Consider the following 272683-nt stretch of genomic DNA (forward strand, 5'->3'; position numbering starts at 1 on the left):
TAAAAAAAGGAAAACACAAAAAAAATTCCCAACAAAAAGGAACACCTAAACAATAAGGGAGGGAAGGGAGGGTGGCTGCCGTCACCGACGGCACTGTGCTACACCCTCCCTCCCCAACCCACCTATCCTGGAGGTGGCTCAGGTGCAGGACGTGGACCTCGCTCCACCTTCGTCGTCGCCCACTCTGTTGGCGCCGATCGCTGCGCCGGGCAGACGGGCCACTCGGGCTGACCCTGGCAGACGGACCACTCTGGCTGGGTCGGAAGACATGCGGGCCACTCGGGCTGGGTCGGAAGACATGCGGGCCACTCGGGCTGGGCCGGAGGACATGCGGGCCACTCGGGCTGGGCCGGAGGGCAGGAGGACCACTCGGGCTGGGCCGGAGGGCAGGAGGACCACTCTGGCAGATCCTGACAGGCCGGGCACCCTGGCAGATCAGGGCAGGCGGGCACCTCTGGCAGAACAGGGCAGTCCGGCCACTCTGGCAGAACAGGGCAGTCCGGCCACTCTGGCAGAACAGGGCAGTCCGGCCACTCTGGCAGAACAGGGCAGTCCGGCCACTCTGGCAGAACAGGGCAGTCCGGCCACTCTGGCAGAACAGGGCAGTCCGGCCACTCTGGCAGTTCAGGGCAGTCCGGCCACTCTGGCAGTTCAGGGCAGTCCGGCCACTCTGGCAGTTCAGGGCAGTCCGGCCACTCTGGCAGTTCAGGGCAGTCCGGCCACTCTGGCAGTTCAGGGCAGTCCGGCCACTCTGGCAGTTCAGGGCAGTCCGGCCACTGTTGACTGGCGGGCAGCTCCGACCACTGTTGACTGGCGGGCAGCTCCGACGACTGTTGACTGGCGGGCAGCTCCGACGACTGTTGACTGGCGGGCAGCTCCGACGACTGTTGACTGGCGGGCAGCTCCGACGACTGTTGACTGGCGGGCAGCTCCGACGACTGTTGACTGGCGGGCAGCTCCGACGACTGTTGACTGGCGGGCAGCTCCGACGACTGTTGACTGGCGGGCAGCTCCGACGACTGTTGACTGGCGGGCAGCTCCGACGACTGTTGACTGGCGGGCAGCTCCGACGACTGTTGACTGGCGGGCAGCTCCGACGACTGTTGACTGGCGGGCAGCTCCGACTCAGGATTCACCAGGCTGGGGAGACATAACGGAGGCCTGGCTCTGGGCGCAGGCCCTGGACTCACCAGTCTGGGAAGGCCCGCTGGAGGCCTGGTTTGAGGAGGTGGCACAGGAGAGACCAGGGTGGAGAGACCCAATGGAGGACCGGTCCGTGGAGGAGACACGGGCTTGACCAGGATAGGGAGATCCACTGGAGGACTGGTCCGTGGAGGAGACACGGGCTTGACCAGGATAAGGAGACCCACTGGAGGACTGGTCTGTGGAGGAGACACAGGTTTGACCAGGATAGGGAGACCCACTGGAGGACTGGTCCCTGGAGGAGACACGGGCTTGACCAGGATAGGGAGACCCACTGGAGGACTGGTCCGTGGAGGAGGCACGGGCTTGACCAGGATGGGAAGACATGCAGGAGGCTTGGTTCTGGGCGTAGGTACAGGATGTGCAGGGCTGGGAAGACATGCAGGAGGCCTGTTTCTGGGCGCAGGCACAGTCTTTACCAGACAACCAGCACGCACCTCAGGACGAGTATGGAGAGCTGCCTCAGGTGACATCATACCCACGACACGCTCATTAGGGCGAATGCCGTACTTTATGCACCACACTAGCAGCTCTCTCATCTCTCTCTCTCCTAATTTTCCCATTAACCCCGTCACAGTCTCTGTCTCATATCCCTCGCTCACCTCCAATGTCATCCCGACTGGCTCTGGTTCCGACCTCAGCTCCACCGACTGTCCCGTGTGCCCCCCCAATTTTTTTTTATTGGGGCTGCCTCTCGCGCTCGTTGCGCTCTCTCTCCTCGTAGTATCGCCTCTCCGCTCTCGCCGCTTCAATCTCCCACTGCGGGAGGCGATAATCCCCAGCCTGAGTCCATGGTCCCTCTCCGTCCAGGATCTGTTCCCACGTCCATTTGTCCATAACGCAGTAGTCCTGCTGCTCCTTCCTCTTCCGCCGCTTGGTCCTGGTTTGGTGGGTAATTCTGTAACGGCTGTCTACGGAAGAAGTGGACCAAAATGCGGCGGAGTTAGGGTTCGTCATTTTTAATGTCACGAACACTATGCAATTCACAAAACAACAAAACTGACAGCCAACACAGTCCTGTCAGGTGCAACAACAGTGACAAGAACAATTACCCACACCACACAACGGAAACGTAGGCAACTTATGTGTGACTCCCAATCAACCACAACCCTCTACAGCTGTGCTTGATTGGAAGTCACACGGCCAAAATTAAATGAAACAATAAAACACTCACTCCCTTCTGCCACGTCCTGACCCAACTACACCCTCTACTGGTCAGGACGTGACACTCAGTCAATCCAAAATGTTATTGAACCTCAAACCTGAATGTTTAACAAAGGAAAAGTGAGTTTTGCCTTTCTCATGGAAATATATAAGTGTGCACAATTATTAGTTAACTATTAGTGTGCAGAATTATTAGGCAACTAAATTACAAAAATAATTTCTCTCAACTCACTTGTTGATTCTCAATTTTTAGAGTAAGTGTAACAGATAAGTAACACAAAATGACAATTATATAACATTCTTGGCCTTTCAAAAATATTCAGTGACCAATATAGCCACCCTTATTTTCAAGAACTGCCATGAGCCTTCCATCCATGGAGTCTGTCAGTTTCTTGATCTGTTCACAATCAATTTTCGCTGAAGCAGCAACCACAGCCTCCCAAATGCTGTTCAAAGAGGTGTATTGTCTTCCCTCACTGTAAATCTCACGATTGAGAAGGGCCCACAAGTTCTCAATAGGATTTAAGTCAGGTGAGGAAGGGGTCCAGGTCGTTATTCAGGCATCTTTGAGGCCCTTGCTAGCTAGCTAAGCAGTGGAGTACTTGGATGCATGTGATGGAGCATTGTCCTGCATAAAGGTCATGGCCTTCTAGAATGCTGAGGACTTCTTCCTGTACCACTGTTTGACGAAAGAATCTTCCAGAAACTGGCAGTAGGTTTGGGAGTTGAGTTTCAGTCCATCTTCAACCCGAAAAGGTCCAACTACCTCATCCTCAATGATAGCAGCCCATACCAGTACCCCTCCTTCACCTTGCTGGCACCTGACTCAAAGTGGTGCCCTGTGTCCATTACTGATCCAGCCACGGGCCCATCCATTTGGTCCATCAAGAGTCATTTTCATTTAATCTGTCCATAGAACCTTTGGGAAAAGAAATACCTGAAGACAGATTTTTCAATCTTGACGCTTCAGCTTGTGAATCTTATTCAGTGGTGGTCTTGTTTCAGTCTTCTTGACCTTGGCCATGTCCCTGAGCACTTGACACCTTGAACTTTTGAACACTCCAGGTAGGTTGCAGTTCTGGAATACGGTGGCACTGGAGGATAATGGCTTCCTGGTAGTTTGACGTTTAATTCTTCTCAAGTCTTTTGCAGTTAATTTGCGCCTTTTCTTCCCCATGCGTTTTTTGCGCCCCAGTTGACTATTCGCAACAAAACGTTTGATTGTCCGGTGGTCACGCCTCAATAGTTTAGCTATTTAAAGAGTGTCGCATCCGTCTGAAAGGCATTTTACATTTTTGGCTTTTCAGTGTCAGTTAAATCCCTTTTTTGGCCCATTTTACCTGAGGTAATGAGGCTGCCTAATAATTATGCACACCTTGATATAAGGTGTTATTCACTTTCGCCACACCCTCCCTCATTACACAAATACATATCACCTGAAAATGATTAAATCCCATAAGCATTCAAGTTTATATGGTTTGGAGTTCGTCAATGTGAATAGAAATAATGATAAGATCAGAATACTCACTTGCCTAATAATTGTGCACGCAGTGTAGACAGGTGTGTGACTTTCCAAATCATGTCCAATCAATTGAATTTACCACAGGTGGACTCCAATCAAGTTGATGATCAATGGAAACAGGATGCACCTGAGCTCAATGTCAAGTCTCATAGCAAAGGGTCTGAATATTTACACTACCGTTCGAAAGTTTGGGGTGACTTAGAAATGTCGTTGTTTTAGAAAGAAAAGCACATTTTTTGTCCATTAAAATAACATCAAATTAATCAGAAATACAGTGTAGATGCTGTTAATGTTGTCAATGACTATTGTAGCTGGAAACTGCAGATTTGTTATGGAATATCTACATAGGCGTACAGAGGCCCATTATAAGCAACCATCACTCCTGTGTTCCAATGGCACGTTGTGTTAGCTAATCCAAGGTTATCATTTTAAAAGGCTAATTGATCATTAGAAAACCCTTTTGCAATTATGTTAACACAGCTGAAAACTGTTGTTCTGATTAAAGAAGCAATAAATCTGGCCTTCTTTACACTAGTTGAGTATCTGGAGCATCAGCATTTGTGGGTTCGATTACAGGCTCAAAATGGCCAGAAACAAAGAACTTTCTTATGAAACTCATCAGTCTATTCTTGTTCTGAGAAATGAAGGCTATTTCATGTGAGAAATTGCCAAGAAACTGAAGATAACGTACAACGCTGTGTACTACTCCCTTCACAGAACAGCGCAAACTGGATCTAACCAGAATAGAAAGTGGAGTGGGAGGCCCCGGTGCACAACTGAGCAAGAGGACAAGTACATTAGAGTGTCTATTTTGAGAAACAGACACCCCACAAGTCCTCAACTGGCAGCTTCATTAAATAGTATATGCAAAACACCAGTATCAACATCAATAGTGAACAGGCGACAGATGCTGGCCTTCTAGCTACTTTATTGAGGAAAAATGTACTTACTATGACTGTGAAATGTGCTTGTCCCACTTAGCTATCTTTAGATGAATGCACTAACTGTAAGTCACTCTGAATAAGAGCCTCTGCTAAATGACTAAAATGTTCAATGCACATGCCCTGTGTTACTTTGTTCCCCAGTCTCCCCTACATGCTAAACATTTCACTCACTTTCTTGTAACCTACTGTATGGAAACTCAAATAATGAAATCATGAATTAATTCAACCTACTGAATGCATGCATGACTGTAAGTCGCTTTGGATAAAATCATCTGCTCAATGGCATATATTATTATATTATTCTTACAAAGTTCAACTTCTCTCTTTTTTACAGTATCGTATTTAAATACAGTTATATTGACAACTGCAATGCAATATTTTCTGTATTACATGGTTAACTTTCAAGGGGGAAATGATCTTATTTCTGAACCTGCTGTATGTGAAATTAAAATAATATTTAAAAAATTTATTAGTAAATATAATTTTATACTAGAATGAAAACTTTGAATTGGGATTATCTCACTGTATTTAGTATATTTTTCGACCAGATACTATAACACTGCAGCCATATTGAAATGGCAGCTTGTTCATACAATTACAATCTTGGAGAACACATTTATGAATTTCATGGTCAAGCCAAATATAAGTTCCACAGAATGGAAAGAGACACGTGCTCACTCCCCCTGTCGGAGAAACTAGAGGGACATCAGGTTATTCAATTAAAGTTTTCAGCAAAATTATAAAACTATAGAATATTCAGACACTCCAATTGACAGACCACGTGTTCAGAAAGTGTCGAAAATTAAAGATGGCTAGCATGATACAGATACAATGTTGTAATGTCAGTTTCCCTGCACCCCCAGTGGGCTAGTAGTTACAATGTTGCACTGCCGAATGTAACAACTATCACGTGTTTAACTTTGCTCTTCAAAATTTCCCACACCATACGGTGAATTTATCATGTACAATACGAGTCACGATTACTTAAAACTATCACCAAGTATTTGTCTCCACGCATGCTCCGTGGTTATAGCCTACCAAAGTATCAGCTCAACAATTTTGATATTACAATGTAACTAAACTTAATTGAAGGACATTTTTAAACTCGAACAACAATGATTTCAGGATGATAAAAATGTCCTTACATGAAAAATATCCACTTTCATATGAACAATATGTTATAGCCTACTCTCGCAAACAGCTTTGGCCACACCTAGATCCTGTCCTATTTTCACAAAAAAAGAGAAACCTTTTCTTCTTGAGCATTTGTTTGTGTGCCGGTGAGTTCCCGGCTGTGTAACTTGATAGGGGGCTCTGAGAGGGAATAAGGGAATGTGTTACTGCAATGGAGCAGAATGCAATACAGGTAAAGCCGACACTCACTTTATATTATTTTGAAATAAATCGTGATTTTCCTATGCGCACGCATGCCACTTTTACCTGTTGATATCGAAAATAAACCGACTGTGTGTCGGTCTCATTTTGATATCAGTTTGCCCGTTTTCAAATCTGTAATTTTGTTTAGAATGTCGAATTGATTGTTATCCTATCAAGCTAAAAAGACTTTCGCAATTACAACTTTGCTGGATGAGTCACAACTTTCCAAGGGAGAAAATAGCTCGCTATGATATTTTGAAAGCCCCAAATTCCGCTGACATGATTATAGGATTTTATTGGTCAGGGTTTTCAATTTAATTCAACTTCAATATGTCTATATTTTCTTCTTGTTAATGATTGATTTCTTTGTGTGTCGTGTCGACTACTTACGTTCTCCCTCTCCCCCCACCCCCACATTTCCACATTAAAGACAATTTTATCTGGCGATTCCGCAATATTAAGAAACTTTTATGCTTGTTTTTCAACCAAATCGATGGTATTGTAACTTAAAATCAAGTTTGGAGTAAGTCGAAAATTAATATTTTACATTTGCAGTGACGTGATATTAAAGATAAAAATTTAATCTAAGGAACAAGGTGGAGCAGTTTATTTATCGAACAAATGGCCAACATATGGGTATGAAAAATCCCTGACATTATGTATCGTGTTTATTTGGTATAGCTCAAAATGGAATGTTAATATTGTGAGGAAATCGCTGTACTTTGTACTTGAAATTGCGAGGATTATCTTGATTGTATAATACTAGGCCCACCAAAAACTTCTGTCGAATTGTAGGACTTCAGTAACAGTAGGCCTATATTGGTTTTAAAATTAATATCAGAAATGTTGAACATGTATAGGCTATACTGCATTCATAATGATATTTAAGTTGTAGCGTATACAGTAATCATAGGTTTGTCAAAGTTATGGTGGATATTATGTTCCTCCTGTTCCAATTATCTAATGTCTAAGGATATAGGCCTACTTTTCCACTTCGTATAATGTTGTAATATTGTGTAGACAATGTTTTGTATAATACGAGATCCAAGGTCACACTGTTATTTTGCAGAAAGAACACATTTTCTATTCGTTTCTCAATTTCTGGAACAGCAGTGCAGGCTATATCAAATTCCAACATGAGCATTAACGTAGCCTTTATGTAGGTTCGTTTTTTTCCCCTTAAATCCTTCTCAAAATTGAAAATCCAGTTTTATGTGGTTTAAGGATTTACTGTAAAATCAGCCTTGCCTCGTTTTCACCACTAGTTGGCTAAGTGATCAACGTGTGCACGCACAGCTCTGTTCCTGCTGCATTGGAAGGGGGGTAGCGGACGGGTTTGCCGACAATGGGCGGGTACGAGGGGTGCGAATTTTCCGCATTTAGGCAGCTAGGATATACCCTATAATAGACCTACAGGGGTGTTAATTGATTTATTATATATTTTTAGATTAGGCCCTCAGAGTTTGTAAAGGTCTATATGAATGAAAATAGCCTATTACAACACATTTCTTCATAGTTTTGATTCATGACAAAACAAGTGTTTTATGTTGGATATCCAATTGTATCCTTTTATTTTTATAACCCTTTCACGGCTTTGAAAATATGTATACAGTCACATCATACTGTCTGTGAATAAGGATTGCCTACAAAATTGATTCATATTTTGGAATGGTTATTGGTGCATGGTGACGCTAGAGTAGAAAGCAGAGCGGTATCTCTGTATTTGGCCTAATTCAGATGATTGAAAGCCATTGTAATTTAGTGAAAATGGCCACTAGCAGCGAGGTTGCTCTCATATAGAGAGCCATAGATTGAGCAGAACAACATATGCATGAACTAATGTTGATAAATGGGGAGGAATGCAGGCCTTTGTCAGGAACATTTTGTGGAATCTGAAAGTTTATGTTTATGGCCCAAATGGATAATTGGTATCATGTGAAGGAGTGTTTCTGTGTGCGAGTTGTTTAACATTGAAATTATTCACATGGAAGGGATGACATCTGTATTTGTTTGAGTTTTGCAATTTAAATTAAACTTCCCGTGTCTAGATTACGGAAATTTGTGATGGGCTCAATACTTAGTTGTACTATTAGCTTTTTAAAATGTATTATTTTTAAAATGTATTTAACTAGGCACGTCAGTTAAGAACAAATTGTTATTTACAATGATGGCCTAGTTGTACTGGGTGATAACTCACGAAACTAGAACAAAAGAAGACCATGATTTCTGGGATATTTCACGAAATGTAATCCATACAAGGGTCCTTTGGATGAAGGATTATTGACATATATTTGACATTTGTATCTTCAAGCAAAATTGAAAAATTATTAATTGAAGTTGGAATATTTGTGACATTTTGGCCTTACCAAGGCTTCTAAGAGCGTATTAAACATAATACACACTACGGGCATTACAAAGTTCCAGAGTGAGATTTCAGATACTTTTAGAGTTAGGATCCAATTTGTAAGCATTACCAACCGACTGAATGTGAAACTATATACAAAATTGTCGCCCTCTGCTGGTGATTTGCAGGATGTACAATGATCCAAGTATGATGGCTGTGATTGGTTTACATTGCCTGTTCGACAATATAATCTTATCTTTTCATAAAAAAATAGCCAAATCATACTTTTTATTGTCTCAGTGTTCATGTTTATATTCCTGAATTAATGTAAGAAAATAGTTTTTTAAATCAAAATACTACTCATATTACTGAGCAAGCGGTAAAGCTACAGAGGAAACAGAGGCTTAAAGGCAAAATGTCCCAAATGTTTAAACTTCAATTAATTATTCCTCAATTATGCATTAAAATTCAAATGTCAACAACCCTTCTTCCAAAGGACCCTTCTATTGATTACATTTTGTGAAAATACTAAAAATCATGGTCTTGTTTTGAGGAATCACCCTATTATTCAAGTGGTATATTTTTTTATGTTTTAAGGAAGTTGATTTATATAGCAGTTGTCAGGAGCTTAGTATTTCAAATATTCTGAACTAAATTCTTAACAATTTGAGTAAGATATGTGGAGCTTTTCAAGTCCTAGTCACATGATTATTGTTCCCAGTATAATTGTGGAATACATTACAAGTACACATGGTTTTGTTGTTTGTTAAACTAATCTTTAACAGAGTTGTATTCATACCATATTACAATTTAGCTTAAATGGACTTCATGAAAATCAAATGGGGGAACAAGGCTCCATTTACATTATGGATCAAGGTTGATTCAGATCACATGCCCTGTCATTGAACAGACGGGAATGGTTGAATTACTCTGACCCCTCTCTCTCGCTCACACAGTGGTTAGGTGCTCCCTCCTGCCTGCGTGGCTCATTTGCCTTCTATAAGTCAGTGAGCTGTGGGGCCGGGTCCGCTGCTCAGGTCTGGAAACTGGGGGAGTTCTACTATGTCCGCTGTGGACCTGAGGAACCTGTGGGCATTGCTGAGGTATGAATTCTAAAACTCTGTTAGTCTGCACATGATACTTGCCATACCAGGGGTGTATTCAGGGTGGTGACTGTGTAGAACGTTGCAGATGGAACCTCAATACCTGTTCTTCCCTAAGGATTTCTACCTGATTTTGAACGTTCTGTAACATTGCACCCTCATGAACAGGCCCCAGAGTTTTGGGATTAATTCCTCCTTGTGCCACTGTACTGATTACGTATTTATTGTAAGTCGCTCTGGATAAAAGCATCTTCTATGTATTTCTTATTTCAGGTGATGTTACTGTGGGAGGACCAGGCCCAGTGCCATCTGCTGGCCAGCTCCAGACTGTACTTCCTCCCTGAGGATACTCCCAAAGGCAGAACCAGAGAGCATGGAGAGGTGGGTGGGGGCAGGGCACCACCAAGCTTGATCGTTTTTCATAATGTAGAAGTGTTCTAAACTATAAAAATGTTAAAACCATGTACATTTTAAAGTCTACATTACTGTAAACACGGAGTGTGGTTGTCATACTCTGTTTCACCAAGAATCGCACAAAATTACCGGCCATATGTCATTGCTAGACTAGTATTTCATATATAGCGGAACTCATGAAAGGACATACAGTTCTGTGCATTTCTTCGATAGTCAAATTTTGTCTTGGGTTGATGCAATAATGGATTGAGTGTGCCTGGCTTTTAGCCTACTTGTTTAACCACAAGTATTTCACAATCTCAATTTACAAATGGTTGCCCAATAACTAACTATTAACAAGAATCATTAGATTGATGTCACTTTTCCCTTCTTATTTGTGAAATGTTTTCAATCAACTTGCACAATTCATGTATAATAAATGCATTCTTACTAAAGTCTGTTCTTCATACCAAAAGTTTTAAAAGTGCATAGGTATGGCAAAGAGTAGTTCTATGAGATGTTATACTTGTATTTTTTTATTGATTCCATTCCATTTTTTTTGTTGTTGCTGGGATCATGAATCCCAGGTTTTCCAAAGTCTCCTATTTCACTATAGTGTTAATCATAGTGAAAAATAACATCTTTAGAGGGGAGTCATGGTAAAAAATACCTGTTCCAGTTTGTTGTTCATGTAGTCACCTATAGTTGGAGGTGGAATGTGAAAAATGTGTGAGATAGAAGCCAGCTTGCTTCTATCAGTGGTGTAGGGTTGTCAGTGCCTGAGGCAGAAGTGCTGTGGATCATTGTCACTAGTGTCAAACGGGTCTGGGAGGCGTAGGAGAGCTCTGATGTCTCCTCATGTGCCACAGGCCATTGGTACTCTGACTGGGGGGAACTTAATCTGGTCCTATGTGGTGAAGAACTGTAAACCAACCACATTCTCTGTGTCCCCTAAAGAAATGGTTTAGGGTTAGTAGGGTTACTAATTTAGTAAAGCTCAAGGGAATTTCTTCACAGCAATGTGTTTTTGCATGGGATGTATTTCCTTGATTCTTAAAAAAAAAAAAATATTGGTGGCTCTTTCTTTGAGGAGGGTATGCACAAATAAAGTAGTATGGCTTTAATGAGGATCTAAGTGCGTGTGTGTGTGTCCCTCAGGATGAGGTGTTGGCTGTCTCTAAGAAGATAGTGGTGCGGGTGGAGGATCTGGTGAGGTGGACCTGTCCGGAACCTCAAGGGTGGAAAGGAGGCAGCCAGAAGTCCAGCAGGAACAACGGTCATCACAAACCCACCCCTATCATTACCAACGGAGCCCCAACGCCACTCAAAGAGAAGGCTGAGAGTGAGCGTCTAGGGGTCAAGGTGCTCAGCTACCCCCAGTACTGCCGCTTCCGCTCCCTGCAGAGGCGCATCCAGGACGAGGTAGGGTTGGGGCTCCAGAACCCCCATTTGCTGGCCCTGGGAGGGATCAAGGTGGCCCAACACAACACACAGGTCCTCTACTGCCGGGATACCTTCAACCACCCCACCCTGGACAGCAACACCAGTGTCTGGACACAACTGGGTGAGCGGCAGGCTGGGGGAACTTGATCTCTCCATTCATGTAAATGTGGCCATTGGCTGAAGTGCTTATATTTTTTAACCCTAATTAGGCAATGGAATCTAAAATGTGTGGACAATAAATTGAAATGAATTAATGCAACCTTAAACTATTATATTAACTCATTTACTGTATGTTGTGGTCATCTTGTAGGGAACACAGCATGTGCTGAAATTATGGGATCCTAAAACAATGTTATTTTGTACTTAGTTCAATGTTTTTTGAAAGGCAAATGATGATCTTATTTTGAATTAGGATTAAATGTATATCTCTCATTCCAAGGATGCACCTCTCTTAGCTTGAAGGGGCGACCCCGCAAGAGGAGAGGCAGGCCAGAAGGCCAGAAAGCTGTGGAGCCACCAGCCCTCAACCAATCAGAGTCCTGGATAGAGAGAATGAAGGTACACTTTGTTTTGTTCTAGAAACTGTTGATATGGCTACTTAACTTTATAACTTACTTTCGGATGTCTTATTATTCACCTCATATTTACTTAGAAATTACTTAATATCATAGTAATTACCTTTAGGTTTCTTTGTTATGAAATGCATCACAATACACTATTTATGCCAAGTAGTTACTATTCTTAGACGTGAAAATTCCACATTTCCTAATAGACACAAACTGTAATGGGGCTGTACAGCATTACTAGATGTAGAATTGTTATAACATTATGTATCCTGTAGGAGAATGTGATGGGCAGTGTGGAGATGCACTGTGAGGAGGCCTGTCTCCCCCACTCTGATGAGCAGCTGTTCCTGGATCAACTCTACTGCTACATGGAGAGCTGCGGCTCACCCATCAGCAAGGTGCCCAACCTCGGCTTCAAGAAGAGTGAGTTGCTCACTGATGACTTTATCAACCAACATTAATACTCCTACCAAAGGTTTTGAATACAAAGGGTCCTTTGCTGTACTTTCAGTTTGATTTGATGAGTTTTCCCTACGGAATGAAATAAAATGTTCCCACCATGCAGTTCTGTTTTTGAACAAGCTGTATATCTGTCAGCGTTGTAAACCAGACCATCAAGGCCACAGCTCCTAGGACCTATGGTATGCTTAAACACTCTTATCTGTCTCCGTGTCTACAGTTGACCTGTTTGTCATGTACTCTGTAGTCAAACGGCTGGGCGGCCATGAGAGGGTGAGTAGTGAAGGCCATCGTTCTGTATCATCCACATATCTTGTACAGTAGTGGTACGATTGCAAAATCTAAGCAAATTAGTTAGAAATGTTTATGGAAATAATTAACGGTCTAAAAACGACTTAAACCATTTACAATCTCTCTCCTGTAGGTGACGTCCCAGCGTCTGTGGAAGAAAGTGTATAATGAACTAGGAGGAAGCCCGGGCAGCACCAGCGCTGCCACCTGCACCCGGAGGCACTATGAGAGGTGAGGCAGGAACACTGCTGGTGCCCAGACCAGTTTACATTGTGCCCCACCTAAAGCATGCCTATTCTTCTTGTGACAAAAGGAAACCATGTTTATAACTACAGTGCACAATATAACCCAGGCTTCAGCTGTGAGAAATGCTGATTCAGGGTTCTGATACGATTTAATAAACAAATTCAATATATACTATTTCTCTAGAATGATAGGCTAATGCAGGGGTCTCCAACCTTTTCTAGCATGAGAGCTACTTTTAAAAAATTAAACGTTGCGAGCTATTCTTTTTTTTTTTCTAGCTATCAAATGGGCACATTCTTCTCTTCTCCCCTGCAACTCTTCCCCGGGTCCTTAGTGTACAAGAGGAAGTAGTGCACTGTTTCCTGTCAATATACCTGGTAAAATAATGGTTAATAAACAACTCTATAAAAGCTGTAATTTCTTTCCGAAGTTCTGTTTTATGTTTTCCCAAATCATGTTTTCTGTTGTATTTTTCCTGGTTTAGATTTGTTTGTCAAAATTACAATTGTTCATAGAGAAACAACAAAATTGGATGGCAATGCTTAAATCACATCAGAAGACAATTTTTTATTTTTTTATTTTTTATTTTTTAGGTCTGGAAGGAAACAAACACATTGAGTTTTGAGTGTAATTCCCCTTTAATTACTGATCTGGCCCTTTAATTGCACATCTAGTGAATGAAGAATGTGGCGTCTAATCTGCCTGTCTAGTGATGGTTCTGTACTGCTGCTGATGATTTCATGGCAAAGTTTGCAAATAAGACACAAATGATATACTTACTCATAATATACAGAGCATTCGGATATTAATCAGACCCCTTGACTTTTTCCCACATTTTGTTGTTACAGCCTTATTCTAAAATGCATAATAATAAAAAAAAAGATTTTTATAAAATATCACATTTACGTAAGTGTTCAGACCCTTTACTCAGTACTTTGTTGAAGCACCTTTGGCAGCAATTACAGCCTCAACTTCTTGGGTATGATGCTACAAGCTTGGCACACCTGTATTTGGGGAGTTTCTCCCGTTCTTCCCTGCAGATCCTCTCAAGTTCAGTCAGGTTGGATGGGGAGCATTGCTGCACAGCTATGTTCAGGGCTCTCCAGAGATGTTCGATCGGGTTCAAGTCCGGGCTCTGGCTGGGCCAGTCAAGGACATTCAGAGACTTGTCCCGGAGCCACTCCTGCATTGTCTTGGCTTTGTGCTTAGGGTTGTTGTCCTGTTGGGAGGTGAACCTTCGCCCCAGTCTGAGGTCCTGAGCGCTCGAGCAGGTTTTCATCAAGGATTTCTCTGTACTTTGCTCCGTTCATCTTTCCCTCTGCCCTGTCCCCAGTCCCTGCCGCTAAAAAACATCCCCACAGCTTGATGCTGCCACCACCATGCTTCACCGTAGGGATGGTGCCAGGTTTCCTCCAGACGTGACGCTTGGCTTTCAGGCCAGAGAGTTCAATCTTGGTTTCATCAGACCAGAGAATCTTGGTATGTCCTTTAGGTGCCTTTAGGCAAACTCCAAGCGGGCTGTCATGTGCCTTTTACTGAGGAGTGGCTTCCGTCTGGCCACTCTACCATAAATGCCTGATTGGTGGAGTGTTGCAGAGATGGTTGTCCTTCTGGAAGGTTCTCCCATCTCCCCAGAGGAACTCTAGAGCTCTGTCAGCGTGACCGTTGGGTCCTTGGTCACCTCCCTGACCAAGGCCCTTCTCCCCTGATTGCTCAGTTTGTCCGGGCGGCCAGCTCTAGGAAGAGTCTTGGTGATTCCAAACTTCTTCCATTTAAGAATGATGGAGGCCACTGTGTTCTTGGGGGCATTAAATGCTGCAGAAATATTTTGCTACCCTTCCCCAGATCTGTGCCTGGACACAATCCTGTCTCGGAGCTCTACGGACAATTGCTTTGACCTCATGGCTTGGTTTTTACTTTACATGCGCTGTCATCTGGGGGACCTTATATAGACAGGTGTGTGGCCATGATTTGGAAAGGCAATCAATATAATCATCTCAATGATGATCAATGGCAACAGGATGTGCCTGAGCTCAATTTCGAGTCTCATAGCGAAGGGTGTGAATACTTATGTAAATAAGGTATTTAAGTTGTATTTTTTTAAATACATTTGCTAAGATTTCTACAAACCTGTTTTTGCTTTGTCATTATGTGGTATTGTGTGTAGATTGAGGGGGGGGGAAATGTATTCATTCAATTTTAGAATAAGGCTGTAATGTAACAAAATGTGGAAAAAGTCAAGGGGTCTGAATACTTTCCGAAGGCACTGTACGTCTGCCAGGTAAGCCTATTTTGCAGTTAACATTTAATTTGAAGGTTTTGGGGAAAATATTTCTGTCAACCCACAAGATGGTTATCACATCAACTGGCTACACACGGAGTGATAGACAAACGCGCTCACTACACAGACAGGGGCAATATTGTTGGAAATGAATTAGCAGATATTGTGTTTAGGTTTGGCTTTTTAAGACAATAGTGGCTAACCAGGGGTGGGATAATGTAAATGTTGCGTTGATAGCAGCTGAGAGCTTGCAGGGGGGTGTCACCAGTCCCAGACTTGCGAGATTTGTTTATGACCGCTTGTGGTGGAACACGTGAAAATTGCTTTTACTTTCAGAATTGTTTGGCTAGTTACTCATTGGTGGGCTGACCTATTAGAGATTCCTAGGCTAATGGGATGTACAGTACCTGGTTGAAATCCACTGCATTTTAGGCTTTTCGGCATTGATGTTTCCTTACAAAACGTGTTTTTCATTTTGGAACTTTTGGTTTTGTGTTTGCCTCAGGCTGATGCTTCCCTATGAGGAACACATAAATGGAAGAGGAGCAGAACTCAAACTCCCAGCATCCACTGGGCCTATCCGGGGCAGGGGGAGGAGACCGCTGGTGAAGAGGACTGCAACCCCCACCCCTCTTCCAGTAAGTGTCAGCTCATCTCTCATACCACATACAGTTCATTGTTGACTTGCTCAGTTCATGTCAGTCATCTGATATTTAATATGCTGTCATCGCTAGTTGTCTTGGCTTGACCTGAATCTGATGTAAATTAATGTATTCTATTACATTATAGAGACTAACATGAGAATCATTCAGAACGTGTAACTGAATCCATCCTCATGTATGGCATCTCTCTCTCACTAGACTATTTCTCCAGACGGTGTGGTGGTAGTGAAGAGGGGCAGGGGCAGACCTCCAGGCAAAAAGAACCAAGCCAAACTTCTAGCTTCCAAGGCCAGTCCAGTGGTCCTATCTCCCCCAGCCAAACCCAGCCTGGACCTGGGGTCCCAACCCCTGCAGGACCCCTCTCTCCAGTCCCTGTCTGTGTTCCAGGGGCTAAACCTGGCCAACATGCCACTAACCCCAGACCTGTCCCCAATGTCTGCCCCCTTCCTCCCCCTCCTGCCCAAAATGGAGAGGGAGGTAAAGGTGGCGAATGGGGATACTCTAGCACCATCACCCACTCTGTCTCCTGCAAATCTCCTGTCTGATCTCCCCAGGCTCCACGCAGGGGGCTCCCTAGGAGGGTTCAGGCCCTCTAAAGGCCTCTGTCCCCTGGATCTCTTTAGGAGCCGACTGGGCCTCAATAGCTTGGACAGCCCTAGTCTAAACACCCAGGACCCTGCCTCCCACCAGCCCTCTAGCTTCCACCTCCAGGCCAAGGCAGGGAGCTCAGACACCCCCCTTCCCAATGGGGACCAGCCCCATCCGCAGTCTCACCACCAGCCCCACCACCAGTGCTTGGGGTGTGGGCTTGATGAAGCAACCCAGGGGGGGGGCAGCAGCAGTACCAGCACCAGGGAGGGCCGTAGCAGCCGGCCTCCCCTGCCCCCTCTCCGGGTCCTACCCCTGGATCTGGACTGCAGCCTGCAGGTGCGCCAGCTGATGCATACACGGCTGGGCTTGGCCCAGCTTCACTCCTTCACCAAGCGGCTGTCGGAGGTCTTAGCCCAGGACCTGAATGGCAAGCCCTGTCTACCCATCACCCCTCCCCCAGAGCAGGCCCTACCGCTCAACCTCAGCAAGCGCTCCACCACCAGAAGATCTGCCTCTGATACTGGCTCCAGGATGGCTGCAGGGGATCAGGAAAACGGTGACACCACACTCCCCTTAGCTAAAAGGCATAGAATGGAGTCGTGCGAGGAGGCTGAGGACCTGAGCTCACCCAGCAGGGCCAGGGCTTTCCTCCTGGAGCTGCCTTGTCACACCACCAGCCCAGACATCAATTCTCCACCTCCACCTCCCCCGCTCTGCCTCACCGAGTCTGGGGAGGGTTCTGGAGACACCCCTCTGGGAGAACCAGGGCAGGACGTCTGACTCTGAGCCAGTAATCCAGGTGAAGGTGGAAAAGGACTGGAGGGAGAGCAGCTTTGTGGCGGTGGAGCCTGTGGAAGACTGCTCTGTAAGAACAGAACAGGAGAGGGTGGAGAAAGGGGGAGAAAATATAAAAATGTGGGAGAATGGGAAAGAAGAGAAGATGGAGGTTGAAACTGTTCAAATGGAGGATGGTATACAACAGCAATCGGAGGATGGAGAAAAGGCAGTAGTGGAGGAGAGTAAACTGGAGAGGGTAGAAGAAGAGTGTAAAACCATAAATATGGAGGATGCTGTATCAGAGAGGGGACTGAGGACTCTTTAGCCCACTCTACAAGTGGCTCTGGGGGCCAACAGGTGGATGAGGAGATGTAATGTTGAGGCTTCTGTTAAAGGGCTGCCCAGTTCTGTCCTGCCTCCAACCCAGGCCCAGCCAAGGTGCCTGAACACCTGCACACAACCCCAACAGCCTCATGACTAACACCGACAATCACTCCTCCACTCTACCTTATGTGGGAGAACTCTCAAACATACAAAGACTAATCCTGTGAACTCGGTAATGACACACACACACCTTTGAAAACACTGCCATTTGCCTTGATGACACTATTCAATTATCTAATTCTGTACATTGTATGATACTATGCATAATACAACTTTCGGGCTTCATCTAACTTGAATTATGTAGCTATATTAAAGCTTAACTTGTATTCTACGTTCGTAGAAAATACTATATATTTTTTTGTTCTTCTTACTGTTAAATTAAGTATATTACAAAACAATCAGTAGGTCAGATTTTTTTTATAACAATCCACTCCCATTCCTGGGCCCAGTTTTCCAAAAGCATCTTAAGGATAAGTTAATTGTTAGAACCATAGGATCAAGGATACAAAAATATGTGCCTTAAATCTCTTGTGCTCTGATTTGTAGTCATTCAGAGTCACACACATAGCAACAACCAGGAAAACATCTGTTTGTTTTCCAGTAGTGCCCTTCAGTCTTGCATTTACTTCCTGTTTGTTTCCAACAGCAGCATGATTTGCACTCCTACTGTACTGGTTCCCTTTCCTTCCTTTAATGCGGAAGTCACTTACAATATTTATTCATTTTCCTCTCTGATGCCAATTTTAATGTATTTTAATGTCTGTCTAGTTTCAAAAAAAATATTCTGACACCACTGGCCTGGTTAATGTTAGATTTAGTCGTTGTTGCCTTATTCCGAGTCAATTGACACCAGTAATTCTGTCAGACAGATATCTGAAATGCCATATTTTGTTTACGGTAAACTGGGGTGTGCCCAGACCAGATGTACAGTAGCAGGTGGATTTTATTGACTATCAGCACCAAAGGTGTTACTGTTTGATTACCATAAAGAGAGTCAAGGTTCTCTTGGCTGTTGAATTTTACAAAAAATATAATTTTTCTAAAACCTACAAGTTTTCCTGTTGATATCCTTATTAAATATTTGGTTAAACGATTACATCTGGTTTCGGCGCAACCTGTTTTTATATTGAGCGTTTATCCTCATTGCAGCCTAGTCTATTTCTTTGTTTAAAAATGTCAGCATACCATTGAGGTGAACGGTCCACATGCCGGCCATTGGGTGAGATGGCAAAATGTTCTAGTTTATTGTGTAGCTCACACATAATTTTGGTGTGACAAGTTCTTCATTGAGTTGAATAGGTATTTAATGCTTTTACTTAAATAGTTTGTGTAGCTTTTGATATTATTTGAATTCTATAGAGTTTAAGATCAAATGTTTACATTCAATTATGCATGTAGAACAAAATCAACTTTAATATAATTTTTGTTGCATCTTAAGTACTTTTGAATACTGTCTGACTGGTACTTTATTAGTTGGTTCACAGTAAACCAACTTCTGGAATGGTTAAAATGGGAAAAAGTGTATCTTCATTCAACTTTAAAATATGGATGATTGCAGCATATGGAATTGATTTGCAGTTGACTCCGATCAACTGGCTTTTCTTTTCCCCCTTGTTTTATTTCTTGAACACCTGCTACAGAGTTAATGTCATGTAGTTATGTCTTTATTTAAATCTGTGTATCAGTTGAGCTCATCTTGTTCATGGAAGAAATCTGTCTCAAGTATTCATTTCTCTGTGTATTAGAGTACGGCCAGTGCCGTGCCACATCTTGACTCCTGTACTCGATGACAATTTGATTTATATGGTTGTTTCAACCATTTGTTTTAACACTGTATATTAAAGATGTTTTGTAGATTTTTGTAGGACTTTATAGACTGAGTATACAAAATATTAAGAACATCTCTTTCCATGACAGACTGACCACTGAGTCCAGGTGACAGCTATGATCCGTTATTGTTAAATCCACTTCAATCAGTGTAGATGAAGGGGAGGAGACAGATTAAAGAAGGATTTTTTTTATTATTATTATTATTTATTTTTTTAAGCCTTGAGACATGGATTGTGTATATGTGGCATTCAGAGGGTGAATGGGCAAGACAAAAGATTTAAGTGCCTTTGAATGGGGTATGGTAGTAGGTGCCAGGCACACCGGTTTGTGTCGAACTGCAATGCTGCTGGGTTTTTCACACTCAACAGTTTTCCGTGTGTATCAAGAATGGTTCACCACTCAACGGACATCTAGCCTGGATGTGGGAAGCATTGGCGTCAACATGGGCCAGCATCCCTGTGGAACGCTTTCGACACCTTGTAGAGTCCATTCCCCGATGAATTGAGGATGTTCGGAGAGCAAAATGCCAACTCAATATTAGGGAAGGTGTTCCTAGTGTTTGGTATACTCAGTGTAAATCTTCAAGGAGCTGTTTTGCCAGACACAGTGACTAATCCTGGACTTAAGCTATTTCAATGGAGAGTCTCCATTGAGCTTGGTTTTTAGTCCAGGAATAGGGTTAATCTGTGTCTGGGAAATCACCCCTTTATTGTAGGAAAAGGTATCTTCCTGCGTCTCTTTCTGTAATGCAAGAAGTATAGAGACCCACAGTTTCCTAAATTGACCACTAGATGGAGACCACAGGCCAGCACTGTCCTATGCGAGGCCTGACTGTTCTACAGTCCTGGAGGGACTGTAGAAGGATATTCTACACTACAGAAGTAACTGCTGAGTTTGCTACAATGCAAAAAAATATCAGTGCCGATATATTAAATAATTGAACAGCCCAGAGATCTGGATTCACAAAGAATAGATCGGAATTTCAGTAGGCCTTGCACTTGGGTATGTGTCAATTGAGAAAGTGTTTTGGTAACCTCAAGGCATAGTGGTCTGGGGGTATCGCAAATAATTTCTTGAGACATTCCAGAGAAATGGATGACGTGTGTGTGTGGGGGGGCAAGCAATTATTTTAAAAAATATACAATTTACTTTCAGTAGCCCTAGTATTGCTTTAGTGCAGGGCTGGGCAAATCCAGTCCTCAAGGGCCTGATTGGTGTCACATTTTCTCTCCATCCCTAGCAAACACAGCTGATTAATCAAATTGCATTCTAAATGAAGATCATGATTAGGTGACTATTGGAGTCAGGTGTGTTAACTCGGGCTGGGGCAAAACTGTGACACCAATCAGGGCCTCGAGGACTAGAATTGCCTACCCCTGCTTTAGTGTATTCTTTATTCTTCATGCCTTATGAATTAATTGAATGTCCCACAAGCACACAAATACTTGCATGCTTTTCCACATCAGATACACCCTGCATTCCTGTTGATGGAAGCGGCTCCTGTATTCAATGCCACAGCCAGGCTGGACACTTTGTGTAAACAGTCACAGCAAAAAGGAAATGAACACATTCCAGAAGCCACCAGATCATTGCTTTGTTGTTCTTGGCACCACACAGTAGAGAGTTAACTGGGGTTCAGGTATGGGCAGAGATGTGTTATTGTCCGTTTAGCCATGTCATGGACAAGGGTCACTTTTTGTATTTCTTTCTATAACAGGGATTGCTGGGCTGCATTTTTGGAGCCGGTTTTGTCGAATACGAAATTCCTGTCATTCAGCTACTATCTGTGGTCCGATTTTGTTTTCCAACTTAGAACGCTCTCTATGAGTCCAGGCTTCACTGGTCTGGTATGTGGATTGTATTTTTCCTGCACAGCAAGAAGTTAACCCTTTGGGAGTTATAAATGTTAGTTCTGTAACGCTGGCCTCCTTGTCTCAGACAGACTCTCAGACAGCACATATTTTCTCCACACATGACTAAGGTTGTGTTGACTAAAGTAACACTAAACGCTTCTTTAAGTGCACAAAGCGGTAGTGTGAGATTTACATCTTGTTAACTCTTACACATTGAACAAGATTACGATCCTTGCCTCTAAAAATAGTAATTCAAATAAATAAACTTACAACTGAACTTATATTTTTCCCTATCTTGGGTCACTACTTTGATGTTAGTTTTTGTTCGTTATAGGATAGGATGTCCACAAGGGAAAATTGTCTTAGACACACATTATGTGGAAAATAAAGCACAGAAGAAGGAATGTCTGACCAAATGAAGTGTCTTGTTTTTTCTCCTGGTGGTTATTTTGTGTGTTTTTCTTCGGCACATCAACCATCTGTCTGTTCTCCATGGCGGCAGAGTGAGAGAGAGGGAGAGCGTTCAGGGGGGCCTGTGTCTGAGCAAGACTTATAAGGACACCCCGCGATTGTTTTCCTCTTGGACGTGAGGGTGAGTCAGGGATAGAAAATTGTTGTTTGTGCCTGACTGCCTACAGTATGTGTCAGTTGTGGCAGACTGTTCCAAGGATATGGTCCTCATCCCTTTATAGTCGGAGGACTTGGCTAAAGCCCAAAGTTCTGGGACCAGGGTAATCGGAGTGTGTAGAGTGGAGATGTGAGTTGAAACTAAAGCCTTTTGTCTTTGTCCACCTGCCGTCTCTCCCCTTCACCCTCCAAACTTCCTCAAATAGAACCAGATCAATAAATCAATACCACTCTGTTATAAAGTCAGAACAAGCTGCTTATTGTCCTCAATCTAACTCTGTTTCTCCAGCCCAGTTGGAAAGTACTCTGAATGAATATGAAATCATGTTACTTTGATCAAATACGAGAAATGAATTCTAATGCTGTGGTATTTATTTCGGACAGATTAAATGAACTAGTTTGTGATGTGTAATCCAGTTTGAGGTTGATGCAAAAGCTGCTGTTTTCTCCTCCCTTCAGCCCTGACAGAGTCATTTGGCCATTCAAAGACTCCATTAGAAATGAGAGCTTGGTGTCAGAGTCCTGTATGGAGCTGCTGGCTCAATCCCCTGCTGCTCCATTTAAGACAGGGTGTGAGCTTTGGGCACTGAGGCCAACGCACACACACACCACGATCCCACCCAAACACACACCCCATGTATGCATATTGCTGCTGGAGAATCCTGGACGTTGGATCCCAGCCCAGTCTCTGCCGGACAGATGTCTTCCCTAAGGACAATCACCAGTGAAAATAATTGGTACCATAGCCGTCTGCAGGAGACACTGAGGACCAAATGGATGAGAATTAATTAATGTTAACCCACTTAACAGGCAGGGGAGGGTGGCCGCTCGGGGCCAAACACAGATCCTCATATGATGAAACAGCAAGGAAAGAGGGGTGTGAGCATGTGTCGTATGAGGGTCATTGATGTGGAGATGGGGCTATCGTTGGATAAAGAGGATAAGAGAATATAAACTCAACAAAAAAAGAAACGTCCTCTCACTGTCAACAGCGTTTATTTTCAGCAAACTTAACATGTGTAAATATTTGTATCAACATTAGATTCAACAACTGAGACATAACCTGAACAAGTTCCACAGACATGTGACTAACAGAAATTGAATATGTGTCCCTGAATAAAGGGGGGGGGTCAAAATCCAAAGTAACAGTCAGTATCTGGTGTGTCCACCAGCTGCATTAAGTACTGCAGTGCATCTCCTCATGGACATGCTTCAGATTTGCCAGTTCTTGCTGTGAGATGTCACCCCACTCTTCCACCAAGGCCCCTACAAGTTTCCGGACATTTCTGGTGGGAATGGCCCTAGCCCTCACCCCTCCAATTCAACAGGTCCCAGACATGCTCAATGGGATTGAGATCCGGGCTCATCGCTGGCTATGGCAGAAAACTGACATTCCTGTCTTGCAGGAAATCACGCACAGAACGAGCAGTATGGCTGGTGGCATTGTCATGATGGAGGGGGGTGTTACGCAGAACGGAACAGGTGAACCCAAGAGCAGACTCAGACGAGGAGACTGGGATGCGGTAACCAAGGTATTTATTGAAACACAGGGGGAAGATGGAGTGCAGGCCAGGGGAAGCTCGGGCGGGTTGCAGGAAACCAGGTGCGGAGGCTGAAGCTGGAGCGAGAGGTGTTGGGACAGGGTAAGCAGGTCCGGAGGGGAATCCAAGGGAGCAGTAGAGTGGGGGATCCAGGACAGAGTAACAGGACTGACAAGACGTGGGACTGGAGACAGAGACCAGAGTCAGAGCGGGCAGAACTGTAGCGGAGAGGAAAACAGTGTCAGGCAAGGAAAAACAGGATCTAAATAGGAACAAATGGCTAGAAACGTAGACTGACTGAGCAGAGATTATGATCTGGCAGCGTGGAAGTGGCAGGGCTGAGTATTGTAGAGGTCTTGATTATGGAACAGGTTGCAGCAGGTGGGAATCCGCCCACACAATCACACACACAGAGAGCGAGAGAGAGGTGGCGGCAGGTCAAGGAGACACAGGATGAGCAATATAGGGCGTGGCAGGTGCAGATGCAACGGGGCGGGGGTAAATGATTGACAGTCATCATCTCTATTTCTGAGTGGCATGCTGTGATGTGTGTCAGGCTGATGAAGGATTATTGCTCATCCCCCGCTCCTGAAAATAATATGAAACCTTGAACGTATGAATACAAGAGACATACTATTACCATATTATTAACAGTTTATTCCGTACTGTGATGTAAAGTGCTACCGCTATGTCCATTGACAATACCTGTTCGTTCCTCTCATGGATGCTAGACACGTCCTGTCCCGTGTTGTGTTCTGAGTGACAGTTCCCTGGCCCTGTGGTGGTTAGGCTGGCAGGAGTATGTGGACGTTGAGCCAATGAGGCCTGGGAGCCAGATTCATTTCTAGCTTTTTGGGGGCCCTAAGCCCCCCTATGGCAAAACATTGTTGTAGCCTCCCTCTTAGCAGCGGAGAGAAAAATGTGCTGCAATTCTACATATTTTGCCATAGGGCGTAGAGAAAATGTTGCCGATTAAAAGCAATTTTTTTTTGCAATTCTACTCATTTTTCCAACGGACAGAGAGAACAATTTGCTGTTTAAAAACAAATTTAATGTGATTCTACTCATTTTGCCAAGGGGCGGAGAGAAAATGTTGCATTTTTAAAGCTAATTTCCTACAATTCAACAAAATATATGGGCCCAGCTAGCACATTTGGTTCCTTGGAAGTTGTGGGAACGTATGTTTTTGGTTTCACATTGGTTGTATGAATAAAGTATCTGAATGTTTTTTAAATGTTCTCAGAACAGAAATGAAACATTTTCCTGGAAAGTTTTATTAACACTGAGAACAGAAATTATAGGTTATTTGGAGGTTTTTTAATAACTTCCTTAAAACATTCACCAAATGTTTCAATAAGACTTTTAATAACACTGCTATCTTATTGTGGGTTAACGTTTTTGAACTCCAAACACAGAAATGACACATGGAAATTCATTTCCTTAGGCAGTAATTATGCAAACACATGTATTTTTATTGTGACACAGCATCAGTGAGATGCAAAACTACAATCTTCTGTTCTCTCTCTTTGGAATTAGTCCACTGTGCCATCAGGATGGAGCTAGCATGCCATGTTTTTTATGCATACACAGCTGTTCATTTTAGTCTATTCAAACAGACCCCATTTAAAATTAAAACCTCTACAGGATCGGTGGGTCTCCCGCGGGACAGTTGAGCTAAAGTAGGCTAATGCGATTAGCATGAGGTTGTAAGTAACAAGAAAATTTCCCAGGACATAGACATATCTGATATTGTCAGAAAGCTTAAATTCTGCACTGTCCAATTTACATTAGCTATTACAGTGAAAGAATACCATGATATTGTTTGAGGAGAGTGCACAGTTATGAACTTAAATGTATTAATAAACCAATTAGGCACATTTGGGCAGTCTTGATACAACATTTTGAACAGTAATGCAATGGTTCATTGGATCAGTCTAAAACTTTTCACATACACTGCTGCCATCTAGTGGCCAAAATCTAAATTCCGGCTGGGCTGGAATAATACATTATGGCTTTTCTCTTGCATTTCAAAGATGATGGTACAAAAAATTACAAAAAAAACACAGTTTTTTCTCTGTATTATCTTTTACCAGATCTAATGTGTTATATTCTCCTACATTCATTTCACATTTCCACAAACTTCAAAGTGTTTCCTTTCAAATTGTATCAAGAATATGCATATCCTTTCTTCATGTCCTGAGCTACAGGCAGTTAGATTTGGGTATGTCATTTTAGGCGAAAATTTAAAAAAGGGGCTAATCCTTAAAAGCACTCATTAAGATCAGGTGTAGTCAATTAGCGTGCGCGGCCAACACACCTGAACACACTTAACAAGATAGATCATTTTTAATTAAAGTTTTGTTTCTGCTGAGTGCTGAGCGATTCGTGCTTTCTGAGGTCGGTTCGGTTTTGGTTCGATTAACAAAAAAAATTAGCACGGTTTTCGATTTGTATTATTTTTTTAAACATTAAATGGATTCTGAAATAGTTACATTAAATTGATTTTAGAGCTTTTTTAATGGAAATTCCAAAGCCAAAAATAGTGAATATTGAATTGCCAAAACATTGAAAATATTCTCTCATCTCTGTCAGTTCCAAATTGGGTAGACATCAATAGAAAAATACTTACTTTTTATTTGAGAACTTTATTATTTTTCATTCCTTAAATTCATCATCTCTTCTCTGCTCAGGCAGTAGCAGTCAGCCAGCCAGACCATCTAACATGAGCTATATCTGCTCCCCATACTGTACTGTCTTTAGTCTTCCTAAGTATGCTGCAGAGCTGTCTGACTCAATCATTTTACATGTTCTTCAAAGTAGATAAGGTATACTTTCATGAACTAGCTCTATCCCCCTGCTCTCCTCATTGTGTTTTGATGTTCCTCTCTCATGCAGTCTCTGTGTATCTAACCTAAAATAGCAGGTGTAAATGGCAGTCGGCTGCAATGTCAAACAAGCCCATGGACACACTTTGGCTGCGTTTACTCAGGCAGCCCAATTCTGATATTTTTTTTAATGAATTGGTCTTTTGACCAATCAGATCAGCTCTGAACAATATCTGATGTGAAAAGATCTGATTTGATTGGTCAAAAGACCAATTGGTGGAAGAAAGATCAGAATGCAGAGTGCAGGCGACTGCCAACTGACTGATCTACAAATCACCTTCCATCATAAATAACTACTCATTATTATTTGTAGATCAGTCAGTCAGTAACAATTTACCCATGATATGCAATATTACGGTTTTGATCCTCTTGGACACGGCCCATCTCTGTCTGAGCTGGAGAGAACAGATGCAATGGATTATGGTCATTGTAGTTAATTACCAGTTTTTCTGCTCTGAACTAGGATGAATATTTGCTTAATGAAAACTACAACTCCCTTCATCCCAGTGTCCACATAGTTCTTGACTTGATTTCTCTCATTAATGATTTGATTTCTCTCTAGAGAAACTGCTGTTGGGCTCACACAAAAAAAAAACGAACTGAATGGAATTCAAGTAATTGAATCTGTACCGGTACCCCCTGTATATAGCCTTGTTATTGTTATGTACATGTCTTGTGTTACTTTTTGATTTATGAGATTTTTTTTAAACTTCAGTTTATTTAGTAAACATTTTATTAACTCTATTTCTTGAACTACATTGTTGGTTAAGGGCTTGTAAGTAAGAATTTCACAGTAAGGTCTACACTTGTTGTATTCGGCGCATGTGACAAATACATTTTGATTTGATTTGAACCGACGTTGGTCAATTAGTTGTTCAATAACCGGAAAAACTACATTACGGAGAATCGCTCAGCACTACTTAATGATCTTGGAACAATTTGAGAATGTGTTTGGACCCCAGGAAGAGTAGCTGCTGCCCCCCACGCCAGATAGCATATAAACAAATTATAAGCCATGGCAAACAAAAAATGAATTACCAGATATTCTAGCTGTAAAACTGCAACATTTTCCCTCAGCCTCATGGCAAAATGTGTAGGAAATAAGCTTTCAAAATTCAAAATTCTTTCAGCCTTATTGCAAAATCTGTAGAACAGCATGAGATTAGCTATAAAACTGCTGGAAGCAAAGCACTGAGACTGCCCCTGAGGGTCCGTCCAACACTGACTGGGTAGGAGTTGCCCGTAGGCACAGATCTAGGATCAGCTTACCCTCCCCAAACTGTAACCTTAACCATTAGGAGCAAAAACACAAATGATCAGTGTCTAAGAGTGACACCATCCTACTCAATCTGACACACTGGCCTGCTTTGGACTGCACTCAATAATACACTGTAGATTCAGACTGTGCTCTAGGGTCCATATCCCAATTACCAGCAGACAAAACTGTTCTCTCTCTTCCAAATCTGCATACAGTACAGTACAGACTCCTCAGGGTTTGGGTTGCTCACTCAGAGAGCTCCAGGGGCACGATGACGCAATAACACACTGACACATTTCTCATCCCAGACACACACTCCAGACTGGGTCCGATGGAGTACTATCAGTGCATGATTGCGCTGGTTATTTGCAAGTAAAACGTTCCCACTCAGAGGAAAGTTTCAGCTAGCTACAGCCTGGAGGCTTGGGGGGCTTTAGGGTGAGTCTCTTTTCCACAGTTAAGCCCAGACAGCAAACCCATCTCTGGGGAACCAGCCAGTACCAGACAAAGCATAAAACAAGAACAGTGATTAAATATTGGGCTGTTTTTATCAGAGAGCAAGTTATGAAGAGGAGTAATGAGAATGTAGTTTGTCAAAGTGTAAAAAAATATGACTTTGGTCAAGCATTATGTTCCAACCCCAGATTATTTTGTGTCTAATAATCGAAGCCCCGTCTCTACTGTTAGTTAGAACCCCATTCCTATAGGCTATATTGTTCAGAAATAAATGATTTGACTTGTCATTTCCCTGGTCTTTGTCAGGTCAGGCCAGGTCAGATCACGGTATAGTGCTGACTTCTGACGGTGTAGGCCAGTGAGCACTCTGAGGCGCTAGGACCCCTCTGAGGCGCTAGGACCCCGCTGAGGCGCTAGGACCCCTCTGAGGCACTAGGACCCAGCAGTGTTTTTTAGAGACCGGTGAAAAATTCGCACTAGGACCACGCAGCTGGCGAGGCAATAGCGCTGCATTGTCTTTGTTCCTCCACTCAGAATCTCTCCCCGTCTCTCTACTGCGTAGTGTCTCTCTCTATCCTTTCCTCTACTTCCATTACAGTATTACACCGGTCTGGATGATTGCAGAGACAGCAACATGGCTGTGAATCTCAGCAAGAACAGACTGGCCCTTCTAACAGCCTACCAGGATGTTATCAACGAGACCTCGTCCACCGACTGGTAAGTCAGTTGAACATCCCTTCTCTATCACGGCTCATTGGCTTTAAGTGTTTTTATTGCGGGGTTTAATAGTTGAGCGGCGGGGTAAAGGTTACTAAGTAAGGATTCATGGTGCATGCTGATACATTTTCAAGTGGATAGGTTGCAATATAACGGGTCCATTCCAAAGTTGTCAGATTAATCGGTTCAGGCCACTGTTCAGAGCATACCAATTGACAGCGGTCCCTGCTCCTAGTTCAGAAAATCAGCAGGCAATGTGCTCAATTATCAAATATTGAGCAAGAAAGAAAGAAAGAAAGAAAGGGGGGGGCTTCATTGTTTGTTATGGACTAGTTTTTACTTTGGACCACTGTCTTTTTGACTGTCCCAGCCACTTTGCGTTGTGGGGAGCCCCTGACAAGGTTACATGTTCCTCGCAATTTGTACATCTCAATTTGCACATGGCATATGTAGCGTTCTTGCATCCCAACGAGCGAGTGTAGAGACGAGAGGAGCAAGGCGATAAGTGTCAATCTATCAACGCTCAATGTGACCGGCCCTGCTTCCTCTCATTATACGCGATGTAACTGCTCGTTTGTCCCTGTTAGGAGGGAAATGTTTGTAAATGGGATGGAGTATGAACTCAGTCTACTGAGTGAGCGAAGGTCCCGTGTGTTTTATCCACACATTCCATCCGGCCTTGTGTCAATGCGGAGGCGTTTGTCTTCCCTTTGTGTGGAAATGGATACACAGTGGTAAGTGGAATATCTTTTCACCTACAAAACCAGCTGGACTTACTTGGCTATGGCAGCAAGAGTGAGACATTCTGAAAGGCTGCACCCATTGAAGTCCATTGATGATTATATCATCTCTCTCTTTTGAAGAGGGTAGTCTATAATATGAGTAGGCATTGGGCTCAACTCTAAGCTAAACTGCTTACGTTATCATCTTTTCCAACTAGAAAGATAACGGATATCTTTCAAGGAAAGACATACAGAAACAATTTTCAGAGCATGTGTCTTTTCTCTATAGACTTATACAGAGTGATCTGATTGAATCATCGACAACATATCTGCTTTGTATCTCTTCATGTATAAAAGATGCCCGACCTAATGTGTATCTGGTTGAAAGAAACAAATCAATACTTAATCAGTCTGTAGCCAGTGGCGTAGCCCAGTCTTCACGCAAGCCCCCCACCCCTTTTTTTTGCCATGGGGCAGAGAATTGTTTTTGAGTTTTTAGTGCTCAGGGATTGTTAAAAGAAGGGACTATCTCAAATATTTGTCTTAATATTAAAAACATTTGAAATATACTGGATATTTTGATAGATGATGCTTTGGTCCATCACACCATGTAAAGGAACATCCTAATTTGTAGTTATTTTTCATAAAATGCACATGACTGGATTTATGTGAACTCTGAGACACCATAAGAGGTATTCTATTTTTACAATTATTGTCCAACAAGTGTTTAATTAAAGGTCTTGATTGTTTAATTCTAACATTAGATTATTTCAAATATGTAATACAAATCTCCATTTATTTTTGTTTTGTAGCACTATATAATGCTCCAGGGCTAATTTCGTTAGCATTTTGGCATGTTTTTCTAGATTTAGAACCGAAAACATTTAACTCAAACATTATCCCTTCAATTGTTTAAGCATATATTGCAGAGCAGTGATGACACTATTTTTTTTCTGATCTTAAGGTGGGCTACCATTAGTGACTGAGTTGACAAGCCACTCACTGACTTGACAATTAAGATATTCAAAACAGACAAAAATAAAAGTTTAATACAAACATTTGTAAAATAAGGAAAATTATTATTTTGGAAATCCTCAATAAAAACAACCATTCTATCAGATCTTTCAGCACTCTGACGGAGTTTGTTTTTTCCCGAAGTTGGCAAAATTACATTTTTTTTCATTCAAGTGGTATACACACTAGCCATTTTAGTTTTTCTTCTGTGGCTTTATGACACATTTAATTAGGTTATAGTAACACATTTTAACCAAAATTCGTATCGTGCAAATGGAGTTGACACTTTATGATTGTGACCATGGTGACTCCAATATTGTTTAAATCTATCAAAAGTATCAAACTTTACAGACCATGAGTGCTCTTGTTGCACTACATGTAATGAGAACATGAATAAGGGGTCCTTATGGGATAGCTGGCTCTGCTCATTCCTGATTCATTTAGGATTTTTGACATCTGATAAGAGTAAACCAAAATAAATGGAAAACATTTTTCAGTTAAAGCTCCAATATGTCACTTTTTGGGCGACCTGACCAAATTCACATAAAAATGTGAGTTATAGATCTGTCATTTTTTATTGAAGGCAAGTCTCTAAGAAGCTGTAGATATGTTCTACTTCTTTGCTTCCCATTCTTAAGTTTTGTTTTTACATCTTTTACTTTTGGTTTTGTACACAATACAATTATTAGGGTTAAGGAAAATATATTTACATTTGAGTCATTTTAGCAGACTCTCTTATCCAGAGCGACTTACAGTAGTGAGTGGATACATTTTTGTACTTTTCCCGTACTGGTCCCCGTGGGAATCGAACCCACAACGCTGCCGTTGCAAGTGCCATGCTCTACCAACTGAGCCACAACGATTTAGATGGTACAATGATTCTCTACACTATACTTGCTTGTTTTGTCACAAACAAAAATGAGCAATTTCTGCATAGTGCAATTTTCTTATATACATACACACACAAGGTGGAAATGTCAGTTGTGTGAAATAATCTCCCAGTGTCTGGTGGAAAGTAGACTGAACCAGGTTTGCCTATAGGATTTTGCCTGTGCTTAGCTCCATTCCATACATTTTTTTTTTATCCTGAAAAGTACTCATAAAATGATGCATCCACCACTATGCTTGAAAATATGGAGAGTGGTACTCAGTAATGTGTTTATTGGATTTGCCCCAAACATAACACTTTGTATTCAGGAAAAATAAAGTAAATTTCTTTGCCACATTTTTGCAGTTTTACTTTAGTGCCTTATCGCAAACAGGATGCATGTTTTGGAATATTTTTATTTTGTACAGGCTTCCTCCTTTTCACTTTGTCATTTACACTGTGGGAAAAAAGTATTTGATCCCCTGCTGATTTTGTACGTTTGCCCACTTACAAAGAAATGATCAGTCTATAATTTTAATAGTAGGTTTATTTGAACAGTGAGAGACAGAATAACAAAACAATCCAGAAAAACGCATGTCAAAAATGTTATAAAATTATTTGCATTTTAATGAGGGAAATAAGTATTTGACCCCTCTGCAAAACATGACTTAGTACTTGGTGCCAACAAGGGTTTTGCCAATCAGAGGTCAGACGTTTCTTGTAGTTGGCCACCAGGTTTGCACACATCTCAGGAGGGATTTTGTTCCACTCCTCTTCGCAGATCTTCTCCAAGTCATTAAGGTTTCGAGGCTGACGTTTGGCAACTCGATCCTTCAGCTCCCTCCACAGATTTTTCTATGGGATTAAGGTCTGGAAACTGGCTAGGCCACTCCAGGACCTTAATGTGCTTCTTCTTGAGCCATTCCTTTGTTGCCTTGGCCGTGTGTTTTGGGTCATTGTCATGCTGGAATACCCATCCACGACCCATTTTCAATGCCCTGGCTGAGGGAAGGAGGTTCTCACCCAAGATTTGACGGTACATGGCCCCATCCATCGTCCCTTTGATGCGGAGAAGTTGTCCTGTCCCCTTAGCAGAAAAACACCCCCAAAGCATAATGTTTCCACCTCCATGTTTGACGGTGGAGATGGTGTTCTTGGGGTCATAGGCAGCATTCTTCCTCCTCCAAACACGGCGAGTTGAGTAGATGCCGAAAAGCTCAATTTTGGTCTCACCTGACCACAACACTTTCACCAGTTGTCCTCTGAGTCATTCAGATGTTCATTGGCAAACTTCAGACGGGCATGTATATGTATTCTTGAGCAGGGGGACCTTGCGGGCGCTGCAGGATTTCAGTCCTTCACGGCGTAGTGCGTTACCAATTGTTTTCTTGGTGACTATGGTCCCAGCTGCCTTGAGATCATTGACAAGATCCTCCCGTGTAGTTCTGGGCTGATTCCTCACCGTTCTCATGATCATTGCAACTCCACGAGGTGAGATCTTGCATGGAGCCCCAGGCCGAGGGATATTGACAGTTCTTGTGTTTCTTCCATTTGCAAATAATCACACCAAATGTTGTCACCTTCTCACCAAGCTGCTTGGCAATGGTCTTGTAGCCCATTCCAGCCTTGTGTAGGTCTACAATCTTGTCCCTGACATCCTTGGAGAGCTCTTTGGTCTTGGCAATGGTGGAGAGTTTGGAATCTGATTGATTGATTGCTTCTGTGGACAGGTGTCTTTTTTTACAGGTAACAAGCTGCGGTTAGGAGCACTCCCTTTAAGAGTGTGCTCCTAATCTCAGCTCGTTACCTGTATAAAAGACACCTGGGAGCCAGAAATCTTTCTGATTGAGAGGGGGTCAAATACTTATTTCCCTCATTAAAATGCAAATCATTTTATAAAATTTTTGACATGCGTTTTTCTGGATATTTTTTTGTTATTATTCTGTCTCTTACTGTTCAAATAAACCTACCATTAAAATTATAGACTGATCCTTTCTTTGTCAGTGGGCAAATGTACAAAATCAGCAGGGGATCAAATACTTTTTTCCCCCACTGTAGATTAGTATTGTGGAGTAACTACAATGTTGTTGATCCATCTTCAGTTTTCTGCTGTCACAGCCATTAAACTCTAACATGGAACCCAAACCGGCTGCGTGCATGCGCCATCGTGCATACATTTATTTTGTCCCCCACACCAAACGTGATCACGACACACAGGTTAAAATATCAAAACAAACTCTGAACCAATTGTATTATTTTGGGGACAAGTCGAAAAGCATTAAATATTTATGGCAATTTAGCTAGTTAGCTTGCACTTGCTAGCTAATTTGTCCTATTTAGCTAGCTTGCTGTTGCTAGCTAATTTGTCCTTGGATATAAACATTGAGTTGTTGTTTTACCTGAAATGCACAAGGTCCTCTACTCCGCCAATTAATCCACACACAAAATGGTCAACCAAATTGTTTGTAGTCATCTCTCTTCCTTCCGGGCTTTTTCTTCTCTTGACTTTATATTGCGATTGGCAACTTTCATAAATTAGGTGCATTACCGCGACTGACCTCGTTCGTCTTTCAGTCACCTACGTGGGTATAACCAATGAGGAGATGGCACGTGGGTACCTGCTTCTATAAACCAATGAGATGGGAGAGGTAGGACTTGCAGCGCGATCTGTGTCAGAAATAGAACTGATTTCTGATTTAGCCCTTGGCAACGCAGACGCTCGTTGGCGCGTGTGAGCAGTGTGGGTGCAATAATTGAATAACATAGATTTCTAAATTTATTTTGCAACATTCGCGCACGCGACGCGAGCTGTGTAGTCAGCCTGTAGCTGTTTTAAAGTCACCATTGTCCTCATGATGAAATCCCTGAGCGGTTTCCTTCCTCTCTGGCAACTGAGTTAGGAAGGACACCTGTGTCTTTGTAGTGACTGGGTGCATTGATACACCATCCAAAGTGTCATTTTAATAACTTCCCCCTGCTCAAAGGGATATTCAATGTCTGTTTTTACCAATAGGCATTGGAAAACCTCCCTTGTCTTTGTGGTGAATTCTGTGTTTGAAATTCACTGTTTGACTGAGGGACAGATAATTGTACATGTGGGGTACAGACATGCAGAAGTGATGAAAAAAATCACTTATTATGTGACTTGTTAAGCACATTTTTATTCCTGGACCTATTTAGGCTTGCCATAAAAGGGGTTGAAAACTTATTGACTCGAGACATTTCAGCTTTGAATTTTGTATTAATGTATTAATAAATCTAAATGTAATCCATTTTAAATTCAGGCTGTAACACAACAAAATGTGGGAAAAGTCAAGGGTGTGAATACTTTCTGAAGGCACTGTATACAGCTTGTATGTGTGATGAAGACCTATTGAGGGGAGGCATCCCCCTCAATCGGTCTGTGTTATAGCCAGCCCATTAGCCACACTGCCAGAGAAATGCACACCTATAGTTGAATATTACCCGTGCTTTTTGTTCAAGTGGGTTTCGCCAACATTATTGCCAAAGGTTAATATTTCCTTTGGCTGTGTTTTAAATGTCGCCAGGACTCATTTTATTTGCTTAATTATCAGATGGCAAAAAATTGCCTGATAATGCAAAGGGCCTCAGACTTGACCCCATTACTCGCATTTGAACTGAGCAAAACAAAGACAAGGCTTTCAACCATCTCTGACCCTAAACAACCTCAATCCTTTCCCCTCTCTCCCTGTTCATATCGTACCCCATCATCATCTATAACATGGCTGCCAGGGCCTCCTGGCACACAAGTATTTTTATTCACACAATCTCAAACACATGCACACACACACACACTTACATGCACACACTGTAAATACCAGTCAATTTATCATACCCAATATCCTATGCCCTCAGCAATATGAGCCCTCTTCATGGGCTCTCAACACCTTAGAGACACCTGGGTGTCTTTCACATAATAGCAGTAAGTGGTGGATTCACTGTGGGCTTTCTGTTCATATAATTGACCTTCCTGAGGTCCCTCTTTTCTCCAGTTGGGAAGAGAGTGGAGAAATTCTGCCCTACATGCACACACACACACACTCCTCCCATCATGCCTTTAATCATTCTAACCAGTTCCCTGAAACCTGAATACAAAGATAGTTGTGTGGGAGGTACAACAATCAAACACTGGTGGTAACTACCTAATACAGGGTCAGAAGTCGCTATTTGTCTGATTGTGGCATGACAAGACATTTTTCAAAGCATTTCAAAGAAGGCAGACAAAGCCAAAGTGATATCAAGTAGAAGGAACCCAGACGGGTGATGGATGATATTGTCTTTGGGTTCAATGAGGGCCAGCCATAGCCTCAGTGACAGTAATGGCTAGAGCCTAGAGGACATTTGACAGGCTCTCCTTCAGAGTGCCCGCAAGAGAAAATGCTGTATTTTTGAACTCCACCACAAAGAGGTGAAGCACAGCCGGCTAGAATATCACAAGGCTTATCCAATATCAAACACACACAGACATCTGGAATGTTCCATAAAGAGTGCTGGCTGTTGCTGATTCGCTGGGCTCTATTGGTTTGACCCTTAGCCCTCTCAGAAAGCCATTACCTGACATGTTTCCTATTGGGTCATTCCATGTAATTTCAGCAAGCCATGACACCCACAATCTCAGATTGTTCTGAAATTGTTTCTGTAGTTAGAAACGGATAAGATAAGCATTCTGGAAACATTATTTTGTCTGAAATTAACCTAATTGATTGCACCCAACCAAACTGACCATTTTTAAATGATAGAATTCATATAATATTAAATAATTATAGGATTTAACATCCAATTTTGCACCAAACTTTCTTTCTAACAATGAGTAAGACATGAGGAATCCAAAGAAGTGGTCAAATGCCACCCACAGACCCCTCACACCCCACCACAATCCCACACCAACAAAGAGTATATAGTATCAGACCCCCGTTTGGAGAAATGTGTCATTTGAAGTTGAGTTTACAGTATGTCCCACCCTACATCCTGATATTACCAGGGTATGCCCACTAGATGGTGCTGTTCCTGCTATTAGGGGATTATTTGTTAAAGGGATGGTTCACCCAAATTACACAATTATATATTGGTTGTCTTACCCTGTAAATAGTCTATTGACCACGTATTAAAGGAACCCATGCTTTGGTTTTGTTTACCTGGACACATTCAAATGCTAACTTTTTAGCATTTGTGGCACAAATCCAATGCAAGTCATTAACATTTCCACTCTTCATATCCAAATCATCATTGAGTTACACAATCAATTCTTAATTCCCTTGGAGTTTGGGGGAAAAAGGCCTATCAAAACCATGAGAAACAAGATTCTCTGGTCTGATGAAACCAAGATTGAACTCTTTGGCCTGAATGCCAAGCGTCAGGTCTGGAGGAAACCTGGCACCATCCCTACGGTGAAGCACGGTGGTGGCAGCATCATGCTGTGGGGATGTTTTTCAGCGGCAGGGACTGGGAGACTAGTCAGGACCAAGGGAAAGCTGACCGAAGCAAAGTACAGAGAGATCCTTGATGAAAACCTGCTCCAGAGCGCTCAGGACCTCAGACTGGGGCGAAGGTTCACCTTCCAACATCACAACGACCCTAAGCACACAGCCAAGACAACGCAGGAGTGACTTTGGGACAAGTCTCTGAATGTCCTTGACTAGCCCAGCCAGAGCTTGGACTTGTAGGATGGGACATCAACTTGAAGAAACAATCCTCTGAGCCGCAGCTCCATTCTACTTGTCAGACACAGAGAACTGATACTATATACTCGTTGTTGGGGTGGGATTGATGTGGGGGTCCATGGCTGGCTTTTGACAATTTCCTTGGATTCCTCATGTTTAACTCATTGTTAGAAAAAGTTTAGTCCAAGTCATATTTTGGGTACTATATTTATTGAATATTATATTAATCCTATACATTTAAAACTTGACAATTTGGGTGAAATCAATTACCTTAATTTCTCAGATCAAATTATATTTTAACTGACATTTTTTGCTGTAATCCTAATCTTATCTGAAATGATTTTAGAACGATCTGAGATGGTGAGTGTCAATCCTTTTTCTTGTGCTTTTTGAGGTGGAACGACCCTATAGCAGCACCCACCTGTAGCACACGCTCCAGCAGGTATATCTCTCTGGTCACCCCCAAAGCCAATTCCTCCTTCGGCCGCCTCTCCTTCCAGTTCTTTGCTGCCAATGACTGGAACGAACTACAAAAATCTCTGAAACTGGAAACACTTATCTCCCTCACTAGCTTTAAGCACCAGCTGTCAGAGCAGCTCACAGATTACTACACCTGTACATAGCCCATCTATAATTTAGCCCAAACAACTACCTCTTCCCCTACTGTATTTATTTATTTTGCTCCTTTGCACCCCATTATTTCTATTTCTACTTTGCACTTTCTTCCACTGCAAATCTACTATTCCAGTGTTTTACTTGCTATATTGTTTTTACTCTGCCACATGGCCTTTTTTGCCTTTACCTCCCTTATCTCACCTCATTTGCTCACTTTGTATATAGACTTATTTTTCTACTATATTACTGTATGTTTGTTTTACTCCATGTGTAACACTGTTGTTGTATGTGTCAAACTGCTTTGCTTTATCTTGGCCAGGTCGCAATTGTAAATGAGAACTTGTTCTCAACTTGCCTACCTGGTTAAATAAAGGTGAAAATAAAAAATAAATAGATCCTGATGTGTTCCTGTAGCTATTGGGCTGCATTGATTAGGTTATCAACTACAGACAGACAGTTTGTCAAAGGTAACCTTAACATAGCAGGCGTAAAATAAGCTCCTGAAACTAGATCCCCTACTGTTCTTGACAAGGGAAACAAAATGTTGGGAGGTTCTCTTCTGCACTTCAACCAATCCAGTAAATGTGGAGGAGGAGTTAAGATGGTGTCACCTTGTTAACGTCCAAATGCAGAAGTCGTGTCACAACTTTATTTTCATGTAGATAAACTTCACTTAATAGCGGGAGTCTTTACTAATGATTATAAGCAATTACTTTTCTAAGTTAGTCTGTCTATTAAACCTTCTACATCTCTTTCCAAGTTTCCTTTGATGCTCGAGCAGCTAATGCTAGATGCGTAGAGCGCTACAGGCTATGGCACTTCAATATACAAATAGTTTGTGTGGACTTTCTTTTATACAATGCATGTTTTTATTGCTTGCTCTTAAAGAAATAAATTGGTATTTAAAAAAAGGTTGAATGTATCGGACTTCATTAGTTATTGAACAGCAGTCGACAAGATTGTTCTGGCTCTGAGTCCTATAATGAGCTAATGTTTTGTCAAACGAACAATGCGCCAATCCTCTCCAACCTGGCATGGTATAATTTGATACAGAATTGTTTTTCTTAATAGATGGACTAATCAATACTAATCAGTCCCGCTTCTGGCCGATATGCTGCCCTATGCGTGTAACGTAAAATGTGCCGCCCTCCTATCGTGGCAAAGTAGAATAGTAGCCTAGGCTATACATTATCGGCCCGCATTGCAGTTTCATGAATACCGATGTGGTAACCTACCGTTTGTAAAACAGGCAATTTACTGTTAATCTCTGTCATTTGGTTACATCGATTTCTGTTAATGCATGTATTAATTTACCTTTCTCATTCTCGGAATGGAAACATTGCAGAGTTCAAAACACGCTACACTTGTGAGAAACAGTTGGGGTTTATTTCATACCATCATTTACGCGCTCCATGTGAACAATGAGCATGTCTGGTTTCTCTGTCCTGTTACTGTTGACAGAGTGCGCGCGCCCGCCTGAGCACGCATAGAAAGCAGTACCTGCCCTGCTTCTCGCAAACGCCAATAAAAAGATAAGATTAAGATGGGCAAAAGAACAGTCACTGGACAGAGATATGGCTTTTTCTTTGCATCTCTGCCGAGAAGGCCAGCATCCCGGAGTCGCCTCTTCACTGTTGACGTTGAGACTGGTGTTTTGCGGATACTATTTAATGAATCTGCAGTGTTAACATAATTGCAAAAGGGTTTTCTAATGATCAATTAGCCTTTTAAAATGATAAACTTGGATTAACTAACACAACGTGCCATTGGAACACAGGAGTGATGGTTGCTGATAATGGGCCTCTAGATATTCCATAAAAAATCTGCAGTTTCTAGCTACAATAGTCAATAACAATGTCTACACTGTATTTCTGATCAGTTTGGAGTTATTTTAATGGACAAAACATTTGCTTTAATCTAAGTGACCCCAAACTGTCATGTCACTGCCATCGAATGACTGCAGCAGCAGGGTTTGTGATGTAATGCGAATATTTCAGTAAAAGTGTGAGAACCCATTGGACTAAGTTTGAATGGTTTTGTGCGTTGAAATAGGATCTGTGTTAAACATTTGTATATGCAGAAAAGCAAACAGACAAGGTAGGCAAATATCTTTATCTTGACTAAAATGCGACAGATCCTCACCAACCTGACATTTGTTGATTTAATGTTTAAAGTAATAACCTGAATAATACAAGCTAAATGCCATGATGATAATAACAAAGTGTAATGGCTTGTTTCAAGTAGCTTTTTATTAAAAAGCATATCCATGTAGACAAGTGTACAAAATAATTGAGTGCTTATGTAGCTTGACCTCTTCTTTCCTTTCCCTGCCTCCCAGCCCTTCCTCCTCAACCTCTTGCCTCCTCCCATTCCCCCCTCCTCCAATTCCTACCCACTCCTCTTCCTCCTCCTCCTCCTCCGTGGGTCACTGGACCTCATTCATATAATTAGCAAGAAAAATCCCCAAAATGCTAATTTGAAATTCAATGTTATTTTGCAAGAATTCTGTTCCGGTCCAAGTGTTTTGGGGTTTCGAGTTCACTATGAAAGCACTACTACAATAAATACTATATAACCCTCCAGTTAAGGGACATTGGCATTTAAAATGTCTACATTTGCTTTGGGAAAGCATTTGCACTCCACTTGCACTTTTCACACCAAGGGGTTGGAGATTCATTTGGGTAGAAAAGAGAAGCTATGTAGTCAAGCCGCAGAAGAGCTGTCTTCCACTAACACGCACAATTCAAACCCAAGGCTGTCTACTTTTACATTTTCCATGCTCGATTACTTCTTTCAAGGTCACCGACAGGAATAATACGATGTTTTGGACCCTTTCACTGACTCTTTCATGGTCTAGGGCTTTGACTGCTCCAAGATCTCAAAGACAAACTGTAGAAATGTCCAGCTATCATCCTCTGCAAATGGAGGACAGAGAGAGAAGGTTGCATTGGCTCTTGGAAGAGCTGAACCTCTCTCTGAAAAAGAAATGATCCTTTCTTCAGGGGAGCCCAAAGCTAGAAAGAAGACATGAACAGACTCTTTTGGTTTGCTCAGCTCCTTCTTCAGTCAGCCAGTCACTCACTCGGCTCATCAAAGAAGGTAGAGAAACATCAGACATAGCATTGAAACCCCCTGACACTGGAAACTCAACTGTTTGCTCTCTGCTGCCAAGAAACGGCCTGGAAACCAGCGAGGGCAGTGGGAATCTGTAAAATCGTGACCGATGGGCAGGTCACTTGTAAAATTACCCTGTTTTGAAGCCAATTAAACTCACTGAATTACTAGTCTTATTCATTCATTCAGACCTTCTTCACTCATCTCTTGATCGCTCCAAACGGACTGTGACATGAATTTCGCCAACCCCTTTTCCCCCCTTCTATCACAGCTTTACTGTAGTACAACTGGTGAGACCATGGTTGTAAATGTCACATCTCTTGGCCTTTGAATATTTGCTCATAAACCCAGAGGCATGACATTACTTTAGACAAACAGCTGGAGCGGAATGAAGAAGATATCTGCCGTGCTATCACAGGGTACAGTGCAGTATAGCGACAGTGATGTATTCTGGGGAAAAATGTAATTATATGAAGTGTTTTCAGCGTGGTTGTTGCTGACAGTGTGTCTGTCACCCTGTGTGTGGGGAGAAAGAGCCATATTGTGAGGGACATGGTCACATTTTCAGGGTCCTAAGGTTGCTGGTTGAATAGAGGTCTGAGTATGAGACTTGGAAGTCTGGGCCTCGTGTGTGTGACCTCCCCGAACTGAGTTCTGATTCCGTAATGCCGCTTTGAATGATGTGCTGTTGGGGTAGGCCATGTGTGGTAGAGGTAGTGCCTTCCAAATCAAAGTGCTGACCTGATTCCAATTTGGAATTCAATACACATTTCCTGCTACTATTTCCCCCCCTTTCCATTCTGACCTTGAGTCTAATTTACTGACTAGTCTTTTACAGACGGTGGGCATTAAGTGTGTCTGTACATACAAAACAAACACGTCCAGATTGTATGCTGTTTTTATGACTTCTACAGCTCAGTATGTTTGCTGAAACCTGATCATATACAGCGAGGAGACAAATGCATCATTGAAACGTATCATCTTCAGGGAGTCTCTTGTGAAGAGATTCATAGCCATAGCAAATCTTTTGCTCCTCCACACCACAAGCCCCCGCAACCCTGGACCCTACAGGGAAAGAAATCCTCACTGTGGAAATGGATGCCTGTATATATAATAAATCCTAGAATTCCTTCCCTTTCAGAACAATACCGTGGTGAAAATGCAGATTATTTGGCACTTGGGTATACTGTCAGTTGGACTCAGCAGATTAGCGTCAGCCAACGACCAGAGCATGTGAGACAGTAACAATAATCCTGTCGTTGTAGTGTGTGGGTGTTTTGGCACAGCCTCAGTCGTTGAAACTGGACTGTTATTCTGCTGCTTATTGTGATTATGAACATGCCACCGTCCAATGATAGAGAAAGCAGAAACTAAAGCCATAATAACACTGAATAGTGTTTTATGTTGTGAAGGAACAGGGCTTGAGAATCCTTCACAATGGGTTGATTAGTGAACTATGAATATCTAGCAGGTTTCTTAGTAAATCATTTATCTGATGAATGCACTTTTGTCCCAAAGGAAAGTATGTAAAGGATTCTGGTCCCCTCTAAAGTGTTCAAATAAACACTTCCCTTTCAGCATCATCAGGATCTTTCATCTTGGTGAGAGGAATGTTTTGCTAACCGTCTGCACCAGCTAGCATTACTCGTCCCAAATGGAATTCCTCCTCTCAGGCGTCTTGTGTGCAGAACACAGCAGCAGTCAGCTCAACTGCAGCATCGTCATCCCATCAGAGCACATCTGGCAGTGCCCTCTCTCTCGCTTCAGCAACCATGGCTATTTCTGATGCTAACAGGCTTTAGCGTAAATAACGAAGTGACTTGCTAGCATATCTATCCATCACCAGCCCAGCATGCTAGCACGCTCGCTGACATCTTCCCTCATGACCCTCCACCCACTCCACTTCAACTTCAACCAGCTTTAGTTCCTACCCCCCACGCCTAGCCCTCAGACTGGACTTCAGTTGGGCTTGATGATCAGCTGTGTTGAAGTAATCAGCCCGCTAATCCGCCAACAGTAAACAGCATATCTCCAACTTTAAACATCTCACCCCTAGATAAGCCTAGCTGTGCGAGTAGTTTTGGCATAACAAAAACACACGGCAGTGTGGTCTTATCAGAGAGCTGCTTCCCCCTGCCTGCCAAAGTACAGCACGCTTCGCTCCAGGCCTCTGCAGTGGTCCTGCTGAGTTGCGCTTATGAAAACTAGAACCTGATGAAATATCAACAAAAAGGCTTTCTTCAGGCCTTCGACAAACTACTACAAGGTGGTGAAATCAAAGCAGAAGACTGTGGCCTTTGTGTGCTTTGGTTGGCGGCAGTTTAAAGTGTGTCTCCTTTCTCACACTGTTTCAGGTGAATCCCAGCACACTCTGTCCCAATGGGACTTCATGTCAGGAAACACTCCTTCTAAAATAGGCCCAGTAGCTAGAAGCTTCCCCCAGGTGGTGGCTGTGGCATCTTCTGTGTTACTATGCTCTTTGTCTCGTTCCTCCTGGCACTACCTCCTTCCTTCCTGCATATCTTTCCTTCTGAACGGAAGACACTGTTTAGCAGGGATATGGAGGCTATCCCCAGTCAAGGCTATTCATTGACTTTGCAATTTCCACTTTTTACTGTAATTACTATTTCCTGTATTCAGTTTAGTTCCAGAGACTTTTTCTGTGCTCTCTTTTCTACAATGGTATAGTCACAGAATACCGATGGGGCACTCTTTCACCTCTTCCTCCATATGCATGGAATTGATTAGGCCGTTATAAAACAATTCCCAAATTGTTGAACTGTAGAAATAGGAGGCAAAGCTTGTTTCCAAGGCACATCCTGTGGTTGTGTGTGCTGAAGCTGGTTTCTAAGACGACACCTCTTTAAGCCTCTGACAGGGAGGCTGGAAATTGTGCAGTCAGAACCGACAGCTTCCATTTACATGATCATATAATGTAAGACTTCACCCAGGGGTATGTGTTATCATGGTTAATGTAGGAGGACATCTTATGCTCTCTGGTCAGATAGTGTTTAGTCAGGTGATGACTGGTCAGTAGCATAGGTCAATGGTCATCTTTCAATTATGTTTCGATTGCTATGTCACTGTAATGAGTGATTATAACAAGATTATCAAATATGTTCTTTATATACTGTGGGTCAAATCATTGACACCCTTGACAAAGATGAGCAAGAATGACTATCAAATAATTCAAATACTGAGCTATATTGTATGCTAAAAGAAATGAGGAAATTATATTTTATACTAATGCAATTGTTCAAAGAAAGATTTAGTTCTAGTATATTTTCTCTCAAAAGTAGCGGTCAAAATGATTGACTCCCCTAAAGATTCTTATAAATAAAGTAGTCCCATATTCTTAGAATGCAATGACTACATCAAGCTTGTTGGATGCATTTGCAGTTTGTTTTGGTTGTGTTTCAGACTGTTTTGTGCACATAAAAAAATGAATGGGAAATGTGGAATCACCTTTATTGTAAATAGGAATATAATATGATTCTAATCACTTCTATATTAATGTGGATGCTACGATGATTACGGATAATCCTGAATGAATCGTGAATAATGATGAGTGAGAAAGTTAGAGGGTCAAAGACCAAACCCCCAAGACAACTGGCTACTAGAACTAAACCGCTAGACATGGGGCAATGTAATTTGGTATGTAAACCTTGTGTATATGTCCTTTAACCTCTTTAAGATGTGTGAATATAAAGTCACTGCAGCCTTAGATGTCTGGTTCAAGACCAATTGCTGGCACTATAGATGTGGTTGGCACCAGTGGCACTATAGGATACTAGAGCAATGACTATTGATCAAGTGGGCATTGTCTCATGCAAATTAATGTTAGATTTAAATTATGCAGACAAACAATGTGAAATATTGTGATAGTGCCTGCTTTGTTATCCAACTGATCTTGTGTCCTTTCTGTCATCCTGTGAACCCCGTTCATTGCTGCTCGCAGCTATATTATTATTTAGCGATTTAAGGTAAAGCGTTTGAATGAAAAATAGGCCTACTTCTATATTCTTGTATTTTTACATTCATCAGCCTTATGCTTTCCGATGCTCCTGCTAGGTCGATATTTCATTGTCTGGTATCATAATTACTTGACACTATAACAGCAGTTTATTATTGTGGGTTTTTGGTTGCAAGCAAGTTTGCTTTAAAGTTAACACTCCGGTGTTTCCAGATTTCTATGAAATATGACCTATAATTACTTACAATATGAATTAAATAGTTTTCCTTTCAAAAATGTTTAAGTATGTTTAAAAAGCAGGTTTTCTGTGTTGGAATGGTGGGGGCATACCCTAACAGAATGGTGTGGGTGTATACTGGTCATAAAAAATATTAATGCGAGTGGTCAGCTGATTGGCCAGCTCATCCTCCTCAGGAGTGTAACATCATACTCTGAGGAAATAGCAAGCATTTTTTTTTTTAATCCAGCGGTAATGCAGGGCTACTTTCTGCCTGTTGGTTGCAATGCACACAGTGTGTTTTTAAAGAGGCCTGTGCTAAAACAATGAGTGTCTGTTCAGGTGACCTCCCAGGGGCCTCATTTATTAAAGGTGTGTGCGTACAAAATAACTCTAAACCTTGCATCTATTGATAAACAAAATATTGAACATCAATTCATATTTTCCACAGATGTGTGCTGTTGCATTTACTGAAATTGTTTGAATAGACAAACGAACTTGCAGAATGCTTTGTCAGTGTTTGGCAATCGCTGTAGACGAGATGTTTAAAATTATAAAAATAAAAACATTTACTGAAAGATTCTAACATTCTGCCCACGTCTCTACTTAAATGTGATCAAATTATTATTACAGTGTTTTGAAACTCTCATGGACCAGTTACATCTCCAAATGAGTTGGACATTTTTTTCTATTAAAGGTAAATGGAGGACATCTTCATAGCGGTGTTGTAATGCTCGTTCACAAGCATCCAAATATAGTATGGCTCTGATTTTATCAATGATAACACGAGCAGATGGCACACACTCAGACTGCCTTGGTTGGAGCTGCACCAGAAAAAGCCAACGCAATGCCACGCAACTTAAGAAACAATCAAAGCTGAATTATTCATTTAAAGCGCAACGGTTCTGCTTGCTAGCCTGAAGTCAATTATTTATTCCACGTTTATGGTTTGCCATAAATGATGAAACATAGTCATGGCATGTTAATGGTGATGTCAAGCAGAGAGAACAGTGGTCCAAGATACAATGAAGAAGTATTCTTTAGTCGAAGACGTTGGGGGGTGCTGAGCTGACATGGAATTGTTTTAAGATGGTCATACTATGGATCATTTAGCTATTTGATGAGGCAAAAAAGGACAAAAAACGGTGTATTTTGTACCAGTCAAAAGTTTGGACACCTACTCATTGCAGGGTTTTTCTTTATTTTTACTATGTTCTACATTGTAGAATAATAGTGAAGACATCAACACTATGAAATAACACAAATGGAATCATGTAGTAACCAAAAAAGTGTTAAACAAATCAAAATATATTTGAGATTCTTCAAAGTAGCCACCCTTTGCCTTGATGACATTATTTGATAGTTTTAGCCCAAATGGTTCGGACGCTACCAAACAAAGTTGGCACTTTGACGGTACCGATTTCAGACGAGTCTCCTGACATTTTTGGGGGGTGTAGAGCAAAACAAAGAACACCGTCGTGTTTGTGAGAATCCCCCCTTTCCATAGAGTGGTCATAATAGTTTGTAGGTCAAATCGGATGCTACAGATGTTTTCGTGAGGAGACCGATTTTTCAGGTTGCCTCATAGCTCTGCCACCTTTCACCACAGATGTGGAAGTGCAACACTGGTGGTGCGATGGATTGAGACACATCCAATGCAAACAAACTGAGATCTCTAGCTTAAACTCAGACTCACACTCACAGATTTTTTTAAATGTGACTTCTAATGACACACGGGTAAGACAATCAAATCTAGGCGGTTAAAATACAGTTGTTACATGCAGTATTTATGCAACACACTATCATAGATGATCCTGAAATGGACACAAATTACTTATTTGAAATTCGTGATAGAAAAAGTGCCTAACGCTATTTAGCAATTGCGCTAATGCTAGTGAGCAACTTCCTTCAAACTGCACACATAGACATAAAAATGGCCACATTATCTGTGTTTGAAATGCACTGTAAATTGTGTGGTTTGCACAAAGTAAGTTATTTGTGATAGTGGGTTGATTTATTAGCATGGAATTACTATAGTCATCCATATCTGCAGTTTGTCAGTTAGTTTTACATTTTGAGTTTATGGTACTGTACATTGTGAGTAGTAGTAACATTCTTTTCGCCCTTCCAGTAGTACCCACATGCATCCGTTTATATTTATATATATCTATATCTATCTCACACACACACACACACACAGTTGAAGTCGGAAGTTTACATACACCTTAGCCAAATACATTTAAACTCCGTTTTTCACAATTCCTGACATTTAATCCTAGTAAAAATACCCTGTCTTGGTTCAGTTAGGATCACCACTTTTATTTTAAGAATGTGAAATGTCAGAATAATAGTAGAGAGAATGATTTATTTCAGCTTTTATTTCTTTCATCACATTCCCAGTGGGTCAGAAGTTTACATACACTCAATTAGTATTTGGTAGCATTGCCTTTAAATTGTTTAACTTGGGTCAAACGTTTCGGGTAGCCTTCCACAAGCTTCCCGCAACAAGTTGGGTGAATTTTGGCCCATTCCTCCTGACAGAGCTGGTGTAACTGAGTCATGTTTGTAGGCCTCCTTGCTCGCACACACTTTTTCACTTCTGCCCACAAATGTTCTATGGGATTGAGGTCAGGGCTTTGTGATGGCCACTCCAATACCTTGACTTTGTTGTCCTTAAGCCATTTTGCCAAACTTTGGAAGAATGCTTGGGGTCATTGTCCATTTTGAAGACCCATTTGCGACCAAGCTTTAACTTTCTGACTGATGTCTTGATGTTGCTTCAATATATCCACATAACCTTCCTCCCTCATGATGCCATCCATTTTGTGAAGTGCACCAGTCCCTCCTGCAGCAAAGCACCCCCACAACGGGATGGTGTTCTTCGGCTTGCAAGCATCCCCCTTTTTCCTCCAAACATAACAATGGTCATTATGGCCAAACGGTTCTATTTTTGTTTCATCAGACCAGAGGACATTTCTACAAAAAGTATGATCTTTGTCCCCATGTGCAGTTGCAAACTGTAGTCTCGCTTTTTTATTGCGGTTTTAGAGCAGTGGCTTCTTCCTTGCTGAGCGGCCTTTCATGTTATGTCAATATAGGACTCGTTTTACTGTGGATATAGAAACTTTTGTCCTTTGCTGTTGTTCTGGGATTGATTTGCACTTTTCGCACCAAACTACGTTCATCTCTAGGAGACAGAATGCGTCTCCTTCCTGAGCGGTATGACAGCTGCGTGGTCCCATGGTGTTTATACTTGCATACTATTGTTTGTACAGATGAACGTGGTACCTTCAGGCATTTCGAAATTGCTCCCAAGGATGAACCAGACTTGTGGAGGTCTACAATTTTCTTTCTGAGGTCTAGGCTGATTTTCCCATGATGTCAAGCAAAGAGGCACTGAGTTTGAAGGTAGACCTTGAAGTGCATCCACAGGTACACCTCCAATTGACTCAATAGATGTCAATTAGCCTATCAGAAGCTTCTAAAGCCATGACATAATTTTCTGGAATCTTCCAAGCTGTTTAAAGGCACAGTCAACTTAGTGTATGTAAACTTCTGACCCACTGGAATTATAAGTGAAACAATCTGTCTGTTAACAACAGTTGGAAAATGTACCTGTGTCATGCACGAAGTAGATGTCCTAACCGACTTGCCAAAACTATAGTTTGTTAACAAGAAATTTGTGGAGTGGTTGAAAAATGTGTTTAATGACTCCAACCTAAGTGTATGTAAACCTCCGACTTCAACTGTATATTATTATCCTTTGGTTAAATTATAGGTGGACCTTTAATGTTTGCAGGGTTTGTTTGTCAAATAGATAGACATTCCATTCCTCTGTCCATCAGACATGATGAAAGCACTGAGCGGCAGGAAAGCACAGGGAGATAACAGAAGTACACTTGTATGATAACACAGAGGGACTTCACAGATATCTCCTTCCATTGACTCACTGACTGGCATTATTTGTCGCCCTCGAACCTTTCTTGTTCTCATGCCTTTTACACAAATTGATCTTGCATGTGAAATCACGGCAGAGGAAAAATGGCCTTACATGGGCGCAATTTACCAGCTCTTAACCACCTCAGTCCTGGAACGATGTTATGTAGATTGGAATCCCCCCCCCCCCCACCACACACGCTATTGGCCCCCCTTGCAGTCCTCATCTCTAACAAGGGATCATTAAATCAACCAATGGGACCGCAAGGGGAGTTCTTGTCACCGAGGGAATTTCTCTAAATCATATTCAGGTTGTATATGTATGTAAATGCTCCGTCTGACCCAATGAGGTTGAAATGCCCCTAGTGTTGTTTTTCCCCACACAGTCCTATCCATCATATGCTGTAGTGACTGGGGTGTTGAGATCTGCTCTCTACTCTCTTCCCTGCCTGTGCGTGCTGCATGTGCAACTCTCCTGCTCCCAGCACTTTGGGCCCTCTGCCCAGACTCTGGGGGAGAGCGAGAGAGAGAAATTACAATGGGGCTGTTTATTTACCGGAAAAGTCTCTCCATCTGAATCTGCTTTCTGTTGTTGTGATTGTGACAGTTAGTTGAGGTGGTCCGGGATGTTATCACTCTTTGAAAGCTGCCTTTTCAAACAAGAACTGTCAGATTTTTATGTTTCTTTGAGTTAGCTCAAACTGTTTATCCCTCCATTTCTCTCTTTTGTGGTCTCTTATTTGCTCTTCTCTTTCTTTTCCGTCTCTTGCTCTCTTCATTTGTTATTTTCTTTCTCTTTTTTTCTCACTACTTATTTTTTCCTGTCTGTCAGATTCAAATATGTTTCCATTGGTTTACGAGAGAGCTGCAGACAGTATGATGCTTGAGCACATTGAATGGTTTCACTCAGCTTTCATTTTAATGTGAAAAGGTCTGTACATTCATAAGCTGCCTCACTCATATTTTCACTAGAAATATAATGTTTTAGGTGAAGGCTCCACTTGGCGTGTCACAAAATGAAAATCTTGTGCAAAAACGTGTTCTAATTCCTTAAATAAAATAGTATTTATATAGAACCAATAGCAGTGCTGCCGAGACCTTTCATATGCTGCATGGAGGATAAAGCTTAGGGATTTGTGGAAAATCTGAAATGATTTGCAGAATAGTGTCGGAGAGGGAGAGCTTAGGCCTGGCTGAGACGAGATGGGGGGGGGGGTCAGTGTACTGTAGGCTTCCTCCATCCTCAAGGATGTTTGTCTGTACAGCCCAGTAGGTGTCTGCAGTTCAGTCAGTTACCACAGCAATAACATTGGCTATGTTCTGGTTAAACTCAAACTGTCTTATTAGCCAGTGGATTAAACTAAATGTAAACATGGGGTTATAAGTGTACTTTCAGTACCAGCTTCTCTTTTATTTTTTTATTTTCTCAACTAACCAGCAACTCATACCTTTTTAATTTTATCTCTGTTTTTAAGTAGAATTAGTAGAAATCAGGCTCCCTTTGGCTGTTTTTATGTTCTACTTTGGGATTGTAGTTTCCAATGCTTCGAGGGCCATCATTTGGTATCTGCAAAGCCCCCACACTCCTCTCCATCTGGTTTCCTGCTCCGTCCGCCTCCCTCTTTCCCCTCTACCTCCCTTGCTACATTATCATCCCTCTTTTCTCCTTTCCCTCCCCCTTTCTCCCCTCGTCCCTTTCTCTCGCTGTCTCTCTTTCTCTCTCTATCTCTACCTCTCCCACTCCCTCGCTTGCATCCGGAATAACACCATTCACTCTGATTAATTCCCAATCCCACAGAGGACAGAGGAGAAAGGAAAGGAGTCTGCTCTGCTGTCAGCTGATGTAGGGGATTAAGGATGAGATCATAGGCCTTCTCTCATCTTCCCCACCAAACCCAAAACACACACACACAATACTGTGTCTGGAGAGAGAGAGAAGCCCCTTGAATTGAATTGAATTGAATTGAATTGAATTGAGAGACAGGCTTTTAGTGTCTTTTCAGAAAGAAACAAAAATATTTGTGGCAGAGCGACAAGATGTGGATGTTTTATGTATTAATGTAATGTGCTTTGTCTTCGTATAAAGCATATTTTACGACAAAAGGACCATAGCTTTCAGAAGAAATATACCAGACACATACATAGACAGGATTGTTCTCTCTCGTGGTGTCTAGGTTCTGTCTGCATGATTTAGCTTTGGATGTCACTTGAAGAGGAAACATGACCTGAATGTGTGTTACCGTGCCGATTTTCCATCACTGCATCCACACCGTGTATTTTTCAAAGATGGCTCTGCTTCTGTCATTACTATAGAAACAGGATGTTCATATAGTAATGATGTTTGTTTGGAGCTTAGAGATTTGTATTGGTGTGACTTGTGATCGGTGAGCAGGTGCACGGTGCCCCTGGTCACTGTAAAGAGCGTTTGATGCCTGGGGCTGAACTCCTCCCATCTAGTCCTGCTTTCATATCTCTGTCTGTCAGTCTAACATGGTGCCAGGTGCACAAAATGGAAGGCTTGAAGGGCTTCTCAGTCATAGCAGCCCTTAACCACATATCTAGGGTCAGATTGCCAAAGCCACAATCCTAAATGTAATCATTAGGGGATTGAGAACATATCTGGCCCCGTATCAGTGGTTAGAGGCAACTTACCTACTGTCACAGCTGCACTCTGATTTAAACAATAGTCTCCTATGGAATACACATGGTGACACCATTTAATATGCACATCATTACCACAGTTCCTCTTTCCCTGACTCGCCTCTCTAGTTTTAGAATAGATACGTTTAAACTCAGGTGAACATTTTACTGAAATGACTTGCCTAAGCGTGTGTTATTAATGTAACCATGCTGTCATGTCACTTGACAACAATGGGACCCTAACCCTCACACAACCATCTCATGCTAAGCCGATTTGCCCAGCTCCTTAGCCGAGCTCCTTAGCCCAGCTCAAAAGCACAGACATCTTCTGAGGAGAGGGAATCTCTGTCTTCACTGCTTTGTCATGGTCCCAATAGAGAAGGATTTTGGATGGCTTCTCCCTGTGTCTGTGGGGGGCAGGCTTCGGTAGCACAGGTACACATACACTGGGGACTTTGGGAAGGCAGACTTTCCTGAAGGAAGAGATGGTGAGGGCATTGGAGAGATGGAGAGAGAGAATAATAAATAAAGAAGTTGTCATGACTGTCCGTGACGGTGCCTTCTTCATATACCACTAAACAGACATTGTTGGCATAGTGCCCTCACTCCTTATCCTTCCATTTGAGGGGCAGCCCAAATCCCTTCCCAATCGCTATGATGATAACGATAGCTTCTCTCTCCCAGACCCTCTCAAATGTTTTTTGTGGACTTTGGATGAAAAAATTAAATAAATCCTCTGTGAGACCACCCGCCTATGTGGCTGGTAAGAATAGACATTCTACCAACCAATGCCAAATTCTATGACCATTTGGCTGGTGTTAATTTCCCACCCCATCTGTCACGTGCAAGTAAATCTACGATTTGAATTGGCTGATACACATTTTGTGCCAGAGAAACTGTTTGCATTTTAAAAGGTTGCTTATGTTCGCAAGTATGGACCAAGTGTTTCCCATTTCCTTCATGCTTTCATTCACCACTCATTCACTATTACATTATTCCAGAAGCACCCCTATCTGTAATCCTCATTTGGTTTTACCGGATTAATGCAAATACCCCTAACACAGTATCCTCAGGTGGGCCAGTTATCTCAAAGCCAGGCCAGGGGTGTGTGGGAGGAGGAACATATAGCAGTACACTCAACAGGTGGGTTATGACACTGTAATGGACATAGTGGATTTAGATGTGTTGGTGGGGCATAATGCGTGCATCACCAAAGTTCTGGATTTGATTCCTGTTTGATACAGTACTGAATATTTGTGTGTTGACTGTAAGTAGCTTTCAAGGGTCAGTATTTGGATAAAAGCTTCTGCTAAATGACAATGCTCCTGTTGGTGCTAATGTACATGGTGTTACTCTTAACCCTGTGTACATTTACACAGGTCATATTTCAGTGTTAAGGGATGTGTGGTTTAGCTTCTGATTTAACAGATGTTAATGGAAGTGACTTGTCATTCACACGATGACTCAGCAGCCTTGTGCAGGACAGGGAGGTAAAGCAGTGTGTGTGCCTGTGTTTTCCAGTTGGATGGAGCTCAATATCCATTGTTAAACGCACAGTCGGGTAAGTGCGGTGGATTAGTGATGTTGTTTTTTGCAGAAAGAGGATTTTTCCAAGGCCTACAGCTGCAGTAGTAGATCAATATAGATGATTCTGGTTAGGCTCTGTGTACGTACTTTTTAGTTTATAGACAGCCAGTGTTAGTACGTGTGTAACATAACAACGTAGCAGGCGTAAAAAAATGCCTGAAACTAGATCCCCCACATTCTGGTCTTGGTGAGAATTTAAAAAAACAGTCCAGAGGTTTTCTGCACTGTTCAACCAATCCAGGAAATGTGGAGGAGTTGTTAAGATGGCATCGGCCTTGTGGATGTCCAAAATTGAAGTCGCTTCATAGGCTCTCTTCCATTTCCCCTGAAAAACAGAACATCCGGTTGTTTATGACTCCGCAAAGGCGCGCGCGTGTGCACGCTTTGGAAAGAGAGCTTGAGGGAGGGAGGTGAAGAAACTAAGAAACTGTGAGTAAAGAGCAAATGAGGGAAAGAGATGCTAGCTGTGACTGAGGGCAGCCAGTCTGCAGTTTGCTGAGGTAAGCACACTGCATCAGTAAATGAAGGGGTTGGGCTGGGAGGAGAGAGCTTTTGCCAGCTCACAGGGAGAGGCATTCTGGGTAGTTGTCTCACAGATCAGCTATCTCCTTCTCTCCCTCTCTCCCTCTCTCGTCTGTCTCTGTCGGCATACAGTGCCTTGCAACAATATTCAGACCCCTTGGATTTCCTCATTTTATTTTCTTACACAGTGGGATTAAAATTGATTTGTCTTTTTTTGTTAGCAATCTACACAAAATACTCTGTCAAAGTGGAATAAAAAAGTTCTAACCAAAATAGTCATTGCATAACCATTCAGCCCCATTGTTTAGGCAAGCCTAAATTAGTTAATGAGTAAAAATGTGGCTTAACAAATCACATCAATGATATGTAAATAATAGGGGTTGACTTTGACTGACCCTTCCTCTGTCCCCCATACATACATCTAAGGTCCCTCAGTCAAGTATTTATTTTCTCGCACAGATTCAACTAGAGACACCAGGGAGCTTTTCGAAAGCCTCATAAAGAAGGGCAGTGATTTGGTAGATGGGTAACAATAACAAATCAGACATTGAATATCGCATTAAGCATGGTCAAGTAAATAATTATTCTGTGGACTAAGCTGCAGGACAGGAAGGAAACTACTCAGGGATGTTATATATGCTGTGTGTGTATGTGTGTATATATATATATATTAAATGTCAGGAATTGTGAAAAACTGAGTTTAAATGTATTTGGCTAAGGTGTAATATTTTTTTGAGCTGTGTGTGTGTGTGTGTGTGTGTGTGTGTGTGTGTGTGTGTATACTGCTCAAAAATATAAAGGGAACACTTAAACAACACATCCTAGATCTGAATGAAATAAATAATCTTATTAAATACTTTTTTCTTTACATAGTTGAATGTGCTGACAACAAAATCACACAAAAATAATCAATGGAAATCCAATTTATCAACCCATGGAGTTCTGGATTTGGAGTCACACTCAAAATTAAAGTGGAAAACCACACTACAGGCTGATCCAACTTTGATGTAATGTCATTAAAACAAGTCAAAATGAGGCTCAGTAGTGTGTGTGGCCTCCACGTGCCTGTATGACCTCCCTACAACGCCTGGGCATGCTCCTGATGAGTTGGCGGATGGTCTCCTGAGGGATCTCCTCCCAGACCTGGACTAAAGCATCCGCCAACTCCTGGACAGTCTGTGGTGCAACGTGGCGTTGGTGGATGGAGCGAGACATGATGTCCCAGATATGCTCAATTGGATTCAGGTCTGGGGAACAGGCGGGCCAGTCCATAGCATCAATGCCTTCCTCTTGCAGGAACTGCTGACACACTCCAGCCACATGAGGTCCAGCATTGTCTTGCATTAGGAGGAACCCAGGGCCAACCGCACCAACATATGGTCTCACAAGGGGTCTGAGGATCTCATCTCGGTACCTAATGGCAGTCAGGCTACCTCTGGCGAGCACATGGAGGGCTGTGCGGCCCCCCAAAGAAATGCCACCCCACACCATGACTGACCCACCGCCAAACCGGTCTCCAGACTCTGTCACGTCTGTCACGTGCTCAGTGTGAACCTGCTTTCATCTGTGAAGAGCACAGGGCGCCAGTGGCGAATTTGCCAATCTTGGTGTTCTCTGGCAAATGCCAAACGTCCTGCACGGTGTTGGGCTGTAAGCACAACCCCCACCTGTGGACGTCGGGCCCTCATACCACCCTCATGGAGTCTGTTTCTGACCGTTTGAGCAGACACATGCACATTTGTGGCCTGCTGGAGGTCATTTTGCAGGGCTCTGGCAGTGCTTCTCCCGCTCCTCCTTGCACAAAGGCGGAGGTAGCGGTCCTGCTGCTGGGTTGTTGCCCTCCTACGGCCTCCTCCACATCTCCTGATGTACTGGCCTGTCTCCTGGTAGCGCCTCCATGCTCTGGACACTACGCTGACAGACACAGCAAACCTTCTTGCCACAGCTCGCATTGATGTGCCATCCTGGATGAGCTGCTCTACCTGAGCAACTTCTGTGGGTTGTAGACTCCGTCTCATGCTACCACTAGAGTGAAAGCACCGGCAGCATTCAAAAGTGACCAAAACATCAGCCAGGAAGCATAGGAACTGAGAAGTGGTCTGTGGTCCCCACCTGCAGAACCACTCCTTTATTGGGGGTGTCTTGCTAATTGCCTATAATTTCCAGCTGTTGTCTATTCCATTTGCACAACAGCATGTGAAATTTATTGTCAATAAGTGTTGCTTCCTAAGTGGACAGTTTGATTTCACAGAAGTGTGATTGACTTGGCGTTACATTGTGTTGTTTAAGTGTTCCCTTTATTTTTTGGAGCAGTATATATACACACACACATATATATATTCCAAAACATGCATCTTGTATGCAACAAGTTTTTACACTGTTGCTACTCTCTGTTTATTATCTATGCATAGCACTTTAGCCTTACCTACGTGTACAAATTACCTTGACTAACCTGTACCTCCACACATTGACTCTGTACCGGTACCCCCTGTATATAGCCGTGTTATTTTGTTACTTTTTATAATTTTGTTACATTTGTTTTTTGAAATATTTTCTTAACTCTTCTTGAACTGCACTGTTGGTTAAGGGCTTGTAATTAAGCATTTGACGGTAAGGTCTATACTTCTTATATTCGGAGCATGTGACAAATGCGTAGCCTTATGCTTGGTGTAAATTCAACACAACACATCACTAGGGAGTTTTTCAGAATAAAAATAAATTTGAACGAGCTAAGCACAGAAAAAATCCTGGAGGAAAACCTGCTTCCCCCTGCTTTACACCAGAGTCTGGGAAAGAAATTCACGCTGTCTGTAGCCGATGTAAGACCTTTAAACAGGTCAACATTCACAAGGCCACGGGGCCAGACTGATTACCAGGACGCTTACTTGGAGCATGCGCTGACCAGCTGGCAAGTGTCTTCACTGATGTTTTCAGCCTCTCCCTGATCCAGTCTGTAATACCTACATGTTTCAAGCAGACCACCATAGTGCCTGTGCACAAGAACGCAAAGGTCACCCGTAGCACTCACATCTGTAGTGATGAAATCGTAAGCATAATCCCAGACACCCTGGACCCACTCCAATTTGAATACTGTCCCAACAGATCCACAGATGACGTAATCGCGGTTGCACTCCCCACTGCCCTTTGCCACCTGGACAAGAGGTACACCTAGAGCCCTGTACGGGCATGAATTTTAAGCCCTACCCATCCCCTTGTAGGGCACTAAGGTTTTCAGGCCCTACCCTACACAGGTTCGATTGCGTCTGCCAAATTGAAGGCCCTGCATGAAATCAGAAAGAACTTCCTCTGTTAGTAAATCCTTTAGCTGCTCCGCTCCGTCACTCGCTCCCTGCGCTCTGCATGCGCTCTGCTTATGGCCACTCTAAATCTGAGTATCCATAGCAATTGCTCCGCTTTGGCTGATCTGCTCAATGAAGAGACAGAATAGAGCAGTTAGCTATATTTTGTCACTCTAAAAACTTTGACAAAACATTCATATTCTGTGAAATTATCTCTTGTCTTATATGTGACGAGGTTGAAGCCTTGCTGACACCACGACATGACCTGAGTCAGCGCAGAGCATGTGCAAATGGCTCGGCTTCAAAATGTGAGTGATCAATTTAGTGATGCCCTGCCCGTACCCTAGTTATTGATGAAAAACAGGCCCTATCCAGCTCTAACCCGATGTATAATGTCAGGGCCCATTGGGCTCTGGTCAGGTAGCAAGTTTATCTAGAGCTCTATGTGAGAACGCTGTTCAGTGACTACAGCTCAGCGTTCAACACCATAGTGCCCTTCAAGCTCATCTCTAAGCTAAGGACCCTGGGACTGATCACCTCCCTCTGCAACTGGATTCTGGACTTCCTGACGGGCTTCCCCCAGGTGGTGAGGGTAGGCAACAACACATCGCCATGCTGACCCTCAACATGGGGGCCCCTCGGGTGCGTGCTTCGTTCCCTCCTGTACTCCCTTTTCACCCACGACTGCGTGGCCGCGTACAACTCCAACATCGTTATTAAGTTTGCTGACGACACGATGGTGGTAGGCCTGAACACCGACAAAGATGAGACAGCCTATAACGAGGTCAGAGACATGGCAGTGTTGTGGAAGGACAACCTCTCCTTCAACGTCAGCAAGGCAAAGGAGTTTATTGTGGACTACAGGAAATGGAGGGCCGAGCACACCCTCATTCACATCGACGGGGCTGTAGTGCAGAGGGTCGAGAGTTTCAAGTTCCTCGGTGTCCACATCAAGAAAGATCTATCATGGTCCAAACACACCAACACAGTCAGGAAGATGGCACGACTACACCTCTTCCACCTCAGGATGCTAAAAAGATTTTGGCATGGGGCCTCCGATCCTCAAAAAGTTCTACAGCTGCATCATTGAGAGCATCTTTTCTGGCTGAATGACAGGTTGGTATGACAACTGCTTTGCATCCGACCGCAAGGCGCTACAGAGGGTAGTGCGTACACCCCAGTACATCACTGGGGCTGAGCTCTCTGCCATACAAGACCTCTATACCAGGTGTCAGAGGAAGGCCCCAAAAATGGTCAGACTCCAGCCACCCAAGTCATAGACTGTTCTCTCTGCTACCGCACGGCAAGCGGTACCGATGCACCAAGCCTGGAACCAACAGGACCCTGAGCAGCTTATACCACCAAGCCATAAATAATACAATTCGAAGAAATCCAAAGGGTCTGAATACTTTTTTTTTTTTTGCAAGGCACACGACACTAACCTGGGCTGTATCAGAGAGGATGCCCGTCTCTTCTAGGCTATTACAGTGGATTGATGCTAGTATTCTCTCTCTCTGCAGCATTAGATTGGATGCTGGTTCTATTCCGTCTGTGTTTAATACCAAACAAATCCTGCTGCCTCCGACAAAACAAGTCCCTGCCTTCCTACCAGTCTGTTTGGACATGATTGTGCCCAATGTCCATTATACACAGTGTCATCCATTCTACCCCCACATATCAGAAGAAGTCATATCAAATGGTGGTTAGACTGACATTGCCCACGTTTTAGTATGACGTAACCCACGATAGTGATGCAGATTGTGGTTTGACTTCCCTGTTGCTGTTGCTATGGGAGATCTCTATCTGCAGCTAGAGGTCGGGTCTTCTTCACATCACACTTGGCAAGGTTCCTGGTAGCGTTGTGTTCTGGGAGGCCAGGCCGACTGCAGCACAGCCCTGGAATTTTAATACCCTGCAGACATCAATCAGTCTGAATGGGTTCGGCTTGATTCCCCCTGCGGCCTTTCATCTGTGTGTTCTCGCTCTTTCTCTCTTGCTCTTTCACTCCTCTGTTTTGCGCTCTTTACTTCTCTCTCGTTCTCACTCATTCTCCTGCTTTTACCCCTTTGCTCTCCTCCACTCTTTTCCTTTTTCTCTTTCTCTGTACACCACTGGCTGTTTTTGGTTTCCCCTCTGTCTTTCTCTCATATCTCCATTCTCTCCCCCTCTCTCCTTCTTGCCTTATCTGGCAAGGGAATGCAAGTCAATTTGATGGATCTGATCCAGACAAATAGTAATAATTACATACACTACCATTCAAAAGTTTGGGGTCACTTAGAAATTCTTGTTATTGAAAGAAAAGCAAAAAATGTTTCGTCCATTAATAACTTCAAATTGATCAGAAACACAGTGTACACGTTGTAAATGACCATTGTAGCTGGAAATGGAAGATTTGTAATGTCTACATAGGCATACAGAGGCCCATTATCAGCAACCATCACTCCTGTGTTCCAATGGCACGTTGTGTTAGCTAAGCCAAGTTTATATTTTTAAAAGGCTAATTGATCATTAGAAAACCCTTTTGCAATTATGTTAGCAGAGCTAAAAAATGGTGTGCTGATTTGAAAGAAGGAATAAAACTGGCCATCTTTAGACTAGTTGAGTATCTGAAGCATCAGCATCTGTGGGTGCGATTACAGGCTCTGTCCAGTGTCTGGGCAAAAGAACACAGACACTGGACAGAGGAACTCCGCCTAGAAGGCCAGCATCCCAGAGTCGCCTCTTCACTGTTTACGTTGAGACTGGTGTTTTGCGGGTACTATTTAATGAAGCTGCCAGTTAAGGACTTGTGAGGCATCTGTTTCTCAAACTAGACACTAATGTACTTGTCCTCTTGCTCAGTTGTGCACTGGGGCCTCCTACTCTTTCTATTCTGGTTAGAGCCAGCTTGCACTGTTCTGTGAAGGGAGTGGTACACAGCGTTGTACGAGATCTTCAGTTTCTTTGCAATTTCTCGCATGGAATAGTCTTCATTTCTCAGAACAAGAACAATGCTCCAGATACTCAACTACTCTAAAGAAGGCCAGATTTATTGCTTCTTTAATCAGAACAGTTTTCAGCTGTGCTAACATAATTGCAAAAGGGTTTTCTAATGATCAATTAGCCTTATAAAATGATAAACTTGGATTAGCTAACACAACGTGCCACTGGAACACAGGAGTGATGGTTGCTGATAAAGGGCCTCTGTACGCGTATTTAGATACTCCATAAAAAATCTGCCGTTTCCAGCTACAATAGTCATTGACAACATTGTTAATGTCTACACTGTATTTCTGATCAATTTGATGTTATTTTACTGGGCAAAAAAAGTATTTTCTTTCAAAACAAGGACATTTCTAAGTGACCCCAAACTTTTGAACGGTAGTGATTGTAAAACTAAGATAATAGGCTAAACAGGAATAATCTTCAGCATTCCTTCATCTGCCTTTTAGACAATACCAGGTTAAAGACATCTCGATGTCTGATTTTGAGCTGACCTGGACAGGGCTTTGGTTGCTGACTGAGACCAGTGAGTTGAGCATCAGTGATGGATGCTCCAGAAAGGCTATAGATATCTACCCATGATATATTTAACCACAGAGGATGGGATACTGTAATTGAAATCGGAAGTGTTAGATAACTGAAGAGCTTTTCTTTCTCCCCTTCTCTGGTCCTTCCCCCTCTGCCTGTTTCCTTATTCAGTCGTTTCTGATCTGATGCCCCTGTTCTATCGTTTCTATGGGTGAGTGTAGACTTGGAGACAGATGGCTCTCACAAGTAAACAGTGGAACATGTCCAGCCTCTCATGGTCTGTCCCCTGCTGGGTTGGAGTGGTGCTGAGCCAGGTAAGGTTGTCCTGTCAGGGAGGGGGAAGGTGACGACATGTAACCTGGTTACTATTCTGAGTCAGGGCACTTCTGACTCCCCAAAATGTTTTGCAACCAAAAACTAAAATATTTTTAATTGGACAAGTTGAGGTATTACATTTCTCCCTTCCTTATAACACCCAGCTCTCCCTATGTGGCTTTGTAATGTTCGGAGCATTCTAAGATGTCTGCTCATCCAATTGGTTTCACTGAACGTGTCTTCTTTCCTTCCATCAGGAATTACACAGAACCATTACACCATTACATTTGTATTGGCAGAAACGTTATGCTAGCTATGGCTGCATGCTACACCTATGGATATATACTTAGGTCTTGGTTAGGCCTAGAATTCCCAAATGGTAGTGAAATTCTGCAACACATCTATTGTGTTTAGTTGTGAAGTGACTTGGCCAGCCTTCAATACCCCGTTCCAAGACCTCTCTGCAGCTTAGAAACCGCAGAGGCTACGGCTTTAGGCCATTTAATCTCATTATCAAATGAAAATCTCAGAGTTTTAGGATTAGCGCTCAATAGCCGTTAGCGGATGCTAACAGTGGATGTTAGCAGGGCTTGGCATGGTTGTGTCTCTGTGAACCGCCGTAGGGGATTATTATGGGATGGAGAGGGCGGGAAGGAAGGAGGGAGAGAGGAGGGTGAATCCCATTAGTGAGAGGAGAGGGGGTGATTTTGTTGAGAAGGAGAGAGAGAAACACACACACACTCTCTTCCCCTGTGAGTTGTGTTCACGGCATGTTTGTGAGAGCACACTCTGTTCCTGAATTCATTACATCCTATAGAAGGAATGGAGTGGGGGAAGAGAGATTGAGTACGAGCAAATGGGGAAATCGAGACAAAAACACTGAAATTGGAGAAGGAGTGTGTTTTTTCCCGAGTGGTAACCAGATTGTGAGAAGGCCTCCTATCACTCCAGTCACTCACTCACTCACTCAGCACGTCTGTCTGTCTGTCTGTCTGTCTGTCTGTCTGTCTGTCTGTCTGTCTGTCTGTCTGTCTGTCTGTCTGTCTGTCTGTCTGTCTGTCTGTCTGTCTGTCTGTCTGTCTGTCTGTCTGTCTGTCTGTCTGTCTGTCTGTCTGTCTGTCTGTCTGTCTGTCTGTCTGTCTGTCTGTCTCGTCTGTCTGTCTGTCTGTCTCGTCTGTCTGTCTGTCTGTCTGTTGTCTGTCTGTCTGTCTGTCTGTCTGTCTGTCTGTCTGTCTGTCTGTCTGTCTCGTCTGTCTGTCTGTCTCGTCTGTCTGTCTGTCTGTCTGTCTGTCTGTCTGTCTGTCTGTCTGTCTGTCTGTCTGTCTGTCTGTCTGTCTGTCTGTCTGTCTGTCTGTCTGTCTGTCTGTCTGTCTGTCTGTCTGTCTGTCTGTCTGTCTGTCTGTCTGTCTGTCTGTCTGTGTGGTACCTCGCTCTACACCAGGCCTCATTCACCATATGCTGACCGCTCTGAACCTGTCACTGCTGCTTGTATCAGAGTGAATGGTTAATGAACACTGGTAGGGAGATGCTGTATATTACACTGCTACTCCTCCCCCCTCATCTCGTGCTGCTTCGGTTCTTTCTCTCTGGCCTTTGTGGAGGCTGCTGTAGTGGTTGTTTGATATGGTTAGATACTACGGTATCATATTGCCATCAGGAGCCAGTCTGTTCTGTTCTCTCAGTCTGCTGGGCTGATGTCTGTTATTGCTCACTGCTCAGAATGGTGAACACATGTTGGAGTTGAGTCACTGAGCGTGAAGTCGTTAGGTATACTAGCTAGCAGGCATGGGGGCAGATAATCTTATCTTCTCTGTCCACGTTTTCTTCCCCCTGTTCTCCTCCTTCAAATCAAATGTTTTTTGTCACATGAGTCGACTACTACAAGTATAGACATTACCATGAAATGCTGATTTAAAAGCCCTTAACCAACAAAGCAGATTTTTTCTTTAAGTATGAATATATTTGCTAAACATAAATAAAACGTTAAAAAATCGCTGTACATTTTTGCGGGTATTTTCTCTTTCTCTCCTCTCCAGCATTTGCAGAAAAACCAACATTCAGCATTTTCTGCAAACCCCAACACTCTTGCATTGCATGCTCAGGATGCAGAGCTATGTACAGCACTGTACACCTTAGTACCTTCACAGCATATAAAACAGAGATCAACTAGATTCAGCCACGGCCCAATTTATTTATTTTCTTGAGTGGATTGGTCGGGGGGCCGGAACATAATTACATCACAGTGCACCCATCCGATCACTTCCTTGAATTTTGCAATTGTCAAAAAAATATTTAAATGAGAGGTGTAGGCCTGAGCAGAAATAACGGAGTGGCATATCCATAGGTTACAATGTAAAGATGTGATCTGACAATGGGCATGCTTCACTCACACCATATATGGACATTGCTAAGTGGACTGAGCTAAGGTCCAGGCTAAATTATGGTGCATTTTACAGATGCTTTTCAAAACAAGCTTGCAAAATGAGACTCAAATTAGCATAAGCAGTTTATATGCCGCTAATCGCCAAAGTAAATATTTGGCTTCAGAGAATCCAATTTGAGCCGTTTTGATTTAAACTGCTCCATGCCTGCCATTCCCCTTCCTCGCCCATCTCTGTCATGAGCAGTGTTTTGGCTCTTAAATGAGCTGGAGGTCCAGAGACCTAAATCCTGCTATTCCCATAGCCGTGCTGCAGGAAAATCGGTGACATGAAAGAGAATCTGTGTCGAGACGTTTTTGGAGCAGGAGGATGCTGACTCAGCTACTACTCAGCCTCTTAACTGTCCCCCGTGGACTGTTATGGAACAATGGAACGAGAGAGACTCCATTTACCTCTGGAAGTGGAGAGATATGTGTCCTACAGCCTCTTTGGATGGCCTGTACTCAGTGGTGTAGTGGAGGGTACACGCCGAATACCCACTTTCATTCAGTGGGCTAATATGACTATGATAATGCCTTTAGCTGCTAAACAATGAAAGAAAGTTGATTTGAAAATCAATAGAACTGGAGAGCGCAATATATTTCGCTCAACATTTCTCTGGTCGGATTTTGCCTTAGCTGCTTTGAAGCAAGGTAAGACATGTCTCATCATATGAAGTAAAACGTCCAGGTTTCAAACAATTAAGGCCGAACTTCTGGTAGATGGAAAGACTTACCCAAAACCCTTCTCAATTAAATGTTAACTAGCTACAAAGTTGACTATGCATATCTGGTAGAATATCATGATTGTTTGCATCAATCCAGTGGCCATTTTATTTTGCAAACTCCATCTTGTGCGCTACAGAAACACTGCTAACCAAACGACAGTGCTAGGTGCCTGCACACATGAATAAAGGGTTACTACACACTTTGCCATTTTTAAACATAGCTTGGCCCTTTCCATTGTGTGCTAGTTTGTCCTTGATATTAGCGGTTAGCGTTCTAATGCACATAGTATAGGGCAGCCTTCCCTTAGCGCCAAGCCGAATGCGGTCTCAACATGTTGTTTTTCCCTACAACAGATGGTCTCTCTCTCTCACTCTCACTCTCACTCTCACACTCACACTCACACTCACACTCACATGAAGGGGTGGTACAAAATATGCTTGTTTGTTTCGTGCCATTACACTACTTCCCTATTGGTATAGGTCAGATGGTAAGACATTTTATAAGATACACATGTTCAGCTCTCGTTTTTTTTTTTCAACCTTTTTTATTTACTGTAATCTTTAATGATTGCCTAAAGTTGTTTGAAGAATGCAGATAGCCTATGGATATTAATAAAATAAGATCCATAGCGCAACTATTTTTTTGAGTTGGGTTTTTATAAAATCAATATGAAACCTTGACATTTCTGATTAGAACGAAATATTGTTTTAATGGAAGTTCCACACTGGATTTGCTTTGCAGGCAGCTTCAGTACTGTCTTCTTAATCACTTTGAAGGACTCAGTTAACGGGTTTCAGTAACACTCTTGTTCTCACACAGATCTTCACTGCCAAGGGCTGGTCTTTAGCCTACTTCCGAAGGCAGACAGTATAGTAGTGGTCTATTTAACAGACCAATGTTAAGAGAAGATAATTTCATACATGAGACCCTGTAACAAACGTCCTCTGTAGCCCTCCAGACATTACCAGTCACTTGGCATGCACTAATTGGTCTCCTTCACTGTGCTATTTATACATTTGAACATTTTGGTATTTCAGGTCAAGAAATAATAGAGGGATTTCTTTTTTTTAAATTAAGAGGAAAAAAGAAACGTCATATTTCCACCACCCTATCTGAGAGCCTAAAACGGTATGTGAGTGTACTGTGCCAGAGCAGCGTTGACGGGAGTAGGCCTACTGCGCTGTTCAGATGAGGGTGCTTATTGTTAGGCACTTCATCAAAGAGCCTGTTGGAATTGTTGCAGTATTGTTGTTTTGCTGCTCTGAGAGGCTGTAAACCGTTAACACAGACAGATGTGATGTGCCCGGCGCTGGAGATTGATGGAGGCCAGTTAGGACCTGGCTGAATCCATAAAGTGTGTGTGCGAGATGGTACATCTGCCATCTCTACCTCATTTTTCATCACTCTGCCCAGTTTTGTTTTTAGGGCCTCATTGATGCGTTGGGAGTGACCGCCTCCTGACCTATCCACTTAAACTGGACATCTGGACTGGCCACCACCCCCTACCACTGACCGCTGCCCTGTCAGGCCACCACAGATGGCCTTTACATAGCAGGAAACCAGTGAGAGACATCAGATGCGTGGAAACTGTTTAAATGGTAGTTAGTAATACAGCAATGAGACAATGGCTGTGTTACATGGTTAATAAGGTTACACATAATTCCTGTACAGTTGTGGGAGAAGTGGCGATGCTGTTTCCGTCTCCACTGTCCCTGCGTATAGTCACTAAAGGATTGCATGCTGTATCAACCAATTAGACCTCAATTATCATCCTACCTAGTTCCTTTGCTATTGTAGGTGTGAACTTTCTCATGCCGTGTTGCTTTTTTCTGTAGGTGACACATAGTATATGTCAGTGGGTAGCTGTCACAAACAGCTGTGGATTGGTTGTCATGTGAGGAGGGAGATGGACAGAGGAAGAGTATATTTGACAGAGTTGGGTTGGATACGGAATGATGTCAGTGCCTGGCCAGACATTACACCCGATGATAGCATTTTCCCACCTTGTTCAGCATGTGTTGAAGGTGTTTGAGCATTTCTCCTCAGCATTGATACTAAATGTAAGCTTTGAATTTGATGTGGTGGTAAAGCTGGAGGAACAGCTTGGAAGCAGAAAACTGAGCTTTGTTTAATGTCTGCCTTTCATCATTTCATGTTCTTAATGCCAAAGATAGTACAGCTGATAACACATTTACACACACCCAGTAAAATGTATTGTAGGCAGTTTCTGTTGCAGGAATGTTGTGCTTATCACTTCTGGGAACCGAGAACTACGTATTTAGAACCTTTTTGAAGGAGAACATTTTCTGGGTGTGATTATTTTCGTAGCATGGTTAACGACATATGAGGTTCTATGGCTTACTGTAATGGTCTATGATGGTTGACCTTTTTCCGGACCAGGATCTAATAGTGTTCAAAATAGGGTTATTAAGAGTGTGAATAGAAAACACTAACCAATCAAGGTGTCATTTTTATTAGCCATACTGTGTGTTATAAACACAGAAAACGTATTTACCGCACAGTTATTAGGCTATCTCTTGTTTAACCTGTAAACCCGTTGCTGTCTGTGTTCCGCTGCAGTTTCAATCTTCCCTGCAACAATTTTATTCCCCTATACCTTGAGCTACAGTATTTTTACCGGCCTGGCCCTCCTATGGCTTCCATATCGAATCCCTCAGCGCATGTGGCCATTCAACAGTATTGACTGGAGCTCAGACTCAGGTCTGATGGCAGCAGCAGTGACCTATTATCTCTGTAAGCAGCAGAACCAACCAGACCAGACCACCATTTTTTCTTTCTTTGCCAGACTAAGCCTCTCTGCAGGATATCACATGCTGTGTGTCTCTGGTTGCTGCACGGATACACTATGCCGCCATGCCAAATGAGAGTTAGAATAGCTGTAGCCTGGAGCGTCTATGACTGTTACTGAATAACCTGGATGGCTTGATGGTTTATGAAAGGTGCAGAATCGACCACCCCCAACCGTGTGCCCTTTTCACAGGGGTCAAGTTATTACCACACACACACCTCTGCATGAACATATGCACGCACGCACACATTCACACACACATGACACACAGCATGCATGCACAGACACACACATGCATAAAGCAACCAAAGTATTTAACCCTTCAACTAATATGAGATGACAAATTCATGAATGAATGTTCTACCGTACGTTGTTTGGTTTGCAGACAGAGTTTTGGAGGGATGGTGCTGGCAGACATCGAAGTCATTTGGGTGAATCATTATTATTATTCTGCCTGGTTGTCTTTTCAAACAGTACTGTCTGCTGACTGGGCACAGCGATAAACCCACCACTGCACCGCAGGTCCCCGGGGAGCCTGCTGTTTGGGGACATTCACAGACGGAAATCGAGCAGACATGGAGCGATCGCAGCATGATTGCATTTGTCAAAGCCGCCCTCCGCAGCTGCACTGCAAATTTGGCAACCGGGTTGGAAAATGTTCCCCTTGTTGCGAGAGATGAAGTGATTGCTGTGAAATTGAGGATGGCGTTTAAACTGCGACATGACGTGGAGGAGGGATATTGTGGCAGAACCACTGAGAGGGAAGAGTCATGGAACTGGATTGAGACTGACAAATCAACAGCAACGGTAGAGAGAAAGACCTGGCTGTTATCAACAGTATCAAACATATATACAGTATATAGGCCTGGCATTTACAATTCCTGCCCAGATTTATGCTAACTACAGACATAATGTTGAGGCATAATTTGTATTACTAAGTGCTTGTTTCCAACAGGAAGTTGCTATGGAAAATATGATAATTTTATCAAAATAAGGAAATTTTCTGCCAATAAATCCAAATGATGATAGAAGAAAAATATATTTTGGCCTTTTTGGGCCTTTTAAACAGTTACATCTTTGGGCCTTTTAAACAGTTACATCTTTGGGCCTTTTTAAACAGTTACATCTTTGGGCCTTCAACAATATTATTGCTTTTAGTTGGCTGACTATTGCATAAGCTGTTGGCAGACTGTCACTGATCTAGTCCATGGACCTGAACCCTGTGTATTTCTTTCTCTTTCCCAGGCTCCTTACTAAATAACAGCTCCCCATTCTAAAAAGACGTTTCTCCTTTTGCTGTCATTTCAAGTGCTCACAATAACAGGTTGCTTAAGTTGTGCCTTAAATAAAGCTAATTCAAATCAAGTCAATGTTTATTTGTCATGTGCGCTGAATACAACAGGTGTATACCTTACAGTGAAATGCTAACCAATAGTGCAAAAAAGGTATTAGCTTAACAATAGGTAAGTAAAGAAATAAAAACAACAGTAAAAAGACAGTGGAAAAACAGTAGCGAGGCTATAAAAGTAGCGAGGCTACATACAGACACCGGTGAGTCAGGCTGATTGAGGTAGTATGTACATGTAGATATGGTTAAAGTGACTGCATATATGATGAACAGAGAGTAGAAGTAGCGTAAAAGATGGGTTGGTGGGTGGCGGGACACAATGCAGATAGTCCAGTTAGCCAATGTGTGGGAGCACTGGTTGTTTGGGCCAATTGAGGTAGTATGTACATGAATGTATAGTTAAAGTGACTATGCATATATGATAAACAGAGTAGCAGCTGCATAAAAGAGGGGTTGGGGGGGCACACAATGCAAATCGTCCGGGTAGCCATTTGATTACCTGTTCAGGAGTCTTATGGCTTGGGGGTAAAAACTGTTGAAGCCTTTTTGTCTTAGACTTGGCACTCCGGTACCGCTTGCCATGCGGTAGTAGAGAGGACAGTCCATGACTGGGGTGGCTGGGGTCTTTGACAATTTTTGGGGCCTTTTCTCTGACACCGCCTGGTGTAGGGGTCCTGGATGGCAGGCAGCTTAGCCCCAGTGATGCACTGGGCCGTACGCACTACCCCCTGTAGTGCCTTGCGGTCAGAGGCCGAGCAATTGCCATACCAGGCAGTGATGCAACCAGTCAGGATGCTCTCGATGTTGCAGCTGTAGAACCTTTTGAGGATTTCAGGACCCATGCCATCTTTTTAGTTTCCTGAGGGGGAATAGGCTTTGTCGTTCTCTTCACGACTGTCTTGGTGTGTTTGGACCATTCTAGTTTGTTGGTGATGTGGACACCAAGGAACTTGAAGCTCTCAACCTGCTCCACTACAGCCCCGTCGATGAGAATGGGGTGCGTGCTCGGTCCTCCTTTTCCTGTAGTCCACAATCATCTCCTTATCTTGGTTACGTTGAGGGATAGGTTATTATTCTGGCACCACCCGGCCACGTCTCTGACCTCCTCCCTATAGGCTGTCTTGTTGTTGTGTCGTCTGCAAACTTAATGATGGTGTTGGAGTCGTGCCTGGCCATGCAGTCGTGGGTGAACAGGGCGTACAGGAGGGGACTGAGCACACACCCCTGGGGGGGGCTCCAGTGTTGATGATCAGCGTGGCAGATGTGTTGCTACCTACCCTCACCACCTGGGGGTGGCCCGTCAGGAAGTCCAGGATCCAGTTGCAGAGGGAGGTGTTTAGTCCCAGGATCCTTAGCGTAGTGATGAGCTTTGAGGGTACTATGGTGTTGAACGCTGAGCTGTAGTTAATAAATAGCATTCTCACATAAGTGTTCCTTTTGTCCAGGTGGGAAAGGGCAGTGTGGAGTGCAATAGAGATTGCATCATCTGTGGATCTGTTTGGGCGGTATGCAAATTCGATTGGGTCTAGGGTTTCTGGGATAATGGTGTTGATGTGAGCCATTACTAGCTTTTCAAAGCACTTCATGGCTACGGACGTGAGTGCTAGGGGTCTGTAGTCATTTAGGCAGGTTGCCTTAGTGTTTTTGGGCACAGGGACTATGGTGGTCTGCTTGAAACATGTTGGTATTACAGACTCAATCAGGGACATGTTGAAAATGTAAGTGAAGACACCTGCCAGTTGGTTAGCACATGCCCGGAGCACACGTCCTGGTAATCCGTCTGGTCCCGCAGCCTTGTGTATGTTGACCTGTTTAAAGGTCTTACCCACGTCGGCTACGGAGAGCATGATCACACAGTCGTCCGGAACAGCTGGTACTCTCTTGCATGCCTCAGTGTTGCTTGCCTCGAAGCGAGCATAGAAGTGATTTAGCTCGTCTGGTAGGCTCGTGTCATTGGGCAGCTCGCGGCTGTGCTTCCCTTTGTAGTCTAACAGTTTGCAAGCCCTGCCACATAAGACGAGTGTCGGAGCAGTATGATTCAATCTTAGTCCTGTATTGACTCTTTGCCTGTTTGATTGTTCGTCACAGGGCATAGCAGGATTTCTTGTTAGCTTCCGGGTTAGTCCCGCACCTTGAAAGCAGCAGCTCTACCCTTTAGCTCAGTGCGAATGTTGCCTGTAATCCATGGCTTCTGGTTGGGGTATGTACGTACTGTCACTGTGGGGATGACGTCCTCGATGCACTTATTGATAAAGCCAGTGACTGATGTGGTGTACTCCTCAATGCCATCGGAAGAATCCTGGAACACGTTCCAGTCTGTGATCGCAAAACAGTCCTGTAGTTTTAGCATCTGCTTCATGATTGAGTTTAAAGGCTGCCCATATTGACGGGCTCATCCATAGTGTGCACTCTTAGGGAGTGAGGGGACTGGGGCCAGAGCCTCGGGGCTATCAGTAGGGGAGGAGACCATGGACCGACAAAGGGGCATCAGCTGGAGACACTAATCCATAGTAGTCAATGACATGATGGCGGGGGAAAGAGACTATGTCCGACATTAGAGATTGGCCTCTTGTGCAGGAAGTAGTCAGTTATGACTTTTACTCTTTATTAGTTATTTGGCGTAGTAGTGGGTGGCGGCTAGTTATACCATTCAATTAAAAGGCTTAAACTCCAACTGTATCAGCCATGGCACCACATCCACTGACTATATTAGTTCCTGGTCTTGGTAGCAGCTAACAAATGCTTGAATGAATACACCACAGAGGTCTAGTAACATTTTTCATCCAGAATGTAGATCATACTCTCCTAGCTCAGTTGGTTGCTGTGCCTGCTCTGCCCTGGCAGGTCTTCTGGGCTGAACATCCCCCAGCAGTCACATTGAGGCTCAGAGCCCTGTCCTCTCTGTTCTTGGAGATTCTCTGTGGCCATGTGGAGCAAAGTTCAGCCGAAAAGCTTCAACACCTCCATTCCGTCCTGGGGCTTTCCGTCGCCTCTGCTCTGTGTGTGTGTTCCACACAGAGGAACATAGAGTCTCTGAGTCGCCACCTCCAATAAAAGCCCTCAAGTCCCAGACTCCCCGCGCTACACGAGGGGAAGAGTCTAGCACAATGGCTCCACTTCTTGAGGGTGAAATAACAAGGAGAAAGCCAAGCAGAAGTCCTATTGGGCTCCCTTTCCTCTCTCGTGGCTGTTTCCTAGCGTAGTGTAGTTGTAATTTGGGTTGGGAACCTGGGATCTGATATGGGCCCTTGTAATATAGTCGTTAGTGCCTTTTGATAAATTATTCCTGTGATAATGTACTGTCAAAACGTCAGCTCTCCATTTATTTTCTATTTCTAGCTCTTAAGATGCCCTCCCCTTTTGTTGTAGTCGCAGAAAGCACATCCACCCACCTCTTCTTCAGATGTCAAGATGATGACACCAAGCACAGATAGTCATTTACAATTCATATGAAAACAGGCTCCTCCTCCTCCTCCTTCAGTGGGGCTGTAGCATAGAAGGAAGGAACACTAAGTCACCTGCTACCTCTCTGATTTGCATATCTGTATGTATCAGTGCCATAGAACAACTCCACACATTGAGAGACAGACAGGCTATGATTAGATCCAGACAGACCTGGCTGCCCCTTTATGATCCAGACAGACCTGGCTGCCCCTTATGGCCCTCAGAAGGTACAGACATGGCTGCTAACCTACCGGAGGAACTGACTGTGCGCACGCACACACACACACACACACACACACACCAGACCCCTACTGTAGGCTCTAATTGAAGGTGGAGGAAGCAGGTGGCAGAACTTGGCTCTCGAGTCGAGAGATTGTCAGTCACCACAATTCACCTGCTAATTATACCACGTCACTGAAAGGAGAGGCGAAGCCAGCCCCATGATGACACGCTACAGCAGCCTGGGAGAGGGTGTGTGGGTGTCCGTGTGACTGGGTGCATGTTGCTGGGTGACGTTCAGTACGTTTTTACGTTCTGGAATGTTCAAATGAATGGTAATGGTGCTGTACTGATCGACCACTTGAAAAACGGAGCGGGTTGGGTTGTGGGTTGGGGAACTGAGTCAGCATGGCCACTGCCCTTTTAAATACGTCACTTATTGCTTCAAGCCACACCCACCAAACGGGAGCAAATGTACCTCGGTTTGTTCAAGAACGTACAAGACCGTTTTGGAGGAAACATGTTCAGTACAAACCGTTTCGCAATGCAGCAAACGTTCAAGCGAACTGAACGCACCCCAGTTGTGAATGAGAGAGAGGGGTTGGGGGTGGTCGATTCTTCTTCCTCCTTCACAAATTCCCCCCTCCCCCTTCACATACTATATCACACCATCCCTCTCCTCACCGGCCACCCACTCACCCCTAGAAGCTGTGATATGCTGCAGACATATGTTGAGCTTTATTACAGAGAACACATGCATTACTTTAATCCAAGCCAGTTTCATTGGAAATCTTGCTGGTGTTCTTTACTCAGACGTGTGTGTGTGTGCTCGTGTGTGTGTGTGTGTGTGTGTGCTCGTGTGTGTGTGTGTATGGCTTCTTGAGGGGTGATATCAGCACAATGGTTCATAGTGATGCAGTTGGATTGAGGGAAGGAGAAAGGGGGAGGACAGCGAGAAGAGATGGATGGTTTGTAACTAATGCCACACTGCTACAGAGCAGGCATGCTGTTGGCACAAAGGGCCTTCAGTCTCTGGGTTGTTGATGTACAGTACTATCTCTAGTTGATTCCACACTGCTCCATTACTTGTTGTTCAAATTGTAGTACAGTGTGATGTCTGATATAGCCTGGTGGGTGTGGTAGTAGCCTGGTGGGTGTGGTAGTAGCCTGGTGGGTGTGGTAGTAGCCTGGTGGGTGTGGTGGTGGTGGGTGTGGTAGTAGCCTGGAGGGTGGTGGGTGTGGTGGTGGTGGGTGTGGTAGTAGCCTGGTGGGTGTGGTAGTAGCCTGGTGGGTGTGGTGGTAGCCTGGTGGGTGTGGTGGTGGTGGTGGTAGTAGCCTGGTGGGTGTGGTGGTAGTAGCCTGGTGGGTGTGGTGGTGGTGGGTGTGGTAGTAGCCTGGTGGGTGTGGTAGTACCCTGGAGGGTGGTGGGTGTGGGGTGGTGGTGGGTGTGGTAGTAGCCTGGTGGGTGGTGGTGGTGGGTGTGGTAGTAGCCTGGTGGGTGGTGGTGGTGGGTGTGGTAGTAGCCTGGTGGGTGGTGGTGGTGGGTGTGGTGGTAGCCTGGAGGGTGGTAGCCTGGAGGGTGGTAGCCTGGAGGGTGGTAGCCTGGAGGGTGGTGGCGGTAGCGGTAGCCTGGGCTAATGTGTGATGTAGCCTGGGATAATGTGTGATGTAGCATGGGCTAATGTGCAGTGTGATGTAGCCTGGAGCGTGGTAGTAGCCTTTGCTATAGTGCAGTGTGATGTAGCCTGGATGATAGTAGTAGCCTTTGCTATAGTGCAGTGTGAAGTAGCCTGGATGATAGTAGTAGCCTTTGCTATAGTGCAGTGTGATGTAGCCTGGATGATAGTAGTAGCCTTTGCTATAGTGCAGTGTGATGTGTGGATTGTAATGTGGGATGTGGTCTGGTTTGTAGTGATGTGTGGTTAGTTTTAGCACATTGTACAACTCTCCTGCATTATCACAAGGAACTGGGTGAAGGGGGACAGGAGCCATGTCTCAGGGCTCACTGGCACACCGCCCACTTTGACCAACCGACCTCCAGCGCTTGCCGCTCGGCTTACACGGGGCCAGTGTGTGTGAGGAGGCTCCGCTTTGATCCACATCCATTTTGTTTGCACGCCAGCCCAGCCTCCAATATATGCTGCAGAAACTACAGAAACTGTGCGTGCGTGTGTGCGTGCGGCGGGCCAGCAGACGGGACTGGCTCCTGCCAAGGTGAAGGGAAGGGCTCAGATTAGCTCTGTGACAGTCTCTTGGCAGGCCTGCGATCATGGGGACAGGCCTGTCCACTCTGGGCCTCTGTCCCCCCCCCGCCCACTTTTGTTTACAGTTGACCATCTGCTATTGGCATGGTAACAGCATATTGTGTGTGTTCCGGCGGTCAGCCTCAAGATCTGATTAGAGCAGGAGGAGGAAGAGAATGGCATTTGCTCCGGAGCCATGGGAAGTCTATTATATACGTCTTGGGCACAATGGAGTATTGTGGTTGGCCAGACCACCATGGAGATTGGACTGCGTCTTGGTGCATTGTGTTGAAAAACATGTCTTTAATGTTTCCAGTGTTATTGTACTGGTTAATACTGTTTTTCAGATTACTTTAGTGCATATACTCATTTGTTAGTGCAGATCATCACCAGGGCCAGTATCCACAAAGCATCTCAGAGTAGGTGCTGATCTATCATCAGTTTTGACTTACGGATCATGATGAAAAAGATTGTATGGACAGATCCAAGATCAGCACTCCTCTGAGATGCTTTGTGGATTTGGACCCAGATGACCACAACTGCCTCTGTTTTAGGCCATCATCCTCATTTTACATGACGTAGGGATGTTCCATTGGTTCAATAATACTGAATTCAGAAACGGATTTTTCTGTCTTGCAGTTAATGAGTTCTTGTCATTCTTATAACATGTTCTGACTGAGGCAGATCCACAAATATCCCGGAGATCCTATAAATACAGACAGGGCAGCCTGATGATGCCTCTTTTGTCCTCTCTGCAGCCAGGAGCAGGTTATAAAACACGTAGTCAAGTACCTTATATAACTGCAGATTACGCATGGAGAGTGGATGTGTCACCTGAATACCTGAAGACCATGGAATTGATAATACAAAGTGGCAGCGGGCTATTACTGTCGAACCTGCCGAACACATGGCTTTCTGAGCTGTAGGTTGTGAATGAAAACTAGTGTTAACTGAAAATAGACCTGAATTCCATTCAATCCAGCAGTTGGTTGTACACTATTTAACCCAGTCTGTCTGTGTCCGTCCGTCCGAGGGCGAGGTGAGACTGAAACTTGGCAGTCTCGGTGTCTGTGCTGATTGTGTCCTTTGAGACGGAATGTCTGGATTAGAGAGGGCGACACTGCCCCCTCTGTGCTGATTGGGGAGTTTTGGACGGTAGCCTCGAGGTGATGGTGACGACGTGCTCTGGGTAGCTGCCTAACTGCTGTTGACAAAGTGGCTCTGACAGTCTGGCACACGGAGGTCATTCAGAGTCTACAGAGATGCGAGAGCCCACTGGGTGCTAGTCTGAGCTCAGCTTCTTATAGTGCAAACCATTTCTCAGGTTATTTGTCACATGCTTCATAAACAACAGGTGTATGTAGACTAACAGTGAAATGCTTAATTACAGTCCCTTCCTAACAATGCAGAAAAATATGAGGAATAAATGCACAATGAGTAATGATAACTTGGCTATATACACAGGGTACCTGTACTGCGTCCATGTGCCGGCGTTCGAGGTAATTGAGGGAGATGTGTGCATGTAGGTAGGGACAAATTGATTAGATGATTTATATAATCTCTGTATTGCACGAGTGATGCCTGTACCTACAGTAGCATAATTGATGTACCTCGCATCCATACCTAGCGTCGATGCATGTACCTAGCATCAATGCCTGCTACCTAGCATCCTTTCTGTACCTAGCATCCTTTCTGTACCTAGCATCCTTTCTGTACCTAGCATCCTTTCTGTACCTAGCATCGTTTCTGTACCTAGCATCCTTTCTGTACCTAGCATCCTTTCTGTACATAGCGTCGTTTCTGTACCTAGCGTCGTTTCTGTACCTAGCGTCGTTTCTGTACCTAGCGTCGTTTCTGTACCTAGCGTCGTTTCTGTACCTAGCGTCGTTTCTGTACCTAGCGTCCTTTCTGTACCTTGCGTCCTTTCTGTACCTAGCGTCCTTTCTGTACCTAGCGTCCTTTCTGTACATAGCGTCGTTTCTGTACCTAGCATCGGTGCCTGTACCTAGCAGTTTCTACATACACACGGACAACACTTAAAGATACACTAATTGATGCTCTAGTTGCTCTGTTCTTCTCACTTGCAAACCACAGTTCGCCTAATTTCAGTTTGACAAAACAAGTATAGTGTAGAGAATAACTGTACTATATATTGTCCATAACCAAAAATATTGTATTTTCAACTGTTTGAAGCTGATGTTGTCACAGGCCGGCTCATAGCCTGTGGCAAAAATGAGATGACATCAACAACTGGTATAGGCCAATTCAAAAAGTTATTTATTATAAAACAAAACTATTAATTCTAAACAAAGAAAAAGGAATGAGGTGTGGAAATGTCATAATGTAGGGTGTATGTAGGGTGCATGGATGTGTGAATATGTGTGTGTAAACATGACTGAGTGGAAACTAAATAAACCAACAAAGGAACAAACAAAACAGGATCATACCTGGAGGAGCAGGGAGAGAGAGAACAAGCGAAGCGAGAGAGAGGTTAGTGGAGCAGTTTGTTAAATACCCTGAGCCCAGGTGGCTCCAATCACTAACGACCCTCCTCTGTTTGCAGGAGGAACCGCCCCTGCACTGCAGAGGATGAGCCGTGACAATGTACAAAACCGAAAGTAAAAGATGCAAAAAACGGAACTTAAGAACTGGAAGCATAAAAATAGCACACAGAGAAAACAGATCTACTGTTTCTTAGACTTGCTTTCAATGATTAGGATAGATCTATGACACACATTTCTACGTGAACTTTGTCGGGTCGCCCAAAAAATTACATATTGCAGCTTTAATATTCACAATTAAAGAAACCCAATGGAAAAGGAAGAAGTTTGCTGCATGCTTTACTGACCAAATTCCCCCGTCATTATCTGTGGAAATTTTCATCCAGCAATTTCCCTGCCTCATCAACCGCTGGTTTGGCAGGTAGCAATTTTTCCTTCTGCTGTAGTGATTAGCATGTTAGCGATGTGGAGCGTGGGACAGCTGGAATTGTGGCTCAGAATGGGTCAGCACTGAGTTTGACCCAACCTGGCGATGGACAGGTTGGTTTAGTACAATAGGGAGTTTTCTATGACGAACCGAAGACATACAAGTACTTTGACAGAAATTAAATGGTCCAAAAAAGGGCTGAAGCATGTTGACAATTCCAGAACTGCAGCCTTCCGTCTGAATAGAACACTTGATGTGCATTTTGATCCATGACATGGAATAAACTCTGGGGGGGGAAAAAGGTTTAGGTTTTCTATGGAAATAGGCTATCCAAGAGTGTTTCCTAGTTTCAGTAGTAGTTGTTTCGCAAAGATAAAATAAAATGGCCAGTGGCCCTCCAAAACCACTAGAAGAGTTATATCTGTTGAGCTGTGGCCTTGAGTGTGAATTGAAAGGTTAGACATGCCTCATGAGATGTTAGACAGAAATGTCAGAGACGAACATGGGGATTTCAGTAATCTCAGTGTCACATTCTTACAGAGCGGGTTCAGCAACTCTCAGAAATAAAGAGCATGATTCACAAGAATTGTGTTCTTCTCACTTGCAAACCACAAAGCCTCAGAAGATTGGAATCTCAGAAATGGTCCTCCCACTCCCTCCTCTCCCTCCTGTCCCGCCATCTCTAGCAGTGTTAAGAGGAGACTCCTTAAAAGAGAAAATTGATTTGCACAAGTCATCCTCTCACCTGCAGACTACAGTAGGTAGTCTAAACCAGGGGGGATACCTGATAACTGGCCAATATCTGCCTTGGAGGTGTACATGATACCGGTATTAGGTTGTGGTAGGCTAAACTCCCTTATAAGGAGTTTAGCCTATCTATTCTTATGATTTTCACTGATGCATTAGAGATTGGATCATTTCTAGCGAGGTATCATGTCAGATCAGTGAATTCCTTAAACAAGGAAGTATCTAACTAAGGAAGGCAGGCAGTTAGGAAGGATGCATTTATCATTTTCTTTGGGCCAGGCCCTTAGTTTGGCTAGGGTTAGGGTTCGTGGCTACTGAGTTAGGAGCTGTACAGTAGTGATGCTCTACCTTTGAATAAACATCTCTGTACTCTGGAGTTATTTTCCGTCTTGGTACAACTTTCTTACTGTGACTGGCTTAATGAAATGGATGTAACTTTATATTTAGACCAATACAAATGGGGACGTAATATGAAAGACCTGCAGTCAGAGCAAAGAGAGGCTGTGTGTTTTACTGTGTGTGTGTGCTAATGTTTTAGTCTACTGTGTGTATTTTGGATCTGTCTTTGTGTGTGTGTGTGTGTGTGTGTGTGTGTGTGTGTGTGTGTGTGTGTGGTGACCCCCTTCCTCAGAGCCACAGATGTCTCGGCCCTGGCTGCCCTGAGCCACTACACTTCCTAGGTGTGTCACACGTCCAGCTTCAGCTGTGCTCCTTGCTGTTGTAGAAAATCACACGCATACCCAAACCCTTCCCCCGCCCTTTCGCTTGTCCTATCCCCATCTGTGCCTGCCCGTCTCCCACCCTGTCACTCCCTCCATCCCTTCTTCCTCCTCAACCTCTCAATCATCACACCCTTTCTTCCTCATTGGTTCACACCCTGATTTGATATCTTAACCCCTCCTTCCCTCCACCTCTTTATACCTCTTCCTCACACATTTGTCTTTCTCTTTCACTGCCCCATTCTCCACCTCTCACCCATCTCTCCCTGTCTCCCTCACACCTTTTCTACATCACTCCTTCCCACCTTTTCTTCCTTCTCTCCCTCCCTCCACCCACAGTGTCAGTGTGTGACTGTGTATGTCAGTAAAAAGTAATTATACATGATTAAGTTTCTGACTGATCAGTTATCATTGCTGATTATTGTTGATGGTCTCTGAGAGGTTAATTGTAGAGCTACTGCATCCCTCACAGGTGACACATGCGCACACACACACACACACACACACACACACACACACACACACACACACACACACACACACACACACACACACTCACTCCTCATTGACATGTCACTTAATTTGTGATTTTGAGACCTTGGGACTTTAAGGTTCTATCTGACATTTTTGTCAAAAGTAAGTTATTCACATATAATGTCTGAAGTTAGATTTGAAAAAAAATGTCAATTTTAATTGAAAAACATTTAAAGCTAGAAAGTTCTATCGGCATAAAATAGGGTTTTCCCTGAAAAATAAAACAAATCTTAGTCGACCAAAAGCCGTCTGTTCTTTCGACCAATAGGCAACATTTTCAAACATGTATTTTTCCATATACAAACACACCCTATGTGTTTTAATGAACTCAACTATATGCTTTGATCTTGTCTGATGCTTTAAGTTCACTGTTTGATTAAATAAGACACAAATGACTAGAGGGAGCCAGAGATCTAGATTACCAGAAGAAAAACCTTAACCTGTCCCGGACATCCTCCTCGCTTTCGCAGATTCTGACGTTACTCTCCTGAAGTTGCCAGTAATGGGCTACAGGAGGAGTGGAGTGCCAATTTATCTTACCATTTCTACCGATCTCCGTGCCAGTTGTGCACATTTCTGTGGACCAGTTTAATTTCATTTATAATAACGTCTTCGTATCTCAAAATAATTGTCATGTGGTTAATCAAAATTCTATCCAAATCAAAATGATAGAAACCTAAAAACTAACATCCATGGCCAACTATGTAAATAGCCTATAAAGCCAACAAATAAAAACATTGCAGCCTGCAGGTAGAAAATATACTCATAAAAATAAATATCCTATAAATCACATTGGCTACGCATGGCCTGTCTGTAACAAACTTGAAACATTGTATCAACTATTAACTTGGGTCAGCCTGAAGCTCCTTGCAACATTGTATAAAATATTCTGGGCCCTCAGTTTCCCAGCCAGTGAGCTCGAGACCGACACAGATGTAGGCTATTTGCGCAAGGGATAAGAAGTAATCAGGTAGGCCTATTTTATGAGGTTTCCACTGGATCAGAGCATGACATTTCTTCCCTTTTACGCTGAGTAGTTATCTAAAGAGGGAGCAGGAAAGATTTTTGAAATACATTTGAGGAATTGTCATTCTCAATGGATGTAAAAACAGACTTAGTTTTCTTGCTGTTTTGAGGTGAAGAAAGCGTTACTTTGAGAAGCTCCACAGCTCGTTACTCGTGGTGCGTTAAGCCAATCAGAAATACTATCAGATCCCCTAATGAGAACGTGTATACGGCTACATTTGAGCGCAGGCCAGGTAGCCTATAGGCCTACTTCTATGCGTAATCAGCTGCGTGTCCTTACTCAACATTGACAGGAGCGAGCGCTCCAAACAAAAGACAATAACTAAATTGACAGCTCGTAAATGGAATGAAATTAACTAAAACGTGTTTCTCACAAGTGTAGCATAGGTCGTGCGCTCTGCAAACAGTGACCACGCCGACAATGAGAACAGTGAATGATGGTAATATATTAAATATATTAACAGAAATTACCGTAACCAAACAAACATTGTAGATTAGAAATGATAGGAATTAACAGCAAATGTACTACTGGTGATATATGTAATAGGGAATTGATAGACACTAACAATCAAACGAAAACAATTCACACAGTGAAGTTATGACACAATGAATGTGCACAAATTGGCGGGAGAGAGTGCATTCTGGAGAGACTTGCAGCCACACTCCCCTTCTTGGGCTGGTGCCATCCTCGCGGCTTCCACATTGGATTAGTTCACTGAGATGGGCCTCCGCAATGGATTAGTTCACTGAGATGGCCCTCTGCAATGAATTAGTTCACTGAGATGGGCCTCTGCAATGAATTAGTTTACTGAGATGGGCCTCCGCAATGGATTAGTTCACTGAGATGGGCCTCCGCAATGGATTAGTTCACTGAGATGGGCAAGAACAGCTCAAATAAGCAAAGGGATACGACAGTCCATCATTACTTTAAGATATGAAGGTCAGTTAATCTGGAAAATTTTTAAAGTTTCTTCAAGTTCATTCGCAAAAACCATCAAGCGCTATGATGAATCTGGCTCTCATGAGGAGCGCCACAGGAAAGGAAGACCCAGAGTGACCTCTGCTGCAGGGGATAAATGAATTCGTTACCAGCCTCAGAAATTGCAGCCCAAATAAATGCTTCACAGAGTTCAAGTAACAAACACATCTCAACATCAACTGTTCAGAGGAGACTGCGTGAATCAGGCCTTCATGGTCGAATTGCTGCAAAGAAACCACTACTAAGGACACCAATAATAAGAAGAGACTTGTTGGTTGAGAGAATGCCAAGAGTGTGCAAAGCTGTTATCAAGGCAAAGGGTGGCTATTTCACTTTTAACACATGTTTTTGGTTACTACATGATTCCATATGTGTTATTTCATAGTTTTGATGTCTTCACTATTATTCTGCAATGTAGGAAACAGTAAACATAAAGAAAAACCCTGGAATGAGTAGGCGTATATACAGTACCAGTCAAAAGTTGGGACATGCCTACTCATGCCAGGGTTTTTCTTTATTTTGACTATTTTCTACATTGTAGAATAATAGTGAAGACATCAAAACTATGAAATAACACATGGAATCTTTAGCTATTAACGTAAATGTCACATCGTTGTTCAGTGACATCAGTAATTCATCTGATCTTAATGTATTTGATTTGTTCTGACTATCTTGGTCAAATCGTGTAATTCTGTGTTCAGATAGCTACAGTTTTCTTAACTGAACTGTCTAATTCAGCAGTGTCAGATAAAATCTTATGGCTGAACCCAGATTGACATTTCAGAGCATAAGGTTGCGACTGCACCACCCTAAAACTGTTTTACAAATGTCTCCAGATTTTTTTTTTTTTACAGATGTCTCCAACCCTTTTTTTTAAGGTGAGGACCTTTTAATGGGTTATGAAAAAATAATTCGCTACAAAACAGTTCTGAAATCTGGGATGTTAAAACTTGCTCAGTATCTCAAAACGATGCTTTTTGCAGATAGAAATTATAGTCCCAAGGTCACGATTTGTGCACAGTTTAGCCCAGCCACTCTCCCCAACGCACCTCTCAGTACCCATGACTATATAAGGCCATTTTCCCAGCTTTTTTTCTCAGCACACTTACTCCGCTCAATCCTTTGCGCACACTGCATTCCCAAACCAGATAAATAGTTTTGGCTACTCCCTACCCTGTCGTCATCCCTCTGTTCCCTCTCTCTCCATCTCAACCCCTCCTCTCCCCCAAATCTGGTAACAGATGCTGGTTAACCAAAGAGCAGGAAGTGACCTCATTGTGGCTTCATTTGAGGGGCCAGAGGGTGATATAACTCAAGTGCCCCCTGCCCTCCCTATTGAATGGGCTGCTGACAAAGGCATTGTTCTGAAGACTCCCGGCCCAGGCCTTTTCACACACACACACACACTCTCTCTCTCTCTCTCTCTCTCTCTCTCTCTCTCTCTCTCGCTCTCTCTCTCTCGCTCTCTCTCTATCTTATTTCTACCAACACAGATGCTCTAAAATGAAGTCAATCTTGTCCAGTACGTGAGACTGCATGTTATTTACTGACCAACTGTACTCTCGCATGACAACAGTCACTCTTACTGTCCACACACACACAACCAGGGATGGATGATGTGGTGTTATGCAAAGAAAATTACCTCTGTGTTTATCTGCCTTGGGGATAATCCAGCATATTAAACTATGGGATTAAAGCCTCTACACACACCCATCCTGTTCTATTTCTGGGGAAATAAAGACACATCTTATGCTGCACAGTGCGCTGGGGGGAAAATTCAGTTAGGGAAAGGCCTGTGAAGATGCCATTTTGGGAGTGACAACCTCCACATCACTGGATGTGTAGGATTGACATGGAGAAGAAAGGGGCGAATCAGGGTGATAGAGGGAGTGTTACAGTAGGGAGTGAGACAGAGGACACAGATGGTTCAGTCATAATGACTCCTCTGTGACCTTTATTTGCACCACCCCCCATATGACATCACTTCACAGCACATCTCATCTGACACTCAATAAACATGTCCTCTCATCTCTATGGTATTACACTGGAGGATTTACGACTACCATTTATGCTAACTTCATGCACACATGTAGGCAGGAATGTATACACACGCATGTATGCATGCACTCAAAGATGACCAAGACTTGGAAATGTATTTGTCATCCTTGACAGCAGCCCACGGTGTGGCCATGTGTCCGGCCACTGCTCCCAAGCCCTGGGTGCAGAGAACAGCCAGAGGCTGCTTATTTCAATACAATTGAGATTTATTACACACACACACACACACACACACACACACACACACACACACCACACATACAGAAGATGTGGAGCTCAGCAACTGGGAGGCAGATGAGATGGATACTGTACATCCCTTAAAGCTACTGTACTGTACACTTATAGTTCCCCCACACGTTTTAATAATGTTCAGTCTCTGGCCCTCTATCAGTGCTGAGTAGAGAGGCTGTGTTGAAGTAAGGCTGGAGAGTTGGAGAGAGATGGGATTTGGGGGTGGTAAAGGGTGTTTTGAGACCTAGTTTTTGTTGAGTCATGTATTTTTAAGGACCCGTCCCCGTCTCTTTCTGCCAGACTCTTCCAAGTCAGGGTGAAGTGGGTCGTCTGACTTTTGTACGGGGTGGGTCTTTGCATTTGGGTGTTCCTTGGTGTCCTTACAGGTCTAGTTCTTGTCTTTGTCTCAATGTGGACCTGCTCAAGCATAGCGATAGCGTGGCAGACTGGGCATCGTCGTGGCAACAGAACATTGAGACAATAACAATGTGGGGCCTTCCAGTGAGCGTGCCCAGAACCCTCCCTGCTACACGACACACGAGTGCACACACTCCACATCTGGCAGTGAGCTGGACAGTAATATGCACACACACACACACACACACACACACACACACACACACACACACACAGAGGACACTAGTCCACCGGATCAGTCTGTAATTGGGCCAAATTACCCAGGACGAGGCTGAGAGTCAGAGACCATATTTAGGACTACTGCACTCAGTGCTCTACAACAGCAGGGCAGCTTTTAACACATGAACTATAGCCAGTGGTTATCCTTCTTAGTGAGGTCCTTCCAGAGGAGTCGATGACTGATTTCATTAGGTGATTAAGAAGAGCTGTATCAGTGATATTCTGTTTATTATGGATTTATCTGTATTGACCAAGGCCCAGTTTCCCTATAGCAATGGAACTTAGGCTTAGGAGTGCTTTAACGAAGCATCTTTCCTACGACGGCCGACGATGTAACATACGTTTTCCAAAATGCCACGCAGAGAGAATGTTCGCTAAGTGCGTCTTTTGAGGCATGTCGATACTGATAGGATCGAAAAGAACCACTGCTCTCGGATCAGTGTTTTCCGTTTCCAATCTTAACTTAACATTACAATTATTCCACAAAACTGACGACGGATCAGCTCCTAGAGAGATATTATCACCAATGGCTACAAAAATTGAGCCGGCTTATTGTAACGCTTACCCTAGAATAATGCACGAAATCAAGATTTGGCACATCATTGCGCAAATGTTACACAGGAAATATATTGAGGCAAAAATGGCAAATTACAGACCATAGCATACAAACAGCTAAATAAACCTCAATTGAATTAACAGGAAATTGATTTCCATATTATTCAAATATATAGGTCTATGCAGCCTATACTGTATTTATCTTTTGATACAGGTATCTCGGTTTTAATTTGAAGCATCTTTATATCCGTCGCTTTTAATGCAACGAAATGGGTAGCTTTGTATTTGTAGTCACTGTCACAATTCATCTGAAGCTGTGACAGAAAGAGAGAGAAACGTCTTGATTTTGTGTTGAGTGGCGATCTCCTGTGGATAAAGGGACGAGGAATGACAAAGCCTCTGATGATGTACTTAGCTGTTCTACGATTGATCTAAGGTAGCCGTTAAATAACAAGAGTTTTCAAGAGCAACTTGAGTAACTTTGGTTTTGGGTAACAGCTTGGCGATTTAACAATGCTCCTACAGAGATTCTAATGATAAACATGGCCTTAAGATGCTTTTGGGAAACAGGGCCCTGATCAGAAGGTGGATTTATTTTCGAGCATGTTTTTAGTAAACCTGAGAGAGGCTAAGGCAGCTGGGTCTTTTGAAGTGGTGTGTCCATCCGTTCCACAGCCTCTTGTCTCCCAGCGCACACACACACACACACCCCGAAACACACCCCAACCACCAACATCCTACCTCCGGGTGGGGAAGTGCTGTTGCCAAGGCAACGGCAGGGATGCCGTTGGTTGTCATGGTGATGCACCATGGGGAGTAGACGGCAAGGTTTTTCCTGCCCTACAAGAAAATAATTTTGGTAGAAGGGGAGAGAGAAAAAGAACCCAATATACTTGAGTACTGTCTGTCTGAGTTTTATTTGTGTACTCGTGCATGTTCTGTGTAAGTATGTTTTGGAAGTGGTTGTGCTTGTGTGTGTCAATATTATAACAGTATGTGAAGTATACTGTTAATTTTTGTGTGAACAGAGCCCTTAGATAGTATGCCACTATTGTCCAGTTCAGACTCACATAGCATATTTGCATTAGTGTGTGTGTGTGATTGATTTCCGTTTTGGCCTTTGCTGTATAGAATAGAGAGAGGGGCTTTTCCGTTAGGGATCCTGGGCTCTACCTCTCTCTCCTTCGCTTACTCCTTTCTCTTTCTTTGTCTCCTCTCTTTCTCTCTCGCTCCTTTTTCTCCTATCTCCTTCTTCCTCTCCTCCCTGTCTGTAGGATCAGCAGTAAGTGGATGTTTGAATCATTCATGTAGTAATTTGATGGCTTGGGGCCATGACAGGGGAAAACTGGGTTTGTTTTCAACTCCTACATCACCAAAGGGTTTGGCTTTGGAATGGGACGTTATGTGTTGTAGAGTAGGTCATCATGACATGGATGAATGACTGGAAGCGTCATGGAGTACAGATAAAGAAGAAAGACTGGTTTCGTTGCTTTATAGTGAAAAGATTGTAGAATAACACTAGCATATAGTCCCTGACTGGCACTTTGGGAAAGGTCTTTGTCATCCTGGCAAGCAGCCCATGTGTGAGGCCACTGCTCACACACCCTGGGGGCAGAAAACCTCCAGATGCTACTCATTTCAATGCCATTTAGATGTATCACATACACACACATACAGTTGAAGTCGGAAGTTTACATACACTTAGGTTGGAGTCATTAAAACTCGTTTTTCAACCACTCCACAAATTTCTTGTTGACAAACTATAGTTTTGGCAAGTTGGTTAGGACATCTACTTTGTGCATGACACAAGTAATTGTTCCAACAATTGTTTACAGACAGATTATTTCACTTATAACTCATTGTATTACAATTCCAGTGGGTCAGAAGTTTACATACACTAAGTTGACTGTGCCTTTAAACAGCTTGGAAGATTCCAGAAAATTATGTCATGGCTTTAGAAGCTTCTGATAGGCCAATTGACATCATTTGAGTCAATTGGAGGTGTACCTTTGGATGTATTTCAAGGCCTACCTTCAAACTCAGTGCCTCTTTACTTGACATCATGGGAAAATCAAAAGAAATCAGCCAAGACCTCAGGAAAAAAATGTGTAGACCTCCACAAGTCTGTTCATCCTTGGGAGCAATTTCCAAATGCCTGAAGGTACCACGTTTATCTGTACAAACAATAGTACGCAAGTATAAACACCATGGGACCACGCAGCCATCATACCGCTCAGGAAGGAGACGCGTTCTGTCTCCTAGAGATGAACATAGTTTGGTGCGAAAAGTCCAGATCAATCTCAGAACAACAGCAAAGGACCTTGTGAAGATGCTGGAGGAAACGGGTACAAAAGTATCTATATCCACAGTAAAACGAGTCCTATATCGACATAACCTGAAAGGCCGCTCAGCAAGGAAGAAGCCACTGCTCTAAAACCGCCATTAAAAAAAGCCAGACTACGGTTTGCAACTGCACATGGGGACAAAGATCGTACTTTTTGGAGAAATGTCCTCTGATCTGATGAAACAAAAATATAACTGTTTGGCCATAATGACCATTGTTATGTTTGGAGGAAAAAGGGGGATGCTTGCAAGCCGAAGAACACCATTCAAACCGTGAAGCACGGGTGTGGCAGCATCATGTTGTGGGGATGCTTTTCTGCAGGAGGGACTGGTGCACTTCACAAAATGGATGGCATCATGAAAAAGGAAAATGATGTGGATATATTGAAGCAAAATCTCAAGACATCAGTCAGGAAGTTAAAGCTTGGTCGCAAATGGGTCTTCTAAATGGACAATGACCCCAAGCATTCTTCCAAAGTTGTGGCAAAATGGCTTAAGGACATCAAAGTCAAGGTATTGGAGTGGCCATCACAACGCCCTGACCTCAATCATATAGAACATTTTTGGGCAGAAGTGAAAAAATTTGTGCGAGCAAGGAGGCCTACAAAACTGACTCAATTACACCAGCTCTGTCAGGAGGAATGGGCCAAAATTCACCCAACTTATTGTGGGAAGCTTGTGGAAGGCTACCCGAAACATTTTACCCAAGTTAAACAATTTAAAGGCAATGCTACCAAATACTAATTGAGTACACACACACACACACACACACACACACACACACACACACACACACACACACACACACACACCAGCTCTGCAGGGTGCAGGAGATAGTCAGGAGCGCTGCAGGGGAGAGGTGATTTGGATGAAGATAACGAGAGGCATAACTGAGAGAAATGGATTAGTATAAAAAGGAGGAGTACACAGGCTGAGAATAGAATACAGCCTGAGGTCTCAGTAGTACTGGGTTGGTTTTACCTGACTTCACTACTGGTTCTATCTGTCTGTACTCCACACTATGGAGCCTTAACAGAGCAATCTGTTCCATGAGACACAGAGAGAGGGATGACATCACCAGGTTTCTCAGCTCAATTTCCTCATCAGGATACGCACAATCTCGCTCTAGGTCGCTCGCGCTCGCACCCTTCTCTCGGTAGCTCGCACCCTTCTCTCGGTAGCTCGCACCCTTCTCTCGGTAGCTCGCACCCTTCTCTCGGTAGCTCGCACCCTTCTCTCGGTAGCTCGCACCCTTCTCTCGGTAGCTCGCACCCTTCTCTCGGTAGCTCGCACCCTTCTCTCGATAGCTCGCACCCTTCTCTCGGTAGCTCGCACCCTTCTCTCGGTAGCTCGCACCCTTCTCTCGGTAGCTCGCACCCTTCTCTCGGTAGCTCGCACCCTTCTCTCGGTAGCTCGCACCCTTTTCTCGGTAGCTCGCACCCTTCTCTCGGTAGCTCGCACCCTTCTCTCGGTAGCTCGCACCCTTCTCTCGGTAGCTCGCGCTCTCTTTGCTCAGGCCAAAGGGCACTGGTCAGGTTTTCACTGTTAGCTTAATTAGCTACACATGCATGCATGTACCTGCCAAAATAATGGAAACACTTGAGTAAATGAGGGGTACAAAGTATATTGAAAGCAGGTGCTTCCACACAGGTGTGGTTCCTGAGTTAATTAAGCAATTAACATTCCATCATGCTTAGGGTCATGTATAAAAATGCTGGGCAGGCTATTATTCTGACTACCATGGCTATGAGCCCATAGGATGACAATGCCTCCATCCACAGGACACGTGATCACTGAATGACCTGATTAGCATGAAAATCACCAGATGTCAACCCAATTGAACATTTATGGGAGATTCTGGAGCGGCGCCTGGGACAGCGTTTTCCATCACCATCAACAAAACACCAAATGATATAATTTCTCGTGGAAGAATGGTGTTTGTGTGTATGGGTGGGTGTGTGTCCTCTAACACCCCCTTGGGGACACCAGGAAGCTCTCCTCCCTAATAACACTAACACTTGCCCTAATGCCACCGCAATACCTCAGGAAAATGAAATATACATTTAATGCCCCCCCCCCTCCCCCCCGCCAATAGAGACCCACTCACTTTGATTGACAGCAGAGGTGCCCCTGGTTATTACTTTTGCGTGCGTGTCCGCCCGTGTGTATACAGACATTAGAGCAGCTCTCAACATATGAAACCTTTTATTAAAGCAAGATGTGGCATCTGCATTGGGTTCGTTTAGGAAATGTTGGATTGCCGGCACTGCTTCCTGGAAGGGTAGAGCTTTGTCACGGAAAACCGCCCTGATTGGACACGGTGACCCTCCGAGAGCCAATCGGATTAGTTGTTTGTGCTGGAGCGTGCGGCGGCATGATCATCGATGACATGGTTCTGGAATGAGTTCCAGGGGGTTCTAATGAAACCTATTGGACTGCTGACAGCCTAGTTGGTCTGTCTTCCTCGTCTCCACTGATATTCTTCACTCACTCACTCATCTCTCTCTCTCCCTCCATCTACAGCACTATAAACAGAGACAGGAGACAGTGTTGAGGTCTAATTGGGCAGTAGTGAGGGACCCCCCCGGAGACAGTATAGGAGGCCTCTAGCATCTTTTCCCTCACCCCCTTTCCCCTTCTTCCCCTGCATTCTCTTACTCCCTCACTCCATCTCCCATGCATCCACTCATATACTAACGCTCCGAACACACCGACAGCGTCGTTGTGCAAAATAGTACGCAGCATCATCTGGATACGTACCCAACAAAAGTTGAACGTTCACCTTCTGCTACCATTTCTGTCGAGCCGTCTATACATACAGTTTGATGTATACGTTCAATAAATCCAACGTATGCACCACACCGAACGCACTGCAACTGCCTCTGCAACGCAATGCTGCAAGGCAAACGCAGCGTTTTCATTGGAAATGAATGTAAATCTAGTGTACCAAAATGCAATGACGCTGTCCGGGTGTTCGAAGCGTTACACCCTCTCACCCTCCCCCCCCTCTCCCCTTTCTTCTACATCTCCTTTCCCCCATCCCCCCCTCCCTCCTCTGTACCCCTCCCCCACCTCTCTCTCTGCTCCTGAGTGGTAGCCACATGCCTACTGTTTGCTATGCAGCCTCTCTCTCTCTCCAGGCCCAGTGAAGGCTCCGCAGAGCAGAGCTGTTTCTAGGTCACGCCAGTCTTTTATGGATAATAAAAAGGAGCCTGCTTTAAAGGGAATTATTTATAGTGCTACAAGCGAACCGCTCTAGCTCACACATTCTCTCTCTCTCAACCTTGCATTATCTACCTCAATTTCTTTCTTTCATTCTCTCTCTCCTTCTCTCTCATACCCTATCTTTCTCACTCATTCTCTCTGTCTCTTCCTCCCTCTCTCCCCCCTTTCTCAAATTGTCTCGCTCTCTCCATTGTCCCCCCCCCTCTCGGTCTCCTCTCCCCTCATTGGGCTGGGTGGCTCTCACAGACTGGAGATGAGCTAATGGTGGAGCTTGTGTGGTCTGGGCAGTACTGGTGAGCAGTAGGCTGGGGTGAGGAGAAGATGGGGAGGGCTAGATTAGCCAGAGAGAGGCCTGTTCAGGGATAGCTGCTCTGCTATAGCTGCCTTCTGTGGATGGAAATGGATAGAAAGTCTGTTAGGGAATCTAAAGCAGTGTTCACATTGGCAGTTTGAGGTGACTCAAATCCAATTCCTTTGCGTATCTGAATCGAATCTGTTCTTTTTCCTGCAGCCTGAACAGCCAAAAAGAACATGGAAACAGATATTTCAAGCCACAGTCAGATACAAATCTGATTCCTGGCCATGCCGACTTGTCTGAACGGTCAAATCTGATTCCTGGCCATGCCGACTTGTCTGAACGGTCAAATCTGATTCCTGGCCATGCCGACTTGTCTGAACGGTCAAATCTGATTCCTGGCCATGCCGACTTGTCTGAACGGTCAAATCTGATTCCTGGCCATGCCGACTTGTCTGAACGGTCAAATCTGATTTATTTGTTCAAGTGGTTTTTAGACTGTAATTTGGCGTATCTTGTTGCTTGCTAACTACTCTGACAGTTTGACAAGAACATGTGGTAGGTAGCTAACTAGCTTGTTAATTGTTTACAAACAAATTAGTGAATTTGCTAGAAAGCTAAACAGCTACCTAGCTAGGTAGGTGACTGCTGTGGTTAACCAAAAATGTCTAGTTTTGGAACATCTTTTAGGCTTTAAAAGTTGTCTCAGGGATTTGAACCAGCGACCTTTCGGTTACTGGCCCAACCTTAGCTTGCTACATAACTTCTGAGTGATAGAAAGCACGAGCACCACCACCAATCAGCTTACACCACTGCACGCACACCCATCATTTCTATGACAACTAGCAAATGACTGCTGTCTCATCACACACATCCGATTAGGTCACTTGTAGCTCGATGTTTGGGCAGTCAGTAGTCCAAAATGGATTTGAAAAAACCCCAAACTGATTTGAGCATTAAGGCCTGCATTGTGAACAAGGCTTAGTAAAGGCTGGCTTGGAGGGATGGGGATGAGGTTGTTTGGGATTTCAACTCATTGACATGCATGGATGAAGGTGTCACCATGAATAGACCCAGTAGCGCGAGAGACACCAGAGACTTCGACATCTTAAGCACATACCTCAGGAATCCAGCATGTTATAAGTGATCCTAAAACAGGCTTCAATAATGTAAGGGAAAAGTGCAGGGGGAGGAGATTTAAATGGGTTTTTTAATCATGATTCAGCAGGAAAAAAACAAAGGGAAAGGGGAGTTCAGCGTTCAGTCAAATGTAACACCAGGCTGACTGCTTAACACTATAAACCTTAATATTTGGAACGCGTTCTTAATGTTTTGTGCACTCAGTGTATGTTGGAAGATGTATGTGACTGTGCAGTTTATAGTAAACAAATGCATCTTCTTGAGACTATATTTACAAGGATTTACCACACTGTTCATGGCAAGTCATCATCTCCAATGCAGGTCATTCTAGTCTTGATCTCGAACCATGAACGGGAATCTACAAGGTATACTGGCCCAAGTCCTTACATGGCCATGGCTGACACTGGAATATGATTATTATAATCAAGAATGTGACTTCAATATCCCTCCTTGCATCGTTACTGTAATGGCTTTCAGGAGATACAGATTCCATCTCATTTACTTAATGCCTTATTAAGAATGATCTGATTTATGGCATTGAAGTGATTCTAATGATTACTATTGTACAGTAATATTAAGGAGTGCTTTATCAGGATCAATAGTATGTGTGTATAATTTCCATAATGGATCATTTTTGGGTGTGTGTGTGTGTGTGTGTGACAGTAAGAAGATTATAAACAAGTTTAATTAATGACTGGGAATACTGTCTCTCTTCTGTCTGCATAATAGTCGGACCATTTCATACCATTATTTTAGTAATGACACACACACTTAGCAAGGGGTAAATGAAGGTGAGTGGGATGACTGTATGCCAGCAAGGCAGCGACAGACAGACTTCCTACATTTCCAGATTAATCTGGTCGACCGTACTGTCCTGAACGGTATGTTCAGCCAGCCATGAGGCTCTAGCAGAAGGACTTGCTCCATCCCTCTGTCTCTACCTCCATCACCCTCTGTGTCTATGATCTTCATCCCTCTCTCCCTCCCTCTGTCTCCAACCATTTAGGTCTGGTAGCCCTCAGTGGTCCTGTCTCTGACTCTGGCTGTCCTCTCTCTCCTTGTCTCTGCAGGGTTCTCTCCCGTTCTCTGCTCTTCGCTCTTCTCTTGTTCCCTTTCTCTTCCTTCGCTCCTCTTTAATCTCTCTCTCTCGCTTGTTCACTCTCTTGCTCCCTCTCTATTTCTCTACATCTCGAGGTTCTCTCTTGGCATGTGTTAGCGAGCTCCACACAGCCTTTCTCTGTGACAGCCATCCTCTCTCTTGGGTGATGGAGTGTGGTGGCTGCCAGCCACACTTAGTAAATCAAATCTCATTTTATTGGTCACATGCGCTGAATAGAGGTAGACTTTACCATGAAATGCTTACTTACGAGCCCATTCCCAACAATGCAGATTTAAAAAGTAAGCAAAAGATTTGCAAAAAGGGTAGTAAATAGTAACGCAATAACAATGCGGCAATATACTTTTGTATATATAATGTATGTGGACACCCCTTCAAATGAATGGATTCGGCTATTTCTGCCACACCCGTTGCTGACAGATGTATATAATCGAGCACACAGTCATGCAATCTTCATAGACAAACATTGGCGGTAGAATGGCCCGTACTGACAAGCTCATTGACATTCAATGTGTCACTGTCATAGGATGCCACCTCTCCAACGTGTCAGTTCGTCAACTGTAAGTGCTGTTATTGGGAAGTGGAAACGTCTAGGAGCAACAACGGCTCAGCCTCGTAGTGGTAGGCCACACAAGCTCACAGAACGGGACCGCAGAGTGCTGTAGCTCGTAAAAATTGTCTGTCCTCGGTTGCAACACTCACTACTGAGTTCCACATTTCCTCTGGAGGCACAAAAACTGTTCGTTGGGAGCTTCATGAAAAGAGTTTTGATGGCCGAGCAGCCACACACAAGCCTAAGATCACCATGCGCAATGCCAAGAGTCTGCTGGAGTGGTGTAAAGCTCTCTGCCATTGGACTCTGGAGCAGCGGAAACTCGTTCTCTGGAATGATGAATCATGCTTCACCATCTGGCCGAATCTGGGGTTGGCCAGATGCCAGGAGAACACTACCTGCCCGAATGCAAAGTGCCAACTTTAAAGTTTGGTGGAGGAGGAATAATGGTCTGGGGCTGTTTTTCATGGTTTGGGCTAGGCCCCTTAGTTCCAGTGAAGGGAAATCTTAATGCTACAGCATACAATTACATTCTGTGCTTCCCACTTTGTGGCAACAGTTTGGGGAAGGCCCTTTCCTGTTTCAGCATGACAATGCCCCCATGCACAAAGCAAGGTCCATACAGAAATGGTTTGTTGAGATCGGTGTGGATGAACTTGACTGGCCTGTACAGAGCCCTGAACTCAACCCCATCTAACACCTTAGGAATGAATTAGAACACTAACAGCGAGCCAGGCCTAATCGCACAACATCAGTACCCAACCTCACTAATGCTCTTGTGGCTGAATGGAAGCAAGTCTCTGCAGCAATGTTCCAACATCTATTGGAAAACCTTCCCAGAAGAGTGGAGGCTGTTATAGCTGCCAATGGGGACCAACTCTATTTTAATGCCCATGATTTTGGAATGAGATGTTCAATGAGCTGGTGTCCACATACTTTTTGTCATGTAGTGTACAAGGAGTACCGGTACCTTGTCAGTGCATGGGTACAGGTTAGTCGAGGTAATTGACGTAATATGTAAACTCAGCAAAAGAAGTACGTCCCTTTTTCAGGACCCTGTCTTTCAAAAATAATTTGTGAAAATCCAAATAACTTCACAGATCTTCATTGTAAAGGGTTTAAACACTGTTTCCCATGCTTGTTCAATGAACCATAAACAATTAATGAACATGCATCTGTGGAACGGTCAATAAGACACTAACCGCTTACAGGCGGTTGGCAATTAAGGTCACAGTTATGAAAACTTAGGACACTAAAGAGGCCTTTCTACAGACTCCGAAAAACACCAAAAGTAAGATGCCCAGGGTCCCTGCTAATCTGCATGAACGTGCCTTAGGCATGCTGCAAGGAGGCATGAGGACTGCAGATGTGGCCAGGGCAATAAATTGCAACGTCCGTACTGTGAGACGCCTAAGACAGTGCTACAGGGAGATGGGACGGACAGCTGATCGTCCTCGCAGTGGCAGACCACGTGTAACAACACCTGCACAGGATCGGTACATCCGAACATCACACCTGCGGGACAGGTACAGGATGGCAACAACAACTGCCCGAGATACACCAGGAACGCACAATCCCTCCATCAGTGCTCAGACTGTCCACAATAGGCTGAGAGAGGCTGGACTGAGGGCTTGTAGGCCTGTTGTAAGGCAGTTCCTTACCAGACATCACCGGCAAAAACGTTGCCTATGGGCACAAACCCACCGTCGCTGGAGAGCCCGGATCTCAATCCCATTGAGCACATCTGGGACCTGTTGGATCGAAGGGTGAGGGCTAGGACCATTCCCCCAGAAATGTCCGGGAACTTGCAGATGCCTTGGTGGAAGAGTGGGTTAACATCTCACAGCAAGAACTGGCAAATCTGGTGCAGTCCATGAGGAGGAGATGCATTGCAGTACTTAACCTCTATGGGCTAGGTGGGACGCAAGCGTCCCACCTACTCAACAGCCAGTGTAATCCCGTGGCGCGATATTCAAATACCTAAAAAATGCAAAAACTAAATTTTTGAAACATATGACTATTTTACACCATTTTAAAGACAAGACTCTCGTTAATCTAACCACACTGTCCGATTTCAAAAAGGCTTTACAACGAAAGCAAAACATTAGATTATGTCAGCAGAGTACCCAGCCAGAAATAATCAGACACCCATTTTTCAAGCTAGCATATAATGTCACATAAACCCAAACCACAGCTAAATGCAGCACTAACCTTTGATCTTCATCAGATGACAACCCTAGGACATTATGTTATACAATACATGCATGTTTTGTTTTAGCAAGTTCATATTTATATCAAAAACCAGCTTTTTACATTAGCATGTGACTAGCATGTGACTAGCATTCCCACCGAACACTGCCGGTGAATTTACTAAATTACTCACGATAAACGTTCACAAAAAGCATAACAATTATTTTAAGAATTATAGATACAGAACTCCTCTATGCACTCAATATGTCCGATTTTAAAATAGCTTTTCGGTGAAAGCACATTTTGCAATATTCTCAGTAGATAGCCCGGCATCACAGGGCTAGCTATTTAGACACCCAGCAAGTTTAGCATTCACCAAAGTCAGATTTACTATAAGAAAAATGTTATTACCTTTGCTGTTCTTCATCAGAATGCACTCCCAGGACTTCTACTTCAATAACAAATGTTGGTTTGGTCCCAAATAATCCATTGTTATATCCAAATAGCGGCGTTTTGTTCGTGCGTTCAAGACGCTATCCGAAAGGCTAAATAAGGGTGACGAGCATGGCGCATTTCGTGACACAAAATTTGTAAATATTCCATTACCGTACTTCGAAGCATGTCAACCGCTGTTTAAAATCAATTTTTATGCCATTTTTCTTGTAAAAAAGCGATAATATTCCGACCGGGAAATCGGTTTTTATTACAAAGAGAGTGAAAGTAAAAGCATGCTATCCCCTCATGCACGAGCCTCAGTCTAATGGCCCTCTGATAGAGCACTTGCCAAACGCGCTAATGTGTTTCAGCCTGGGGATGGAATTACATCGTTCAGCTTTTTCCCGCCTTCTGAGAGCCCATGGGAGCCGTAGGATGTGTCACGTCATGCCAGAGATCCCCTGTATTTGTTAGAGATGATCAAGGAGGGCAAGAAATTGTCAGACAGGCCACTTCCTGTAAGGAATCTTCTCAGGTTTTGGCCTGCCAAATGAGTTCTGTTATGCTCACAGACACCATTCAAACAGTTTTAGAAACTTTAGGGTGTGTTCTATCCAAAGCCAATAATTATATGCATATTGTAGTTACTGGGCAGGAGTAATAACCAGATTAAATCGGGTACGTTTTTTATCCGGCCGTGCAAATACTGCCCCCTAGCCCCAACAGGTTAATGCAGCTGGTGGCCACACCAGATACTGACTGTTACTTTGGATTTTGTTCCCCCCATTGTTCAGGGACACATTATTCAATTTCTGTTACTCACATGTCTGTGGGACTTGTTCAGTTTGTCTGTTGTTTTATCTTGTTATGTTCATACAAATATTTACACATGTTAAGTTTGCTGAAAATAAGCGCAGTTGACAGTGAGAGGACCTTTTTTTGTTGTTGCTGAGTTTACATGTAGGTAGAGTTAAAAGGGACTAGGCAATCAGGACGTGTATATAATAAACAGTAGCAGCAGCGTGTGAAAGTGTCTGTGTGGCATTAATTTCCATGTGTATGTGTTGTGGGCGTGTGTGGGTGGAGTCCAGTGAGTGTGCATAGAGTCAGTGCAAAAAACATCAACACTAATAATAATAATAAAGGGGGTCAATGTAAATAGTTTGGTTAGCCATTTTGATTAACAGTTCAGCGTTCTCATGGCTTGGGGGTAGAAGCTGTTCAGGAGCCTTTTGGTCTCAGTCTTGGTACTGCTTGCTGTGCGGTAGCAGAGAGAACAGTCTATGACTTGGGTGGCTGGAGTTTTGACAATTTTTAGGGCCTTCCTCTAATACCGCCTGGTATAGAGGTCCTGGATGGCAGGGAGTTCGGCCCCAGTAATGTACTGGGCCATATGCACTACCCTCTGTAGCGCCTTGCGGTCAGATGCCAAGCAGTTACCATACCAAGCGGTGATGCAGCCGATCAAGACGGTGCAGCTGTAGAACTTTTTGATGATCTGGGGACCCATGCCAAATCTTTTCAGCCTCTTGAGGGGGAAGAAGCGTTGTCGTGCCGTCTTCACGATTGTTTTGGTGTGTTTGGACCATGATAGGTCCTTAGTGATGTGGACGGTGAGGAACTTGAAGCTCTCGACCCGCTCCACTACAGCCAAGTCGATGTGAATGGCGGTGTGTTCGGACCCTCCGTTTCCTGTAGTCCACAATAACCTCCATTGTCTTGCCCACGTTGAGGGAGAATTTGTTGTTTCCCTCAACGTTCCTGCAGTAGAGATTACCCACAAATCAAAGTATTAGACAGTGAAGACACAGTCAGTATCTGAGGAGTCTGTACAGAATTTGGGGTATTAGTCTCACCTCGTGGCTCTATTCAGAGAATGAATTCTATGGCTCTATCTCCTCTCAGGGAATGGGAACAATAATCCCGGCAGTTTAGCTGGAGTGTATGTCTATCTACTGCCGTAAAAGCAGCAGTGTGAGTTGACATGGGATTCTCTTTCTAAATCTAGTTAATCACTCCAGGCTTTAACATCCTACTTAACATAGTAAAACGGTGATGCCGTTCTCTCTCTTCTCCTCTCCACTTCTCGGCGCTAACAGCACCTGTGACCAGGTGTGAAGAGTTCCACCTCGTGCCCTAGCCCTGTTCTTCCCTTGGCTCATGTAGTTACAGATTACGATTCAGTAAACTTTAATGTCCTCAGAGGCAATATATATATTTTTTATAATAATAATAAAATATATATATAATAAATCACAACAAATGGCAAAGGATGTTTACAAGCAAGTAGGTTGGGTAAGTGCAATTTCATAATAAAAATGTCAAAACAGGCTGCATTGCACATTCTAAAGTGCAATTTGTCCAACATTTTGTTAAGTTGTAGAATTGCATTTGGAATAAATGAGTACTTGGCCCTATTTCTTTTTTCTCTAGGTAGTCTGTACCTGTGGCCAGAGGGAAGGAGCTGAAAGTAGTGGGTAGGAAGAGTCAATCGGTATTTTATTCGCCTTCTGGAGGGCTCTGCCCTGGTAGAGAGATGACCGTTCTTGTTGCTGCCCATGAATTTTCCTGACTACGTCCTGACTATCTTGCCCAACCTATTTTTCTGTGCGACCTTGATAACCAGTAGGTCAAGCGGTAGGACAAAATGCTCTCAATGAATGATTTCTAAAAGAGAACCATGATGGTTAGGTCAACATTAAAAAAAAGTGCAGTAGGAAATAGTCACTGTTGGCCTTTCATAAAATTAGCATCAGTACACTGATCCCAGGACAGCTTGTTGTGAATGACTAGCCTAAGGTATTTGTACTTCTCCACTATTTCAATGGGCTCACCTTTTATCAGTGATGGTGTGTGCATGGTAGAGTTCCTTCGAAAGTCAATCACCATGTCCTTTGTTTTTTGTTATTTTCAGAGTTTTAGATTTAGTCATAATTTAGAGGCGGTCCGTGCTCGGTCTCATCCCCTTCGAGGAGCAGTGTCGTCAGTATATTTGATCAGGTGGCACCCTGGGAACCGACACCAGGACACAACCACTTGTGTTATCAGACCCCAAGCTCTTTCATGCTCCAGTGCTTTTGAACACTCAATGTACGACTTCCTCATTGATGACAAGTGCACTCTTGGTTGCCATGACGTCCTCCTCCAGACAGGCTGGGGGAGCGGGGCCGCCCCTTGTTTCAAAGCGGGTGAAGAACTAGGTTAGTTCATTGGCTGTAGAGAGCAGCACCCTCTCGTCCGGGCAGGGTTCGAGATGTTGCCTTCCTTTAAAGGTGGCGTTTGCCATATTCTTAATGCCCAGCCAGGCAGACAAAGAGTCTCCCTGTGATGGTGTCTGTTGCAACTTGTCCTTGTACTGGCATTTCTCCTTTTTTATCTCTTTGTTCATCTCTCTGTACCTCCTTTCTTTCAAGTTATGACAGTATGAATGTGAAACAAACATACTGGAGCAAGCGCTGGTCAAAAAGAGTATATGGCTGGGATGTTTTGGTGCTGTATTGTTCTGGTTTCTATGTCTGACGGTCTTTCTCTCTGTTTCCCTCCTGCAGGGCCCTGTACGCATATGAGGACAACAGCAATGATTTGACACTGGCATCATCAGGAGGTAAGCAAAATCTACCATATATTCGACCATCCATCCATCTACACTCTTAAATGTGGGGCCGGGGTGATACTAGTAACGCGATACTCGTTAGTATCGTGGAAAGGAAACAAAACATGACGCAAATTTAAGTTATTTAGGAAAACAGCCCTAATGTTTGAAACATCATTATGTTGTCATCCAGTCACATTTATTTATTTTCCAAGCTATAGCACACAATATTTTACATACAGCAGGTTTTTAAAGGGATACTTCGGGATTTTGTCAATTATCTACTTTCCCAGAGTCAGATGAACTCGTGGATACCATTTTTATGTCTGTGTCCAGTATGAAGGAAGTTAGAGGTGGTTTCGTGAGTAAATACTAACTAGCGTTAGTGCAATTACTGAAAGCAGATAGCCAGAGGAGCGCATATTAATCCTGTTGTAGATTCATTGCGGTCAAAGGAACGACTAAAATGAATGAGTCACAGCAGGTCAAATGAACAACAGAAATGAACGAGTCACTCAGAAAAATGATGACACTTGAAAAAAAAGTTCAAAAATAACATTGTTTGCGAACTGCACATCACTACCAGCAGCTTGTTCTCTTGCCAAAATGACTAGCTAAGTTATAAAATACAATCTTAGTGTTAGGCTTTCACAAGGCAGTTCAGAGAAACAGATCGTAATTTTGGTGCTCATAGAAAGGACTCATGAGTGCATTTGGGTACTTGTTCTGTGGAAAATCTTCACAATAGACAAACGGGCTCATTCTGTTCAAAACAACCCAGGGTATGATGCCATGTCATCTTGTAACTGTACATCAAACATAGTGATCATAAACATTGATACTGTATATGATAGGAGTTTTATGACATCAAAATGTGAAGTGCACATTTGGACTCACGGGTGTTTGGCTTGCTTGTATGACATTAAAGTGGGATTTATTATAATCCTCAACGTCTCATCTTTCAAAATACATCGAGTCCCCTTAATTTACAGCATTAACCTCAGTCAGACAACAACAAATACGCAAAGTTGCCCAATTAGGGGGAGGGATGGGGCAACTTCTTGTCGTGTGCGGTGCTCAAGTTCAGAACATCTGTGAGTCAAAACCCATACGGTGCTGTGAAGCACACAGCCTGAGCTCTGACATCATGGGGCGGCAGTTAGCCTAGTGGTTAGAGCGTTGGACTAGTAACCGTAAGGTTGCAAGATCGGATCCCCGAGCTGACGAGGTAAAAAATCTGTCGTTCTGCCCCTGAACAAGGCAGTTAACCCACTGTTCCTAGGCCAGTCATTGAAAATAAGAATTCGTTTTTAACTGACTTGATTCTAAATTAAAAGAAAATGTATTGCATATACAGCCACTGCGATCCAATTTAGGCCCTTATCAGTACCAAAATCTGCCATTATCAACCCGTGTACGGGTGTAAAGGGCTTGGGGAAAGAGCCTGCAATTGACTAATAGTGACCCTTTGTCTGGAGGAGAAATGTGGCAGTAGAGGGCATGCTTATTAGCTTTGAGGCCTCCATTGAAAGTGACAGCCAGCCATTGTTTTTGGTGTTAAGATGATAACTATTCCATTAGGAATGCCATAATCATTTATTTCATTAGTTAGTTATTATGCCTGTTAATGAAAGTGTTCCATATCTCAGATACACAGAACAGTACCTGGTGCTTTCCTCTCACTGCTCTGTTAATTATGTCTGGGAGAGATGCTAGGTTGGCCTTGTCTTCTGAGATCTACTGTTATCCCTGGCGGAGGCTTCTAAACGCGTGCACACACACACACACACACACACACACACACACACACACACACACACAGACAGACAGAGTATGATTTATTGCCATGTTTGAGGAGAGGCAGACCATCAGTCATCCTATTGGTGTACAGTAGGTGGAGTGGGCGGGCTGGACCAGTGAGGCCTCACACTGATTCGACAGATAGGCTTTGGGGTATGTTTGAGAGTGTGTGATGCTGTTGGTGGCAGCTCTGTTTACTTGCGTAAGAGTAGTCAGGTGTGAGTGTGGCGTCGCATCATGACCCTGTGAAAGACGCAGGTGTGTGTCTGCACTCCACACCCCCACCCCACTTCACACAGTCAGCTGCCTCGCCATCTCAATACCTTTACCATAGATGAGATTTTAATATTTCAACAGTGCATTGCTACAGTTGACTGGAGGTTGCCTTTTCTCAGTGGACTTAAGCCTGCCATACTTCCAGACTGCAGCTCTCCTCAGTGTAAGTCATGGAGGACATGCATCTGCCCACCAATCAGCCAGAACTATCGCTATTAAATGATTCCATTGGATGGTAACAGTGAGGATCATATAGGGCAGAGAGCTGCCTCTGCCTGGAGCAGTATAGCACTGAAGTGTGAGTCACTGGGGAACATAATGTGGAGGGCAGGGACTGGGTTAGAGGGTAACAGGTCAGCCTGGATAGTGGTATTGGTGTGATTTTTGTGGAAATCCTGCACCTCTCCATCTATTTTTTGTTCTCCTATTCCTCCCTTCCTACTATTCCTCCCTCTACCTCCTCTTCCACCTCCTCCCCTAGCTGGAGGTCTACCGGAGATCACAGTAACCTTCGACAATGGCAGGGTCATGTACGGCTTCTGCAGCCTGAAGGAGCCCACGGCCTCACTGCCGCGCTACGTCCTCATCAACTGGGTGAGTCGTGTGTTTATGTGTTTCACAATAAATCAAAATAAGAAAAAAGAACACGAAAAAGTAAGCATATGGCGTCATTCAGTTCCAGTACCATGTTTACAATGTGCAGGGATACTGGAGTGATGGAGGTAGATATGTATACAGGTAAGGTGACTAGGCATCAGGATATATGATAAACAGAGTAGCATTATATTTTTGGTCAGTATATGTCTATAAATGTGTACAGTATACAGTACCAGTCAAAAGTTTGGACACCTACACATTTTTCTTTATTTTTACTGTTTTCGACATTGTAGAGTAGTAGTGAAGACATCAAAACTATGAAATAACACATATGGAATCATGTAGTGACCAAAAAAGTGTGAAACAAATCCAAATATAATTTATATTTGAGATTTTTCAAACTAGCCACCCTTTTCCTTGATGACAGCTTTGCACACTCTTGGAATTATCTCAACCAGCTTCATGAGGTAGTCACCTGGAATGCATTTCAATTAACAGGTTTGCCTTGTTAAGAGTTCATTTGTGGAATTTCTTTCCTTAATGCGTTTGAGCCAATCAGTTGTGTTGTGACAAGGTAGGGGTGGTTTACAGAAGATAACCCTATTTGGTAAAAGACCAAGTCCATATTATGGCAAGAACAGCTCAAATAAGCAAAGAGAAACGACAGTCCATTACTTTAAGACATGAAGGTCAGTCAATACGGAAAATGTCAAGAACTTCGAAAATCTATTCAAGTGCAGTTGCAAAACCCATCAAGCGCCATGATGAAACTGGCTCTCATGAGGACCGCCACAGGAAAGGAAGACCCAGAGTTACCTTTGCTGCAGAGGATGAATTCATTAGAATTACCAGCCTCAGAAATTGCAGCCTCACAGAGTTCAAGTAGCAGACACTTCTCAACATCAACTGTTCAGAGGAGACTGCGTGAATCAGGCCTTTGCTGCAAAGAAACCACTACTAAAGGACACCAATAATAAGACTTGCTTGGGCCAAGAAACACGTCAAATGAGTCAAAGTTAGACATTTTTGGTTCCAACCTCTGTGTCTTTGTGAACCAACCTCCAGCCTCTTTTTTTTTTTTTTTTTTTTTTTTTTTTAATTCAAGACCTACTTAACCAGCTTGGCATCCCATCTGGTTTGAATTTAGTGGGATTATCATTTGTTTTTCAACAGGACAATGACCCAACACACCTTCAGGCTGTGTAAGGGCTATTTGACCAAGAAGGAGAGTGATGGAGTGCTTCATCAGATGATCTGGCCTCCACTATCACCCGACCTCAACCCAATTGAGATGGTTTGGGATGAGTTGGACTGCAGAGTGAAGGAAAAACAGCCAATAAGTGCTCAGCATATATCGGGAACTCCTTTAAGACTGTTAGAAAAGCATTCCAGGTGAAGCTGGTTGAGAGAATGCCAAGTGTGCAAAGCTGTCATCAAGGCAAAGGGTGGCTACTTTGAAGAATCTCAAATATAAAATATACTTTGATTTGTGTAACACTTTTTTGTTTACTACATGATTCCATATGTGTTATTTCATTTTTTGATGTCTTCACTATTATTCTACAATGTAGAAAATAGTAAAAATAAAGAAACTCTTGAATGAGTAGGTGTGTCCAAACTTTTGACTGATACTGTATGTGCATCTCTGTTTATGGGTATACACTGTATGTGTTGTGTTACACATGCTTTCTCTCTGATGGCCCAAGCCCTCCCTCCTACCAGAGTGAAGCTTAGAGGAATAGGAGCTCAGGCAGTCTGAGACAGCCTAATGGGCTATCTGTCCATATCCTTGTGGCAGGCCCAGACATCCCCTCTGGCTACTGGTCTCTATCACAGCACCTCTCACCACTCTGCTCTGCACTGACCCATATACTGTAGCACACAGCAGAATGACAATCAGGATTTAAATTTGCAGTAGCTAGTGCTTTCCTCAAATCAAAACCCTTTACATTGTGACATTGTAGCTAACTCATACCAAATACAGTATGAAGCACTCATGCATGAAGATTGGACTAAACTGCATGGGATAAGTATACAGCAAATGTTATAATGTATTTGTCACAATAGAAAATTGGGATGAAGGGAGGGAGAAAGCAGGAGAGAAGTTCGAATGGCCCTACAGTGAGGGTATCTTGTTCATTATTTCAACCCTTCATTTGGGTTCCTTGTAGTTCTCAGGCACTGCAGTCGCCCATCAACTCCCCTCAAACAGGAAACTGAAAATGTGTTGTTTCTTGTTGTCCTTATACGTTCTGACATGTGATTTAATAGTGAAGTATTTAGAGCAGTTCTCCAGAGATGTTTGATTAACTAGGTGAATAGCCCTGAAATTGGTGTTATTTGACCAATTATTGTATTTGATAATTCTGTAGCAGCAGTACCAAATCAGTAGCCATGTGTTTTTATGGATGATTGCTGTTCCACTATTCGTTTTATGTAATCAGTGGCCATTGTGTATATTTACCGTTGTTTTCAAAAGGCCATGATAATGTCATCCTACCAGGAATTTTCCTTTTGAGGAACAACGCTTCATACATTTACTACTGGAAAACTGAAACATAAAGACACCAATTTAAAGTTGAATACAATTGTCTCTTGAGTCCTTAAACACACAAGACGTTATACACTTGATCGAGACCATCAAATCCTTTCAATGTGGTTACTTTGATTGATTTATTGATGATGAAGATTGTATCCTTGAAATGGGTAACACAGAAGCTAACCTGCCTTTCCTGTCTTCCCCCATTTCCCTCTCTGTCCTCTCCCTCTCCCTCTCCCTCTCCTCTCCCCTCTCTGTCCTCTCCCTCTCCCCTCTCTGTCCTCTCCTCTCCCCTCTCTGTCCTCTCCCTCTCTGTCCTCTCCTCTCCCTCTCTGTCCTCTCCTTTTCTCCTCTCCTCTCCTCTCCCTCTCTGTCCTCTCCTCTTCTCCTCTCCTTTTCTCCTCTCCCTCTCTGTCCTCTCCTTTTCTCCTCTCCCTCTCTGTCCTCTTCTCCTCTCCTGTCCTCTCCTTTTCTCCTCTCCCAGGTTGGTGAGGATGTGCCTGATGCAAGGAAGTGTCAGTGTGCCAGCCATGTGGCTAACATTGCAGAGTTTTTCCAGGTCAGTCTCACTGAGGTAAACCCAACTGCTACTCTAAGACTCTCTAAGACACATTGTTGAAACTGTTTATTAAAACTTCCCTGGATTACTAAATTAAAATATATTTGATGTCTGATGAATGCCATCTGCTTCTCTGCACCCGTTTTGTTTAAAGTGTCTCAGAGTAGGAGTGCTGATCTTGGATCAGGTCCCCCTGTCCATAATCTTATGAATTATAATGTAAAAAAGCTAACCGATTTCCTCGTCATTATGAATATGGGCCTAGATTCTCCTCCAGGGTCCTTCAGTGATGCTCTTTTAATGACTTGGATCTAAAATATGGAGAGAAAGACTCTACTGGCATCTACCAGCCCAGCCAGAGCAGAGGCCTAGGGCCATTTTAGCTTCCTGTTGAGATTCAGCTCAGTCATTCTGGGTATTGGAGCGATTCCACTGGTCCGCCCACAGGATCAGTAGAGGTTATGTGTGTGTATATGTATGGATGACTAACACAGCACTCTCTAATGTTATTGTGAACAAGGTGCTCGGCGGTAGGAGACAGATAAATGACAATTCTTTCTGCCTTTTTATCCGCGGTGTCTCCTGAATAATTGGGGCGGCAGGTAGCCTAGTGGTTCGAGCGTTGGGCCAGTAACCGAAAGGTTGCTGGATCGAATCCCGTGCTGACAAGGTAAAAACCTGTCATTCTGCCCCTGAACAAGGCAGTTGACCCACTGTTCCCCGGCAGGCCATCATTGTAAATAAGAATTTGTTCTTAACTGACTTGCCTAGTTAAATAATGATTTTAAAATATATATATATATATAGATCTCTCTTTTGAAAGAGATCTCTAATATGAATCCTGGCTAGCCAGGATTCCTCCAGCTCCATGGCCTTCACAGTCAGGAGAAAGACTCTGCTCTTTATCTCCATCTCTCTTTTTTATATATATATATATATGAAAGAGAGATGGAGATAAAGAGCAGAGTCTTTCTCCTGACTGTGAAGGCCATGGAGCTGGAGGAATCCTGGCTAGCCAGCCTCAGTCAATTGATGTGAAGTGTCTGTCACCTTCACCTTAACGTGGCCATCTGCTTGCTCACACTGACGGCCCTGGCCTTCGATTTAATGTGGGATTAGTTGGTTGAAAAGGCTTCAGTTAGCTGGGAGACACAAACACAGGCAGGCAGGACACACATGGAGACAGGCTCGCACATACACACATTTACACACACACAGGCAGACGTGTGTATGGTTTATCCTGTCTCAGATATCATCCTTATGCACACACAACAGGATCCCCACAGCATCATTCTCACTCCCACACACAACAGCCATTTTGATCTGTGTGTCTTCTATATTACTCCGGTTTCTGGGAACACGACTGAGCGTACAAAACATTAGGAACACCTGCTCTTTCCATGACAGAGACTGACCAGGTGAAAGCAATGATCCCTTATTGATGTCACCTGTTAAATCCACTTCAATCAGTGTAGATGAAGGGGTGTAGACAATTGAGACATTGTGTATGTGTGCCATTCAGAGGGTGAATGGGCAAGCGAAATATTGAAGTGCCTTTGAACGGGGTATGGTAGTAGGTGCCAGGCGCACTGGTTTGAGTTGGTGAAGAACTTTAACGCTGCTGGGTTTTTCACACTCAACAGTTTCCTGTGTGTGTCAAGAATGGTCCAACACCCAAAGGACATCCAGCCAACTTGACACAACGGCGGGAAGCATTGGAGTCAACATGGGCCAGCATCCTTGTGGAACACTTTCGACACCTTGTACTCCATGCCCTGACAAGTTGAGGCTGTTCTGAGGGCAAAAGGGGGTGCAACTCAATGTTAGGAAGGTGTTCCTAATCTTTTGTACACTCAGTGTATATGTGCATGATATTAAACACTGTTGGATGTTTGATGTCTTTTAGCTTCGATCAACAGTCTGGCATGGGGCACATATGCATTTCTCCCTCACCCCTCTTGACCTCTCTTGACCTCTCTTTCTCTTGATCTCTCTTTCCCTCTCTCTCTCTTGACCTCTCTTTCCCTCTCTCTCTCTTGACCTCTCTTCCCTCTCTCTGTTGACCTCTTTCCCTCTCTGTTGACCTCTCTTTCCCTCTCTCTTGCATCCCATGCTCTATTTCTCCCTTTTCTCTCCATGACATAACCAATTTTATCCTTCCAGCCATGTGTTCTGTGGCTCTAAAGCTGGCGTGTGTGTGTTTCCCCAATCAAAGGTTGCAGAGGAGGCCTGTGCCCTGTAGTCTGACACTAATAGAACCCCTGGGATCTTGCTCCTGTTACCGTGGGATACCATCTCACACAATCAATTTAAAGGGGAAGAGGCCATTGAAGAGGCGTTTTTTGCTTTTCTGCCCGCAGGGAGTCAACATCATCATCAATGCCAGCACCATGGATGACATCGAACCATCCGCCATTGGACAGAGACTGACCAATGGGACGGCTTCGGTGGCCAGCCCCGTCCTCAGCCGTCTGAGAACCAGAGAGGAGGAGAACGGAGAGCTTGGAGTGGTACAAGAGAGGGGGAGGGATGGGGGGGTGGATAGGAGGTGGGGTGATGGTGGAGAGATGGAGGATAAGATGGAGAGCTATAAGGAGAGAGGTGGATTAGAAGGATGGAGAGAGAGTTGGTGGAGGGATAGATGGAGAGGGAGAGCGTTATTGAAGGAGTAGATATGGGTTTAAGGGAAAGCGTGACAGTCTGGCAGGAGAGGGGAGCAGGTGTTACGACAGAGGTTAAAATAAATTCCCTTTTTCTACCCAATTTCGTGGTATCCAATTGGTAGTTAGTCTTGTCCCATCGCTGCAACTCCCATACGGACTCGGGAGAGGCGACGGTCGAGAGCCATGCGTCCTCCTAAACACGATCCTGCCAAGCCGCACTGCTTCTTGGCACACTGCTCACTTAACCCGGAAGCCATTCGCACCAATGTGTTGGAGGAAACACTGTCCAACTGGTGACCGGGTCAGCGTGCATGTGCCCAGGAGTTGCTAGAGCGTGATAGGACAAGGACATCTCGGCCAGCCAAACCCTCCCCTAACCCCGACGAGGCTGGGCCAATTGTGCGCCACCTCATGGGTCTCCCAGTCGGGGCCGGCTGCAACACAGCCCGGGATCGAACCCGGATCTGTAGTAACACCGATGCATTGCCTTTAGACCGCAGTCCCACTCGGGAGGCCCTCGAGCTCTCTATTAGTGTGATGTGTGTCACAAGGCTACAGCCATGTTACTATTTTAGAGGAGAGAGTGGGGGAGAGGGAGGGAGAGACTCAGAGGGAGACGACGGAGGGAGAGATTCAGAGAGGGAGACGACGGAGGGAGAGATTCAGAGAGGGAGACGACGGAGGGAGAGACTCAGAGAGGGAGAGAAAAGCAGGAGGGAGAGAAAGCGTTGGAACGGACCTCTGAGAGCCAGGCATTGTTAATGTTTAGGAACTGAGACAATAGGCCTTACTGTGTGTCAGAGGGTTAATAAGGAATGAGTCACTCAGCTGGACAGCTAGCAGGCTCCTTCCTCATTCTCTCTCTGTTTATCTGGGCACAACTGAAGTAGTACGTTAGGCTAGCCGCTACACTAAAGATGCATTACATTCTGATAATGTTGGCAAAACATGACCACATGTTGAAGCAAATAACTAGAGCTTGAAGGTTGAGATGACACTAACAAAATGCACTAGATCATTTGTTTTTTACAATGGGAAAGGCGGTTCTAGTATTCAACATGCTTAAAGTGTCACACTGGGGACTTTTGAACAGGCTACCTTGTGGATCCACAGTACCTTCAGGAAGTATTCACTTTTTCCACATTTTACAGCCTGAATTTAAAATTGATAACATCTATATTTTGTCACTGGCCTACACACACAGTACCCCATAATGTAAAAGTGTAATTGTTATGTTTTCAGACATTTTTACAAATTTAATAAAAAATAAAAAGCTGAAAAAAAAGCAGGAGTAAAAATGTGCTTAAAAAGTCACATAATGAGTTGCATGGACTCACTCTGTGTGCAATAATAGTGTTTAACATGATTTTTTTATGACTACCTCATCTCTGTATCCCACACATACAATTATCTGTAAGGTCCATCAGTCAAACAGTGAATTTCAAACACAGATTCAACCACAAAGTCCAGGGAGGTTTTCCAATGCTTCACAAAGAAGGGTACCTATTGGTAGATGGGTACAAAAAAAAGCTGACATTGAATATCCCTTTGAGCATGGTGAAGTTATTAATTACACTTTGAATGGTGTATCTATACATCCAGTCACTACAAATATACAGGCGTCTTTCCTAACTCAGTTGCCAGAGAGGAAGGAAACCACTCGGATTTCACCATGAGGCCAATGGGGACTTTAAAACAGTTGCAGACTTTAATGGATGTGATGGGAGAAAATGGAGGATGGATCAAAAACATTGTAGTTACTCCACAATACTAACCTAAATGACAGAGTGAAAAGAATGAAGTCTGTACAGAATAAAAAATATTCCAAAACATGCATCCTGTTTGCTATAAGGCACAAAAGTATAACTGCAAAAAATGTGGCAAAGAAATGAACTTTATGTCCTGAATACGAAGTGTTATGTTTGGGGCAAATCCAATAAACACATTGCTGAGTACCACTCTTCATATTTTTATGCCTGATGGTGGCTGCATCATGTTATGGGTATGCTTGTCATCGGCAAAGACTAGGGAGTTTTTTTGAATAAAAAGTAAGTGAATAGAGGTAAGCACAGGCAAAACCTAAACCTGGTTCAGTCTGATTTCCAACAAGCACTGGGAGATAAATTCACCTTTCAGCAGGACAATAACCTAAAAGACGAGACCAAATATCCACTGGAGTTGCTTACAAGATGACATTGAATGTTCCTGAGTGGCCTAGTTAAAGTTTTGACTTAAATCGTCTTGAAAATCTATGGGAAGACTTGAAAATGGCTCTCTAGCGATGATCAACAACCAACTTGACAGAGCTTGAGGAATTTAAAAAAGAATGTGCAAATGTTGTACAATCCTGGTGTACAAAGCTCTTAGAGACCCAGAAAGGCTCTTCTACACTTCTCCAAAGTATTGACTCGTGGTTGAATACGTATGGAAATGAGATATAAACTGAGCAAAAAAAGAAACGTCCTCTCACTGTCAACTGTGTTTATTTTCATGAAACTTAACGTGTAAATATTTGTATCAACATAAGATTCAACAACTGAGACATAAACTGAACAAGTTCCACAGACATGTGACTTACAGAAATGGAATAATGTGTCTCTGAACAAAGGGGCGGTCAAAATCCAAAGTAACAGTCAGTATCTAGTGTGGCCACCAGCTGCATTAAGTACTGCAGTGCATCTATCTCCTCCTCATGGACTGCACCAGATTTGCCAGTTCTTGCTGTGAGATGTTACCCCACTCTTCCACCAAGACATTTCTGGGGGGAATTGCCCTAGCCCTCACCCTCCGATCCAACAGGTCCTAGACGTGCTCAATGGGATTGAGATCCGGGCTCTTCGCTGGCCATGGCAGAACACTGACATTCCTGTCTTGCAGGAAATCACGCACAGAACATGCTGGAGGGTGATGTCAGGATGAGCCTGCAGGAAGGGTACCACATGAGGGAGGAGGATGTCTTCCCTGTAATGCACAGCGTTGAGATTGCCTGCAATGACAACAAGCTCAGTCCGATGAGGCTGTGACACACCGCCCCAGACCATGACGGACCTTCCACCTTCAAATCGATCCCGCTCCAGAGTACAGGCCTCGGTGTAACGCTCATTCCTTCGACGATAAACGAGAATCCGACCATCACCCCAGGTGTGACAAAACCGCGACTCATCAGTGAAGAGCACTTTTTGCCAGTTCTGTCTGGTCCAGCGACGGTGGGTTTGTGCCCATAGGTGACGACGTTGCCGGTGATATCTGGTGAGGACCTGCTTTACAACAGGCGTACAACCCCTCAGTCCAGCCTCTCTCGGCCTATTGCGGACAGTCTAACCACTTATGGAGGGATTGTGCGTTCCTGGTGTGTGTTCCTGGTGTATCTCGGGCAGTTGTTGTTGCCATCCTGTACCTGTCCCGCAGGTGTGATGTTCGGTTGTACCGATCCTGTGCAGGTGTTGTTACACGTGGTCTGTCACTGCGAGGACGATCAGCTGTCCGTCCTGTCTCCCTGTAGCGCTGTCTTAGGCGTCTCACAGTATGGACATTGCAATGTATTGCCCTGGCCACATCTACAGTCCTCATGCCTCCTTGCAGCATGCCTAAGGCACGTTCACGTAGATGAGCAGGGACCCTGGGCATCTTTATTTTCGTGTTTTTCAGAGTCTGTAGAAAGGCCTCTTTAGTATCCTAAGTTTTCATAACTGACCTAAATTGCCTACTGTCTGTAAGCTGTTAGTGTCTTAACGATCGTTCCACAGGTGCATGTTCATTAATTGTTTATGGTTCATTGAACAAGCATGGGAAACAGTGTTTAAACCCTTTACAATGAATATCTGTGAAGTTATTTGGATTTTTATGAATTATCTTTGAAAGACAGGGTCCTGAAAAAGGGACGTTTCTTTTTTTCTGAATGTATCTGTATTTCATGTTCAATAAATTTGCAAACATTTCTAAACATGTTTTCACTGTCATTATGGGGTATTGTGTGTCAATTTAATCAATGTTGAATTCAGGCTGTAACAGAACAAAGTGTGAAAAATGTCAGAGGGTACAAATACTTTCTGAAGGCACTGTACCTTTTAAGGCCCTCACCTTAGAGAGAATAGTACAGCCTGTACTTGAACCCCTATCTGAATCATAAATCACTTAGTGCTTTCTTTGCTCTTAATGTAAACGGTCTGATACTCCCCCCGTTATACGTGATATAGATTGAAGTTGTATAACTAATATAATTCATATCCAGGTAGTGGCGTACAATAAGTGATATGGTGTGTGTGGAACAGAAATATGACACTATGTCTAGTCTGACCCTGTTGGTTACAGGGTGGTGGGGTGGAATAGGATTTGGAGGGCACAGAACTGTGCCATGGATCTTTGACGAATGGGTGTAACCGACCACTTCCTGTTTCCCTCTGCTCTTTCTCTATTGGACGAATGTTCAGGGCACCGTGTACACCAAGACCAACGCAGAGATCGAGATGAAGAAGATCAATAGAGAGGAATTCTGGGAGCAAGCCAAGGTATGAAAGAACATGATTCCAACTGTCAGGAGGATGGAAAAGCGGGATGGAAGAGGGAGGGGGGTTTGACTGGAACAAGGACTCTGGAGACAAGAGCAGCAGCAGTGTTATTCGTTTGTCTTTTTTCCCTCTACCTTTTCCTCAGACTAGTAGTGATGGCATGAATAGCGGTTTCAATTTGAGTGTGTGTAGGAGTAGGATCAAAACAAAGTCAAACCATGTCCCCCTTCCTGAAGCATTGCCACTGGCCACATCAACTGCTGTCTGTCCTTTAGGTTATTTGAATTTGAATAATTGTGAGGGGGTGGCTTTGCCCTCTGCAAGTTAGACTCAACTCTGAAATGCAACTTTATCTGAGTAGATTTCCATTTATAAATTGCCTGTTGATTTAGCTTCCTCTCAATAGAAGGACCAAAGCCAAATGTTCTGTTTTGCATTTCAGTCTTTGATGTTTTATGATGTAGTTACTAATTCAAAGGGATTATTGAAGTATTTAGATAATTTTTTTATTAAATATTTGATTGTTTGACAGGACAGATGTCAGTACAGATAGGGAGACCGATGTGGAGAGGGTACAGAGGGGCTCAAACCCCAGTCGCCGAGGAGGCATATGTGGTCCGGAAGTCGGAAGCTTAGACCGCTACACCAGACTCCAGCACAGTTATTGAATTATTAAACAAATAATACAATATATTTATTGGTTCTTTGTGTGTACCAGCGTGAAGAAGAGTTGAGAAAGGAGGAGGAGAGGAAGAAGGTTGCGGAGGAGAGGCAACGCTTTGAGGAGGAGAGAATGGAGCTGGAAAGGAAGGAGCAAGAGGATAGAGAGAAGAGGTACCGCGAAAGGGAGAGGCAAATTGAGGAACACAGGTGGGCCGCCGTGTCTTATGGGTAATGTGAAGTATCACTGTAAACTCTTGTGATTGGTCCATGTGGTAACTTTGTGTGTGTGTGGAGCAGAAAGAAGATGCAAGAGGAAGAGGAGGCCAAAGAGAGGACACGGAACCAGCCCCTCATAGTAAGTGTGTTTCAGGGCTGGGGTCAATTTGAATTGAAGGCTGTCAATTCAGGAAGTAATAAAAAAAATATATATATATATATATTTTCTTAAACTTTTGACATCTTTTAATCCACAGTTTATTGAGAGGTCATTGAAAATATATGTATTTACGTTTACTTCCTGAATTCATACTGTAGTAAGAGCCATGGCCAGTATTTGTACTCTTTAAGAAAGTGTGTGTGTGTGTGTGTATAGTAACAGACTACTGTATGCATATTCTTTGTTCTGTGCCAAAGAGGGTCTTGCCTTAGTTACTCCACATCACTGAAAGAGGCAGTCTGCTTTTAGAGTTAATTTCTGATCTAATTTTGAGACAAGTCATGAATCCTTGATATTGTCTGGGGAGAAAAATTAAGAAGAATCAAGAATTACATTTCCTATTTTTTTTAAAATCCAGCTTTAATTCAATTGTAGCATCAACATGAATATTTTAACACTGACACAACATGAAACAAGATTTATTCTCCAAATATTGGGTCCCACAATGTTTTCACTTATCTCCTTCCTCTTACCATTCCGCTATAGCCACTGTTATTTTAAGAATCACTTCCTGCAAAAACAATACTTCTGTTTTCAGAACCCTGAGAATGCCTGCTTATGTCTGTGTTTCTGTGATGGCTGCCATGCAGTGAGAACGTAATTATGTACTAATGTGGTTGTATGAAATGGTAGACATCTTTTATGCTTCTGTATTGTTGTTTCCAGACAATCATACTGCAATCCTGCTAGTGGTGGATGACATCGCTGTGATTTAAACATGTAGGCTCTGCTGCCCCCTGCTGGATAGATGTAGAAGATAGAAACTTTATACTGTTTCTCCTTGTATCTCTGTCTTTCCTGTGCTCTCTCGCTCTCTGCAGACAGCAGAACCTAGCTATGAGGATCTGGAGAAAGAGAAGAAGGAGACTGAAGTGGAGGTGGGTTGAAAAAACATAGCATACAAACACTGCTACTACAAAACACACTGTCACTGAAATGACTGATTGTGTTGTAATATAGCCTGCTTTACTTTGCCATGATATAAGATTGTGTGTCCCACTTCTCTCCAGTGTTGGTAAGATGAGACCGAGAGTAAAGCACATTATATCTTAGACTCATGGCCTGTATATGTGTCATTGTGACAGTAGTACTCCTGGGTTTTGGATCTGTGTTAGTGGGACAACAGGCTACACTAGGATATGTGTCTCTGACTCTGTGTAAGAGAAATGCTGTGTGAGGTGTGTGTGCCCTTGTGATGTGAGTGTATCACAGGGGTGTGTGTGTTCTAGTTGTCTAATGTTGTACTGTATGTCTGTTTGTTGACAGGAGGCGAAAGCCCTGATTGCCCAGCGGGCGGACAATCCCAGGGAGTTCTTTAAGCAGAAAGAGAAGGCTGTGACCACTGGTGTGGACTTCTCTCCTGTCTCTATCCACAGGGCCGGTAAGACCAGAGGAGAGGGAGGGAGGGAGGGTGGGTGGATGTCTTTGGGTCACCAAAACCACCATTCGTCTTGTCATTCACCTCGTCACCTGCCAAGTGCCTGTACTGTACTGTGTGCCCCCAGTGTGTCTGTTATCACTGGTAGTGGACAGAGCCCTTTAGACCCAGACACCTGGATATCCCACAGAGATCTGGAAGCCAGGAGAACAGTTGGAGTAGAATTCAGATGAAGATGAGGAGTAATCCAGTTGAAGACAGATGAAGATGGAAGAAGAGAGACAGATTCTCTAGTGGTGTTCCCTTGCAGACTACATAGAAACGGATAACAAGTGGCTCAAAGGAGCCAGGTGGAGCTAAATGGAAACAGGAAGAAGTGCCTGACTCAGTGAGGGTCTCCATACTGAAGAAGACTCCTGTCCACCTGCAAACCCAAGCAACCAAAGAATCTCCCTGAAACAATCTGTTTTTGTCTACAAGCAACAGCATATTTTCATAATGGACCATAGCCGCTGTGTGCATTCCAAGTCCATCTGAAGATACTGAACAGAATCCATGTTCAGTTCCTTTCTCCATCATTAATGAGCTTGGTGCAGAAGAACAGGGAGACAAAGATAACAACTTCAAAAAAACAGTGCTTCTCATTTCTACTACATCACTACTTTGTCCACAGTGTGTCATTATCACACTAACCACTCTCTCTTCCTTTCTCTCTTTGACCTCACTTCTTTGGTTTGATTCATGGTTGTGCGTCTATTTGTCTTGTCGTCTGTCTCTCCATTCATCCATCCGTACGTTTTATTCCTCTGGTGTCTCCCTCTGTTCTTCCTCCGGAACCTCTCTTGGGTGTCTCCTCTTCTCTCCTCACTAATGGGTTTATATGGGACCATGCCCATTCCCCCACAATCCTTCACTTCTCACGGGGATCCTCTTGGGCCTTATCTCGTTTTATCATGACTTTCTCCTTCCTGTCTTCCTCCTACTCTGCCCTGTCTCTCGCTCTCTCTCTCTCTCTCCTCTGTCTCTCTCACTCTCTCCCTGTCTTTTCTTGTCCTCCCTGCGTCTGTATGTGTGTCGCTCCGTGTGTGTGTGTGTGTGTGTGTGTGTGTGTGTGTCGCCCTGGGCCCTGTCTTTTGTCAGGCCGTTTGGACAGCCCGTTACCAGGCCGTTTGGACAGCCCGTTCTTGAAGCAGCAGCACAGTCCCAGTGAGCCCAGTCCGCCCCCCCTCTGCACCCCACCTCATGCGAGGCTGCAGCCCGCTGCACCCGGTAGGTACTGGACAGGAGGAGGAGCAGGGAGGACATGGAGACCCCCCCACCCACCCTCACAGGACCACAGTAGAGGACACTCACCCCCAATCCTTCACCACGAACCCCACCCTAAAGCTGCTGTTGCAAACACGGCCTCTCTCCTACCCCATCCTTTCTCACCCCCGCTAGCTCAGCACTACTGTTAGCTAACCTGGGCCTGACATGCTCTATTCTATTTTGAGTCCTTGGTGAGCATGTGATATAGATACCCATGGTAAAGTGAACCATGTTGTGACTGTCTGTAGGAGATGGGTGGCTGTGCAGTGTGCTAAAACCCACGGTGCCCTGTGCTAAAAGTCGTCCCAGTGTGATGACAGATCCCATTACAGGCTGTCTCAGTCAGTCAGCACGCTCCTGGTTTGGCCTCTTTCTCTGCACTCCCACTCTGATGCAGTGTGCTTTTAGTTGTCTTGCTGATTTTTTTTTTTTTTATGTATTTTTAATTGTATTTATTTATTTAACCTTTATTTAACCGGTTAGGCTAGTTGAGAACAAGTTCTCATTTACAACTGCGGCCTGGCCAAGATAAAGCAAAGCAGTTCGACACATACAACAACACTGAAAATCAGTGCCTTAGACCGCTGCTCCACTCGGGAGCCCCCTTGATGAAGAGCTGTGTTGATCATGGCCCTTAGATCTGCCTACTATTGCATCTTCTATATCCAATCACAAATGAATCTTAGTACTAACACACTATCTTGTCAACGGCTTCAAGTCTTCCATCCCCTTCATGCCAATGATGTTTACTCCATTATTCCTCCTGGTCGCAATGTTTATATGTTGTCCGCTGAGGTCTGATCTTTTATCCAGGGGTTGTGGGGATGGTAGTATGGTTAGGGGACTAGTCATAGTAAACCCTATCGGGCAGGCTTTCACCTGGAGGAGAGGAGGAGAATTATCCAAACCTGCAAACAGTAGGTTCCATGCTTCATTACTTGTTTTGGTGATCTCACTTCGTGTCCACCTTTACCCCCTTCTCCCTACCCTGTTTCTGCTCTCATGCTACTCTTGGACTGTGATGCTCCGCCCGTACACACATACCTCGCGTACCTCCTGAACTATGACCTGTGACTGTGTGTGTGTGTGTATGTCGTCGTCGAGCTGCTCGTCTCATTTGTGTTGCCTGTGGTCTCTGGGCTTGTGTTGTGGGCCCTGTGTGACCGTTATGGATGTTACCTCTGACCTATGTGGAGTATTGTACTGGAACTGTACTGTGTCATTCTTAATGTTGTGTGGTCTGTCTGTGAAGGCAGCTCTGGTGAGGGTGGCCAACCAGTTCCAACTAGTTCTTACTAGACCCAACACCCTAGATATGTCATAAAAGTTTTCCTGCAAATGGATTCCTATACCACCATGAAATTCAGCCTGTACTTTTCACCTCTGCATGCAAAATATTGCCCCCCTTAAATTGAAACTGTGTTTATAAATGGTTCAGCTTTGATGAGGACGGGACAATATCCTATCCTCTTCTCTTAGTATTTAAAGACCCCTAGATTAGTGGTGAAGTGGGAACCCCACCCAAGCAAGATGCTGTAGTCACTGTATATCATCACCAGTCATGTACAGTCAGTCATCTTTATGTCCTGTTGCTCCCAGTCACAGCGATGTTGGTCATTATCAATGGTTTGTTGGTGCTTTGTCTCTTAGTAATCACGAGCACGTTCTGTTACTGTGTCCGCAGTTCCTGGTCTGAATTGAAGGGAATTGTGTTTGGTGTATCAGCCTGTATAATGACCTGTTTTATTCGTTGAATAGATATTAATTATTTGTCATCGAGATTCGCCCTCCTCAGGTCAAATCTCCCAGGTCATTCTTTGCAATGTGCATTACAGAGAATCACTAGCTGACTCAAAAACAGATTTATCCACAAATCACTTCGTGTCATTTTGATGGACAAGACACACATCCACAATGTATACCGGGGCATGGCTATATCAGTCACGACAAAAAACAAAGGTAATCCTCCACAGTACTGCTGCTCTCAGGTGAATTCATTGTTTAGATCAAGACAACATCACCATGAAGATCTGACGGTCTTTTTGCTCGAGGTGTTGAAGGACGCCCCTAAGCACAGATCTAGGATCAGCTCTGTGCTAATCATAATCATCGGATGTCTGACCTGTCTCAGTGGTTAGGGGCAACTTCTACCTACAGTACTGATGGAAGGCCGTGTATTGTAGAGGAGAGAAGATATAGCCCTTATGGAGTAACTGTTGCTGCAGCTCATGCATGCATGGGAATATCACTGTTGCTGCTGCTTACTTACAGCTATATGCACAAATGCCTGCTGGGAAGGACCCTCGCTTCACCGCCGCCAGTGATGTCACCCATGCGTCACATGATCTCATCCCCAGCTGCATTTGTGCTTTAGCAGATATACAGCTGCTGTTGCACCGTTCTATTGACATGAATAACTACACCGTCGCTATTGAAATGAATAACTACACCGTCGCTATTGAAATGAATAACTACACCGTTGTCATCTCCAGTGTGAAATTGAATTCAATGTTCAGGCTAGCCTGATTGTGCTTATTGTGTTCATTATGTGATTTTGTGGTGGCATTTTGACTGTGTTTAGTATTTGGTTGTTTGGTAACATTTTTGAATGTGCTTTTGACTGTGGGGTAGTGCTGTATTTTTATTGTGTTGGTGATTTGAATGTTAGGTGTCATTTTGATTGTGAGTGAAGGTATTGCACAATGGTGATGTTGGGAAGTTGTGGAGGTCTTCCCTCTCAATGTGTGTTGTCTGACCTTCCTCCAGATGGTGATGATGAAGGGAGCTCAGACCACAGCATGGGGACGTCCCCAACGCCTATCCCTAAAATAGTCACCACACCCATCCAGGAGGCAGAGGACGACAGCCGGAACGAGTGGGGTAAGACTGGACAGAGTTGTTATACTGGGGCCTGAGGGCCTAACAAGGACATAAATAGTTGATTTCTGTTTGATTATGTTGCTACAGGCTACTTTGTACATGGTTAATGTTAGCATTTAAAACTATTGAGAGCCCTGGCGGCATTTTTTTTTTTACCATTATTTAACTAGACAAGTCAGTTAAGAACAAATTCTTATTTACAATGACGGCCTACCCCACCCAAACCCTAATCCGGACAACGCTGGGCCAATTGTGCTCCGCCCTATGGGACTCCCAATCACAGCTGGTTGTGATACAGCCTGACTATCATTTATCCCATACAAAAACACACACACCCACACACACACTGGGACTGTGTGTTTGCCCAGGCCTCATTTGCCTTCACAGATGGCTGGGCTTCCCCTGCTCATGTCTAGGCCCCAGTGGCACTCTGATACATATACTGTAGACTATGGGTATTGTGTGTAGATTGATGAAAAAAAAGAATGATGTAATCCATTTTAAAATAAGGCTTTCTGAATGAATGCGCTGTACATTTTACGGACCCAGTATATTTTACAATGGTTATCTTTTGTTTGTTTTTAGTCCCATCCTTCAGCTCCACTCAACCCCTCCCATCTGTCTCTGAACCCCTCCCATCTGTCTCTGAACCCCTCCCATCTATCTCTGACCATTATCCACTTTTGATTTCTATTTGCCATATATATTTCAACCGTGCTGTGATGTTTCACAAAAGTTCTGAACCTTTCTATTCTCATAGTTTCTACAGATTGTAAATGAAAGCAATTTATTTTGCTAAGAGTATTATTATATTATCGATCGATTGAGTGTGACTTTTCAAATCCCCCAGCAGTGCTATTTGCAGTTAGCTCCAGGTAAATGTTTAAATTCTTCAGCCATTCCTGGACCTGTGACCAAAAACAAGCTACATATGGACAGTACTAAAACAAATTATCTAATGATTCTGTCTCTTCACAGCAAAATCTGCAGAGCTGGGGTGGCGGTATCCCCCCTCTCCAGTGCCTTCGGGAAAGTATTCAGACCCCTTGACTTTTTCCACATTTAGTTAAGTTACAGCCTTATTCTAAAATTGATTTAAAAAAAATAAACAATTCTCAGCAATCTACACACAATACCCCATATTGACAAAGCGAAAACAGGTTTTTAGAAATGTTTGCAAATCTATTAAAACTAAAAAAAGAGAGACCTTATTTACATAAGTATTCAGCCCCTTTGCTATGAGAGTAGAAATTGATCTCCGGTGCATCCTGTTTCCACTGATCATCCTTGAGATGTGTCTGCAACTTGATTGGAGTCCACCTATGGTAAATTCAATTTATTGGACATGATTTGGAAAGGCACACACCTGTCTATATAAAGTCCCACAGTAGACAGTGCATGTCAGAGCAAAAACCAAGCAATGAGGTCGAAGGAATTGTCCGTAGAGCTCCGAGACATGATTGTGTCGAGGCACAGATCTGGGGGAAGGGTACCAAAACAGCATTGAATGTCCCCAAGAACACAGTGGCCTCCATAATTCTTAAAAGGAAGAAGTTTGGAACCACCAAGACTCTTCCTAGAGCTGGCCGCCCGGTCAAACTGAGCAATCCGGAGACAATGGCCTTGGTCAGGGAGGTGACCAAGAACCCGATGGTCACTCTGACAGAGCTCCAGAGTTCCTCTGTGGAGATGGGAGAACCTTCCAGAAGGACAAATATCTCTGCAGCACTCCCCCAATCAGGCCTTTACGGTAGAGTGGCCAGACAGAAGCCACGTCTCAGTATAAGGCACATGACAGCCCACTTGGAGTTTGCCAAAAGGTAACTTAACTCTCAGACCATGTGACACAAGATTCTCTGGTCTGATGAAACCAAGATTGAACACTTTGGCCTGAATGCCAAGCGTCACCTCTGGAGGAAACCTGACACCATTCCTACGGTGAAGCATGGTGGTGGCAGCATCATGTTGTGTGGATGTTGCTCAGCAGCAGGTACTAGGAGACTAATCAGGATCAAGGCAAAGATGAACAGAGCAAAGTAGAGAGAGATCCTTGATTGAAACCTGCTCCAGAGCGCTCAGGACCTTAGACTGGGGCAAAGGTTCACCTTCCAACAGGACAATGACTCTAAGCACACAGCCAAGACAACGCAGGAGAGGCTTCAGGACAAGTCTCAATGTCCTTGAGTGGCCCAGCCAGAGCCCAGACTAGAACCCGATCGAACATCTCTGGAGATACCTGAAAATATCTGTGCAGCAATGCTCCCCATCCGACCTGACAGACCTTGAGAGGATCTGCAGAGAAGAATGGGTGAAACTCCCCAAATACAGGTGTATCAAGCTTGTAGTGTCATACCCAAGTCGACTCGATGCTGTAATTAATCGCTGCCGAAGGTGCTTCAACAAAGTACTGATTTAAAGGGTCTGAATACTTGTAACGTGTGTGTATATATTTAATTTTTTATTTTTATACATTTGTAAAAAAAAAACTATTTTAATCAAATCAAATCAAATTTATTTTTATATAGCCCTTCGTACATCAGCTGATATTCTCAAAGTGCTGTACAGAAACCCAGCCTAAAACCCCAAACAGCAAGCAAAGCATGTGAAAGAAGCACGGTGGCTAGGAAAAACTCCCTAGGAAAAACTCCCTAGAAAGGTAAAAAAATTAGGAAGAAACCGAGAGAGGAACCAGGCTATGAGGGGTGGCCAGTCCTCTTCTGGCTGTGCAGGGTGGATATTATAACAGAACATGGTCAAAATGTTAAAATGTTAAAATGTTCATAAATGACCAGCATGGTCAAATAATAATAATCATAGTAGTTGTCGAGGGTGCAACAAGCACGTCCGGTGAACAGGTCAGGGTTCCATAGCCGCAGGCAGAACAGTTGAAACTGGAGCAGCAGCACGGCCAGGTGGACTGGGGACAGCAAGGAGTCATCATACCAGGTAGTCCTGAGGCATGGTCCTAGGGCTCAGGTCCTCCGAGAGAAAGACAGAAAGACAGAAAGAGCGAATTAGAGAGAGCATATTTAAATACACACAGGACACCGGTTAAGACAAGAGAAATACTCCAGATGTAACAGACTGACCCTAGCCCCCCGACACATAAACTACTGCAGCATAAATACTGGAGGCTGAGACAGGAGGGATCAGAAGACACTGTGGCCCCATCCGATGATACCCCCGGACAGGGCCAAACAGGCAGGATATAACCCCACCCACTTTGCCAAAGCACAGCCCCCACACCACTAGAGGGATGTCTCCAACCACCAACTTACCGTCCTAAGACAAGGCCGAGTATAGCCCACAACGATCTCCGCCATGGCACAACCCAAGGGGGGGCGCCAACCCAGACAGGAAGACCACGTCAGTGACTCAACCCACTCAAGTGACGCACCCCTCCCATGGACGGCATGGAAGAACACCAGTAGGCCAGTGACTCAGCCCCTGTAAAAGGGTTAGAGGCAGAGAATCCCAGTGGAAAGAGGGGAACCGGCAAGGCAGAGACAGCAAGGGCGGTTCGTTGCTCCAGCCTTTCCGTTCACCTTCACACTCCTGGGCCAGACTATACTTAATCATAGGACCTACTGAAGAGATAAGTCTTCAGTAAAGACTTAAAGGTTGAGACTGAGTCTGCGTCTCTCACATTGGTAGGCAGACCATTCCATAAAAATGGAGCTCTATAGGAGAAAGCCCTACCTCCAGCCGTTTGCTTAGAAATTCTAGGGACAATTAGGAGGCCTGCGTCTTGTGACCGTAGCGTACGTGTAGGTATGTACGGCAGGACCAAATCGGAAAGATGGGTAGGAGCAAGCCCATGTAATGCTTTGTAGGTTAGCAGTAAAACCTTGAAATCAGCCCTTGCCTTAACAGGAAGCCAGTGTAGGGAGGCTAGCACTGGAGTAATATGATCAAATTTTTTGGTTCTAGTCAGGATTCTAGCATCCGTATTTAGCAGTAACTGAAGTTTATTTAGTGCTTTATCCGGGTAGCCGGAAAGTAGAGCATTGCAGTAGTCCAGCCTAGAAGTAACAAAAGCATGGATTAATTTTTCTGCGTCATTTTTGGACAGAAAATTTCTGATTTTTGCAATGTTACGTAGATGGAAAAAAGCTGTCCTTGAAACAGTCTTGATATGTTCTTCAAAAGAGAGATCAGGGTCTAGAGTAACGCCGAGGTCCTTCACAGTTTTATTTGAGACGACTGTACAACCATCCAGATTAATTGTCAGATTCAACAGAAGATCTCTTTGTTTCTTGGGACCTAGAACCAGCATCTCTGTTTTGTCCGAGTTTAAAAGTAGAAAGTTTGCAGCCATCCACTTCTTTATGTCTGAATCACAGGCTTCTAGCGAGGGCAATTTTGGGGCTTCACCATGTTTCATTGAAATGTACAGCTGTGTGTCGTCCGCATAGCAGTGAAATTTAACATCATGTTTTCGAATGACATCCCCAAGAGGTAAAATATATAGTGAAAACAATAGTGGTCCTAAAACGGAACCTTGAGGAACACCGAAATTTACAATTGATTTGTCAGAGGACAAACCATTCACAGAGACAAACTGATATCTTTCCGACAGATAAGATCTAAACCAGGCCAGAACTTGTCCATGTAGACCAATTTGGGTTTCCAATCTCTCCAAAAGAATGTGGTGATCGATGGTATCAAAAGCGGCACTAAGATCTAGGAGCACGAGGACAGATGCAGAGCCTCGGTCTGACGTCATTAAAAGGTCATTTACCACCTTCACAAGTGCAGTCTCAGTGCTATGATGGGGTCTAAAACCAGACTGAAGCTTTCGTATACATTGTTTGTCTTCAGGAAGGCAGTGAGTTGCTGTGCAACAGCTTTTTCAAAAATGTTTGAGAGGAATGGAAGATTCGATATAGGCCGATAGTTTTTTATAATTTCTGGATCAAGATTCGGCTTTTTCAAGAGAGGCTTTATTACTGCCACTTTTAGTGAGCTTGGTACACATCCGGTGGATAGAGAGCCGTTTATTATGTTCAACATAGGAGGGCCAAGCACAGGAAGCAGCTCTTTCAGTAGTTTAGTTGGAATAGGGTCCAGTATGCAGCTTGAGGGTTTGGAGGCCATGATTATTTTCATCATTGCGTCAAGAGATATAGTACTAAAACACTTTAGTATCTCCCTTGATCCTAGGTCCTGGCAGAGTTGTGCAGACTCAGGACAATGGAGCTTTGGAGGAATACCCAGATTTAAAGAGGAGTCTGTAATTTGCTTTCTAATGATCATGATCTTTTCCTCAAAGAAGTTCATAAATGTATTACTGCTGAAGTGAAAGCCATCCTCCATTTGCGAAGGCTGCTTTTTAGTTAGCTTTGCGACAGTATCAAAAAGAAATTTCGGATTGTTCTTATTTTCCTCAATTAAGTTGGAAAAATAGGATGATCGAGCAGCAGTAAGGGCTCTTCGATACTGCACGGTACTGTCTTTCCAAGCTAGTCGGAAGACTCCCAGTTTGGTGTGGCGCCATTTCCGTTCCAATTTTCTGGAAGCTTGCTTCAGAGCTTGTGTATTTTCTGTATACCAGGGAGCTAGTTTCTTATGACAGATGTTTTTAGGGGTGCAACTGCATCTAGGGTATTGCGCAAGGTTAAATTGAGTTCCTCGGTTAGGTGGTTAACTGATTTTTGTCCTCTGACGTCCTTGGGTAGGCAGAGGCAGTCTGGAAGGGCATCAAGGAATCTTTGGGTTGTCTGAGAATTTATAGCACGACTTTTAATGCTCCTTGGTTGGGGTCTGAGCAGATTATTTGTTGCAATTGCAAACGTAATAAAATGGTGGTCCGATAGTCCAGGATTATGAGGAAAAACATTTAGATCCACAACATTTATTCCATGGGACAAAACTAGGTCCAGAGTATGACTGTGGCAGTGAGTAGGTCCAGAGACATGTTGGACAAAACCCACTGAGTCGATGATGGCTCCGAAAGCCTTTTGGAGTGGGTCTGTGGACTTTTCCATGTGAATGTTAAAGTCACCAAAAATTAGAATATTATCTGCTATGACTACAAGATCCGATAGGAATTCAGGGAACTCAGTGAGGAACACTGCATATGGCCCAGGAGGCCTATAAACAGTAGCTATAAAAAGTGAGTGAGTAGGCTGCATAGATTTCATGACTAGAAGCTCAAAAGACGAAAACGTCATTGTTGTTTTTTTGGGGAGAATCGGTAAAGTTTCTGTCGGCTGAATAAGCGACACCGGTTGAGCATTCCTACAGCGTTTCCCTCCAGAAGCCGTGAGAAAGATGTCCGGCTGCGGGGACCGTGCGAGGGGGTTTATACTAACGTTACTATCTGTACTTACTGGTGGCACAGACGTTGTTTCATCCTTTCCTACACTGAAATTACCCTTGCCTAACGATCGCGTCTGAAGCTGGGCTTGCAGCACAGCTATCCTTGCCGTAAGGCGATCGTTCTCCTGTATATTATAAGTACAACGACTGCAATTAGAAGGCATCATGTTAATGTTACTTAGCTTCGGCTGTTTGAAGTCCTGACGAACCATGTCCAGATAAAACCTCCGGGGTGAAAAAGTTGAATGAAAAAAGTTGAGTGAGGGGAAAAAGTATACGGTAATGAAAAAGTAAAAAACCGTCAGGTATCAAAGTAAGATCGGCAACAAAAACGCACAGCAGCGTAAACAAGTCTGCAAGTTGTGACCAATCAATTTTAGAATAAGGCTGTAACGTAACAAAATATGGGAAAAGTCAAGGGGTCTGAGTACTCTCCGAAGGCACTGTATATAACGTTCTATTGGTTGCATGAATGTTGTATTATAATTTAAATGAAAAAATTCGTAGTTTTGACTCAATCTCTTCCTAACTATTTTGCAATCTGTTTGGCACAGCTGTAAATTTTTTGGTCCTTAAAATAAACTGGTATACTTTTTTATTTATCACAATTTTATTTAAGCAATTTTGGTCTTTAATGCAGGGCCGACAGACAAGTTCCTTTCTTTCTCCCCCTTCCACTTGCCTCTTCCATTTTTGCGGTAATGCTTTAATAAGTTGGTTGTAATTTTGGGTAGAGCAGACGTTTCCATATATTTTTGTCAGCTGCATGTGACAGCTCCACCAGTCCTCTTGTATGATATAATTTACAAATATTGTACTGTTTTAAAAAAAAGTTTTTATCAATTAGTATATTTGAGTTTAACCATAATATTTGTTGTTTAATTTGTTCTGTCTTTTCTGGTGGATTAAACTGAAATTGCAACCAACTTTCTATAGTTTGTTTTAAAAATGTATGATCGTTGGACTGTTTCGCTTTGTCTCCTATCAGGGCTTATTGATAACAACTTTTGATAACATTCCCTATCTCCCTCCCATCCAGGTGAGCCGAAGCAGCAGCCAGGCCCAGTCGAGGAGTCCACCCCCACCAAGCCCGTTCAGAGCGTGGCCCCCCAGACCCGCCCAGACTCCCAAGCCCCGTCCTCAACCTCGGACGACTACGACCCCTTCTCAGGTTTCAGGCCCCTTCCCGCACCCACCGCCGCAGACCCCCTGGTGGACCTATGGGACAGCAGTCCTGCCACAGGCTCCGCCCCCTCTCAGCCCCTGCCTCCTGGAGGGCGAGTCCAGCCCCTGCTGAGCTTCGACGAGATGGGGGACGTACCATTCTACCCAGGGGGCCCCGGGGGTGCTGAGGACGAGCCCTCCAGTCTGGTGGACGTGGCTGGGACCCACGATATGACCCTGAGCTACCAGCATGCACTGCAGCATGCTTCAGATGACACTCAGCTGATGACCAATGGGGAGACGCTGCTCAAAGAAGGGACTCAGGTCATTATGACATATTACATGACTTGGCAGAACTTTACGTTATGTTAGCCTTATGCCATGTAGTTACTTTGAAACTACTTTGATAACCAGGATGTAATTAACACTGAACACATTTTCCTGTATTTCAGCTTGAATTACAAATCATGTGGGGTTTATGACTTTGTTTACTTTGTATGCCTGTATTGTTCTCTCCTTTTTCTAAAGTCATAATATTATTGGCCACAAGATGGCAGTAAATGCATTCTACATCAGCAGTAGTGAGTGCTACTGGTTACCTAGGAGAGAGGATGGAAGTCTGTTCTGTGTTCCTGCTATGGAACAAAGATTGATACACTAACACACAGTACAGCACTGGATTATACGAATTGCCCCAAGATCACCCAAACTGTACTGTACATGCAGTATTTGTTTGAACCGTGTACCCTTGTGATGGCATAGCTGGAGGAAAATGTCTATATGCTGAGACAATACTGTTATTAACTAATCTGTCTGCCTGTGCAGGCGAGCGAGGGTTACTTCAGCCAATCGCAGGAGGAGGAGGACTGCTCTGCTAAAATGACCCCAACGCCAGTGTTTTATAACAAGCCACCAGGTGAGCGAGAGAGCGTCATGTTTGGCGAAGTCAGAAACACATTATTTAAGAACTGCTGTCACACTTCTTTTTGAAGGCAGTCTGATGTATGATGGTTTTTTGTATGTGGCTGTTTCTGTCCTCTTCTTTGACATATTGTAACACACCCTTGATGAAAATACTTAAGTGTTTGTGGGTGTGCAAAGAGTGACTCAGTGGATTTGTGGATGTTTATCTATGCACTGTGTGTGTACAGAGATTGACATCACGTGCTGGGACACGGACCCTGTAATGGAGGACAGCGACTAGACGATGGCGGAGTAGTACAGTCCGGTGGAGGGAAGTAGAAACAACGCATCATCAACGACGAAACTGATTTTTTTTAAAGTAATAATAACAAGTCTTGCATAAAAAAAAAAAATCTGTATAATGTTCTAGAATAAAACAAAAATTTGTTAGCCACCGAAAAGGTTGTCGAGTTATTGTTAGAGATGCTAATTGGTTGATGAGCTCTTGTTTTTTTATTTATTTCTTAGATTTCTCCTTATTTGCAATGCAGAGTAAATAGCAGGGAGTGACAACTACTTTCTTGCGTACTTATATACACAGCTCAGTAGCTCACATCTGTGTCTTCTACAGCAGATATGACCCCTGTACCAGACAGGTAGCCTATTAAAAGGTAGTGCAAACCCTTTTGTGACCAATCACAATTATTCCTACCACAGCCCCCTCCTCTTCTCTCCCCTAACCCTGGGCCCCACCTTCCACCCTCCCTAGTGCCAAGAGTTGCCCTGCTATGGCCCTAGCTTTGGCCTGGGGGAAGGGCGAGGGGGATCAGAGAGGAAATGGTGCCAAGTGTAATCCTGAATTTTTCAATGTGTCAGTTTGGCCATGGGGCCTTACTCGTAATCCACTGTAGGCAGATAGAGGAGGAACGGGGAACCAGGCAAAGGCATGGCGGACATCATAGTACAGGCTGGGATAGCAGTACTATTGTAGTAATACCCTAAAATATATATATGTGCAAGTCACTTTGAAAAGGAATATCTATCGTAGTTTCTTATTGTTGTGATGGTTGGCATACACACATTTCCCCTAGTCTGTTTTTCTGCTGGGAAAGTATTACTGCTATCCCAGCAGAAAATCAGACTAAAGGAAAATGTGTATATTTTTTACTACCGATTTAAAAGTGTACTAGAAATTAATATTCAGGATCTTTGAATCATGGCCATCGCTGTAGTCTCGTTTTGTTACGTCTCCAGTGAAAACTAGGCAATAACTATATCGAGAGTACTCAGATGGGAACGAGGACATTTGTCACACGTTGTGGCACTATGAACGGAACAGTGTGTCTTGTACTAAGGTTGTTGGAGAGCTGCTACAGTAGTCTCTGCTTTATAACACGATACCCTTCTTTTCAGTAGACACAAATTCACTCTTTTGCATTTCATCTGTTTCCCTCGTCCTTCTTTTAAAATTATGTTTTTCACATGCACACCCCCTTGATGGCCTCAGAGGCACTATTGTAATTCTACCGTTGGGTCTACGTTGTTTTTGCACAGGTCTCATTCCCTGCTTGACTTTCACCCAGTCATCTCAGTTCTGATTTCACTCATAGTCTAAGTGAGAAACAGTACAGTAGACTAGCTTCGCCAGTAGGCCTTAGAAATTATTTTGATCATCAAGACTCATTATCCTCTTTATTAATGTTATTAATGCTCCAATGTTTAGGACAGATGATTATTGACGCGACCCCCCCCCCACATGGCTTGTAGACTGTCTTTCTCAGTCTTCCTTCATATGATCTAGAGGTTGTTTCTTATTGTTACTGTTCAAGGGTAGTTTCATTTCTGAGATTCCACACCTCTGATCTGATTCTAAATAAATCCTGTCTTTCTTATCCTTAGAGATGGAACAGTTCTATGTTGTTATATCTCTGTTCTTACCGCAGAGTTCTGAGTGGGAACCAGCAAGCAATAAGAAAGAAAAAAAACAATGTCGTTTTTTGTCCTGTAAATAGCGTTTGATATTTAGTAATATACAACTAATGATCGACTAACACTTTTTTTTGTCATTGTGGCCCTTATGATTATGACACTTTGAATTGAGGCTCGTTGTGGGATTGAGTGAGATTTTTAAATGAAGTTTCTTTGAAGAGAGATTTGAAATGTGAGTCGTGGTGGGATTCCATATCCCTCGCAGCCTTTTCTGTATATGAGAATCCCCTAATGCTTGGTAAGAGCCGACCAACCCGCATCTTTAGCAGTAACTGACACCGTTTCCACATAATTTCAATGTATACTTCTTCACTCTGATAACCTCCTGGTTAGTGATTTATTATTCTCTCCCTATTGCACTACTAGGAGACTACTACTCTACTACTACTACCCCTAATACTCGCCCCAAAGCAAGGCTTAGCTGTTCCTTGTCTTAACTAATCTCTTTTTATTTAAAAGATAGAAATAAAAAGATTCTCTTCCCTCTTTTGCTTCCGCTTCTCACACACTCTGTTTTTTAAATAAGCGCAAGATCTTTTGTGACATGCTAAGTGCTGATGTATGTTAATAAAAGACTTAAAAACCTCCAAACGATGACTTCAGAGTTTTGATTTTAACATTTTTTATTTTTGCCCCCTTCTCCCCAATCCAGTTGTACAATTGGGGCAGCAGGTTGCCTAGTGGTTAGAGCATTGGGCCAGTAACCAAAAGGTTGCTGGATCGAATCCCTGAGCTGACATGGTAAAAATCTGTCGTTCTGCACCTGAACAAGGCAGTTAACCCACTGTTCCCCGGTAGGCCATCATTGTAAATAAGAATTTGTTCTTAACTGACTTGCCTAGTTAAATAAAATAAAAAATGATTATTAAAAAAAATCCAATGCAACCTTGAGCACTGAAATATTATCATGACTTATGGAGGAAGTGCAAAGGGAAACGCTAGCATCATAGAATTAACATTAGAATGAACATTGGCATCCCTGCAACGTGACTAAAATGACATCCGTGTTGGACGTTCACTGTTTTATTTACATTTAAATTATCTAGCAATCAAATATCTCTTCAAAGCAGGTATGATCATGAACACAAAACATCCAGCAACATTGAAACACAAGTCTGTCAAAGCCACTTGTCATGTTTGTTTTTAATCTATATTTTTATTCAACTGCACTTTATTAAAGAGATGTTGGTACCATCGACTTAGCCATAGTCCAGGTATGGTTCTATGAAGACCCTTTCTCACAGGTATACATAGAACACATAGGCTGTGTCCCATATGGCACCCTATTCCCCATATAGTTCCTATGGGCCCCGGTCAAAAGTACTATATAGGTAGTAGGGGGACATTTTTGCTATGCATTCCATACAATACAGTAGTAGCAGCAGATGTAGGAGTGACTAACAGAGAACAGCTCCTGCAGTCAGATGTATACAGAACACTTTGCATGCTACATGCTGTACAGACAGTCACAGTGGAGCAGGTATGTATTTGTGAGGAGGTGTCACAGAGAGTCCATACTATGGCAGGGCCACGTCCTGCTATAAGCCATATCAATCTGTAGCCTGTCTGGACCGATATGCTTCCTTGGATGGTAAATACATGTCTGTTTTGAATTCCTCAAATGGAGGATATCCCACAGTGATGCCAACCCAATATTAGAGGAACGGTCCATTCTGTCAGGGCATTTTATTGATCTCCTCAAAATGGCTGCCACATTGCCAGCTAGACAGTTGATGTACCCGGGCACAGAGGTAGAGGACTCATCTTTGTACCGTTAAAGCGTCAGTGACATTAAAGCAATCTCCATTTTGAAGTAGTCCATATTCTTCTTCACGATTGACTGATCCCTCCTCATAACCCGGTTGGACATGACTCCAACAGGGTCACCAGGATGGACCAGCCAAGGAAGTTGGAGTCCCACCCAGTTGAATACATTAAAGTGGTGGAAGCCCTCAATGGCGCTGAAAATACTAATACCTTTTGGCCACTAGAGGCCTCTCATTCTCTATGATATGGGTCCAGTTCCAACTGTGTTGAGTGACCCCTGGGTTAGGAGATGGGAAACTGTCAGTCGTCAGACACTACTGACAGTCCCAGTCCCACACTAGTAGCTAGAAGCCATGTAACCTAGCCCAGTGGCCCATATCCATTGTGCTCTGACTATGTTCAGCACTGGCCACACAGCTGACGTTCCCATTCACTCTATGTAAACAGACTCTGAGCTAGCACTCTGGCCTGGTGGTTGCCAAGCAACACGTAGGCCAACAGAGGAAGGATGACAGTTTACACCTCTGTCTTTTCCTTCTGTGGCGGAGGAGGGGAAAGAGAAAATGAAAACCGCATAAACAAAATAACAGTTGTACAATTAAATAAGCGACTGGAATCGAGGCATGACAGCTCAGAAACAATTGTCAATCAAACAAGAAGACTGTATATGACATGTTGTGTGATTTAAACAGAAAACATTTGGCAAAATAATATTTAACATTACTTCTACATTCAAGCATGGATAGAAAGACCTCAAATTAGTGTTCATTTTAAGTTACACTTATATCATCAATCTGTACATTCAGGGGCCATGATAATCAGCTTCAATTGATTGTTCCAAAAAAGGGAAACTCCTAAGCTCTCAAAATGATTGTCTAAATGCAATTTGTATACTGTAAAAAAAAACTAAAACAGCATCTGGAATAAACTTAATGGACTGCCTCAATTTTAGGTTTTCACAAGATAACCACAACTACCTTAATATATAAATAAGTGCTCTTTGACATTTCCCCTATTGCCCCTCGCTTCAAACTGCAATACTTTTCTTTACCTCTCAGTAATAACATCTCTATTTACAGGAATGGCCTCAAGTAGCTTTCTCTCATGCTCTCTTTCTCCTCTCACCCCTTTTTCTCTCTCTCTCGCCCTCCTGTCTCTCCATCTCTTTCTTTCCGTTGGGTACTGTATGTTCCCTACCTGCACATTTGTATAACCTGCTGTGCCCCAAACTGTAATGGTGGTGTTCCTTGGATTGAAGACCTCCAATCCAATTCCCTAACTCGAGCCCCCTTGAGGGCTGAACCAAGCTGACAAGCTTGCTAATTTGTCCAAGCATCTCAAGGGTACTGCCAGGTAAGCCCATCAAATAATGCATTAATTTCAGTGGTTACATAATGTGATTGAATTGGGTTACATAACAGCTAATAACAAAGAGGTGGACCTTGGTGGGTAACATGGTTCCTAATAGGCTGAGAAGGGTAGTAAAGGGGGTCCGTTTTGGATGGATTCAGAAGAGGGAAATACTTTGGCCTTGATGCAATCAACGCACTATTGTTCATATCTCACTCACGATTTTTCCCCTGCAAAAGCATCTGGGGCACGACTGCGAAATCAAAATATGAAAGTAATTTCAGATTAAGCCGACATGCAGGGTTTACCGTGAATGCAGTCTCCGCTGACGGGGAACATTGCCTTTAAATGTAATCATGCTGTAACGCTGATCATCAGCGCTACGGACTGAATTCAGCGCTTAATCACACTAGCTGTGAAAAATGTTTTGAAAACGGACAAAATATTCCCAAAATATAATTGGTTGTGAGTGACAAGGAAAAGCACTTGTTTAAAGCGTCTTTAGTACCCCCCTGTCTGAAAGTCATTCAAAACACCATTGGTGCCGAGAGAAGGGGTCAGATACTATGAGAGAGAGAGAGAAACCCATGAATAGCTAAATAATATTTGAGGGAAAAAGGAACGAAAATCCTGTGTCTGCAATTGCTGCATGGTGATGGGTTTGCTTTGCTACCATGACAGTTTCAATTTTCTGTAATGGTATCTGCTGTATGCACTGTAGCACACGCATGGCAATGTGAAGGAGTGTTTCACAGTCACATCTAGCCTGATGAGTAGCTTGAGAGGGAGAGAAGAGAGAAATGGATTTACAATCTCGATGAAACGCTTCACTGATGGACAGATAGCGACCATTAGGAAGTAATTTACAACCCAGAGAGGGAGAGAAAGGAAATCTTATGATTAGCAATATGAATTATTTATACAAAGGTTAAAATTCTTCAGATAGAGGGAACTTATTCCTGCTGGAAAAAGGCTGCTGTCTCCCTTTGTACTTGATTGGACTAATGATTTAGGAGCTAGACCACACACGCACAACCATACACTTGCTTGCACGCACACATGCACACACACACACACACACGCACACAGTCGTCCATACACCGAGGAGCAACAATCCCCAGCTGTGGTTTATTAAATTGATATTCATAGTCCACATAGTCCCAGAACATCTTGAAGATATGACAGTAATGATGAAGAGCTTTTTCAATACAAAACAATGTTTCCATTGCACATCACAATTCTCAGAGCAGGGTAATAGCTACTGAGTTCAGCAACTCTCTTGGTCCTTCACTGTTAATGTTATACAACAGGAGCAAACCAGAGCTACTAGAGGTCTTTCTACCTGGAGTCGCTAGGGGGCCAAGGCATCATAGGCAACAGACAGTTCCAGGGAGCCATGGCAACAGCAGACTCATATACTGAGAGCACAAAACATTAGGAACACCTTTCCATGACAGACTGACCAGATGAATCTAGGTGAACGCTATGATCACTTATTGATGCCACTTATTAAATCCACTTCAATCTGTGTAGATAAAGGGGAGGAGACATGTTAAAGAATGATTTTTCAGTGGTGTAAAGTACTTGTAGTACTTTCATGTATTTTTACTTAAGTCGTTTTTGGGGGTATCTGTACTTTACTATTTATATTTTTGACAACTTTTACGAAAGAAAATTATGTACTTTTTACTCCATACATTTTCCCTGACACCCAAAAGTACTCGTTACATTTTGAATGCTCAGAAGTACAGGAAAATGGTCCAATTCACACACTTATCAAGAGAACAACCCTGGTCATCCCTACTGCCTTTGATCTGGGGGACTCACTAAACACATGCTTAGTTTGTAAATGATGTCTGAGTGTTGGAGCATGCCCCTGGCTATCTGTAAATGTAAAAATGAAGAAAATTATGCCGTCTGGTTTGCTTAATATAAGACATTTGAAACTACTTATACTTTTACTTTTGATACTTAAGTATATGTTTGCAATTACATTTACTTTTGATACTCAAGTATAACATTTGGGTACTTTTTCCACCACTGGGATTTTTAAGCCTTGAGACAATTGAGACATGGATTGTGTATGTGTGCCATTCAGAGGGTGAATGGGCAAGACAAAACTTTTAAGTGCCTTTGAACGGGGTATGGTAGTACAGTAAGTACCAGGCGCATGGGTTTAAGTGTGTCAAGAACTGCAACACTGCTGGATTTTTTACGCTCAACATTTTCCCGTGTGTATCAAGAATGCTCCACCACCCAAAGGACATCCAGCCAACTTGACACAATGGTGGGAAGCATTGGAGTGAACATGGGCCAGCATCCCTTTGGAACGCTTTCTATACCTTGTAGAGTCCATGTCCTGATGAATTGAGGATGTTATGAGGGCAAAAGGGGTTGCAACTCAATATTAGGAAGATGTTCCGAATGTTTTGTACACTCGGTGTAATAGCTGCTCTGCATCAGGCTGCGATGCCATGGAGAATAGAGAGATCAACACAACCAGAGAGAGAGAGAGAGAATAGAGCGAGACATGGAGGGAGACAAAGCAAGATAAAAGGGATGATGAGAGGAAGGCAGATAGGTTGTCCTCATCTCACCGCACAGAAGAAAGCAGTTTTCCCTCCTCTACCTCCTCCATCAGTCCAACTCTACAAACCAGACGCCCCTCCTCAAACCCAACCCAACGCCTCTCCACCTCAACCCAGCGTCCTTAGCTTCAGCCTCACCCCCACCTCCAGGAGGATTATTCAGGCTTACACGGCCGTGCTGCGACCCAGTAGAGGGAAGGACGTGGGCAGGCCGCAGCTCTGCTCTAGCCGCCTGAGCCCCTGGATACTTCTGAGCCCCAGCTCTGGCTGGGTGTGAGTCCGGCCCTCGCGGGGAATGGTAGTGGTGGCCTGGGCCTGCAGGGAGAGGGGCTCCGTGGGGAGGGTGTTGTGGTTGAGGTCCATGGTAGACAGCAGGTGCCCCAGGGAGTCCCAGCGTCGGGCAGTGGGCAGGCGGATCAGGGAGGAGTAGCCCCGCTCTGAGAACACTGTGACCGGAGGAGTCTTGGAGGTCTCAGTCTCCTGCTGCTCCAGCCTGGAGGTCCGGGAGGAGGGCTTGGTGTTGGTGCCCCCCCGGCTGTCAGCCAGCACCTCACAGTAGGGAGGAGGGGGGTCCTCCATCAGAACAGCCTCCTCATAGCAGGGGGGCTTTCCAAACATGTCCGTCTCTGGGGAGGAAACAGACAAACGTACATTATGTTAGTTTCCCTTTAACAATGTAAAGTGCGTTAGCATTGGAAAAGCTTACTATAAACCAAATCCATCATTATTATCAAATGCTACTTTACCATGGACACAGTCATATTAGGCCATGGTATTGTCAGTGTTTAGGTCTAAAGGTAGACCTTAGGCATCCTGTGGAAAGGGTTGTGTGGGTGATTATCATTGCTAAGCTGACTCCTGCTGGCTATTACATAATGTTAATGTAGCAGTACAATTCTGCTTTTACAAACTGTTATGCTGTTTTCAAATGAAACACAATACCTTGCTCTTGTTAAAGCTTTTAGAATGTATTAGTTTGGAAAGCCCCCCCTGCACTGATGCCTCAGTCATCTCAGATGGCTGACTATACATCTAAAGTTACTGATACCACTGCCAAGTCCAACTCCTACACTGACAGCTCTGCCTTTAAACTGTGAATCATGTGGAACACAGGTTGAGCGGTGAGCAGTCCATTGATGAGTACAGTAGCCTACAATAAAGGCTTCTTTGATGACTCAATTCGGACTCTGTGCATTTTGAAGTACTGAATGGCTTCACACACGTGCACACATTCACACACACAGTGTAAAGAGAGCTTAGTTCTGACAGAAACATTCAAGCCACAAGTCGGAGGTTAAATCTACTGATGTATTCAGCACAATCATCTGGATTCACTCCCTTCAAAGCTCACAAAGAGAGAACCCACAGGAACAGAACAGGTGTGACACAAAGAGAGGGACCTGTAAAAGATGGAATGAGAGTAGAGGCGAGCGGGTAGATAGACTTGTGTCTGATTCCCACTGTAGGGCCGACCCGAGCCAAGCCTGTACTAGTGTTAACTGTGAATTAGACAATTAATTTATTTTCAGGGGAAACAAATCATTGAGAGCTTGGGACTATAAGGTTCTATCTGCATTTTTTGTCCAAATGGAGTTATTGTTCTGTTCAATGTTCTCTACCCATATAGTTTTCTAAATACCCCAATTCATGTTTTTAATTAAGTTCAAAAGAATACAAGATAAAAATTGCTGACACCATTAAAACCGATAAGGGTTCAGAACTTTCTTTTTATAGATAGAGCCTTGTGTTCGTCATGTTGATTGTAATGAAAGTATCATCAATATATTATTGTTTTGGGCTTTTGATCATCCCAGAATGTAGAACATTTATTTTAACTCTGTTTTTTCTGTCTTTGAAAACAGGTATCACTGCAATTGATACATAAAACATTGTAAGCATGCTTTGATGTGACAAACAGTCAGGTAGCACGAGGCAATAACATGAAATCTGTAAAATAATTAGTGGGCGGTAAAGTACATTCAGCTGTATGAAGTGTTCACGCCCCCAGGGTTTACCATATAGGGACGACTTCCTTTTGAATTACGTCGTGTGCGGTTAGTACAGTTGAGACGTCATAGGTCATTCACGCCTGGAAACTCTAATACACTTGTGGTTTGAACAACAGAATACAAGTCAGAGATAAGGATGTGGAGCAAACGGGTGCAGTCATATCTCCTTGGACTCTGACAACTCGGTGATGAATCCAGAGGGTTGTAAATGTAGCTAGCTAAGCTAATAACAATGACACATCCTCTGACCACACCTCTGGAGTACTTTATTTGTAGTGCTTTGATAGTGCTACTTCCTCCAGTGTGGAAACCCAGGCTGATAAAGGGAGAGGTACTACTAATCATAAACTCAATTTTCCAGCCTGCATCTCTTTCAAAGACTACCCACAGCCTTTCTATACTATATAATGGGAGAACCTCAATTGCTACTCCACTCGTCCGCTCTCCTCGCCTCCTCCTCAAAACCCATTGGAGGAAGCAATGTGCTACACCCGCAATAACATCTGCTAAAAATGTGTATGTGACAAATAAAATGTGATTTGATTTGAGGAGAAGGTCAGAGAGGAGGGACCATTTGGCTTTCTCATCCAATGGGTTTTAGAGGCAAGGAGAGAAGATGCGAGGAGAATGCAGTTGAGATTCTCCCTATATATTCCAGGAAGTCATACCACTTTGCACAAAATGTTTTCCAATGGAAGAAATGTTGCTGCTCTCTAAAAACACGACAACTGATTGATGTCAAGGATATGGAATGTGTGATATGGAAATCCTCCACAGCATGTGTTGGATTCATCCAATGGCATTGAGGAATACACCACCTCAGTCATCGGCTTCATCAATAAGTGCATCGATGACGTAGTCCCCACAGTGACTGTACGTACATATCCCAACCAGAAGCCATGGATAACAGGCAACAGCCGCATCGTGCTAAGGGCTAGAGCTGCCGTTTTTAAGGAGCGGGAGACTAATCCAGACACTTATAAGAAATCCCGCTTCATGTCTTCAGACGAACCATCAAACAAGAAAAGCATCAATACAGGATTAAGATTGAATCCTACTACACCGGCTCTGAAGCTCGTCAGATGTGGCAGGGCTTGAAAACTATTACAGACTACAAAGGGAAACCCAGACGGGAGCTGCCCAGTGACGCGAGCCAATCAGACGAGATAAATGCCTTTTATGCCTGCTTCGAGGCAAGCAACACTGAAGCATGCACGAGAGCACCAGCTGTTCTGGATGACTGTGTGACAACACTCTCGGTAGCCGATGTGAACAAAACCTTTTAAACAGGTCAACATTCACAAAGCCGCTGGCCCAGACGGATTACCAGGACGTGTACTCAAAGCATGTGCGGACCAACTGTCAAGTGTCTTCACTGACATTTTCAACCTCTCCCTGACCGAGTCTGTAATACCAACATGTTTCAAGCAGACCACCAAGCGAAGGTAACCTGCCTAAATGATTACAGCCCCGTGGCACTCAAGTCGGTAGCCATGAAGTGCTTTGAAAGGCTGGTCATGGCTCACATCAACAGCATCCTCCCGGACACCCTAGACCCACTCCAATTTGCATACCGCCCCAACAGATCCACAGATGACGCAATCTCAATCGCACTCCACACTGCTCTTTCTCACCTGGACAAAAGGAACACCTATGTGAGAATGCTGTTCATTGACTACATCTCAGCGTTCAACACCATAGTGTCCACGAAGCTCATCACTAAGCTAAGGACTCTGGAACTAAACACCTCCCTCTGCAACTGGATCCTGGACTTCCTGATGGGCTGCCCCCAGGTGGTAAGAGTAGGCAACAACACGTATGCCACACTGATCCTTAACACTGGGGCCCCTCAGGGGTGTGTACTTAGTCCCCTCCTGTATTCCATGTTCACCCACGACTGGGTGGCCAAACACGACTCCAACACCATCATTAAGTTTGCTGATGACATAACAGTGGTAAGCCTGATCACCGACAACGATGAGATGGCCTATAGGGAGGAGGTCAGAGGACTGGCAGTGTGGTGCCAGGACAACAAACTCTCCCTCAATGTGAGCAAGACAAAGGAGCTGATCATGAACTACAGGAAAAGGCAGGCTGAACAGGCCCCCATTAACATCGACGGGGCTGTACTGGAGCGGGTCGAGAGTTTCAAGTTCCTTGGTGTCCACATCACCAACGAACTATCATGGTCCAAACATACCAAGACAGTCGTGAAGAGGGCATGACAAAACCTTTTCCCCCACAGGAGAGTGAAAAGATTTGACATCCTCAAAAGGTTCTACAACTGCACCATTGAGAGAACCCTGACTGGTTGCATCACCGCCTGGTATGGCAACTGCTCGGCATCTGACCGTAAGGTGCTACAGATGGTAGTGCGTACGGCCCAGTACATCACTGGAGGCAAGCTTCCTCCCAACCAGGACCTATATAATAGGCCTTGTCAGAGGAAAGCCCATACAATTATCAGAGACTCCAGTCACCCAAGTTATAGACTGTTTTCTCTGCTACCGCACGGCAAGCGGTAACGGAGCGTCAAGTCTAGGACCAAAAGGCTCCTCAACAGCTTCTAATCCCAAGCCATAAGATTGCTGAACAATTCATAAAATCGCCTATGGACTATTTCCATTGACCCACCCCCCTTGTACACTTCTGCTACTCACTGTTAGTATGTTACCTATGCATAGTCACTTCACCCCCACCTACATGTACAGATTACCTCAACTAGCCTGTACCCCCGCACACGGACTCGGTACCGGTGCCCCCTGTATATAGCCTCGTTATTGTTACGGATCCCTATGGAACTTTCATTACGCACACCTGTCCCTATTCCCACTGATTAGTATGTGTATAAGTGTGCCCTTTGGTTTCCATTGGGCTGTCCATTATTGTTACAATGTGCGTGTGAGTACCAGTGCTGTGTGTTTTGGCTTTTATGCCATTGTGGATTTCGCAGATGATTATGGGTCTCGTCCCGTGTGTTAATCATTGTGCGCGTGTGTTATTTATTTGAGGTTGTCCTCGCTCTTTTGTTTGGGTTTCAACCCTGTGTTTTTGTATAGTGTTTGTTTGGTCTTCGTCCCTGCGTGCTTTACAAGGCACGCCATAATTTGGGTACAATACAAAACCCTATTACGCATTCCTGCGCCTGTCTCCCGAATAATTTATGCCGACGTGACAGTTGTTATTCTTATTGTGTTACTTTTTATTTTAGTCTACTTGGTAAATATTTTCTTCTTCTTGACCTGCACTGTTGGTTAAGGGCTTGTAAGTAAGCATTTCAAGGTAAAGTCTAAACTTCTTGTATTCGGCACATGTGACAAATAAAGTTTGATTTGAAGTGTTGTCACGGTGGCACTGATGTACAGCTATGTACAGTTGCCTTTAAACAGCTTGGAAAATTACAGAAAATGATGTCATGGCTTTAGATGCTTCTGATAGGTTAATTGACATCATTTGAGTCAATTGGAGGTGTACCTGTGGAAGTATTTCAAGGCCTACCTTCAAACTCCGTGCCTCTTTGCTTGACATCATGGGGAAATCAAAAGAAATCAGCCAAGACCTCAGAAAAAGAATTGTGGACCTCCACAAGTCTGGTTGATCCTTGGGAGCAATTTCCAAATGCCTGAAGGTACCACCACGTTCATCTGTACAAACAACAGTACGCAAGTATAAACACCATGGGACCACACAGCCATCATACCGCTCAGGAAGGAGACGCGTTCTCTCTCCTAGAGATGAACGTACTTTGGTGCGAAAAGTGCAAATAAATCCCAGAACAACAGCAAAGGACCTTGTGAAGATGCTGGAGGAAAGAGGTACAAAAGTATCTATATCCACAGTAAAACGAGTCCTATATAGCGAAATAACCTGAAAGGCCGCTCAGCAACGAAGAAGCCACTGCTCCAAAACAGCCCTAAAAAAGCCAGACTATGGTTTGCAACTGCACATGGGGGCAAAGATTGTACTTTTTGTAGAAATGTCCTCTGGTCTGATGAAACAAAAATAGAACTGTTTGGCATAATGACCATCGTTATGTTTGGAGGAAAAAGGGGGAGGCTTGCAAGCTGAAGAACACCATCCCAACGGTGAAGCATGGGGGTGGCAGCATCATGTTGTGGGGGTGCTTTGCTGCAGAAGGGATTGGTGCACTTCACAAAATGGATGGCATCATGAGGGAGGAAGGTTATGTGGATATATTGAAGCAACATCTCAAGGCATCAGTCAGGATGTCAAAGCTTGGTCGCATATGCATCTTCAATGACCCCAAGCATACTTCCAAAGTTGTGGCAAACTGGCTTAAGGACAACAAAGTCAAGGTATTGGAGTGGCCATCACAAAGCCCTGACCTCAAGCCAATAGAAAATTTGTGGGCAGAACTGAAAAAGCGTGTGCGAGCAAGGAGGCCTACAAACCTGACTCAGTTACATCAGCTATGTCAGGAGGAATGGGCCAAAATTCACCCAACTTATTGTGGGAAGCTTTTGTAAGGCTACCTGAAACGTTTGACCCAAGATAAACAATTTAAAGGCAATGCTACCAAATACTAATTAAGTGTACATTCCTGGCCAAAAGTTTTGAGAATGACACAAATATTAATTTTCACAAAGGCTGCTGCCTCAGTTTGTATGATGACAATTTGCATATACTCCAGAATGTTATGAAGAGTGATCAGATGAATTGCAATTAATTGCAAAGTCCCACTTTGCCATGCAAATGAACTGAATCCCCAAAAAACATTTCCACTGCATTTCAGCCCTGCCACAAAAGGACCAGCTGACATCATGTCAGTGATTCTCTCGTTAACACAGGTGTGAGTGTTGACGAGGACAAGGCTGGAGATCACTCTGTCATGCTGATTGAGCTCGAATAACAGACTGGAAGCTTCAAAAGGAGGGTGGTGCTTGGAATCATTGTTCTTCCTCTGTCAACCATGGTTACCTGCAAGGAAACACGTGCCGTCATCATTGCTTTGCACAAAAAGGGCTTCACAGGCAAGGATATTGCTGCCAGCAAGATTGTATCTAAATCAACCATTTATCAGATCATCATGAACTTCGAGAGCGGTTCAATTGTTGTGAAGAAGGCTTCAGGGTGCCCAAGAAAGTCCAGCAAGCACCAGGACCGTCTCCTAATGTTGATTCAACTGCGGGATCGGGGCACCACCAGTACAGAGCGTGCTCAGTAATGGCAGCAGGCAGGTGTGAGTGCATCTGCATGCACAGCGAGGCGAAGACTTTTGTAGGATGGCCTGGTGTCAAGAAGGGCAGCAAAGAAGCCACTTCTATCCAGGAAAAACATCAGGGACAGACTGATATTCTGCAAAAGGTACAGTGATTGGACTGCTGAGGACTGGGGTAAAGTCATTCTCTCTGATGAATCCCCTTTCCGATTGTTTGGGGCATCCGGAAAAAAGCTTGTCCGGAGAAGACAAGGTGAGCGCTACCATCAGTCCTGTGACATGCCAACAGTAAAGCATCCTGAGACCATTCATGTGTGGGGTTGCTTCTCAGCCAAGGGAGTGGGCTAACTCACAATTTTGCCTAAGAACACAGCCATGAATAAAGAATGGTACCAACACATCCTTCGAGAGCAACTTCTCCCAACCATCCAGGAACAGTTTGGTGACGAACAATGCCTTTTCCAGCATGATGGAGCACCTTGCCATAAGGCAAAAGTGATAACTAAGTGGCTCGGGGAACAAAACATTGATATTTTGGGTCCATGGCCAGGAAACTCCCCAGACCTTAATCCCAGTGAGAACTTGTGGTCAATCCTCAAGAGGCGGGTGGACAAACAAAAACCCCCAAATTCTGACAAACTCCAAGCATTGATTATGCAAGAATGGGCTGCCATCAGTCAGGATGTGGCCCAGAAGTTAATTGACAGCATGCCAGGGCGGATTGCAGAGGTCTTGAAAAAGAAGGGTCAAAATATGCAAATATGCAAATATTGACTCTTTGCTTCAACTTCATGTAATTGTCAATAAAAGCCTTTGACACTTATGAAATGCTTGTAATTATACTTCAGTATTCCATAGTAACATCTGACAAAAATATCTAAAGACACTGAAGCAGCAAACTTTGGAAATTAATATTTGTGTCATTCTCAAAACTTTTGGCCACGACTGTACATGCCCTGTATGTGTCCACATATTCACAACGAATTACACTATAGTTTTTATGATCTCTTTTTCCACCACACATTGATAATGCCCTGCTCTGGTCTCTAATATTAGCCCCAGCCACTATATGTATGAATAACAATGACTTCCATACGGTAATAATGGAGGCCCAGAACACTGGGAGATGAAAGGAGTGTTTCATGTGCTGCGCCAGGCGGCTGTTTGTTTCCAGTGTCAGCAATACCTCCAAACCTAGAGAGGGCCACAGGTGCAGAGGGCTGGAAGGGCCGTGGAGGAGTATGGAGGGTGGTGGAATGGCGGGGGGGCAAGGCTCAGGGACTATCCAGAGGGGAGCCACCTTCATTGGGGACAGGATTGCTAATCTCATTTTATGTCCTGGAGCTATAATGACATTTGGGGGAGAGTATCCCCATTTTTCTACCACTCTGAGGTGCACCCCTTAACCAGCCTGTCCTTTCTACCTTGGTACTGAGTTCCTCTGTCTGGCTGTTGTGCTTGCTAGCCCTCTCTATTTCAGTGGCTGCTGCTAGCCTACCTTTCACGCCACTGACTGTCACGCCGTTAGCGCCTACTAAGTGTCGATCTGCTAGCAGTCTCTGCTGTGCTGCCAACTCTGCCACTGCTCTGCCCACACACCGCCTACGCTACAGCGCTAACTGTCACCATGTCACCCACGAAGGAACACAGCTACAGATACAACAAGAGCCTACAGCAAACCTTCATAGTCACTGCTGTCATGCCTGTAGCATGTAATGTACAGAAAACTGCAGTTCTCTCCTGGGTTATGCTCTTTGTGTGTTTATATTGCTCTCATATTGAACTGGAAAAGGAGCTGTAAAGAGGTTGCATGGTAAATATCAGAAACAAAGAGCTAAATCAAAAAAATATATATTTGTCACATGCGCCAAATACAACAGGTGTAGACCTTATAGTGAAATGCTTACTTACTTACTAACCAACAATGCAGTTTTAAGAAATAGAAGTGTTTGGTAAAAAAATATATAAGTAAAAAAACAAAAATAACAAATAGTTAGAGTTGCAGTAAAATAAGAGTAGCGAGGCTATATACACAGTGTACCGGAACAGACTCGATGTGCGGGGGCACAGGTTAGTTCGAAGTAATTGAGGTAATATGTACATGTAGGTAGAGTTAGTGACTATGCATAGATAATAACCAGAGAGTAGCAGCAGTGTAAAAGAGGGCGTGGGGGTGGGGGGGACAATGCAAATAGTCTGGGTAGCCATTTGATTAGCAGTTCAGGAGTCTTATGGCTTGGGGGTAGAAGCTGTTAAGACACTTCTTGGACCTAGACTTGGCACTCCGGTGCCGCTTGCAATGCGGTATTAGAGATAACAGTCTATGACTAGGGTGGCTGGACCATTTTTAGGGCCTTCCTCTGACACCGCCTAGTATAGAGGTCCTAGATGGCAGGAAGCTTGGCCCCAGTGATGTACTGGGCCATACGCACTACCCTCAGTATGTGCGTTGCGGTCGGAGGCCAAGCAGTTGCCATACCAGGCAGTGATGCAACCAGTCAGGATGCTCTCGATGGTGCAGCTGTAGAACCTTTTGAGGATCTGAGGACCCATGCCAAATCTTTTCAGTCTCCTGAGGGGGAATAAGCTTTATTGTGCCCTCTTCACCACTGTCTTGGTGTGTTTGGACCAGTTTGTTGGTGATGTGGACACCAAGGAACTTGAAGCTCTCAACCTGCTCTGTTACAGCCCTGTTAATGAGAATGGGGGTGTGCTCGGTCCTCCTTTTCCTGTAGTCCACAATCATCTCCTTTGTCTTGATCATGTTGAGGGAGAGGTTGTTGTCCTGGCACCACACGGCCGTGTCTTTGACCTCCTGCCTATAGGCTGTCTCATCGTTGTCGGTGATCAGGCCTACCACTGTTGCGTCGTCGGCAAACTTAATGATCCTGTTGGAGTCGTGCCTGGCCATGCAGTCATGGGTGAACAGGGAGTACAGGAGGGGACTGAGCACGCACCCATGAGGGGACTCCATGTTGAGGATCAGCGTGGCAGATGTGTTGTTACCTACCCTTACCGCCTGGGGGCGGCCCGTCAGGAAGTCCAGGATCCAGTTGCAGAGGGATGTCTTTAGTCCCAGAGTCTTTAGCTTAGTGATGAGCTTTGAGGGCACTATGGTGTTGAACACTGAGCTGTAGTCAATGAATAGCATTCTCACATAGGTGTTCTTTTTGTCCAAGTGGGAAAGGGAAGTGTGGAGTGCAATAGAGATTGCATCATCTGTGGATATGTTGGGGCGGTATGCAAATTGGAGTGGGTCTTGGGTTTCTGGGATAATGGTGTTGATGTGAGCTATGACCAGCCTTTCGAAGCACTTCATTGCTACAGGCGTGAGTGCTACGGGTCGGTAGTCATTTAGGCAAGTTACCTTACTGTTCTTGGGCACAGGGACTATGGTGGTCTGCTTGAAACATGTTGGTATTACAGACTCAGTCTGGGACAGGTTGAAAATGGCAGTGAAGACACTTGCCAGTTGGTCAGTGCATGCTCGGAGTGCACGTCCTGGCAATCCATCTGGCCCTGCGGCCTTGTGAATGCTGACCTGTTTAAAGGTCTTACTCACACCGGCTACGGAGAGTGTGATTAAACAGTCGCCTGGAACAGCTGATGCTCTCATGCATGTTTCAGTGTTGCTTGCCTCGAAGCGAGCATAGAAGTAATTTAGCTTGGTTGAAGTGTGTATGATTCAAAGTACTGCAGTCTAATCTTAGTCATAGTGCGTGCGTGCGTGCATCAGTGTGGTAGAATATTCAAAGCCGTAAAGAAAAGTACTCTGTCGGTACATTACCTTGAGGGGAGGCCCAGCTGCCCTGTGGGAGGGAGTGAAGAATGTGCAGCGGAGGGGAGAGGGTCAGCGGGGGGCAGAAATGGAGGGGCTCTCTGGTGGGGGGTTCCCTTCCCAACACCCCTGGGCCCAGGCACTCCAATGGCTCCATCTCCAAGGCCCTCAGACACTGCTCCCTCAGCGTCTCCTCCCTCCTCTTCTTCAGATGCCGCTGGATGAAGCTACAGAAGCAGCACAGCATGACGATGAGAGCCCACACCAGCCAGAACCCAGCAAAGCAGGCCAGGAAGGTGTACGTGCCCTGGGACATCACCATGGTGATGAGAAACTAGTTGACTTGGCACTACCGAGGTGCGTGAAATGAGGAGCCAACTGGACTGGAGATACGTTAAATCAAATAGCACCGACTGTCACTGAGGAGATGGGAAAACATTTAAGTTAAAGACAGGGCTCCCGTCTCCAGAGGAGTTTGGTTGAATGTGTAGTATTCTGTTTATGTAGTCATCTTATATCAGTGTGACAGCTGATGTCTCAGATCAGCCCTGATGACAGTGTACATGATCCCTGTTAAAATGACCGGCTGTCCAGTGTCTTCATACCCACACAACAACACCCACACCAACAATACTGTCTCAGAGGCGCTTCTGTAGTCCAAAGGCCAGGTGTGATCAGTTGATTTCCAGCCTGCTAGTCACTGCAGATCAGATGTCCTATGGTTCTTTATAGGTAAAACAAGGTGATCTACATTCTCACTGCAAAACTCATTGTCTAAATCCCATCCACTGTCCACGTATCCTGAAAAAACACAGCTTAATGAAAACACAAATAAACACAGAGCACTGCTCCTCCTTCCCACTGAGATTGAAGGCCTGCTCTTCTCCCCAGCAGGCAGACTGAGAGGGCCCTCTGAGGGGTGAGGTCTGGGTGGGAGTCAGGCAGAGCAGTGCCACGTGACGCCCCTGGTCCGTCCCACAGCTGCCTCCTCCAGGACACAGGGCAAGGCCCAGGGGTTCCGTACACTCTTGCGGAGTTCTGAGCGGTTCCGTGGGGTTCTACTTGGTTCCGCGTCCCCCCTCTGGCACCCTGATCCCCAGACTATGGGTTCCGATGGGTTCTGGCACCTCAGAACTCCAGAGGACTCACAACGTCACGCTGCTCAACAAAGGGAGAGAGGGAGGAGAGAGGGCAGAGGGGACAATCATTATCAATTATGAAATACGCCCCAAAAATGGGCCTGTCTGGTAAGTGATCTCAAATGTTCAAGCATCATTATGATGGTGACCTCAGGGGGTGAGTATCAGTTTCACACATCAGAGAGGAAGGAGCAGAACCCTACATGGATCTCATGGGGAAAACAGGGCCCTTTGTGTGGGCCCCAATACTGCTGACCTCAACATAGCAGGTCATTCTCTGTCCCCACATGCCACACCCACACTCAGGGTGCACTAGCTGGGACAGTACTCAATGGAATCACTGGACCTGACCAGAAATCATAGTTATAACTAGGCCATGATGTTTTTTCCCAACCAGGAAAAAAATATGGAAATACTCTGGATCTTAGTAGCTCCTAACTAGGGCCCAGAGTTCTAACTGGTCAGGTTACATGGTCAGGAAAAACTCCAGGCCCTATATACTGAATCTTATAGACTGAGTTGTTGATACCTCTAGTAAACGTTCTAGTCGTACCGCTCTCCTCACTATCACATCATCACATTAGAGCATTTGTAATCAGGCCTTGGCCTCCATAGACCCACAAATTAATAACACTAGACTCTTATTGTCATGACTTTCTTAGAGGTGGATAAATTCCTTCCTTTACAGGTCATTGGCCTTGCTCTTTTATCTTGTATATCTCTGATAATTATCATACTTTAACACCCAGAGGTGGCATAATGCATGTCATTTGAGAAATGGATGGATGACTTATAGAATGGTGGTCAGGAAGGAGAAAGAGTGATTCCCCTCATAACATCTCCAAACCTATGGAAACAATGGAAGTGTCTTTTCCCTTTCTCTGATGTTACTACCTGGCACACCTCCTGACTGTGACTCATCATGATCATGGATAGGGCTGGAGTAAGAAGCTGTGGATTGGTAAGGTTACACCACTCTACCCCAAGCTTCCTAGATTCCTCTCCTTAATCTCTCCTCTTACCTCCTTCTCCTCAGGTAGTTTATTGGAGGGTGACTGACACAAGCTGTCATCACATTTCACTTAATATACAGTATGACTAGTCCAATCTCAGCGTGCGGGCCCTGCCCCGGTGCAATCTACACAAGCGTTAATGGCTGATAGACACCTATATTACCCATTTGAGTCACGCACTGTAAAGCATTGACACCTATTCTCATGTAATAACCCAACATAGCTGTTCACTGAAACCCTTATTACGATTCTGCCATTTGTTGGTTTGACTATTCTCTGATTATTACACTGTAGTAGCCTAATACTGTTATGTCTTAATACCTATTACATCTTGATATACAGTACATGCAAATGCATTATATTCAATATCAAACATCCCACAAAAAAGGTAAATATTTAGAAGTTCATTAATTTGGAGAGGTAATAATATGCAGATGTCCATGCTTGGAGAAACCACCCTGCATGCACCTGATGCCAACATAAACAGCTTTCCTATTGACTGATACTCGCCTTGCTGGAGTATTTGTCTGTACACTGTAAAAAATTTTTTGAAATTCAGTCAAAATTACTTGTTTTATTAGCCAAGTCAACTAAAATTGCTAAATTTGTGTCACACCCTGATCTGTTTCACCTGTCCTTGTGATTGTCTCCACCCCCTCCAGGTGTTGCTTGTTTTCCCCAGTGTATTTATCCCTGTGTTTCCTGTCTCTCTGTGCCAGTTCATCTTGTATGTTCAAGTCAACCAGTGTGTTTTTCCCCGTGCTCCTGCTTTTCTATTCTCTTCTACTAGTCCTCCCGGTTTTGACCTTTGCCTGTTTTCTGGACTCCATTCCCACCTGCCTGACCACTCTGCCTGCCCTGACCTCGAGCCTGCTTGCCATTCGGTACCTATGGAACTCTGAACTGGTTTGGACCTTTTGCCTGTCCACGACCATTCTCTTGCCTACCCTTTTTGGATTGTCAATAAACATCTTGGACTCTAACCATCTACCTCCTGTGTCTGCATCTGGGTCTCGCCCCCATAATTTGTTGAGTTGACAAAAAATGTTACATTAATTTGCTTTCAACCAGTGGTAGAAAAAGTACCCAATTGTCATACTTGGGTAAAAGTATAGATACCTTAATAGAAAGTTACTCAAGTAAAAGTGAAAGTCACCTAGTAAAATACTACTTGAGTAAAAGTCTAAAAGTATTTGATTCTAAATAAACGTAAGTATCAAAAGTAAATGTAATTGCTAAAATATACTTAAGTATCAAAGTAAAAGTGTAAATAATTTCAAATAACTTATATTAAGCAAAGCAGATGCACCATTTCTTGTTTTTAAAATGTATGGACAGCCAGGGGTACACTTCAACACTAAGATGTCATTTACAAACGATGCATTTGTGTTTAGTGAGTCTGCCTGAATGCAGTTGTACAACTTCCGCATTTAACCCAACCCCTCTGAATAAGAGAGGTGCGGGGGGCTGCCTTAATCGACGTCCACATCATCGGCGCCCGGGGAGCAGTTGCAGGTTAACTGCCTTGCTCAAGGGCAGAACGGCAGATTTTCCCACCAGGGATTCGAACCAGCGACCTTTTGGTTGCTGGCCTAACGCTCTTAACAACTACGTTACCTGCAGTTGTGTTGACTAAAAATATCAAGTTAAGATAACTACAACGTGGGGCCTCCCGAGTGGTGGAGCGGTCTAAGGCACTGCATTGCAGTGCTAGCTGTGTCACTACAGATCCTGGTTCGATTCCAGGCTGTGTCGCAGCTGGCCCTTGACTGGGAGACCCATGAGGCGGCGCATGTCCGGGTTAGGGGAGGGTTTGGCACGCTGACATGGTCGCCAGGTGTATAGTGTTTCCTCCGACACATTGGTGCGACTGGCTTTCGGGTTAAGCGAGCATTGTGTCAAGAAGCAGTGCGGCTTGGCGGGGTCGTGTTTCGGAGGACACACGCCTCTCAACCTTCACTTCTCCCGAGTTCGTACGGGAGTTGCAGCGATGGGACAAGACTGTATGTAACTACCAATTGGATATCATAAAAATTGGTGAGAAAAGGGGTAAAAAAATAATACAAAAAATGTATAATAAGATGACTACAATGTATGAAATTGTCTTACGTTAACTTATGAAATCAAGTTGAATCAGCTAAGAACTATGTGCTTACTTAGAAATTCAACCAAGAAGTCAAACCAACTGAAGCTACATAACAGTAGTGTTGACTGAATTTTGTTTTGTTTAAACAGACAGCTCTGTGCATTCAAGATGTAAATACTTCTTACAAATACAAGTAGTGATGAAATCAATCTCTCCTCTACTTTGAGCCAGGATAGATTGGCATGCATATTATTCATGTTAGCTCTCCGTGAACATTTGTTGGCCAGCCATGCTGCCCTGTTATGGGGCAATTGTAATTTTCCTAAGTCCCTCTTTGTGGCTCCTGACCACACAACTGGACAGTATTTGTATTTATTAAGGATCCTCATTAGCAGCGGTCGGAGGCCGAGATGTTGCCATTCCAGGCAGTGATGGTACCAGTCAGGATGCTCTCGATGGTGCAGCTGTAGAACTTTTTGAGGATCTGAGGACCCATGCCAAATGTTTTCAGTCTCCTGAGGGGGAATAGGTTTTGAATAGGTTTTCAGTCTTTACAACTGTCTTGGTGTGCTTGGACCATGTTAGTTTGTTGGTGATGTGGACACCAAGGAACTTGACGCTCTCAACCTGCTCCACTGCAGCCCCAACGATGAGAATGGGGGTGTGCTCAGTCCTCTTTTTCCTGTAGTCCACAATCATCTCCTTTTGTCTTGATAACGTTGAGGGAGAAGTTGTTGTCCTGGCACCACACGGCCAGGTCTCTGACCTCCTCCCTATAGGCTGTCTCGTCATTGTCGGTGATCAGGCCTACCACTGTTGTGTCATCGGCAAATTTAATGATGGTGTTGGAGTCGTGCCTGGCATGCAGTCATGAGTGAACAGAGAGTACAGGAGGGGACTGAGCACGCACCCCTGAGGGGCCCCTGTGTTGAGGATCAGCGTTGTTACCTACCCTCACCACCTGGGGTGCGGCCCGTCAGGAAGTTCAGGATCCAGTTGCAGAGGGATACGATAACAACACCCACCCGTAGCACACGTTCCAGCAGGTATATCTCACTGATCATCCCCAAAGCCAACACCTCATTTGGCTGCCTTTCCTTCCAGTTCTCTGCTGCCAGTGACTGGAACGAATTGCAAAAATCGCTGAAGTTGGAGACTTTTATTTCCCTCACCAACTTTAAAATCAGCTACCTGAGCTGCTTACCGATCGCTGCAGCTGTACATAGTCCATCTGTAAATTGCCCACCCAATCTACCTACCTCATCCCCATACTGTTTTTATTTTATTTACTTTCCTGCTCTTTTGCACACCAGTATTTCTACTTGTACATCATATGCTCATTTATCACTCCAGTGTTAATCTGCTAAATTGTAATTATTCGCTCCTATGGCATATTTATTGCCTATCTCCTCATGCCTTTTGCACACACTGTATATAGACTTTCTTTTTTTTCTACTGTGTCATTGACTTGTTTATTGTGCTATTGGCTTGTTTATTGTTTACTCCATGTGTAACTCTATGTTGTTGTCTGTGTCACACTGCTTTGCTTTATCTTGGCCAGGTCGCAGTTGTAAATGAGAACTTGTTCTCAACTAGCCTACCTGGTTAAATAAAGGTGACATTTTTAAAAAATTATAAAAAAGGGAGGTGTTTAGTCCCAGGGTCCTTAGCTTAGTGATGAGCTTTGAGGGCACTATGGTGTTGAACGCTGAGCTGTAGTCAATGAACAGCATTCTCACATAGGTGTTATTTTTGTCCAGGTGGGAAAGGGCAGTGTGGAGTGCAATAGAGATTGCATCATCTGTGGATCTGTTGGGGCGGTATGCAAATTGGAGTGGATCTAGGGTTTCTGGGATAATGGTGTTGATGTGAGCTTTCAAAGCACTTCATGGCTACAGACGTGAGTGCTACAGGTCGGTAGTCATTTAGGCAAGTTACCTTAGTGTTCTTGGGCACAGGGACTATGGTGGTCTGCTTGAAACATGTTGGTATTACAGACTCAGACAGGGAGAGGTTGAAAATGTCAGTGAAGACACTTGCCAGTTGGTCAGCGCATGCTCGGAATACACGTCCTGGTAATCTGTCTGGCCCTGCTGGTTTGTGAATGTTGGCCTGTTTAAAGGTCTTACTCACATTGGCTGCGGAGAGGGTGATCACACAGTCTTCTGGAACAGCTGATGCTCTCATGCATGTTTCAGTGTTACTTGCCTCGAAGTGAGCATAGAAGTAATTTAGCTCGTCTGGTAGGGATGTCTTTAGTCCCAGAGTCTTTAGCTTAGTGATGAGCTTTGAGGGCACTATGGTGTTGAACACTGAGCTGTAGTCAATGAATAGCATTCTCACATAGGTGTTCTTTTTGTCCAAGTGGGAAAGGGAAGTGTGGAGTGCAATAGAGATTGCATCATCTGTGGATATGTTGGGGCGGTATGCAAATTGGAGTGGGTCTTGGGTTTCTGGGATAATGGTGTTGATGTGAGCTATGACCAGCCTTTCGAAGCACTTCATTGCTACAGGCGTGAGTGCTACGGGTCGGTAGTCATTTAGGCAAGTTACCTTACTGTTCTTGGGCACAGGGACTATGGTGGTCTGCTTGAAACATGTTGGTATTACAGACTCAGTCTGGGACAGGTTGAAAATGGCAGTGAAGACACTTGCCAGTTGGTCAGTGCATGCTCGGAGTGCACGTCCTGGCAATCCATCTGGCCCTGCGGCCTTGTGAATGCTGACCTGTTTAAAGGTCTTACTCACACCGGCTACGGAGAGTGTGATTAAACAGTCGCCTGGAACAGCTGATGCTCTCATGCATGTTTCAGTGTTGCTTGCCTCGAAGCGAGCATAGAAGTAATTTAGCTTGGTTGAAGTGTGTATGATTCAAAGTACTGCAGTCTAATCTTAGTCATAGTGCGTGCGTGCGTGCATCAGTGTGGTAGAATATTCAAAGCCGTAAAGAAAAGTACTCTGTCGGTACATTACCTTGAGGGGAGGCCCAGCTGCCCTGTGGGAGGGAGTGAAGAATGTGCAGCGGAGGGGAGAGGGTCAGCGGGGGGCAGAAATGGAGGGGCTCTCTGGTGGGGGGTTCCCTTCCCAACACCCCTGGGCCCAGGCACTCCAATGGCTCCATCTCCAAGGCCCTCAGACACTGCTCCCTCAGCGTCTCCTCCCTCCTCTTCTTCAGATGCCGCTGGATGAAGCTACAGAAGCAGCACAGCATGACGATGAGAGCCCACACCAGCCAGAACCCAGCAAAGCAGGCCAGGAAGGTGTACGTGCCCTGGGACATCACCATGGTGATGAGAAACTAGTTGACTTGGCACTACCGAGGTGCGTGAAATGAGGAGCCAACTGGACTGGAGATACGTTAAATCAAATAGCACCGACTGTCACTGAGGAGATGGGAAAACATTTAAGTTAAAGACAGGGCTCCCGTCTCCAGAGGAGTTTGGTTGAATGTGTAGTATTCTGTTTATGTAGTCATCTTATATCAGTGTGACAGCTGATGTCTCAGATCAGCCCTGATGACAGTGTACATGATCCCTGTTAAAATGACCGGCTGTCCAGTGTCTTCATACCCACACAACAACACCCACACCAACAATACTGTCTCAGAGGCGCTTCTGTAGTCCAAAGGCCAGGTGTGATCAGTTGATTTCCAGCCTGCTAGTCACTGCAGATCAGATGTCCTATGGTTCTTTATAGGTAAAACAAGGTGATCTACATTCTCACTGCAAAACTCATTGTCTAAATCCCATCCACTGTCCACGTATCCTGAAAAAACACAGCTTAATGAAAACACAAATAAACACAGAGCACTGCTCCTCCTTCCCACTGAGATTGAAGGCCTGCTCTTCTCCCCAGCAGGCAGACTGAGAGGGCCCTCTGAGGGGTGAGGTCTGGGTGGGAGTCAGGCAGAGCAGTGCCACGTGACGCCCCTGGTCCGTCCCACAGCTGCCTCCTCCAGGACACAGGGCAAGGCCCAGGGGTTCCGTACACTCTTGCGGAGTTCTGAGCGGTTCCGTGGGGTTCTACTTGGTTCCGCGTCCCCCCTCTGGCACCCTGATCCCCAGACTATGGGTTCCGATGGGTTCTGGCACCTCAGAACTCCAGAGGACTCACAACGTCACGCTGCTCAACAAAGGGAGAGAGGGAGGAGAGAGGGCAGAGGGGACAATCATTATCAATTATGAAATACGCCCCAAAAATGGGCCTGTCTGGTAAGTGATCTCAAATGTTCAAGCATCATTATGATGGTGACCTCAGGGGGTGAGTATCAGTTTCACACATCAGAGAGGAAGGAGCAGAACCCTACATGGATCTCATGGGGAAAACAGGGCCCTTTGTGTGGGCCCCAATACTGCTGACCTCAACATAGCAGGTCATTCTCTGTCCCCACATGCCACACCCACACTCAGGGTGCACTAGCTGGGACAGTACTCAATGGAATCACTGGACCTGACCAGAAATCATAGTTATAACTAGGCCATGATGTTTTTTCCCAACCAGGAAAAAATATGGAAATACTCTGGATCTTAGTAGCTCCTAACTAGGGCCCAGAGTTCTAACTGGTCAGGTTACATGGTCAGGAAAAACTCCAGGCCCTATATACTGAATCTTATAGACTGAGTTGTTGATACCTCTAGTAAACGTTCTAGTCGTACCGCTCTCCTCACTATCACATCATCACATTAGAGCATTTGTAATCAGGCCTTGGCCTCCATAGACCCACAAATTAATAACACTAGACTCTTATTGTCATGACTTTCTTAGAGGTGGATAAATTCCTTCCTTTACAGGTCATTGGCCTTGCTCTTTTATCTTGTATATCTCTGATAATTATCATACTTTAACACCCAGAGGTGGCATAATGCATGTCATTTGAGAAATGGATGGATGACTTATAGAATGGTGGTCAGGAAGGAGAAAGAGTGATTCCCTCATAACATCTCCAAACCTATGGAAACAATGGAAGTGTCTTTTCCCTTTCTCTGATGTTACTACCTGGCACACCTCCTGACTGTGACTCATCATGATCATGGATAGGGCTGGAGTAAGAAGCTGTGGATTGGTAAGGTTACACCACTCTACCCCAAGCTTCCTAGATTCCTCTCCTTAATCTCTCCTCTTACCTCCTTCTCCTCAGGTAGTTTATTGGAGGGTGACTGACACAAGCTGTCATCACATTTCACTTAATATACAGTATGACTAGTCCAATCTCAGCGTGCGGGCCCTGCCCCGGTGCAATCTACACAAGCGTTAATGGCTGATAGACACCTATATTACCCATTTGAGTCACGCACTGTAAAGCATTGACACCTATTCTCATGTAATAACCCAACATAGCTGTTCACTGAAACCCTTATTACGATTCTGCCATTTGTTGGTTTGACTATTCTCTGATTATTACACTGTAGTAGCCTAATACTGTTATGTCTTAATACCTATTACATCTTGATATACAGTACATGCAAATGCATTATATTCAATATCAAACATCCCACAAAAAAGGTAAATATTTAGAAGTTCATTAATTTGGAGAGGTAATAATATGCAGATGTCCATGCTTGGAGAAACCACCCTGCATGCACCTGATGCCAACATAAACAGCTTTCCTATTGACTGATACTCGCCTTGCTGGAGTATTTGTCTGTACACTGTAAAAAATTTTTTGAAATTCAGTCAAAATTACTTGTTTTATTAGCCAAGTCAACTAAAATTGCTAAATTTGTGTCACACCCTGATCTGTTTCACCTGTCCTTGTGATTGTCTCCACCCCCTCCAGGTGTTGCTTGTTTTCCCCAGTGTATTTATCCCTGTGTTTCCTGTCTCTCTGTGCCAGTTCATCTTGTATGTTCAAGTCAACCAGTGTGTTTTTCCCCGTGCTCCTGCTTTTCTATTCTCTTCTACTAGTCCTCCCGGTTTTGACCTTTGCCTGTTTTCTGGACTCCATTCCCACCTGCCTGACCACTCTGCCTGCCCTGACCTCGAGCCTGCTTGCCATTCGGTACCTATGGAACTCTGAACTGGTTTGGACCTTTTGCCTGTCCACGACCATTCTCTTGCCTACCCTTTTTGGATTGTCAATAAACATCTTGGACTCTAACCATCTACCTCCTGTGTCTGCATCTGGGTCTCGCCCCCATAATTTGTTGAGTTGACAAAAAATGTTACATTAATTTGCTTTCAACCAGTGGTAGAAAAAGTACCCAATTGTCATACTTGGGTAAAAGTATAGATACCTTAATAGAAAGTTACTCAAGTAAAAGTGAAAGTCACCTAGTAAAATACTACTTGAGTAAAAGTCTAAAAGTATTTGATTCTAAATAAACGTAAGTATCAAAAGTAAATGTAATTGCTAAAATATACTTAAGTATCAAAGTAAAAGTGTAAATAATTTCAAATAACTTATATTAAGCAAAGCAGATGCACCATTTCTTGTTTTTAAAATGTATGGACAGCCAGGGGTACACTTCAACACTAAGATGTCATTTACAAACGATGCATTTGTGTTTAGTGAGTCTGCCTGAATGCAGTTGTACAACTTCCGCATTTAACCCAACCCCTCTGAATAAGAGAGGTGCGGGGGGCTGCCTTAATCGACGTCCACATCATCGGCGCCCGGGGAGCAGTTGCAGGTTAACTGCCTTGCTCAAGGGCAGAACGGCAGATTTTCCCACCAGGGATTCGAACCAGCGACCTTTTGGTTGCTGGCCTAACGCTCTTAACAACTACGTTACCTGCAGTTGTGTTGACTAAAAATATCAAGTTAAGATAACTACAACGTGGGGCCTCCCGAGTGGTGGAGCGGTCTAAGGCACTGCATTGCAGTGCTAGCTGTGTCACTACAGATCCTGGTTCGATTCCAGGCTGTGTCGCAGCTGGCCCTTGACTGGGAGACCCATGAGGCGGCGCATGTCCGGGTTAGGGGAGGGTTTGGCACGCTGACATGGTCGCCAGGTGTATAGTGTTTCCTCCGACACATTGGTGCGACTGGCTTTCGGGTTAAGCGAGCATTGTGTCAAGAAGCAGTGCGGCTTGGCGGGGTCGTGTTTCGGAGGACACACGCCTCTCAACCTTCACTTCTCCCGAGTTCGTAAGGGAGTTGCAGCGATGGGACAAGACTGTATGTAACTACCAATTGGATATCATAAAAATTGGTGAGAAAAGGGGGTAAAAAAAATAATACAAAAAAATGTATAATAAGATGACTACAATGTATGAAATTGTCTTACGTTAACTTATGAAATCAAGTTGAATCAGCTAAGAACTATGTGCTTACTTAGAAATTCAACCAAGAAGTCAAACCAACTGAAGCTACATAACAGTAGTGTTGACTGAATTTTGTTTTGTTTAAACAGACAGCTCTGTGCATTCAAGATGTAAATACTTCTTACAAATACAAGTAGTGATGAAATCAATCTCTCCTCTACTTTGAGCCAGGATAGATTGGCATGCATATTATTCATGTTAGCTCTCCGTGAACATTTGTTGGCCAGCCATGCTGCCCTGTTATGGGGCAATTGTAATTTTCCTAAGTCCCTCTTTGTGGCTCCTGACCACACAACTGGACAGTATTTGTATTTATTAAGGATCCTCATTAGCAGCGGTCGGAGGCCGAGATGTTGCCATTCCAGGCAGTGATGGTACCAGTCAGGATGCTCTCGATGGTGCAGCTGTAGAACTTTTTGAGGATCTGAGGACCCATGCCAAATGTTTTCAGTCTCCTGAGGGGGAATAGGTTTTGAATAGGTTTTCAGTCTTTACAACTGTCTTGGTGTGCTTGGACCATGTTAGTTTGTTGGTGATGTGGACACCAAGGAACTTGACGCTCTCAACCTGCTCCACTGCAGCCCCAACGATGAGAATGGGGGTGTGCTCAGTCCTCTTTTTCCTGTAGTCCACAATCATCTCCTTTTGTCTTGATAACGTTGAGGGAGAAGTTGTTGTCCTGGCACCACACGGCCAGGTCTCTGACCTCCTCCCTATAGGCTGTCTCGTCATTGTCGGTGATCAGGCCTACCACTGTTGTGTCATCGGCAAATTTAATGATGGTGTTGGAGTCGTGCCTGGCATGCAGTCATGAGTGAACAGAGAGTACAGGAGGGGACTGAGCACGCACCCCTGAGGGGCCCCTGTGTTGAGGATCAGCGTTGTTACCTACCCTCACCACCTGGGGTGCGGCCCGTCAGGAAGTTCAGGATCCAGTTGCAGAGGGATACGATAACAACACCCACCCGTAGCACACGTTCCAGCAGGTATATCTCACTGATCATCCCCAAAGCCAACACCTCATTTGGCTGCCTTTCCTTCCAGTTCTCTGCTGCCAGTGACTGGAACGAATTGCAAAAATCGCTGAAGTTGGAGACTTTTATTTCCCTCACCAACTTTAAAATCAGCTACCTGAGCTGCTTACCGATCGCTGCAGCTGTACATAGTCCATCTGTAAATTGCCCACCCAATCTACCTACCTCATCCCCATACTGTTTTTATTTTATTTACTTTCCTGCTCTTTTGCACACCAGTATTTCTACTTGTACATCATATGCTCATTTATCACTCCAGTGTTAATCTGCTAAATTGTAATTATTCGCTCCTATGGCATATTTATTGCCTATCTCCTCATGCCTTTTGCACACACTGTATATAGACTTTCTTTTTTTTCTACTGTGTCATTGACTTGTTTATTGTGCTATTGGCTTGTTTATTGTTTACTCCATGTGTAACTCTATGTTGTTGTCTGTGTCACACTGCTTTGCTTTATCTTGGCCAGGTCGCAGTTGTAAATGAGAACTTGTTCTCAACTAGCCTACCTGGTTAAATAAAGGTGACATTTTTAAAAAATTATAAAAAAGGGAGGTGTTTAGTCCCAGGGTCCTTAGCTTAGTGATGAGCTTTGAGGGCACTATGGTGTTGAACGCTGAGCTGTAGTCAATGAACAGCATTCTCACATAGGTGTTATTTTTGTCCAGGTGGGAAAGGGCAGTGTGGAGTGCAATAGAGATTGCATCATCTGTGGATCTGTTGGGGCGGTATGCAAATTGGAGTGGATCTAGGGTTTCTGGGATAATGGTGTTGATGTGAGCTTTCAAAGCACTTCATGGCTACAGACGTGAGTGCTACAGGTCGGTAGTCATTTAGGCAAGTTACCTTAGTGTTCTTGGGCACAGGGACTATGGTGGTCTGCTTGAAACATGTTGGTATTACAGACTCAGACAGGGAGAGGTTGAAAATGTCAGTGAAGACACTTGCCAGTTGGTCAGCGCATGCTCGGAATACACGTCCTGGTAATCTGTCTGGCCCTGCTGGTTTGTGAATGTTGGCCTGTTTAAAGGTCTTACTCACATTGGCTGCGGAGAGGGTGATCACACAGTCTTCTGGAACAGCTGATGCTCTCATGCATGTTTCAGTGTTACTTGCCTCGAAGTGAGCATAGAAGTAATTTAGCTCGTCTGGTAGGCTCGTGTCACTGGGCATCTCTCGGCTGTGCTTCCCTTTGTAGTCTGTAGTAGTTTGCAAGCCCTGCCACATCCGATGAGCATCGGAGCCAGTGTAGTATGATTCGATCTTAGTCTTGTATTGACGCTTTGCATCTAGTCAAACATCTAATCAAATGGCTACCCAGACTATTTGCATTGCACCGTCCCCCCCCCTTTACATTGCTGCTACTCTCTGTTATTATCTATGCATAGTCACTTTAATAACTCTACCTACATGTACATATTACCTCAATTACCTCGACTAACCGGTGCCCCTGCACATTGACTCTGTAACGGTACCCAATGTGTATAGCCTCACTATTGTTATTTTACTGCTGCTCTTTGTTTATTTGTTACTTTTATTTCTTATTCATATTTTTTTTTCTTAAACTACATTGTTGGTTAGGGCTTGTAAGTAAGCATTTCACTGTAAGGTCTACACCTGTTGTATTCGGCGCATGTGACAAATATAATTTGATTTGAGTCATCCGTATACATAGACACACTGGCTTTACTCAAGGCCAGTGGCATGTCATTAGTAAAAATGTAAAAAAGTAAGGGGCCTAGACAGCTGCCCTGGGGAATTCCTGATTCTACCGGGATTATGCTGGAGAGGCTTCCATTAAAAAACACCTCTGTTGTGTTAGACAGATAACTCTTTATCCACAATATAGCAGGGGGTGTAAAGCCATACCACATACATTTTTCCATCAACAGACTATGATTGACAATATCAAAAGCCGCACTGAAGTCTAACAAAACATCTCCCACAATCTTTTTATAATCAATTTCTCAGCCAATCATCAGTTATTTGTGTAAGTGCCATGCTTGTTGAATGTCCATCCCTATAAGCGTTAGCGTATAGCATTGTATCTGGTGAAACACAGAACTGAACATTACTGAGTGAACTGCCAGTTTAGAAACTGTCAAAAAAAAGCTCACATGAGTAAGATACAGATTGAAGCATCATGTTCCCTACTGAAATCTATATTATATCATTTCAAAGACTTAGTCATTTCTGAAATGTGTAATTTTCAAAGCAGTTGCTTCTACTGTATAGGAAGTTGACACAATTTAAAATTAAGGCAGCCTGGTAACAAACTTTGGTAACTTGAAAAAACGAACAGTTTTGTTTTTCTGACTAGAAAATATTTGTCCTCTCTTAGGAATTTGTCAAAACCACGTGTGTAGCTTTATTAGCACAACTAATACAAATATCAGTTGAAGCACATTGTTGTTCACTCAACAAGTTATTCAATCCAAATGTGTCGATTCCATTTGATTAAATTAACTCCACAAGTAATCCGGATTGGATTTGACATTAAATGTTAGAGCAGCCAGGTAACAAACTTTGGTAAACTGAATCAACAAATAACATGTACACTCACACTTTAAATGTTTTGTATAATCTATCTTGGAATGATAATGCCAGTGCCAAGCTTCACCAAAACGCATACGAGATGGACAATTAAAATGATGCAACACTTGTGACATAAAAACCTAATTGTCTTCTTTCTTTCGCATGTGCACCTGATGAATGTCAGGTAGGGAGACAGCGCGCCATTTCCATAAAATCTGACCATAAAAATGTAAATACAATTCGTTGTTTACCTTTGTTGCCAGGACGTGTCCTAGCTTCCTGATGGATCAGAAACACGACTCGCTCCGTTCCATTGAAATGTCAGCTGAGCGCACAGTTTATGACAGCAAGGAAATAGGTAAACCAAGGTGTTTCGGGTGTATTTATCAATAAAGTAAATACAGATTTCATAAAGTATTTTATGTTCCCTTGACCGCAATTTGAGTGATGCTACGCCTCCTTTCCACGCTAATTTCCTCTGGTTTCTAAGTATCGCCTTTAATGAACGATGTGCGGCAATCATGAGCGCGGTGTCGTGTTTAGTAATGAGGTCTGAATTATACCGTAGACTAGACCGTAGAGTAGACTGTAGTCTACATTCACCTTGGCAACCTGGCTCCTCCCTTCCTATCTATTTGTCGTATAGTCAGTCAATCTCTTCTCATTTCTCTCCATCGTAATCATCGTGACCCACACAATCAATGCGGATAGGGGTTTTCCAAGGACGCAGGACACAAGTGCGTAATTGTTGTTGCATTGTGGCTGAGGGGAAAGCGCACAAGTAGGCTACATTGAAAAGGTTAGAGTTTCATCTTTGATATAGCAGGGTATGATTATCTAACTTTTTTTGCTTTCTCACATTTTCTTGAATAATATTTGGCGTGTTATTGTATAAATATGCTAACCCATTGTCCAGACCTGCAAATGGCCCATTTTGTATCCATATTTCACATAACATGAGTCAACCCACTGGGCAAAAACTGGTTGAATAACCTTCCTGTGCGTTTGGCCATGTGCTTTGTCCAGTGACTGTGTGGCTTTGTTTTAGGATTGCATACTTTAGGGAGTTTAAATACAAAGTTGTGAGCCCAATTATAAAACTTGATTCTGCTCATCTGCAATACATTGCATTGCTAACCTATGTAACACGCCATTGGAGAATCCCACTGTTCTTCAATGACTGAGAGAGCCAGCCCATTACATTACTCACCATATCCACTCTAACAATACAGCCATTGTGTGTTCATTGATCATTGTTTAACACTTGGTGTCTTTTGGGACATGTGCCGATTTAAATTGAGAGGTACGCCACACAATACAGCCTCAATACCCCCAGAACAATGCAAAGAATTATCATTCAATCATAATTCTTTGTCAATAGCAGTTTGACATTTTTCTGTAGATGGCTCTCTTTCAGAGAGCAGTCTTTTCCTGTGGTCCTGTCAGAAACCAACCTCTGTGGCCTCCTTTCTTTAGCCGACTCCACTCTTGGCACTGCAACATTTGATCTCCTAATAGTCTCCAGCCATTCTACAGTTCATAACAATACTATACACTAGAACTCTTGTCTTCATCCAGCTTCCCTATCATAAAAGATGCATTTGTTTCCCAAAAAGTGATTTCAATTGGACTCTTGGCCTAGCTCAATCAAAAGTTATTTCCTCTGGCTATTTTCCTTTGCGCAAACCTCACCCATATTTGAATACGCCGTTTAAAGCTGTCTCTGAAACCTCCATGGCCGTGTCAGAAGTCTCCACGACTGTGTCACAGGGTAATGAATTAGACAAACACTACATGAGGTTATGAGAGAGAGATTCTCCACAGCTTCCTTAAAGCGGCAATCAGCAGTTAAAACAGTAAGAAAGCATCCTCCCGCCCCTGTTTCGGTAAAAAACAGACTTTAAATTTCAATCATGCTGTAACGCTGAATTTCCGTGATATAGATTGAATAGAGCCCTTAACCATGTTTTGGAGCTATATAGTGTTTTTACATTTACTTTGTTTACAAACATTGGAGTAAAACAAGCTTATATTTTGAGTTCTGATGGGGTACGACAGTTGAACTAAGCTGATAAGTTATATTCTTCAATTATCAATGGGTACATAATCATTAATTTATACATCCAAAAATGGATTTTGAGGTTGATCAAGATTGAACATTGAATGTTCAACTTCAAATCTTCAAAACAGAGTAAATCTTGACTGAAAACTGGATATTGTCAGATGGTCTGCTGTGCAAACTCAGCTTTAGAAGCCTCTATGTACCACTCTATGATCTATCAGGTCATTGTCAGATGAGTGACTCTCCAGTGAAATTCACACCTTTTATTCATTTTGCAGATGAAGTGTCCATGTTAGGACAACCTCCGTCTCAATATGAACACCATATAGACAATCTTTAATGCAACTGAGAAAATGCTGTACCATGTACAGGGTTTATGGATTTGTTTACAGGGACGGCTAGGATCTCTCCCCTGCTTGTGTTCAGTGGCTTATGTGTCAGACTGCATCTGCCGAAGTACTTGTACGACATTTCTATAAAGATGAATTCACTTAGTGTCCTCCTTTACCACATGTACTGTTGAATGGTATGACTAAGGCCAGGATTAAATCCAATCGCGCTTTCTGAACAATGAGTCTTTTAAAGGCAATGTTCCCGCGTTCACCGAGACCGCATTCACGGTAAACGCTGCAAATTACCTTTAAATGGCACATTGTCAACAACGCACGATCAGATTGAATCCCAGCCTAAATCATTCTGGTAATAAAGAGAAGTGTGCTGTGTTGTTTGAAATGTACCTAGACCACTAGATTCCATTCCAGACCATTTTATTCCAAAGTAGGGGAATCTGGCTACTATAGCAGTTCCAAACATGGTCAAACAGTTTTCTAGCTCTAAACTAACAATCTGTGGTTGGGTGACCTATCATTCAATTTGAAATCTGTACAACATCACCATGAAACAATACAGACCTGAGTATCACATTGCTATGAAAACACTCACAGCTCAGGGATATTACAGTACTAAAGGCTGTGAATGATCTCTCTCACTTCACCTTTTTTTGTGCGATAATAGATAACAAACGTACCAGAGACCATGCAGAGCCAAGAGGAAAGGGCACCGGAGCAGTGGCATCATAAAGATGCTGTATGTTGCCTCATGGTGATTTAGCGACGTAATAGCAACAGTATAGAGCAGTAATGTAGTTCTCTGTCAAGGTTTTGGCCTGCATTCGGATTGATTCATCTCATCACTACAGGGGTAGCTAAATAAAAACCCCGGCACACTCTGCGTTACAGAGTATAACAGCGTTCGTCTGGGGGGAAACCACTGTACTTTTGTCATGTCTCACCAAGAAGTGAAGAAAGCCAAGAGAGACATCTCGTTTCTAGCAGTTTCTTCTGACAATTTGTTCAATATGCCTGAGAGCTGACTTAGTTTACCTCGGCCCCGTGCCTCGTTTGAACACACACACATGCACAGTGCACACACAGGGGCTTACGCACACACACAAATACACGCATGTACACACACCAGCTCTTACTTTAGTTCCTCTGTTGTTCACTTGTGAGGCACACTGTGCTTGGCGTACATCAGTGCCCTCTTGGTTTTTAGGACCCTGGGCGAAAAGCTCCTTGAAATAGTGTCTTTGTTCTGAGCTGAAAATATGCATTCTTCTTGTCGGCTTTGACCTTCGCTTTGCTGAGGGAAACCAGAGTTCAGAGGAGAGACTTGACACTTTTTCTAATAGAGGCCTCATTATAAGAGAATACTAACACATTATAAGCAGTTCATAGATACTTTTGACAAGGCATATAGGGGCAGATTCCGACTTAGGTCAATTACACTTTTCCTAACCACGCCTTTCCTACGCACTTCTCAGTAGTTGGCATTCAGACACCTTATGCAGGTGCGTAATGGGCTTTGCAGGCGTGGTTCCATTGAGCACGCTGAAAACATTTAATTCAACCGCTGAAAACCCTCCCACTTGCTGGCAACAGATTTTCTCATGAAGTTTTCATTCAATAGGGTTTTCAGTACATTTTTCTTAAGCCATCCCTTTAAATATGGTGTACCTTTTTAATTATAATTTTGGCAACAGGCTCACTAGAATACATCGAGAGAACAGGTTCAGAATATTGGGATCAATTAAAGAAAGCCATAAAAATACATGCATATTGGTCCCCATTTCAGCACCAACTGGTAGATTTAAAAATACTCAGTCCAGTCGTAGTGAACTGTGCGCCAGGCTCCAGGTTTAACCTGCTACGTGTGGTCTGAGTCCCATAATGATTGAAATAGGCTACATGTCCAAAATTATTCCACAACGTTAGCCTAATATGACCCACTAATGCTAGCGACCCTCAGGAAACACACGGACGTGATAGAGTAAAGAAAGGTAAACAGAATGGAATGATGCCAAATGTAAGCTACAAATTCACAGAATGTATGTGGGTATTACTGACGGTGGCTCATGATAGTGGCTAATATATAAAATGTTACAAATTGTAAAATAAAATGGAGAAAAGTCTGGGCATATAATTAAAACATTCTAAAGCGCATTCATCAACTTGGCAGGTTCAGCCCTACAGAAGCTTATTTCATCCACGCAAATTAAGAGGGAACACAATACAAATGTTGAATAACGGCACATCTATTTATAGCCTACTTCACTGTGGAAAAGGGGCCGCAATAGGTCTTGTTGATTTTTTGTTTGCCTCCATATGACAGGTTTCACATTTGTCTCCAGGGATCACAATTAAAAATTATCAACAAAAAAAATAGCTATGTGTATTTACAATCCCCTTCTCCAAATGGATTACTCATTTACCTAGCTTTTATCAATAGCTCTTATCAATTTATAAATTACAGTGCATGGAGAATGCTGTTGTTTCTGTCGAAAAAAAAGAAAGTAGATCCTTTTTCCACTTGGAAACGGTAGGTTCGGCTCAACCTTATTAATGGTTTCCTTGCGTGTAAAGGGTGTGGAATTATGAGGGAATTAAGTCAAGATCAGAATATGGCATATATGTAGACACACTTCCAACACATCTTCATTTCTTAGATCCCCACCCGAACTAATAGCGGGTGAATAGCATGCTATTCTCATGCTTAAGTTCAAGGTCAGAATACGCATTGAGAGAAAAGTGTATAAAAAGGGAATTAAGTTCCATTTACACGCACTTAACTAGGGTCTGAATCGGCCCCTTAATGCTTCATCATACCTGTACGCCTTAAGTAAAGTGTTATCCAGTATTTTGAAAACACAAACATCTAAATCGTGACATATTCAGTACAGCACATTCACGAAGAATCACGGCCATCAGCCATTGAGAGCTATAATTTGTATCTTTATTCCCATGAGTACAGTACAACCAAGGAAATAAAAAAAATCTAATTTAATCCAAAATAATAATAACTCTCTCTCAATTGAAGGGGCTTTATTGGCATGGGAAACATATGTTTACATTGCCAAAGCAAGTGAAATAGATAATAAACAAAAGTGAAATAAATAATAAAACAATTTAAAGTAAACTTTACACTCACAAATTTCCAAAAGAATAAAGACATTTCAAATGTCATATTATGTCTATATACAGTGTTGTAACGATGTGCAAATAGTTAAAGTACAAAAGGGGAAATAAGGGGTTGTATTTACATCGTGCTGGTGTGACTGCACACTGGTATTTCACCCAATTGATATGGGAGTTTTATCAAAGTTGGATTCGTTTTCAAATTCTTTGAGTCTCTCTCTCCTCCCTATGGATAGTGTTTTGACAGATTGACTTACACTGTGGGCTCAGTGGTCAGATGCAGTGTCAGGATGAGATGATGGAAACCCATTTCCTAAATATTGAAGAGTGATATTTTTATTTCACAGCAAGGGTTAACTGTTCTGGGTGTGAGATGTGACCTAATCCTGACTGGATATGTCCATTGTTGTTCTATAGGGAACAGGAGAATGCGGCTTGGTCATAATTGTGTGTGTGACTCAGGAAAATGTGACCTTGTGAGTGAGAGCATTGAAAACACCTAAACAGTAACTTTTTCCCAGTCAGAGACGTGAGCATATCATGTGCTCACTGGAGTGACATTCAAGTCACTCTGTCCATTGTGATTGGTTGTTGTGACTCAGTGTGACTGTGACACGTGGCACACGGAGGTGTAATTCAGATTGATAGCATCAGTGACACAGCAGCATCACGGAGGCCAGGCCAGGGGACAATGGAAAGCATTGTGTCGTTACTTCGGGTCCCGCTCACTCTCTCTCCTCGAGGCCTTCTTAGGTATTCTCTGGAAGTGGACTCAAGTGAGGTCCTAATTTTCCAGTAATTAGAGAATACCTCAGGGACACACGACACGCGGTGTGTGTGTGTGTGTGTGTGTGCGCGCACGTGCGTGCGCGTGATGCCTGTAGCCACTCTGGGACACATGAAGGCTGTGAGAGGAGATAAAGCTATAATTTCTCCATGGCCCTTGCTGATGAACCAGCTGAGAGTTGGCAGCATAGCGTCATCTCTGGCTAATACAAATAGACAGAGAGGAGGGAAACAGCTGTCTTTCTCACCTTGTGAACTTCCTAGTATCAAATCACATTTTATTTGTCACATGCACCAAATACAACACCCACGCACCCACAATCCCACACCCACCTTGCACTATACAGAATCACCAAGCCATTAAGAGAGAGGACTGGCTTCCGGAATGGATTCTTATTTCTTATCGTTATCAACAACAAAACATTTTGCATATAAAAAATGCTTGGAAAGATCAGAGGTTGGACCTAAGCAAGTGTTTAAATACTTCCCTACACATATAGAATATTTTTTAGACCTTACTGTGAAATGCTTACTTACAAACCTTTAACAAACAATGAAGTTCAGGAAATAGAGTTAAGAAAATATTTACTAAATAAAGTAATAAAATAAAAAAGTAACACAAAATTACATGACAATAACGAGGCTATATACAGGGTGTACCGGTACCGAGTCAGTGTGCGGGGGTACAAGTTAGAGGTAATTTGTACATGTAGGTAGGAGTGAAGTGACTATGGAGTGAAGTGACTGTTAAGGAGCCTTTTGGTCCTAGACTTGGCGCGCCGGTACAGCTTGAGGTGCGGTAGCAGAGAGAACAGTCTATGACTTGGGTGACTGGAGTCTTTGACAATTTTTTGGGCCTTCCTCTGACATCACCTAGTATATAGGTCCTGGATGGCAGGAAGCTTGGCCGCAGTAATGTACTGCATTACCCTCTGTAGCACCTTACGGTCAGATGCCGAGCAGTTGCCATGCCAGGCAATGATGCAACCGGTTAGGATGCTCTCGATGGTGCAGCTGTAGAACTTTTTGAGGATCTGGGGACCCATGCCAAATCTTTTCAGTCTCCTGAGGAGGAAAAGGTGTTGTCGTGCCCTCTTCACAACTGTCTTGGTGTGTTAGGACCATGATAGTTTGTTGGTGATGTGGACACCAAGGAACTTGAAACTCTCGACCCACTCCACTTCAGACCCATTGATGTTAATGGGGGCCCGATTGTCCCTCCTTTTCCTAAAGGCAAACGATCAGCTCCTTTGTCTCGCTCACCTTGAAGGAGAGGTTGTTGCCCAGGCACCACATTGCCTGGTCTCTGACCTCCTCCCTATAGGCTGGCTCATTGTTGTCGGTGATCAGGCCTACCACTGTTGTGTCATCAGCAAACTTAATGATGATCTTGGAGTCGTGCTTGGCCACGCAGTCGTGGGTGAACAGGGAGTACAGGAAGGGACTAAGCACGCACCCCTGAGGGGCCCCAGTGTTGAGGATCAGCATGACATATGTGTTGTGAAGACAATTGCCAGTTGGTCCGCTCATGCTTTGAGTACAGGACCTGGTAATCCATCTGGCCCTGCGACTTTGTGAATGTTGATCTGTTTAAAGGTCTTGGTCACATCTGCTGCGGAGAGCGTGATCACACAGTCATCCAGAACAGCTGGTGCTCTCATGCATGCTTCAGTGTTGCTTACCTCGAAGTGAGCATAAAAGGCATTTAGCTCGTCTGGTAAGCTCGCGTCACTGGGCAGCTCACGGCTGGGTTTCCCTTTGTAGTCCATAATATTTTTCAAGCCCTGCCACATCCAACGAGCGTCAGAGCCGGTGTAGTAGGATTCAATCTTAGTCCTGTATTGACACTTTGCCTGTTTTATGGTTTGTCTGAGGGCATAGCAGGATTTCTTATAAGCGTCTGGATTAGTGTCCCGCTTCTTGAAAGCGGCAGCTCTAGCTGTTAGCTTGGTGCGGATGTTGCCTGTAATCCATGGCTTCTGGTTGGAATATGTATGTACGGTCACTGTAGGGACGACGTCATCGATGCACTTATTGATGAAGCCGGTGACTGAGGTGGTATACTCCTCAATGCCATTGAATGAATCCTGAAACATATTCCATATTCCAGTATGTGCTATCAAAACAGTCCTGTAGCGTAGCATCCGCGTCATCTGACCACTTCTGTATTGAGCGAGTCACTGGTAATTCCTGCTTTAGTTTTGGCTTGTAAGCAGGAATCAGGAGGATATATTTATGGTCAGATTTGCCAAATGGACGGCGAGGGAAGGCTTTGTATGCATCTCTGTGTGTGGAGTAAAGGTGGTCTAGAGTTTTTTTTCCTCTGGTTGCTCATGTGACATGCTGGTAGAAATGAGGTAAAACAGATTTAAGTTTGCCTGCATTCAAGTCCCCAGCCACTAGGAGTGCCGCTTCTGGATGAGCATTTTCTTGTTTGCTTATGGCCTAATACAGCTCGTTGAGTGTGGTCTTAGTGCCAGCATCGGTTTGTGGTGGTAAATAGACATCTACTAATAATATTAATGAGAACTCTCCTGGTAGATAGTGTGGTCTACAGTTTATCATGAGGTATTCTACCTCAGGCGAGCAATACCTTGAGACTTCTTTAATATTAGACATTGCGCACCAGCAATTATTGCCAAATGGACACACACCCCCACCCCTCATCTTACCGGACGTAGCTGCTCTGTCCTGCCGATGCACCAAGGAGCCAGCCAGCTCTATATTATCAGTGTCGTCGTTCAGCCACGTCTCGGTGAAACATAAGATACCGTTTTTAATATCCCATTGGTAGGATAGTGTTAATCGTAGATCGTCCAGTTTGTTTTCCAATGATTCCAAGTTGGCCAATAATACGGAGGGTAGTGGTGGTTTACCTGCTCGTCGGCTAATTCTTACAAGGTACCCCTCCCTCCTCCCCCTTTTTCTCTGTATTTTCTACGCGCCGATGACAGGAATTTGGGCCTTGTCTTGACAAAGCAGTACATCCTTCACGTCGGACTCATTAACGAAAAAACTCTTCATCCAGTTCGAGGTGAGTAATCACTGTTCTGATGTCCAGATGCTCTTTTTGGTCATAAGAGACGGTAGCAGCAACATTATGTACAAAATGAGTTACAAACAATGCGAGAGAAAAACAATAGCACAGTTGGTTAGGAACTCGTAAAAGAGCAGCCATCCCCTCCGGCGCCATTATACTTGAAGAGACCGTTCTAAGATCCACATACTGCACTCTTCTATGATGACCAAAGGTACCTGAGAAATGAAATGAAAGGTGCTAAGCCAGACACAGATGATACAGGTGATCCAGATCTATGTGATTAAATAAATACTTTTTTGTAAAAGTTTTTGTCTTGAACCAGCATTGTTCAAATGCTGTAAAATCATTAAGTAGCAACACTCTCTATACCTGAAGGGACAGCAGCTGAGCCTAAACATGTGTTTTCTGTGCTGTACATCATTGTAGTCACCTGCTCTAATCAGTAACTGACCGCCTTCAAACATAAGCCATCAGTGGTTGAGAGGGGGATGGAAGAGGGGAGAGGGGGTCCTGGTGTTACATGCTTCAGGAGACATTTAGAGAGATTAAGAGAGGGGGAGAGAGAGGGAGGCTCTGAGAGAGAATGAAAGAGGGGTGCCAAATAGCACACTCCCAATCAGCTAATGTCCACGTAAGAACAGTACATTCAACGTCCTTGGTGATCCACGACTGGGCGAGAAAAATAGAAAAACATTGTGTTGTCAAGGCACCCTCTATCTCTCTCCCTCCCTCCTGAAGCGTGCAACACCCTGATGATACATTCATACATTCATGCCATAAAGACAGTCTGCACTGGGCACTCCGTGCCTCCTTTCAATATAAAAAAACAAGAGTCTATTTGCAGCATTATTTATTTATTTTAAATTCCTCTTAAAGAGAGTTGCCAGGCAACAGAGGGGAGGCTAGTGAGGAGTGAGAGGAAAGAGAGATGTGAGGGAGGGAGAGGCATAGATTATGGTTTGGAGAGTAGGAGAGACTGTATCAGCCCTGTATGGTGAAAATAAGTGCTGGAGACAGAGGCTCTCTGGTAGAACAGAGAGGACAGGGGATATGCAGTGCTGTGGGTGCTACACATCATGATCCTACGGGGGAAAAGTTCAAATGGATGGTGGGTACCAACATGTGAGCAGTCAGACTGTTATAATGTCAGCTGATGCATCTGCTGCACCCAAAAATGTGTCACATGCGCCGAATACAACAGCTGTAGACCTTACCGTGAAATGCCTACTTACAAGCCCTTAACTCTTTCTTAAAACGGCATTGTTGGTTAAGAAAATATTTACTAAATAAACTAAAGTAAAATAACATTAATGAGGCTATATACAAGTGGTACAGGTACCGAGTCAATGTGTGGGGGGTACAGGTTAGTCGAGGTAATTTGTACATGTAGGTAGGGGTAAAGTGACTATGCATAGATAATTAACAGTGAGTAGGAGCAGTGTAAAAACAAAGGAGGGGGGCATTTGATTAATTGTTTAGCAGTCTTATGGCTTGGGGATAAAAGCTGTTAAGGAGCCTTTGACTTAAACTTGGCACTCCGGTACCACTTGCCGTGCTGTAGCAGAGAGAACAGTTTATGACTTGGATGACTGGAGTCTGAAAAAAATGTGGGCCTTCCTCTGACACCGCCTAGTTTATAGGTCCAGTGATATACTGGGCTGTATGCACTACCCTCTGTAGCGCCTTACGGTCGGATGCTGAGCAGTTGCTGTACTAGGACATGATGCAACTGGTCGGGATGCTCTCAATGGTGCAGGTGTTGAACATTTTGAGGATCTGGGGACCCATGCCAAATCTTTTCAGTCTCCCGAGGGGGAAAAGGCATTGTCGTGCCCTCTTCATGACTTTCTTGGTGGGTTTGGACCATGATAGTTTGTTGGTGATGGAACTTAAAACTCTCGTCCCTCTCCACTACAGCACCGTCAATGTGAATCGGGGCGTGTTCGGCCCTCCTTTTCCTGTAGTCTACAATCATCTCCTTTGTCTTGCTCATGTTGAGGGATGGTGTTGGAGTTGTGCTTCGCCACACAGGCATGGGTGAACAGGGAATACAGGAGGGGACTAAGCACGCACCCTTGAGGATCAGCGTGGCAGATGTGTTATCTACTCTTACCACCTGGGGGCGGCCCAGCAGGAAGTCCAGGACCCAGTTGCAGAGGGAGTTGTTTAGTCCCTGGGTCCTTAGCTTAGTGATGAGCTTTGTGAGCACTATGGTGTTGAACGCTGAGCTGTAGTCAATGAATAGCATTCTCACATAGGTGTTCCTTTTGTCCAGGTGGGAAAGGGCAGTGTGGAACGCAATTGCGTCATCTGTGGATCTGTTGGGGTGGTATGCGAATTGGAGTGGGTCTAGGGTTTCCAGGATGATGGTGTTGTGAGCCACCCACTGAGTGCAGGCAGCTTTCCTCAATTTAATCTCTTCTGGAAAATCGAATACCTAAAGGAATGCAGGTGTAGCGGAAATAATTTAAAATCACACTGATTGCTAGCTCTGCCTGAAACGCATAAGCCAAATAGTTCCCCCTTGGACCAGGGGATTTCTCTTTAGTCTAATGGTTAAGACTTCATTTCAGTTCTCGAGCGAGAGCTACCAGGTACGAATCCCACCTGTTACACAGGCTACTGTCATCTACATTCTCCTGGCTCCTCCTATCTTCATGACATTTCAAACGGTCAAATCTCTGTTTGCAAGAATTACACAAGACAAGCCAATGCTAAACAAACTGTTTTATTGAAGTAAAATACTTATGCAAAAGAAGAATATTCCAACTCATATGTTACATGGAGGTCCAGTTTGACTGGCCATGACTAATGTAGTTTCACAGGCACCTATGGAGACAGACAGTACGAGTTGATTTCAGAGGAGAGAGAGAACCAAGAGAGCTCAAACAAACACATCACATCAGAGTGATACATAGCATGCACATGGCACATTTACATATCCTCATGATCATCACCTCCAGGACATTTATGGCACTTGGTGTCAAAGGAAGGCCAAGAAGATCATTAGGGACCTCAGCCACACGAGCCACGGTCTGTTCACTCTGCTACCATCTAGCAGACAGAGAAGGTACAGGTGCATCAGTGCCAGGACCAAGACAATGAGAAACAGCTTCTATCACAAGGCCATGAGACTGTTGAACAGCCATTACTAGCCATCTACCTGCCAGGTACTCTGCCCTGCATGGTGAGACTAATGCACCATGTAAAGAGAGACATTGAACACTGGTCAATTCATATACTGTTGTTTACTCACTATGTATATATTGTATTCTCGACATGGCTCATCCTAATATACCTAATACTGTACATACCATTTTATTTTCAAAATTATTAAAGATACACACCACGTATTCATATTTATATTCTGGATTCTGACACTTCTCACTATCTACTTTGGATTGTTAATTGGACTCATTCTGACATTTATTTTTATACTTTTTTCATTATTTGTGTATTAGTATTGTTTTCGCTAGACATTCTACTGCACTGTTGGAGTTAATAACATCAGCATTTCACTGCACCTGCTATAACATATACAAATCTCTGTACACAACCAATACGTTTTTATTTGATTATCATCATTATCGACTCCACTTTCATCAATCATCATCATCATCTCAGTAGCTTCCATTTGGCATGTTAACACAGTAGGACAACAGAGCTAATGGTCTCTAGAGACACACACAGTATGACATGGGGCCTAGCAGAGGACAGGGTGGGAAGGCAATTGAGTAACAGAGGATGGTTACATGAATGAAGTCTCCAACCTTCCAGAGCTCAGAGAGATATCACACAATATGTCACAGAACGCCAAAGCAGAGCTGCATTACAATGTAACGTTGAAACAAATGATGTGACATGGATTCAGTTACAATTAATCAGACAATGAAGACTAGTGCTTGGTTTAATATGGTATTTAAAGGATATGGACATTGGACACAATATAATTTCTGATACATTTTTTCACCTCATACACTTGTCAATTCTCTCCCCGTGAACTGTAACAAAGCGTACCTCCTAATTGTGAGGGCTTAGTGCAGTATGAACATAGTTGGCAAAATGTGAAGAGTATGGCAACATAAAAAAATGACTGAATATTTGAACTGAAACCAGTTTGGAGCTAACAGTGTAAGGTAAAAACATTGAGCACATGGTCAAAAAATAAATACTGAAATAAAATGCGGATGTATTGTACAGGTAGATAATGTAAGGAAGCACCTTAATAAGGATATGGCAATTTTGAATGCCTAGCATTAGCATAGCATTACAGTCTAGACTCACAGAAGGCTATAAAAACAAGCGTTAAGAGCGCAACATAAAATAACAAAAGCAGTGAAAATCAACAGATAAATATTAAAAGGGTAAGCAAACATCCCTGAACCCTTTAAAGTCAATGTACTGTAGCGTGTGTGACACATGAACCTGACAAGGACATGACATGATTTCCGCTTCACAGATAGAGCCTTTTCACATAGGAAACAGCTCAGTCCATGACTCAATACAAGACAAGCACTTCATTAGTTTTGACCCATTATTGTACACATACATTACATGGCCAAGAATATGTGGACACCTGCTCGTCAAACATCTCATTCCATCTCAGTCCCACTGTAGCTCAGTTGGTAGAGCATGGCGCTTGCAACGCCAGGGTTGTAGGTTCGATTCCCACGGGGGGCCAGTATGTAAAAATGACATAAAAATGTATGCACTCTACTGTAAGTCGCTCTGGATAAGAGCGTCTGCTAAATGACTTAAATGTAAATGTAAAATCATGGGAATTAATATGGAGTTGGTCCCCCCTTTGCAGCTATAACAGCCTCCACTCTTCTGGGAAGGCTTTACACTAGATGATGGAACATTGCTGAGGGGACTTGCTTCCCTTCAGCCACAAGAGCATTATTGAGGTTGGGTACTGATGTTGGGCGATTTGGCCTGGCTTGCAGTCAGCGTTCCAATTCAATCCAAAGGTGTTTGATGCGGTTGAGGTCAGGGCTCTGTGCAGGCCAGTCAAGTTCTTTCACACCAATCTTGACAAACTATTTCTGTATGGACCTCACTTTGTGCACAGGGTCCATTGTCATGCTGAAACAGGAAAGGGCACCTGTTACCACAAAGTTGGAAGCACAGAATCATGTACAATATGCTGTAGCGTTAAGATTTCCCTTCACTGGAACTAGGGGGCCTAGCCCAAACCATGAAAAACAGCCCCAGACCATTATTCCTCCTCCACCAAACTTTACAGTTGGCACTATGCATTCGGGTAGGTAGCGTTCTCCTGGCATCCGGCAAGCCCAGTTTCGTCCGTCAGACTGCCAGATGGAAACCCATTTCATGAAGCTCCCGACGAACAGTTCTTGTGCTGACGTTGCTTCCAGAGGCAGTTTGGAACTGAGTAGTGAGCGTTGCAACCGAGGACAGATGATTTTTACGCGCTATGCACTTCAGCACTCGGTGGTCCCATTCTGTGAGCTTGTGTGGCCTACCACTTCGCGGCTTTCCACAATAACAGCACTTACAGTTGACCGGGGCAGCTCTAGCAGGGCAGAAATGTTCCGAACTGACAGGAAACATCCTATGACAGTGCCACGTTGATTTCACTGAGCTCGTCAGTAGTATGGGCCATTCAAACGCCAATGTCTGTCTATGGAGATTGCATGGCGGTGTGCTCGATTTTATACACCTGTCCGCAACGTGTGTGGCTGAAATAGCCGAATCAACTAATTTGAAGGGGTGGCTACATACTTATGGCCATGTAGTGTATATTGTAGTTTGACTTATGTTGTATTCATCCCTTTCAGTGCTTTAATTGTTGGCACTCTACTGTACTAACTACGGCATTCTTTACTGAGGTAAAAAATTAAGTATGTGTTTGGCAAAATGTAACTGTTCTCATACCCACTGTCAAAACCTGTTTAGTGCTCTCCTGTTGTGCTTGGGAAACTAAAAGAGATTTAGACAACCTCCTGACATTCAGAGATCGTTCAGAGAACTCCCTTTAGTACAGTAGCATGTTCACTCATCATGAGCAGTACCTTACCCACTGGGCACAGACATCAGTTCAACATTTAGTTTTGAGTTACATTTGGTTGAGTTGTCAACTAATGTGAATTCAACACAAAATCTCACCATGTCATTGGATTTTGAATAAAAGTTGGGTGAAAAATCCAGTCAGTTTTCCACGTTAATTCAACATCACGTTGAATGTCTTTGTTTGAAATTACTTGGAAACAACATTGATTTAACCAGTTCTTGCCTATGTGGGTACCCACTTTGCACACCATGTAATCTCAACGTGGAGAATTCTAGAAATCGTCAGGGAGGTACTCAGATCCAGACTCATTGCGGAGAAAAAACTAACATTTGTGGGCATGGCGTAGCGTTTGGCTGGAGCGAAGGGTTTGGGTAGCCAGGCAAGAAAATCTCCACATCCCTTGAACATGCACACTTTCTATGATTACATAAGACATTTGTTACAGTAACCTCAATGTGGCCAGGGATGTGATACTCATTTTAAAGTTGAATAAATAGTGTTACATTAGTTGGTAAGAGCCTTAACTTTAAGCTATTTACTGTATTACAAAAGCAATATTGAATTGTGTTTGGTTGACAACGCAAACAAAAACATTTAAAGGAAATATCTGCTGCTTGTATAGTTCCATCTGAGCCACTGGCTTAATCCTATTCTCTAACTTTTATTTTCTGTTGAGATGGAGACCTGAATCCCACAATTAATTTGTTAACTGATCGACAAGTTAATAGGATATTTACTGTATTGCAAAAATATTGAATTGTGCTTGGTTGTCAACGCAACCAAATAGACATTTGAAGGAGATGAGTCCTTGGATAGTTTCGTCCGTGCCACTGTCTGGCTTTAATTCCATTTTGTCTCCAAATGTATACTTACAATTTGAATTTATAGGGCTAAATCAGATAAAACATTAAATGCACTTTAAATAGTTTGATGTCATTGTTTAATTTAGATTTTTGGTTGAGATGGAGACATGAATCCAACTTTATATTTTACTAACTTGTAGATTCCATTTGAAATCAACCAAAGCTTGAATCCCGTGTTGAATTGAAACAATAGCTGTTGATGACTTTAGAAATGCTATATAGGCCTAAATATCATCATTGATGATATATGGTCATATTTCATTTGCTCTATTAAACCTACCCTTGACTTTGATAGCAACAGTGAATCTATCAACAATCATTCTCACGATAGCACATTAGTAACATTCGGTGACATATCAAAGTTTAGCAGGGCTGGGCTTGGTAAAAAAATGTGCGTCAATCTAATTAACAAACCAAAAAATCCCAATTAAAATCCATCAGTTTCAGTTTTTTTTTGCATGGGCTGCATCTCAATCCACTGTATCCGCCTATGTCGGCCTTCCGCCACTGCAGTAGAAAATGGCAGAGCTACGGTGCTGTTTGTCAGACCAGGACACATCCCAAAAATCATTCTTCTTACAAAAACGTCTGAACGGTTTGGCCTACTAATGAATATAACCACTCTATGGTAAGATGAAACTAAAGAACACACTGGTTTTGCTCTACAATCCCCACAAGTCACGGGACCGGTCTGAATGTAACCCAGTACCAGTTTTTCAAAAATGAATGGAAGGTTGGCGGTAGTTTTGTGCCAACAATAATAGGGGTTAAAAAAACAAAAATATTTCCTGAGCTTTCTTATATCTCCTATAAATAGGACAGACACATCAAAACCTTATTCCTTATCTGTCTGTTTTCCCACGTATGAATGCGTTGCTCAATGCGCTATAGTGGTGAAGGCCAAAATCAATGGGGGGATACCTACAGGGGTCCTAAAATTCTAAATCACAGAGCTAAATGATCCATCATATGACTATCTTAAAACAATTCCATATGCTAGCTTAGTAGAACCCCCCCGCCTACAGTTGTTTTCTTATAGTGGATATTGCGTTGAAGATCTGATGTTTCAAAGATACAAATTCAACATATTTTGAAAATTGGTTATTATGATATATTCCTGTGGTTGAAATAACAACAGTTGATAACTTTTTTCAAATCCAATGTATTTTCCACGTCACAATACGTTGACAAATTACGTTGAAACAACGCTGCCTTAACCAGTTTGTGCCAAGTGGGTACAGAGTCTAGTGGTTATGGTAACATATGGACACGTGCGTACACACACACACACACACACACACACACACACACACACACACACACACACACACACACACACACACACACAAAAAAACATCAGTGCATTGCAAGAAGAAAGTGTCAGAGGTGTTCCATGGATGCAGAGACAGACAGAGAGAAGCCCTCCCTCTCACAGTGTGTAAGCCTGGCTCAGGAGCACATCGTAAAGAGAAATCATACTAATCTTACTTTCAGTCCTATTCTAGTTTCATGGTGGAACTGTTATTGTTGTAACTTTACACTGGTAAAAAAAACATTGCAAAATAAACAAAAGTAGCATAACTTTACACTGTACAGTACGGTTATAGACTGGAATGTAGGCAAGTTAATTTGAGAATCACATACAATAAAACATGATTTGATAATGAGAGACGGGGATGTTAAGAGGAGTTTGGGAGTCTCTTCCAATTTCCGTCGGAGTGCTGCGCTTTACATTGAGATGGTTTGACCTCTCGGTGACCCCTCTCTTCCCCTTTGAACCTTCTTCCTCCTCTTCCTCAGTCTGATAGTCTCGGGTAAGGAGGGTTCAGAGGGTGATACCATAGTCCCATAGTCTGTCAGGGAGCTCAGTCCCCCAGTCCTATTATAGTCCCACATTTACAAGGAGAATCCCACTGAGTTACACGATGCAGAGAAACACATCAGCATGGCAAAGGAACACATGAGGTACAGCAGAGGGAGGGAGAGAGAGACGCAGCTTGGTCTCAACCTACTTGACAGACAGCTTTGTTAGATTTTATAAAATATGGTAATTATATAGAGTACCATAAACCATCAAAGGAACCTTGAATGGGAAGGAATTAATCATAAAAAATATTTGGAGGATGAAAACAAACCGGTTTGGTCATAAGTGCATCGCTTAATTAAACTCAAGTGCTCTGTGACAAACGTGTAGCCATCTAGAGGATGTCATGGTAGAGGAAACGCAAGGCCATTCTTGGCTATCCACGTCTTATGAAAAAGGTCATTTCTTACAACTGAATTACCGTACTACAATGCAGTTTTTTTTTTTGTCAATTCACTTCTCTAGCTCCTAATATGGTTGGGAACTAACATGCTTTCTACCTAAACTCAGATTCATAGGAAGATACACTTAGGACTTTAGAGGCGAGTGTCACAAATTATACACTTGTTTGCACTTACATATGCATTGTTTAGTCATATCTATTTGGTTTATATCAAGTGTCTCTAGATTGAACCCTAGAATGTACATAATGTATCACCTCATACCAAAAGTTCACCTTAGTCTTCCATTTCCTTTAAGCCTACAGTTCACAACATTCCTAATTTGATTGCCTAGAATTACATTAAGTAAATAAAAATAAAATATAAATATAAAAATAGTTGTGGACGTACACTTTTCATTCATCCCCCATTCAGAAACACTTAGCAATCTGAGCACGGTCAACACTTTTTAAAAGAGAAAGAAAATGAGAAAGAAAAGCTGACAACACTATCAACAGATGATGGGGGGGGGGGGGGTAACCACATAGCAGTGTTAGGCTTACCTGTTGTTGCCTCCTATGATGGGTTCTGAATAATGACCACATTTAAATGACATGGACTTTATGGCTATATACTGAAAATATACATTCCAATATTTATATAGAACTATCTTAAAGATACAAATGTGCAAAATTTGTAAACAAATGTGATCCTTGGTGTAGTTGGTAGGAGGGAGCTCAGTCACAGCCTGGTGGGCTCCTCGTCACTGTCGCTGCAGTTCCCACAACAGTCCTGACAGGGGGTGATACAGAACACATTTATCAGGAGGCCCAATGAGAAGTTAATGAGGAAAACATTGGAGCATTGATAAGGAGACAGGACACCAATATGTAAGCTTCAGGAGCATGATGTACTACAGTACCCATACTGCTTGGTGTGAGATCTTACACAGAGCATGGTGGGTGATATAGTACATAACAATGCTAAAATAGGTGTATTCTGGTTTATCAAAAAATCCCAGTAGTCAATAAGAATACATACACTTACAGCCAAAAACATACAGAGACCTATCAAAAATAAGATACAATGTAGAGTCAATGACACAAATAATACTGAGGCTTTATGTTTAATAAGGTTGAGGAGCTCACCTGTCTCCCAAAGAGCCTCTGCAGCAGCCCTTGTTTAGGTGGTGGCGAGGGCTGTCCTCTCCAGTCCAGGTCCGGGGGAACTGTCCCGTCCGTGTGAAACACATTGAGCTCCTGAAAGCACTCAGACTCGATCATCTAGAAACAGAAGAAACAACATTGATCGCAACATCAAACCTAAAATCCATCGTTACACAGCTTCTTTGATAAAGGGGCATATCAGGGTAAAGGGGACTTTGAGATGCGTACCAAATGGCACCCTATTCCCTACATTGTGCCCTACTTTTGACCAGAGCCCTATGAGCCCTGGGCAGAAGTAGTGGACTACATAGGGAATATTTTGGGGCAGACACCAAGTGTTTTTTTGGCAGGCTACTGACCAGCACATTAGTATGATAAAAGTGAAGGCCATCTTGATAGGACGGGGAAGTGAAAGCATCCAAATATAGAGCTCATTTGCCCAGTGTCTTTGTCGGACATAGCTGATAGGAAAATAATTGACTGACACTCTTCATCTTCGAAATGACTAAAAGTGTTTTAAAATGGGCTGATGACAAATCAAACCACGGCAGTCATTTTTGGTACAGATTGCTTCCTTTTGGTGTGTGCGTGTGTGACCTCTGACCTCCATCTGCCAGGGGATGGACACGCTGCCTGTAGACACTTTACAGTAGAAGGAGTCATCTTTGGGCTCCAACTCCACCCCCTTGACTGTGGAGAACTGCTCGATGTCCAGCACGTCCTTACAGTAAATGGCCTGGGGCTGGGGAAGCAAACAACATTGTATGTCTACTGTATATCATGTGTTGCATGCACTGTACATTTATGTAATCATGTGCTCTGACAATGCCTTCTTAATTACTCGAGGGTATTAATAACGTCACATGGTATATACAGTGGGTATCATAAGTATGAATCTCCATTGGATTTCTTCACATTTTGTGTTAAAGGGAAATTAAATCTGATTTAACAATTTTTTTGTCAACAATCTACACAAAATACTCTGTCAAAGTGGAAGATTATTTTTTTTTTCAAGATAATTAAAAATACAACACTAATATACAAAAGTATGTGGACACCGCTTAAAATTAGCAGATTTGGCTATTTCAGCCACACCCGTTGCTGACAGATGTATAAAATCGAGCACACAGCCACGCAATCTCCATAGACGAACATTGGCAGTAGAATGGCTTTACTGAAGAGCTCAGTGACTTTCAATGTGACACCGTCACCTTTCCAACAAGTCAGTTCATCAAATTTCTGCCCTGCTAGAGCTGCTCCGGTCAACTGTAAGTGCTGTTATTGTGAAGTGGAAACGTCTAGGAGCAACAACGGCTCAGCTGCGAAGTGGTAGGCCACACAAGCTCACAGAAAGAGACCGCTGAAGTGCAGAAAAATCATCTGTCCTCGGTTGCAACACTTACTACCGAGTTCCAAACCGCCTCTGGAAGCAACTTCAGCACAATAACTGTTTGGCGGGAGATTCATAAAATGGGTTTCCATAGCCGAGCAGCTGCAGACAAGCCTAAGATCACCATGCGCAATGCCAAGTGTTGGCTGGAGTGGTGTAAAGCTCGCCGCCACTGGACTCTGGAGAAGTGGAAACGCGTTCTCCGGAGTGATGCCAGGAGAACGCTACCTGTCCAACTGTAAAGTCTGGTGGAGGAGGAATAATGGTTTGGGGCTGTTTTTCATGGTTTGGGCTAGGCCCCTTAGTTCCAGTGAAGGGAAATCTTAATGCTACAGCATACAATGACATTCTAGACGATTCTGTGCTTCCAACTTTGTGGCAACAGTTTGGGGAAGGCCCTTTCCTGTTTCAGCATGACAATGCCCCCGTGCACAAATGCAAGGTCCATACAGAAATGGTTTGTCAAGATTTGTGTGGAAGAACTTGACATCCCTAGCCGCGTCCTCAGAGCATGCGCAGACCAGCTGGCTGGTGTGTTTACGGACATATTCAATCAATCCCTATCCCAGTCTGCTGTCGCCACATGCTTCAAGATGGCCACCGTTGTTCTTGTTACCAAGAAAACAAAAAGGTAACTGAACTAAATATCACCCTGTAGCACTCACTTCCGTCATCATGAAGTGCTTTGAGAAACTAGTCAAGGATCATATCACCTCCACCCTACCTGTAACCCTAGACCCACTTCAATTTGCTTACCGACCCAATAGGTCCACAGACGATGCAATCGCCATCACACTGCCCTATCCCATCTGGAAAACAGGAATACCCTATGTAAGAATGCTGTTCATTGACTACAGCTCAGCATTCAACACCATAGTACCCTCCAAACTCATCATTAAGCTTGAGACCCTGGGTCTCGACCCTGTCCTGTGCAACTGGGTCCTGGACCCCCAGGTGGTGAAGGTAGGAAACAACATCTCCACTCCGCTGATCCTCAACACTGAGGCCCCACAAGGGTGCGTTCTCAGCCACCTCCTGTACTCCCTGTTCACCCATAACTGCGTGGCCATGCACACCTCCAACTCAATCATCAAGTTTGCAGACGACACAAGTGGTAGGCTTGATTACCAACAACGACGAGACAGCCTACAGGGAGGAGGTGAGGGCCCTCGGAGTGTGGTGTCAGGAAAATAACCTCTCACTCAATGTCAGCAAAACAAAAAAGAGATGATCGTGGACTTCAGGAAACAGCAAAGGGAGCACCCCCCTATCCACATCAACGGGACAGCAGTTGAGAAGGTGGAAAGTTAAGTTGCTCAGTGTTCATATCACAGACAAACTGAAATGGTCCACGCACACAAACAGTGTGGTGATGAAGGCGCAACAGTGCCTCTTCAACCTCAGGAGGCTGAAAAAATGTGGCTTGTCACCGAAAACCCTCACTAACTTTTACAGATGCACAATTGAGAGCATCCTGTCGGGCTGTATCACCACCTGGTACGGCAACTGCACCGCCCACAACTGCAAGGCTCTCCAGAGTGTGGTGCGGTCTGCACAACGCATCACCGGGGGCAAACTACCTGTCCTCCAGGACACCTACACCACCCGATGTCACAGGAAGGCAAAAAAGATCATCAAGGACAATGCCTGTTCAAACCGCTACCATCCAGAAGGCGAGGTCAGTACAGGTGCATCAAAGCTGGGACAGAGAGATTGAAAAACCGCTTCTATCTCAAGGCCATCAGATTGTTAAACAGACACCACTAGCACAGAGAGGCGGCTGCCTACCTACAGACTTGAAATCATTGGCCACTTTAATAAACGGAACACTAGTCACTTCAATGCCACTTTAAAAATGTTTACATATCTCGCATTACTCATCTCATATGTATATAATGTATACTGTATCCTTCACCATCTATTCTTTACTATCTATTGCATCTTAGCCGCTCTGTCACTGCTCATCCATATATTTTATACTTATATATTCTTATCCCATTCCTTTACCAGATTGTGTGTATTAGGATTTGTTGTGGAATTGTTAGATACTGCTGGACTGTCGGATCTAGAAGCATAAGCATTTCACTACACTCGCAATGACATCTGCTAAACATGTGTATTTGACCAATAAAATTTGATTTGATTTGACTAGCCTGCACAGAGCCCTGACCTCAACCCCATCGAACACCTTTGGGATGAATTGGAACGCCGGATCCGAGCCAGGCCTAATAGCCCAACATCACTAATGCTCTTGTGGCTGAATGGAAGCAAATCCCCACAGCAGTGTTCCAACATCTAGTGTAAAGCCTTCCCAGAAGAGTGGAGGATGTTATAGCAGCAAAGGGGGGACCAACTCTATATTAATGCCCAAGATTTTGGAATGAGATGTTCGATGAGCAGGTGTCCACATACTTTTAGTCATGTACAGTGATTAGATAAGTATTCACCCTCCTGAGTAACATGCTAGAAACACCTTTGGCAGTGATTACAGCTGTGAGTCTTCTAGGGTAACTATGAACTTTGCACACCTGCACTGTGCTATATATATATATATATTATTTTCAACATTCTTTTTCAAGCTCTGTCAAGGTGTTAGGGGTCATGGCTAGACAGCTATTTTCAAGTCTTGCCATAGATGCCTGTGCCATTAAACCCCTACAACTCATCCAGAACGCCGCAGCCCGTCTGGTGTTCAACCTTCCCAAGTTCTCTCACGTCACCCCCCTCCTCCGCTCTCTCCACTGGCTTCCAGTTGAAGCTCGCATCTGCTACAAGACCATGGTGCTTGCCTACGGAGCTGTGAGGGGAACGGCACCTCCGTACCTTCAGGCTCTGATCAGGCCCTACACCCAAACAAGGGCACTGCGTTCATCCACCTCTGGCCTGCTGGCCCCCCTACCTCTGCGGAAGCACAGTTCCCGCTCAGCCCAGTCAAAACTATTCGCTGCTCTGGCACCCCAATGGTGGAACAAGCTCCCTCACGACACCAGGACAGCGGAGTCAATCACCACCTTCCGTAGACACCTGAAACCCCACCTCTTTAAGGAATACCTGGGATAGGATAAAGTAATCCTTCTAACCCCCCCCCAAAAAAATATATATATAGATGTACTATTGTAAAGTGGTTGTTCCACTGGATATCATAAGGTGAATGCACCAATTTGTAAGTCTGGATAAGAGCGTCTGCTAAATGACGTAAATGTAAAATGTAAATGTAGATTTTTAAGCAGATTTAAGTCAAAACTGTAACTTAGCCACTCAGGAACATTCAGTCTTATTGGTAAATAACTTCAGTGCAGAGTTGGTCTTGTGTTGTAGGTTATTGTCCCACTAGAATGTGAATTTCTCTCCCAGTGTCTGGAGTAAAGCTGATTTTTTAAAAACCTTTATTTAACTAGGCAAGTCAGTTAAGAACAAATTCTTATTTACAATGACGGCCTACCAAAAGGCAAAAGGTCTCCTGCGGGGACAGGAGCTGGGATTAAAAATATGAAATACAAATATAGGACAAAACACACATCACGACGAGACACCACAACACTACATAAAGAGAGACCTAAGACAACAACATATCATGGCAGCAACACATGAAAACACAGCATGGTAGCAACACAACATGACAATAACATGGTAGCAACACAACATGGCAGCAGCACAACACAAAACATGGTACAAACATTATTGGGTACAGACAACAGCACAAAGGGAAAGAAGGTAGAGACAACAATACATCACGCGAAGCAGCCACAACTGTCAGTAAGAGTGTCCATGATTGAGTCTTTGAATGAAGAGATGTAGATAAAAGCGGTCCAGTTTGAGTGTTTTTTGCAGCTCGTTCCAGTCGTTAGCTGCAGCAAACTGAAAAGAGGAGTGACCCAGAGATGTGTGTGCTTTGGGGACCTTTAACAGAACATGACTTCCTGAACGGGTGTTGTATGTGGAGGATGAGGGCTGCAGTAGATATCTCAGATAGGGGGGGAGTGAAGCCTAATATGGTTTTATAAATAGGCATCAACCAGTGGGTCTTGCGACAGGTATACAGAGATGACCAGTTTACAGAGTAGTATAGGGCGCAGTGACGTGTCCTATAAGGAGTATTGGTGGCAAATCTGATGGCCGAATAGTAAAGAACATCTAGACGCTCGAGAGCACCCTTACCTGCCGATCTATAAATTACATCTCCATAATCTAGCATGGGTAGGATGGTCATCTGAATCTGGGTTAGTTTGGCAGCTGGGGTGAAAGAGGAGCGATTACGATAGAGGAAACCAAATCTAGATTTAAGCTTTGATATGTGCTGAGAGAAGGACAGTATACCGTCTAGCCATAGTCCCAAGTACTTGTATGAGGTGACTACCTCAAGCTCTAAACCCTCAGCGGCAGTAATCTCACCGGTGGGGAGAGGGGCATTCTTCTGACCAAACCACATGACCTTTGTTTTGGAGGTGTTCAGAACAAGGTTAAGGGCAGAGAAAGCTTGTTGGACACTAAGAAAGCTTTGTTTTAGAGCGTTTAACACAAAATCCGAGGAGGGGCCAGCTGAGTTTAAGACTATCATCTGCATATAAATGGATGAGAGAGCTTCCTACTGCTTGAGCTGTGTTATTAACTAATGCAGGTTTTCAACTAGGATTTTCTTTTTATCCCGAAAAATTCCCCAGTCTTTGCCGACAACAAGCATACCCATATCATGATACAGCCACCATCATGCTTGAAAATAAAGAGGCAGTTACTCTGTGATGTGTTGTGTTGGATTTGCCCCAAACATAAGGCTTTGTATTTAGGCCTTGTTTTTTTGCAGTATTACTTTAGTGCAGTGGAATTCTTTTTCAGCGGGGACCCCATTTTTCACGGCAGAATTTCTGGGGACCCCATTTTTTTCACAATCATTTCTTGCGACCCCACCACACCCCAAATCTAATGACACAACCTTAAAATCTGTACATTTTCGATTTTTATATCAACAAGCTTAAATTCTGATAATTTTGATCTTATCAAAATGAAAAGAATCCAATAAATACATTTACTCAACAAAATTGCATGTTTTAAATTAGCTTTCTCAAAAACGTTTGTATATATTCCCATACAATAATCAGTTTTCTTAATATTTTTTCGTAGTTGAATTTTGCTGACCCCAAAGCAGTTCTTCTGTCGTGAACCCCGACTTTAATACCACTGCTTTGGAGAGACTGTTGGCGCCGACGGAGATGGCAGCATTGTGACTAGCTCTTAAGAAAACAAAATACTGCAAAGTTTCCTATGTACTATTTTTTTACGTTATTAGCTCAGGAAATGTTTTGTGTCATTACATACAGCCGGGAAGAACTATTGGATATTAGAGTGGTGGTAACTCACCAGAACTACCAGCATTATGATGTGAATGATATACCGCTTTCCTGGAAACAGGCTCAGATCCCCATCATTTGCGTGAAGAGAAGGCGGAGATAAAGGGGCTGGAGGGCAGGCTGCCTTCTGAGAATTCGTAGGCGATCGAATAAACCCTCACTGCCTTCCATTCTGCTAGCAAACGTGCAATCATTGGAAAATAAAATCGATGACCTATGCGGAAAATGGGACATTAAACTGCAATATCTTATGCTTCACGGAGTCGTGGCTGAACAACAACATTGGTTATACGTTGTATCGGCAGGATAGAACAGTGGCGTCTGGTGGGGGCGGCAGACTATGTACAAGGGGCGGCAGACTATGTATTTTTGTAAATAATAGCTGGTGCACAATATCTAAGGAAGTCTCGAGGTTTTGCTTGCCTGAGGTAGAGTATCTCATGATAAGCTGTAGACCACACTATCTACCTAGAGAGTTTATCTGTATTTTTTGTAGCTGTCTACATACCACCACAGACTGATGCTGGCACTAAGTCCGCACTCAAAGAGCTGTATTCCACCATAAGTAAACAGGAAAACACTCACCCAGAGGCGGCGCTCCTAGTGGTGGGGGACTTTAATGCGGGGAAACTTAAATCAGTCTTACCAAATTTCTATCAGCATGTTAAATGTGCAACCAGAGGGAAAACAAACTCTGGACCACCTTTACTCCACACACAGTGACGCATACATTTGCAATTTGGCAAATCTGACAATAATTCTATCCTCCTGATTCCTGCTTACAAGCAAACATTAAAGCAGGAAGCGCCAGTGACTAGATCAATAAAAAATTTGCCAGATGAAGCAGATGCTAAGCTACAGGACTGTTTTGCTAGCACAGACTGGAATATGTTCCGGGATTCCTCCGATGGCATTGAGGAGTACACCACATCAGTCATTGGCTTCATCAATAAGTGCATCGATGACATCATCCCCACAGTGACTGTACGTATATACCCCGACCAGAAACCATGGATTACAGGCAACATCCGCACTGAGCTAAAGGCTAGAGCTGCCGCTTTCAAGGAGGGGGACTCTAACCTGGAACTTTATAAGAAATCCTGCTATGCCCTCTGATGAACCATCAAACAGGCAAAGCGTCAATACAGGACTAAGATTGAATCGTACTACTCTGGCTCTGACGCTCGTCGGATGTGGCAGGGCTTGCAAACCATTACAGACTACAAAGGGAAGCACAGCCGAGAGCTGCCCAGTGACACGAGCCTACCAGACGAGCTAAACTTCCTCTATGCTCGCTTCGAGGCAAATAACACTGAAACATGCATGAGAGCACCAGCTGTTCCGGGAAGTCTGTGTGATTACGCTCTCCGCAGCCGATGTGAGTAAGACCTTTAAACAGGTCAACATTCACAAGGCTGCAGGGCCAGACGGACTACCAGGACGTGTACTGCGAGCATGACCAACTGGCAAGTGTCTTCACTGACATTTTCAACCTCTCCCTGCTCGAGTCTGTAATACCAACATGTTTTAAGCAGACCACCATAGTCCCTGTGCCCAAGAACACTAAGGTAACCTGCCTAAATGACTACCGACCCGTAGCACTCACGTCTGTAGCCATGAAGAACTTTGAAAGGCTGGTCATGGCTCACATCAACACCATTATCCCAGAAACTCTAGACCCACTCCAATTTGCATACCGCACCAACAGATCCACAGATGATGCAATCTCTATTGCACTCCACACCTGGACAAAAGGAACACTACCATTCAAAAGTTTGGGGTCACTTAGAAATGTTCCTGGTTTTTAAAGAAAAGCACATTTTTTGTCCATTAAAATAACATCAAATTGATTACAAATACAGTGTAGACATTGTTAATGTTGTAAATGACTATTGTAGCTGGAAACGGCAGATTTTTTATGGAATATTTACATAGGCGTACAGAGGCCCATTATCAGCAAACATCACTCCTGTGTTCCAATGGCACGTTGTGTTAGCTAAGCCAAGTTCATCATTTTAAAAGGCTATTTGATCATTAGAAAACCCTTTTGCAATTATGTTAGCATGCTGAAAATTGTTGTTCTGATTAAAGAAGCAATAAAACTGGCCTTCTTTTGACTAGTTGAGTATCTGGAGCATCAGCATTTCTGGGATCGATTACAGGCTCAAAATGGCCAGAAACAAAGGACTTTCTTATGAAACTCGTCAGTCTATTCTTGTTCTGAGAAATGAAGGCTATTGCATGGGAGAAATTGCCAAGAAACTAAAGATCTCGTACAGCGCTGTGTACTACTCTCTTCACAGAACAGCGCAAACTGGCTCTAGCCAGAATAGAAAGAGGAGTGGGAGGCCCCGGTGCACAACTGAGCAAGAGGACAAGTACATTAGTGTCTAGTTTGAGAAACAGACGCCTCACAAGTCCTCAACTGCCAGCTTCATTAAATAGAGGCGACTCCGGGATGCTAGCCTTCTAGGCAGAGTTGCAAAGAAAAAGCCATATCTCAGACTGGCCAATGAAAAGAAAAGATTAAGATGGGCAAAATAACACAGACACGGACAGAGGAACTCTGCCTAGAAGGCCAGCATCCTGGAGTCGCCTCTTCACTGTTGACGTTGAGACTGGTGTTTTGCGGTATTATTTAATGAAGCTGTCAGTTCAGGACTTGTGAGGCGTCTGTTTCTCAAACAAGACATTATATTCTTCGCGTCAGACTCATTAAAGAACAAATCTACATCCAGGTCGAGGTGAGTAATCGCTGTTCTGATATCCAGAAGCTATGTTTGGTCATAAAAGAAGGTAGAATCAACATTATGAACAAAATAAGTTACAAACAATGCGAAAAAACACACACAATAGCACAATTGGTTTGGAGCCCGTAAAACGGCAGCCATCCCCCCTCCGGCACCATTCTTCAGGTTGACACTACAAGATCTGTACACCTGTATTTGGGGATTTTCTCCCATCCTTCTCAAGGTCTGTCAGTTTGTATTTCCCCACTAAGAGGTTATGAAATTGTGAAAATGATAATGGCCTTTAAGTGTAAGAGCAGTTTGTAAAGACCACCTGAAATTGAATCCTGTTTTGGTGGGACGGAGTTTTGGCCTGCCTGGCGACTTCACCAGGCAGTATAAATTAATAGACCAATAAAAGTTTCCAATAACAGCTTGTTTTCAGATTATATATCCCTCCCATAATCTTGACCAATTAATCCCTTCAGTCAGACCACTCGCAGCCAGGTCTGGCAAAATTCTTGCTTGAGATATTGCTCTTTGATAAGAAGCTATTTTCGTCTCTTTTTAACCATTTAAAAAAACAATGTAAGGTACTTAATTGTTACCCAGAAATTATTTGATACCGAGATAGAAACAGCTGCCTTTAAAGAGATATTCAATGACTGATTTGATCTACCAATCACTGCCCTTTGAGGCTTCCAAAAAGCTCTCTGGTCTTTGTAGTTGAGTCTGTGCTTGAAATGCATTCGGAAAGTATTCAGACCCTTTGACTTTTTCCACATTTTGTTATAGCCTTATTATACAATTGATTAAATATTTTTTTCCCCTCATCGATCTACACACAATACCCCATCATGACAAAGCAAAAACAGTTTTTTTGACATTTTTGGAAATGTATTTTAAAAATAAACTGATATTACATTTACATAAATATTCAAACCCTTTACTCAGTACTTTGTTGAAGCACCTTGGCAATGATTAGTCTCTTGTCTTCTTGGGTATGACACTACAAGCTTGGCACACATGTATTTGGGGAGTTTCTCCCATTCCTCTCTGCAGATCCAATCAAGCTCTGTCAGGTTGGATGGGAGCGTCACTGCACAGCTATTTTCAGGTCTCTCCAGAGATGTTAGATCGGGTTCAAGTCCGGGCTCTGGCTGGGCCACTCAAGGACATTCAGAGACGTGTCTCGAAGCCACTCCTGCATTGTCTTGGCTGTGTGCTTAGAGTCATTGTCCTGTTGGAAGGTGAACCTTTGCTCCAGTCTAAGGTCCTGAGTGCTCTGGAGCAGGTTTCCATCAAGGATCTCGCTCTACTTCGCTCTGTTCATCTTTGCCTCATTGCTGACTAGTCTCCCAGTCCCTGCCGCTGAAAAACATCCCCACAACATGATGCTGCCACCACGATTCACCGTAGGGATGGTGCCATGTTCCCTACAGACGTGACGCTTGGCATTCAGGCCAAATAGTTACATTTTTATTTATTTTATTCAACCTTTATTTAACTAAGCAAGTCAGTGAAGAACAAATTATTATTTACAGTGACAGCCTACAACAGCCAAACCCGGCAATCTTGGATTCATCAGACCAGAGAATCTTGTTTCTCATGGTCTGAGAGTCCTTTAGGTGCCTTTTGGCAAACTCGAATTGGGCTGTCAATGTGCCATTTACTGAGGAGCAGCTTCCATCTGGCCACTCTACTATTAAGGCCTGATTGGTGGAGTGCTGCAGAGATGGTTGTCCTATCTCCACAGAGGACATCTGGAGCTCTGTCAGAGTCACCATCGGGTTCTTGGTTACCTCCCTGACCAAGGCCCTTCTCCCCCGATAGCTCAGCTCTAGGAAGAGTCTTGGTGGTTCCAAACTTCTTCCATTTAAGAATTATGGAGGCCACTGTGTTCTTTGGGACCTTCAATGCTGCAGAATTATTTTGGTACCCTTCCCCAGATCTGTGCCTCGACACAATCCTGTCTCAGAGTGCAACAGACAATTTCTTCGACCTGTTGGGTTCTTAGAATATGAAAATATACTTATTCATGTCACTGATGTAGTGCTGAGGTTTAGAGGGTTTTTACATCAGAGTGAATGGTTATCTCTAGGAGCCAGATGGCTTTGGAATGTGCTGGGTGGATAGGAGGAAGACACAGGATTGCTATAGGGGAAATGGGTGGACATCTGTGGATTAGGCAAATGAGGGGTTGAGGTCAGGTCCCGTTAAGGGAGAAATGATGGTTTATTACCCTATTACTTCGTCTTCCTGTCTAACCATAATAGATGTAAGGACTGGAGAGAAGGAGGAGTGCCTAAATTGGAGTATATATATATACATACACTTGTGGTGGTGGAAACATGTTTTGTCTGAATGCAGCTATATTGACCCTCTGGGCAGAATAAACTTGGTTAAGCTTTCATAATGTCCGTTGAGTGTTTTACTCTTAGAATTAGAACCTAACAGACCTCATGGCTTGGTTTTTCCTCTGACATGCACTGTCAACTGTGGGACCTTATATAGACAGGTGTGTGCTAGCAAATAAGGTAGTGTCATATCCAAGAAGACTCGAGGCTGTAATCGCTGCCAATGGTGCTTCAACAAAGTATTAAGTAAAGGTTCTGAATACTTATGTAAATATCAGATTTTCTTTTATAAATGTGCACAAATTTCAAAAAAGCAGTTTTTGTCTGTAGATTGAGGCAAAATATATATATTTTATCCATTTGTAACATAACAAAATGTGAAAAAAGGGAAGGGGTCTAAATACTTTCCGAATGCATATGCCATTTAGTAACCGCCTTTATCCAAAGTGACTTGGGGTCATGCGGGACCTTAGAGATGTTGTATGTATGGCGGACAGAGTTATTTAATTTGTAAAAAATATATATATTTTCACTTTTAAGGGATACTTTGGGATTTTCTCAATGAGGCCATTATCTACTTCCCCAACTCGTGGATACAATTTATGTGTCTGTGTCCAGTATGAAGGAAGTTAAAGGTAGTTTTGCAAGCCAATGCTAACTAGCATTAGCGCAATGACTGGAAGTCTATGGGTATCGGCTAGCAGACTTAAAAATGGTATCCACAAGTTCATCTGACTCTGGGGAAGTAGATAAAGGGCCTCATTGTAAAAATCCTGAAGTTTCCCTTTGACATTATGGAGTATTTTGTATAGATCAATGACCGAATTACATCTATTTCAATCCTACTTTGTAACGCACTAAACACATCCGTGCACACACACAATCACATCAAGTGGAGGCAGCTCATTCATTCTAACATTCATTCTACCATATAAAGACAAAAAGGCTAGATGTTTCATGTCATATCATGGATATCAAAGTGAAACAGTTCTCTAAAGACACAAGAGACAATAATACAAGAAACAACACTTCTGTAGCTTGTCAACTATGTGTCTGTCTATCCCTGTTCTCTCCCCTCTGCACAGGCCATACAAACGCTTCACACCGCGTGGCCGCTGCCACTCTAACCTGGTGGTCCCAGCGCGCACGACCCACGTGGAGTTCCAGGTCTCCGGCAGCCTCTGGAACTGCCGGTCTGCAGCCAACAAGGCTGAGTTCATCTCAGCCTATGCTACCCTCCAGTCCCTAGACTTCCTGGCGCTGACGGAAACATGGATTACCACAGATAACACTGCTACTCCTACTGCTCTCTCTTCGTCTGCCCACGTGTTCTCGCATACCCCTAGAGCATCGAGCCAGCGGGGTGGTGGCACTGGAATCCTCATCTCTCCCAAGTGGACATTCTCTCTTTCTCCCCTGACCCATCTGTCTATCTCCTCATTTGAATTCCATGCTGTCACAGTTACCAGCCCTTTCAAGCTTAATATCCTTATCATTTATCGCCCTCCAGGTTCCCTTGGAGAGTTCATCAATGAGCTTGACGCCTTGATAAGTTCCTTTCCTGAGGATGGCTCACCTCTCACAGTTCTGGGTGACTTTAACCTCCCCACGTCTACCTTTGACTCATTCCTCTCTGCCTCCTTCTTTCCACTCCTCTCCTCTTTTGACCTCACCCTCTCACCTTCCCCCCCTACTCACAAGGCAGGCAATACGCTTGACCTCATCTTTACTAGATGCTGTTCTTCCACTAATCTCATTGCAACTCCCCTCCAAATCTCCGACCACTACCTTGTATCCTTTTCCCTCTTGCTCTCATCCAACACTTCTCACTCTGCCCCTACTCGGATGGTATTGCGCCGTCCCAACCTTTGCTCTCTCTCCCGCTACTCTCTCCTCTTCCATCCTATCATCTCTTCCCTCTGCTCAAACCTTCTCCAACCTATCTCCTGATTTTGCCTCCTCAACCCTCCTCTCCTCCCTTTCTTCATCCTTTGATTTTCTCTGTCCCCTATCCTCCAGGCCGGCTCGGTCCTCCCCTCCTGCTCCGTGGCTCGACGACTCACTACGAGCTCACAGAACAGGGCTCCGGGCAGCCGAGCGGAAATGGAGGAAAACTCGCCTTCCTGCGGACCTGGCATCCTTTCACTCCCTCCTCTCTACATTCTCCTCTTCTGTCTCTGCTGCTAAAGCCACTTTCTACCACTCTAAATTCCAAGCATCTGCCTCTAACCCTAGGAAGCTCTTTGCTACCTTCTCCTCCCTCCTGAATCCCCCCCCCCTCCTCCCTCTCTGCGGATGACTTCGTCAACCATTTTGAAAAGAAGGTCGACGATATCCGATCCTCGTTTGCTAAGTCAAACGACACCGCTGGTCCTGCTCACACTGCCCTACCCTGTGCTTTGACCTCTTTCTCCCCTCTCTCTCCAGATGAAATCTCGCGTCTTGTGACGGCCGGCCGCCCAACAACCTGCCCACTTGACCCTATCCCCTCCTCTCTTCTCCAGACCATTTCCTGAGACCTTCTCCCCTTCCTCACCTCGCTCATCAACTCATCCTTGACCGCTGGCTACGTCCCTTCCGTCTTCAAGAGAGCGAGAGTTGCACCCCTTCTGAAAAAACCTACACTCGATCCCTCCGATGTCAACAACTACAGACCAGTATCCCTTCTTTCTTTTCTCTTCAAAACTCTTGAACGTGCCGTCCTTGGCCAGCTCTCCTGCTATCTCTCTCAGAAAGACCTTCTTGATCCTAATCAGTCAGGTTTCAAGACTGGGCATTCAACTGAGACTGCTCTTCTCTGTGTCACGGAGGCTCTCTGCACTGCTAAAGCTAACTCTCTCTCCTCTGCTCTCATCCTTCTAGACCTATCTGCTGCCTTTGATACTGTGAACCATCAGATCCTCCTCTCCACCCTCTCCGAGTTGGGCATCTCCGGCGCGGCCCACGCTTGGATTGCGTCCTACCTGACAGGTCGCTCCTACCAGGTGGCGTGGCGAGAATCTGTCTCCGCACCATTCGCTCTCACCACTGGTGTCCCCCAGGGCTCTGTTCTAGGCCCTCTCCTATTCTCGCTATACACCAAGTCACTTGGCTCTGTCATATCCTCACATGGTCTCTCCTATCATTGCTATGCAGACGACACACAATTAATCTTCTCCTTTCCCCCTTCTGATAACCAGGCGGCGAATCGCATCTCTGCATGTCTGTCAGACATATCAGTGTGGATGACGGATCACCACCTCAAGCTGAACCTCGTCAAGACAGAGCTGCTCTTCCTCCCGGGGAAGGACTGCCCGTTCCATGATCTCGCCATCACGGTTGACAACTCCCTTGTGTCCTCCTCCCAGAGTGCTAAGAACCTTGGCGTGATCCTGGACAACACCCTGTCGTTCTCCACTAACATCAAGGCGGTGACCCGATCCTGTAGGTTCATGCTCTACAACATTCGCAGAGTACGACCCTGCCTCACACAGGAAGCGGCGCAGGTCCTAATCCAGGCACTTGTCATCTCCCGTCTGGATTACTGCAACTCGCTGTTGGCTGGGCTCCCTGCCTGTGCCATTAAACCCCTACAACTCATCCAGAACGCCGCAGCCCGTCTGGTGTTCAACCTTTCCAAGTTCTCTCACGTCACCCCGCTCCTCCGCTCTCTCCACTGGCTTCCAGTTGAAGCTCGCATCCGCTACAAGACCATGGTGATTGCCTACGGAGCCGTGAAGGGAACGGCACCTCCATACCTTCAGGCTCTGATCAGGCCCTACACCCAAACAAGGGCACTGCGTTCATCCACCTCTGGCCTGCTGGCCCCCCTACCTCTGAGGAAGCACAGTTCCCGCTCAGCCCAGTCAAAACTGTTCGCTGCTCTGGCACCCCAATGGTGGAACAAGCTCCCTCACGACGCCAGGACAGCGGAGTCAATCACCACCTTCCGGAGACACCTGAAACCCCACCTCTTTAAGGAATACCTAGGATAGGATAAAGTAATCCTTCTAACCCCCCCCTTAAAAGATTTAGATGCACTATTGTAAAGTGGCTGTTCCACTGGATATCATAAGGTGAATGCACCAATTTGTAAGTCGCTCTGGATAAGAGCGAACTGCTAAATGACTTAAATGTAAATGTAATGTCATGACAACGTCACTACATGCGTCACTCTTGGAATCTATCTAAATGATGCATTATGGCGGATGACGTCTGTACAGTGAACAGATTGGACCACAGTGTGTTTCCTTACATCAGGGGTGAAGGGGGCCTTCAGCCTGCCAGCCTTCAGCCTTTTAAAGTTGATGGATCGGAAGATGTGGTGGGCCTTCACCTCCGTAGCACCCTCCCCCTGGCAGCCCAGCCTCTCACTGGGCTCTTTGGCCAGCAGCTGGGCGGAGAGAAGAGTGAGAGATAGCAGTGTTACTAAGCAACAAAGTAAATATGTTATACTGTTAAACTGATAAATGATTAACTGTCGGTAATAGATAGACCCTGTTGCGACCCTGCCCACCTGTGGGGAAAACAACCTGTGGTTACCTAGGTTACCCCATTGGCTCACAGCAAAAAAAATTCAAACCAATTTTCTTGTCTGCTTGTTTTAGTTCATTACAAAACTACATTTAAAGAAAAGTGTGTCTAAAGATTGCTCACTAGCATTCTCCCTATTCATAAAAACGTAATATTGTACGGCTTCCCTCATGCTCCTTTTCATGACGATGCTAGCAGCAACTTAAGTGAGTGAGTGTTAGTTAGCTACCGACCAGAACATTAAGCTAGCCAAGACCAACAACACAAACAAACGGACTATACCGCTACAAGTACGGGCTGTACTTAACAAGTTAAATGTCTTACCCGTGATTAAATGTTTTCCACACACACATAGCTACGTGTAGCCTACGCATCCCCACATTTCCCACACCGAATAGTCTCAAGCCACAGGGCTCTTCTCGCAGTCTCCATTTCCCTACATGAGAGCATTGCGAACTGTGGGTTGGGATTTTTGACCTGGCTTCATGTACATTTGAACAACACAGCAGCTTCTCGGCATATTTTGTTGTTTCTGTATAACATCGACGACGAAGTTGCCTCTTACAATGGGGGTCAATAGGAAAGAATGTTGGTTTTCCCCAATTTATGGGTATGGTCGAGGATATTTCCTTATTATTATGTGGATACTGACTGGGACTATGTGTTTGGAGTTAGTTTTCAAATCATCAAAGACAACCTTCTGTGTTTATATTAGAAGTCATAAAAAACCTGAATAAAAGCGTCCTTCATGCACGTACGTCACGAATGCAAATTTTTTTTAAACATGACGCTGCCTTCACAAATAAAAGTCACTACTATAAAGATATATTTTGATATGCAAAGCAAATTCCTGTGCCAACAGACAAAGCATGATCTCATGTTGTTGATAATATGAAGAGGTACTGTAGTCTGGTACCATTTTGCAGAGGGACTTGGTGTCCTCTGAGAACTTGTCTGAGTACTCCTCCTCCACGTCTCTGACTAGCCTCTCCACGTCCTCACGTTTGATCTTCTTCTTGCGCTGCTGGAAGGGAGACTGGCCCTCGATCATCTCATACAGCAGACAGCCCAGCGCCCACCAGTCTGGGCTGAATGTGTAGCGCTCATTCTTAACCACCTCCGGAGCTGACACACACACACACACACACACACACACACAACATACATTAGGATGACAGGCACGCATACATACGTATGCGCACACAAACAGACACATGATTACAAATAATTTTAGAAGCATTTACGTAGTACTTATGACTTTATGAATGTCTTGTTCATTTATACTGAACAAAAATATAAAACTCAACAATTTCAAAGATTTTACTGAGTTACAGCTCATATAAGGAAATCAGTAAATTTAAATAAATTCATTAGGCCCTAATCTATGGATTTCACATGACTGGGCAGGGGGGCAGTCATGGGTGGGCATAAGAGGGCAAAGGCCCACCCACTTGGCATCCAGGCCCTACCACTGGCGAGCCAGGCCCAGCCAATGAGAATACGTTTTTCCCCACAAAAGGGCTTTATTACAGACAGAAATACTCCTCAGCACAACCCCAGCACCCCTCAGACGAGGTGAAGAAGCCGGATGTGGAGATCAAGGTCTAGCGTGGTTATACGTTGTCTGCGGTTGTGAGGCCGGTTGGACGTACTGCCAAATTCTCTAAAACGAGACTGGATGCAGCTTATGGTAGCAACAGCTCTGGTGGACATTCCTGCAGTCAGCATGCCAATTGCACTCTCCCTCAATTTGAGACATCTGGGGCATTGTGTTCTGTGACAAAACTGCACATTTTAGAGTGGCCTTTTATTGTCCACAGCACAAGGTGCATCTGTGTAATGATCAGGCTGTTTGATAAGCTTCTTGATATGCCACACCAGTCAGGTGGATGGATTATCTTGGCAAAGGAGAAATGCTCAATAACAGGGATGTAAAGAAATTTGCACATTTGAGAGAAATAAGCTTTTTGTGCGTATGGAACATTTTGGGGATTTTTTATTTCAGCTCATGAAACATGGGACCAACACTTTACATGTTGAGTTTATATTTTTGTTCCGTGTATATTGGTACTGTTCATTATAGAGTACAGGAACATAATCTGAAAAAAATATGTTGAATATCTTTTGTTGAATGTACTTACCCATGTACCCAACAGTGCCAACCCGACCCTTGATAGTCTCTCCCTCGGGCACGTGGACAGCCAAGCCCAGGTCTGATATCCGGATATGGCCTAAAGGAACACAACACACACTGTGTTACAGTGCCTAATGCTGGAACAGTTAACCTTATGTCATATGACATGCTATCCCCACAGACGATGCATATCAATGGAGATCCCCGGGTACGCCAATCACGACACATACTATTACATAGCATACACCCCTCAATCCGATGTCATTTGACAGGCTATCTCCAGTCTGGAGTCTGGACAAGAGACTATGTATATCAATAGAGGGCTTCCTTTGGTCAAAGCAGATCTCATGAAAGCCACGTACTGTGGAAACCTTATCTATGTTGTTTTGCTAAAGAGCACCATTCAGTGGTAGCAGGCTTCACTGACAACCTTGAGAAAGCAGGAGACCCCATCTTGAGACAAGTCTTTTCATAGACAATTTGCTCCCTCTATTGGTGAATAAGAGAATGGCAGCCTTGGTTTACACAAGAAGTAAGATCTGGCTACAGAGAGCTACAGAGTGTGTGCAGGCTTTTGTTCCAGCCCATCACTAACACACCGGATCTATTAATCATCAAGACCTTGATTAGTTGAATCAAGTGTTTTAAAGTAGTGCTCAGCTGGAACAACAAGGTATGCAGGCTATTGTCCCAGGACCATGGTTGGTCTCCAAGACCAGGGTTGGTCCATTAGAATATTTATTTACTTGTATACAAGTGGGCATTCATATTATTACTATCTCTACTCACCATGGTCGTCCAATAGTATGTTCTCAGGCTTCAGGTCCCTGGAAGAAAAGAGAAATACCAGGAGTTATGAAACTAAGAACTAACTTCCATTGCCTCCAACAGCATTGTGAGCAGCTAAGAGACAGATTTACAAAACTTTGACAAGCTCTCCATCGCTCCTTCTCTCTTTGTTTCTCTCTACATCTTGATATCTATTGTTCTCCCTCTCTCCCCTCCTTTCTTTCAATCTATGTCTTGCTAGCCATCATTCTCCCTCTCCCTCTCGAAAACATGAAGCGCTCTCTCTCTTTCTCTCCATCCACCCTTGTAAGCTGATACTTGTGTAAACACTAAATATGCTCCATAAAGTTCCTGCAGCCTTGTAAGCAGAAAGCTGAGTACCTGCTAAACCATTCCCTTAGAACAGCCTTGTGTGTGTGTGTGTGTGTGTGTGTGTGTGTGTGTGTGTGTGTGTGTGTGTGTGTGTGTGTGTGTGTGTATATATGTGCCTGTGTGTGCACGTTTGTATATATGTGCCTGTGTATGTGTGCGCATGTGTGTGTGTGTGTGAGTGAGAGAGACTATGTGTGCAGCCTCACCTGTAGACGATCCTCTCTCTGTGCAGGTCCTCCAGGCCACAGGCCAGCTCGGCAGAGTAGAACACAGCCCTCTTCTCCTCGAAGCCGGCGTCTCCCATGTGGTAGATGTGGAACTTGAGGTCTCCCCCGTTCATCAGGGTGAGCACCAGACACAGAGCATCCTTTGTCTCATAGGCGTACGCTAGACTCACCTCCATGAGAGACAGACAACACGGTCATATTCATTAGGCACCAAACAAAAAGAAAACAGACAAACAGGGAGGGACTACCTGAACTTGTCCAATAAGCGCTTGTTTTTGCTACATTCTGTTATGGTGTGCCCTAATGAATACGACCCTGGGCTTAAAGACCATTTTGAAGTTATGAGTTAAGAGAAGGAGAGGAGTGTGTGTGGGAAACAGAATGAACATCTAAGTCCACTTTTGGCCAGAACATTGGATCACCGACTGATGGATGTCCAAATAAAATAAGTCTAAAATGGGTTGTGTGGGGTCACTTGAAATGAAAACAAACCCCACTGAACCAAACCCTGATGTTATCTTTTAATTACTAGTGTTGTTTTTATTATTATTATTATTATTATTATTACGAGCTATCACACAGTCATCTCGAAGAGCCATCTAGACTCAACTGGTCAAAAGTGTTTATGTTGCGGTCAACAGAGTAAGTGGTGCAGCATAATATATGAATGTAGATCATGTACTGTATACATTAAATATATTACATATACTGTACATACAGATAGGATTTTTAGCCCAATTTTAGATTTTTTTCAAACTTATGGGCGAGTCAAGATCTATTTTGTTCAACTTTTCTTCAAATAAGCTTTGTTGGACAATTTAAGGTCAATACACTGCATTTGAAACAGTTAGGAATAACATAATGTAATCTAAATCAGGGTTTGAAAAATTATACCTAGGCTAAATATAAGCCTTCCACAAACACAAGACCTACTAATAATTACATTATTTTATCAAAATATACTGAACAAAAATATAAACGCAACATGTAAAGTGTTGGTCCCATGCTTTATGAGCTAAAATAAAAGATCCCTGACATTTTCCATCCACACAAAAAGCTTATTTCTCTCAAATTTTGTGCAAAAATGTGTTTACATCCCTGTTAGTGAGCATTTCTTTTTTGCCAGGATAATCTATCCATCTGACAGGTGTGGCATTTCAAGAAGTTGATTAAACAGCATGATCATTACACAGGTGCACCTTGTGATGGGGACAATAAAATGCCACTCTAAAATGTGCAGTTTTGTCACAGAACACAATGCCACAGATGTCTCAAGTTTTGAGAGAGCGCAATTTAAATGTTAATTTCTCTACCATAATGTCGTTTTAGAGAATTTTGCAGTATGTCACACAGGCCTCACAACCACATACCACGTTTTACCATGCCAGCCCATGATTTCCATATCCGGCTTCTTCACCTGTGGGATCGTCTGAGACCAGCCACCTGGACAACTGATGAAACTGAGGAGTATTTCTGTCTGTAATAAAGCCCTTTTGTGGGGAAAAACCAATTATGATTGGCTGAGCCTGGCTCCCCAGTGGGTATACTCTTGTTCAGTATAATTTAACATGCTTTTTTTGCAATAATCACTGATCTGGCTTTCATGTCTGTCGATGAAAATGCCTTTTTTGTTACAAATTTAACCAGAACCATGGACATCCACTAATAATGACCAACTACTTGTAGCAGGCATTATAGAAAATGAACACAGATCTCAAACAATCTCTAGTGAGTAGCCAGCTAATCTTTGTATTTCAAGTCTAGCCAACTTGGATCTATATGCTTGCTAACAAGGTAGAACAGCTAAACTATTATGAACACATGCTCCTGTCCATCTCCAACTGTTTGAACAACAGCCTGTTCACTTTGTTTAGATGTTGAAATCAAGTGGCCAACCTGGATAAGATGCTTACTTCTCAGAATGAGAACAGTTGCCAATTCCTTATATAAATGCTTATTTTTATGCTCATTGCACATTTATTAAACACAGACTAGAGAGCTAGCACATAATAGTATGTAGCTAAAAATGCTGCTTACTGTAGTGCAGAAACTGAGCATTCATTTTGCACAATCATGCTCATTGATAACTCCCGTTTTAGTAGGGTCTACTCTATTCTACATTTTGGAAGTTGAGACATAAAAAGGGTATAATTAGAAGGGCAATCGACCAAACCTCAAATGCAAATAGCGAGTTGAAACTGTTTGTTGTCAGACAGGAAGAAGTGATCTTTTATCTTTGTTGCTGTGAGTGGCAAGGGGCGGGGCTTGGTGTCTGTGTGGGAAGGTGCACAGTGCACACAGCACAGAAGGAGCGAAGGAGACGAGACCAAATAAAAACCTAGAGACTTGCGATAAAGGCATTTGGAACATTGCGCTAAAACATATATTCAAATTAATTTGATATATTGCACAACCTTACATACAGTGCATATCTTATACATACGTGACAAATGGTAGGCAGTAAGTAGGTAGCTTGAATACTTACAACAAACCTACTGTTGACTTTCTCTAGAATCTGCTTCTCGTTCAAGGCCATGGACTCTCCTTTCCTCTTCTTAATCCTCTTCTTCTCCAACTTCTTACACGCGTACATCTTTCCTGTGGCTCGCACCTGGCAAGCACACACCTGACGAGAGAAGTGGATGAGAGAGAGAAAGGGAGGGGGGGGTCAAGAGAAAAGTGATGAACACCCCATTGCAATGTCTACTCTTTAACCCAGTAATTACAATGTAATGGTGGCATGACCCATTTCACACCACAAGATGACACCAGTTAAATGGCAGTTATTTCCCAAACACACAGTTTATCATTTTATAGGCCCATCAAATTACATCCAGACTGAGATCCTTGTTGGACCTTGTTGATCATTTACAAGTTGACGAAGAGACTAACTTTATTTCTCATTATCCACTTCTAAAATCTCATTCTAAATGAAAGGATGCTTTAGTTAAAGAGAGAAACAGAGAGAGTCCTTACCTCACCAAAGCCTCCCTTTCCTAATACCCTGTACTGTCGGAATGTGTTCTTGGTGACTGGCTGCCTATGAGGACACAGAGAAGAGGGTCAATACAATAGAAAACAACAACGTTATTGTCCAACGTGGGGGAAATTTGCTCAACCTCATGGACATACACTGACTGTACAGCAGCAATGCACAGGAACATACACATCTGACTTTGTAAGTTAACGGCTTGACCATTACACTTTAACAATGTTTTTGCTTTAAAAAATACTATTCAGTCAAATGTTCTGTTTTGCCTTGTAGAGAAAGACTTGAGTTTGGCCCAGCACCAAAGACAAGATGAGACAACTTTCTTAAGGCCTTTAACAAGTGTTGGCATATTTACTGTGAGTCAAAGGATGTGTCCCAAATTGCACTCTATTCCCTACATAGTGCACTACTTTTGACCAGAACTCTATGGGCCCTGGTCAAAAGTAGTGCACTAAAGGTGCCATTTACGAAACAGCCCAAGTGATGAAAGTGTGTGGGTAAACTTAATCTATGACTATTATGGGAAGGGCATTGCACAAGCCTTGCCTCTCTGCTAGGCTGATGTGTGGAGACATATTCTGTTTGCAAATGTAAATAAATATAGAGACCATTCCATGTATGATAGGCCTGCTGGGCTAAAGGTCTTCAAATGGCCCATATAGGACCAGACGGAGAGAACGTATTACACCAGTTAAGGTCTCTGCACTGGCTGCCTGTGAGTTTTAGAATACATTTTAAGATTCTTCTATTGGTTTTTAAAATCAATCCATGATTGTGCACCCCAATACATGTCAGACATGAGTTTAAGTTATGTACCCAGTAGGTCTCTCAGGTCCTCTGGCACTGGCCTTTTAACTATCCCAAAGCCTAGGACCACGAGGCAGGGAAAGGCAGCCTTTAGTTATTATGCCCCCCGCCTCTGGAATAGCCAGAGAACCTGAGGGGGCTGAAACTGTGGACATACTTATATGAGATCTTAAAACATACCTTTTTAGCTTTGCTTTTGCTTAGGGTGCTTTTTGGTCGTTCAGTTTCTATTGTTATTCTTTTGCTTTTCATCCTCTTATGTTAATTGTGTAGTAAATATTTCAGTTTAGTTTTTTCCTGTGAAGCCCATTGTGTAGCATTCCATGTCTGAAATGTGCTGTATAAATAAAGCTTGATTTGAAGTATGAGTATGAATGTAAACAAAACCAAAAGTGTAGGTTATACAGTACATCACAATGCCACTATCCTGAACACTATCAATTGCTTCATAACTTTGTATGTGCGTTGTGTAGAGCTTTTAACAAATACTTTTGTAACAAAGCTCTTAACGGTAAACTGGCCTAAAAACCTATGAGACCAAGTTGAGGAACAGTTGATAAGAATAACTCTAGATAGGAGGAAACCTTGAGAGACGCTAATATATATATATATATATATCACATCAATAGGAGAATTAACAGCAGAGCATATCAAAAACACAGCCCCATTGAGAGTTGAGGAGTACACGTGACTAGGAGGATACTATGGAGCGGTGTGAAGTTACCGTAACATGTAATCACTCGTGCTGTGTTGAGGTGAGGTTCTCAGGCTGATAAGAGTGTGTGTGTGTGCTCATAAGTGTGGGAAGCAGCAAAAGGGTGTGTGAGTATGTCATTTTCACTTTGATTTCAAGTTCAACTAGTAGGCTACCATACCTCTCCAGCCACTTCCACTGCAGGAATCGGTTATAGTACATGCTGTCGAGGTAGTCTGCGAAGGGAGCCACACTCAGGTAGTCATGGATCAGTCTACAACAGAGGACAGAGAGACAGAACACATTCAGAACACATACAGCCCACTACATGACCTAAACAGGAAATACTCTGGTCCCTCCCTAAGGCCTTGAGTTTTTTCTGGTCAGGTCACATGGCCAAGAAAATCTCCAGGCCCTACACATGTACCATGCTGCTACGCCATGGGCCCATCTCTGTGTCTACTATTCCCCAAACATCAGTTCACATCTAAACATTAATAAACCCCAACCAGATGGAGGAATGACATAGAGTCTGTTCATGTTGTTAGAACAGTTGTGAGAATGTTCTAGAATATAAATGTTGCTGAATGGAATGGCGGGTGATTGAAGTTGCTAGGGTTGATTGATTAGAACCATTTTCATCAGCTGCCACACACACTCAATGCTGTTGACACACCCATACAACAAGTGTGAACAACTGTTCACAGGATGTTGCACAATGTAGGAGACAATTTAAAGGAAAACTCCGAAATTCTGCCTCTTGGCATATTTTATCACTGAAAATGTCCCTTTATTCTTAACTGGCTTCCTTCGTTGAATAATGGTGGTGGTGGCAGAATGGTGAACTTACTAAATGAAATGAGAGTTTGACTGTGTGATAATAGGTTGCTTCTTGTGTAAATATTTTCTGTCTGGATTTTAATGAAAAAAAAAAATCTACCTTTTCCAATCTTGAATATATCCCATATGCTAAGTAAGTATTGATGTTAGTTTATTCTCTGTGACTGGGTTTCTGTGTTAACAGACTCACTTGGTGCACTCGTTGAAGAGTTCTTTACAGGGCTCCTGCTCCTGCTCCAGTCTCTCTGTAAACTGACCCATCATTTCCTCCCCCAACTCCGGGACATGATCCTCTGACTACAGGGGGATGGAACACAATACAGCGTGAATTTCATATATATGACATCATAGGCCCAGATTAAGCCCTCTCCTGAATTAAAAAGCATGCTCGATGGAGTCTCTTAATTGAAATAGATTTTTAGACCGTGAATAGTTTTAATCTGGGTCCGGGTAACCACACGTCACCATTATTGAATATTTGACATCAAATCACTCATTGGCTGAAAATAGGGGTTATTCTACTGTACCTTTGGGTTGAAGTACTTGTCTAGGAGCTCCTGAGCACATTCCCTCCTCTTCTCATCTGGACTGACCTCATACTCTGCCTGTTGGGGGAAGAAACAGTAACTTACATCATGCAAACACTCGCACACCTGCTCTAACAGGTCAGTTCTACTATTTCCACATAACAGTAGCCTACAATCTAGTACTTTCTGTACAGCCTCTGATGGTACCACATCACGGCAACCACAGGGTCGTGTTCAGTAGGCACGCAGCCGTAGAACACTATTTGAAACGGAAGAGATACTACCTGAGTATGTTCATTAAACAAGTTTAATATGCATACTGAACACAACCCAGTCCTACTGTAAGTAGTACATCCCTTCACTAAGGCACAGTTCTACAGAACCACACGCCTGGGTCCCACTCCCAAAATCATTTTTATTTTAATATTTCTCTCTGTGTTGTTGATTCCTGAATCCTGCTAAGTACAAAAGCATCAAGCCCGTGTGTCATACCATCATCCAGCAGCATGACTTACAGTAAGCTAAGAGCCTCACTGTAAAGTGCTTCCGATGGACTCTCAGCACAACTTGTCCATAATGGTTAATGACAGTTGAGACGGTTTAAATCTCATTTGCTCCTTCTCATGTAGCCCAGGCTCTGTGCGAGGCAGGAAGGAGACAGTGCAATAAAAGGACATGATCACTACTTACGAAGTTTGAGAAGACTGCTTGATAAAAGCTGTTATGACTGTCTGCTATCTCTTAATTCACAAAGTCAGCCACCTATTCATAATTTTACTGCCATTGACTATCTTCATTATGCTACTAGCTATCATCCCATTGAGCATTTTTCTACTTGGCTTTTGCATTTGTTAAATCAACCGGAAAGGATCTAGCTACAAGGACACTTCCTCATATCAATATTAGCGTGTGTGAGTAATAATGTGTTAGAGGGAAGGAGATAAAGTGGGTGGCTCATGACTGAGTGTGTGTGTGTGTGTGCGCATTAGTTGGATCTGTCCAAAATGGATCCATGGCTTTCCCACCCAACCAGATATAAATACAAATAAAAAAAGGAAAACAGAGACCTGTTCGAATGGACCCAAGGACAATCAGACCCATTTGGAAAAGGCCTGTGGAAAAACAGACTAGTGCCGGTTCGGATTCGAGAGACCCGTTCATATCCAAGAGTAGAAAGAGAGAAAAACTCCCTGACCGGGCAGCGCCATCAGTAAACAAGCAATATTGGCCAAGTATGTGTTCTTAACTGACTATAACAAATGAAAGAAAAAACTATTCGTTGTATAGCATAATCAACATTTTGTAGCCTATTGTTTTATTGGTTTCTACTTTTCAAAAACAATATTTGTCCACTTTACGGATCAGCTGTCGGAGATGAGAGCTAAATGCATCATGTCATTCCTATAGGCCTAGACGTCCACTGTATGATTTTAATATTTTAAAAATGTATATAAAAAAGGAAGAGAAGCTTAGGCCTAGCCCTAGAGAGACCGAGAGAAAGATATGTCGGTACCATGTTCCCATTCTACATTTACATTTTAGTTCTGACACAGATATACATTTCTTTATACTTGTCAGATAGGCTACTACTACTATGCAGATATAGAGCCCCACAGTGGAGGTGTCATAATATTGAACTGAGGCTGGGAAACACACAGTATTAAATAGAGCCATGAATACATGGAACTCTCTGCCACGACAGGTAACTCAAGCTGGCAAAAAAAAAAATTTCAACTGTTTAAAAAACACCTTACTGCACAAAGGGAACTGTGAAGAGACACAGCCATTTTATATATCCTGTATTGTAATTTGCACTGTACTATGTATTAGACCTAGATATTGTGTGTATGTTCTTGAATGTAGGCTGTGTGTGGCATTTTAAATGTATGTATTTCAGTCCTTGACTAATGTATTATGTCATGTTTCATGTGGAACCACAGTAATAGTAGCTGATGCGTTTACAGCGGCTAATGTGGATCCTAATAAATACCAAAAATCCATAAAACCTAGCGGTCAAAGAGTGAAATGGTTCCAACTGTTGTTCCACCATTCATTTTTCCCATATGGAATTTTATAAAAACTTAAAATAAAGGGCTTTGTTTCGTAGGCTTACCCTGGCATGACGTTTTGATAACCATGTAAATCTCTCTTGGACAAAGTGACTTTTATCAATATATTTGGCTCTATTTACTCTGATTCGAAAATGCTAATTAGCATCAAAGTAGACATCGTGCAAGGCTATAAATCTCTGCAAGCTCCTGCACGTCATCTAGCTGACACCTTTGCTAACAGGTAATGCGTCAATTTAAAACTTGCACAAGATAATTCAAAGAATTGTCAATTTAAAGAAATATAGCCAATTTATTCATTACTATATGTAGCTAAAATTAGATAGTTAATCCTGCCTCGATTTGGCAGTCTCGTCCAGATCATCATGGCATTTGTAGTTCTTTATGATAGCCACATTAGCAGCTAATTAGCATTTCATTTTGGGGGGTAAATACGGGAGAATATATTGATAAGTCACCTTGTCCTAGTGAGATTTACACGGTTATCAAAACATCACACCACGGTAAGCCTACATGAAACACAGCCCTTATTTTAAGTGTTTATAAAATCCCCTATGGGAAAAATGTATGGTGGAAAAACGATTGGAACCATTTCCTTGTTTGACCGCTAGGTTTTATGGGTATTATGACTCATACTGTGGTACTCTATAGGTGTACAGACAGAGGCTAATTCGTTAATGTTTTATAAAGATAAGCATTATATTGTTAGATTAAAGGGGTAACTCTGTTGCCTGGCTACCCAGACTCCTTGCTCTGGCCAAACGCTGCAAATCAAATCAAATTTTATTTGCACCACTCCAATGGATGTTAGTTTCTTCTCCGCAATAAGTCTGGACCTGAGTACCTCCTCCAACATCCACCGAATGCGAACACATTCAGGGCCGTCTGATTGGTCCCGAAACCCATGGGTTGGGCCAGAGCCAGAACACAGGTGAAAGTAAAGCAGCGGTTTGAAAATGTGGCTTTGATATTCAGATTGGTTAGAGACAATCCAATCGCTGATGACTTCTTGTACAACGCCCCTCGTGCCCCTCATCATCACAAACGACTTCAAATGATGTCAGTCTCAGACTAAAGTATGTAGAGAACGACAGAGCAGCGGAAGAATTTATTCTGAGTCGACAGGCTGGTAACCCTCGTAGGCCCAAAACATACTTCCTCGCCTCAAGTTCAACTGTAGGAGTCAGTTGGAACGCTGGTACGCACTGCCTTCATAGGCCTGCATAGCTAAGCCTAATAATAGCCACACCCACCATACCTTCACAAAAGTTTGACTTTATTAGTAATATCAAAAGTAATTCAAGTCATTGTTAATAAGGAAAATACGAACATGTTATTATATTGTGGCATTAAATTAAGTTTTGCCTCTTGCCCTCTTTGGTTTTTCCTCTTCAAGGTTCGAGTGTGAGTAGCACTACAGTAGGCCTACCGGTAATTCTATTATATTGCAGCAAACACAACATTAACTTAATTTGGCCAAAGAAAATTACTCAAACAGAAAGAAATAAAAACACCTATTTCAACCTTCACAAAAGTTTTGAACAGGCTTATATTGCAGAAATTACCAACAAAAGCGAGTGCCTACCAAAGGCCCACCCAACAAATGACAGCAAGAGGCTAATCCTCTTTATTTTACTTTACAACAGGCCTACTTTTAACTTCTCTTTAACTAAATACGTAGCACAAACTTAAAAAGACAGTTCGAACTTCATTTAGCCAACAAAAATATCTCAGCAAAATGAAACAAAACACTTTTTGCCACATTTAAAAGAACTGGTTTATATTTATTAAATAGACCTCCAATAATAATAATAATAATGACATACAAAAACAAATGATAACAAATATGAAAATAAATTAATGTTAGAAAATTGCATCAAACCTGAATAGCGAGTTGCACACAGTCCATTTGACTGCGCCAACATTCTTCTCATCTTTGGTCACTAAAACTTGTCCCTGAAGACATTCCCCTTGTTGGATTCTTTAACAGAGGACAGTGTCCAATCGGGTCCAGTCAGTATACATTTTAATTGCACATACCCGAGATCCGTGGCAATTATATCAGACCCAAACCGGATCAAAGACAAAAGTCATAATTTAGGACTGCACTGGTCCCGGATCAGATCTCAGAATTTCAGGCCTGTTGGACACGTGAAGACCTCTAGCGTGCATGCATGCACGAGTGTGTGTGTGTGTGTATGTGTGTTCCATAACAATATTTTAGAAGAATGCCACACAATGCTATGGGGTCAGCCAGGGTGGAGAGAGGAAGATCAGGTTTATCATTGAGTCAACAGGTAGGGGCTCTGAACAACACACTGGTAGGCTAGCTAACCTGCTGCCCCCCCTGCACCTCCACATCACCCCCAAACACTGCCCCTTCCCTCGCGGGACCGGGTGGGTAGAACCTAAACATTCTTCCACAAGAGCGTAGTGCGGGGCGCATTCACTGAAAAAGTAGAGGAGAGGGAGGGTGGAAAATTGACACAGATTGCAACCCTTTGCTCCCAGAAGTCAAGAGATCCTGTATTTCATGAGGGAAAGGAAAGGGGGATACCTAGTCAGTTGTACAACTGAATGCCTTCAACTGAATGATTTCCCCTCTCCTCTCCTCGCCTTCCCCCTAACACATGAGAACTTGAGATACATTTGGACAAGCTCATTCAGAGTCCTTCAGAAGATGTACATCTCGAGGAAAAACAAACACAAGCGTTTTAATCCTGCCTGTCTGTCTTTCTTGCTTACCACAGTGTCCAGGAATTTGACACAGCACCTCAGCTCAGCCCGGGTTTCACAGAACTGCCGAAAGAGCATGCGTCCGATTGGCTGCCGCTCACAAAGGCTGTTGTAGTATTTCTCTGTGGAAGAACACAAGACAGGGGGGTGTCAATGAGGGCCTCTCTCGGGGTAGAATGAAAACACTCAAGCACAAAAACACATTAGAAGTAAACAAATATATACTGTACTGTGCATAACGCACATCCTCATGCCCACTCAAAGGCGTGTGCACTTAAACATCTTGTATAGACATAGGGCACATTAGCAAATGTACTGTATGAGTACTATGAGTATCAAACTATTCCCACACACCTCTGCCTAACCGCCCTTTGTAGACGGAGAAATGGTTATGAACGAGGTCTAGACGTACCCCTACACAATCTCATCTTCAACTAATTAATCAGAAACGGTCCATCGTCTCTCCACATGTGTAATTAGCTATGAAGAGGTATTCTACGTTTATGTATCCAAGTTATTAGGCCCCATTTCCTTGTCTGTCTGTGTTATGTGTGGTGAACAACAAATTGACAGAGGGAAACCGCGATTTGCATCTGTGGCTCCGGTAGATGCAAAAGAGGACCCAAAAACCAATGTGAGGATCCAGCCGAGTCTAAGGAGGACATGTGTAGGTGGCCGTTATTGAGTAAATACATTGTGAGCTGCTGCAAGCTCCTCTCTGTAACCGGAGAGCAACTTTAGACACACACAAGCGCACAAGCATGTGCACAGTGCACACACAGCTATTAGCTAGTTGTTACATTTTTCAGGAGCAGACATCATTTTGGAAGTGTTAGGCATGTGCAGTATGGTACCTTACATGCCATCTGCTAGGGCTGTTGCGGTGACCTTATTACGGCCACACCGGAATCTCATTTTATGCACTCTGGACATGATTTGGTAGTACTCAACTTTCTAACTACCATCAGGTCCTAATGGCCTGTTACTCAGAGATCTATTGTCCCTCTAACTACTCTGATATCAATGCAAATGCAATCCAAAAAAAATAAAAAAATCACATCAAACACATCAAAACAAGAAAAAATTATGATTGTGCTGTTATAGAATACATAGCCTTCTGCATTTTAAGCATGGCAGAAAAAAGTTAAAAAATTGTAAACTGATTTAAGTGGTCTTTGGTACATACAGTGCCTTGCGAAAGTATTCGGCCCCCTTGAACTTTGACCTTTTGCCACATTTCAGGCTTCAAACATAAAGATATAAAACTGTAATTTTTTTTGAAGAATCAACAACAAGTGGGACACAATCATGAAGTGGAACGAAATTTATTGGATATTTCAAACTTTTTTAACAAATAAAAAACTGAAAAATTGGGCGTGCAAAATTATTCAGCCCCCTTAAGTTAATACTTTGTAGCGCCACCTTTTGCTGCGATTACAGCTGTAAGTCGCTTGGGGTATGTCTCTATCAGTTTTGCACATCGAGAGACTGAAATTTTTGCCCATTCCTCCTTGCAAAACAGCTCGAGCTCAGTGAGGTTGGATGGAGAGCGTTTGTGAACAGCAGTTTTCAGTTCTTTCCACAGATTCTCGATTGGATTCAGGTCTGGACTTTGACTTGGCCATTCTAACACCTGGATATGTTTATTTGTGAACCATTCCATTGTAGATTTTGCTTTATGTTTTGGATCATTGTCTTGTTGGAAGACAAATCTCCGTCCCAGTCTCAGGTCTTTTGCAGACTCCATCAGGTTTTCTTCCAGAATGGTCCTGTATTTGGCTCCATCCATTTTGCCATCAATTTTAACCATCTTCCCTGCCCCTGCTGAAGAAAAGCAGGCCCAAACCATGATGCTGCCACCACCATGTTTGACAGTGGGGATGGTGTGTTCAGGGTGATGAGCTGTGTTGCTTTTACGTCAAACATAACGTTTTGCATTGTTGCCAAAAAGTTCGATTTTGGTTTCATCTGACCAGAGCACCTTCTTCCACATGTTTGGTGTGTCTCCCAGGTGGCTAGTGGCAAACTTTAAACGACACTTTTTATGGATATCTTTAAGAAATGGCTTTCTTCTTGCCACTCTTCCATAAAGGCCAGATTTGTGCAGTATACGACTGATTGTTGTCCTATGGACAGAGTCTCCCACCTCAGCTGTAGATCTCTGCAGTTCATCCAGAGTGATCATGGGCCTCTTGGCTGCATCTCTGATCAGTCTTCTCCTTGTATGAGCTGAAAGTTTAGAGGGACGGCCGGGTCTTCGTAGATTTGCAGTGGTCTGATACTCCTTCCATTTCAATATTATCGCTTGCACAGTGCTCCTTGGGATGTTTAAAGCTTGGGAAATCTTTTTGTATCCAAATCCGGCTTTAAACTTCTCCACAACAGTATCTTGGACCTGCCTGGTGTGTTCCTTGTTCTTCATGATGCTCTCTGCGCTTTAAACGGACCTCTGAGACTATCACAGAGCAGGTGCATTTATACGGAGACTTGATTACACACAGGTGGATTCTATTCATCATCATTAGTCATTTAGGTCAACATTGGATCATTCAGAGATCCTCACTGAACTTCTGGAGAGAGTTTGCTGCACTGAAAGTAAAGGGGCTGAATAATTTTGCACGGCCAATTTTTCCGTTTTTTATTTGTTAAAAAAGTTTGAAATATCCAATAAATTTCGTTCCACTTCATAATTGTGTCCCACTTGTTGTTGATTCTTCACAAAAAATTACAGTTTTATATCTTTATGTTTGAAGCCTGAAATGTGGCAAAAGATCGAAAAGTTCAAGGGGGCCGAATACTTTCGCAAGGCACTGTAATTGGTCTAGCTTTTGAGTGTGGATTGTATTATTATGGATACTGGATGGACTGGTTACCTTATGCTATGCCCCAAAATGTATATCCATGAGTCTGGTAGAGAACGTATAGCCAGCCCTAGGCGATGCTGTTGGTTCACTGATTATGCAGGGCAGGCTTACAGTTTGCCTACAATTAGTGAATTTGTATTTGATTTTGAATAGCCTAGTAATAGGGAATTTTTGTATCACCTGTCAGGCAGCGAGAACATGCTCCTCAAACAGATGTTGAAGAGTGGAGTAAAATAAGTGTTCTTAAATGTATTTCTCAGCTACTCATATTAAGCACATGCTCTGCTATATAACTGAAGTAGCCTACAAAATGGACCGGCGGGAAAGCACGCGGCCTCCATTCGCTATTCGAGGGCATACAGATTACATGTCTTTTTCCCCCTGCCCCTGTTCCTGCCCATTTGATCATTCTAATTTGGCCATTCCATTGGGCCATTCTAAATCAAAAGACAAGATTCAATTGAGATTTAGATGAAAAATATGATCACATGATGAAAGAACAGCTGTGCAGCCTGGGGCAAGGAACAGATCGCAAGCTTTTTTTGCTACTTTCTCAATTCATCAATAGCCTATAGTCGCACCATGCTGCCCATATATGTGTTGATTTCTAAGACATTCTAAGGTTTGTATCGTTCACAACTAAAGTTGCCAAATAACTCAAAATCTAGCATATAGGACGCGTTTCGAATGATCACTTTTACGCTCAACATAGCAACTTCACATGAGCACTCGGTCTGTAATGTTGTAACTGTTCGCTGCTCTGGCACCCCAATGGTGGAACAAGCTCCCTCACGACGCCAGGACAGGGGAGTCAATCACCACCTTCCGGAGACACCTGAAACCCCACCTTTTTAAGGAATACCTAGGATAGGATAAAGTAATCCTTCTAACCCCCTTAAAAGATTTAGATGCACTATTGTAAAGTGGTTGTTCCACTGGATATCATAAGGTGAATGCACCATTTTGTAAGTCGCTCTGGATAAGAGCGTCTGCTAAATGACTTAAATGTAAATGTAAATGTAATGTAATGGGAAAAATATCCTTTCCATTTTATTCAGCTAAGTTGAATTATATTCTATAAATATAATGGCATGGGACTTATAAACCGATCTTGTCATCTAAATGAACAAGCCTACAGCTTATGGTACTGATTTATTTTCCTTTTTAAATGTAATGTTCAAAAGGCACATCAACAGCTTGTATGCGTGGAGGCCTGGAGATGCTAAATGTGTTTATGTTACCGTGAGTCCGTAGGCTTTTGCATGACATTAACAGGCTGACAACATTGCAAAACAGCCACAGCCCTACTCTCTACGAAAAAAACAAAAGCTCTACTGTGCCTTAACCGGTGGCGACCCATCATTCAAAACCTGTTTTGAGCCCCACCTGTTTAGCTAAAAAAAATGTTAAAGTAAAAAAACAAGTGTTGCCTGTTTTGCATGTGGCATTAATATGTGTCACGTATCAGTTTGAAAACAATGTAAAAAATAAAATAAAAATGTAATTGAGTTAATAATGCCACATACAAACATGGTCTCTTTTTGCTCTCTTGAGTAAGGCAGCTCCAAAATGCAGGTGTTTCAGCCTAGCTCAGTGCTTTCTGTGGTGGTGGGGCAGCCAGCGTAACATACAGAGCTAGTGGTTGCACTGTGATTGGCTCAGTGTTCTGTCAGTCATGGGGACACTACTCACCACAAACTCTACAGGGAGAGCTCAAAATGTCAAGCCCCTTGGGGGCTGCCATAGATTTACATTAGAATTGCCCATCCAAAAAGGCTCAAGGCCATTGGGCACAGATAAAATGACGTCAAATCACGTTATATCTACCGTAGCTTTAATTGGACTGATAATGTCAACATCATACTTTCAAAATCTTAGATAGCAAGCTAGACAAGCAGTCATCATCATGAATGAAGTCGACAATCTATTGGCAAATCCTTGTCATATGAAAATAAATTATAGATAAAACGTATCGGTGCTGAACGAGCATAGGACAAACATTACACAACAAGTTGGATATCGCAAATTCAGCAGTGAGTGGTTAGGAAGGAATCAGTGGCTAACTGCAAGCGTTGCAAAGCAATCAGTAGCCTCCTATTCAGTGAAGAGGGTGTGTGGTCCAAGTCTGGGTTTAAGGGTCTCTTTTCCAAGCTTAAAATGATAAACATTCACATATTGTAAGAGCTTTCATTTTTTGCTTATATGCCCCCTTTATTTATCCTACTATTCTGACTTGGTGTACAGGGAGAATACTGTAAGAATGGCCCATGTTCTGAATTCAGTCGCTGTACATTTCAAAAGTGCTGAACAAATACCGCTGCTACTCTCCGTTGTTATCATCTATGCATAGTCACTTTAATAACTCTACCTACATGTACATATTACCTCAACTAACCGGTGTCCCCGCACATTGACTATGTACCCGTACCCCCCTCTATATAGTCTCACTATTGTTATTTTACTGCTGCTCTTTAACTACTTGATACTTTTATTTCTTATCCGTATTTTTTTAAACTGCATTGTTGGTTAGGGGCTCGTAAGTAAGCATTTCACTGTAAGGTCTACACCGGTTGTATTCGGCGCATGTGACTAATAAGATTTGAACAGTTATATTGACTACGTCCGTCTTAGCTCGCTCATTAATGTCTTAATCGAAATTACGGATTGCCTCTTATCTTCTTATCGTTCCCTTATGCCATAGTTTGTACATCTCAATTGTCAGTAGAAACCACATTTGTTTGTTTTTTTAGGCAGTAAATGAGCCAGAATGAACTGTTTCACTGCCAGACAAGGCTCCGCTGATAGTCAGGTGTAGCAGTGGTAAGGATTCACTCCATGGTGCTGAAAATAAATCTCTGTAGGCCCTAACAGTTTGTGGGCACCGTTTGTCACCGTTATAGCGCAATTAATGCATTGTTTAGTGTTGTGTTGTGTAGTGGCTTTGCTGGCATGCATCTAAAAAAAATTGGGGGGGGGTTGCCACACCAAGATTTACTGCTAAAATCACCACTGGCCTTAACTAAATTAAATTATGTTATGCGATAATAGTGAAGAGATTTCCAGTTACAGGTTGTAGCCCAATTTAGCAACATGCTTGTCTTATGTGTATATAATGTCTTATTTTTCTATAATAAAATTGCAGATTTGCCCTTTAATGTCACTAAAAACAGTAGTACTACCCATTTCTTTCCGATAAATCATTTTGTTTGATGCTCATGAGCTGTCAGTTGTGTATCTTTTTTATTTATTTATTTCACCTTTATTTAACCAGGTAGGCAAGTTGAGAACAAGTTCTCATTTACAACTGCGACCTGGCCAAGATAAAGCAAAGCAGTTCGACACATACAACAACACAGAGTTACACATGGAGTAAAACAAACATACAGTCAATAATACAGTAGAAAAATAAGTCTATATACAATGTGAGCAAATGAGGTGAGATAAGAGAGGTAAAGGCAAAAAAAGGCCATGGTGGTGAAGTACATACAATATATGGGTCTTCCCTATGGCTCAGTTGGTAGAGCATGGTGTTTGCAACGCCAGCATGGTGTGTGCAACGCCAGGGTTGTGGTTTCGATTCCCATGGGGGGCCAGTACAAAAAATAAAATAAAAATGCATGAAATGAAATGTATGCATTCACTACTGTAAGTCGCTCTGGATAAGAGGATCTGCTAAATGACTAAAATGTAAAATGAAAATGATAGCAAATAAAACACTGGAATGGTAGATTTGCAGTGGAAGAAAGTGCAAAGTAGAAGTAGAAATAGAAATAATGGGGTGCAAAGGAGCTAATTAAATAAATAAATAAAGTAGGGGAAGAGGTAGTTGTTTGGGCTAAATTATAGATGGGCTATGTACAGGTGTAGTAATCTGTGAGCTGCTCTGACAGCTGGTGCTTAAAGCTAGTGAGGGAGATAAGGGTTTCTAGTTTCAGAGATTTTTGTAGTTCGTTCCAGTCATTGGCAGCAGAGAACTGGAAGGAGAGGCGGCCGAAGGAGGAATTGGCTTTGGGGGTGACCAGTGAGATATACCTGCTGGAGCGCGTGCTGCTATGGTGACCAGCGAGCTGAGATAAGGGGGGACTTTACCTAGTAGGGTCTTGTAGATGACCTGGAGCCAGTGGGTTTGGTGACGAGTATGAAGCGAGGGCCAGCCAACAAGATTTGCATTGGTGGGTAGTATATGGGGCTTTGGTGACAAAACAGATGGCACTGTGATAGACTGCATCCAATTTATTGAGTAGGGTATTGGAGGCTATTCTGTAAACGACATCGCCGAAGTCGAGGATCGGTAGGATGGTCAGGTTTACGAGGGTATGTTTGGCAGCATGAGTGAAGGTTGCTTTGTTGCGAAATAGGAAGCCAATTCTAGATTTAACTTTGGATTGGAGATGTTTGATGTGAGTCTGGAAGGAGAGTTTACAGTCTAACCAGACACCTAGGTATTTGTAGTTGTCCACATATTCTATGTCAGAACCGTCCAGAGTAGTGATGCTGGACGGGTGGGCAGGTGCAGGCAGCGATCGGTTGAAGAGCATGCATTTAGTTCTACTTGTATTTAAGAGCAGTTGGAGGCCACGGAAGGAGAGTTGTATGGCATTGAAGCTCGTCTGGAGGGTTGTTATCTATAGGGCCCTATGTGCTCTGCCAGTGGCCTATGCTAGGTGGTCTCTGATTGGGTTGTACAATGAAACGATGAGGAGGACAAACAAGATTTGACCCACTAATGGCCGTTTCATAGAGATAATCGCATTAGTTACAATGCAATTTCATTTAGTCCCTGACAGAGGCTCTATCGACAGGAAGACAGTCGGAAGAGATCATGTAGCCCCCCCTTTGAGCCCTGGCCTTTTCACATCTATTGTTGCATCCAATGAATGGATTGTTTTGGCCCCGCTAGAAGAGCACCTGACTCAACCAAAATGTGAGTCAGAAGATTGAGAGGCGAATTTAAGTCAGCCAAAAAATGTATCACTGTATTTGGTGTAATTTAATACATAAACATATACACTTGATTCCATGGGCTCTTAAAAAAAAACATGTAGTGATGTTCCAATTGTGAAATTAATCCCACAAGATCACAGGCATTAAAACTAGGAAAACAGTAAGCTATTTGCATTCAGCGAATCTGTGCCATATTGCATTGATAGCCTGATACTGCAGCCTGACCTGCTCCATCTCCTCTCATCGCTGCTCTGACTGTCAATGGGGGCAATTCTCAGATAACAGTAACAAATGTATGGAGAGAGGAGTGAGGCAGCGAGCACAGGCACTGTATGTTAAACTTGAAGCCAGTGCTCATTAGCAGACACAGAGAGTGCACAAAGCTTTATTGACCACCGGACGATTGGACAGCCACTCCAGGCCGAGCATGGAGACCAGAGGGTCCCTCATTATGGCTGAAGCCTGGGAGGAGGAGGGCAGAGGAAGAGGTGCGGCCTGGGCCTTTCTAAATAACCAGGTCATTCAGGAGATGAGAAAAGTCATTCAGTTAGTGACAGTCCAGTCATTCTCTGCTCCATTGGGTGGCACAGTGGCATTAGCTCCCTGGGAGACTGGAAGGAAACTGGGGGTGTGCATAGGTTTTCTCCTGCCCCACTTTAACAGAGGGTAGCAGACAATTTCTCTGTCAGGCCTCAGCGGTAAACACGGAAGTTGAGGGTTTCCTGAACCCCACGCACTCTCCCTCTCTCTAGACTCTCTTTGCAAACTGCAAGCAGAAGAAAAGCTTTATTTGAGTTGGTGCTCAGACAACGGTCTGTTTTTATCCTGCACAATCTCAGTGGGAGGTTGTCTTTCTCTGTCGCAGTGTATCAGACAGCATCTGGTGAAGGTAACAACCAGTGAACAATAAGACATATCCAAATGTCAGCCGCTCAGGCCTGTAATGACGCCCCCTGTTGTAATGTGCCTTCTGAAAGTATTCAGACCCCTTGACTTTTTCCACATTTTGTTACGTTACAGCCTTACTCTAAAATTGATTAAATCATTTTTTCCCCTCATCAATCTAAGCACAATACTCCATAACTACAAAGCAAAAATATTTTTTTTTACATTTTTGCAAATGTATTTAAATTTACATTTACAAAAGTATTCAGACACCTTTGGCAGCAATTGCAGCATTGAGTCTTCTTGGGTATGACGCTACAAGCTTGGCACACCTGTATTTGAGGAGTTTCTCCCATTCTTCTCTGCAGAACCTCTCAAGCTCTGTCAGGTTGGATGGGGAGTATTGCTGCACAGGTAATTTCAGGTCTCTCCAGATATGTTCGATCGGGTTCAAGTCTGGGTTCAGTCTGGCCACTCAAGAACATTCAGAGACGTGTCTCGAAGCCCCTCCTGCATTGTCTTGGCTGTCTGCTTAGGGTCATTGTCCTGTTAGAAGGTGAGCCTTCACCCCAGTCTGAGGTTCTGAGCGCTCTGGAGAAGGTTTTCGTCAAGGAACTCTGTACTTTGCTCTGTTCATCTTTGCCTCGATCCTGACTAGTCTCCCAGTCCATGCAACTGAAAAACATCCCCACAGCAGGATGCTGCCACCACCATGCTTCACCGTAGGGATGGTGCTACGTTTCCTCCAGACGTGACGCTTGGCATTCAAGCCAAAGAGTTACATCTTGGTTTCATCAGACCAGAGAATTTGTGGGCTGTCATGTGCCTTTTACTAAGGAGTGGCTTCCGTCTAGCCACACTACCATCCAAGGCCTGATTGGCGGAGATGGTTTTCCTTATGGAAGGTTCTCCCATCTCCACAGAGGAATTCTAGAGCTTGGTCATTGTGACCATCGGGTTCTTGGTCACCTCCCTGAGGGAGCAAATAGCACTGGCTCCCGGGTCATCATTAGTTAATGGTTTAACTTCCGGATGTCTTTCCAACAACAGCCTCTCTGTGACAGCCTGGTCTGAGTTTGTAGCTTAAAGCATGAACATTATGGTGAGAATATGACACAAACAAGACCTCTTCGCAACACTGTCAAGCTTTGTGTTATGTCATGTCTTTTTCCTGGAGGACAAAAAGAAGATTGTGTCGCCTGTATTGACCTCCCACTACGTGGGTCGTTTTAGTTTGGGGCAACATGTATACCACAAAGCGGATCTCAGGCGGCGCTTTAGGAACCAACACTTGGAACGCTCCGAAGCCTTAGGAGTCAGCTTCAGCGTTGATGAAAAGCTAATCAAATTTATATTTGCAATTCACCAGGTCATAACACTGTGGTTATTGTTCAGAGTAATTTGACAAAATGTTCAAAACACGATGATTAAGAAGACTTTACCGAGTGTGTGTGCACACATGCACTTGTGAATGTGCACTCAATTGTGTGTGTGAGTGTATATATGTATATGTGTGTATTAGAAGGAAAATAAGGTCTAGGAATAGGCCTAGCCATTGGGGTGAATTTTAAAATAAACCAGAGGCCTTAGGGCAGTCCTGATATCTTCTAAGCTCATCTTAACAGCATATTCCTGCTCACAATGTTTACATTGTTTGGCTCTTGACAACCATTATCGTTCATTTCTTCATAAGGGAACTTTTCAAGAATTGTGAGAGTGTACTGAATGCCATTTTGACTGTCTGAGGACCCATGACTATGATCGACATTAAGTGAATGAACAAACCAACAATTCAGAACCGTTTTAGTCTGTCCTTGTTTCCCCCGCCCCTAAATGCACCACTTGCATGAAGTGCTGTTTTCACTTCCTGATTTAAGCAAGTTGAGCCTCAGCTGAAGTGGAAAGCACTGTACCCGTTAGACTCCAGTGGAGCACCAAGAGCCTAAGTGAACAATGCACCACTACAGACTCAAGACTACTTCACCCGCATGTTTCTACCACCACCATTCCCACGTTTCAGCACGGCAACACTGTCTGACAATGCTGAGATGTAGGCCAAGCAGCCCAGTCTATAGAGCTAGATGTTGTAGCTTCATACAGAAAGCACAGTAAAGAAAAAAACGGAATACATTCGTTCATAACCTCAGGGGACAATAAAACATTTGAATGATCAGGGAACAATCAATGTGTCTATTGTATGTATGGAACGCCACCATGGGAGCTGGAGTCATAACCCAGAAGGCCCTTGGCCAGATGGAGCCTCAGCCCAGTGGATGCATCTCAACCTAATCTAATGTATTATGGAGATAAATCATGACGATTAGGCAATCATATGATTCCATTTAAACAATCCCTTATTAAGGTTATTTCTTTGTCCACCACCCACTACTCCAACAACAACTGTGTGACCCTGAATCAAATCCATAAAATCGTGCTGCCCTTACAGACAAGATGGGTAAGAACTAGGAACAGGAACCACAATACAACTGTTTGCCCCTAGTTTCATGACACTTTGATGGACAGGAAGCGTAGTGAGATTTTGCAATGAGTGAATGGTGTCAACGTGGTGTTGTAACAAACTGCTCCAAACTGGGTGTAGGCCATCGACTGTACTGACACCCTTGAAAACAGCCATCTCATCCTAAAAGTTGGGCTTTGATCTTCCACTAATACACACACACACACACACACACACACACACACACACACACACACACACACACACACACACACACACCACGAAGTCGGAAGTTCACATACACTTAGGTTGGAGTCATTAAAACTCGTTTTTGAACCATTCAACAAATTTCTTGTTAAAAACTATAGTTTTGGCAAGTCGTTTAGGACATCTACTTTGTGCATGACACAAGTCATTTTTCCAACAATTGTTTACAGACAGATTATTTCACTTATAACTCATTGTATCACAATTCCAGTGGGTCAGAAGTTTACATACACTAAGTTGACTGTGCCTTTAAACAGCTTGAAACATTCCAGAAAATGATGTCATGGCTTTAGAAGCTTCTCATAGGCTAATTAACATAATCTGAGTTATGTATTTGGATGTATTTCAAGGTCTATCTTCAAACTCAGTGCCTCTTTCCTTGACATCATGGGAAAAATCAAAAGAAATCAGCCAAGACCTCAGGAAAAAAAAATGTAGACCACCACAAGTCTGGTTCATCCTTGGGAGCAATTTCCAAATGCCTGAAGGTACACGTTCATCTGTACAAACAATAGTACGCAAGTATAAACACCATGGGACCACGCAGCCATCATACTGCTCAGGAAGGAGACGCATTCTGTCTCCTAGACATGAACGTACATGGTGCGAAAAGTGCAAAATCAATCCCAGAACAGCAGCAAAAGACCTTATGAAGATGCTGGAGGAAACAGGTACAAAAGTATCTATATCCACAGTAAAACGAGTCCAACATCGACATAAGCTAAAAGGCCGCTCAGCAAGGAAGAAGCCACTGCTCCAAAACTTCCATAAAAAAGCCTGACTACAGTTTGCAACTGCACATGGGGACAAAGATCATACTTTTTGTAGAAATGTCCTCTGGTCTGATGAAACAAATAGAACAGTTTGGCCATAATGACCATCATATTTTATATTTGAGTTACTTCAAAGTAGCCACCTTTTGTCTTGATGACAGCCTTGCACACTCTTGGAATTCTCTCAACCAGCTTCATGAGGTAGTCACCTGGAATGCATTTAAATAAACAGGTGTGCCTTGTTAAAAGTTCATTTGTGGAATTTATTCCCTTAAGGCGTTTGAGACAATCAGTTGTGTTGTGACAAGGGAGCGGTGGTATACAGAAGATAGCCCTGTTTGGTAAAAGACCAAGTCCATATTATGGCAAGAACAGCTCAAACAAGCAAAGAGAAACAACAGTCCATCATTACTTTAAGACATGAAGGTCAGTCAATACGGTACATTTAAAGAACTTTGAAAGTTTATTAATGTGCAGTCGCAAAAACCATCAAGCGCTATGACGAAACTGGCTCTTATGAGGACCACCACAGGAAAGGAAGACCCAGAGTTACCTCTGCTGCAGAGGATAAGTCCATTAGAGAGTTACCAGCCTCAGAAATTGCTGCCCAAATAAAGGCTTCATAGCGCTCAAGTAACAGACACACCTGGAACATCAACTTTTCAGAGGAGACTGCATGAATCAGGCCTTCATGGTCGAATTGCTACAAAGAAACGACTACTAAAGGACACCAATAAAAAGAGACTTGCTTAGGCCAAGAAACACGAGCAATGGATATTAGACCGGTGGAAATCTGTCTTTTGGTCTGATGAGTCCAAATTTTTGGTTCCAACCGCCGTGTCTTTGTGAGATGCAGAGTAGGTGAACAGATGATCTCTGCATGTGTGGTTCCCACCGTGAAGCATGGAGGAGGTGTGATGGTGTGGGGTTGCTTTGCTGGTGACACTGTCTGTGATTTATTTAGAATTCAAGGCACACTTAACCAGCATGCCATCCCATCTGGTTTGCGCTTAGTGGGACTATCATTTGTTTTTCAACAGGACAATGACCCAACACGCCTCCAGGCTGTGTAAGTGCTATTAGACCAAGAAGGAGAGTAATGGAGTGCTGCATCAGATGACATGGCCTCCACAATCACTCAACCTCAACCCAATTGAGATGGTTTGGGATGAGTTGGACCGCAGAGTGAAGGAAAAGCAGGCAACAAGTGCTCAGCATATGTGGGAACTCCTACTGTTGGAAAAGCATTCCAGGTGAAGCTGGTTGAGAGAATGCCAAGAGTGTGCAAAGCTATCATTAAGGCAAAGGGTAGCTAATTTGAAGAATATAAAATATAAAATCTATTTTGATTTGTTTAACACTTTTTTGGTTACTACATGATTCCATGTGTTATACACACAGTGGGCTCCAAAATTACTGGCACCCCTGACTGGCAATGCACAATACAACAGTACTTAAAATATAAACAATATAATTATAGAGAAACCCAAAATAACAACATGTGAGAAATACTGTACTTTATTAATATTTCAAATGGAACTCACCAAAATAATTTATTGATTTAATTAAAAAATCAATGTCCTCCAAATCAAGGTTTCACAATTAATGGCACCCTTAAAGATTATTGTAGATAACATCTACCAAAATTAAACCAGGAATTAAATTCCCCTTATTTAAGTTTTTCATCTAAGTCTTATGGAACTATATTGAGCCATTACATCACTTCATGTTTCATAGGGTATAAACATGAGGTAACACGCATGCAATATCCCTTTGTCATCCAACACCATGAAGAAAACAAAAGAACTGGCAGTTCAAAAGAGACAGATGGTCATAGACCTTCATAAATCTGGTAATGACAACAAGAAGATCCACAAACAATTGCATATACCACTGAGCACTGTCAGGGCAATTATGAAAAAATTCTAAAGATATGGAACAGTTGAAAACCTGACGGGTAGAGGACGCAAATGCATTTTGCCCCCCAGGATAGGGAGGAGGATGGTGAGAGAAGAAGGCGCTCTGGTCAGATGAAACCAACATTTGTCAGATACAGCATCGGCATGTTTGGCGTCAAAACAGAGATGCAGACAAGGAGAGGCACCTCATACCCACTGTTAAATATGGTGGTGGGTCAGTGATGTTTTGGGGCTGTTTTAATTCCAGAGGTCCAGGGGCACTAGTAAAGATTGATGGCATAATGAATTCCACTAAGTATCAGGCAATTTTGGCTGACAATCTGGTTGCCTCTGCCAGAAGTCTGGGACTTGGCCATAGGTGGACTTTCCAACAAGACAATGACCCAAAACATACCTCAAGATCCACACAGAAATGGTTCTGTGAAAACAAAATCAATGTTCTGCCATGGCCATCTCAGTAGCCGGACCTCAATTCAATCAAAAACCTGTGGGCTGAGTTGAAGAGGGCAGTTGATAAGCGCAAACCCAAGAATGTGAAGGATCTTGAAAGGATCTGCATAGAGGAAAGGTCCAAAATCCCTCCAAATGTGTTCCTTAACCTTGTCAAACATTACAGGAAAAGCCTCCATGCTGTTATCATTACCAGAGGTGTTTGCACTAAGTACTAAATGAGGAGTGCCAATAATTATGAAACCTTGATTTTGGTGAAATGTATTTTGTATTAAATAATTGTATGATTTTGGTTGGTTCCATTGTAACATTAATAAAGTACAGTATTTCTCACGTTGGTATTTTGAGTTTCTCTCTATAATTATATTGTTTAAGTATTGTTTGTGCATTGCCAGTCAGGGGTGCCAGTAATTATGGAGCCCACTGTGTGTGTTTGTGTGTGTGTGTGCGTTTAAAATAACATCAAATTGATCAAAAATAGTGTAGACATTGTTAATGTTGTAAATGACTATTGTAGCTGGAAACGGCTGATTGTTTTAATGGAATATCTACATAGGCATACAGAGACCCATTATCAGCAACCATCACTCCTGTGGCTCAGTTGGTAGAGCATGGTGTTTGCAACGCCAGGGTTGTGGGTTCGTTTCTCACGGGGGACCAGTACGGGGAAAAAAATGTATGAAATGTATGCATTCACTACTGTAAGTCGCTCTGGATAAGAGCGTCTGCTAAATGACTAAAATGTAAATGTAAAAATGTGTTCCAATGGCACGTCGTGTTAGCTTAGCCAAGTTGATCATTTTAAAAGGCTAATTGATCATTAGAAAACCCTTTTGCAATTATGTTAGCACAGCTGAAAACAGTTGTGCTAATTAAAGAAGCAATAAAACTGGCCTTAAGACTAGTTGAGTATCTGGAGCATCGGCATTTGTGGGTTCGATTACAGGCTCAAAATGGCCAGAAACAAAGAACTTTCTTATGAAACTCGTCAGTCTATTCTTGTTCTGAGAAATGAAGGCTATTCCATCTGAGAAATTGCCAAGAAACTGAAGATCTCGGACAACGCTGTGTACTACTCCCTTCACAGAAGAGGCGACTCTGGGATGCTAGCCTTCTAGGCAGAGTTGCAAAGAAAAAGTCATATCTCAGACTGGCCAATAAAAAGAAAAGATTAAGATGGGCAAAATAACAGACACTGGACAGAGAGGAACTCTGCCTAGAAGGCCAGCATCCCAGTTGGGGAACCCTGGTGTAGGATGATTGGTCGTGGCGCTTGCTTTCTATCACTCAGAAGTTATTTAGCAAGCTAAGGTGACAACAATGCCTGCCATGGACTATTCCAAGCTGCTTTGAATGGTCAAAATCATAGGGTAAGAACACTTTTAAAAGCCTCAAAGGATAACATGATCCAACTTTCAAAGCGAGTCCTTTTTGGCTAGGCACAGCTGTCACCTACCTAGCTAGGTAGCTGTTTAGCTTTCTAACACATTCACTAATTGGTTTGTAAACAATTAACAACAAGCTAGTTTGCTACCTACCACATGTTCTTGTCAAACTGTCAACAGAGTAGCTAGCAAGCAACAAAATGATTAACAATCTAAAAACCACTTCAGGGCAAATAAATCAGATTTGACCAGTCAGGGAAGTCACATGGCCAGGAATCAGATTTTATTCTGACTTCAAAACACCTATGAAGGTGGTTTGAGATATCTGATTCCATGTGCTTTTTGGCTGTTCAGACTGCAGAAAAAAGAACAAATTCGAATCAGATATGCAGATAAATTGAATTTCAGTCACTTCAAACTGCCAATGTGAACAAGGCTTTAGTTGTTGCGGAAATTCACCCACTTTCAGAATATAAAAATATAATGTTTTCCAGTTAGGGATTTTTCTTAACGTTAAAGATCCACTATGCAGAAATCACTCCTCCATTTCCTTGTTGCTAAAATTCGACTAGTTCGCCAGTTTGTGACAAAACATGCAAGTATAGTGTAGAAAATCATTGTACCATCTAAACCGCTGTGATATATATTTTCCATAACCAAAAGTATTGTATTTTCAGCTGTTTGAAGCATATAAATAGCGCACATAGAACAGATCTACTGTTTCTTAGACTTGCTTTCAATGAGAATGACAGATCTATAACTTACATTTCTATGATCATTTGGTTGGGTCATCCAAAAAGTTCCATATTGCAGCTTTCAGGATCCCAATTTCGTTTAAACATGTAAATGTTCACACCTCTACAGGCAACCCAATTCTGATATTTTGTCTCTAATTGGTATTTTTCCAAACAGATCAGATGTTTTGCCACTAATGGGGCAAAAGATCAGAATTGGGCTGCCTGTGTAAATGCAGACCATGTGGTTTATAAAAGGGAACTTCATTGAATATAACTGGCTTTTAAAATTCAATATTGGTGCACAATTTCTAATTGAGGCACTCGTTTTAGAGGAACGACCCACCTTTGTTTCCTTAGTTTAGATTGTATTAGTTTAATACAAAACACACTCTTCAAACTGCTGCAGAACATGCACTCAAATACACAACACAAACCTATTTTGACAGTTCTAACGTCTACTTATTGTACGAAACTTCAATTATCGTGAGTGAAATCTCACAGTAAAACTGTGTGTGTGTGTGTTCTGTGCCTACTTTGTGTTCCAAACCAGTGACCTATAAACATTTGTGTCACCATTTTCTTTTTAAAACGGCAGAGTGAATTCAAGTATACATGCGAGTCAGCTTCCTCTTTCTGCCAAGGCCGCAGTTTCCTCTGTGGTACAATTGAAGCACGAATACAGTATGTCTGCCTCTGCTTCATGGCTGAAGTCAATGATAAAATGCACTCAGCATTTACAGCGTAAACAGGATTCATTTCATAAACATCCCAAATAGGGCTGGTACAGTTACCGTGTAACAGTTGGTTATGGATGAAGACGGTCATGAAAATAAAATAACTGTCACGAACAGCTGACTGAAGACAGGATGGCAGGGCATTCATGTGGTTGAGTCACATAAAATGAATAGAACGGACCTCTAACCCAGGCAATTTGACTGGTATACTCATGGGTACCGTCGCAATGGCTTACTGGTATTGTGATGCAATCATTTTCATGGTAATATAGAATGTTCATTCAAATGATTTTAAAGATGAACTATTTCCTGGTTGCTAAAATTCTAATAGTTTGCTTAATTTCAGTTTATGTGACAAAACAAGCAAGTATAGTGTAGAGATTCATTGTACCATCTAAACTGCTGTGAAATACCTTTTCCATAACCAAAAATATAGTATTTTCAGCTGTTTGAAGCTGCTGTACAAAACCGAAAGCAAAAGCTTTAAGCTTTAACTGATGTGGCTCATGCAATGGAATATATTTCTGTAATGTCAGTTGAGTTGAATCAACAAATCACAGCGCATATTGATGGGTACACTTCCTGCTTTTACTTCCTGCTTTGCTCCAATGGGTACAGTCCACCCATTATGCCCTCATTGACTTGAATGGGGACGCCCGTTCTATTCATTCTATTTCTATGGCAGCACATGAAGTCAGGAGCAGAGGAGAGGAGAAAATGTACGTCTTAAATTATGGAGATTGCGGTCATTTGGCTGGCCAATAACCATCATCCAAAATTCCATGACCATCACAGCCCTAATCCCAAACTCATCCATCTGAGAGAGTGATGGATGAGAGGGATTTATAAACCCTCTCTGTGCCGCTGTAGAGAAACAGCCGACAATGCCTCTAAATCATCGGGAAAGATTGAGAAAAACAGAAGTTACCACAGCAGCCTATCTTCATCATTCACGTGTTCCACAGGATGCAATGCAAGCCCCATGATTACAAAAGACCATGCAGTGAGCTGATCCGCATTGGTGTGACTCCATGTTCAACAACTCCTGACTACCACCAGCAGCACCAGCCACAACTGCCAAAAAACACAAAGCCAATACATGTTGCTTTGTGCACAAAATTGACAATAACTAATGTACTTCCTAAGGAAATAATGGGATGACAGAATAATGACTCCTGATTAGACAATAAGATAACTGATGCATATTATACAGACCTGCATTCCAACTGTACTAAATTATATATGCTTCTTGTCTTGAGAGGATGGGGTGGGGATTTCCTCCACCATTGAAAGCACAGTATGGTCAACTGCCATCATCATCATAACATAACACAGTCTGTCACCACCAACCCCACCTTGACTTCTGTCAGACCACACCACAGTGAACTTCACATTGAATTGCATTTTATAAAGAATCTCAGTGTCTAGTTATGGTTTTGTGTGAATTTTCACCTCTTGAGTGTGGAGTGCAGGTTCTCCCATCTTGTGTTTTTGTTCAGACTTTTACTACCATGGTACACTATACGTACAAAAGTATGTGGACACCCCTTCAAATAGTGGATTTGGCCATTTCAGCCACACCCGTTGATGACAGGTGTAAAGAAATGGAACACACAGCCATGCAATCTCCATAGTCAAACATTGGCAGTAGAATGGCCTTACTGAAGAGCTCAGTGACGTTCAACGTGGCACTGTCATAGGCTGCCACCTTTCCAACAAGTCAGTTAGTCAAATTTCTACCCTGGTCAACTGTAAGTGCTGTTATTGTGAGGTGGAAACGTCTAGGAGCAACAACAGCTCATCCGCGAAGTGGTAGGCCACACAAGCTCACAGAATGGGACTGCCGAGTACTGAAGCGCGTAGCGTGTAAAAAATTATTTGTCCTCAGTCACAACACTCACTACCAGGTTCCAAAATGCCTCTGGAAGCAATGTCAGCACAAGAACTGTTCGTCGGGAGCGTCATGAAATGGGTTTCCATGGCCGAGCAGCCGCACACAAACCTAAGATCATCATGCGCAATGCCAAGCGGCGGCTGGAGTGGTGTAAAGCTTGCCGCCATTGGACTCTGCAGCAGTGGAAATAGGTTCTCCGGAATGATGAATCACGCTTCACCGTCTGGCAGTCTGACGGACTAATGTGGGTTTGGCGGATGCCAGGAGAACGCTACCTGCCCAATGTTTAGTGCTAACTGTAAAGTTTGGTGGAGGAGAAATAATGGTCTGGGGAAGTTTTTCATGGTTCGGGCTAGGCCCTTTAGTTCTAGTGAAGGGAAATGTTAACGCTACAGCATACAATGACATTCTAGACCATTCTGTGCTTCCAACTTCGGAATGCTCTTGTGGCTGAACGGACGCAAGTCCCCGCAGCAATGTTCCAACATCTAGTGGAAAGCCTTCCCAGAAGAGTGGAGGTTGTTATAGAAGCAAAGAGGTACCAACTCCATATTAATGCCCATGATTTTGGAATGAGATGTTCGACAAGCAAGTGTCCACATACTTTTGGACATATAGTATATCTAGTCATGAGCTTGCGGTGAGCTAGCGGGCAGAGGAGAGGTAGCGTACCTGTAGTTTGCCGGAGCTCCTCACACAGGCTGATGTGGGGGAACTGAAGCATCTGTTTCCATTTCTTGCTCTTTCCTTTTCTGTTTCCACCACCTCCTGCAAAAGAACAGTGGTTGATTAATCAAATAAAGGGAACATTTAACACATGGGGAAACACTACAATAATACCTGATACATACAGTAAGTAGACTAAGACTTGAGCAACCCATAAAATACATACAGCTCTCCTAAAAACACTCAGAACAAAGCTGCTGTTGTACATTGGCCAAGATAAAGAGGAGGGTCAGGGTGATTAAAATAATAGATGTTCTGGAGTGTGTTTCAAGAAGACAGTGCTCCATTGTTGACATAGACAGTAATAAAGTAAGTATGCTTTTTCTATGAGAAAGGGTTAGTAGTACCCAACCACAATGTTAACAAATAGCCTATAGCTTTTGAATTTCTTTAAGGTCTTGACACAAACATTGACCTTGAATGGTGACTGGTGAGACCCTGACCCACGCCAAGGTCATGGGGTCTGAAAGAGCCAGGGGGACTACAGAATCCAGATGCCAATCTTCCAATACATGATAGAAAACAGTACGACATAAAAGTACAACTTTGCGCAACTCCACAAAGGTTACTGGAAAGAGAGTGAACTTTTTCTGTTTTCCTCCATTTCTGTTTTCCTCAAGGGAGACTGCCCAGCCTAAGGCTCCACTATTCCCTTCCCTCCCACCACCTTCCCTCCCACAGGCCTATGGACTGCAGGCGTCCTGGAGTGGCTTCAGGAAAAGAATCATGTCAATGCCATGAGAATGACCTGCTGGCCTGACGTCTGTGAGACCCACGTCACACGCTGCAGCATTCACACACAGCGAGCAGGCAGAATGGCTGGTCCAGGTGGGAGGCCCTGCTGCTCCCTCCTTATTAGAAAAGCTGGCTTGTCAACATGCCGTCCAGGGAAAGGTCACAGGGCTGACTGTGTGTGTGTGTAAACTGGAGCCTACAGTACACACTGAGGCAGGAGGGTTGAGGCCGTTTGTCTTTAGTGGTAGAGGAAGGCAGAGGAAGGGAATGGGGAGGGAGGGTTTAGTGTAGTGATATGTAGCCTAGCTAGCATACATGGACTCAGGGCAGCAATGAGGAACTTGTTAACGTCTGTCCCGCAGACAAAGAACATAAGGAGAGAAAATTAAGTCAGTTCCTCATCTTCGTTTCAATTAAGTGCCAGTTAAAAAGCTAGGGGTTAACTTGTTGCCCTATGGTAATGGGAGTGCACCTTCAAAAAAAATCATCAGAACCCAGATTCAAAACAAGGCTTTGCACAGCTGACCATTATCCTGCTTTAACTTTCACCAGTGCAAATAAAGGACACCAACTATCCAAACATCCTCGCCCAATCTGACATTGGTCAAGGGTAGCTACAGTATGACAACAAACTGGCATGCAGAATATGCCTGCTACCTATGATGTAAAGTTTCCCATCTTGGTTGGGTGGTGAAACCAACTCTATAAGGGGCACGAGGAGGAACTGGATGCCATGCAAAGTAACATTTGCTATTCAAATAGTAGTTGGCAGAGAACATATTGACATTATGTGTGGCTAACAATGTTTTATCACAATGGGAAGTGACAGGATGCAAATAACACGCTGAGTACATTGTTTATGCCTGGCAAATAGATGTACAAGAATGACAAATGACAGTGTACAGTATATTATCACTAACCCAGTATTGTTTGAAGGAGATATACTCACTGGTGTTGAAAGAATGAGATCAGACCTATTCACATCCTGCATTAGTGCAAATTCAAAGACAGACAAACAGTATGGAAATAATATTGCAAATCAGAGACTCTTACTCTTTCACTCTACTGCCCTTTTCCATTTATACTGTTGTCTGTGACCGAAAGTATTAAGCTATTATTAACTACTTTATTACTATTATGCAGTGTTATTACCACCACCATAAACAACAAGAGTGGAAATAAAGTAGAGGTGCTTCTATTAGAGCACCATATTGGGGTGTAGCAGATACAACATGGTTGGTTTGCAGTAATAACTAGTGTTATTCTCCTTGTGGAGTTGATCATACCACTTCACTTGGCTACTGAGTAGGGCTCGGTCTCTCAGATAACTACTTTTATCATTTAGAATGAATTGATTCATCTTTTTACATTCTGCTGCAAAACACACCCTCTTTAGTCCCTGATGGCTGAAATAAGACTTGCAATCTGAAGAGATTTTAAGTAGAATTTAGGGTTGAGGTGTACTATACCCAACTATAATAACACTACACAGTGGCATTGAATGTAGATTTCAATTTCATACAACCTGACCAGAGAGAGGCGACATGACAACAGAAGTCTGTGTAATGTCTATGGCTGATTCAATACTTCTCCTCCATCAAACAGAGCCAGCACAGTAGACAGAGCCAGCACAGTGGTTCATTATTGATCCTACCAGAGGACAATAACATTTTGAACCCTGTGTTTTGCTATAGACTACCACAGTACAATCGTTAATTTTTTTTCGCCATTATAAAACATTTAACTAAGGAAAAACTGATTGATTGGAAATATACACATTTACAGATCAGTATGATGTTATTCAATGATGATACTGATGTTCGATCTGGGGGAAATTATTATTTTCGTTTCTATTCTACTTTATATATCCACTACTGTCAGATCTGCTAGAAGGCTGTGCAATGAGACAGATACAGCCAGAGTGAGGTTCATGAGATTGGGGTCAACCACCCTGTGAACAGAATGATTCTGTAAATAGTTTGAAGGAAAAACATTCCTTAGTTCTAAAACAAGATATTTGTTTATTGTGTTTGCACTAATTCATTTAGTAGGAAAGATGTACAACAAATAGATACATCAATGTCTTACTTTTGCAGATAATCTGTGATTGGGTGGTAAATTGATATACATTGTTGCAATTTGGACACATTATACAGTTAATCAAAATGTGCATTCTGCCTGTTACAGTACCTGCCACAGATAGTATGCTAGAGCCTATAGTGCTGCTTATTCAGTCATAATCTTTGTTGTCGTTTCACAAATTGACAATGTTGACACCCTTGTCAACACCACTACAATATTATTGCAACCATGGAGCGCACTGACATTCGCTGTCATTGCCAAAAAGAGGTCCACAAATGCATGTGTACTGGCATGAGTGATGAGTGTTGCTCTTCTTATTCTCATTGAATATGGTATTCTGTTCAACATCCTGTTTAAAAAAAAATACCGAAGGACGCTGTAGTGTATAAAGCAGAATAAGGGGAATCAAACGTCTCGCGCAGTCAGATTGACACTCGCATCTTTTCTGTAGCCTACCACTGTCCAAGGTTAAACTCGGATAAATATTGTGTGACGAAGGCCACAGCGAGCATATGGGATGTTAATATTTATCTTAACGCTTCAGAGGATTTGCAAATAATAAAGAGGGGCAGCAATCATCCAGCGCCTATCTCTATGGCCTGGACTTCCTGGGGGAATCCCCGGATTCTGAGTTGGTTCTGGCGGTGCAGAGAGAGGAGCTGTCAATCTTGTCACCCGTTCCTGCCCTTCGACGTCTCTTACCTTCTCTTGCTTTCAACAGGACTGTGTTGGCCACGATATTCTCGAGCTCCATGTTTTCCTGGGTTGCAGGCACCGCAGACCCAACCTTGTCACCGGGTTGGCAGTGAAGTATGTCCTCCCCCACCCCCCAAGGCGGAATATTTTAACCCTGAATGACTCTCCGCTCCGTCGTTCGCTCCCGGTAGTACCTCCACCCCCGAAGCGTCAAAATGCGTCGATTCCAACTGGGACTATTTTGTGTTTACCACTGGACCCCGCCCACACGTGAACTATTGGTGTATTCTGACAGTGTAAATAGTTGTATTTTTTTCATTGGGCTCTTGTGACATAACCACGCCCATTTAATACCAAACGTTGATCAAATATTCATATTCATATTCAGTTATTCAACACATGACGTAAGCAGCGCAAACCAATGCGGCATTCATAACCAAGTGGGACGGTGGTATTTACCACATATGACTGGGAACCATACAAATGAACGCCCCTCCAAATCATAATTACAAGTGGGAAACTCTTCAATCATTCCTGAGCTTCGACTTCCACCACATCCTGACCTCTGACGTCACCTACTAAGGAAATGACCTAAATGACCTAACAAAACATTACTCTTGACTACAGTACTCATGTCATCTAGTTCTTAAGAAAATGATTTTTATTTGTCGCAGTTAAATGTAACACAAAACATTATTTATGAAAAGCAATCTAATAACAAATTATTTTTTTATTCTGTTTTTTGTGTGTACTTTCCCCCCAATTTCGTGATATCCAATTGGTAGTTACAGTCTTGTCCCATTGCTGCAACTCCCGTACTGACTCAGGAGAGGCGAAGGTCGAGAGCCATGTGTCCTCCGAAACACAACCCCACCAACCCGCACTGCTTCTTGACACACTGCTCGCTTAACCCGGAAGTCACCTGCACCAATGTGTCGGAGGAAACACTGGCAACCGCGTCAGCGTGCATGTGCCCGGCCCGCCACAAGAAGTCGCTAGAGCGCGATGGGACAAAGACATCCCAGCCAGCCAAACCCTCCTCTAACCCGGACAATGCTGGGCCAATTGTGCGCCGCCTCATGGGTCTCCCGGTCACGGCCGGCTGCGACCCAGATCTGCAGTGATGCCTCTAGCACTGCGATGCAGTGCCTTAGACCGCTGCACCCCTTGGGAGGCACATACATTTCTTTTACACTATAATCTGTTTAAAAGCATGATAACTGTACATTTAGTTTAGGGTTGATGCAGCTTGTTGGCCAATCAGCGTTTCGAGTTCAAATCACTTGAATGCATCCAATTGGTATTTATGACTTCACAACGGGTAATTACCACTTCCCCACTTGGTTATGAATGCAGCATAGTCTCAAATGACTGCCAACTAGTAACACAATGTTGCCATTCACATTTTAGGGGAGGCAATATAACACTTTTTGCCTGATGACCATTCAGTTGAATGCAATGTCTGAACAAAGAAAATGAGCATGAAGAATGGATTCTACAGTAAACAGATATTTTGCTTGGTTACAGGGACATCTAGAGGCATGGCATTGCATTAACAAGACCCCCCTGTCCCATCTGCTCCTGCTACACCCCCTAGTGGACATCCGGCGTCTCATTGACCTGCAGCCATTCCACCAGTTCTCTCCCTCTCCCTCTTCTAACATTTTTTCACTCTCTCTGTGTATTGGAGACAGGAGACAGGTGTGCTGGAGTCAGAGCAGTTCCCCACCAGCTGCAACCCGTTCCATAATCAAGACCTCTATAAATACTCAGTCCTGCCACTTCCACTCTGCCAGATTATAATCTCTGTTCAGTCAGTCATGCTTCTAGCTATTTGTTGTTATTTAAGATCCTGTATCCTGCTGTGCCTATTTCCTTGTGTGACACTGTTTCTCCTCTCGCTGCAGTTTTGCTGCTCTGACTCTGGTTCCTGTCTCCTGTTCCACATCTCATCACCCTGCTACCCTGTTCTGGATTCAACTCATCTTCACTCCCTTGGATTCCCCTCCAGACCTGTTTACCCTGTCCCAACCCAGCTCACTCCAACCTCAGCCTCCACATCTGGTTTCCTACAACTCATCCAAGCTTCCCTGGATCTGCACTTCATCTCTCCCTGTGTTACAATAAATATATTGGTTCGTTCATCCCTGTTTCCTGGTCTGAGTCTGCTCTTGGGTTCCCCTGTGCTGCTCCGCTTAACACCCCCTTGATCATTGCATGTCTCTTTTTTTGTCATGCATGGAGTCTGGCGAGAGAGACTATTTGTCTCTCTGAGATTAAAATATGGTTACCAAAAAATGTAAATAAAGAAACACATTTATAGATAATGTAATAGCATAAACTATGTATAGATGTGTAATAGCATTGGGTCTTGTTTCTCATATTGGCTCTCGGGTTGAGATGCTTTATAAAACTAGATATTGTAGTCTATGCTGAAAAAAGTGTGAATGGATAGAAAGAAAAAAGGAATTGAAAGTAATTTTCTTTCACGTCCAAAGAAAAGCTCTCTTTTGGTAACCTAGTTGTTACAGTCTCAGTGAGTGTGGGTTATGATGGACATGACATCTCCTCTGAGAGTAGCAGAATCCTCCATTAAGGTGAAGGAAATGAAAACAGTCATATACCAAAGTCCATTTGGAGAGTATGAAATCGAATCAACGCTCCTGAGAACACACTAATCCAATGGTTCAAAAAAGTGAGATCTCTCCTTCTCAGTACAATATGTGTGCCCTTACACCCCTGAATGAGGTTTGATGCTGGCAACCTGGTTACCATGGTCCCCCAGAAGACAAGGAAGAAAAAATAATGATACCACTACAAGACTCATTTTATTTTTGTCCTCAGAATGAGATGTAGAAATCCTCTTGGATGTTCATATCTTTGAGGCTATTGTCACCTGGAATAGGTTTTGCATAGAGGTGGCGAACTCTCTCTCTTTCCTCTTCCTCTCTCTCTTCTCCAATGCTTGTGTACATCCTTTCTAATTTGTTAAGAAATGTATTCTGAAAATAAGAAAGACAACCAATTTCAACCCAGTCGTTGCTAAAAGTCCTTGCCATGTGTGTCATTGTCAATCAATTGAAATTAACCCAGATGGAAAAGTACAGTTTTTTGATGTTTGAGCAAGTAGGCTAGTTGGTTGGAACCTTTGTGTTGGCACTGATGAAGAATGACAACTCTTGGGTTATATTACTTGCAAATGAATCTATAATTGTATTTCATAATGAATCCCTCATCATTCATCATAATCATCATCATCACCAGTAGCAGCACGATCAGCACCACCAGAAGCAGAATAGGTAATTGTCACACCGTCCCTGTTATCAAATTATCGCCCATAATTGAATGGATTTAAATTCGATTTTGATAGTAATATTATCTTGATACTTTTATTTAGTCTGCTACTACTGTAATATTTCTTTCTTATTTTTTTTTACTACAGAAAGGTCAAAGGTAACGGGACGTTTATTCCACCCACGTGACACCAAACACATGCGTCCGAACTCCGAAGAGAGGAGGAGGGATGTAACGGATGTGGGGAATGGAAGATGGCGGAAACTGAGGTTTTGTTTGAAACTGCTAGTGAGTCGAGTGACGCTAATAGTACAGCAAGTGAGAATGAGTGGGTTACAGTGGCGAAGAAAATGGGAAACAAGAATAGTCAAGCTATGTTGGAAAATAGGAACCACTAGACCATTTTTTGGTCGGAGTCAGGGTGTTGGATCAATGCTACATGGGAAATCCGCTTAACGTCTAAAATAAAATCTAGATTTTTATTTAACTAGGCAAGTCAGTTCTTATTTACAATGACGGCCTACACCGACCGAACCCGGACGATGCTGGGCCAATTGTGCGCCGCCCTATGGGACTCCCAATCACGGTCGGTTGTTATACAGCCTGAAATCGAACTAGGGTGTCTGTAGTGACACCTCAAGCACTGAGATGCAGTGCCTAAAACCGCAGCGCCACTCGGGAGCCCGAATGTGTTGTAAGAAAGTGTGGGGTCGGTGAGAGTCACAAGAAGTAGTCTTATTTTGATGTTTGTGTCTGCGGGACAGAAGAAGCGTGTTTTAAGACACAAAATAATATCGGAGTGGAATGTTTCCTGCATGGATTTTTGTAGCAGGGCGCATATCAAGGGGATTGTGTCGGGTGGCGCGAGAAATAAAGGCAGAGGATGTAACTGAAGACCTCGATGGAGTGGTTGGTGCACGTCTATAGGCCTGTACGGTGGACTGAGAAAAGAAGTTCATTTCATTCATACTACTGTTCTTTGATGAAGTCTCTCCCTTCTCATATAAAGTTAGGATTCATGAGATACCCTGTAAGAGCTTTTGTGCACAAGCCCCTTCAGTGTCATAAATGTAACATATTTGGTCATGTGTTAAGTGTTTCTAAAATTTGTGCAGAAGGGACGAGTATCGTTATGCCAGATGAAGGGAGATGCTGCAACTGTGAAGGTGAACATGCGCCTGAATTCTTGGAGTGCCCTGCAACGATAAGGAGTGTCCAACGTGTCGCCTATCTGGAGGCGGTGAGAAAATTGGAAGGAACGAGGACGAATCAATCGTAGTAACCTTCCCTGTGGCTCAGTTGGTAGAGCATGGTGTTTGCAACGCCAGGGTTGTGGGTTCGATTGTGGGTTCGATTTGTACTGGCCGTACAAAAAAAAATGTATGCGTTCACTACTGTAAGTCGCTCTGACTAAATGACTAAAATGTAACGTAAGAGCCACCACGACCAGTGAAGGTTACTCATCAACCGAGAGATAGTTAAATGCTACATGCTGAAAAGGTGGGCTTTGTATTTATTGCAATGCTCATAAACTGTACAGCACAAGCGGAGAAGAAGTCTAACAAAATAGGAATCGTTGTGAATGCGCTGATGGTTTTTGGGGTCTTCGTGATTTCACAGCCGAGGCTGTGCAAGAAATCCTGTCTGTGAATGTAGCCCCATCACAGGCCCCCGAGGCTGTGTGAGGATGTATTTTGGAGTGAACTGTGATTGAAGAAGTATGATGTTTTTATTTTCTTTAGTTAACTTTTTTTTGCAGGTCGTTTTCCCCCTTTCCCGGGAAGTGTTTTATTTTTTATTATTCAATACCCCGTCCAGTTGGTGGCGGTAATGCACCATTAACATTGTATGCCAACCGCCGCTAAACCCCATCGAAGAAGAATTAGAACACATGCGTCCACACTTGCTTCATGCTCAATTCCACGCGTTGTTGTTCAGAATCAAAAGGTAGCTCGTTTTAAAGCAAAGTAACAATGCCTAAAGCCAAAAAGAAAAGTAAAAGAAACACGTTTGACTACAGTAAAGACAGAAAGAAACTTAAAAAGCAGTTTAAGAAAAGGGAAGCCCCGAGAATAGAGTGGTAAGTCGAATAATGTTGATGGAAAAACAAACGATGCTAGCAATGCTAACGTTAGCGCATCCATCCTGTGTGGTTGTTTCTGTTAACGTTAGCTTGCTAGGTTTGCTAGCAATCAAAGCAAACTATCAAGACAGGTAACTACTAGTTAGCGAATCGTTATAACTTGGATTATTGCATGTAGTCTATTTTTCTTGTTTTATGGCAGTTTGCTAGTCCGGCAGTGGTTTAGCTGATTAAACAAAACTCCACGATTTACAATGGAGTTGAGCGGCGAGTAGTGTCGGCGGACAGGACCTCGAAGTCACATAAAATTACGTTATCAAAAACGATTGATTTAAACACCCGCAATTATACAATTTTGATAATGTCATTTTATGTGAATTCGGAACTCCTGAGTGGGCTCCCGAGTGGTGCAGGGGTCTAAGGCACTGCATCTCAGTGCAAGAGGCGTCACTACAGACCCTGGTTCGAATCTAGGGTGAATCACATGATTGGAAGTCCCATAGGGCGACGCACAATTGAACCTTCGTCGTTCGGGGTTGGCCGTGGTAGGCCGTCATTGTAAATAATAATTTGTTCTTAACTAGTTAAATAACTACTCCCCGCACACTAGTCTCCATCATAAATCGTTGAGTTTAGTCTGCTAGATGTGTACAGGCAGTGGAAAGCATGGCCATATCACATTGGGACTATGTTATAAAAGTGTTCCATGAAATAATCATAGGGGAATTTTGTTTAATGATAGCACAAAGGTCGGCAGATGGCGATCTGGTATTGATGGCTTCATCTTACTGACCAAACGCATTGTATGCAGCCAGGAATGTTTTGTTACTTCTACCAGATGCGTGCAGTGAAATGTGTTGTTCTACAGGGTCAACCATAGTAGTAAAGCGCCCCTGGAGCAAATTGGGGTTAAGTGCCTAGCTCAAGGGCACGTCAACACATTTTTCACCTTATCGGCTCGGGTATTTGAACCAGCCACCTTTGGGTTACTGGCGGCTAGGCTACCTGCCGCCAATACTCCTGTGGACCGGTTCGTACCCAAAATATTCTCTGTTCAGGCTGCAAAGGCATTGATTTTCTCATCTAGATTTAATGGCGAGAAGGCAGAAAAAAAACAGGAAATATGTGTAATTTCTTCATGCCAAGAATGTGCAAAGCTGTTAAAGGCAAAGGATGGCTACTCTCCAGACATACAATACTATACCCACTTATCAGAATCATATGGGTAGATGGCTATAGTTGTGTAACAAATTAATGTTCATTCCAAGTCCTCAGATCCGAAATGCCTGGAGTGACAAGAAGTCTGTGGCAAGAAACTTGCGAGACATGGGTCTGGCATTTGACCCTAACCGCGCTCTCCCAATTAAGACACCAACCGTGAGTATATCCTGTCCATCATGGTAATATGCTATACATTCAATAATTAGTGAATTGAATTGAGTCACTTATAATTGATATGTCTGCAGATTGCTGCTGTGGGGAGAACTGAAGATGATCCCACTCCCAAACTTGTAAGGAAGCCATATGTACTCAATGGTAAGGCACCAATCATATTTTCTTGTTATACATAATGTTTGTGTTCTTCCCCCAGCAGGATGTTAATATGCCATTTAGCAGACACTTTTATCCGTAGCGACTAAGTCATGCGTGCATACATAATACATAGGGGTGGTCCTGCCCACTATCCTGGTGTTGCAAGCGCCATGCATGCTCTACCAACTGAGCTACAGAGGACCGTTACACCTACTGTATACACATTCCCTGTGACAGTAATATGACTAGTCATATATAATGCTTCGCCTATTACATTTGATCAGAAGATCTGTTCATGTGAACTCATGTATGTCTTCTTATTTTCAACAGAGCTGGTGGCAGAGGCCAGTCTCCCAGAGAAAGACACGAAGACCTTATCCACAGACTTGATCGAGTATGTGCAGTACATGGTCAGGGAACACAGCGAGAACTACAAGGTAAGAACAGCTGATGAGGAGTTTCACACTACTACTGTACAGAGATGTCAAGTATTTCAAAGGTTGTGCTGGTATTCCTGTAGTTGCAGTATATTGCCTTTTGGGTCATAGCAATAAGAACTGTATGTTCTTATGGGCATTGTGAGACCAGATTTTTTTCTTTTTCTGTAGGCTATGGCCAGAGATGAGAAGAACTATTACCAGGACACTCCCTCACAGATCAGGAGGAAAGTGGATCAGTATAAACGCTGCCATCCAGAGGAATACACCACCTTCATGGAGTCTCTCAAAGGTGGGAAAGCAGTTTCCACATAACTGTGGTTGTCTGTGGTGGGCAAAGACTTTCAATTTGAAGGGGGAGAGAAACCACTCTTCTTTATCAGTGGGGGGCAGTCTGGGAGAACTGACTCGCAAGTATTCTGTGACTGTGGCAAAGATGAACAGTAGACGGGATCAAAGTGCACCCAGAAACACAAGCTTTCTTCATTTAGAACACTGACGGTGAGTTGGGATTTTAAAGAACTGTAAACATTTGAGAAAAAGACCAGACATGATTTAACATGCATAAAATACTTTTTTTTTTTTCATACTTTTAGTGTGTTTCCCCAAAATACAGTTAGACAAATTATAAACAGTAAGAACATTTTAAGACTGCTTTTGTAATGATGTCAACATATGTTTAAGTTTCATTAATACTTTCCTCTTTGGATATTTCTTTTTTTTGAAGATGTATAAGCGGAGTGTCATTTGTCAAGCTTGTGCAAATGTAACGTCACTGTGTAAAAATAAAAGTGAGAGAAACCTTACAGCAGCATATAAAAGCATTACAACTCAACACAATAAAACAAAGAAATATGAAGAACATGCTCTAGGGTGGCTATTCCCAAAGGGGGGTACGCAAAATAAAAATGTGATTGACATTTTCAAAAAAGTCAAGGGGGCTATACATTTGGGTGATGTTTTTTTCTCGCCTGAGTAGCCTCCTTTCACTGCCAAAAATTAAATTAAATGATCTACTGTTCAGCGAAATAACCACACAATGTCAAATACAGGTAGCATAGTCAAATAATTAACATCAATCACATTAACCGTTACACTCTCACGGGGAATTCCACTAATGGTCGGTCTGTAGCCAAACGTAGCTGCAGCTCATTCCGTTTGCTCGAAAATAGACATACCAGCTCTACTGGTAGTACTGCTACTACCAGCAGTACTACACCTGCACTGTTTCACGACGCATCAGTGACATGGCAGGAGATGTTTTGAAACAATTACTGCTTCGCATACAAGCCAGTGAATTCTATACGTTACAGCTGGATGAGTCAACATGTGGCGGGCCTGGCACAGCTCCTGGTATATGTCCGTTACATTTATGGGGGGCCAATTAAGGAAGACATCCTCTTCTGCAAACCACTGGAAAACAGGACAACATGAGAGAATATTTTTAAAAGTACTGGACAGCTTTGTGACATCAAATGGACTTTGGTGGTCAAGATGTGTTGGTATCTGTGCCGATGGCACAAAAGCCATGACAGGGAGACATAGTGGAGTGGTAACGCGCGTGCAAGCAGTTGCTCCTGACGCCACTTGGGTACACTGCAGCATCCACCAAGAGGCTCTTGCTGCAAAGGAAATACCTGACAGTTTGAAAGACGTTTTGGACACTACAGTGAAAATGATTAACTTTGTTAAAGCCAGGCCCCTGAACGCTCGTATTTTCTGCATTATGTAATGATATGGGCCGTGACCATCTAACGCTTTTACGACACACGCTGGTTATCAAGGGGCAAAGTATTAACACGTTTTTTTTTTTAATTGAGAGATGCTTAAAGTTGTCTTTACTGACCATCATTTTCATTTGTCAGACTGCTTGCATGATGACGAGTTTCTCACACGACTGGCCTATCTGGGTGATGTTTTTTCTCGCTTGAATGATCTGAATCTAGGATTACAGGGACTGCAACTATATTCAATGTGCGGGACAAAATTGAGGCTATGATTAAGAAGTTGTAGATCATCTCTCTCTACATTAACAAGGGCAACACAGGTCTTTCTATCATTGTTTGATTTCTTTTGTGTGCAGATGAACTCAAGCTTACGGACAATGTCAAATGTGATATAGCGAAGCACCTGAGTGAGCTGGGTGCCCAATTACAGAGGTACTTTCCCTAAACGGACGACACAAACAACTGGATTCGTTATCCCTTTCATGCCCTGCCTCCAGTCCACTTACCGATATCTGAACAAGAGCCTCATCGAAATTGCAACAAGCGGTTCTGTGAAAATGTAATTTAATCAGAAGCCAGGGGCTGCTCTCAGAGTATCCTGCCTTGGCAAATCACGTCGTTAAGCCTGATGCCCTTTGCAACCACGTACCGATGTGAGTGTGGATTCTCAGCCCTCACTAGCATGAAAACTAAATACAGGCACAGACTGTGTGCAAAATGATTTAAGACTGAGACTCTCCAATACAACCCAGCATTGCAGTTATGTGCATCCTTTCAAGCACACCCTTCTCATTAACCTGTGGTGAGTTACTTGGTCCTAAACAATTTAGTAAGGTTTTATATGTAAGATGGCTAAATAAAGAGCAAAGTTATTGATTATCATATGTGCCCTGATCCTATAAGAGTTCTTTGTCACAACCCGGCTCGTGGGAAGTGACAGACTCGCTCATTCTTATGTTTAATAAATGTATCATATTGTGTGTGTTGCAGGCTTACAATGATGGCAAAACAACATTTGAGTGCGCTGACCCTGGTGCTAGAGGGGGTACGCAGCTGGAGGTTGAATGTTTGAAGGGGAGCCGGACTATAAAAAGTTTGAACCACTGCTCTAGGGGATTATCAAAAAAACACTAGCTATATCAAGGAACAATTTGTCCTTAACGAAATACGTATATGTGCGCATTAGGTTTGAATGTGCAACCTGGAAATAATGCATTCATAGAATGTTGCAATTTAAGGCCATTTTATATAGTGAAAACTAGATTCTTGAATTTTCAACCTAGACGGGGCGGCAGCGTAGCCTAGTGGTTAAAGTGTTGGACTAGTAACTGACAGGTTGTGAGATCGAATCCCTGAGCTGACAAGGTACAAATCTGTCGTTCTGCCCCTGAACAAGGTAGTTAACCCACTGTTCCTAGTCCGTCATTGTAAATAAGAATCTGTTCTTAACTGACTTGCCTAGTTAAATAAAGGTAAAATAATTAATAAATAAAGGACTCATAGTCGCAAAGCAGGATGTGTACCCATCAATATGCTGTGATTTGTTGATTTCAGCTGAACTGATATTTACAGAAAATACATTCCATTTCATGTGCCACATCCGTTAACATCATTTGAGTGAACGCTCTACATCTATGGACATTTTTGCATCACAATACCAGGTAGCCATTACGTGTGTACCAATGAGTTTACCAGTCAAAGGCTGGTTTACAGACTGTCTGGCGACATGTCTATAGACAATTGTCGTAGCGATATCATTTACATTCTATTGTCGTCAGACATCAAACTTGTCGTTATGAAAATGTATAAACATAAAATGAAAGCTTCTGCTTGACATCAGCAACCCGATGCTCCAAATAGCATACTTTCTCTATTTTAACATCAATCATTTTCTAAACAATGTTTTGGTTCGTTGCTAGTTAGCTGGCTAGCCAGTTTAAGTAATGACCAGAGTATAGCTGACAATGTCTTTAGCTACTTTTTATTCATATTACAGGAAAAGAAACCCACAACATTCACAAGGTAATGGTGAGCCTACAGAAAATAGCATACTGCCACATTGGGACAAATAAAAGTAGGTCATATGATCATTTTAGAAGTCCTGCATCTTGTCACAGGAGGATTTGGTCAGGTTTCTGTGGCGGTCTGGTAACCATGACAACAGACAGCAGTCGCAGAGACTTACACTTTTTGTCATGTCTGCGAAAAGGAAACTAACGGTCACAGCGACTGTCTACAGACATTCTAGTAAGGATGGGTGAAAAACAGTGTAAAGAAAAATAATAAAGTGAATTAGAAATGATGCAAACAATTAAAATGATAGATTGTGGGTTCTATCTCTGATATTAAAGCTGATCTATCCCCATAAAAAAAGTGCCTCTACTTTCCCACTGTGTCAAAAAACCTAAGATTTAAACAAATAAGGCCATCACTTTAACAACCACACTTCACTTTAGCAGTCAAACAAAACACCCAGAGGTGCTACTGCTGTAGAAACATGGCATTACAATTCATACATGATTTAGGAATGACTGGTCATTGATAACAAGGTTGAAGATAAGACGATTGAAAGGTATCTTTCAATAAAAGCTGGCTGCAAAACAACTGCCTCCTAAAAGTTAAAACATACAAATATTTAATAACAATTCAAACAGAGCATGAATTTCTCAAAGTCCATTCACCTATTTATATTAATCTTACATCAATTTACATGCTTAACTTATATTAACTGGGTCATTCTATGAAAATGGTTGCTTTTTGAACAGCCAACTTTTTACAAATTGTAATAATTTTTATATATATTTTTTTAAACTTAGTCATAATAGTTAACCCCTTAACATTATAAATCAAATGACAGCTTAACATTTTTATATTTTTACTACATTACATTAAAAAAATGCTTGTGCTGCCTTTTTTGGCACTGGTGTTACCTATATTTTAGATGACAATTCAGGCTTTCTAGAATGTAATTTCAGTCTTTAATTTGCATATATAATCCAAGACAAAGGTTTATGGTAATACTAAGAAATTGTTTGGATTGATAATTTACTTTAAACATGCATGTGTAAAGTTCTATTGTCTGACATTTTTCCATTTATACTAATATTTTTTTGTTGAAACATAAATAATTGCGCTTGAGTCATCAAAATTGAAAGATCATATCCTTAAAATGTTTACTAATGAATGTAGCAACAGTTAGGTAGATACAAAACCATATTCAATTAAATTGGGCAACTCTGATGCCAGAACACCAATATCCATACAGTGACACAATGTGAAACCAATGACAGACACAAGATTATTTCAAAGAAATTGTATCAATTTATTAGTAATTTTAATTACACATTTCAGATTTCATGAGATAGGTTGATTTAATATGAACAATAAAATGAGGGTTATTGGTCAAAGACCAAAAGATTGATTGACTAAAATGTGCCTTTCATAACACAACAGATTCATTGTCTGTAAATATGTAATATATAATTGTATTCGATTTCCAGTGTAAGACGCATGCAACATAATACAAACATGAAATCCTACTCTCACGCCTATCCACAAAATTACATAGCTTGTTATAACAGTATATCAATTCTTGTGTCGTGACAAATATTGTGTTGGTCTACTTAAAGGGATAGTTCATCTGAATTACGCAATTACATATTGGGTTCCTTACCGTGTACGCAGTCTATGGACAAGGTATTTTTTAAATATAATTGTTGAGGGTTTTAAAACATTCTTTTGAGAAAAAAGATTGGTGTTATTGATTGTAACTGGCGGTATCGTCATGTCCCTGGTGTTACCAGCAAGAACAGTAACACCAGTGATAATAATGCCAGTGACACATCTGCAGACAAGATGGCATATCTAAGATGGTGGCCACTGTTGTTCAAACCACACTTCTTAAATTGTAAATAAATCACTTAATCATGCAATTTTAATTTTAATCCAATTTCCTTTCCCCATTCTATAAACTGTATAACACCAGTGACACATCTTAAGTCCTTGCATGAAATCACCAAGTTAATCATCAAATTGTTAACATATGAAGAGTACACACTCACCATGTGCTTTTCAAAACAGTCCCGTCTCCAATGAACATTTGATCCAGGAAGAATTTGGCAAGGATGTTGCATTTTTTTCAAAGTTGTGGTTTTTATACATTTAGTGTGACATGAAATTGAGGGACAGCTACTACTTGTAAATTATTTGTAACATTTGATATTTTAATTTAAGTAGTCCACTAAATAACTATAATACTTTCCGTTGTATTATGACATTTTTAAAGAGGCAGAAAAATATATTTTTAACCTCAAAATGTCTCTAAACCATGACTCCTGACCTGAGGGACAAGCCAATTTCATGGTACTGACCGTGCTCTACTATATATATATATATATATATATATATATATATATGTTTGCAATACAACTGTCTTATGTTTTTATTAATAATGTTAAAATAACAAAACATTTTATACACCTGTCAGAAACGGGTGTGGCTGAAATAGGGGTGTCCACATACTTTTGTGTATGTACGCAATTTTCAGGGACCACTTTTGGTTTGTGAGTGCTACTTTCCAAACTCATGGATAGCATTTTTATGTCTCTGTGTACAGTATGAAGGAAGTTAAAAGGTAGTTTCGCGAGACAATGCTAACTGGCGTTACAAGGGCTCCAGGACCAGTCGAAGCAAAATAGCCCCATAACATCAACAATTCACCACCATATTTTACCTTAGGAATGAGGTACTTTTCTGCATATGCTTCTGTTTTTAAATGCCAAACACACCTCTGGTCTGCGTGGCCAAAGAGCTCTATTTTCATGTGATCTGACCATAGCGCTGGTTCCAATCCAAATGCCAATGCCGTTTATCAAACTTCAGGCGGTGCCATGTTCAGATGACATGATATGGAGCTCTTTGGCCATGCACATCAGGGGTGGGTTTGGCGTTGAAAAATGGAAGCATACGGAAGCATTATTTGAATTGAAGAGGGCAGTCCATAAGCTCAAACTAAGGATATCAAGGATTTGGAAAGATTCTATATGGAGGAATGGTCTAAGATCCTTCCTAATGTGTTCTCCAATCTCAAAGTATTTTTAAAGAGGCTCAGTGTCATTATCCTCGCAAGGGTACTGAAAACAGAGGTGCCAATAATTTTGTCCCCGATCTTTTGTCGATTAAAAAAAAATAAAAAATTGTATTGCTTGTTAAACAAAATCTCTTTGAGCAACTTTATTAGTATAAAATTTAAAGTATTTATTATTTTATACAGTATTTTTTGCTCATCTTTATCAAGGGTGCCAATAACTATGGACCTGACTGTGTATCAAACAATTTTTGCTCCCTGCCTTCCAGAGGGCCCTGAAGGATCTACTCTAGTTCAAAAGTATTCACACACAGTCATGGCCAATTGCCACTGGTCCTTACCACACGGGCACATCAATGGACCACTTTCCCCATCCCACCTGCCTGGTCAACCCCCTTTTCACTACTCCTGCCCTGGGGCATCAGACAAGCTGTAGGAGCAAGTCCTGGAAAGCCTGCAAATTACGGGAGACAATCAGGCCATCTGAGCCTAGCTGGGCAGCCAGTAGAAACAGCCTCCTCTCGTCAGCCACCGCCCCCAGAGACAGGGCCTCATGGAGCTCCGACACACTCAATGCGTTTTGGCTTGTCCTACACAAGACGGACAGTGAAATTTACTATCAAGTAAATTGAAATCTGCCCATAGACAGTATAAGCCCATATAATAGTCAAGGTCACCTGTTTGTTCCCCAGGACCACCACAGGAAGTTGTGAGTGCAGTCTGAGGAGGCGATGTATCTCAGCCTTGGCCTGTGGGAGACGTCTTCTATCAGAGGAGTCAACCACGTACACCAGGGCATGCGTCTTCCCCAGGTACTCTGCCCAGTACATACGCAAATCCTCACCCCCTCCAACTGGAAGACAGCAGACAGAGGTAGGAAGGTTACTTGAGAGGTGTTGCTAGGCAATAAGGAAGATGTATGAACTTATGTTTTTTACTTTCTTATTTGTTTTCACACACTACAAGAAGGCTAAATGAATTATTCCACTCAAGAAAAGGTAAATGATGCATGTTGTCCAAACGTATGAGTGAGTCTAAGCAAAGGCACATGATTATAATGCTTTTGGTAAAACCACTGGCATTTTCAGGGCCAATCTGATAGTTTAAAATCCATGTGACAAAAGTAAAGGTGATAGACAAGGCTTAAAGCACCCTGCATGGAGTCTTACAGGCCAGTTGAATTGCCCTGCAAGCATATGCAAAAATCTGTTGCGCAAACTGCATAGCTTACTTTCTAGGAAATCCAGCTGACGGGCAGGGGCACTGAGGCTTATAAAGTTGAAGCCCCTGGTGGGACGGCAGTGCCCTCTCTTGTCTCCATCTGTGGCTGTCAGCCCCTGAAGCATACTGCTCCTCCCAGCTCCGTCTAGGCCAAGGACTAGCACCTGGCGCTGTCCACCCTCCTCCTGCTCAACATGCAGACACAGCAGGATGCCATCAGAACACCTGTTCTCTCATAACAGCAACATGAAGTTGTCTTATCCCATTTTTCTTTCTTCTCAAAGGTACAGATATATAGATCATTGTTACTCCTGTAAAGTGCAGAACTGCGATATGTTTTGTTTACATACAGTGCCTTCGGAAGCTATTCAGACCCCTTGACTTTTTCCACATTTTATTACGTTACAGCCCTATTCTAAAATTGATTAAAATCCCAAAATTCCTCAGCAATCTACACACAATACCCCATAATGACAAAGCCAGAACAGGTTTTTAATACAAAACAGAAATACCTTACATAAGTATTCAGCCCCTTTGCTATGAGACTCGAAATTGAGCTCAGGTGCATCCTGTTTCCAATGATCATCTGTGAGATCTTTCTACAACTTGATTGGTGTCCACCTGTGGTAAATTATATTGATTGGACATGATTTGGAAAGGCACACACCTGTTTATATAAGGTCCCAAGGTTGACAGTGCATGTCAGAGCAAAAACCAAGCCATGAGATCGATGGAATTTTCTGTAGAGCCCCGAGACAGGATTGTCGAGGCACAGATCTGGGGAAGGGTACCAAAAAATGTCTGCAGGATTGAAGGTCCCCAAGAACACAGTGGCCTCCATTCTTAAATGGAAGATGTTTGGAACCACCAAGACTCTTCCTAGAGCTGGCCGCCCGGCCAAACTGAGCAATCGGAGAAGGGCCTTGGTCAGAGAGGTGACCAAGAACCTGATGGTCACTCGGACAGAGCTCTAGAGTTCCTCTGTGGAGATTGAAGAACTTTCCAGAAGGAATACCATCGTACACCAGGGCCTTTATGGTAGAGTGGCCAGACGGAAGCCACTCCTTAGTAAAAGGCACATGACAGCCCGTTTGGAGCTTGCCAAGAGACACCTAAAGACTAAAAATAAGATTCTCTGGTCTGATGAAACCAAGATTGAACTCTTTGGCCTGAATGCCAGTTGTCACGTCTGGAGGAAACCTGGCACCATCCCTCCGATGGTGGTGGCAGCATCGTGCTGTGGGGATGTTTTTCAGTGGCAGGGACTGGGAGACTAGTAATGATCGAGGGAAAGATGAACGGAGCAAAGTACAGAGAGATCCTTGATGAAAACCTGCTCCAGATTGCTTAGGACCTCAGACTGGGGTGAAGGTTCACCTTCCAACAGGACAACGATCCTAAGCACACAGCCAAGACAACATAGGAGTGGCTTTGGGACAAGTTTCTCAATGTCTTTGAGTGGCCCTGCCAGAGACTGGACTTGAACCTGATCAAACATCTTTGGAGAGACCTGAAAATAGCTGTGCAGCAACGCTCCTCATCCAGCCTGACAGCTTGAGAGCATCTGCAGTGAAGAATTGGAGAAACTCCCCAAATACAGGTGTGCCCAGCTTGTAGCATTATACCCAAGAAGATTCGATGCTGTAATCACTGCCAAAGGTGCTTCAACAAAGTACTAAGTAAAGGGTCTGAATACTTATGTAAATGTGATATTTCAGCTTTTATAAATTTGATAAATTAGCAAAAAAAATCCAAACCTGTTTTTGCTTTGTCATTATGGGGTATTGTGTGTAGATTGATGAGGGGGGAAAATGATTTTATCAATTTTAGAATAAGGCTGTAACGTAACACAATGTGGAAGAAGTCAAGGGTTCTGAATACTTTCTGAAGGCACTGTACATCTGTATTTTTCACCATCTGTCCCTGTAGGATTACCAGTAAAATATAGATAATGCTGCAGTATTTCACAATCACGTGCATTTTTGTGTGCAATGCAGGCAACAGCCTCTATTGTTGTGACCCCACGGTACTCAAACCAAAAACAGATTTAATGAATCGCTCACTTATGTATAGAGCCATGTCATCATGGAATGCTCTGCCACCAGAGGTTACTCAGGCAAAATCCAAGTTTAGCTTTAAAAAACAGATGAAAAACATATTGTATCACAGCTCATCTCCTCTTTCTAAAGATCTAATTTAACTGTACAGTAAATAAGAATATAAATATGTGTAAATTAATAGTGTGTAAATAGTATTTGTTGTCTCTCGGTGTCTTTCATTTTTATTTTTTACAAATTTTATCTAGAATTTAATGTAATATCTTATGTTCTTGTCTCTTACTGTTCTGTACTTTATGTTTTATGTGGACCACAGGAAGAGTAGCTGCTGCATTTGCAGTAGCTAATGGGGATCCAAATAAACTAAACCGCCAATAGCTGTCTACTTGTGCCACAATAGCTGCATTTGCACTTTGACCACTATGTAATGTTGTTATGGCACCAATGTTAGTTACATCAGCTCTATACCATCTCATTGGTTTGTGAGAGGCACATTTGAGGAGTCAACAAGTTTCTCGGCAATTCTACCTCGATTACATTAACTGTAGCCTAATCTGGCCTCTTTGTGTGAATCAAGACCATTGAGCTCCTGAAAATCATATTAGTTAATTTCAGGTAATATGCCCATGTCCGTATAGGGCAGGCTATAGTCAGAGGAAATGTTTCAAGTATTGTTATGACTGTGAATTACTTTGGAATGATTTGCATTTTCTCCTTTAACTAACATTAGACTATTAGTGTGTATTTTCTTCTACTGTAGCTTTCTTGGACCGTAAATCATTATGTGCATCATTCTTTATCAAAACCCTTCATCATTATCAACGTGAAGTCAGATTGTCAGTTTATCAACATGGTCTGAGATGAACGCGCATCATTTCCATTTGCATTCTCTGGGCTGGAAGGCCCCATGTCGATACATAAGTGATTCGTTAAATAATCTCTATGCCTGCATGCGTTCGATTCCACTGGCGCCCCTACACAACTTTAACGCTCTGGCACGTAAAGAATCCAAAGATAAACCGTGAAAACTGTGCGTCTGTCCCCCGATTGCAACAGTTACAGAGCCATAAACTTATGCCGACTGAACATTCATTCCTACATGGCAAAGGTAAGAGCTTACCTCTTTGATCATGTAATATTCTGCTTCGGGAGACCATATTCGCCTTCTGTATAAATAATTTAAGGCGATAAACAGCGCGGACCCGAATGCAGCCACCGCTGCAGTTAGGGCGATGGATATGTGCCGAAGCAGGACCATGTTGCACTTCTGGAAGCCCGGATAATGTTGCGTTCCAGGACACAACAGCTAGCTAACGATGAAATTGTCTAATGACTTCCACTTTTGACAGTGCACCTGATATCTCCGCTTTGTTTGTATTGGAAAGAGCCCCGTCAGCACCCAAATCGTACCCTTCAAGTCGGTTCGATTCATGACGACAGCAGAGGGTACGGGCTGCGCAACAACAGCTACTGACTGGCCAAAAGTTTTGAGAATGACACAAATATTAATTTTCACAAAGTTTGCTGCTTTGTTTCACAAAGTTTGCTGGGGGAACAAGCTCCGACTGGTCAAATACAACTTGGAATTCCAAGTCCGAAAATGTTCTAGAACTCATACTTTCCGACCTGAAGATCACTGACGTCATGATATGACCTCATTTTTTTCAGCGTTCCCAGTTGTCTTGAAAGCACGTATAGATCTAACACAACTGCAGTAAGCAACCAATAATACCAATTCAATACTCTCTTCTACTCTTGTGCCTATTGGCAAGGGGTCAGTTTGCAATAAAGCATGCATATGCCAGTTTTCACGCAAAAGTTGCCATTTATAAAACATTTACTTGACCAGTTGTCTTAGGTCTCTCTTTGTGTTGTTCTCTCGTCGTGATGTGTGTTGTGTCCTATATTTTATATATGTAAATAACAAACAAAAAATCTTCATCCCAGTCCCCCTCCCCACAGGAGGCCTTTGGCCTTTTGGTAGGCCATCATTGTAAATACGAATTTGTTCTTAAATAAATGTTAAATAAAAAAATAAAGATAATGTGCTTAACTTCTAGAAAACTTGAGACCATGCGAGCATACTATTTCTGGTGGTTGAAGTATTTCATTGCAAGCAGGTAAGAGGTATTTTGTGCAAATAGGGGATATGACACGCTTATTCATAAAACCCCCCCAAATAAGAAGATACAACAAGATTTAATCATTTGCCCTTAGTGGGATGAGCAAAAATCTTTGCCATAGCAATTTTTTTAAATCTATTTCCTGATTATTTTATTTCCATGATCATTGCAGAATAAATTATTAACATTTGATGGTTTCATACTCCCTAAATAACATATTCAACAAATTAGAATACAATTAATTTAAAGATTCACTATGCAGAAATTGTGCCATTTCCTGTTGCGAAAATTGTAATAGTTCGCCAATTTCAGTTTGTGACTAAACCATCTAAACCGCTGTGAAATGTCCCGTGTGGCTCAGTTGGTAGAGCATGGTGTTTGCAACGCCAGGGTTGTGGGTTCGATTCCCACGGGGGACCAGTATGGGGGGAAAGAAAAAAAAATGTATGAAATATATGCATTCACTACTGTAAGTCGCTCTGGATAAGAGCGTCTGCTAAATGACTAAAATGTAATGTAAATGTAAAATGTATTTGTAAATGTAAAATATTGTATTTTCAGCTGGTGTACAAAGCAGAAAGTAAAAGATGCAAAAACGAAACTTAAGAGCCTGAAACATAGAAATAGCGCACATAGAACAGACTGCTTGTTAGACTTGCTTTCAATGAGAATGACAGATCTAACACACTTTTCTGTGAATTTGGTTGGGTGGCCCAAAAAGTTACATATTGCATATTTAATTGGACCTACTTCAAAGTAGTAAATAGATAAGCTATTTCAAATATTATACTATATATGATCAGATCTGGAGCTCAGGTTAAAATGTTACATTAGAATGTAACAGTAGAACAGAGGATTCACTTTGTTATTTCAAATGTCTTAGGGTAGGCCTAGACAATGTTTCAGAATTTGTGGGCAGTTCAGCATATTTAGGTTCCGGGGAAAAGAAAATGCATAAAAAAAAAAATAATGTATCTGCAAACTCGCCAAACCCACTGGCTCCAGGTCATCTACAAGTCTTTGCTAGGTAAAGCCCCGCCTTATCTCAGCTCACTGGTCACCATAGCAGCACCCACCCGTAGCACGTGCTCCAGCAGGTATATCTCATTGGTCAACCCCCAAAGCCAATTCTTCCTTTGGCCGCCTCTCCTTCCAGTTCTCTGCTGCCAATGACTGGAACGAACTGCAAAAATCACTGAAGCTGGAGACATATCTCCCTCACTAGCTTTAAGCACCAGCTGTCAGAGCAGCTCACAGATCACTACACCTGTACATAGCCCATCTGTAAATAGCCCATCCAACTACCTCATCCCCAAACTGTATTTATTTATTTATCTTGCTCCTTTGCACTCCAGTATCTCTACTTGCACATTCATCTTCTGCACATCTACCATTCCAGTGTTTAATTGCTATATTGTAATTACTTCGCCACCATGGCCTATTTATTGCCTTATCTCCCTTATCTTACCTCATTTGCACACAATGTATATAGACTTTTTTTCTACTGTATTATTGACTATGTTTGTTTATTCCATGTGTAACTCTGTTGTTGTATGTGTCGAACTGCTTTGCTTTATCTTGGCCAGGTCGCAGCTGTAAATGAGAACTTGTTCTCAACTAGCCTACCTGGTTAAATAAAGGTGACTTTAAAAAATAAACTGCAACCATAGTTTTATTTCAGAAATAGTCACTCCTTTGCTGAATACTACAGCGAAAGACTGAGTCACTGCAAAACATTCTGGCAACACCTTCAAGAACTTTATCATCTAGTTTGCCATGGCCCTCTCTTTTAGAAACTTTGTGGCCTAATTCCAAATCAAACAGCAAACTAGAGAAGTACATTTCCTGAAGAAAATGTGTGTGCTTGCTAGCTTTTTCAAAATTATTTATGGTTTGAAGTAAGTTATAGTAGTGGTAGTAACTGCAGTAGTAAGGGTAGTGACTGGTTATACTGTTGACAAAGTAGGTAGATGGAAAAATGTATTAACTAGTTGATTGATTGGATTGGATAGCCTGAACACGAGAATGTTGGTTAGGTGTCTCTACCTTGAACGGTTCAAGAGTTACTGTTGGAGAGTTATTTTATGCCAATTCATATAGTTATAGTTGCTACAAGTGAATTATTTGAAGTTAGCCTGAAAATGATAAAATTGGTTTGGTGTCTAGCTTGAACAGTTCAACAGTTACTGTTGGCAAGTTATTTTATGCAAATGTATATGGTTCAAACGAGTACAAGCTTAACTGAATGACAACAGAGAGAATATAATAAGGAATTTTATTGAATATTTTGGGGTAGGCCTCGTCTCCAAGGAAGGCTCCTCAGAGCCAGATGCTGATGACCGGTTGTCCTGTGCTGGGCATCTGGCATTGAACCTCCCCCCCCCATTAAAGGGACATGGCGGAGCAATGGTTGGATCTAAAGACTAAAGACAAGATAAATAGATGTAAAAGAGATGCATGTGAAGAATAGACAAAGTGCAATTCTTCTGTAATGGAAAGTATCATATGGAATGTTTTTGGTTGAAATGAGACATCTGCGTGTACATCTACCCAGCCACGCATGCAGTAAGAAACATGCATGATTAACATGAAACACTAACCGAGAATTGAATCCAACAATGCATACTGTAATGATTGACATGAAACACTAACCGAGCTTTAGTGCACACCAAAATGCAGGACGATATGGGCATCTGCCTGAGTCCCAGCTCAATGCGGACCTGCTAAGTGCATTGTTACTCTGATATATTTAGAATAAATGTTATGTATGATGGTACAGTTGAAGTCTGAAGTTTACATACACCTTAGCCAAATACATTTAAACTCAATTTTTCACAATTCCTGGCATTTAATCCTAGTAAAAATTCCCTGTCTTAGGTCAGTTAGGATCACCACTTTATTTTAAGAAAAATGTCAGAATAATAGTAGAGAGAATGATTTATTTCAGCTTTTATTTCTTTGATCACATTCCCAGTGGGTCAGAAGTTTACATACACTCAATTAATATTTGGTAACATTACCTTTAAATTGTTTAACTTGGGTCAAACTTTTCGGGTAGCCTTCCACAAGCTTCCCACAATAAGTTGGGTGAATTTTGGCCCATTCCTCCTGACAGAGCTGGTGTAACTGAGTCAGGTTTGTAGGCCTCCTTGCTTGCACACGCTTTTTCATTTCTGCACACACATTTTCTATAGGATTGAGGTCAGGGCTTTGTGATGGCCACTCCAATACCTTGACTTTGTTGTCCTTAAGCCATTTTGCCACAACTTTTGGAAGTATGCTTGGGGTCATTGTTCATTTGGAAGTCCCATTTGCGACCAAGCTTTAACTTCCTGACTGATGTCTTGAGATGTTGCTTCAATATATCCACGTAATTTTCCTTCCTCATGATGCCATTTGTTTTATGAAGTGCACCAGTCCCTCCTGCAGCAAAGCACCCCCACAACATGATGCTGCCACCCACATGCTTCACGGTTGGGATGGTGTTCTTCGGCTTGCAAGCCTCCCCCTTTTTTCTCCAAACATAACGATGGTCGTTATGGCCAAACAGTTCTATTTTTGTTTCATCAGACCAGAGGACATTTCTCCAAAAAGTACGATCTTTCTTTGTCCCCATGTGCAGTTGCAAACCCTAGTCTGTTTTTTTATGTCGGTTTTGGAGCATTGACTTCTTCCTTGCTGAGCGGCCTTTCAGGTTATGTCGACATAGGACTCATTTTACTGTGGATATAGATTCTTTTGTACCTGTTTCCTCCAGCATCTTCCCAAGGTCCTTTGCTTTTGTTTTCTTACACACCTGGTTTCCATGTCCCTCATTAATTGTTGTGTATTTAACCCTCTGCTCCCCCCATGTCCTTGTGTGGAATTGTTTGTTTGTAAGAGCTTGTACTCTATGTTACTGGTGCGCGTCGGGTTTTGTACCCATGTAGGTTCTTTTTGTATTGCCGTGGGTTTTGTATTTAACTGCTCCAGCTATTACCTATTTCTGCTCTCCTGCGTCTGACTTCACTGCCACCAGTTCCGCAACCCTTACATTACTATTGTTTGTACAGATGAACGTGGTACCTTCAGGCGTTAGGACATTTCTCCCAAGGATGAACCAGACTTGTGGAGGTCTACAATTTTTTTTCTTGGCTGATTTCTTTTGATTTTCCCATGATGTCAAGCAAAGAGGCACTGAGTTTGAAGGTAGGCCTTGAAATACTTCCACAGGTACACCTCCAATTGACTCAAATTATGTCAATTAGCCTATCAGAAGCTTCTCAAGCCTTGACATCATTTTCTGGAATTTTCCAAGCTGTTTAAAGGCACAGTCAACTTAGTGTATGTACATTTCTAACCCACTGGAATTGTGATACAGCAAATTATAAGTGAAATAATCTGTCTGTAAACAATGTTTGGAAAAATGACTTGTGTCATGCACAAAGTAAATGTCCTAACCGACTTGCCAAAACTATAGTTTGTTAACAAGAAATTTGTGGAGTGGTTGAAAAACGAGTTTTAATGACTCCAACCTAAGTGTATGTAAACTTCCGACTTCAACTGTATGTGGAACCCAACCACACATTCTGTAATGCGATTTGTCAAATATGAGACGTTTGCTTCTTCGAATCCAGTCGCGCATGCAGTAAATGAGTAATGGGGACGCATGCCAAATGGTGACTGACCCAAAAGCCGGGTGTAATATGAATGACCGCAACATACATGCATATCATTAGAAACTCAGAAACTAAATTAGCTATGGTAAGCAGCCATTGCTGAGAAGATGTCAAATAGATTGGGCCTAACAAGTGAGGTGTAGCAGAGCATAGCCAGTGACCTAGTTTCTGGAGAGTGATGGTGGAATTATACCTAATATAGCTGCGGCGGTTACTGCTCCAGTTCTGAAAGAAAGACCAGTGTAGTTTAGAGGAGAAAGATAGCACCTTTATATTATTTAATAAAGGAGAGGAATGAAACAGAGGGTTGAATAGGAAGGATGAAAATAGAATAAATGATAAGGACCGGAGTAGGGTTGAGCGTGAATAAGCATAAAGCAAGAGAAATGATAAGTGTAAGTGCTGCCTATGACCCCAAGAACACCATCCCCACCGTCAAACATGAGGTGGAAACATTATGCTTTGGGGGTGTTTTTCTGCTAAGGGGACAGGACAACTTCACCGCATCAAAGGGACGATGGACGGGGCCATGTACCGTCAAATCTTGGGTGAGAACCTCCTTCCCTCAGCCAGGGCATTGAAAATGGGTCGTGGATGGGTATTCCAGCATGACAATGACCCAAAACACACGGCCAAGGCAACAAAGGAGTGGCTCAAGAAGAAGCACATTAAGGTCCTGGAGTGGCCTAGCCAGTCTCCAAACCTTAATCCCATAGAAAATCTGTGAAGGGAGCTGAAGGTTTGAGTTGCCAGACGTCAGCCTCGAAACCTTAATGACTTGGAGAAGATCTGCGAAGAGGAGTGGGACAAAATCCCTCCTGAGATGTGTGCAAACCTGGTGGCCAACTACAAGAAACATCTGATCTCTGTGAATGCCAACAAGGGTATTGCCACCAAGTACTAAGTCATGTTTTGCAGAGGGGTCAAATACTAATTTCCCTCATTAAAATGCAAATCATTGTATAACATTTTTGACATGCATTTTTCTGGATTTTGTGTTGTTATTTTGTCTCTCACTGTTCAAATAAACCTACCATTAAAATTATAGACTGATCATTTCTTTGTCAGTGGGCGAACGTACAAAATCAGCAGGGGATCAAATACTTTTTCCCCTCACTGTGGGAAGTAGCAAGTAGTTTGTCTTGTTGCGATGAACAGTCGTTCTGATGAGATAAAAATAGGGAAAGATGGCACGAGACAACACAACTAGACGTAGTAGTGCCTGACTAATGTCATTCGCCTAGTGTGCGACATGCTGACTCTAGGCTTATGAGTGAGGCCCACTAAAGATGAACCAAGTATCTGTAACGTAAAAGGTAATAACCAATGCCTAAAAATTCCCCCAAAAGTACACGGATGGGAAGCGTCCGTAGTAAACCCGTACTCAGAGCCAGCTGTCTAACCTATAATGAGATCTGAAATCAAGTGTTATTGCCACATGACCATAGAAACTGTGGCACCAGCTATAAAAAAGGCAGTTGAGTAAAAGTGTTATTAAAAACGGAGTGCTACCCAAACCCGTGCAGGTGCCAGATGAACCTTGTACTGTAGCAGTAAAGGAAACGGCGTGGTAAAACCATTGCTAGGTAGCCTTCATTTGTAACCAGAAGGTGGTGGCTATGGGACCAAACAGTTGTTAGTAGGGTATGATGTTTGAAGCTTGCGTAAAGAAGGATTTCCCCAGATCAGTTCAGCAAGTTGTCACACATTCTTAAGATACTGAAGCTCCATCTGTAATAAGAACAAATTGTTAGAATGATGACAAAACCATGAAATTGCATTTAATAAGCTGCAGGCAACATAACTGAAGCTGAAAGCCACAGTTCTTGATTGATATATTACTGTCAATGGCCACCCTGCCTCAGTTTGCTGCTGGATAATATAACCATTATTCAAGATAGAACTGATTGCAGGGACCGACACGACCAATCATGTAAATGGAAAACATTTAGTTTATGACGAGATGAAATACAAAATGCCAAGAGTGATGAGCGTTGAAGGCAGTATTAGGTCTACTGAGCTCATAAAGCATGGATTACATTCCATTTGAATCACTGACGAATCAATTGGGGTACTAAGCTAACATATGGAATTGTTTTAAGATGGTCATACCATGGATCATTTAGCTATTTGAATTAGAATTTTAATGCCCCTTTAGGTATAAAAACAAATATTAAAAAATAATTTGGTAAAATATTGAATTTGGCATTTATTACTATAGCCCACAGAAACACATTGAATAAAACATTCATAAATAGCAAAAAAGACAATCATAAAATAAATCATAAGGAATAAGGTTTTGAAGTGTCTTTCCTATATCTAGGAGATACAAGAAAGCTCAGGAAATATTTTTGTTTTTTGTACACTTTTAACCCCTAATTTTTATTGGCACAAAACTACCTACATACTTCATTTGTAAGGGTTACCTGAGCATCTCCCCTTTTCATAGAGTGGTCATAATACACTGAACAAAAATAAACGCAACATGCAATATTTCAAAGATTTTACTGAGTTACAGTTTATATAAGGAAATCAGTAAATTGAAATAATTTCATTAGGCCCTAATCTATGGATTTCACATGACTGGGAATACAGATATGCATCTGTTGATCACAGAAAGGCATGGATCAGAAAACCAGTCAGTATCTGGTATGACCACCATTTGCCTCATGCAGTGCGACACATCGCCTTCGCATAGAGTTAATCAGGCTGTTGATTGTTGCCTGTGGAATGTTGTCCCAGTCCTCTTCAATGGCTGTGCGAAGATGGCAGGAACTGGAACATGTCGTCATACACATCAATCCACAGCATCCCAAACATGCTCAATGGGTGGCATGTCTGGTGAGTATGCAGGCCATGGAAGAACTGGGAAATTTTCAGCTTCGAGGAATTGTGTACTGATCCTTGCAACATGGGGCCATGCATTATTATGTTGAAACAGGAGGTGATGGCGGCAGATGAATGGCACGACAATGGGCCTCAGGATCTCGTTCACGGCATCACTGTGTATTCAAATTGCCATCGATAAAATGCAATTGTGTTCATGGTCCATAGCTTATGTCTGCCCATACCATAACCACACTGCCACCATAGGGCACTCTGTTCACAACGTTGACATCAGCAAATTGCTCGCCCACACGACGCCATAAATGATGTCTGCCATCTGCCCAATACAGTTGAAACTGGGATTCTTCCGTGAAAAACACTTCTCCAGCGTGACAGTGTCCATCGAAGGTGAGTATTTGTCCACTGAAGACGGTTATGAAGCCGAACTGCGGTCAGGTCAAGACCCTGGTGACGACAAGCAAGCAGATGAGCTTCTCTGAGACGGTTTCTGACAGTTTGTGCAAAAATTATTCGGTTATGCAAACCCAGTTTCATCAGCTGTCCGGGTGTCTGGTCTCAGACGATCCCACAGGTTAAGAAGCCGGATGTGGAGGTCCTGGGCTGGTGTGGTTACACTTTGTCTGCAGTTGTGAGTCTGGTTGGACGTACTGCAAAATTCTCTAAAATGACGTCGGAGGTAGCTATGGTAGAAAAATGAACATTCAGTTCTCTGGGAACAGAGAATTGTATGCCAATTGCACGCTCCCTCAACTTGAGACACCTGTCGCATTGTGTTGCGTGACAAAATTGCACATTTCAGAGTGGCCTTTTTATTGTCCCTAGCACAAGGTGAACCGGAGTAATGATCATGCTGTTTAATAATCTTCTTGGTATGCCCCACCTGTCAGGTGGATAGATTATCTTGGCAAAGAATAAATGCTCACTAACAGGGATGTAAACAAATTTGTGCACAAAATTTGAGAGAAATAATATTTGTGCATGTGAAAACTTTCAGGGATATTTTAAAACTTTAACTTTACATGTTGCATTTATATTTTTGTTCAGTATAGTTTGTAGGCAGTTTGGACACTACAGACGTTTTCGTGAGAAGTCACATTTTCTGGATGTCTCATGGTCTGACAAACACCACTGTAGCTCGGCCACCTTCCACCGCAGATGCGGAAGGTCGACATAGGCAGATGTGGTGGATTGAGATGTAGCCCATGCAAAAACTCTTAAACTGACGGATTTTGATGGGGATTTTTCTTATGTTACTTAGATTGGTGCACAGTTGCGTCAATAGACTCTTACAATTATATATTCGTTGTAATGGTTTTGATTTTGCCCGCCTTGACAGAAGGCGCACCTTAGTTCCCGAGTCCACGCTTATCCAATGATATAGCTGGGAACAGCACGTCAGCAATTGGCCTGTGTAGACCAGTGGACGGGAGTGCTCACGGCCTGCGTGGGACGACCATGAATTAAAGACGTGCCGGTGTTATGGCGTTCCATACATTCAAAAAAATTAATAGAGAGGAGAGAGCAATAGCGATGGAAGAGGAAACATGACAACATGTAAGGGGGAAAGAGTAGGCGCGTGGGCTACACACCTTAAACCAAACAAAGCCTGCACTGCAAACGTTCGTTAGATCAACATTACATAATACAATTTGCATAGCCCTATGATGTGTTAACAAGATTGGCACAACTAAGCATGTCATTGAACTCTGAAGCCTACACCACGTTTGTCCTGTACATATGACAATACAATTTGATTGTATGGATTTGTGCAGGCAAGATACCTGCTACAAAGTCTATACAGTATTATAATGGCCATGCCTATGCATTGCATGCAGAACTTAAGAATGAAGTGTCAATAAGTAACGATGAAAATCATCAAATAATAGGCCAAGCATGGATTATACTTGCGAGCCACTACCAGCTGCATATATGTGCCCTTGTCCCTGCAGAGGATAGATTTGGATATATCTCTGTGCACTTCCTGCAAAAGAAAGTTTGACACAAGACAACATATTGTTTACCAGACAGGCCTAGTGGGTCTAAAAATGCCAGAGACTATGCATAAACGTGCATTTACAATGATCCATCCGGATCTGATAGCTGAATTGAATTAATTTATATTAACATGGGATGATGGCTAGACGTAGCAGCATGATGGGGGAATCAAAATCCCGCCAAGGACATGCGATGCAGTGATGAGAAACAAAAATAGCCTACAGTGACATCCTACTTCAGTGGCAAACGTGGGCTTTTGTCACGATTCCCACCGACGGTGGCGCCCCCTCCTGCTCGGGTGGCGCTCGGCGGTCGTCGTCACCGGCCTATTAGCTGCCACCGATTACCTTTTTGCTTTTCCCTTTTTTTTATTTTGTGACACCTGTGGTCAATTAGCCATTAGAGGGGCTATTTAGTTTAGCTGGCCCGCTCCTGTTCGTGCGGGATTAATGATTGTTTCTTGTGTGACGGCTTGTGTTCATGTCGACGTTGTTGTACGCCGCATGTATTTTCTCCCCTGTGTGTGGGAACATTTGTTTTTTTTTGGTGAGTGTATATTAAAAACACCACTACCCTGTGTTCGCTGGTTCCTGCGCCTCATTCCTCCTCCACAATTACCAAGCCTTAACAGCTTTGCAAATACCCTGTAGCTGTGTGCCTAACTGAGCTGGGAGATGAGAGCTATCCCCTGCAAATCGAAATACAGAGGATAATGATAATCCGTTCGAGTGTCTGGGGTAACCGCTTGAATCGATTTGTGCAAATAATTCCACATGTTGAATAGTGGCTCATGAATTCTAAAATACCCCACGGATAATTAAATGAGCTGATCGAAATGAGTAACAATTCTCACGCAGAAATGCCCTCCAAGTGCATGCTGAAGCCTGAGGTAGCCTACTCGATTGCCAAGATGGCAAAGCATGATGGTGTAAATCACCGAGATGATGTGGTTGAGTTGTCGAAGACTGTTGCTGTAAAAGAACAAGTGGGAGACAAGGTTTGAGTTGTACTCCCCTAGATTCATTCCCATTGGTTGAATGAAAGGAAAGTGATTATTGCATGAGTGAGCCAATAGGTTAATCAGCAACCGTGGTGGAATTGCCTTAGTGTGCCATGCTCATAGGCTTACATTCAAATCAAATCAAAATCAAATTTATTTATAAAGCCCTTCTTACATCAGCTGATATCTCAAAGTGCTGTACAGAAACCCAGCCTAAAACCCCAAACAGCAAGCAATGCAGGTGTAGAAGCACGGTGGCTAGGAAAATCTCCCTAGAAAGGCCAGAACCTAGGAAGAAACCTAGAGAGGAACCAGGCTATGAGGGGTGGCCAGTCCTCTTCTGGCTGTGCCGGGTGGAGATTATAACAGAACATGGCCAAGATGTTCAAATGTTCATAGGTGACCAGCAGGGTCAAATAATAATAATCACAGTGGATGTCGAGGGTGCAAAAGGTCAGCACCTCAGGAGTAAATGCCAGTTGGCTTTTCATAGCCGATCATTCAGAGATAATAGGTAGATAATAGATGAATGACATTCTGCACACTTGCTAATAGGAAATGAGGAGGAGAGACGTGAGGTAACATTATGACACTACCCTATAAATACCTGCTATGCTGACGAGGTAACATGAGAGTATTTTGCCGAGTCAAGGGAAAGTTAGAGGAAGTGGATGCTGAATTCGAATCAAATAGCGCGTCGAGCAAAGTTGGTGAAGATTCTGAACGGACAACAGTAGTGTTGAAAAATGTAACAAAAAGGAAATTGTCTAAAATTGGAGTGGAGGATACGCGTATGAACGACAATTAATCGTTTCTTGTTGGGATGCGTTTGTTTTAAATGGTTATTGTTAAAAAATTATAAATAGTGTCAACAAGCTGTATGCAAACAATCTAAGTTAGTCAGTCTGCACATTCCAAAATTGTTGTGGAGATGACATCTTAAACGGTTCAAGAGGAGTAGTGTGTCAATTATTTGATTTTATGCAAGTGTTAAATATTTTTTTATATATATTTTTTATTTCACCTTTATTTAACCAGGTAGGCTAGTTGAGAACAAGTTTTCATTTACAACTGCGACCTGGCCAAGATAAAGCAAAGCAGTGCGACACAAACAACAACACAGAGTTACACATGGAATAAACAAACAGACAGTCAATAATACAATAGAGAAAGTCTATATACAGTGTGTGAAAATGAGGTAGGATACAGGGGTGAGGCAATAAATACGCCATTGTGCCGAAATTATTACAGTATGGCAAATTAAACACTGGGGTGATAGATGTGCAGAAGATAGGTTCATAAGTATAAATAGTATCAAAAAGCCATATGCAATTAATGTAAGGTGGGTCAGTCTGCACATTTCAACATTGTTTAATGTTGATAGCTTAAACGGTTCAACAGGAGTAGCATTTAGAAGTTTTTACCATTCAAGTCTTCTGCCCTTTTATTGCCATTAAAATGCACTGGTAGCTCATTTAAATATTGTTGTAATACAAAAGTATGGATGCTGTCAAAAATGTTTTCTTAAAGCTCCAATGCAGACGTTTTTATGTCAATATCAAATAATTTCTGGGTAACAATTAAGTACCTTACTCTCATTGATTTCTATTACAATTGTATAAAATAAAAAAAATTGTTTCTTAGCAAAGGGTAATTTCTCAAGCAATAATTTAGCTAGGACTGTCTGGGAGTGGTCTGAATACGGAGGGAAAACTGAAAATTAGCTATTATTGGCAGAAAGGGTTGAAACTCTCTTTCTTATTGGTCTATTAACTAATTTACCGCATGGTGATGTCACCAGGCAGGCCAAAACTCCATCCCACCAAAACTGGCTGAAATTTCAGGCAGTCTTTTCAAATAGCTCTTACACTAAAAGGGCATTATTCAAATTTTCACAATTTCACAGTATTATTAAAACCTCATAGTATGGAGCTATATACACTGAGTGGAGAAAACATTAGGAACACCAGCTCATGACATAGACTTCTCATTGACGGGGCTGTAGTGGAGCAGGTTGAGAGCTTCAAGTTCCTTGGTGTCCACATCAACAACAAACTAGAATGGTCCAAACACACCAAGACAGTCGTGAAGAGGGCACGACAAAGCCTATTCCCCCTCAAGAAACTAAAAAGATTTGGCATGGGTCCTGCGATCCTCAAAAGGTTCTACAGCTGCAACATCGAGAGCATCCTGACTGGTTGCATCACTGCCTGGTATGGCAATTGCTCGGCCTCTGACTGCAAGGCACTACAGAGGGTAGTGCGTACGGCCCAGTACATCAGTGGGGCTAAGCTGCCTGCCATCCAGGACCTCTACGCCAGGCGGTGTCAGAGGTAGGCCCTAAAAATTGTCAAAAACCCCAGCCATCCCAGTCATAGACTGTTCTCTACATTTACATTTACATTTAATTCATTTAGCAGATGCTCTTATCCAGAGCGACTTACAAATTGGTGCATTCACCTTATGATATCCAGTGGAACAACCACTTTACAATAGTACATCTAAATCTTTTAGGGGGGGGGTGTTGTTAGAAGGATTACTTTGTCCTATCCCAGGTATTCCTTAAAGAGGTGGGGTTTCAGGTGTCTCCGGAAGGTGGTGATTGACTCCGCTGTCCTGGCGTCGTGAGGGAGCTTGTTCCACCATAGGGGTGCCAGAGCAGCGAACAGTTTTGACTGGGCTGAGCGGGAACTGTGCTTCCTCAGAGGTAGGGGGGCCAGCAGGCCAGAGGTGGATGAGCGCAGTGCCCTCGTTTGGGTGTAGGGATTGATCAGAGCCTGAAGGTACGGAGGTGCCGTTCCCCTCACGGCTCCGTAGGCAAGCACCATGGTCTTGTAGCGGATGCGAGCTTCAACTGGAAGCCAGTGGAGAGAGCGGAGGAGCGGGGTGACGTGAGAGAACTTGGGAAGGTTGAACACCAGACGGGCTGCGGCGTTCTGGATGAACGGGCTGCGGCGTTCTCTCTACTACCGCATGGCAAGCGGTACCGGAGTGCCAAGTCTAGGACAAAAAGGTTTCTCAACAGTTTTTACCCCCAAGCCATTAAACTCCTGAACAGGTAATCAAATGGCTACCCGGACTATTTGCATTGTGTGAAGTAGTGACAGTAACCTATAACAAACCTTGTTCACTCTCCACAGGACTTTAAATGGCCCCAGAAACCGCGGACCCAGCTTCTGACAGGGCAGGTGGAGGGGCAGGTGGAGGGTCGAGAGCCAGCCTCACTGCGGTGACGGTCTGTGCCAACTTTCTGGCGCAACTCGGCGAGCTGAAGGTGGACATGGGCGGCGTCCCATGTTTCCTCCGCGCGCCGGAACAAGTCGTCCACCGCAGGAACCTCGGTTTGACTCTGATGCCAAGGAGCCAGAACTGGCTGATACCCCAATACACACTGGAAGGGAGAGAGGTTAGTAGAGGAGTGGTGGAGCGAGTTCTTGGCCATCTCTGCCCAGGGCACAAACGCTGCCCACTCCCCCGGCCGGTCCTGGCAATAAGACCTCAGAAACCTACCCACATCCTGGTTAACTCTCTCCACCTGCCCGTTACTCTCGGGGTGAAAACCTGAGGTAAGGCTGACCCGAGACCCCCAGACGTTCCATGAACGCCCTCCAGACCCTCAACGTGAACTGGGGACCCCGATCAGACACTATATCCTCAGGCACCCATAGTGCCGGAAGACGTGTGGAAACAGGGCCTCCGCAGTCTGTAGGGCCGTAGGGAGACCGGGCAAAGGGAGGAGACGACAGGACTTAGAAAAACAATCCACAATGACCAGGATCGTGGTGTTACCCTTTGAAGGAGGAAGATCGGTCAGGAAATCTACCGACAGGTGCGACCACGGCCGTTGTGGAATGGGTAAGGGTTGTAACTTACCTCTGGGCAGGTGCCTAGGAGCCTTACACTGGGCGCACACAGAGCAGGAGGAAACATAAACCCTCACATCCTTGGCCAAAGTGGGCCACCAGTACTTCCCACTAAGACAGCGCACCGTCCGACCGATTCCAGGATGACCAGAGGAGGGTGACGTGTGGGCCCAATAGATCAGCCGGTTGCGGACAGCAGACGGAACATCCAGACGCCCAGCTGGACACTGAAGGGGAGCGGGCTCTGCACGTAACGCCTGCTCAATGTCCGCGTCCAGCTCCCACACTATCGGCGCCTTAACGTTCTGGGAGCCTGGTCTGTAGGAAAGGGTAAACACAAAACAGGTGAAAAACATGGCCCACCTTGCCTGGCGAGGGTTCAGTCTCCTCGCCACCCGAATGTACTCCAGATTGCGGTGGTCAGTCCAGATGAGAAAAGGGTGTCTAGCCCCCTCAAGCCAATGTCTCCACGCCTTCAAGGCCTTGACAACAGCCAACAGCTTCCGGTCCCCCACATCATAGTTTCGCTCCGTCGGGCTGAGCTTCTTCGAGAAGAAGGCACAGGGGCGGAGCTTCGCTGGTGTACCCGAGTGCTGAGAGAGCACAGCTCCTATCCCAGCATCGGACGCGTCCACCTCCACTATGGACGCCGAAGAGGGATCCGGATGGGCCAACACGGGAGCCGAGGTAAACAGATCCCTCAGGTAACTAAAAGCCCTGTCTTCCTCAGCTGACCACTGCAAGCGCACCGGGCCCCCCTTCAGCAGTGAGGTAATGGGAGCCGCTACCTGACCAAAACCCCGGATAAACCTCCAGTAGTAGTTTGCAAACCCTAAGAACCGCTGCACCTCCTTTGCCGTGGTGGGAGTCGGCCAATTACGCACGGCTGCAATGCGGTCACTCTCCATCTCCACCCCTGAAGTGGAAATGCGATACCCTAGGAAGGAGACAGACTGTTGGAAGGACAGGCATTTCTCAGTCTTGACGTACAGGTCATGCTCCAACAGGCGACCAAGCACTCTGCGCACCAGAGACACATGCTCAGCGTGTGTAGCGGAGTATATCAAAATGTCATCAATGTACACCACTACACCCTGCCCGTGCAGGTCCCTGAAAATCTCATCTACAAAGGCTTGGTAGACTGATGGTGCATTCATTAACCCGTACGGCATGACAAGGTACTCATAGTGCCCAGAGGTGATACTGAAAGCCGTCTTCTACTCGTCTCCCTCTCAGATACGCACCAGGTTGTAAGCGCTCCTGAGATCTAGTTTGGTGAAGAAGCGCATTGCCCCGTGCATTGACTCTATCACTGTGGCTTTGAGCGGTAGCGGGTAACTATACCTCACAGTGATCTGATTCAGACCCCGATAGTCAATACACAAAAAATAAACTCGAGGAGGCGGGTGAAGTGGAGGATCGAATGTACCCCTGACGCAGGGATTCGGAGACATATGTTTCAATAGCCTCCGTCTCTGCCTGTGAGAGGGGATACACGTGACTCCTGGGAAGTGCAGCGTCTACCAGGAGATCTATCTCAAAATCGCCCCGTCGATGAGGTGGTAATTGAGTCGCCTTCTTTTTGGAGAAGGCGAGAGACAAATCGGCATATGCAGGGGGAATGCGCACGGTGGAGACCTGGTCTGGACTCTCCACCGTAGTAGCACCAATGGAAACCCCTAAACACCTACCTGAGCACTCTCGCGACCACCCTGTGAGAGCCCTCTGTGGCCAAGAAACAGTGGGGTTATGACAAGCTAACCAGGGTAGGCCCAGCACCCCGGGAAACGCAGGAGAGTCAATAAGGAAGAGACTAATTCTCTCCGTATGACCCCCCCGCGTCACCATGCCCAAATGCGCGGTGACCTCCCGAATCAACCCTGACCCTAATGGTTGACTATCTAAGGCATGAACGGGGAAGGGCACATCCACGGGAACGATGGGGATCCCTAAACTCTAGGCTAAAGCTCTATCAATAAAATTCCCAGCTGCGCCTGAATCGACGAGCTCCTTACGCTGGGAATGCGGGGAAAACTCAGGGAACGTGACAAACACAAACATCTGTGCAACAGAGGGCTCTGGGTGAGAATGGTGCTGGCTCACCTGGGGTGACGCTAGAGCGCCCTGCCTGCTGCCTCGATTGCCAGAGGAACCAACCCGGCACTGACCGGCAGTGTGACCTCTGCGGCCACAGATGGTGCACGAGCGGGAACCCCCTCCGGTCTCCCTGCGCACCGACCCTCCCAGCTCCATGGGTATCGGAGAGGGGGTGCGGGAGTATGGAACCATCAGACCCCGATCTGAACGTCCACGAGTAGCCAGCAGGTTGTCCAGCCGGATGGACAGGTCCACCAGCTGGTCAAACGTGAGGGTGGTGTCTCTGCAGGTCAGCTCCCGACGGACGTCCTCGCGCATACTGCAGCGGTAATGGTCGATCAGGGTCCTGTTGTTCCATCCTGCGCCGGCAGCCAGGGTCCTAAACTCCAGGGCAAACTCCTGGGCGCTCCTCGTCTCCTGCCTCAGATGGTAGAGGCGCTCACCCGTTGCTCTACCCTCGGGCGGGTGGTCGAAGATTGCCCGGAAACGACGGGTGAACTCCTCAAACTGATCCAACGCCACATCTCCCTCTCTCCACACGGCATTGGCCCACTCCAGGGCTCTCCCGGTGAGGCACGTGACGAGGGCGGACACCCTCTCACGGCCCGATGGAGCCGGGTGGATGATGGCCAGATAGAGGTCTAATTGTAATAAGAACCCCTGGCAGTTCGCAGCCTCCCCGTCGTACTCCTGGGGCAAGGAGAGACGGATCCCACTGGGTTCAGGTGGGAAAGGGGCGCTCAAGAGAGACCCCGGTTGTGCTGGTGGAGGCGCGGGAAGAACTCCCTGTCTCTCTCAGCGGTCCATTGTCCGGACAACGCGATCCATGGCGGTGCCAAGATGGTGAAGTATTACTGCATGCTCCTGGACACGCTCCTCCACCTCAATGGCCGGGGTACCTTCTCCTGCTGACTCCATAGTTAGGGTCGGTGATTCTGTAATGGGTGCGTGCTGGTGGCAGGGAAGTCAGGCGCAGGAGAGTGAACTTGGTATAAACGGAGCAGTTTAATGAATATACAAAAACTCTGAAAACCAAAATATACAAAATAAAATAAGAGGGTGCAAAACCCGTCGCACACCAGAACATAACTTGCACCAATACATACAACAAACGATCACTGACAAGGAGGGAAAAGGACAAGGACAACAAGACAAAACCAATGGAAAATGAAAAATGGATCAGCGATAGCTAGAAGGTCGGTGACGTCGACCGCCGAACACCGCCCGAACAAGGAGAGGGACCGACTTCGGTAGAAGTCGTGACATTGGGGCCTTTGGAATGCTGAGGAAATCCCATGAAAGTGGATGGAGGACAAAAAGGACACAAACTGTAATAGTTTAAAAAGTATAAAATAAATCAAAAAGCTGTATGCAAGCACACTATACCAGACCAGTCTACACATTTGAAAGTTTTAAGCTAGTGTGAAGGAAAATGTTATGTTGGTGCTTTTCTAATAACCAATTTGACTGGGTTCAAGCTAGTGACTGATTGAGTGTGCCTAGGAGGTATCCTCGCTATCAATATAAGCAATTTGGCAGAATGCCCAGAACATTGTTTTGAGAACAGAAAGGGATGTCTCAATTTCAAAGTCTCAGCTTGGAAAGAAGAGGCCTCATGAGGTATTGGTCGGTCAAATGCATGAACCAAACATTAATTATGAATAAGCTAAATCATGCAAATATAACTTGTCTGTGTAAGCAGTATATAAGATAGCTAAAAGGACTGTCCAGACGGAGCTCACAACCAACATGTACTAT

The 272683-nt window shown here is 43.3% G+C and overlaps 5 protein-coding genes and 1 pseudogene across 10 annotated transcripts; 3 read left to right on the top strand and 3 right to left on the bottom strand.

The window, feature by feature from the left end:
• The first annotated feature begins 6042 nt into the window (after positions 1-6042).
• LOC106568008 (AT-rich interactive domain-containing protein 5B) lies at positions 6043-19611 on the top strand. 2 transcript variants are annotated; one of them, XM_014137987.2, is made up of 10 exons: positions 6043-6199; positions 9511-9657; positions 9931-10038; positions 11209-11614; positions 11933-12051; positions 12335-12482; positions 12739-12791; positions 12943-13040; positions 15842-15974; positions 16197-19611. In XM_014137987.2, exons 1-10 carry the CDS (start codon positions 6179-6181, stop codon positions 17367-17369), a joined length of 2406 nt encoding a protein of 801 aa, XP_013993462.2. In that variant the 5' UTR covers positions 6043-6178; the 3' UTR covers positions 17370-19611. The 2 variants fall into 2 exon arrangements, with proteins under 2 accessions (XP_013993462.2, XP_045549509.1); XM_045693553.1 differs by lacking the exon at positions 6043-6199 and adding an exon at positions 6643-6733.
• Positions 19612-28652: 9041 nt separating this feature from the next.
• LOC106568007 (drebrin) lies at positions 28653-130019 on the top strand. 5 transcript variants are annotated; one of them, XM_014137985.2, is made up of 15 exons: positions 28653-28917; positions 99401-99456; positions 102002-102114; positions 105141-105230; positions 107576-107725; positions 112309-112386; positions 113105-113256; positions 113347-113404; positions 114307-114363; positions 114752-114866; positions 116004-116132; positions 118938-119051; positions 126412-126860; positions 127362-127452; positions 127688-130019. In XM_014137985.2, the coding sequence occupies exons 1-15, from the start codon at positions 28835-28837 to the stop codon at positions 127738-127740; spliced, it is 1788 nt and encodes a 595-aa protein (XP_013993460.1). In that variant the 5' UTR covers positions 28653-28834; the 3' UTR covers positions 127741-130019. The 5 variants fall into 5 exon arrangements, with proteins under 5 accessions (XP_013993460.1, XP_045549510.1, XP_013993457.2 ...); XM_045693554.1 differs by having other exon boundaries at positions 105141-105215; XM_014137982.2 differs by lacking the exon at positions 28653-28917 and adding an exon at positions 29629-29651.
• A 4587-nt stretch (positions 130020-134606) lies between these two features.
• Positions 134607-161944, bottom strand: LOC106568070 (proline-rich protein 7). The gene is made up of 5 exons (XM_045692775.1): positions 161419-161944; positions 153311-154459; positions 146851-146900; positions 146109-146433; positions 134607-135759 (listed from the first exon to the last, which is right to left on the bottom strand). The coding sequence occupies exons 2-5, from the start codon at positions 153621-153623 to the stop codon at positions 135299-135301; spliced, it is 1149 nt and encodes a 382-aa protein (XP_045548731.1). The 5' UTR covers positions 153624-154459; positions 161419-161944; the 3' UTR covers positions 134607-135298.
• A 16623-nt stretch (positions 161945-178567) lies between these two features.
• Positions 178568-235156, bottom strand: LOC106568006 (G protein-coupled receptor kinase 6). The gene is made up of 16 exons (XM_014137981.2): positions 234911-235156; positions 231338-231433; positions 211365-211477; positions 206551-206628; positions 206214-206320; positions 205365-205457; positions 203667-203730; positions 203176-203316; positions 200670-200860; positions 200092-200129; positions 199310-199399; positions 198085-198293; positions 196891-197028; positions 181440-181577; positions 180818-180952; positions 178568-180461 (listed from the first exon to the last, which is right to left on the bottom strand). Exons 1-16 carry the CDS (start codon positions 234960-234962, stop codon positions 180411-180413), a joined length of 1734 nt encoding a protein of 577 aa, XP_013993456.1. The 5' UTR covers positions 234963-235156; the 3' UTR covers positions 178568-180410.
• A 4852-nt stretch (positions 235157-240008) lies between these two features.
• nop16 (NOP16 nucleolar protein homolog (yeast)) lies at positions 240009-243057 on the top strand. The gene is made up of 5 exons (XM_014137980.2): positions 240009-240278; positions 241550-241658; positions 241748-241817; positions 242145-242251; positions 242423-243057. The coding sequence occupies exons 1-5, from the start codon at positions 240172-240174 to the stop codon at positions 242564-242566; spliced, it is 537 nt and encodes a 178-aa protein (XP_013993455.1). The 5' UTR covers positions 240009-240171; the 3' UTR covers positions 242567-243057.
• Positions 243058-247276: 4219 nt separating this feature from the next.
• On the bottom strand, positions 247277-253802 carry LOC106568004 (ADP-ribosylation factor-like protein 9; annotated as a pseudogene).
• Between the last annotated feature and the right edge of the window lie 18881 nt (positions 253803-272683).

The sequence above is a fragment of the Salmo salar genome, chromosome ssa13 (assembly GCF_905237065.1).
Source record: "Salmo salar chromosome ssa13, Ssal_v3.1, whole genome shotgun sequence".
NCBI classification, from domain to species: Eukaryota; Metazoa; Chordata; class Actinopteri; order Salmoniformes; family Salmonidae; genus Salmo; species Salmo salar.

Bases quoted from the DNA above. Each gene is read 5' to 3' on its own strand.
- LOC106568070 (XM_045692775.1), bottom strand. From the start codon at position 153,623: ATGGTGATGTCCCAGGGCACGTACACCTTCCTGGCCTGCTTTGCTGGG. The intron at 146,434-146,850 runs GTAGATCACCTT...CAAGTCAACTAG, and splicing joins ATGAGTTTTGCAGTGAGAAT to TTTCTCATCACCATGGTGAT. The intron at 135,760-146,108 runs GTAATGTACCGA...TTTCCTCCCCAG, and splicing joins CAGCTGGGCCTCCCCTCAAG to AGACGGACATGTTTGGAAAG.
- LOC106568008 (XM_014137987.2), top strand. From the start codon at position 6,179: ATGGAGCAGAATGCAATACAG. The intron at 9,658-9,930 runs GTATGAATTCTA...TTCTTATTTCAG, and splicing joins AACCTGTGGGCATTGCTGAG to GTGATGTTACTGTGGGAGGA. The intron at 12,052-12,334 runs GTACACTTTGTT...TGTATCCTGTAG, and splicing joins CCTGGATAGAGAGAATGAAG to GAGAATGTGATGGGCAGTGT.
- LOC106568006 (XM_014137981.2), bottom strand. From the start codon at position 234,962: ATGGAGCTCGAGAATATCGTGGCCAACACAGTCCTGTTGAAAGCAAGA. The intron at 203,317-203,666 runs GTAAGGACTCTC...TTCTCTCGTCAG, and splicing joins GAAAGGGAGGCTTTGGTGAG to GTGTGTGCTTGCCAGGTGCG. The intron at 200,130-200,669 runs GTGAGGCTGCAC...CTTTTCTTCCAG, and splicing joins AGAGAGAGGATCGTCTACAG to GGACCTGAAGCCTGAGAACA.
- LOC106568007 (XM_014137985.2), top strand. From the start codon at position 28,835: ATGGCTGTGAATCTCAGCAAGAACAGACTGGCCCTTCTAACAGCCTAC. The intron at 113,257-113,346 runs GTGGGCCGCCGT...TGTGTGGAGCAG, and splicing joins AGGCAAATTGAGGAACACAG to AAAGAAGATGCAAGAGGAAG. The intron at 116,133-118,937 runs GTAGGTACTGGA...ACCTTCCTCCAG, and splicing joins GCTGCAGCCCGCTGCACCCG to ATGGTGATGATGAAGGGAGC.
- nop16 (XM_014137980.2), top strand. From the start codon at position 240,172: ATGCCTAAAGCCAAAAAGAAAAGTAAAAGAAACACGTTTGACTACAGT. The intron at 240,279-241,549 runs GTAAGTCGAATA...GTTCATTCCAAG, and splicing joins GAAGCCCCGAGAATAGAGTG to TCCTCAGATCCGAAATGCCT. The intron at 242,252-242,422 runs GTAAGAACAGCT...CTTTTTCTGTAG, and splicing joins AACACAGCGAGAACTACAAG to GCTATGGCCAGAGATGAGAA.